The sequence below is a fragment of the Macrotis lagotis genome, chromosome 1 (assembly GCF_037893015.1).
Source record: "Macrotis lagotis isolate mMagLag1 chromosome 1, bilby.v1.9.chrom.fasta, whole genome shotgun sequence".
NCBI classification, from domain to species: domain Eukaryota; kingdom Metazoa; phylum Chordata; class Mammalia; order Peramelemorphia; family Peramelidae; genus Macrotis; species Macrotis lagotis.
The window spans coordinates 567,223,702-567,512,059 of NC_133658.1; the positions used below are offsets into that span (position 1 = coordinate 567,223,702).

Genomic DNA, 288,358 nt, shown 5'->3' on the forward strand with positions numbered 1-288,358 from the left:
AAATAAACAATCTCTCTTCCATATGATAGTGTTTTAAGTACTTGAAGTCAACTATCATGCCCCAGGTTTCCAAGTCTTCTCTTAGCTAAACATTCTTTATCTATTTTATTTGATTTTAAATATTTATTGAAATATTTGTACTATTTCAATAAACTGATTATTTTGTTGCAGCGCATATATTATGGAAGAGGAGCTTCACATACCTGCAGACTAAGCTAATTATAGGAGATATGGACTTGGCACTATGACAGCTGATGAGAGAAATGTAATGGGCTTAGATCAAAATATAGTGAGTGATTAAGGCAGCCAACAATCAAACATGATTGTTTGACTCATGTCAGGAGTTTGGACTTTGAACAGGTTGACGTGTCATGGTAGCTATCTAGTGATAACTAGGAGTGATGACAAAAGTAATGTGAAGGTACAAATTTTGCTTACATTGCTCTCCTCATCTCCTCTTTAGATGCCTCGAACTTTTTTAGTACTTTCCCTGTGCCATAAGAATATTTAGGGCCACCCTCTCTACTCCCTTCTCCTCACAAAATGACCTTCTCTTTCTTGTAGTTCTCTGGTTTAGGTTAACTCTTTATTATTCCTATTCTCCTGGGAGTTACCATTGGATAAGAAGATCCTCTTAGGTCATGCCTCATAGAGTTAAAGCTGAAAAGTTTTCAAGGTCAAAAAGTTCAACTCTCATCTTGCATATGGGAAAACTGAGGCCCAGAGAAGTGAAACAATTTGACTTTGCAGCACACAAATAGTAAGTGGCAAGGTTGAGATTTGAACCCATCCAGTGTACAGCTCTTTCATTAGACTAATCTCATTTTAGAGATGCAAAGTACAACTGTCTTTGTATTTTTCTTTCATCTGTCAAAAGAAAATTCAAATTATTATTTGAAGATGCACTTGCTATTTTTTTACTTTCTTTCACTTTAAATCAATTCCAACCAATTTCACAAACAAGTTTTAAGTACTGAAAATGTGAATTGTATTGTGCCAGGCTTGGGACAGTATAAAAGTGACTGGTGAAACAAAGGCTCTTCCCTGACCAGGTTTTCTCAGCTTGGTGGTAATGGAACCTGAAATCCCTTTGCCTCCTAACTGACTGACCTTGATGCTAACCCCTTTGCCATCTCCAGGAACTCATCAGCTTTTCCAAAAACACTTACACAGGTCACACCACCACACACACAAACACACCACACACACACACACACACACACACACACACACACACACACACCCCTCACACATACTCACTCCCTTACACATACCACTCACACACACCACACATATCACACATGCCATGCAGACATACACCACACACACACAGCACACATACCACACCACACACACACACACAAACACACATACCACAAGCCCCCACACACAAACCACATATTCACCGCCCCCCCCCCAAACACAAAACCATACACTGAAACAAAACAGAAAGAAAAAACAGTTAAGAGGAGAGGCTCTTACTCCCACTTGTCTTACAGCACAGACCCTGAGGCAAAACAGTTGGAGGGAACTCACACTTGAAAGGAGGGTGCTGTTAGCTTTGTTTAATTCTGCTAAAATTACAAAAATACATTTTCAAGGCATTGCAACATTTAAGACCTGAAGTATACTTAAATATTGTATGCATTTTCCATCACTGAATATAGGAATCAATCAAACCACAAGCAAATTATTCAGTGCCTAGGATGTGCCAGGTGTTGAAAACAAATAGGAGAAAAAAGTCCCTGTCTCTCCCCCATTCTCTCCCTGCACACTTTTTTGCCCTCAAGAAACATATTCTCCTGGAGGACACATATGTGCATAGATTAGTAAGAGGAGATGGTTTAGAGATAGTTTGAAGGGGAGAGAGAGAACACTATCAACAGGGCAGAGAAAAGGCTTCCTACAATAGGTAAGCTGAACTTGGAAGTAAGTTGGGGGGATGGGGGGAGACTACATTCTAAGACTATAGGAAAGCTTGTGGAAGTTCCAGCTAATATGCTTGTTTGGTTGGATTGTAGGGTAAGGGACAGGAAACAATATGGAAGATACCTGGAAAACTTAGTAAAAGGTACATAACAAAGAACTTGAAATGCCAAACTGAGATATTTGCATGGTTTATCTCCCCCATTCAAATCTCCTTACCCCCACCCCCATGCACACAATTCCTCTGACTTAAAACACAAACTAAGGAAGATGTAAGAATGCCCCCATAATAGGTTAGGTAAAAACCCAACATTAGATTCAGATTCAAGTGAAATGGTTTCTTGTCCTTGTGATTTGGGGAAAGAAATGGTCTCTCTGGGCCTCAGTTAACTCAGCAAAATGAGGGAGTTAAATTAGATGATAACTGAGGTCACTTACAGGTGAAGTGTAGGAAGGAACGTATGCTCCATAGGAAACAATGTCCAACTACTTCTTGAATATAACCAAAAAAAAGGATATTCCATGAATATTTTAAATTCATCATGTCTAAAATAGAACTCATTATCTTTTCCTCCAAACTCTGTTCATTTAAGATAGTTTCAGAGAAACTAGAAACTAGGAAAACTTCTATGAACTGATAAAAAAGTGAAGTGAACATTGTATACAGTAATAGCAAATACAATGATGACCAGTGATGACCAGCAATGACCAGCTTAAAAAAAAAGCTGGCCCAATCAATAAAATAATTCAAGACAATTCTAAAGAACTCACAAAAAATATGCTATCTACTTATAGCGAGAGAACTGATGGGCTCTGAGTGAAGACTGAAGCATGATTTCTTTTTTCTTTTTTCTTTTTTGAACATTGCTAGCATAGAAATAGGTTTTATATGACTTCACATGTATTATTGCTATCATATTGCTTGCCTTATTGGTGGGTGGGGGAGCAACTGGAGGAAGAAAGAGAATTTGGAACTCAAAATAAAAAAAAAAAGAACTTTAAAGATTAAAAAAAAGATAAATTATTTCCCCTTTAGAACTTCTCTATTTCTTTTGTGGATTCTCACAGATCTAAGTCTGAATTGCAGTATGTATAATCCTCAACTCCTTACTCTCAGTCACCACACAAACAGTCCATTGTCAAAATCTTACGATTTTTACCTTCAAAATGTCTGTCATATACATCCTTTTTTTCTCAATTCATATGACTACAACCCCAGTTAAGTTCTCATGTAGACTATTGGAATAGTTTCCTTACCAGTCTCTTTGACTTTAGACTCTCTCCATTCCAATTTGTTCTCTTCTCAGCAGCCAAGTTGATTTTTTTCCATGAGGAACTGTGTCACTTTATTGCTTAGAAAGTTCCAGTACCTTCTTTCATACTTGTAATATCAAACATAAAGACTTCAGTATGCCACTTAAAGCTCTTTATAAGCTGACCCCTTCCTACATTTCTAGCCTTCATGTATGTTTCTTCTTTCTATGCATTCTATAATACATGTACACAATCTATTTGTACTCTCTCTAATACAATATTCCATCACCTAGCTCCATGTTCCACTTGACCCTCGTTTCTGGAATGCTTTACCCCTAAGTTCCTAAGTTCCCCCCCCCACCCGTACCTGCCAATGATTTAATTTTCAGGTTTCTTTCATATTTTATATATGTATCATATGCTTTATGCATACACATTTATCTATAGATATACTTAAATGTCTATGTATATACCCCCACCCATTCAGAACAGAATTTTTTTTTTTCACGCTGCTCCCTTCCCTCTTTGTATTTCCAGTGCTTAGCACATAGTTAATATTTGTAGAGTGACTTACTGACTGCAATGACTTTGGAGGTAAAGTCCATTTACAAGGAAAGAAAGAAAACACTGGAAGAAGTTATTGGAAAGAAATACATATTTGTTGGTCTTGATTTTTGACTTAGAAAACTCCATCACCTTAGAAAGGACGATGAATAGATGGATGTCAGAGTGGCCCAGGAAGTGTGCTGTTTTTGACAGACTGGTATAAAAGAAACCCTTGTGAAACCAGGAAATTGATTCCTGCAGAGGGATTTGAGGACTGCCCTTAACTCTGGCCCTGGCCCTCTCAATGCTGAGATCTGTCAGAGCCAGGAGTGTTCCTTGGAACACTGAACTGTGAGCCACTGGCTTCTTTCTGTCATAGTGATAAGGTTGCATTCAGTGGCCACAAGAGCTGCCTGTGACCTCCAGCCCTCAACCTGGCAGGAGAAGGGGCAGTTTCAGACAAAATGCTCCTGGCTAAACAAAGGTCTCCCTTTCAAAGAAGCCTAAACTTCCTGGATAGAAGTTTTTACTTCTTGAAAATCCAAATTTCTTCCTAAGAGGTAATACTTTAAAAATTGCAATTGTTTTAGCTTTAGAATCTGCCTGTCAGAGTTGAATAAAACCTCAGGAGTCATCTTGGTTTATATAGATCAAGAATTAGAAGGGACCTTAGAGACCATTTTGTCCAAAACATTCATTTTAGAAACTGAGGTACAAAGATGTAAAATAACTTGTCTAAGGTCATATAGGTAATCGGTGACAGAGGTGGCATTTGAATCCAAGTCTTCTGACTCCAAAATCATTTGTTTCCAACTATTATCATACTGATCTTCCCAAATTTGGAATTTCCTTTCAATATCTCTGGTATACAGTCACACAGTCTGAATAATTCCTATTGTTCACTACTTTTTTCACTATCACTATTTTTTAATCTGGGCAGCTCTAAAATTAGGACATTTATTCTCACATTGAAATATAATTTGCCTCCCTTTAAATTCTATCCATTGTTCATGTTATTATTCTCTGGAGCAGTATGAGGTATCTTCTCCACTTGACAGATATCCTTCCTCTTAGTCTTTTCTTTGGACTCCCCTTCCTAGTCTAATGACTATCATCCTGTTAGGCACTTCATCTAATGTTTAACCAGACCATCCCAGATACTTCTCAATTTTCAATCTTGGAAAGATTAGATATAAAACATGCCATTAATTTGTCTAATAATGACCAAATAACTCTGGGGTTTGGGATTACCCAGGTTTTAAACCCTATTTATGGTCTAAGAAAGGACATAATAAAACAGAGAAAAGACAAAAGTTAAAGGGTGTATGTGTGTGGGGGGGGAGGGAGCAAATTCATAGTCTCTGTTACCTTAGAACCTCATTCCATCTTCTTTTTCTTGTAGAGATGTGACCAACCATTCTAAGCCAGAATGATCTCAGACCAGTCCAGTGATTCAAGCTCAGATGACAATAGATGGAATATTCATGGACCTAAAGAAGAAATTTAGATGACTTTAGAACAAAGGATTTAAAAGTCATTGTTACTAAAAAGAAATGCTGATGCCTCTATTTCCACATTTGATAGTCCATCAAAGTTGGGTCAGAAAGACATCTAGAAGGTTGGTATGAACTCTGCCAAAATTTAGGAATGGCACCTTTCCATAGGATGACATTTTATACCTTTGGTTTTCCTGATCAACTAGGATCTTTGCTTTCTTAATAGGAAATGATCCCAGCCTTTCTAAAAATAAATTCTGTTCCTGACATATCAGCAAAGGTCTGAAAGGGACTTTGCCCCACATCATTCTGTCTGCATAATTTCAAATAGATTTCCAGAAGGTTTGGGGAAAAGAATTCACAGCTCTGTCAACAGTGTATTAATGTGCTTATCTTCGCACAAGGACTCCAAAATCAACTATTTCTGACTTGTTATCATATTTGCTAATTTGATGGGTGTGAGATGAAACCTCTGAATTTGGGTGTGCATTTTTATTATGTCTGATTTTATTAGTGATTCTTAAAATCTTTCTACCACTTTATTTTGAAGCCTGATGATTAGAGGATTTGGAGCCAGAAGAGAACTCAGAGATAATTTAATTTAGGATCTTAACTTTAGAGATAAAAAAAAAAATTGAAAGATGTCTAGTGACCCACCCAGCATCTTACATATAGTTGGTGCACAGCCCAACTAGGATTTAACCTAGGATTTAAACCCAGTTCCTCCAACTTCAAAGTTTTATTTCCCTCTACTACAAAGGATCAAAGGATTTAGAGCTAGAAGGTACCTCATTTCACAGATGAGGAAACTGAGATCATAAAAGGTGATATGATATTCCCAAAATTCCATAGATAAGCTCCTTGCTAGGAGCTTATCTTGGATTCCAATCAGACTGTTTGACTTCATAAGCAGTGCTCACTCAATTATGTTAAGTTTTTTTCCTTTTCAGTCATATATCTATCACAAATTGCCTACTGGATATTTCTGTCTAGATGTCCCACAGGCATTTATTTATTATCTCAAGATCCACAAGTCCCAAACAGAGCTCATTATACTTCCTCTCACTCCCACTCCTATTCCAAACATCTCTCTTACAGTTGAGGGCATCACCATGTTCCTAGTCACCCAAGTGTTTGATATCATCCTCCACTCCTTACTCCTATCTCACATATCTAATTAATTGCCAAATCTTAGTATTTCTATTGTTGCAATATCTCTTAAATATCTTCAATCCTTTCTACTCACATACCTATCCCACCAATTCAGACCTTTGTTCCCCCCTCTCCCTTGGGTGACACAATAATTTCCTGACTGGTGGGTCTCTCTGCCTCAAGTCTGTCATCCTTCTCCAATTCATTCTTCACATACTCAATATTCTTCTTAATTTTCTTAAAGTGCTAGTGAGATCATGTCACCCCTCTGCCAACAAACTACACTGAATATCTAGTTACATCTAAGGATCAGTGATTTGGCATTGAAAATTCAACAAATCTTATTGTCTTCTTAAACATGACTCTCCTCATACTCTTCAATCTATGTACATTGCTACACACACACACACACACACACACACACATACACACACACACGCATACACACAGACAAATACACTATACATTCTCTCACCATTTCTTCAAATCCCTGATATCCATTTAGTAATAGCAATAATAACTAATTTATATGTAGAGCTTATTATGCTCAGGTACTGTGCTGAAGTTTTTATAAATGTTATCTCATTTGATGAGGTAATTAGCAAACAACTCTTTGGAAGGTGTATTATTATGGTTCCCATGTTTTATAGTTGAGGAAACTGAGGCAAATAGAAGTTAAATGACTTGTCCTGTGACACATTAGAATTAAGGATCTGAGGCCGGATTTGAACTCAGATGTTCCTGATTTCAGGCAGAGAATTCCATCTGGAGAGAGAGAGAGAGAGAGAGAGAGAGAGAGAGAGAGAGAGAGAGAGAGAGAGAGAGAGAGAGAGAGAGAGAGAGAGATAGTGAGAGAGAGAGAGAGATAGTGAGAGAGAGAGATAGTGAGAGAGAGAGAGAGAGACAGAGAGAGAGAGACAGAGAGAGAGAGAGAGAGAGAGAGAGAGAGAGAGGAGAGAAAGGACCTGCATTCAAATCCTTCCTCTGATCCTTGTTACTTTTGTGATTTTGTACAAGTTATTTAATTCTTCTGCTGGTCTCTTTTGTTGCCAGCTTCATGGGTAAACCAACTAGATTTCATCTTAAACCTTTTTTTCTCAGTCCCTCTAACTTCTTGTCTCAGTGAAACCTGGTTACCTCCCTGTGGCATAGTTTCCCTGGCCACACTTTCCAGAACTATTACTTATTATTTTCTCAATCCTCCTACTCACTGGGACTAGTAGGGAACTTGGAATACTTGCTCCTTACTTTGAAGTTCACCCTCTACCACCAACACTTGGTAACTTCTTCTCCTTTGAGGTTCACTCAACAATACTACTATCCAACCAAAGTGCTGGTAGCTGTTGTCTACCCACCTCCAGGACATTACTCTTCCATGCTTGACACCATAATCTCCACTGCTGTCCTCTGTCTCTGGGATCATTGCCAGCAAAATAAAATTATTTCTGTTCCTTTTTAGAATCTTGTTTTCATATAAACATCATTACAAAATCATCTTTCAGTACTGCAGAGTTTGGTTAAAGAGAAAGAGTAAATGTTAACTGTTGGTCTAATATGATTTTCAAAAATTACCTTTTCCAGTAAACTGAAACAGTAATGTAATAGCTATGTATAAGTAGTTATTTGACTACCTTAAATTTATTTGTATATGAAACATTATCTTGGATTCTTGTAATAACAGTTCATATTTCCATAATGCTATTAAGTTTGCAAAATCCCTTTTACAAAATAAGAATAACATAAATATTTTTCTCTCCACTTTACTGACAAGCATCTGAGACTTGGAGGAGTGTAGAAGGGACTTGCATTTTTTCCATTTTTGATAACCAAAATGGACTTTTGTCTTTTTCTTTTAAAATAATATTAGCTTTTAATATATTTTTATCTAGTTTTTCTTGAATGTTCAAAATAAAAAAAGGTATGTATCATGGTGAATATGGAACCCAGCTAGGAAGATCTTGGTTCAGGTAGAACACCACCTGGTTCTTTTACCCTAAGCCACTAACTTAATTGCTTGGTGATCTGAAAACAATTTAGTTATTTTTTCAAATTTCTTTTTATTATTTCTGGAATTCCTAATTTGGTGTTTAGTTTGTTTAGTCTAATTTTTTCTATTTTCTTTATTATTGCCTGTCCAATTTATTGATCTGTCATTGTTCATGCAAATATTTAGAGACACAAATATTTAGCCTGATTGATTTAGCTGCATCCCAAAAGGGTTTAATGTTGTTTAATTGTGATAATTTTCTTTGATGAAATTTTCTACTGTTTCTATATTTTTCTTTGATCACCAACTCTTTAGGGATATTTTTTCCTTTTCAAATTAATTTATAATTATTTCTTTGAATGCATTTTATTGAAAGGTATTTTATGTCATTGTGATCAGCAAGGCATATATTTAAATATTTCTCCTTTCCTGCATTTTGTGAGGTGTTTAATGCCCTAATATGTCTATTTTAGTTTCCAGGAAGTTCATTTTTTTAAAAAAAGGTTAATGGTGGTATTGGTAGGAGGATGGAGGCAAGATGTTGGAGAAAAGTCAGGAACTTTCTTAAGTTCTCCCAGGCTTCCCTCAAAAACAATTTTAATCAAACCTCTAAATTGATTCTGAAGCAACAGGGTAGAGTGGGAAGATAATCCAGTGCAGTGAGCTGAAACCAGTATGGGTATGATTAGAGGGGGGCAGTCTTAGTCACATCAGGCAGGCTATATGGTTCTTGTCCTTCATTATTGAAGAAGATCAAAATGACAACACTATGTTTGAGAGAAATTACAGTGTGTCCAATCAATATGATCTCGGGAAGCTCTACCACAGGACAGGCATAAATACTCCATAAAATATACAATGCTTCAGTTGGAGTGAAAATAAAAACAGATGTAGCAATCCTTATCTCAGAAAAAGGAAGAGCAAAAATAGATCTAATTCAAAGAGATAAGAAAAGGAACTACATCTTCCTAAAAGGTACCATAGATGCTATAGAAATATTAATACTAATCATACATACATACACTAAGTTTTATAGTATCCAAATTCTTAGAGGAGAACCTCAAGAAGTCATAGTAAGATATAGATAGCAAAACTCTATTGGTGGGTGACTTCACCCTTCCTTTCTCAGAATTAAGCAAACCTAACCACAAAATAAACATGAAAGAAGTTAAGGAGATGAAGATAATTTTAGAAAAATTAGATATGATAGACCTCTGGAGAAAATTGAAAGGAGTAAGAAAGGAGAAAATTGAATGGGGAGAAAATAAACAGGAATACCATTTTCTCAGCAATACATGGCATCTCCACAAAAACTTACCAGGTGTTAAGACATAAAAACCTCATAATCAAATGCAGAAAGGCAGAAATATTAAATGCATCATTTTCAGATCATGATGCAATAAAAATCACATGTAATAAAGGGCTATGGAAAGATAGACTAAAATTAATTGGAAACTAAATAGCCTTTTAAAAAAGAATGAGTATATCAAACCACAATCATAGAAATAATAATTTCATCTGAGATAATGACAAAAATGAGACAGCATACCAAAACTTGTGTGATGCAACCACATATAGTTCCATTTCTTATCTCTTTTAATTAGATCTATTTTTGCTTTTCCTTTGTCTAAGACAAGGATTGCTACCTCTGTTTGTTTTTTTTCACTTCAACTGAAGCATTATATATTCTGTATGGACTATTTGTGCCTGACTTGTGTTAAAGCATTTGGAGCTCATACTGGACACACTGTAATTTGTCTCAAATATAGTGCTGTCATTTTGGTCTCCTTCAATAATGAAGGCCAAGAATAATATATTTTACCTTTCAGCAATAAAATAGAGAGAGATCATTGAATTGAGTATTCTATTTAAAAAATACTAGAGAAGGAACAAATTAAAAATCCCCAACTAAATACCAAATTAGAAATTCTGAAAATCAAGGGAGAGAATTATAAAATTGAAGGAAAACTATTGAACTAATAAATAGAACTGAGTTGATTTGATGAAAAAACCTATAAAGGTAGATAAGATATTTTTTAAAATATCACCAAATTACCAGTATGAAAAAATGAAAATGGTCAATACAACTAATGAAGAAGAAAGTTAAGTAATAATTTATAACTATTTGACCAAACTATGTCAATAAATCTGAATCTAAGTGAAATGGATGAATATTTACAAAAAATATAATTTGCCCTTATTAACAGAAGAGGAAATTAAACACTTAAATACCACCATTTCATAAAATGAAATTGAACAAGCCATTAATGAAATTCCTAAGAAAAAAATCTCCAGGGCCAGATGAATTTACAAGTAAATTGTAACACTATTCAAAGAACAATTAATTTCAATTCTACATAATCTATTTGAGAAAAATAGGTGAAAAAGGAGTCCTAACAAATTCCTTCTAGGACACTAATATGGTTCGGATACCTAAACCAGAAAGGGTCAAAACAGAGAAAGAAAATTTTAGGCAAATTTGAAATATTGATGCAAACCTTTTAAATAAAATACTAGCAAAATGAAGTTATCACTAGAATAATACACTACTGTCAGGTAGGATTTATACCAGGAATATGGGTTGGTTCAAGGTTAGGAAAACTATAAAAATAACAGAAATCATATGATTATTTCAATAGATGCTAAAAAAAAGTTTTTGACAAAATACAGCACCCATTACTATTCAGTACACCAGAGGTTATAGGATTAAATGGAGTTTTACTTAAAATGATAAGCAACATCTATCTAAAACTAGTTAGCATTATATGTAATAGGGATAAGTTAGAAGCATTCCCAATAAAGTCAGGGATGAAACAAGGATGCCTGTTATCACCAATATAATTCAATATTGTATTAGAAATGTTAATTTAGCAATAAGAGAAGAAAAGGAAATTGAAGGAATTAGAGTAGGTAATGAGGAAGCAAAAATTCCCATTAGTTGCAGATGATTTGAAGGTCTACTTAGAGAATTCTAGAAAATCAATTAAAAAACTATTTGAAACAATTAACAACTTTAACAAAATTGTAGGATATAAAATAAACCAAGGTAAGTCATCAGCATTTCTACACATTACTAATAAAGCAGAGCAGAAAGAGATAGAAAGAGTAATTCCACTCAAGGTAACTGTATACAACATAAAACACTTGAGAATCTACCTCTCAAGACAAAGCCAGAAATATATGAATACAATTACAAAATACTTTTGACGCGAAGAAAGTCAGAGCTAAACAATTGGGAAATTATCAATTCCTTATGGTTGAGCTAATATAATAAAAATGACAATTCTACTTAAATTAAATTACTTATTCAATGCCATACCCATCAAACTACCAAAAATACTTTCAATTAAAAAATAGTAACAAAATTCATGAAGCAACAAAAGTTCAAGTATATCAAAGGAATTAATGAAAAAAGTGCAACTACTAGATCTAAAATTACATTATAAAGTAGCAGTCATCAAAACTATTTGGTACTGGTTAAGAAATAGAATGGTAGATCAGTGGAATAGATTAAGTACCAAAAAAAGTAGTCAACAAACTATAGTAATCAACTGTTTGATAAATCCAAAGATACTTTTGGGATAACAACTCAAGTCCTTAACAAAAACTGCTGGGAAAACTGGAAAATTGCATAGCAGAAATTAGGCTTAAGACCAACATCTAATACTCTTTACCAAGATAATGTTGAAATGGGTTCAGAATTTTGACATAAAAGGTGATACCATAAGTCAGTTAGGAGAACAAGAAATAGTATATCTGACAGAGCTATGGAAAGGGGAGGAGTTGATGACCAAACAAGACGTAGAGAAAATATAAAAATGCAAAATGTATAATTTTGATTACATTAAATTTAAATGCTTTTGCAAAAACAATGCAACTAAAATTAAAAGAAATGCAGGAAACTGGGAAACAATCTTTACATCTAGTCTTTCTGATAAAGAACTTTCTAAAATATATAGAGAACTGAGTCAAATTTATAAGAATACAAGTCATTTCTGAATTGATAAATGGTCAAAGGATATGAAGTCAATTTTCAGGTGAAGAAATTAAAGCTCTCTATAGTCATATAAAAATGCTCTAAATCATTATTATTAGAGAAATGCCAATTAAAACAGCTCTGAGGTACCACCTCACACCTATCAGACTGACCAATATGACAAAAAGGGAAAACGTTCAGTGTTGGAGGACTGGGACATTAATTCATTGTTGGTGGAATTATGAACTGATCCAACCTTTCTCTAGAATTATTTGAAACTATGCCCAAAGGGCAATAAAACAATTCATACCCTTTGATCCAGCACTAGATCTGTATCCTAAAGAGATCATAAGAAAGGATAAAAAGCTGACAAATATACAAAATGTACAAAAATATTTATAGCATCTCTTTTTAAATGGTAAAGAATTGGAAACTGAGGGACTGCCCATCAATTGGGAAATGACTGAACAAACTTGGGGTATATGAATGTGATGGAATGCTATTGTTCTTAAGAAATCATGAGTGACTGGATTTCAGAGAAAACTGGAAAGACTTACATGAAATGAAGCTAAGTGAAGTGAGCAGAATCAGAATAACATTGTACACGTTAACATTGTATGTTGATCAACTATAATGGTTTGTTCTTCTCCGAAGTACAATAACCCAAGACAATTTTAAAGGACTTGTGATGGAAATTACTATTCATATCGAAAGAAGGAATTATGGAGTCTAAAACCAGATCAAGCAAACTATTTAAAATTATTGAAATTTGTTTTATGTTTTTCTCCACTAATATTTTATTTGTTATGAATCTTTCACAATATGGTTAACATGGAACTATGTTTAACATAGTTATACATGTCTAACCTGTATTGGATTACCCTCTCTCTAGGGTAAGGGGGAGGGAAGGGAAAGAGGGAGAAAAATGTAGAAATCAAAACTTTATCAAAAAAATGATTTTTGAAAACTATCTTTACATGAAGTTAGAAAAATAAGTAAATAAATTTATTTTTAATAAAAGGCTAATGATTTTATGTTCTAAGCAATCAATTCTTTTCTCCAAAGCTCTTATTTCATTTAAAATTACATTTAACATCTCTTCCTTCAATATTTTCAGGTCTACTATCTTCTTTATTATTTTTTCTTCCAGTTTCTACTTGAACTTGTATTTCTTCTGTGTTTACTTATTTGGCTTCTCTCAATTCATAGCATTGTGTTCAACATTTTTTCCTTTGTACTTAATCTTCCAGCCTGAATTTCCAAAATGAGGCTATATGTTTGGGTAAAACTGTATTTTTCCATACTCTTGGACAATATAAGGAGGGCCCACTCAGACAAGGATGTGACTAGCATGGAACCTTGCTCTATGTACAAATTCTTGACTTTTGTTTCAGTCTTATGATGATTCAACTTAAGTTTTTGCCTTGGCTATTTATGTCTTCTCCTTGGATATTCCCAATCTTGTCTTGACTCTATTTCATGTAACCATCCTGGGAATCCCTAATTAGATATGTTCAATTAAACTGATACAGACCTCCTGCAAGACCTTGGATGTTTTGGTTCTCAAGTTCTACCTTCCATCCTTTTGTCTGCTTTGTCCCCTCACATTTTTCCACCACAAGGACTCAGGATTTCAGAGCTAGAAGAAAGCATGGAGACTTTCATTTACAACCACGATTTTATAAACTAAAGGAAAATAGAATCTGTTGAGGTTGTGAAAAAAGGTTTCCTTAGGACTTCTTTCTTTTTATTTCAATAGTTTTTTTCATTAACATTGTGAGTACTCAATACATATTTGTTGAATGAATATATTAATGAAATCAAAGAATCTATATTTCCCACTATACTTCAAAGTATATATTAGAAATATTTGATTTTGTCTCTTTTTAACATAGTTGTTTTAAGGCTTATGACCTGAATATTCCTAACAAAAGTGTTTTCTTTTTTCTTTTGCATTTTATTTATTTTTCTTTTTAAGTAGTATGTTATTTTTCCAATTAATGTAAAGACAATATTAACATTTTTTTACAAAATGAGTCCCAACTTTTCTCCCTACCTCTCTCCATGCTATCTCTCTAAGGTGGTAATCAATTTGATATAGATTGTGTATGTGTAATCATGTAAAATATATTTCCATATTAGTCATGTTGTGAAGGAGGGAAAAACTGACTAAAATGGAAAAAAAACATATACAAAAAGTAAAAATAGTATGTTTTGATATGCATTCAGATTCCTTCATTACTTTTTTTTGGATGTAGATAGTATCTTCTGTTATGAGTCCTTTCGAGTTATCTTGGAAAATCATATTGTCGAGAAGAGTTAAGTAATTCGTTGTTGATAATCACCCAAAGTTGCTGCTGCTAGGAACTATGTTCTCCTGGCTCTGCTTATTTCATTTTGAATCAGTTTATGTCTTTCCAGATTATTCTGAAATCTGCCTGCTTATCATTTCTTATAGGCCAATCATATTCCAATACAATCATATACCACAATTTATTCAATTGTTCCCCAAATGATGGGCATCCCTTAACGTTCCAAGTCTCTCCAGCAAAAGCATCTGACAGTGATAAGATGTCATATGAGAAGACTGTGGGGGTGGGGGAGAGAAGGATGTGAAGGCAAGAGGCAATAAAGGGTAAAAGAAGGAAGGATTTCCAGTATCAAATAATGTAGAGTTATGTAGGTGGAGAAATCTATCCTCACCCTTTCTATTGTTCTTTTCTTTGCACTTACCTGTATAACCTGAGACCTATAGATAAGGGAAGCAGAGCAGTCATGAGAGTGGTGGAAAAAAACAGATAAGAAAGGATAAATAACAATAGAAGAGATGGGTTTTGAGGCATAGACTATGTTGCTAAGGTAGGGAGGGAGAGATGTTTTTTGGCAGCAGCATAGACTATTTACCTTTCTATCGACCAGTTTCTGGTACTCCTATGAAAATTGTGGGCAACATTGAGCTAAATGTCTCTATACTAGGACTAGTGCCAGTCTCTGTTGTGATAAACATAGATGCTTGGAGGCATATGAGCTGTTTTCAAAGAGGAGGCTTAGTCCTGTTACAACAATGTGCATGCAAAAAGTAGGTGATACTGAGGGAAAGAGGAAAAGAGAACTGTAATAATGTCTGATTTGTTATATACAATAGTGAACATATATGACTTTTATTTAGATACCTTTCTTTACTCTATTTGACCTCAATTCTAGTATAAGCATTTAGCCTTGGGTATTTGAGTATATAATGCATTAATTTTTTTTACTGTTTATGATGTAAATGCATCTTGTTCATGGCTTATTATAGGAATTTTTTCCTTACTTTTACACACTTTTCCTCTGTATATGAGTATGCTAGTATATCATTGAAGTCTATAAACTCCTATAGTTAGCTCTTATCAACCTCCCTTGCTCAAGTCTGTTTGCATGCATGTGTTAGTTGCACACATGTCCCCCCACCTACATATTTATTTCATGGATTTATTTTTCATAAGGATGTCGATCATGATTGATAAAAAAAAACAGTCCTATCACAATAAAAATCAACTAGTAACTTAGTCAAATTCTTATTTTTCTTTGTAATGAAATCATAAAATTTGAACTTGGAAGGGATCTCAGATCCCATCTAATCCAACCCTTTCATTTTACAAATGAGGAAGATGATATTAAATGTCTTAATTTACGTCATATTGGTAGTAAACAGATCATCAGAGGCAGGCCATGGACTCAGTTTCTTTGAATCCAGAATCTAGTACTCTTTCTACTTAATTCCAATGTCTCCTATGTATGTATGTATATGTTAATGTATGTGTATATGTGTATGGCTGAAGAAAAAAGGACAAATCACTCCAGTATCTTTGTGAAGAAAACCCCAAATGGTGTCATGAAGAGTGGGACACTGAAACAACTCAACAACAACAAAATAGTGTGTGTGTATGTGTGTGTGTGTATATGTATGTGCATAACCCAGGTTTAGTGGATATCTACTTTGCTGAAGGTGAATTCTGCTTTAGATTCTTTGATTAAGAGCAGTGTTACATCCACTTCTTCTCTTAGACCATCTTTTCATCTGTATTCCTAGCTGCTGTACCCAGTGTGGAAGCCTTCGGGGAGAGGGGAGAAGGACTTGTTTTTCCTTCTTCTCCCTTTTGTAATCCAAACATCAAGTGTTTATTACTATTTTGTGTAATTTGTTCTCAGTTTGAGGTGCCAGAGTTGAGCCTCATAGGACCAAGATTTCAAACCATGGTGACCTTGGAATCAAGATTACAGATAGAAGTGTATGTAGTCAGTCTCAGCATGGATACTCAGGAAACCCTGAGTATCTGGGACTAGAGGTGGTGGGTAATGGTGAATTTGTACATGAACTGGTACTGTGCTATGTGGGAACAGAACTAAGCTATGAAATTAATCTCTTTTCCCTACTGAGATAGTATAGGTGACATGGAGGATTATGTTTCTCATGAATTAAAGTGTTTGTATAATGATAATTATCTTCTGAAGTAAATATATTCTTTTTTTGTAAAAGCTCTACTGTGTTAAATATGTTTATGTATATAGATATATACATCTGTGTGTGCATATATATGTATTATATATTATATTTTAGAGTTTGTAAAGGAATGCATATGCTTTATTCCCATTCAGTATCATAAAATTATATGAAGTAGATTTTTTTAAACATGAGAAAATAGGGGCAGCTAGGTGGCGCAGTGGATAGAGCACTGGTCCTGGAATAGGAGGACCTGAGTTCAAATCCAACCTCAGATACTTAATAATAATTACCTAGTTGTGTGGCCTTGGGCAAGTCACTTAACCCCATTGCCTTGCAAAAACCTAAAAAAAGAAAAAGATGAGAAAATAGGTTGGGAGGTCAAGTGTCTTGATCACAGTCAGATAACGGGGGGGAGGGGGGTTTGAACCTAGCGCTTGCTGACTTCAGGCCCAGTATTCTTAACACTAATGTGAAGTAATATATTCAGTTAGTTGAAAACATAAAAATTCACTTCAGATTCCAGATGCTAAAGTCTTCCTACTGCTGGAATTCAGATACTTGAAGAAAATCTGGGGTTTTGACTTCATTTATAAGGATTTCATATGAATGTTGGTCCCTGGTTTGACTGTAACCTGTATTGGCTTATGACTCTACACTTCTTTGGGCTTTTCTGCTCCTCCTTAACAACTTTCTTACTTTGGGAATGCATTCTAGACATGGAGCATAGGACTCATATATTATGTGCCCCAAGCACAAGAGGACTTCCCCAGTAAAATGAGCAGATCTAATAGCCATGAAGGTGGCTGAAGCAGGAGCTCTGGATCCTAAGAGTTCAGTCAAACATTGGAGACAACCAGGTCATCCACTGTATCTCAGTCATCACCAGTCATCTTGACTTTTGTCTCACCCCTTAGATTTTGAAGACTCAAGAAGAAAGTGTGAGTCTGACCACTTTGTGCAGCTCTGCCTTATTTAAATCCAGTTCACTCATAAGTCAAGACATCACCTGTCATGGTCCTCTTTGTAAATGAAGGAGAAGCAACAAGAATTCTGGAGAAGCCTTGACTCTGCCCCCCTCATTTCTGATCAGTGAGGCCATACCCAGACTGCCATTTCATGAGACATCCAGACCTTACTCAATACTTTTCTGGTTACATTTCACATTCTCAAGCCTCCTCCACCTCTTCCTCAGAAGCTCTGTCCTCATTCCCTTTCCAAGTCCTTTTTATATGTAGTTTTCCTCCATTAAAATGCAAATTACTTGAGTGTAAATTCCTTCTTTTTGATTAGTATTTGAATCCATAATATTTATGCTTATCAGTCAATCAGTAAACATTTATTTAGCACCTATAGTATGCCAGACACATGTCCATGATCACTCACTAAGTGGTATTGTGGTTGGAGCACTGGATATGGAACCTAGAGTTTTTATAAAGCCTTAGACACAAGTTGTGTGACTTTGGACTTCTCTGGGTCTCATTATCTATTTCTCTTTTTTTTCCCCCTTGGCTTTTGCAAGGCAATAGGGTTAAGTGACTTGCCCAATGTCACACAGCTAAATAAGTACTAAGTGTCTAAGGTCACATTTGAACCCAGATCCTCCTGACTCTAGGGCCTGTTGAATCCCTTTCTGGAGTTCCTCAGTTTTTCTCAGGCAAGCATTGGAGAGGAGGGAGAAAAGGAAGACAAGGATGACAAGTTCTCCAAGATTCCCAAGTACTCCAAGATCTCCATTTATTCACCAAAACACAAATTTTTAAATATACCTCCCAGTCTCTAATCCACCTGTGGCACTTAATAAAACAAGGCTCTGGTGCTCAAGTGCACCAGGTGATGACGGTTCACAGCACTCCCATACACAACAGTCCCTAACAAAGGCCTGCACCACCTAGCTGCCCATGAGTCTCAATTTCTTTTTTTTTCTTTTTTTTGGTTTTTGCAAGGCAAATGGGATTAAATGGCTTGCCCAAGGCCACATAGCTAGGTAATTATTAAGTGTTTGAGATGAGATTTGAACCCAGGTACTCCTGACTCCAGGACCAGTACTTTATCCACTGTGCCACCTAGCTGCCCCTCAATTTCTTTATAAAAGAATTTTAGATTGTAAAGATAAACAGCTCTGACCTTCTTAAGAACCCTGATCCATTCACTGACAATTATGATTCCAGTGGGCTATCGATGAAGCATACTGCCCATTTACCACCACAATGATGGATGTACTTAATGTTACAGAATGAAACATACTATTTGGACATCATCAATTTAAGAATTTATTTTACTTGACTATGCATATTTGTTATCATGAGTTTGTTTTTTTTCTTATTCAATTAAGGAAAAGTAGGAGAGATAAAATATTTTTAATTTAATGAACAAAATAAAATTTAAATAAATGAAAGGGTTAGATTCAATTTTCTCTGAGATCCCTTGCAGTTCTAGATCTATAATCCTAGAATTCTTTCAAAACCTCAGTTTGACTTTCTGAATTCTTGCTACTCCCAGAAATATGAAAATCCTTGTGTGTGCAAAGCTAGTATAATGCAGACTGGGCCAGCTAATCAATCCAAATAGAAATTTATCATTCTGGTTCAGTTTGCTAACTGCAAATTTGCATGATGCCAAGAGTTCTTAATGACACACAAATATTTTGGTATCAAATAGGCACAGTTTTCATGAACAATAATCCATTTAATTTTTTTCTGAAAGCCTCATAGAATTTGTTTGCCATGATACCTAGTTGGATATTCTCTTGTATTCTTCCTGAAATTGATAAATTCTTGTTGGGTGAACATATCACCAGAATAGTCAGTAAATAAACATTTCTTAAGTACCTAATATATGGTAGATATGATGCTAAGCACTGGGGGATAAAAAAGTCAAAGGATAGTCCCTGACCTCAAGGAATTCACAATCTAATGAGAGAGAAAGCATGCAAATAAATTTGTACAAACATATACATATATACACACATATATGTACAAATCATTTACAGGACGGGAATAAAGAATAGTTTGAAGATAGAAGGCACTATGAAGACTTTTTGCAGAAGTCGGGATTTTAATTGGTATTTGAAACAAATAGGAAGGAGAAAGGAGAGCTATTTAGTGTAGGAAGGAGGAAGGAGAACAATCCAGGCTTTGGTTAACAGGCAGAGAAAATTCCTGGAGCCAAGACATGGAGTTTCTTGTTTGTGGAATACCAAGGAGGTCATTGTCATTGGATTGCAAAATATGTGACAGGAAGTAAGGTGTAAGAAAATTGGAAAGGGGTGTGTGTGCATATGTTTGTGTGTGTGTGTGTGTGTGTGTGTGTGGGTGTGTATGTGTGTGCCTGTGTGTGTGTATGTGTGTTTGTGGTGGTGGTGATGGTTAGGAAAGTCTTGTCATGCCAGAGAGTTTTGTATTTGGAGCTGGAAATGATTGGAATTATGCTTTGGTAAAATCTCTTTGGATGCTTAATGGCAGATGGATTAATTTAGGGAGAGATGTGAGACAGGCAGACACACTAGTAAGTTATCACAATAGTCCAAGTGAGATGATGAAGGCATTCACCAAAATGGTGGTAGCATCAGAGGAGATTTGGTAACAGTGGAAATAGTGGGTGGAAAACAGTAAAAAGTCAAGGATAACATTATGGTTGCAAGCCTGAAGAACTGGGAGATCGTTGTTCCCTCTAAAACAATAAAGAAGTTAGAGAGTATTTAGTGGGGAAAAAAGCATTGAATTTAGTTTTGTTCCTGTTGAGTTTAGGATGTTTTTTGGACATCTAGTTCGAGATGTCTGAAAGGCAGTTAGAAATAAGAGATGGGAAACTGCAAAGTGATTAGGGTAAGATAGGTAGATATAAAAGTCATCATCTTAGGGGCGACTTGGTGGTGCAGTGGCTAAAGCACCTGCCCTGGAGTCAGGAGTACCTGGGTTCGAATCCAGTCTCAGACACTTAATAATTACCTAGCTGCGTGGCCTTGGGCAAGCCACTTAACCTCATTTACCTTGCAAAAAAACCTAAAAAAAAAGAATCATCATCTTAAAGAAGATAATTAAATTCATCGAAGTTTACCAGTAAAGTGGTATAGAGGGGGAAAAGGTAAGGGTCCAAAATAGAGCCTTATGGAGCACCCAGGATTAATGAATGCAACCTGCATGAGGATCTAGCAAAGAATACTGAGAAAAAGCTGTCTAATAGGTAGCAGAACCACAAGAGGGTGATGTTCCAAAAACCAAGAAAGAATAGAGCGTCAAGAAGAGAGAGAGATCAAAGGGTCTACTCTGTTTTACACCATGTACCCATTAAAGCACATTCTTTAGGGCTAAGTGTGGGCTATAAATCTAGACTTGGTTTTCACACAGGATTCAATTCAATTTAATTTAGTCAATTTTAAGTACAGTTATAGAATCTCTTCACAAAAAGATGAAAAAAACCCCCAGCAGAATAGTATTTGGCACTTTAACCAATCCTTGATGGAAGTTAGTTTCTAAGAAGTAGAGGAGAAAAGCATTTCAAGCATGGGATACTATCTGGGCAAAAGGATAAGGGTGGGAGTGGCAATACCAAGTTCACTTTTCCCAGACAGTAAAATGTATGAAGGGAATGATATGAAATAATTTTAGTAAGGTAAGTGCTTAATAAATGCATATTGAGTCTTTTATTGCTTAAAGTCAGATTGTGGAATCTTAATCAAAATAATAGCAATTTTGTTTTTGTATATTTGTACAAAGTTAGTAGGGAACACTGCAGATTTTTGGTTGCTTGAATGATATTGTTAGTCTAGTTATCTGGGCAGATTTTGATTTTGGTATCTGTCTTTAGAATGATTTGGAGAAGATATGATCTAGATGCAGGGCAACAAATTAGAAAGTTTAATGTAATGAGGTCCTGAATCAAGGTAATTACCATAGCAATATACCATTTACAGAAGTAAATGTATAGAAATAGTTTTGGGAGGCAAAATGGACAAGACCTGGCAACCATATATTAGGAGGCAGAGACAAGATGGTGGATTAAAGGTAAGGACTCACTTGAGTACATCCCCAAATCCCTCTAAATAACTTTAGAAATGTCTCTAAATGAATTAGCAACAGAATCCACAAAAAAGTGAAATAATTTTCCAGCCCAGGACAACAAAGAAGGATGGCAGAAAAGTCTGTTGCAACAGAATGAGAGAAGTACAGTCCAGCATAGGTCATGTCAGGACAGATTCGCCCCGGTAAACCAGGAGTCTGCCTAAGATTGACTGAATCAGTGTTAGTAATGGTGTTTTCCAAACCTCTCAGCCTAGAGACACCAAAGGCAACTTAGGTTAGCAGGAAAGGTCTGTAGACCACAGTCCTGGTCCAAGCAAACTAGGAGAAGACCTTGGGAGTCATGAATCAGCAGTGGCAGTAACTGCTTCCCAAGCTCTCAGTCTACAGACTGTAAGAGGATTGAACGATGAAGATTACAGGGGTCTCTTTGCTTGCAGTGAAACAGAATCTTGAGACAGTTCACCCTCCACCCTGGAAGCAGAACCCTACTTTAACAGAAAAAGTTAAAAATCAAACAATGGGCTAAGAAAATGAGTAAACAACAGAAATAAAAATCTGACTATGACAACAAGGAAGTTCAAAAACATACACTCAAAAGAAGATAACAAAGGGCTGCTAGATGGTACAGTAGATAGAGCACCAACACTGGAGTGAGGAGGACCTGAGTTCAAATCCAATTTCAGACACTTAATATTTACCTGGCTGTGAGACCTTGGACAAGCCACTTTACCCCATTGCCTTGCAAAAACAACAACAAAAATACAACAACAAAAAAGAAGAAAATAACAAAGTCAAAGATCCTCCATCCAAAGATTATAAGAAAAATATGAATTGATCTCAGACCATTGAAGAACTCAAAAAGAATTTAGAAAACCAAGTAAGAGAGGAAGAGGAAGAATTGGGATACAAGTGATGCAAGAAACACATAAAAAATGAGTCATCACAGGCATCTAGGTGGCGCAGTGGATAAAGCACTGGCCCTGGAGCCAGGAGTACCTGAGTTCAAATCTGGCCTCAGACACTTAATAATTACCTACCTGTGTGGCCTTGGGCAAGTCACTTAACCCCATTTGCCTTGCAAATAAAACTAAAAAAATGAGTCAGCAGCTTGGTAAAGGAGTCACAAAAAAATCCTGAAGTAAAAACACTGAAGACAACTAGCCCAAATGGTAATAGAGGTCCAAAATAGTCAATGAGGAGAAGAATGTTTTTAAAAAGCAGAATTAGCTAAATAGAAAAAGAGGCACACAAATTCACTGAAGGAAATAAAAAGTCCTTAAAAAAGTAAAGTTGGTCAAATGGAAAAGAAGGCATAAAAGCTACCTGAAGAAAATAATTCCTTAATAATGGAATTGATCATATGGAAGCTAATACCTTTATGAGAAATCAAGAAACAGTAAACAAAATTAAAAGAATGAACAAAAAGACAATGTGAAATATCTCGTTAAAAAAAACTGACCTGGAAAATACATCCAAAAGAGATAGTTATTGAACTATTTACACCCTTGATTTAAAAGTCTATCTTTCAAGAAATTATCAAGGAAAATTGCCCTGATATTCTAGAACAAGAGGATAAAATAGAAATTGAAAAAAACTCCTTTGATCACCTCCTGAAAGAGACCCCAAGATGAAAATTCCTAGGTATGTTATACCCAAATTCTAGAGCTCCCAAGTCAAGAAGAAAGTATTACAAGTGGTCAATAAGAAGCTATTCAATTATCATGGAGTTACAGTCAGGGTAACACATGAAGACTTGATAAAATAAAATAAAACAAAATGTTAGAAATGTTATAAAAGGGAACTTAATTGAAGTTTTAGAAACAGAAAAGTGACAGTGAGTATTCATAGCTGAGAAAGGTATATGTTAAATAAACGATCACCAAAAAATGCTTTTTGACATTAAGAAAGCTTTGAAGAAGTAAATTTCAGAAATACAAGATAATCAGGTCCATTTTAAAGTACACAATTTGATTATTACAGAAAATAATGGGACAATTGAGGATTGAGAATTTAAAAATAGGAGACTTCCTTCCCAGAAAAGATTTAGGACCATTCCCTTAATAAGAAGTTATTTGGTTAACTCTAAGCTAAAGGGGGCAGGGGATATTCCAATTAGGCTGAGGGATTTTTGAGTGACTGTTTGCCTTCTCAAAAGATATAATTATTGAAAACCAAATCGCTAGTATCATCAATGAAAAAGGTGAACTCACCACCAATGAGTAGTAAATTAAAGTAACAATTCAGAATTATTTTGCCCAACTCTATGCCAATAAATTTGACAATCTAAGTGAAATGGATGAATATTTACAGAAATATAAGTTGCCTAGGTTAAATGAAGAGGAGATTAAATACCTAAAAAACCCTATCTCAGAAAAAGAAATTCAACAAGCTATCATTGAACTCCCTAAGAAAAAATCTCCAGGGCCTGATGTATTCACAAATGAATTCTATCAAACATTTAAGGAACAATTGGTTTCAATTCTATTTAAATTCTTTGGAAAAATAGGGGAAGACGGAACTCTACCTAAATCTATGATACCAAAATGGTGCTGATACCTAAAACAGGAAGTATTAAAACAAAGAAAGAAAAATATAGACTTATCTCCCTGATGACTATAGATGCAAAAATCTTAAATAAAACCTTAGCAAAATGATTATAAGTTACCACTAGGATAATACATTATAATCAAATAGGATTTATCCCAGGAATGCAGAGTTGGTTCAATATTAGGAAAACTATATGATTAATTATATCAATAACAAACCTATCAGAAATCATATGATTATATCAATAGATGTTGAAAAAGCTTATGACAAAATACTTTCCTACTAAAAACACTAGAGAGTGTAGGAATAAATGGACTGTTCCTTGGAATAATTAGCACTATCTATCTGAAACCATCAACAAGCATTATATTTAATGGGGATAGTCTAGAGGCATTTCCAATGAGATTAGAGGTGAACAAGGATACCCATTATCACCACTACTATTCATTATTGTATTAGAAATGTTATCTTCAGCAATAAGAGAAGAAAAAAGAAATTGAAGGAATTAGAATTGCGAAGGAAGAGACAAAAGTCTCACTCTTTGCAGATGACATGATGTTATATCTAGAGAATCCCCAAAAATCATCTAAACAACTACTGGAAACAATGATCAACTTTAGCAAAGTTGCAGGATATAAAATAAACACTCACAAATCCTCAATTTTTCTATATATGACTAGCAAGATACAGCAGGAAGAGCTAGAAAGAGAAACCCCCATGCAAAGTACCTGCAGACAATATAAAATACCAAGTTAGACTCAGAAACTTTTTGAAAACAATTACAAAACACTTCACACAAATAAAAACCAACTGCTCATGGATAGGTAGGGCTAATATAATAAAAATGGCAATCCTACCAAAACTCAACCTGTTTAGTGCCCTGACAATCAAAATTCCAAAGAAATTATTTTTTTATGAGTTAGAAAAAGTTGTAAGTAAATTCATATGGAGAGGGGCAGCTAGGTGGCGCAGTGGATAAAGCACAGGCCCTGGAGTCAGGAGTACCTGGGTTCAAATCCAATCTCAGATGCTTAATAATTACCCAGCTGTGTGGCCTTGGTCAAGCCACTTAACTCCATTTGCCTTGCAAAAACCTAAAAAAAAATTCATATGGCGAAATGAAAAGTCAAGAATTTCCAGGGATTCAATGAAAAAAATGCAAAAGAAGGTGGCTTAGCCCTACCAGATCTAAAACTTATATTAAAGCATCAGTCAACAAAACTGTCTGGTATTGGCTAAGAAAATAGAATGATGGACCAGTGGAATAGACTAGGTGCAAAAGCAGGAAATGATTATAGTAATCTGTTGTTTGATATGCCTGAAGAGTCCAGCTATTGTGATAAAAATCTCTCTCTTCAATAAAAACTGCTGAGAAAATTGGAAGTTAGTATGGAAGAAACTTAGATTAGACCAACACCTCACACCTTATAAGAAGATAAAATCAAAATGGATAGGATTTAGACATATAAAACAATATTATAAGCAAAATAGAAGAGCAGATCTATGAAAAGGAAAATGGTTTATGACCAAAGAATAGATGGAGAATATCACTAAAAACAAACTAGATGATTTTGATTACATCAAATTAAAAAGCTTTTGCACAGACAAAACCACTGTAACCAAGATCAAAAGAAATGTAGTAAACTGGGAAACAATATTTACAACTAGTATTTCTGACAAAGGACTCATTTCTAACATATTCAGAGAACTGAGTAAAATTAAAAAAAAAGACTAGCCATTCCCCAATTGACAAATGGTCAAAGAATATGCAAAGAAAATTTACAGATGAGGAAATCAAAGCGATACATAGTCATATTGAAAAATCGCTCTAAATAATTACTTATTAGAGAAATGCAAATTAAAGCATCTCTGAGATACCACCTCACACCTTTCAGACTGGCCAATATGACAAGAAAGGACAATGATCACTATTGGAAGGGAAATCTGGGACACTAATGTATTGTTGGAGCTCGAACTCACCCAACATTTCTGGAGTGCATTTTGGAATTACACACAAAGGGCAACAAAAATGTGCATACCCTTTGATCATGCAATACCACTACTGGGTCTATACACTGAATAGATGATGAAAAAAAGATAAAAAACATCAATTGTATAAAAATATTCATAGCAGCCCTGTTTGTGGTGGCAAAGAATTGGAAATCAAGTAAATGTCCTTCAATTGGGGAATGGCTTACTAAATTGTGGTATATGTATATCATGGAACACTATTGTTCTATTAGAAACCAGGAGGGATGGGAATTCAGGGAAACCTGGAGGGATTTGCATGAACTGATGCTGAGTAAGATGAGCAGAACCAGAAAAACATTGTACACCCTAACAGCAACATGAGGGTGATAATCAACCTTGATGGACTTGCTCATTCCATCAGTGCAACATTAAGGGATAATTTGGGGGCTATCTGTAATGGAGAATACCATCGGTATCCAGAGAAAGAATTGTGGAGTTTCACCAAAGACTAAGGACTCTTTCCTTTAATTTAGGGAAAAAAAAAACCCTAATATCTTATTATGTAATTTTGCTATCTCTTATATTTCATTTTTCTTCCTTAAGGATATGATTACTCATAACACTCAATTTGGATCAATGTATACCATGGAAACAATGTAAAGACTGGCAAATTGCTTTCTGGTAGGGTCTGGGGGAGGGAAACACAATTAGGGGGAAAATTGTAAAACTCAAAATAAATAAAATTTTTAAAAGGAAAAAATATATAGTTATTTATAGTTAACATCAAGATGTGTTAAATATCAAAACCTCTGAGTGGAAAAAATGTATGGTGAAAAAATAGAATGATCTCTGTATTTTTCCTCTCGTTTCTTGGAAATTTGTCACTTTTGGTGGTATTTGTTTTTGCTTTCTGGCCTTTATCAGGCATCCTGTTGTATTTTGTCTTTGTGTAATGTTTAAAGGGAGAGCAGGACGTGAACATGATATTCTGGAATGCAAAAGAGCTTGTATTACACTCAAGTATCAACTACTCAGCAAAACTGAGCATACTATTTAAGGGAAAAAAGATGGACATTCTGTGAAATAGAGGACATTTAAGCTTTCCTATTGAAAAGACCAGGACTGAATAAAAAAAATGCCCTTCAAATACAAGACCCAAAAGAAGCATAAAAACATAAACTATGAGAGGAAAGTCTTAAGGGACTTGATGATGATGATTGTTTATATTCCTACATGGGAAGATGATGTTGGTATCTCTTGAACTTTCTCATTATTAAGGCAGTTAGAAGGAGTATACTTACATACACACACATATATACAGATATACAGAATTATATCTATCTATCTATCTATGAAAGGAAGCACATTTGTGAGATTTGTGAGTTGAGTATGAAGTGATGATATATAAAAATTAAAAGGGGTGAGAGAGAAATTTATTGGGAGAAAGGGAAGAGAGAGAGAAAGTTTTTATTGTGGAGGGAAAGAAGGGCAAGGTGAATGGGAGCAAGTGAACTTTTTCTCATCAGAATTGACTCAAAGAGGGAATAATAACACATTCAACTGGTCATTGAAATCTTGCTTATCCTAGAGGAAAGTAGCAGGGGAAGGGTTAAGGAGGGATGAGAGAAGAGAGAACAGACTGGGGAAGGAAGTAAGTAGTCAGAAGCAAAAACTTTGGAGAAGGGAAGGGTAAAAGGAAAGAGAATAGAATAAAAGGGGTGTTATAGGATAGAGGAAAATAGAGTTAGTAATAGTAATTGTAAACAAAATTAAAACAAATTTCTTTGATGAAATTCTCATTTCTGAAACATATAGCAAACTAAGTCAAATTTAAAAAATGAAACAGTTGAATGATCAAAGTATTGAAAGTTTTCAGTGAGGTCATCAGTGCTATCTATAGTCATATAAAATGTTCCAACATTATTTTTTTGTAATTCATTAAGTATTTATTTTTGGGACCAGTTTGTTTTTAAATTTTGAGTTCTAAATTCTCTTCCTCCCTCTAACATCTTCCTCACCAGAGAATGCAAGCAAAATTACATTGATTATACATGTGAAATCATGAAAAACTTATTTCCATATTAGCCGTAAAGCAAAAAAAATAAAGAGAAATTTATGCTTTAATTTACACTCAGAGTTCATGTGTTCTTTTTCTGGTGGCTGATAGCATTTTTTCATGAGTTCTTTGGAACATTGAAATCATTAGAAGAACCAACTCTTTCACAGTTGATCATCATAACAATTTTGCTACTGAGCACAATGATTTATTTCCTGGTTCTTCTTACTTCACTTTTTCTCAGTCTATATGTCTCACAATGTTTTGTTGTTGTTCATTCTTTGAAATGACCCCATCAGCTTTCTTATAGCACAATAATACTGCATCATAATCATATGCCACAACTTGTTCACTTGATGACCATTCCCTCAATTTTCAATTTTTTCCCCATCAGAGAAAGAATAGTATAAATAGTTGTTTTGTAGTTAGGTCCTTTACCTTTTCCTTTGATCTAACTGTTCAGTAATAGAGTATTATTGTTCACTATTTAATAGATGAGAAGCAACTGGGTGCTGAATAGAGATGAAACTTTAAGTTAGATCAACTCTGACCTGGGTTCTAAGCCTTCTGATGAAGCATATGGACTATGTTAAGGGATTGGTTAAGTCACTTAAGTTTCAGTTAACTCCACAGAACTTTCTAAGGTGATAAATTTCATAGGAGATACTGATCTGAATTTGTGGAGTGAATAGCATTCTAGAGTTTCTTATATAATTGAAATCACTGATCCAGGTTCAAAATTTTATGGATGAAGAAGTTTAAGATATAAAAGTATAGAGCTTGCCCATATTCACTCAACAATAAATGCATGTCTGAGGCAAGAGTCAAACCCAAGTTTCCTGACTCTAGCTGGGATAAAGGAGGAAAAATAATACAATAATAATTAATGATAGCTAGCATTTATGTAATACTTTAAGGTTGGTAAATCATTCTACAAATATTATCACATTTAATCCTTACAATAATTCAGCAATCTGGCATTTAATTCACCAACTTGAAAGGTTGGCGCTATTATCTTCATTTTACAAATAAGAAAATTGTGGCAAAGAGAGGTTCAGTGACTTGTCTAGGGTCACATAGATAGTAAATATTTGAGGTCATTTTTGGCCAATGTCTTCCTGACTCCAGGTCCAGATCTTTATCAATAATGCCACTTGGTTTCCAAAATGCAAATTAGTCACTTATCTTACTTGGAACATATAAAAGATATAGGCCAGATTGAACTCCCTTCCTTGGGTTGAAAAGGTGGATCCATAGGGGTTAAAATTATATTCTTTATACTTCTTTATATATCTTATAACTCTTAGCACAAAATTCAATAAAAAATGTGTTGAATGAATGGATAAGTGAGTGAATGAATGTCTTCTCAGAAAACCTATACTTTTTTGTTCTCTCCAAAGAGAAGAATATGAGTCATACTTCTTGATAGGGAGTCTTCTGTCTTGTAAGGGATATGGAGTTCCCAATTCAGAACACCTCGGAAGGCCCTCAAAGGAAAGCCTCTTGGGAACTAATTAAGGCTCAACTGCAACAGGAGTCCAAGGAGGAAAAAACTTCAATACTGGAATAGTCAAGAAATTCCTTTGAGGCTGAAGGCACAGTGTAACTGAAGAAGGGTTGAACTACTACTTGAGGTCAGTAGACTGACTGTCAGAAGGGGTCAAACACCATGGTCAAATGGCTGGTTCCAAAAAATCTCCAAACAATTCCTATAGTTCTCCCTCAGGGAGAGGTCTTGGAGTATGAGACACTTTCTAGTCTGGCAGAGGATTTGGAAAACAAACAAACCTCAACTTGTTATAGCAATGTATTGTTTGACTGAATTACCCTTCTTCTATTTTGTGTCCAACTAAATATACCAAACCTGGCTGAATTGTGTCCCCTTCTGCTACACACAGCTCAACTACTTATTTAGACTGAATACATAAAATACTGCTGTACATCACACACACACACACACACACACACACACACAACCTGGGATACCAAGGCTACTCTCTGCAAGAAGTCTTCCTTAGTTCTCCAATAGATTTCTTGTCATTTCATCAGATTCTCCCCAGGCTCTCAAGGAACCCAGGCTAAGACCATCCCCAGTAATTGATATAAGCCTTGGATGGCAGATGATCAGAAATCTTCCTGCAGGTTGTCTCTGAGAAAACCCAAAGCCCAAATCTTTTGGTTCTCTGGCTATAGAAGAACTTTTCAAACTCAGGGTTTTGCTCTTTATAAATGGACTCCTGGGGTTTCCACAGGTGTTGGATCCAGGCATCCCTGAAGAGTTAATTGTTACAAATTACTTCTTCTTATAACGATCTTATAATTACATTTTTTCTCCTGTTCTGATGTTGTTACTTGTTTAATGTCATTTAGTGTAACCCCTGGCGAACAGAGAACCAAGCTGTTCCAGCACATGTCTATGACTTAGCTAGCTGCCAGACAAAGAGCATCTTTGAAAAAAAAAATCCCCCTCGCCTTTCCTGGCTTCAGAGTGACTAGTCTGAGGGCAAACAAGCCCACTCAGGACAAGGTACCCAAAAGTCTGATCCAGAGGCTGTACAATGATTACTGGCAAGCATACATAGGATCAAACCTGGGTTGAATAACAGGTGATCTGAGACAATCAGATAATTATAGTAGATAATACTTTATTCACAGCAGCCTAGAATAATATAATCCATGGACCATTGAATAATGTAATGACTTTGGGGGCAGAGCAGAATGATGCAGCTTCCTGACTTTCTTCTTCTGAGCAATTATGACTTTTCCATGACCTCCTATGTTTATAGAACCCTCTAATCAACTAGGGGAATCCTAATGAAGGGAGGGTGAGGATTCCCTAGAATACTCTTGCCCAAACTAAGTGCTCTCCATTCAGGAGTAACTACATAGATCCCAGCCATCATCAGCAACAACAAAAAAACAGTCAGAATCAGAAAGGCCAATTAAAGGATTAAGTGGGAAAAAGGTGAAGCCTGTGACAGAAAGATGAAGGTTTTCTTCTTCTTTTCATTCTCGTTTTAAATTTTAGTTATTTCTGTGTGGTATTGTTCCTGGATGAATGCTCTTGGGACTAGTAAGAGCACCTCCAGCACAGAAAGAATGAACAAGTCATCTGGGAACAAAAATAGAAAATACAGCTGAGATAAGCAAGCCCCCATCACTCTGGGCAAGTCAGTCTTGTTGGTTGTGTTTCCATCTCTATTTTTTTTGTTTATTTTAAAATTTTAATTGTTTTCCCTTCAGTTTTTAGGGCACTAGGGAAATTTGTTTAGACTTTGGAACAAGCTGTTCATTTGGATTTGGAATTTTCTTTGATTGAAGGAATCACAGATGTAGAAGAAGCTACAGGGTAGGTGGAACTAATAAGTGGAAATGTTGGATACAGGAGATAATGTGCATTAAATATAGCACCAGAAGCAGTTTGTACCATTGAAGAGTGGGTTCCCTGAATTTACTAACAATTGTCAATATTCCTACTCTGAGAATATCTTGCTCCTTTTACTACCATTCCCAGGTTATTGGAAGATGAAACAGCACTGAGTAAACTTTATGATTCAATAAAGTATTCAGTAAATGACTTTATCATTTACTAAAATGGAAAAGTGCTTTGGGAAAGTTGACGTTAATAACCAAGTGAGACTATAAATAAAAATATTCTGATGTTTCAGGTATCATTGGGGATAGGGACCATCCTTATGATTCCATTGATATAGGGAACTCATTCTACAAATATAGTTCTGTTCCTTCTCTACAATTTATAACATCAAAGACCAATAATATGTTAAGTGACTTGACCACGTTGATATAGTCAATACATGTCAGAGAGAGAGAAAAACAGACACAAATACAGAGTGAGAGTTCAGTCATTTTGCAGTTGTGGCTGACTCTTCAGAACCTCATTTGGAGTATTCTTGGGAAAGGTGATAAAACTAAGTTTTAAATGTTAAGTGACTTGCCCACTGTCACACAGCTAGTAAATTTCTGAGGCCAGATTTGTGCTTAGGAAGATGAGCTTTCCTGACTCCAGTGCTCTATCAGCTGCTCCATCTAGCTGTCTCCATTATATGTCAAAGGTAGGACTTTAACCCTGGCCTTCTTGATTCAATTCTCAGTCTCTAAAATCACTACTTTGCAGCAGCTTTCTTCAGATATTATATTTACTGAAAAAGGAAAAGAAAAATATTTAGTATCATCAACCCTGAAATGTTATAATTAATTTTTCTTTGTGTGTGTGTATGTGTGTTTATATGTGTAAAAAAGAAGACCCATTGGTAGCAATTTAATGGACAAATCAATTAACACACACAAACACATACACACACACACACACACACACAAAAGAAACAAAGATAACAAACAAAAGCCAAACCTTTATTTTGCTCATTGATATGAGTCATGCCATGGAGAAGTAATTGGCCTACAAAAAAGGGAAAAATTCTATGAGATAAGCCGACTATTCAATATGAGCTACTTATAGTTGAGAAAACATATAATTATTTAGGGTTCATGAGGTCTGACACTGGTCGTTGAGGCACTTTGTTATGTTTCAAAGGAAGGGATAGAGACTTCTAAATTTGCTAGTTTGTCACTGGCCTCAGAAGAACTAGGGTATTGGAAAAGAAAACCAGAAAGGGTGGATATGACTACCCATTTACAATGAAATGGAAACAAATTCTGTCATAGAGGCATTAGCACTGAGAAGGAAATGCAATTTCTTCATGCTACCTCCACTTATATATGCTCAAAACCAAATAGAGATTTTAAAATACTATTTAACTGTTTCTTCTTTGAGGGCTTTCCCCAAAGTCATTTGGTTATAAAATCTTAGTTTTGGAACTGGAGGCAAGTTTGTGTTGATAAGTGTTTAACAACGGGCTCTCAGGGAAATACATATATATATATATATATATATATATATACATATATATCTATTGTATATATATATTATATAGGTATATATATATATATATATTCAGGATATAGAGTGAAGTTTAATATGTATTGAAATTTTTTTCATTGTTTTCTTAAGTCAAGACATTACATGAAACAATAAATCAATCTGGGATTTGCATTTTACCAATTTTTGAATTGCAAATGCTCTGACTCAAAATTTAACAACCAGCTTTCACCAATCCGTGTGAGTTGGCTTCAACTCAACCCTGCTCTGAAAGATATCATCTAATGCAAAACACTCATTTACAGATGAAAAAATGAATCCAGGAAACATGTGGCAATTTGTCCCAAGTCAGATGGTTACTTAGTAGCAAAGAGAAAATTTGTAGCCAGGTCTTATTCTAGATTCCAAACTCTTTTTAGTATACTTCTTTGCCTCCATTAGAAGGCTTTTGGAGTGAATGGGAGTAACTAGTGCAGGGAACTCCTGAACACCTTCAGAGATGGCATCTGGAAAGTCAATCATATCCCCATAGTTTCTGCATGGAAATGACAGGCTAACTGTAGGTATAGAAGATAGACTTTTCCATTCTCATAGGGCTATCTCTAAGATTATGGAGAATTTTACCACCTTTCTTTAATGACAAAATGCAAACTCTCCAAACATGGACCCAATCGTTGGCAGTCTTAATCACTCCTATTTCTATGCAGTTCACTTACAAATCTTTGTTTTTGACCCCAATCTCTCCTTAATCCCCCCCCCCCCATAAGTCCCTTAGCAACCTTAATCTCAGAAATTTCAAAAGTGGTCATTCTCTTTCCCCTTAAATTCCCATATTTGAACTTGAACATTTCTCTCAGAGTCACAGCCATTCATCAAATTCTGTTACATGTAATATTTTTACATGGAAATATAGTTTCCAACATTCATTTTTGTAAGATTTTGAATACCATATTTTTCTCCCTCCCTCCTTTCCCCTCTCCCTCCAAAAGATAGAAAGTCATCTGCTTTAGGTTATACAAGTACAGTCATCATTCACCTAATTTCCAGGGCTTGAAATCCAAGCCTGATTCTTCTTCTCCCTTACTTCTCATATAAAAGAAAAGCCCAAGTCTGACAAGTGATGCTATCTTCACCAAATCTCTAATATCCCTCCTCTTCTTTTTCTTTCTCTTGTCACCCGTCTAGTACAAGACCTCATAAATTTCTTGTTAAGTAATATAAAATTTAGTTTGATATTTTTTTTATTCCTGCCCAGCCCTATTGGATAACATGAATTCTTTTGAATTATTTCCCCACATACAACAATGAGAACTGCCTGAACAATAAAGATGGAAAAGAAAAATATGCAAAATTAGTCAACACTTTTATTAAAATATTTGACTCTTTGGATGTCCGTTAATATTAACAAGCTATGGGAATGTAAATCCTTAGGGGGTTGCAATGACTGAGTTCTATTTGAAATATGTGTACTTTGGAAACATGGATCACTTGCCTCCCCTATAGGGCCAGGAGAAGATTTTATGAGAAGCAATGTGGTCCAAGGTATTACTGTTCTTTCTATTGAGGGAATGCCATTTAAAGAAAATTGCTTCACACTTCTGCTTCAGGAATAATAAGATCACAGATTTAGAGCTGGAAGGGACCTCATCACCCATCTTGTCCAAATTCTTCATTTTACAGATTGGGAAACAGAAATCTTGGTAAACTAAATTATTTGCCCTCCATAAAGATAGTGTCAGAGGTAGAATTTGAATCCAGATTCTATGGTATCAAAGTTGGTGCACTTTCCCCTGTAGGGAAAATCATAGGATTTAGAGAACCAGGAAGGTAATTGATGTCACTAGCTAGAGCCTGTATGATTTTAGCAATAAGAAATAATAAAGTTGGCATTCTAAGACAGATCTTCTGACTCCAATGAACTATTTTCATGACATTATTTTAATGCATTATGTTTGAATGTATTTGAAAAGCAGGGGTTTCTTTTGGGGACATGGGGCCGATAGAGAAAGGTATTGCCTTCTTAAGAAGTTGTTTATAGTTTTGGGTCTGTGTCAGAAATTTTGTTAGAAGTTTGTAGGCAATAAAAATTTATTGGACAAGATTCCCTAATTTCAATGCTGATACCAAATCTTAGATTCACAAACACAGGGAGATGGAGAAGAGAAAGAAGAATCAAGACAAGGAAAATGTCCTAACTAAAAGAACTCATCCTAGGGTTTTGGTAAGACTCAAAAAGTACATGGAAAGTTCCTACTTTTTTTCATTTACCACATGACAAAAAGAGAGCAAGAAAATTAGAAGGACAAAGAGGCTCATTATACTGAGAAAATAGATACTGTGATTCTGAACAAAGGTGGGAGAAAGCTGATTTCGGCACCCAGCTGCTTTGATATCCTGCAACACCCACCAGAGCTTAGTATAGGCCTGGAAGGTTTTGGGCCAGTTGTACTACTCAAACAACTTGATCTTTAAATAGAATCAACATTAGATTAACCAGTAATTGATGATGTTTGAGAACACATGAAAAGGTTCCTTTTTGAACTTCTTTACTTAAAATTTTCAAGTCTTATAAAATGCATCAGCACATTTTATCCATAGTAATTGTTTGTTTTGCTTTATTATTTTAATAGGATAGATATTGGATTTGTATTTTCATTGATATTCATTATATGAGAAAACCATCCGCAAGTTCAGTACCTTTTCTGAAATTTCTAGTCTTATAGGGATGCCTAGAACATGAAAAGATCAGTTGCCTTCTCTGAGTCACAGAACTATTATTATGAGGTCAGAGGGAGAAGGTAATTGAATCCCAGTGTTCTTTGCCTTGAGGTTAGCACTTTATCCATAAGGATGTCTCATCTCTACAATTAATAGTTAATTTTAAAAAATATATATAATATTTTATTTATGTCCAATTATATGTTAAAACAATAATATTTCATTTTTGAAGGAACAGCATAACTGAATGGATCATATATTCCAAATGGTATTATCCATGAATATAGGAAGGTTAGCTGTTTAGACCATGAGAGAATGCAAAATCTGTTTAGATAACTGAATAATGTATGGACATATACAAACACACATATGTGTGTGTGTGTGTGTGTGTGTGTGTGTGTGTTTAAACCTTTAATGTGTTTAAACTCAAATTGACAAAGTGACAACAAAAGTCACATTTATAGTCACCTTTAAGCATTATCAACTTTTTCTCTCAAAAGCCTCTCTCTAGGGGATAGCAAATGGATAGAAGGATTGTCCTAGCTCTGTGCTGGAGGTTACTCTAATTGTTTAGAAGCTATTCCTTCTTTGGAACTGAAATCAGCTACCTGCTGGCCGTGGTTCCTCTATGAGGAATAATTCCATTCCCTAAATTGAACATCTGCTTTATGTAGAACAGGTACCCCGGGGTGGGCTGCAAGAGATCAAATACAAGATCCCTGCTTTCCAAAAAGCTTTGATCTAGGAGAAGAGATGAGATATACCTAAATAACTATAATAAAAGGCAGAGAACGGTGATATGGTTGCTGAATTGAATTGAATAGCATGTTAGTATTTCCCTTATTCTCATCTTAATGTACAAATTCTTGTTCTTTTTTTGAGAGAATGACTGATAAGCCAGAATTTTTTTTTGTGTTCCTTTTTTCTTTTCCTCCCCAATAGAATATAAGCCCCTTGACTCAGGGATTACTTTGGTCTTTTTTTTTTTTTAATTCCCAGTGCTTAGTTTAGTACCTGGAACAAAGTATGTAACTAATACTAATTGATCTTCCATACCTTATAACACTTTCCTTGTTAAAGAGCTTAAGTCAGAAGATTTTAGCCTTTGAAGCAACCTTATAGTCCAACCCCTAATTTTACAGATGACTATGATTTACTGGAAGTTGCCTAGGAGTTCTTGGCAAGAGATTGAACCAAAAATGAGGAATATTCTTTCCATTTCCCCCACTACCTTCTTCCTGAAGGGAGGAACTCCATGAGGTCAGTTTTCAGGATATTGAATCTTCTTCACCAAACCTTTCCCTCCATTTCATTCTTTTCTTACTATGATATGGCTAGGGGCGGGGAGTGGGGGTTCCTTAAGTAGACCCAGAGAGATCTAACCATAGTTAATGGAAGGGGAGAATATCTAACTGGCATGAAGAGGGAATGAATGAAGGTTTGATCTGATCTTCCATTTCTTCTGCCAGTCTCACAGAGTGAACAAATTTAGAGTTAGAAGGGATGAGATCATCTAACCCAAGTCATTTTACTGATGAACTGAGCACAGAGAAGTTATGCAACTTGTCTAAGATATATAGATACTTGTGGCTCTTGTGGATCTCTCTCCTTTTCCAGCTCTACTACTAACTGAAGGTCTCAATTATACTAGAAAGGAGTAATGTGAACTCAAATGCTCATTTGGTATTGCAAGAAGGACCCTCTTTGAGAGTTTTAATCTCACTTTTCCTTTTTCCCAACTCAGTATTCTACCCTCTCCTTGGGAAACATAGTCTTAGGAACTCTTTTAGGTTTGGGTTAGAGGGCATAGAGGAAAAAGAAAACTTCTTCCACAGGAATTGAGATTGCTGTAATGAACTCACGTCAGTGGGGCAAGTGAAGGGCAAGACCATGATGACTGCTACTTTTTTTTTACTCAATCTATATTCTGACTACCTTATTTCTCCAAACTAAGGAGTTAGAGTAGTCATAGGAGAGGACTTGACCCAGGAAGACACTGGATAATGATGGTCAACAGCCTTTCTAGAGAATCTTTTCTCAGAGGCTCTAATTTATGTTTTGATCTCCTACCCCATTTTCCTTTTTTTATATCTAAGACCCATGTGAGAAAACTCTATCTACCAATCTACCGATTGGTCCCCTACAGTTGAACAACTACTTTGCAACTTGCAAGTCTTATGTCAAGGGTTCTCATGCTTTTCTGTGTCATGGACCTCTTTGACAGTTTGGGGAAGCCTCTACACCCCTTCTCTGAATCCAGGTCTTAAAACTTAAAATTTCTTAAAATTCTAAAAAAGTTAAAACATAAAGTGAAATATATAACATTACAAAAGAAGTCAATTACATTGAAATAGTTATTCAAAGGGGCAGCTAGGTAGTGCAATGGATAGAGCACCGGCCCTGCAGTCAGGAGTACCTGAGTTCAAATCTGGCCTCACACTTAATAATTACCTAGCTGTGTGGCCTTGGGCAAGCCACTTAACCTTACCATTTGCCTTGCAAAAAAAAAAAGAAATAGTTATTAAAAAATGTTCATATATCCTAACTTATGAATGTCTTTTTTAGTGATTGAAATGAAAGGAAAAGGAAAGGCTTAGTGACTTGTCCAGAGACACACAACTAGTATGTGTTATAGGTGGGACTTGAACCCATATTTAGCTACATTTAAATAGAATAAAATTATCCCCAATTGACTAAACTTGTCAATTTTTTTATTGCTGCATAAACACAACCAAATTAGGAACTGATCTTCCTATCTCTATTAGAATACAGATGATACAAGAAGCTAATTGTATTTTTTGATCTTTGCAACCTCAAAGATAGGGTATAGTAACTATTTGCTCAAATGTTCCGGCTTATTTAAGTCATTTAGGGAACATAGTACCTGGTATCTAGTGAATGTTTAATAAATGTTTAATGAATTGAATTTAAAAAAAGCAAACATCCTCTTGTAATAGCCTGGAATACTGGTATGAAACTGAACTACAGTATAAGGATGTGTAGTGAGGGGGAGCAGCAGGTGAGGCTGAGCTCTGTGAACAAACAGAGGTCAGGCTCAGCTTTGCCTCAGCTATAGCCCCCTCACCACACTTCCCTGAACTGAACCACAAAAGAATTGGTTTCTTATCCCAGCTCTGACCCTTGTTAGTTATATGACCTTGGTTAAATCTCTTACCCTCTGAGCCCCAGTTCACTTATATATAAAGTAGGGAGAATAGACAAGATGTCATCATCACCCCTATGGAATACAGGGCACCGCAGAGGTCATCTAGGCCAACTCTTGTCATCTGTCAGATGAGGAAAGGGTGACCTAGAATTCTTAAATCACTTCCCTAAGATCACATAGGTAGGGTGAAGAGTAGACTGTAGTAGGATTGTGAAAGAGCTTATCTAGTAAGCATTGGAATTTTACCATAGAAAAAACAGTGAGCCTCCACAAATTCTTGAACAAGTGAGTGAGAAGTATATTCTAAGGTAGAATTATCTTAATAGATGCTTTGCTTTCCTTCTAGGGCTATTGTGAAAATCTGGTAAGATAATGTACTCAAAGGCATTTTGTAAAATGTGACTGCAAATGTGAGGAGGCATTATTATTATTAAGGAGAAAGTCAAAGCTGATGCTTGCTCTGTGTAATAGTTTATAACAAACTGTGCTAATTTTTCCAAAGCCCTACAGGTTTATTCAGGGCAGTGGAAATAACCAAGAGGTGAGCATTCAGTTGAAACCATGCACCCTGTTGTTGAGGGAAAAAAAAAGAAAGGGGGGAAAAAAGGCCTTTCTTTAGGAAAGAATAAAAGAAAAGCAACATCTTTCATCTGCCTGATCTCTCTGGAAACCTTCTCTCTGCCTCTCACATGCACAGCCATGCACACTCCAGCTCAGATTATTCAAGAAGGATAATTTCAAACTAATATTCATAGCTTGGAACGGAGAGCACTGATTAATCAATTAGCTGCCCTATGTAATAAGAAAAGGAAATACTGCATCAGCTGCTCTTTTTCTGGCTCAGCACTGCAGTGCTGGGGTGGGGGCTGGCCACAAATGGAAGCTTCTCTTGGCCTTTGGCTCAATGGGGGATGACAGTGGAATGGGAAGAGAAGGTGGCATGGCTAGGCTCTTAGAGGTGGGGCTTGTAGGGAGGGAGAAAGGAGCACAAGTGGATCTGAACACTTTGGTTCTATTGGTTAAGAGAACCTGTTTCTGCCCCTCCCCTCTCCCTTTCTGAAATACCACTGAGGCACAAAGGAAGGGAAAAGCAAAGTTGAAAAAGTGAGTGAGATTTGTGCATAGAACCAGGGAGGAAATGTGTACATCTCTTGCGTGGTAAAGCAGAGGCAGAAGAAAAGAATAAACCAAGGGCTTGGCTGTGGGGGAGGGAATGTTATATTTGTCATTGAAACCATGGTTTTGAGCAGCTCTAGCTAGAGCTGGAGAAGATTGCAAGCAGGCATTGTGCTGGTTTCTCCCACACAATGCACCTTCATCTTCACCTGCCGACACCTCCTCCTATTCTGGGCCTGAATAGGAGATAGCAATTATACTGAATTGTGTGGTGTCTGTGTAAAGAGGAGAAACATCCACTACATCCACTGGAGATGAAAGTCACTGTGAAATGAGATAAATGACCTCAATTAAATCCAGATTGGAACGGAAATCTCTGCAGGTTGCAAGCCAGCACCATCAATAGCTCTTCCTTCTTCTTTTTTTTATCTTTTCTTTCTTTCTTTCTTTCTTTCTTTCTTTCTTTCTTTCTTTCTTTCTTTCTTTCTTTCTTCTTCTTCTTCTTCTTCTTCTTCTTCTTCTTCTTTCTCCTTCTCCTTTCTCCTTCTCCTTCTCCTTGTTCTTGTTCTTGTTCTTCTTCTTCTTCTTCTTCTTCTTCTTCTTCTTCTTCTTCTTCTTCTTCTTCTTCTTCTTTTCCCTCTTTCTTCTTCTTTTCTGTTTTTTTTTCCTCCGGGCCTCCTGAATTCCTTAAGAGGTAATGAAGGCAGAAGATGGAGCTTTAAGTCTTCTACCTATGGAACTGTCTAAGGGTGCCTCAGAAACATGTTCAGAAAGGAGTGGCCTGAAAGATGGAAGGAAGTGCTGGAATTAATGGAATTTGGCTTTGGTTCTGTTTCCTTTTAACCTTCACACCTGTGCAGATGTTCTAGAATTCCTTGGTCACCAGGTCTGTCCTGTCCAAGTTCACCCAGCTATAAATATTGCCAGGGCCCTCATGTAAACTTCTGATTGGTTTATTAATCCTAAAATATGAAAGACTGAAAAATTACCTTTTCTTGGAATATTTTCATTTTTATGGGGAAGCAGAAGAAAGGAAAATTCTAATCTAAAGTAATGATACTCTCAAATATCAATGAGATGCAACCCTAGTACCCACTCCGAACAATTCTTGACTATACTAATACAAGGGACTTTTAAAGAAAACAATAGTTTAAGCCAATCTATTTAGTCTCAATAAATTGTGTTTTCATAGAGCGTTAGAGTTAGAGAAATCTTTTCCTCAAAAGAACATTGGGAATGGAGGAGCAGATAGACTGTCCTTTCCTGTTTTTAATATGCAGAAACTAAGGTTCAGAAATATTAAGTGACTTTTTTTTCATTTTAATGCAACGATTCAGATTGGGTGTTAATACTTTTTCTAGATTTCCTGATCTGAAGTCAATTGTTCTTCCTGTTCTATTTTTATGTCCATCACTTTTCTGCAAAAGATTTCTTTTTCCTTCCAGTGTCTTTTATCTTATCCATCTTTCACAAGGGACTAGCAATATAAATTTTCTAAAGAACAGATTAGATTCTGTTACTCACTTGCTCAAGAATCTTCAGGAGCTTTCTATTTTTTTTTAGGTTTTTGCAAGGCAAATGAGGTTAAGTGGCTTTCCCAAGGCCACACAGCTAGGTAATTATTGTCTGAGACCGGATTTGAACCCAGGTACTCCTGACTCCAGGGCTGGTGCTTTATCCACTGTGCCATCTAGCTGCCCCGCTTTCTATTTTTCTTTATGATAAAATCCTAATTATTCAGTTGGGCATTTAAAGACTTTCACCATTTGCCTCCTACCTACCTTTCCATATTTATTTCCTATAATTCTACATTATTGGTGTACTGTGTTTACTGCTGTTCCTGAATTTGTGTATCTCCCACCTCCTTGAGTTTGCACAGACTGTAATACCTGGTATGTTCCCTTCAATCACTTCTACTTCTAAGTTTCCATTGAGGTTCCAATAACTTGATCCTGATTCACTCAGTGCTTTCTTCCTCCTCAAGTTAACTGTTATATATATATATATATATATATATATATATATATATATATATATATGTATATTATACACACACACACACACACACACACACACACATATATATATATATATATATATATATATTATTTGTGAATTTATTGTACACTCCTAATAGAATACAAACTTCTTGAGGGAAGGTCTGGTTAGGAATGTTTTTGCATAGTATAATGCTTCACACATTATATGAATAATTAAATTATTAGTAAATAGGTATTTGTTGAGTTAAATTGAATTGAATCAATTAAGGAATATTTTTGGATGGAGAACCACTGAAACTATAGAGGCAGGAAAATAGAGGAAGCAATCATTTACTCCTTTTACTGCCCCCCCCCATTTTCTCCTTCAAATTCAGAGTCCAACAGCACCTAAAGAAAACAATAATCAAATCTGAATTCCATTTTAGTGTCAACCTAATAAGCTTATTTTACTTTTGAAAAGGGAATAAGAGATAATTTGATAGGCTGGAAAACTAAGAGAATGAAGATCCGGAAGTATGCTAACATTACTTTTTTTCCCCCAACAATAAGAAATCAGTATGAGGACCCTGTGTTCATAGCAGTGAGCATGTAGACAGGACATTTTTCAACACTAGAATTAGGTTTCTTACTAGAAAGATGAAAATGTACCTCCAATTCTAAAATCTTATATTCCAATGCATCACATCCCGTTTGAATTAGTTAATGGGCAAATAGCAGTTTCCCTTTCTCACCAAATTACCTGTTTGATTATCCCTTCCTAAACACAAAGGAATGAGGAGTCTCCTCCTTCTACTGTGTTCACAGTATCACTAAATTTCCAATACAACCAAAAATCTGATAAAGAATTGTTTTTACAATATACCTGATCAGAGGATCTGGCTACAAACATCACTTCTGTTGCTTACCATTTTTGTGACTTTGGATAAGTCATTTAATCACTATTCCAAATGTTCTTATCTATAAAAGCAAGGAGTTATATTAGATAATGTCTGGTATCCCTTTTGAACTATGATCTTATAAGTGGTTCTCCAATCTTTGCTTGAAGATCTTCAGTGAGAAGGAAACATGCTAGTACCTGAGAATAATGCATTTCACTTTGGGTTAGTTCTAATATAAGAAGAATTTTCCTTACATCAAACCTCACTTCTGGAACCTGAGTCTAATTTTGCCTAATGGAGCCAGGCAGACAAGCATGATTTCTCTTTCACATTACAAAATATGCAATTTGTTCAGATACTTGAAGGTAACCATTATGTCTTCCAGATGTCTCCTCTCATTCAGGCTAAATACCCCTAGTTTCTTTGGTGGTCCTTATCAGGCATCCTTCTCCAGATGCTTGCCAGCTTGTTTATATACTTCCTAATCTATAGTGCATCATGCCAGATATTGTTTGACTAGGGAAGAGCAGAACTGATCCAATACTTCATGTTCTGGAGATGTGGGTGAACTGTTCTAATCTGAATCTTAAACATTATTTCTAATAGTAATACAACTGAACAATTCCTTCTAATTTTTATTTCATTTTCAAATAGAATGCTAGTCCTGGAGTCAGGAAGACCTGAGTTGAAATCCTGCCTCAGATGCTTAATAACTGTGTGACCCTGGACAAGTTATATAATGTTTGCCTCAGTTCTCTCATCTATAATATGAGGCAAGCAAAAAATATTCATCTCCCAGAGGTGCTGTGAGGATAAAATGAGATAATATTTGTAAAAGTGTTTGGTTTAGTTTTTTGTAAGCTTAAAATATTATATGTTTGCTAGTCATTATTATTAATCCTGTTTCCCCTCCCCCTCTTTCTCTCAGATTCCTAATACCTGTACAATGAGCAAGCACAAAAATACATGACCATGTCACTTGCATTACACATTCCAGGTTTCAATGATGCCTGGGTAATATAGTATCAAGTTGATGGCAACCAAGGAAAGGATTTTTTCTACTTAAAGAGTTTTAGGATGGAAAAGATCAGATTGGAAGGGTTAGATGAGTCCAACCGTAGCTACAATTTGTATAGTACTTTAATTTGCAAAGTGATATATGCTATGCATATCTATGTATATTTAATTTCACTTGATCTTCACAATAACCTTAGGATATAGGTGTTATTCTTATAACAATTTTATAAATGAGGAAAGAGAGAGAGAGAGAGAGAGAGAGAGAGAGAGAGAGAGAGATTAAATGACTGAAGTGCACATAGGTAGTAAATATCTGAAGCTGAATTCAGACTCAGGCCTTTCTGACTCCAAGTCTAGCACTCTGTTTACTCCACCCTTTTTCTGCTTCCCAATATTATTCAGTCATTTTCAATTGTCTCAGAATCTTCATTAACTTATTTGAGGATTTCTTGGCAAAGATCCTTGAGGGGTGTGCCATTTCCTTCTCCAGTTTATTTTATAGATGAGGAACTGAGGACAACAGGATTCATTGACTTGTCCACAGTCATATAGTTTATATGTGTCTGAGACTGGATTTGAACTCTAGACTTTTTGACTTCAATGACATCATTCCTTACCCCTACCCCCAGTGACCCCTCTACCTCCAAGGAAAACAAAAAGTATTTAAATGACAATGTCTTTCATAGGATCATGGGTTTAAAGCTGAAAGATTACATAAGATTGTCAAGTTCAACCTCCTTTTATAAATGAGGAAACTGAGGCACAGAGAGGCTACTTGATTCTGTAAAGTAATATGGTTTATACATGAGTTCATATCTGAAGCAAGATTTCTTGACTCCAATTATCAGTACTATATCTACTTTGCCTCACCACCTCCTTTGTTCCTCCACATCTCTGTGGGTACAGGATGGATACAAAAAGCAGAGAATGTCAGTCATGGGGTTGCTTTAACCAAGTCCCAATGTAAGAGCTCTTGAATTCCCTTACCATTCCCAGCATAAATAGACTTATGTCAGTGACTATGTTTGTGCTAGTCTGTTCTCTCCCCCAGCAGGCTGAGTCATAGTCAATACATCTAAAGGTTAGTCAGAAAGTAATGTCCTCTGGTTTTAATCTTTTTAGTAATCCACCAACATCAAGTCAAACAATTCCTAATGAAGAACTGAAATCTCTTGATCTGCTCCAAAAGTTATTGAGGGGATTTTGATAAAAATGGCATTCCGGAAGTATGTAGCTGAACATAGTTTTTATGAGAAACTTCAAAGTAATCATGAATAACATCCCCCACATGAATCAGAGGATCAAAAAACATGGAGGGTAATATCATTGAGGTAAGACTCTCCCTCCAACTCTCAAAAAATAGCCACAACAACAGAGACCATGATATGAGTTCTGAATCTAAGCCAGAGCTAAAGGGACCCTGGTTCTCTACTTCTGAGTGCCATCTAGGTCTGTGAGGGATCTGGGCATAGAGAATAGGCTCTCTTTTCAGGCATCCTGGTTCAGAAAAGTAAAAAGAGGCAGGGCACCCAAATGCCACCAACCCATTCAAAACCTACTTCTGGGGCAGAGTGAAAGCAAAAGAGTATAGCAATGGGGATATTTAAAACTGATAACAGAGTGGCAGGACTGTGGCAATAGGGAGAGTGCAGGTAAAATTATCCAATTCAAATTCTGTGAGAGGGGAAGGAACACAGTCTTGACCCAGAATTCTACTTCCAGCATGGCAGAAGAGACTACCAGGATCCCGGCTCATCTACTCCACTCAAAACTGTGGGACCAGACAAAGACTAAGATAAAGGCTCAGTCCCTATTTTTAGAGGGACATCTTTCTTGACATCACAAGTATGAAAATCAATGGGAACAAGGTTAAGGAGTTATCATCCAGGATTCCTGGGTGAGCTACTACAGGTCCAGGGCTGAAAGCTCAAACTAGTTTCTTAAAACCCTTTCTTCCAGGTATTGGTATAACAATAACTCCATAAATTATACAACTGGGAAAAGTCTGAAGAACAGCAAAGAACAAAAGAAAGAAATTTTTGACAGGTATCTCCAGTAGAGAGACTGAAGATATAAACAAAAAGGAAAAAACAACGAAAAAAATTTTAAAAAATCCAAACCTTTTAATACAGTGAAAAATATGAATGAGTTAATGGAATCTCATAAAACAAAAATATGAATGAGTTAATGGAATCTCATAAAATGTCATAAAAATAATTATCCAATAATTATAAGGAGGATGCTGGGGGGGGGGGTGATGAGGGGGAGTATGTATTGGTCCTATAGAATCAATAACACCCACCTAGGATTATGAATACTATAGAAAAGCATATTGTGAAATGATCAAAAAGAAAGATTAAAAAGCAAGAGAGTACTATCAGGATAAAATGGAATTATTCATCAATTACTATAAAACATGATATATTCATATGCATATATATGTAAACATACACATGCACACATGTGTGTATGTGCTAAATGACCACAATAAAAGCTTAGTACAAAGAACAACTTCTCTTAGGAAGCTGAACATAACTGAATAGATTTTTATAAAGACCAAATAGTCATTTCAATTAGAGTTATATAGAATTTTTGAAATATATGTAAAGGCTGATCAGAGAGAAGAGTAAAAAAGTTTGGGCAACTTGACAGGCTTATATAATGATTAGGTGCTTATATCTGAATTGGGAATTTTGGCATGGCCAATGACTAAGTGGAATTTGTTTTCCTGGATGGACTATGTGTATTTTCTGGATGGATTAATTTGGTTTTGGTGGGGGGGCTTTTTTGGATTTTGTTTTTGTTGTTTAATTGAGGGAGACTGCAAGAGAGAAAAATGCTAGTAAAATAAATTTTTTAAAGATAAGGATAAATTATATAAATTAACATTTTAAAAATCTTTTGCATGAATCAAATATAATGGGAATTAGAACAAAAATAATTGGAAAAATGCAGCAAATGTTTATGATAATCCAAGACAAGTATGCAAATATAAAAGCTATTTTCATCATACATGGTCAAAGGATATAACTAAGCAGTTTACAAAAGAAGAAATGCAAACTATCAACAGTAAATGAAAGAATAGTCCAAATCACTAATAATAAGAAAAAAAGGAAGTTAAATAATTATGTAATGCTCTTTCTCACCCATCACTTTGCAAAGATGACAAAAGACTAAAATGGTATAAGCCAGAAGAGCTATATGAAAATAGTCATACTAATACTATCATAGCAGAATTGTGAACTGGTTCAAACAATGTGAAAAATAATTTGGAATTATAATAAAAAGTATTTAAGCTGAATATATGTTTTGTTCCAACAATATCATTACTTGGCTTATAGTTTAACAAAGTCAAAGTCAGGGGAAAAGTTACCTTATATACAAACATAATAATATCAACACTTTTTTAAATGACAAAGACCTGCAAAACAGGAAGAGAGTCTATCATTTATGATCAGTTGGATACATTTTTATATATGATTATTGTTTAACAGAATTATGCCATTAAAAACAGATATTTTTGAAGAATTCAGAGAAACTTAGGAAGTTTTATATGAATTGGTACATAATGAAGTAGTTATTCTGTTTGAGAGAGGGCAATATTTTTGCATGGACCAGCATAAAACTAAAATACTTCAGAACTCTGTATGAGCTGACATGACCTCAGAAGACCCATGATGAAGCAATCTTACCTTTCAGCTGAGAAATAGTGGATGAAAAGTATATTAATTAAACACACATTTTCAGAACTGGCCACTTTAATGATTTGTTTTATATGATTGTATTTTTATAAGAGAAAGTTATTTTAATAAGTATGGAATAAATTACATTAGAGAAGTCAAAATATGTAATATATATATATATATATATATATATGTATATCCCTTAGAGATATAACAATGTAAAATCAAGTAATGTCAAACAAACAAAAACAAAAAGAACCCAGTTTCAATAAAATGGATTTTAGAAAGAGTTAGTCTGAAATCTTGTTAACATATGACAGGATAGTAGGTGGTGGATAGATTGGTAATTGACTGAAAATCAAACACAATACATAAGTGATAGATCATTCTTGAAACTGATCTTTCACTTCCCTGAACATTTTTATTTACTTAAATCATTGACAGTTGTGTTTTCATGTTACAGTTATTTTTGTATATATTTCTAGTCCTTTTCTCATAGCTGTCTCAGCCATTGATCTTATTGATAGTGGAGAGTCATTTGCTAACTTCTCAGTTGAAAACTCACTGATAATTATTCTGTGTTGATCTTCATGACATTTAATGATCCAAGGAAATTCATATCATAGGATCATGTGATTTAGAGCAAGGAATTTAGAAAATAATTTAGTTAAGTTATCATTTGGGTCAAAAACCAAACATTCTTGGGAAGCCTCTGGGATGAGCAAAAATAGATATTACTCACTCACATCTTGGTACCAGGGGTTAGGAAAGCAATCTGACTAAGTATATTATTCGGCCTTGGAGAAATCACTTCATCCATCATGTATTTCAATTTATTGATCTCTAAAATAAGAGGCTTATTTACATTAAAAGATTTCTAAGGTCCCTTAGAGATACAACAATGTAAAACCAATAACAAAAATAATGATGTCCCCATGGTCCAAGACCCTTCAAAGATATACTCAGACTTTCATCTGATCATGGGCCCCCAATCTCCAAAAGGTCAGTTTTTGTCTTGACAAAAGTTAGAACACCTCCTCAGTGAATCTTAAGTGTGGTTTGGTTTCCTCAAATGAGGTTAAGTGCTTTCCCAATTTCTAAGCAGGTAACTCAATGTGTAATATGGAAAAATCTTTATTTCACTCACTGGAAAAATGCATATGATGAAAATAATTCACAGATACCCCTGAACAAATACAAAAACACAAACCACTTATATTCATTAGATTTCCTTATGGAGGGTAAAGACCCATTGTGGGACTTATGAACAAATAGTTTTCATTCATCTTAGAATTGTATTGAATAAGCAATTCACAACAAGATCATAGATGCCTAACAGGTTCCAATTATCCTGATGGTCTGTAACATGATGACTTCAGTCTGTGGGCAGGGCAATCCCTTGAAGAAGACCCATTTCTCCTTCTTGTAAAGCATGCTATTAAGGAAATTTTTTTTTGAGTTATCAGTATTGGGTTCATGAACTTAAGAACTTTTGAACTCAGGAATTTTGCAACATAGAAAATCTAGAATGGAACATAAGATAACTTCCAACTCTGGAAATGTCCTTTCTTAGAATTTCTAATCTCTGACATGCTCAAAGAAGGAAACATAGACAAAAATAAGGCTGCTGAATGGGAGATCAAGGAACTCCTCTTTTTAAGATTCATTTGACCGCTTGCCATGTGCTCCTGCATCTCATTATTTCCTTTGACTGCCTAGTGGTCTGGAAGTCCAAAGAAAATAAAGCATGGGTAAAGAAGAGGGAACAGTGCTTATGACAAGAGCAAGTGCTTATAGACCACAGAGTAGTTTCTCCAATCAGAATCCATTCCCCCTTTAAGGCACCCAGTTACTAGTGACTTTCCTTTGAATCTCTCTTCACCTGACTTGGTCACACTAGGACAGCCCCAGTCAGTGGGGACTAATCTGAGCAGTTTCCAGTGTCCTTTCAATAAAGTTCAACTATGTATTTCTCTAAAAAAAACACATCTTCTGATAAAGGTTCTTATTCTGTAAACTAATCAAGTTGATGGGGGCTGGAAAGAAACTCATGAAATCGATCAAGGGACTCCCTAATCAATCCCCATTACAATAATTGACATTTATATCCTATTTTAAAATTTTCAAAATACTTTACATACATTAATATATTGGAATTTCAAAAAAGCCCAGTGAGGTAGCCCCCCACAGGTGTCATAACACATTTTTATGAGAAAATTAGAAAGATTAAGTGACTTGCCTCTGATCAAACAGCTAGGAAGTCCCAGTGGTAGGATATGAACTGATATTTTGCTTACTTCATAATCCATCAATATATCAGTAAATCAATTAACAAGCATTTGTGAAATGAATGTTATAATCAAGGCACTTGTGCTAGATGTTAGGTTCTATCTATACTGCTTCCCAGACACATGCCTCTTTAAGGAACTAAAAAAAAAATAAAGAAGAAAATCAAAACTGACCCAAACCAGGAAAAAGAGATTTGTTAGGGGAAGGGAGAAGAGATAATTTTAGAGAACACAGTACTTCAGGGGAGGTACTGCCTAGGAAAATGTTATGATGGGACATTTTTAACATGAGAATTCAACATGGAGGCATTTGGCTCCTGAAGAGGTGAGAGGAAAGGGAAAAAAAAGGAAGGTGGAAGGGTTCTAAAAGCAAGCTTCCTTTCTCAGTTTTACTGAGATTCATCTCTATCCTCAACTATTCTCCTAGCAAAACAAAGCTGCTATTTAACTCTTCTCAGTTCTCTGTCCACCCCCTACAGCAGTTCCTTAGCCCAATGCCTTTGAGGGTCTAGGCAGGGAGGAGGGGTGAGTCAGCTTTAGTGAGCCAGCTCCTTGGTGATGCATAAGAAAATGTAGGCTATATAAACAGCTGTGCAAATCAAACAGGGTTGAGTAAGACTGGGGAAAGCCTGAAATTGGAAGAAAGATTCTGAAGAGAACAAATTGCCTTGGCTTTCAATAAAATAGCTTTAGGTTTCAAATACTAAATAAAAGGACTGACAAACCATGATTTCTTTCCAGAGGAGAGAAATCCAAATGGCAAAAAACAAACAAACAAACTATAAACTATAACATGAGAGAGTTGATCAAAAGAGAATAATCAAGATAGGAAAAACAAGATGAAGCTAGCAAAAGTAGCATGTGTTTCCACAGAAAACAAGTCCTAGGATTTATCTCTTAGAAAAGAAAAGAGAAAATGTAGGCTGCATAGTAATTGAAACTGATAAGAACTGACCCATTCCCTAAGTGGATGGGAACTGAGAGTATAATAGGATGAAATGGAGACAAGATGGCTTATGATATTGCAAGTTATAGTCACTATATAATATATATATATATGTATACTATACATGTACATACACATACGCACACACACACACACACACACATATATATATGTATATATATATATATATATATATATATATATATTTACAGTATATACCACTATACAAAATATAGTCATATTTAGCTGGAAAGAATCTTTGGAGGACAATCATTCATTTCAGCTCCCTTATTTTAAATATGAGGTAACTGAAGCACACAGAGTTTGTGGCTTGTCCTGAGTCACACAGTTAGAAAATGTTTGAGACAAGACTTGAACTCAGGTCTTTCTGATTTAAAGCTCATTATGCTATCCACAAATTTGTTTTTACTGATGCTGTAAGGCAGAATTAGAACATATGAATTGGACAGGAACTCAATATTTAATAAAAACCTCTGGGTAAAGTGGAAAACAGTGTGACAGAAACTGGGTAGTAAAAAAATGAGAACATGATTACACAGAAAGGACAATATCATAAGTAAAATAGGAGAGCAAGCAATAATTTACCTCAGATCTATGGAGAAGGGAAGAATTTTGGCCAAATAAGAGAAAATATTACAAAAGATAAAATGGATAATTTTGATTATACCAAATACAAAAGTTTTATGCAAACAAAACAAATGCAATCAAAATTAGATAGAAAGCAGAAAATTGGGAAACAATTTTTTATGGCAAATGTCTATGATAAAGGCCTCATTTCTCAACTATATAGAGAACTAAGTCAGATTTATAAGAATATAAATCATTCTTCAACTGATGTGGTGAAAGGATATAAATAGGTTAATTTCAGACAAAATAATCATATCTATCTATAATAATATGAAAAAGTGCTCTATATTATTATTGATTAGAGAAATGAACATTAAAACAATTCAGGATACAGTTTTATATATATCAGATTGTTTAATCTGACAGAAAAGGAAAATTATAAATGTTGGAGGAGATGTTGGAAAATTGGTATCATATTGTAATGTGGAAGTAATTGTAAATTTATCCAATCATTCTGAAAAGCAATTTGCAACTATTTTCAAAGAGCAATCAAACAGTATATGCTCTTTGATCCTTCAATAACTCTATTAGGTCTTTATCTCAAAGAGATAAAAAAATTAAAAGGGAAAAATACTTACTTAATACAAAAACACTTATAGCAGCTCTTTTTATGGTGAAAAAGAATTAGAAATTGAGGTGATATTCATCCATTAGGGAAAGTCTGAACAAATTGTATGAATGTAATGAAATACTATTGTGCTATAAGAAATAATGAGCAGGGGGATTTCAGAAAAGCCTGGAAAGACATTTATGAACTGATACAAAGTGAAGTAAGGAGAATTAGGAGAACATTCTACATAGTAACAGCAACACTGTATGATGATCCACTAGGAATGACTTGGCTATTCCCAATAATACAATAATCTGAGTTAATTATGAAGGTCTTATGAGGAAAATTGCTATTCCCATCCAAACAACTAATGGATTCTGAATGCAGATTGAAGCATAACTTTTTCATTTTATTTATTTTTTTTTGGTTTGTTTCTTCTTTCACAACATAACTAATATGGAAATATATTTATATTATTGCACATATATAATCTATTTTTAATTCCTTTTCATCTTAAGGAAGGGGAGGTAATGAAGGGAGAAAATTAGGGCCTCATAGTTATTATTATTTTTGCAAGGCAATGAGGTTAAGTGGCTTGCCCAAGGCCACACAGCTAGGTAATTATTAAATGTCTGAGGCTGGATTTGAACTCAGGTACTCCTGAGTCCAGGGTCAGTGCTCTATCCACTGTGCCACCTAGCCGCCCTGGCCTCAAAGTTTTTAAATGAATGTTAAAATTTATCTTTATTTGTAATTAGAAAAAAATAAAATATATTTTTTAAAAATCTAAAAAGAACATTTATTAAGCCATTCCCCAACTGATGGACATTCACTCAATTTTCAATTCTTTGCCAGCACAAACAGAGCTTGCTATGGATACTTTTGTATAAGTGATGTTTTTACTCTTTTTCATAATCTTTTCAGTGTAGAGACCCAGTATTGGTGGTATTGCTGGATCATAGGGTATGCACATTTTTGTTGCCTTTTGGGCATAATTCCAAGTTGCTCTCCAGAAAGGTTGGATGAGTTCACAGCTCCACCAACAATATATTAGTGTCCCAGATTTCCTACATCCATTTCAACATTGATCATTGTCCTTTCTGGTCATATTGGCCAATCTGAGAGGTGTGAGGTGGTACTAAGAGATGCGATGCTTTAATTTGCATTTCACTAATAAGTAATTATTTAGAGCAATTTTTAATATGACTATGGATTGCTTTGATTTCCTCATCTGTAAATTGCATTTGCATATCCTTTGACCATTTGTCAATTGAGGAATGGCTTGTCTTTTTTTTTTAATTTGACTCAGTTCTCTGTATATTTTAGAAATGAGTCCTTTGTCAGAAGTACTACTTGCAAAAAATTGTTTCCCGATTTACTACATTTCTTTTTATCTTAGTTACAGTGGTTTTGTTTGTACAAAAGCTTTTTAATTTAATGTAATCAAAATTGTCTAGTTTATTTTTAAGGATGTTCTCCATCTCTTTCTTGGTCATAAACTGCTTCCCTTTCCATAGATCTGATAGGTAAACTATTCCTTGATCTCCTAGTTTGCTTATAATATTGTTTTTTTTTATTTCTAGATCCTGTATCCATTTTAATTTTATCTTGGTATAGGGTATGAGGTATTGGTCTAATCCAAGTTTCTGCCATACTTACAATTTTCCCAACAGTTTTTATCAAAGAGTTTGGGTTTGGCTGAATTTACAAAGGAGATTACTGATTCTGAGTCAATGTAATAAAAAATAATTACCTAGAAGTCAGAGTTGTCTAACCCCTCCAAAATGAGAAATATCTCAGTGAGTAGTGAGTCCCTTGTTTAGATACTCATGCAGATGCTGCATGCCCATTTGTCAAAGATCTGGCATTGTACCATATAGCCTTTGAAATTCTTTGCATTTGTAGTTTGTGCCTATAAAAAGAGTACTATAGCATATAACATTTTCAGCTATTTCTGAATTTTACATTATATAAAAAATGCAAATGATTGAATGTATTTTCTATATTTCTATATTTTAATGATGAATCACTGTGTAGATGCTTTAGAGAGCTTAGCGTTCCCAAATCTAGGCTAGAATAAGTAAAGATATTGACTTATTCCTATTTCTAAACAACCAAGTATACAGCATAGCCATACCGTGAAATAAGTGAGATGAGGATAGTATAAGTTGCATGTGTTTTCACAAGGACAGACCAGGTTCTATCATTTACTAGAATATCAATATAAATGGAAAATTGTAACACAAATAGATTTGGGGGGTGGAGTACAGAAACAATAGAAAGATAACCTCATCTCTGCCCGGGTAGTGCCAGTGTTAGCTAGAATTCAATAATAAAGGATATGGTGATCAATTATTATTAATACTAATATATAATGTATAACAATATATATTATAAATAACTACTTATAATATGTAGCATTTATATATAAAATACTCAATATATAGTAATATTCAATAATTATTAAACACTAAAATACTTAATGAACATTTATCAAGCAACAAGCAACTACTGTTTGTTAGAGCACTATCCTAGCTGCTGGGGAAATTTAAACAAAGTTTAAGTGAGACAATCTTTGCCTCATAGATGTGACATTCACAGATAAAAAGTGCCTGGGAGGAAAGTATCATGTGAAAAAACCTTGAAAAGATGATAAAGTGCCAAACTTGGGAGTCAGAAAAGCATAGATTCAAATCTCTGACAACAGGCAAGTCACATCAATTCTTTTTAAGTTTCAATTGCCTTATCTCTCTCTCTCTCTCTCTCTCTCTCTCTCTCTCTCTCTCTCTCTCTCTCTCTCTCTCTCTCTCTCTCTTTTTAGATTTTTGCAAGGCAAATGGGGTTAAGTGGCTTGCCCAAGGCCACACAGCTAGGTAATTATTAAGTGTCTGAGACCAGATTTGAACCCAGGTACTCCTGATTCCAAAGCCGGTGCTTTATCCACTATGCCACCTAGCAGCCCCACCTTATCTCTTTTTTAAAAAGGAACATACAGAAATACCTATAACACCCACCTTATAGAATTGTGAAGTAATGTTCATAGAGTTCTTTCCAAAATTTAAAGTGTTATAGAAATTTCAGTTATTACAATGGAGGGAAAGGACATCCTTAGGGTAGCAACAAAGGAAACTGAGACACACAAAAAGAGAATAAAGAGATATTTCTAGTAGAAGTAGATCTAGACTTAGAATGGAAAGATGGAAGATTTAAGAAACTGTGGTCACAAAGTTGAATTTTGTATTTCAGGACTTGGAAATAGGGTGAGTCCATACAATAGTGAAATCTAAGCTGTGATCATTCTAATATATGATAGGAATGGACTGGGAAAGGAAGCTACTGAAAATAAGGAGGTTGAGTTATTATTGGAGCCATTGGAGTGGATATTGAAGTCCCCCCAAATTAGGGTGGCAAGGAAGGGCATGGAAAGAAGTGGTTAGAGTCATTTGGAGAGGGGTTTCAATAGTGACCTTAAGAAGGGTAGATGAAAGCCACAGGGATGGGAAGAAGATGGTACAAATAGCTTGCCTAACTCTACTGGAGAAAGGTTATTAAGAGATAAATGTCAACTGTCAATAATTGGATCAAAGAATTTATAAACATCTGGTGTTGTCACCTAGCAGAATAAGGGAAATAATGGGCTCCAAGAGAAGGCATTATGAGGAAAGTGATCTGTTTAAAGGAAAGCATTTTTTTTTCAATTGAAGCAAAGAAATGGAAGAAACATTAAGAAGTCCAAGGGCAGAAGAGTTCATTAATAAAAATTACTTATGTTTATATAGCAGTTTAATGTTTCAAAAAGCATTTTGTATACATTATTCTATTTGTTCCTTCTAAGTAGGAAATATCATTCCCATTTAATGGATAAAGTTAAATGAAATGGCCAGGGTAAAATAGCTGGCAACTTTTTGAGACAGGAATCAAATCTAAGTCTTCCTGACACCAAGTCTTGAGTGTTATTCCTTAGGCAATGCTGTCTTCTAAAATAGCATGGATCTAGGGAGAAGGAGAGATAATTTGAATGTGAATGAAGATTTGGTGGAAAGTACATATACATTGTTTCGAAGGTAGTAAGAATATATATGTCTAGGTTTGTGGGAACAAGTTTGATTGGGAGAGGCTTAGAATGGCATGTTAGAAGTTGAGAAAGATGATTAAAATAGTTCATAAAAGAAATTGAAGGGCCCATTAATCCCTAAATTGTAAATGGAAAGTAGGATTCTATAATTTGCATGAGATAGTAAGTTTAGGTATTCTTCTGAGGGGCTTCTACCCAGGGCTTTGATAGTAGCACAACTTCCAGATAGATAATAAGGATACAGCATGATGTCCAAAGAGTTCATATAATTTGCTTAAGGTCAAACAAGTATTAAGTGGTAGATCTAGGACTCAAGTCAAGTTCTCTGACCCTAGATCATTTGTCCATTTTACCACACCACTGGGATTTGGAGACTATAGAAATTCCCTTATTTCACTACATTTCTCCTTAACTACCAAACTGACCAATCTACTAAAAACAAAACAAACAAATAAAAACACCTTGTGTTTTACTGGGAATCCAATGCCCAACACACTTTCTACCACTATTTAGTGATAGCTATTTCCCTCAAATATAAGACTGGACAGAAAAAGTTTATTGGGGGAAGTGAAGGAGGGGTTACACTTGTTAACTTTGTAACGAAATTAATATTGATATTTATATCCAAATTCAGTTGAAGAAAATAGCAAGTGGACTTCAACTTTTTTGAAACATTGGTTCCATACCATCCTTTGGTTGCCCCAGTTTTGGTTTACATCTGAATATACAATCAGATTCCCTGGTAGTTACCTTTGGAGCACTTTTCCTCCAGACAAATCATGATCTTGGCATCTTTCATTTTGTGCACTTTTCTCAGAAGTTAACTATTTCTGAAATTATTATACCATATGGGGGATAAAAGTGTTGGCTGTCTGGGGGTCTGACAACATAATTTAGAAGAAACCACACTGCCTTAGATCTCTGGAATTTAGAATACCTCTAGGCCACTAACAGGTTTACATAATCAATGCAAAATCCATTAGTTCCTTTTCCCCTCACCCACCCCTCACCCAGTACAGTTTCCAGAGTCACTATATTCAATGTGGTGAACAAATACCAGGCTAGAATTCAAGGGACTTGGATGTTAGTTCTGGTTCTGACACTAACCAGATGTTTGTTCTTAAGTTAGTCACTTCACTGTTCTTGGCCTCAATCTTTAAAATTAGGGATGTGGAACTCTTGAAGAGGCTTCTCTTTTACCCTATACCCAGTCTGAGTCTGTGAAGTTATGCCCCATTTCAACAGATCCAAGAGCTGATGCTTAGCACAATATATTTGACACATAGTAGGTGCTTAATAAATATTTATTAATTGATTGACAAAAATAGAGTACTTGACTTCATAGGATAATGTCCATTCTGCTTGATAACTGTACCCATAGAGATTATAGAATTTAGAATTTACCTAGATTTAGCACAGTTAGTTCAAGAACAGCAACAGATGGAGATCGCACAGGAGGAAAGCTAAGCTCCCAAGCATATGCACCCATCTGTCTTCCTAGCATGTGTACCCTTTTGTTCTCTGTTCAATGGACTTTTGAAAGTGAGTTTCACTTATAAGTCTGATTGGGTCTAACAGAGAATCAAGTCCTTTAGTTGGCATGATACCCTGCCAGCTCATCATTGGTCAGTAAAAGAGACCATATCAAGAAGCCTAGGAAATTTCCTAGCCTCGGCTATAAAAAAGGACAAATAAGACAATTGTCATATGGAAAACCAGAACTGAGAGAAAGACCAGAAGGGCAAATGTACAACTCTTAAGTTGATTCTCCTCAGTCACAATCCTTACTGCTAACAATTCTGCCATTGATTAATCTTACCCTTCCATTGCAATGATTCAACATTATATTTTTTGTCTGTTGGTAATGATAAAAAGAGATCATGTCATCTCAAACACCACCATCATAGAAACTCTTAATCCCAGCAGAATGGGGTTTTCTCGCCAGCTTTTTTATCCATTTTATCAACAAAAAATCTCCCAATTCAAGTCTTTTTTTCTCTTGAAATCACCTTTGTTTTCAGCCCTGCAAATCAAAGGTCACCATCATAAACTCAACACTTCAAGCAAATGGGAACAAACCAAACCTTGAAAAAATACTTATAATATTATAACTATCATATATCCATGAGATGATTTCACTCTTTTTTCTGTTATAGTTGGATTTGTATACAGTATTAATTTTCTTCCACAATTACAATGACATTCATTCATGAAGAAGACCTCTTAGGCTGAGCTCTATACCATTCTAACCAAGGGAAAATGATACACAAAGGAGCTATTAATTTCCAGAAAAATCCAAGAAAATTTCTAGGTAAGAGACTCTTTTCTTCCCTAGGGCTGTTTTTTTTCCAAAATAGAAAGATCCAATGAAATATATCTTATGAGGCATACATTCTATTAGGCAAATCTGTGGCCAGGTTTCATCACTGTCTTATTTGTGCTGTGATTTAGCCAATTCTGGATAGTCTCCAGATTTCCTTGTGCCCAAAGAAGAAACAGGGACCAATAGATTAGCTATCTGTCCAAGCATCTCAACCAGAAGAACTTGATTTAACAGGAATATACAAAATAAATTACAAAGTTGTGTCTTGCATTTCTTTGACTGTTGTGGGAAGGCTATAGACACTCTCTTAGAATGCTTTTAAGTAATTTAAGGAAATGCTAAATTTCAGTTAGAGATTAGTGAAATAATGTCATTATTTCCTTAATATATTATGTATGAATATATATACACATATATACATACACACATAAATATATACATATATACATACACAATATATATTATATACATACACAAAAAAAATATATATATATATATTTACAAATACACCCTTTGACTCAGCAATATCACTATTAAATTAAAGAATTCAAAGAAAGAGAAAAAGAACCCATATGTACAAAGTATTTAAAGTATTTCTTTCAGTAGTAGTAAAAAAACCAGAAACTGTGGAGCACTCATATATTGACTAAGGACTGAATAAATTATAGTAAATAAATGATGTGGAATATCATTATGCTCTAAGAAATGATGGAAGGTATAGTTTCAAAGAAACCTGAGAAACATGTAGGAACAGATACAGATTGAAATGATCAGAACCAGGAGAACAGTTTAAACAATAATAATCTAAAGATAAGCAATTTTGAAAGCAGAAAAAACTTGGATCAACATAATGACCAGTCATCCTTCTAGAGAACCAAGGATGAAACATTCTGCATACCTCCAGTGAAAGGGACTCAGAGTGCAGAATCAGACTTTTTTTTGGAAATAATCAATGTAGAAATTAGTTTGGCAAGAACACAATAAAAGTTTTGCTTTTTGCTTTTCATTTTTTCAGTGTTGTGGAAAGGGTGGGAAAGTAAATTGATTTTGTTAATAAAAAAAGAAAATTTAATCAAATGCAAAAAAGAACTCTTGTGCTAGACTTAGGCCTGTGTCAGGTGGCATGGGAACCTGGGCACATACATACAACTCACATGGATAAATATGAAAGGAGATTTCCAGAGTCTTGTGAAAGATAGAGAATTGTGAGGTGAAAACATTAGAGAATTTCATGTGTTGTCAATTTACAATTACAATTCTTCAATACCTTCCCCTTGAAAGGGTATGGGGGAAGGGACATTGATCAACAGATATATCTATCCATCCATATCTATATTGATCTATACCTATCTAGACAGATAGATAGATAGGTATCTATATATTGATATATAAATATATGTAGTTATATATAACAAAATGCATATGTGTGTAAGCATATATAACTAGTATAAGATTTTTTTTTCTCTTCTGCTGACTGTCATGCTTGGCTAGTAACCAATTGATTGAGAGAGCTGTGAAAATTATGTTAAATATACTGCATTTGAGAAATTGTGATACCTGCAAACACAGAGGAATTGCAGCCTCTCTCCTTAGTACAGATGATCTTGTTTCTACTTTATTAGATATTGTACATAGTTGTTGTTAACTCCATGAGCTATTGTTTATAATCGTCTTGTCTCTTTGCTTTTTTAGAATTATTCCATTTCCTACTCTGCATGTAGGGGATCAGGTCATGATTCCTCAACAAAGCCCATTGAACCTGACTATGACTTCCACACACAGAATATATTCTTATTGCATCCTTCAGTGATATTGCATCTTTATCAGTGATAAAAAAAAGGAAAATGAAGTTCACACAATTCTAGAGTCTGAAGAACATTGATATTTATAGTTTTTTTTTAAAGAAAAACTAGAAAACTATAGTCCTGAAGATCAGTCTTGCTTATTAGCTATAAAAACCTTTCCTTCTTCCTCTTCTCCAAACCTAACTGGATCCTGTAAATTTGTTAAATTGGTTTGCCATCTGCATTTTGTAAAACTTGATATCTTTTAGGCAATAAGAATTTAAAGTGAGCTTGTGGGTTTCTCAAAGACATAAAAAAGTTACCTTTTTTTCAGTGGCATATGATTTACATGTTGTATATATATGCCCTTTATTAAAATCAATCATAGTTTGTCTTATGCCTACTCATATTATACAATTTTTATCAATTTCCTCTCATAACTTCTACACAGAAGATCAAATGAGACTGTAAAAGACATTTCTCTGGGTGTTGTTATACCTATGAATGCCAGTGGGGCATTTGAGCTGTTCATATATTATCCTTCTTCTTTTTTTTTTTTTTTTACTACATATCTACCTCTTTTTTCTTAACATATTGTTCCTTAGTAATGTATCTTATTGTACTTCTTGAGGGTAGGTCATCATTAGAAATATTCTGTAGCCCACTTTCACCATTGTCCTTTAGGTAGCCAACAAATTTGAGTTCTTGGGGATTGTAGTATTATGTGATTCATAGACTCAGTTGAGAGAACTTTTATACTCAAAAGATAGGCGTTTTCATTTGGGACAAACTTGAAGTAGTTCAAAGGATGGCAAAATTAGCTAAACATAATTCATTCTTTAGTTTTCTTTCTTTTCAGATTATTGTCAGTTTCTAGTACCTGTGCCAACTATGCATATGCTATTTGGTAGACTATCTAATTGGTCTTTCAGTTGAACTGGACATACAATTAAATTTCTGGAGAATAGGCATTTTTATCTTTTTTGTTTTTTTACTATGGATTTGTAAAACAATTTCTTCATAAAAGTTTTAGATTACACTGGGGATTATTATCTGGATAAAATTATATATGTATTTATATATTTGTAATCTATATATGTATGAATATACATAATCTATATATCTGCATAATACTATCTGAATTATTTTCCAAGACTTGCAATCAACACAAAATTCCTGCAAATAGTATTGGCTAAAGGATTTTATCATCATCATCATCTGTAGTAAATCATTCTTCCATTTTGACCTTTTAGAAGACATCCTCCATGATTGTAATATACTTTTTTTTTTTTGGCAAGGCGAATGGGGTTAAGTGGCTTGCCCAAGGCCACACAGCTAGGTAATTATTAAGTGTCTGAGACTGGATTTGAACCCAGGTACTCCTGACTCCAAGGCTGGTGCTTAACTACTATGCCACCTAGCCACCCCTTGTAAAATACTTTTTAATGAAGATATATTAATATATATTTCTTTTTATGATTTCTTTCATGTCAATAGTAAAAGTCATTGATCGGGGTGATCTCTGTGATTGCATTTATCAAGGGATGTTAAATGATGTTAGGACATATATATATATATATATATATATGTGTGTGTGTGTGTGTGTGTGTGTGTGTGTGTGTGTGTGTGTGTGTGTATGAGACATCTTATTAAAGGAAAGCTTTTGCTTTTTAATTTGTGGTCTGCTTAATCTAATAAAAATGCTTTTTTTTTGTCATCATAAACAACAAGCACAAAGATATCTTGCATTCTTTCCAAGTCAATTGTGGGATTCTACTATCTTTTATAGACAATCATTTGTAAAAAACTTGCTCGTTTCATTTTCATATTGTTATTAAGGTGAGTTTTAAAATGTCTAGGATAGATCATTCACATATAGATTTTGGAACAATGGGGAAGTAGTCATAAAAATTGATAATTTTTGAGATTTTCTGTATTGACTTTTTGAGTATTGATATAATTTACCATTTTTCCCCATTATTTCATTATTTTCCCTTCCTTAAGATATGTTGTAGTGAGAACCTTTCACTCAGTGCTTTCATGATTGTATCCTCTCAAGAATGGAATTTTTTTTGTACTTTGTTTGGTTGGCCCAGTGCTTCATTCCAAATTCTTTTTTTTTTTTTTTTGAGTTGCATGTTTTCTTTTTATCCATATACACATGTATATTTTTAAGTTACAAAATTTCCTTCCACCCTCCCTCCCCTCCCCTCCCCGCTCCCCTCAGCAGTGAACATTCAGGTTAGCATTATACATACATATTTTTGATAAATGTGCTTACTTATTAGTCATTTTTGGCATAAGGAATTAGGATTAAGGGAAAGAGATACATAAAAGATAATTTTTATAAAGTGTTCATCATATTCCTAAGAATTTTTTTTGGGGGGGGGTTTCTTCCTCTGGATGGCAATAACATTGTCCATAGCAGGTCAAACATGGTTGTGCTAGCTTTCTGAACTGCTGAGAGGAACTGCTTCCATCCAGGTTGATAATCTCATAATGTTAATGTGCACCATGTTCTCTTGGTTCTATTCCCTTCTCTCACCATCAGATGCTGTAATTCATTCCATGCTTCTCTAGAGTCCTACCATTAATGGTTTCTTTTAGAATAATACTATTCCATAGTATTCATGTACCATAACTTGTTTGGCCATTCCCCAATTGATGGAGAACCCCTCAATTTCCAATTCTTTGCCACTATAACAAAGCTGCTATGAATATTTTGGAACATGTGGGACTTTTCCTACTTTTTTATGATTTCTTATAGCTAAAGACCTAGAATTGGAATTGCTGGGTTAAAGGGAATGAACATTTTTATTGCTCTTTGGGCATAGTTCCATATTGCTCTCAGGAATGGTTGTATCCATTCACAACTCTACCAGCAATGCATTAATGTCCCAATTCTCCCACTACCTCCCTAACATTGATCATTTTTCTTTTTGCTCCTCTTGACCAATCTGATAGGTATGAGGTGATACCTCATAGTTGTTTTAATTTACATTTCTCTAATCAATAATGATTTGAAGCATTTTTCATATGATTATATATATACATATATATGTATATATATATATATATATATAAACACTTTAATTTCTTCATTTGAAAAGTGTCTATTCATATCCTTTGACCATTTGTCAATTGGGGAATGACTTGTAACCTTATAAATTTGATGCAATTCTCTATATATTTTAGAAATGAGACCTTTATCAGAACTCCTAGTTGTGTAGATTGGTTCCCAGTTTTCAGCTTTCCTTCTAATTTTGGCAGCATTGATTTTATTGGTGGCAACACATTTTAATTTAATATAGTCAAATTCATTCATTTTGCAGTTTATAATTACTCTAATTATAGTTTGGTCATAAATTTATCCCTTTTCCATTGATTTTATAGAGTATTTCTTGGTTGATTAATTTTTTATGGTGTCACCCTTTATGCCTAAAACCTGTACCTATTTTGACATTACTTTTGTATAGGGTGTGAGATGTGGGTCTATGCCTAGTTTTTGCCATACTATTTTCCAGTTTTCCTGAACAATTTCTATCAAATAGTGAGTTCTTATCCTAGAAGCTGATGTATTTGAGTTTGTCAAGCAATAGATCGCTGCTGTCATTTACTGCATGCATGTTGAAGTTCCTAAGTTATCAAAATGTATGCTGATTTAGTTTTGGGTATTTAAAAAGTCCTTAGAATCCCTCCCCCTACACCTCTGTAAGCATCTAATTTGCATTTATTTTCATGATGGTATCTTTGCTTATGCTCATCATAAACATTACAATGAGAGGATAACATACCCCCAGGAAAAGTTCATAGACTTGAAACTGGAAGGGCCAGAGTTGCTGTTGCCTTTGTAGTCAATACAAAACTAAGGTTTGAAACTCTTTTATTTGTTTCTCCAAGGAGAAATTAAGAGTCATTTAGCCATTTAGTTGAAACTTTATTCTGTCTCCAGGTTCCATATCTTGTAAGATGAATATTGAAATGGTTCAAATATTCCTGTAATGTGTCAATTCTTTCCTTATTATAATGATCTTAAATTCAGGGCAACTAATGTTAAACTAATATTTGTAGATATTCTGAAAACTAGATGATTTTCGAACTCTTGGTCTCCTGTTATCTCTTCCCCCACTCTCTATAGCTTCTCCCCAGTGGAAGGATGAAGGATGAGGACTACTTAATCCCTGTATAAGAATTCATCTTCTGGTAACTAAGTTACTATCTATTCAACATACTACTAAGTAAAATAAACTTGAAGGAACAATGTTTTTAATATTTAGAGATTTTAGATTTAACTCCCAGATATCTAGATATAAAGTGAGGTTAACGTCTCTTGAGATGAAAAGTGGGGACATGAAAAAGAAGTCAGATGATCTGGCTTTATCTTCCTAGATAACACTGGTGAATGTATTCATTTCTCTGGGTCTCAGTTTGCTCATCTTCAAAAGGAGGAGGCGGGTGGGCTTAATAAGCACTAAGCCCCCCTCTAGCACTACTATCCCATGGTTTTATGAAATAATGTGCATTTTTTGTACCATATGCTTACAGGGAACATGTGGATTCTACTTGTACTTCAAATACTTTTCAAGAGGACTAAGGCAAATAAGAAACAATCTATACATGTAGAAGAGAAAAAAACATCAGAGAAATAAATAGACTATAAGCAAGGAGGAGGAAAGATGAAATGAATGATGACCAAAAAAAGATGAGGCAATCAATTGTTCCATTTATTTGTCATTAGATTAATAAAAAGAAAAATAAAATAGAAATCAAAGTAGTCAGCTAGGCATACAAATAAGAAAAATATTTGGTTAGAATATTGATCAATATCCAGAATGCAAGGTATGCATAAACTACAAGAAAATAATAAAAACTGCAGCTTAATAAAGCTTAAATAATATTCTGGTTTATACAGCTTTACAGAATTGATTCAAATGCGAATAGATTTGTTTTTGTTTTCTTTTTGCTGCCATCATAGTGGATGGTCACTGAGCAATTGATTGTTTTGTAGGGTGGTTGGTCTGAGTTGGTCACTTAAGATGGATGAAATAATTGGACTGACTGCTTCATGGTTCAGTTATCTTGGCAATGTTAATGTCAGAATTATATTCACTGTATGGAAATTTGATCAAATGCATAGAAATCAATCTATAAATGGTAAATCCAAGCAGTCTCTTATTTCTTTGTTGCTAGTGATTTTGGAAAGTCAGGAATTAAGAAAGCATTAAAGGAGGTCTGAAATAAATACTTCAGTGAATAATATAACTATAGAAATGCACATCTCTAAATGTTTCATAGACAATAGATGTGTTAAGATTTAATACTTATATGGAATAGTTGAAGAGATCAGACATGGAGTCAGAAGATCTGGGTTTAATCTAAATTTCGCTATATAGTGACACTATGACCTTGGGTAAACTACTTGACCTTTCTGAGGATTTGTTTCATCTTGTATCAAGTGGGAATAATAATCAATATCCTGCTTACATCACAGGATTATTGAAAAATGAAGTAAAATAATGTGAAAGCTCTAAAAAAAATGTTAGGAAGCTTCCTGAAAAGCTTTTGAAAAATGGTGGTTAGAGAGACTTTTTCTGTAAAACTATCAAAATAATAATGGTGGATATTGACATTATTCTCTCTTTGTCCTCTCTGTCATGATTTTATGCAAACAACACTTCCAGTTGCTCTATGCTACATTATAATTGCATGGATTAAGATCCAGTTTAAAATGTAAACAAAAGATGGTAGGAAATGAAAATGTATGAACTTGCTCCCAGGAGAGTGTCACAGAGGTGACACCCTTAAGTTATGGTTAGGGCCTACTTACCATTTTTATTAATATCCAGGGAAGGGATCAAACAACAAGCTAATGAAATTTGCAAATGATATTAAATTTGAATTATTACTATAAATTGTAAAGACAAAATGATACAAATGAACCTTGAGAGGTTATACATATGGACTCAAAAGAATGAAATAAAATTCTCCTCAAGGGAAAAAATGCAAATTAATATTAGTTTAAGGGAAACATAATTCAAGTTAGAAACTATGCATGTGTGTGTTATACAAATGACAATTTATATTTATAGTTTACTTTAAGCTTTACAAAACATTTTTCTTCCTTATGAGTTAGTTAATATAAGGTTTGTTATCCCTATTCTATAGCTGAAAACTGTGGTTATGATTAGGAAAGTGACTTGCCCAGAGTCACTCAGCTTGCAAACTTAGACATCCTTTAATGTTTTACAATTTTAGGATGCTTTTAGTAAATTAGTGGATTTCAAGTTTCACTCAGTATCAACTGAAATAAGGAAAAATTACTCCAGGTTTTGCCTGCATGGAGACTGGCATGGTGATGTGTAAAGGAGAGGATGCTGGGTGGAAAAGCATCAGATCATCTCCACTAACATGTCTGCCAGCTTGTATTGGAGTCAACATACCTTAAATAATAAAATGGGAAGTATTTTATCACCCTTTCTTTGGGGTTCCTTCCAGTTTTCTTATCAATGCTTCTATCATATTATTATCTAATTCCATTCATAATCGAAATCCTAGAATAAGCCATTTTACTATCTTCCTCTACTTCTCTTCCCATTTCCACTGTTCTCTCATGGTTCTTTTCTTTTTCATTTTTTTCCATGGGATCTTGTTCATTCTCTCAACTATGAGTATTCTCTGAGTCTCTATATGTTAAATTGTTTTCTTTCTCCACATCCTCTCTAGGTGATTTTATCACCTTCATTGGGTTGAATTTCAATCTATTTGAATATAAATTTAAGATCTAGATAGCCTTCCTCAGTTTCTTTACCTTAGTCCTGCACTAAAATTTTCTGTTGAATGCATCAAACTGGCTATCCTCTAAGCATTTAAAGTTCAAAATCTTCAGTAGAATTCGTTATATTTTCCAAACCCATACTTCCTCCAAATTCCCATATTTATGTTGAGGGCTCCAGGCACTCAGACACCACTTTTATATAATCCTTTATACCAAAAATATATCTGTGATATTTTGCTTCCATATTCCCATAATCTGTTATTTGTTTTAACCAAGTTCCCTCTGCTAGTAAATAATGAAGTTTAGATTTAAGTGCAGGATTTCTGTATTCATTTCTTATCTTTTTATTACCCTATATTAGCATTAAATCTTAATGCATCCATTTTTCTATGAAATTTTTACAGATTTCCATTTCTATAGTTACATTGTTGATTGAAGTGTCAGCAATATTTCCTTCATTTTTAACTTTCCAATATCAGGAGCAACACCAACAACAACAAAAAATAGGGACTGGTTGGATCTAGCATTCATGGAATGAGCTCTATACAAGTGTCAAAGATTATGTCTCCACACATCTCAGATCCATTTGAGATCATTTCTCATGTGGTCTCTTCATCATCCATGGATAAGAATTTGTACTATTGCCATGGACTACTATTCATCCTCCAATCTTCTAGTATCTTCTCTCTTTACTTTATCTGTCACTAATCTCTGTAAAGTAGAAGACTATGTTATTCCCCTGCTCAGGAAACTTCTCTGTTTGTCTATTAATTCTCCATGCCTTCACAAAGACTATCTCATGCCAGGAATGTAGTTCTCCTTCATAGAATCCATGACTTCTGTGAAGATTCAGCTCAAAAGGCTCTACTTGTCTGATATCTTTCTAGATCTTCTCAGACACTAGTTCTTCATCTCTGAATACTTTTGTATATATTTTGAATTCACTTATATGTGTTCATTTTTGTCTTCTGATAATCTCTTTGTGGGGAGGTAATAATTCTTTTATGTCTCATGTCCCTGACACAGTACCTTACTCACAGGATTAAATTGGACCAGAAATCATCAGGTAATCCCCAATGAATATCCTTTCCCTCCCATGATGCTCTTGTCTGCCAGGGTCTGTCTCCCCAGCCATCAAATAACAGCATCTTTTCTGCTCTAGTCCCAGATGGAAAAAAAAAAATCTTGTTATGACTTGAATGGGAATAGATAACAAAATCAAGGAAGGAGAGTGACCAGACAAATCAGTTTACTAAAGAAAGTGCTCTGCTTGAAGATAGAAAAAAGGGAAAGTGCAAATATAACACTGTACATAGTTTGCCTAAATGTGCAGTATAAACTTTATACTTTAAGATTCTTTCTCACCTTTACAAGATAGCTTTTATACTTTAAAATGAATGGGTACAGTGGCTTCCTCTAAGGGAAGGAGGCATTTAAAGGACTACGAATCCCAAAGGTGTAATCCATAGAAGAAAAATCTCCTTTGGTTCCCCAGATAATAAGAGTGGAAGGTCAGTCAAGTGAATATTAATCAAATCCATCTGGGAAGCCTTGTATACCACATTGGCTCTAGCTCTATTTTTTATATCACCTCCAAATAACATATATTCTAGAAGAAAGGTTAGGTTGGAACAAGGTTAGAAAATTAATGAAGATCATGAACACAATAGATAATAATAACAAGCTAATACTTACATAGGTTTTTTTTTTACAGTTTATGAAACACTAGACAAATATCTTATTTTATCCTCCCAACAACCCTGGGAAATAGCTATTATTATTAACCCTATTTAAAAAGATATTTAAGAGAAGTTATATAACTTTCCCAGGGTCACAAACCTGTATCTCAAGCAAGATTTGAATTTGGATCTTCCTGTCTACAGGGTATTATACCATCTAACAAACTGGATGTAAGTAGTGACACAATTCAAATGAATGCATACATACATACATACATACATATACATATATTTTAGGTTTTGTAAAGGTTTTTTCAGATATGGAAAATGCTAGTTATGGTTCTGTGAATCCTTAACCATTCTCAAAACCTTTTGTTTACTCAAACAACTTAATAAATTAGTCACTTTTTAAATATTAAAGAGACTGATTGAAAATGAACACTACAAATGGTTACAATGAATGGACATGAATATTAGGACAGAATTTGAATCCAAAGTGGATGAAACATATACTCATTTTATGATCTCTGGTTTATGAAAAACATGCATTCCTTTGCTCATTATCTGGAGGTAAGATGATACTTTACTCATAGGATTTGATTGGACCGGAAAGCACCAGGTAATGTGTATCCTTTCCCTCCTATGATACCTTTGTGTAACAGGGTCTTTCTTCCCAGTCATAAGATAATAGCATCTTTTCTGACTCTTGCCCTAGATACAAAAAATTCCTTGAGTAGGAATAGGGAACAATATGGAACAACAGCAAGGAAACTGAATTGAAACTCTTTAAGGATGAGTTAGAAAGCAAATCAAAGGGAGTGGGTTGGCTCATCTGCCTAATTTCTTCTTGTCAAATGATATTTTTCTTGGAAAAAAAGAAGCAAATCTAGTACCTGATTTGTTTGCTAGATGAATTTTGATGGTTGACTCCAGTGAATGAATCTTAGCTTTGAGATGTTGAAACTTCTTATGGTGCTAAATATTGATCTGAGAGGTTTCTGTTACCCTTTATGGTATGCCTCAATAACAACAGTTATGTGCCTAGACAATGAAAATTAAATTAGTTTTAGCCTTCCTTAGAGAAGAGAGAGGCTTACCAATCACTGCACTTTTGCAACCAGTAACAGAAACCAGTATATAGTCTGAAGACCAGCAGATGAAATCTTTATTTGGCTTAGTGAATATAGTAGGTAGAGGTCAACAGTAGGACCCAGAACACAATGGAGACTAAATATTTAGCACAAAATAGCATGGAATTTTGCATTTGTTATTTGAAAATGGTCTTAAATGTAAGGAAAATAAGTTTCCTAGGTTCATATATAAAGGTAGGAGTTGTTTTTGCCATGTCTCTCAATGTGTGTCTCTCCATGTATGTTTGGTCTCATTTGTTTCCTGTTTACTCTTCTTCATCATTTTTTCTTGTGTTCCTAACTCCCCCCCCGCCCCAGACTACCCATATTTCTTTATACTTCTCTGGGTATGGGGGAAATTTTTCAGAACTTAACTTTGCTAAGTTGTTTGATTAAATAACCTTTTTTATCATTTTGCTTTTATTTCTTTTTTTGTTGACATATGAAAAATGAATATATCAGAAGGGACTTTGGGGCTTTGAGTAGACCTTGGGTTAATATTCAGGGGGAGTTCTACTACTTGGGTGTTATGGTTCCAAAAAACCTAGTTCATTCAATCAAATCAGTGGAGGAAAAATCAGTTAAGATGACTATGATTAATGTGTTTACTTTTCAGTGTATTGTAATGGTGGCATTTAGACACTGAACCTCCAGCAAAGGACATAGTGGAAACACATGTTGTAGATGTACTTACATGATTCTGAGGGTGTTTATATAATGACTGAGCCAAGCAGATGCTGCACCATTGTCTAATCTTGAAGCTTTTGGATGAATGGCCAAAGAATTCATCGCCGAGGATTGCATCTACTGGTCACTGTAATGATATTCAAAACTTCTCCAGCATCATAGAAATTGCCAGAGTTTTTGTCGGCAAGTACATTGTTGGCAAGGATCATTTCCACATCAGAATGAAGTATCAAAGGAGGATATGTGGAGTTCAAATAGAAAAGCAAAAATTTCAATCATTTATATTATTTTTCTTGTATATTCCTAAGAATCCTTGCTACCAATGTCTTTCTTCTCCTTCTGAATTGAATGTATAGGTGTGTGTATTTCATTATTCATGTTTTTAACTATTTTGAAAACAACCATGTGGTTGGTAGATCAAGGTTGGATCTGTGAACATGTTTATAAAAATTCAATAATAACATTTCAATGTAAGTATTTTCTTTATAATCCTGCATATTTTATTTTATATATTGAAAATATTATTATAAAATGTATATCAGAATATAAGAAGTGTCCATGAAACTAAAAAAGGGTAATACTAATTTAGTATGTATTTTTCCATTGCACAATACTTTATTTCTCTTTTCTCTTTTAATTTCTTTTGCATTGTGTAGATGAAGACACAGTCATTGATACTGTGGGAGAAAATTAAAAGGATGGTTCTGCAGAACCATTCATTATGTAAGCTTTGGGGTAAAATAAGAGGCAGATGGTTGCTAACCATCCTCAAATAAGTCAGCTCACTTCAAGTGCAATACTTACACTAGAAAATTAAAGTGACAAAATGCCATCACCTAGAATTAGATTGAATTTCATGTAAAGTCAAGCCAATATTGAATTTATTAAGTACCTACTATGTGTCAGTCACCATACTCACTCAGCACTGGGAAGACAAAAAAATAAAAATGTAAACACAATTTGACTCACAAGGATTTAACAATCAAAGGGGGAAAACAACATGCAAACAACTATGCATAAAAAGACATGTAGGAAAAGTTGGAGATCATCACAAGGAAAACAGTATCATTAACAGGTATTGGGAAAAGCTTCTTACAGAAGATGAAAATTCATAGGGTCATTGAAGGAACCTAAAGAATTCAGGACATGGAAGGGAGAGAGAGAAAATTGCAAGGATGGATTGAAGACCAACTGGTGAAAGTGTTCAGTCAGGAGATGGCATGTCTTAGATGAAGAATGGTAAGAACACCAATGTCACTGGATTGAATTAGAAGGGATCAGTGAGAAGTTTAAATGTCAAATATAGGATTTCATGTTTGGTCCCAAAAACTACAGGAAGCCACTGAAGTTTATCAGAAAAAGAGCTAATATGATTAGAAATTCCTTTGGTTTAGGAAAATTAATTTGACTGCTAGTTGAAGCATAGACTGGCATGAGGGGGACAGAAGGCAAAAAGATCAATCAGAAGGCCATTGCAATAGTCCAGGTATTCCATGGTGCTAGCATACCAATGTCATAAGGCAGATTCAACATATAATGGTAAACTGATTGGTTTTGGGGACTGAGTCAAAGTGAAGAGTTGAAGATAACACCTAGGTTGCAATTTGGGGTGAGTGGGAACATGGTGTTATTCTGGGCAGTAATAGGAATGTTAGGAAAAGGTGAAGTCTTGCATAGGAAAATTTGACTTCTTTACTGCCTATAACCAACTGGAAAGCAATAGTGTGATCGCCCTAATATTCAGGACTCATCTATTTCCAGGCCATTATCTATACTTGTGAACTCTTATGATTGCTTTGACTATATTGCCTGAGCAGTGATGTAAAATATCTGATGGAATTCCATCCAAGAGTCACTTATTTTTTTTCTTTCCTGATTGCAAATAACCCATTTGACTGAAATTTTCACTTTTTATAAGCTTATTTTGGCACTGCATACACACACACACACACACACACACACACACACACACACACATCCCCAAAATAGGTACTTGTTTGAAAATAGTGATCATCTACATAGCATTTATAGTTTGCAAAGCACTGTAACTTCTATGATCTCCCTTGATACACATGAGAATCTGTGAAATAGTTACATTATTATGCTTTTTTTAAAATAAAGAAGAACATGAGACCTCTGTTAAATCCAAGCACATGACCTCAGTCACAATTCAGGCCTAGAATAAAGATCTTCTGACAACTAACTAGGTGTTTTTTCCCTACATTAGATTTATTTTGAGTGGGAAATTAGAGTGGACATTGAGGTCTCTATTGAAATGTCATTTGGAAATAGAGTAAGGAAGAGAATCCCTGAGAAAATTTGGTCAAGAGTTCCATAATTTTGAATTCATGTTATTGTATTTGGCCATTGTATTGCTAACAATATTAATTATTTCATATAGTCTATACCCTAGTTGATAGAAAGAATATCATCTATTTTTCAACTAACTTATGGTGGAAACTTCTGAGTGAGATTGAAAATGCAAAATAAATATAGTCCTTATTCTTGTGGAGCTTATATTTGATGAGAAAGTCAAGAGAAAGGCACACTTTAGGTGAATATTTCCTAATAATTAGTATTAGGAACCCTGGATGGAGGGACAATTATGGATTAGAAACGGATGGTAATCATGACTTCAGGGACTATATAACTCCTGCCTCTGAACAATAGGACTTAGAAGATGCCTTAGTAGATTCCATCTTAGGGGATAATAGCAATTGTTTATATTGATTTCACATACTTTTCAATTAGATTTGCAGATGATATTGTGCTAATTACTTCAAATGACAGAACATTATATATCTTCTCAAATGATAGCCATGATTGCTTTTAAAGGTTTGACTTTAACACACACACACACACACACACACACACACACACACACACACACTCACAAACAGACACACAGAGAGAGAGAGAGAGAGAGAGAGAGAGAGAGAGAGAGAGAGACCCCAATTGAAAAATAGGATCCAGGCTCTACAATTAGTGACAGCACATAGCACTAATCGATAACTATGTGTATCTTAGATAGACTAGAGATAGACAATGGATTAGACTATAATTGAATGAGAGGGGGAGAATGAGATGATTCTGAAAATCAGGCAGGTTTTTTAATTTTTAAACTTCTGTGGAAGAACTAGTGGTTTTTCCAGTGGTTCTGTGTGACTTTATGAAATGAGAAGAAAAAGTAAAGAACATCATTAGAGAGAATTATGACAGAAAAAGAAAATGGGTTGATCTTGTAGAAGATCTGAAAAATAGCCGATATATAGTCTATATGTTTACCTGCATTAATATAATATCAAGAGCTCTTTCATGGAGCAGAGTCAGCAGTTCACCAACCCCTGCTCCAGTGGGATGCCTCAGAATGCTGGTTGGTATCCTCATGGAATATTTAAAAAAGGATGTGATGTGGAGGAGTCCCATCTAATGTCCCAATTCTAAAGCTATAATTTTACTATACAGAAAATAAGCATTTCTATAAAAGACAACAAGATTCCTCATGGTCTATTTGGTGTAGGGAACTAAGACTCACAATTAATATAGTTTGCTGGTTGTCTAACCATCTAAACTCAGTGCAGGATGAGGCAGAAGTTATTCAGTTTTGACATATGCTCATCACTTGGCATGACACCATGGCAAATAATAAATCAGGAGTTGAATTAATGTTGTATCCTTGCTGAATGTTCTTTCTTGGTATAGTTTGGCAAATTTATCTTTTAAAATTGTTAAATGGTCTATGAGTATCTCTTTTCATTTCATTTCCGAGTCAGATCCACCAGACTGGCATTAGTAAGGTGAGGGCCAGAAGACATGGTTTACAGTCACATAGGAGGAGAAAATATGGACAAATTTCAACCTTTACTGCTGGATTGCTCATTTTAATATGATCACAAATCTACTCTTTGAATGGATTGATGCATTGTGCTGCGTCATATTATTTGAGTCCCAACACAATTCTTTGAGGTTGGAGTAAGGATGGAAAACTTGTTTTCTGTTGTGCTATTTTTTTTTCTAAATTGAGCCGGAAAGAGGTTAAATAAATCACCCAACAAATAAGTGGCAAAGTCAGTTCTTAAAATATCAATATTTTGACTCCAAGCCTCATGTTTTTTAATATTTTACTATGCTGCCACTAGCAATCTGGAATCTTTAAGACAATGTAGTAGTGGTTTGTGATCATATATCCCAAGTATCCAACAACCAAGTCATATGTCTCTTGAATTGTTGGGTCCTAATCTTAGATAAGTTAATATTTTAAAAGTCTGTTGAAAACTTAAGATATGAAACTTCTAAATCTGCTCTTGAGTCTGTCAAATTATATAGTACAAATATCAACAGACAGGAAAATCATTGAGGAAAAAAAATCTTCACAGAAAAAGTCTCATATAAAGGTATATTTAATAAACCAAAATTAAAAGTGGATGCAACTATATAGAATAAGTTATATTTCCAAATAAATAGGTCAAAGACAGTTCTCAAATAAAAAAAATATGCTGATGATCATATGAAAGTATGATGTAAAATATTTGTTATTACAAGAGAAATGCAAATAAAAACAACTTAATGGCTATATTCTTTTCCCATCAGATTGCCAAAGATGACAAAGGAGGAAAACAATAATTTTTGGAGTAGTGGAGTAGTTGTGGGGGTATAGGCACTCAAATGCAATGCTGGTAGAGATAAAAATTGGTTCAATCACTTTGAAAAACAATTTAGAATTGTACATAGCAATAATTCTATTAAGTTTATGCCTGAAGGAAGTCAAAGTTAGAGAGAAAGGATTCTTATATACAAAAATAAATACAGCAGCACTTTTTGGCAGAAAGAACTGACAACAAGAAAGTATCCATCAATTCAATAATAGAGGAGTAAAGTATGGCATATCAATGGGATGGAATTTTATTGCATCATAAGATGTTATGAATATGATGCACTTAGAGGATTATGGAACACTTATATGAATTGATGTAGAGTGAAATGGGCAGAAAGTGGAGAACAATTTACATAATGATCATAATAATAATAATAATAATAAGGAAAATAACTTTGAAAGTCCTTAGAAACTCTGATTAAAAACTGTAACCAATCATGAGTTCAAAAGACTCATAATGAAACATGCTTCCCACCTCTTGGGAGAGAAGAGGTGGACTACAATTATCAAGCAGACATGTATTCTCAGACATGATCAATGTTAACTGTTAAAAGCTTTTGCTTGACTCTACATATTTATTCCACAGTGGATCCTGTACACAAAGTGGGTGATTGGAGATAGATTAATGGATGATAGCTGTGGAAAAGCATCAATGAAACATTTTAAATGATGAATAAATAAAAAGTGCAGAAGATGGTGTAATTAGAGCAATTTTGTAACTAGTTTGTAATAACATAGACATATACAGATTGTTTTTAGAACTGTGTAATAGAAAGTGGGGCTTCTTATGTAATCACCGAGCATTATCTTGGAGCCAGAAGGACAAGAGTTCAAATCCACCCACAGACTCTTGACACTTCCCTAGCTATGTGACCTTGGGCAAGTCAATTAATTAATCCTCATTGCCTTACATCCAGGGGCATCTCCAGGTGTCCTGTTTCATATCTGGCCACTGGATCCATATGGCCCTCACTCAAATCCAGTTCATGCACTTGTCATGGTGTCAGCTCCCCTGAAGTCATAGTCTTCTTCTAGAATGAAGAATCTCATTCTATAATCTAGAATCTCATTTTGAGATGCTTACTGTTTGTTGAGTTCATAACGAAAAAAATTTTTTAGAAATAAGAAAGATCAGTACATTTAAATTCTTAGAACTTCAATTCAAATCCTGACATCTTAGATTATTATTTTTAAGGGGTTTTTGCAAGGCAATGGGGTTAAGTGGCTTGCCCAAGGCCAAACAGCTAGGTAATTATTAAGTGTCTGAGATCAGATTTGAACCCAGGTACTCCTGACTCCAGGGCCGGTGTTTTATCCACTATGCCACCTAGCTGCCCCAATAGCTAGGTAATTATTAAGTGACTGAGGCCAGATTTGAACTCAGGTACTCCTGACTCTAGGTCCTGTGCTTTATCCACTGCACCACCTAGCCACCCCATCTTAGATTATTTCTAAGGTCCCTATCATCTCATTTAATAAATCCTTGTCAAATGCCACTGTATTATTTAGGATTACAGATTTAATGAAAGAAGGGCACTTAGAGGCTACCTTCTTCAATCATTCCCTTATTCAGTGATTGAAAAATATCCATTAAGTATATACTACATGTTGCCTCTATGCTAGTTATTAGAGGAAGAAAAGCAAAATAATTCCTGACTTCAAGGAGCTTATGTTTTATTGGAGATAATGGCACCTACATAGAAAATTGAAAGCCAAACATGGAGGAGGCACTTTCTGAAGGAAGGATAATAATTTTACAAATGAAGACTTGAGGTCCAGAGAGGCTGAAAGCTAAAGAGTCAAAGTCATATACTTAGCATCCTAGGGATTCATGATTTTAGGATTCAAATGTTAAGTTCTCTGACTACAAATCCAATACTCATTTATAGAATCACATAGTATTCTATAGTATCTTTCATGTCCCTTTTCTGTTGCCTGTGGTATAATACTGAGACCTCCTGTTCCTACTGCATTTACTAATAGATAGAGACCATCAAAAGGCAAAAGGGTCTGCATCATAGCAGAAATGATGTGAGAATCCCAAAAGACCAAATTTACCTAGGAATTCTATGACTGGCAAAATTTTCTGAACTTGGGGGGGGGGTCCATGCAATGCCACATCCTTTTAGTTTAAAACTTGGGGTCTGACATCTTCTAATTTTTTCTTAGTATCCATTGTAATAGCATTAGATTTGGAAAATTGTTGTCCAGGGTATCTAAAAACACAGCCTAAGAATTATATTGCAGAACATTCCTTTTCTATCAGAGGAAATAATACTCATAATATTTCTAGATGTGGATCCTAATAAAATCGTAAGTCTGTGTATTTGGCAGTGGAAGTATTTAAATAACTGCATAGCAATTTCCTCCAATTTACAAATGAGAAACTCAAGGTTACTTTTTCAAGTATCAGTCTGAGAGGCCTTTCTTTTTTTTTAAACACATGATCCTTTTTATTCTGTTGATTCTGACCCTGCCTGGGGATGGAGTATATAAGGCAGTGAACTAATTCTCTTCTTTAAATGTAGAGGTAAAAATGAGGCAAACCATTTAGCAATATATCTAGGTATAATTTAAGATCATGTAGTACTTAAGATAATTTGGGACAACATAGTTAAGCAGTGAGAATACCTGAGGCAACATATACTGGAAAGTTCTTGAATCGAGGGACTTCTGATTTTGTGTGAACTTGGAAAAATCATTCAAGCATCTACCCCCCCAGAACTCAATTTCCTTATCAGTAAAATGAGAAATTTGGACTAGACAGCCTCTGAAGTTCCACCTCTAACTCTACATTACTTTGATCTATAGGCTCCTCTAACTGTTACTGGTCAAGATTGGAGGGCAGACATACCAGATTTTAGTTCTCTTTGATACTTACTATGCTTCAGCTCTTAGATACAACTTGGCTTCACTGAAATGCCAGATCTCTACCCTGACTTCTTCCCTCAACTCCACCCTACCCCCACCAAAACCAACCACCATCATCAACAACCACAGCCACCACAACCATCACCACCACAGCAAAAACACAGCTATTAATGCCTGCTAGTGTGGGTAAGGACACTCCCCTTTCTCTGACCACTCTTTGGGTATTCCTTCTACTTCTTTCCCATCTAATTCTAAACATTGCTCCAGGTGGTACAGGACATGGACTTCTTTTCTTTGTCAATTTTCTCTTCCCTGGGTAATTTATTTGCTCTGACAGTCCTAGCTATTAACTATCTAAGGAACATCTCCAATTTCTATGTCTGATTTTGCCTTTATTTCTGAGCTTTAGTCCCATACCTCCAAATATAGGTATTAGTATATGTATGCCTTTCCTTATTAACTATACCTTATGATGTGACTGAAGACAACAGGGCAATGGTACCCTTGAATGGAAAGTGTTGTATTATGAACTTGTGATTGAATACTGGGTCAGTTACTTTCTATCTAGGTGACCATGGGCAAATAACTTAACATTTGTGGGCCTCAGTTTCCTCATCTATAGGCAAGAGGTCAGCTAGTATTTTTTATGTTACTATTATGTGTAGGCACCATACTGAACACTGGGGCTATAAAGAATGGGGAAAATGTCCCTACTATTAAGGAATTTGGACTAAATGTCCTCTGAAATCTCTTCCAACTTTCCTCTCTATGCTTCAATACTGGCTTCCCCATATTTACTGATTATGTCATCATTTCTTACCCCCTCAGAGTTATCTATGACTCTTTCATCCCCCCATCCCCCACCCCACACACAGTTAGTCATCAAGCCTTATCCATCTTATTTTGTCATTTTTGGCATTAGATAAACTGGAAAGGACTCAAGAGTCCATTTAGTTCAAACCTTTACTTTACAGATGAGGAAACTGAGATTCCGGGAGGTTGAGAGACTTGTCCATATTCTCATTGTAGAATTAAATAGGAAACAAAGGAAGCATTTGAACCCAGGTCCTCTGACTGCAAAGTCAGTTGCTTTGGACCAGATGCAAATTCAGGCTCTTTCAACTCAGATGTCATTTGCAATTGTCCCCAACTGAAATCTTGTCTCCAGTCTTTCCCCAAAATCCCATTCAGCCTACACAATATTTCTAATTTTACATTCTAAAATGTCTTCATCACATCACTGCCCTGCTCAAAACTTTTTAATATTTCCCATATGTATACAAAGAAAATCCAAACTTTTTAGGATAGTATTTAAATCTTTTTCAATTCTCTCCCACTCCATCTCCAATCAAAGTTAATAAACTCCTGTGAGGGAGAGAGACAAACCTAAAAAGGTTTCATTTTCCATCTGAACTGGGGGAAGGGGTATGAACTAGAGAAATGAAAGGACAAATTGATATTTCATGCATCCATGAGTTCAATAACATGAGTTCTTCATCTACAGGAATAAAGAATAAAGTCAATCATGCTTGGTAATATGGTCAGATTCTTGTCCTTATCTTCCTACAGTTCTTCAATAGATAATCTTCTAAAACTACCATATATATATATATATATATATATATATATATATATATATATATATATATATATTCTGCTTTTAAAAAATATTACACCAATAATAGTTCAGCATTTAGGTTTTCAATCTATTATTTACTCTTGCTGTCTTACAAGGCTATCTACTTTTATGATTTTTCATGACCTTAATGATTTCTTTTGTGCAACATTTTTTTGCAAGGCAATGGGGTCAAGTGATTTGCCCAGTGTCATATAGCTAGACAATTTTTTTAAGTGTCTGAGCTCAGATTTGAACCCAGGTCTTCCTGACTTCAGGGCCAGTGCTCTATCCACTGCACCACCTAGCTGCCCCCTTTTGCAACTTCTTAAATCAAAATAACTTTATGTGTGTAAATGTGTGTGCACATGTATGTATGCATTAGGGAGCAAAAGTATGGAATAGAAGATATGAACTTGTGATTTAAAGAATAAAGGATGTGGAAAGGAGGATCTCATCTATAATTAAGAGCTTTGGAGAGTTAACAGTCTACTCATACTTTTCTATTTTCATTTCTTATTCAACAAACACTTATTAAATAGTTACTATAAGCAAGCACTGTGCTAGGTATTAGGGTAACAAAGAAAAATGAAAATAATCTCTGTTCTAAAGGGATTTACAATCTACTAGGGAAATAAAATGTACACCAATAAGTAAATGCAAATTATATACAAATGAACATGATGTCATTTCAGGATGGAAAATAGGCTAACAGTTAGTTAGATGAGGAAAGGCCTCCATAGGAGGCAGCACTTGGGCTTTGAATATATTAACAGATGGCTGAGAGGAAGGAGGAAATTTTAGACATGGGAAGGACTTGTGCAAAGGTGTGAAAGTGGGACACTTTGTATACAAAGAGAAAATAGGTCAATTTTGTTAGGATATAGAGTTATTAAATAGGAGTGAATTAAAATAAGTCTGGAAAGGTAGTCCAGTCACACAGCTAATACCTGATATAGGCAAGATAGGCTATCCACTATGCCATGCTATCTCATTGGTAAGAAATTATGCGGCACAGTGGATAGATCACTGATTATGGAGTCAGGAAGACCTGAGTTCAAATCCAGTCCCAGGTTCTTAATAATTGTGACTTCAGGCAGGTCACTTAATTCTATTGCCTTGCCATAACACATAAAAACGAAAAAAAATTACCCTATTGATATTACTATGCGATATGTCTTTCCATTATCATTTGATTCACTCACAACTTTATTTCTTTGATATAAAAAATAGAATTTCTCAGAGAATATTGGTCTTTTAAAGATGGCCTTTTGTAGAAGGGAGAGGGCCGGGATAATTAAAGGCACGGAGAAATTTTCAAAATATAATCTGTCCTGTAGTCTTAGTCCTGCTTTCTTTTTTCATTGTCCATCATTAGACAGTATCTGAAATATGTTCACTTAAGGACTAACTCAATGAATGTGCTACTACCACTTGCAAGTCAAAATCTGGGAAATAGAGATTCTTTGTCTATTTGGCTTTTCCACTGTAGGTGATTTTCTTTCAAGTGATAGAAGATACCATTGAAGAGAACATGAATTACTTTGAAACAGAGCAATTAGTACACTATCAGCTGCAAACAGTATAGTCTGGAGAACTTCACCATCTACAATGAATTCCTCTTCCTCTTCAGTTTTGTACAAGATCATGAAAGAAAGAACTTTAGAAACCATGTCTTCCCATCTAAAATCTTAGTTGATGTTAAAATCAGAGGATTGATGAATAATATTATCTTCATGAATATATTCTAGCCTATAATATTGCTTATCAAGTGGTCTTGAAAGATGAGTGGAAAATCCTTTATTATAGGAGAGCTTTTTGCTACAACCAACAAATTTTGGAGGGGGAAGGTAAGTAATCAACAACTAGGTGGCTCAGTATATGGAGCACTGAGCCAGGAGTCAGAAATATATGAGTTCAAATCCAGCTCAGACATTCACTAGCTATGTGTCCCTACAAGTTACTTAACCTTTGCTTGAATTCGCTGTAGAAGGGAATGACAAACCCTTCTAGTATGTTTGCCTAGAGAACCTCATAAGGGGCCATGAAAAACTGAAAACTTCTGAACAACAATCATAAAAGAATGAAAGTGAAGTTTTTGTATTCTCTTTACTTTTTGCTATTTACTATTGAAATATGGTTTGCTATGGAAAGTCATCTTAAAAATTGGTTTATTGCATTGAAATATTTTCATTAAGGATATGTGCATAAATTAGTCTTGTCATTTTTCATAGAACTGGTAAACTAGTTTGGTCTAATAGTGATTTGATCATATATTTTATAATAATATTATCCATAATCATTTCTATTGTTCTGGGAATTTTCCCTCATTTTAGATATCTTGAAAAATCAATAATTGAATTATTTTAACTGTGTCAACTACAGCAGTTTTTTTGTATTTGGTGAAGTCTTTTCCCTTTCTTCTCCTTCATATTAGCACCCAGAAATGTATTTTAAAGTTTTTATTGATAATTTCACTTTCAACTAGTGACAAGAGTAGTTTTCTGATGAAACATTGGCAAAGTTTATCAGTTTTCTTGTGATATATATATATATATATATATATATATATATATATTATTGGCATAATCTGAATTATTTGACTCTCCTAAGATGACTGGAAATATATTTTCCCCTCTATTGTTTTTCGTTGATTTGTTCATAATATTTCACCCTCCTCAATAAGGTTTTTCTAGTAAATCTATTAACTACTAAGCCCAGATTGAATTTATCACCTAAGATAGTGCATGGGTTCTTTTGACTCACTTACCATTAAGTAAATTATTTTCCATCAATGAAACTTTTCTAAGAACTATTAATAATTGGATTCAGTGTCTTTCCTTTTATCCATTTCCTATTTTATAAAAAAAAGACTTGCAGAATTTAGGAGACCCTCTAATCTCCTTACTGACTTAAATGTTTTGATTCTATAAACATCAAGGACAGTCTTGAAGAGAGTAAAAACTTCTTAAAGGATTGCTTCAAAGGTTCTTGGAAAGGAGGAATAGCACCATCCCTCTGCTGAAGTTAAAGAAATTTATTAAATTGACTAAATTTATAAGTTGACTATGAGATCAGTTGTTTTTTAATATCAGTGTCAACTAGTTCAACCAGTTCTTGCTCTACTATTAACTGCCTTCCATATGAATTACTATGAGGAGTGTCAGATAAGACCTAGGACAGAATCCTGAAGCATTGAAATCTAGAGATGAATCTGGTAGAGAAAAGAAAGTTTTGTTCATTTCCTTTACCCATGGTCAGTTAAACTCATGGAAGGTTACTTGTCAAAATCCAATTTACTCTTTAAACTTCGCTTTTTTCCTTATCTCTAAAATGAAAGTATCATCTATCTATGCTTAATTCCTTACAGAGTTATATAGGTGATCAAATAATATTTTTGTGAAAATACTTTGAAATTCCATCAAAAGATTTTGAAATGTATGACATTATTGTAAATAATGGATGGTTTTGACTGCCCAATTATAGTCTCATTGTGACATGCAAAATGTTAATTACAGAAGTTAAATTCTATTTTTTCAATGTAAAATATGTAACTTGAATTAGATTGCAAGGAAGCAAAAAGATATCTACATTGATGAATCATCTTGGTAAGAACTTAGTGGCATAATAGTAAAATTCCTTGCTCTGAGAGTGGTTCTCTTTCTTGCTAGAATCTCTAGAAAATATCTCTGTACCACCTTGGTAATGTTATTATAATCAATTAGTACATGAATATTTGAAAAATTCTTTGAGATCTGTAAATATAAAAAGAATCAAAGGCCCCTGCAGATAGGTTACCTGAATGTCTAAATATTGTTGTAGATATAATTAATGATCTGTTTTATGAGAAATATTTTTATTCTCTTAAAAATATCCCATATGTAGAAGCACAAATGTATTAACTATACACACATATGCTGCAGTATACTAACAGATGCACATGCATGTTATGCATTATATATTCTATTTTAATAAATTGTATTTCTTTTGCCTCCCAAATTGTGAAAATCACCAAGAACAATCACTTGGGCATCAGACAAATATTATGTGGTTTACTGGTCCCTCCAATGAAAAGAATTTCACTTTTTTCTTTTTTTTCATTTCCCCATACTGATCCATGGAACTGTGGTCAGCATCAATGTGTTCCAGTTCTACTGTTCAACTATATTCAGATTTTCAGGGTAAGTTGGTAGAAGCCATGCATGTCACATAGAAGTGTGAGGATTATGGAGAGACTTAATGCTGTAAAAGATTTCGATTTGTGTCCTAAATGGTATATAATATGATGAATGTGCATTAGTTAGTATATAGTGCATATATATGTGTGTATAGTTAATATGTATCTGTATTCAGCATATATAAACCCATATATGTGTCTGAATATTTGTAGAACTCTTTATATACTGTCTATGTATGTGAGGAAAGGGGAGGGGGAGATAATCCTCTATATATTTTGCTATTCTTGAGGGAACTTAGCCTAGGCATGGTTTACCTGTGCAAGAGTCTAAATGGCAGAAATAACCTCACTCGCTGCATTAGCACTGAAAAAAAAAAAACCCTCTCTGTGGATGGGTGTTCCTTTTTTTACTGCTCTGGATAGAAAAGGAGGAAGGCAAGAGTTTCAGAAAATGTAAGGACCCCCTCAAAGCCCCCTCTACCATATATATACCTCACCCAGTGCCCTAAAAAACTATAATATCTTTCTTTGTACCCCCCCACCCCCATCTTCTCAGTATAGTGGAAAAGTCAGTGGGTAATTGGGTCCAGATTGGAGATGTTTAAATATTCATGAGACTGGCAGGGGACTGGGAGGGGGTGGCTGTCTAGAATGGGGGTGGGGGCTGGGGGAGGTGACTAGTCATTGAGAGCTAGTGAACAATTCTGGGAAAGATACTGAGGGAGAGAGAGGAGGAAAGAGGCAGAGAGAGAGAGAGGGGAAGGGAAGGAGAGAGAAAGGGAGGGGGTAAAAGAGGAAGGGGAGAGGGAGGAGGAGTGGGAGGGATAGATAGAGAGGGAGAAGAAGGGAGGGAGGGAGTGAAAGAGGAGAGAGAGAGAGAGAGAGAGAGAGAGAGAGAGAGAGAGAGAGCCAGCCTATGTGATGAGCAATAGCTGAGGACCTTACAGTTGCTGCTAACTGCCCTGGTGTGTCTGTGTGTGTGTGTGTGTGTGTATATGTGTGTATGTGTGTGTGAGTGAGAGAGAGAGAGAGAGAGAGAGAGAGAGAGAGAGAGAGAGAGATTGAGATTGAGAGAGAGAGAGAGAGAGAGAGAGAGAGAGAGAGAGCAGAAAAGAGGTGGAGAGGGGGGAAAATAAGAAAGAGAGAGCAGGAAAGGAAGGAAGGAAGAAGAAGAGGGGAAGGGACAATACAATCATGCTGTGCTGTATGAGAAGAACAAAACAGGTAGAGCTAATTTTTTTTCTTTTTCTACTTAAGGGTAAGAAATTCCCAGATTATTGGATATGAGGGGAGAAAAATCTTTTAAACTGCTTCTTGTCTGGATATGATGCTTTCATTTTCTTAACATCTGGTAACTGAATGTTACTTTCCTGCCTTTATTCACATTATCTTTACGGTTTGGGTTTAGCTTATGGTCGCTGATCAGGAAAAAGCTTGAAAATGTGTCTGACTGGAGAGAAATAAGGGTTCTTCGGGTTACTGATAAACGCTCAGGGTTTTATTTCTCTGATTTTTGAGGATGTGCATGGAGAAAGATTTGATGTAGTGATCGGCGGTGAGAAGAGGTGGACTGAAAAAAAGAGAATTCTTTATGTTATATACAGAATGATAAGGCGTGTTTTGAGGGGGGGTGTGATTTTCTTTAGTGCTAAATCTACCTATTCTGCCATACAATTTTTTTTCTCATGTGCAGCCAGAAATGCTTTATTTCCTTACATGCATGTGCCTTGGAATGGGGGCAGGTGGACTTTTTAAATAACCAGAAACCAAAAACGTGCGAAGGTTTCTTTCTTTTTTTTAAGAAAAGAATGACTGAAATATTTTTATTAGATAGACTAAAGGAAATAATTAATTTGCAGAAAAAGCAATTGGCCGTGAAAAATGGGGGAAAAACCCTCTTCATGATCCCCTTCATAGTAAGAGCAGTTAGACAACTGTGCACCAGCTGGTCTGAGGAGAGGGTGGACCACGCCCCTAGGAGCTTTGAGCTCCGATGGGATGGGAAAGACTAGCCGGGTGTTACCTGTTGGAAACCAGGGTCCCCCCCCTCTTTTTTCCTATTCCTTTCTTCTATTTCTTTTTCTTTTTTCAAAATTGATCTCTCTGGGGCTTCCAGTGGCCAGAGACACCCGAGGCTAAAGAGAATAAGCAGGTGACTCATTTTCATCCCAAAGAGGGTCACATACCAGATTTCCAGCCCCACAGGCTCCCTCCCCCCGACCCCATCCCCACTTTCTTCTCCCTCCATTTCACATTGCTCACTTCTGTCTTGAAAGGCGTTTTGGAAACTTGAGGGAGGAAATAAAGAAAAGGATGGTTTACAGGATTCCGCAGTTAGTAAGCTATCTCTAACAGGCATCATTGGGGTGTACCGCAGATCTCTGAGTAGAAATGGACGCAGGGTGTGTGTGTGTGTGTGTGTGTGTGTGTGTGTGTGTGTGTGTGTGTGTGTGTGTCTGTCTGTCTGTGTGTCTGTGTGTCTGTGTGTCTAAGTGTGTGTCTGTGTGTCTCCGCGCGCGCACGCGTGAATCTCCATGTAGAATCATGGCCACGGGGTGGGTACTGAAGAGAGAAATTTGGGGCATTTTGCCTGGGAGGTATTGGATACTTGGAGATTTGTAATCCACTCGCTAAAAAAATCGCACAGGGTGGGGTGGAGGGGAGTGAGCTTGGTGCAGACAGCTGGGGGGCACGTTCTGTTAGCTCTGTAGGATGAGGGGTGGAGGCCCAGGCTGATGAAGACGGAAGAGGAAGAGGAAGGCAGACATGCAGAATGACTGAGCAGTGGGAGGAGAGAGGCAGGGCAGATTCCTTTTTTTTTTTAAGTAGCAGATTTGGGGGGGGGGGGCGTTGGTGGAGCCTGAGGTGTGCGAGAAAGAGCATCGGGGGTGTGGTCCTCCCTGCAGCACTTCTAGGGATCTAGTTCGTGGTTCAGGCAATTTCTGCCTCAGATGCTCATGTGTTAAGTTGGGATGCTCCTATCCTGTCTTCATTTTAATAAAGTGGTCCATAAGACACAGGTGGCCGGGTTATATACATTGTCAGAGAGATGAACTAAGGTTGTCTTACTATTGAAATAAAATTTGGGAAGGAAGAGCCCTATTTGGGAAATCAATGCCTTTTCTTACAGAAGCTTTAATTTCGGAAAGAAAGCAAGACCAGTTTAAGATCGGTTCCCACCCTATTTATATATGCACACACTCTTTGACAAAGGGAACCTCATCATGATGTTTAAGGAGAATTAGAATTAAGGAATCCCCCTCCTAAAATGAGACCAACTGTCATCACTCAAAATCTTTCCTTACTAATAGCTTCATATATCATTTCTCTGATGTACAAACTGCTCAAGCTAAATGATATAGACTTGGGAGAGTACATGTATGTATGTATTGGCACACATACTTATGCCCATCCATGTGCAATCATGGTTTCTATATGGTCACATATGTTTAATCACAAGCAGAAGCAGCAGTGATGGGAGCAAAGCACATACACATATATGAGATATGTGTTACACACAGGCACATGCTTTGCAGGTACATGCAGTTGGGACTGAAAAGCCTTCACATAATATGTGGACCAGCCTTAGGAGTGTTCACTGTACATGCAGTTAGCTCTCAGTAGATCATCACACAGAGCAGATGGACCTACTGTAATAAGGGTGTGGGCTCCCGGAGACACTGAATAGCATTTGTATTACATGAGTGATTCAATAAGTGGAAAGCAGGATTCCCACTTGTGGGTGATGTGATCCTAGAAAGTCAAGGGTAAAAGCTGATGGCTTCCATCCTTTCCCTGCCCTTTATTCATCATCTCTTCCATTGGTAGGGAAAAAATCCCCAGCAAGATCCAGCTAAGGTCTCAACTCTGCCACACCCAAGAAATCCAACAGAGCAGAGTGGGAGGGGGTGGAGGGATTTGCTTTTCCTTCCTCTTCCGCATGAGGAGCAGAAAAAAAGCTACCCTATATTTCCAAGTTGCAGTTTACTGCAAATAGGTGGGAAGCCAACATTAATGAACTCTTTCAGCAACTAGCTTCTGCTAGGTCTTGCTGTGTCAGGAGCCTGAGAAGAGAAGAAAGGTGGGAGAGGGATGAGGAGAATGGAGAAGGGATGGATTGAAGGAGTAGGAGGAGAAGGAGGAAAAATTAATGACTAGTTGACATTTTATTGCTTTAGGATATTAAAATGTCTTGGGCCTCATTTATATAGCTTAATTACAGTGAACATGGAAGACACTGAAAAACTTGCAAGGTGTGTTAGTATGTGGAGAAACAGGCAAGGCACAGGAGATGTGGGTGTTTCCTTTTGTTTAAAAAAAATTATCTTTACCTAAAGTGAAAAGAACCGTATTGTGTGCTGACCTCCCCGAACAGGGAGTATGAATGTGGTTTAGAATACTCATTTTATTGGTTTTACTTTTGCAAGATTTGAACAGATTAAAAATAATGTTCTTATCCTTTGGTTCCCAGGAGATTCCTCCTAGTGGTGAAGTGGATGCTTCCTAAATTTTATATCAGTAAGCCACACCCAATAACTTCCTGCAATAATTAAGTATGAGCTTAATGCAAAATAAGGTATATTTTAAAAGATATTTCAAGCAACCATTCAGATATCCAAATTTAAATAGCAGAAGAAAAAGAGAGGGAGTGTTCTTCCAGATATCTTCACAAAGGAATTCAGAAAGTCCTAGCAAATTTAGGCATATATTCATTTCTGATGAATTTTTCCCTGTAATCTAGTTCAAGGCTAGAGGAATGAACATATATATAAAATCATGTTTTTTTTTCCTCTCTCAGGACATTAAGTTTCCTCATTTCTATATGGAAAGGGTTAACCTAGATATCTTCCAAGGTCTTTTTTGGCTCTAACATTGTGTGAGTCAGTGTACTGTCACTACAGAGTTAACTCTTTTTTTTTTTTTTTTGCTGATCTGGCACAATTACAGAGATCTTCTTTTCATGTTTCATGCTAAAGGGCATCACTGAGAAGAATGACGTAGGGTCTCTTTTGCCTTTCATATGCTTCAGAGTTGGTTCTTATCCTAATAAAAACATGTATCTATTCATCAGATGATTCTTTCCATCTGGAGGGAGTATTGAGCCCTATAGACTTCCTTCTAGCCAATGGTCAGAATATATAATTAACAGTCATTCCAAGACAAGATTCTGTGTGTATTGATCATTTCTCATTCTAATCATGGTATCATAAACTTAGTATGAAAAGAACCTTAGAAATTATCCAGGTTACTCATTTTACAGATGAGGAAATTGAGGAAGAGAAATTTGGACCTTATTATGGTAGAGAGATGAACTTTGTGTTCTTAAAGATGATTCTTTTAAATAACAGTCTCTGGGAGGTTCTCCTGTGCTGGAAAAGTTTCAGTGAATTTTCTCATCTTCATTGGAAGCTGATCAACCTAGTTAAGTTCTGAGAAGTTCATGACTTGAATTTGGGTACTAGGTGTCGAATTTTTTTGGCCATAGTAATCTGTGAAGACCATTTACTAAGGCACAAACAAGGGAACCAAAGAAATCAAGAATCATTGAAATATTGAATCAAAAGATTTTAGCAAATGTCCTCTCTATTCCTTGGGAAATGTGTGTGTGTATTTATTTGCCCTCTTATTTTTCAAATGTATCCTTGACCTAGAGCTGCCATTCCTTCACTATGATCAAGTAGTTCATCTAAAAACTAAAGACATCTTTTCTCCTTGAGTTGATTTTAACTTCGGACAGTCTATTTTTCATACTGTCAAGATTTCTAATCCCTCTAAAGTAGATCAACTCATGAGAAATTGAGTGGTGGCAACTGTAGAGGGAATTCCCCTCCCACTTTTTGGCAGAGAATCTAGAGTTGGGGGATGTATCATGACCGTAGTTTTCAGAGAATTAGAGGTGAAATGGAAGTTTCAAGGACATTGAGTCCAACTCATTAATTTTACACTTAAGAAAACTTGAGACCCAGAAAGGTTAAAAAAATTGCTCAGGGTCACATCACTAATAAGAATCTGAGAATCCAACTTCAGTACTCTATTCACAGTGCCACCTAGTTGCCTTATCATTATCACTGATAGTGAAGGCAAACATGGATCCTTTTTAAGGTCCCAATTATCAGGTGAACTGGCAAATCTGAATAATTTTAGTGGAATGATCACTGGCTGTGAGGTCATAATACCAAGGTTTGAATCCTAACTGCATTTTCTGTCTGATTTTGAGCAAGTCTTTCTCTTCTCTATCCTCAGTTTTTTTAATCTGTAAAATGAAAAGGTTAGGCTAGATGATCTTTAGAGTTATGTAGGATTCTAAAAGCTTTCATCTTTCATAGTTTTAATTTAATTTGAAGATGAATGTAGAGAAGAGAATTTTATGATTGAAAGATATGAAACTCACATGCTGGGATTTTTAACAACCCTGAGTACAAAATGGCTTCCCTATTTTCACTGTACCTGTGAAATATATTTTAAAATTATTGGTGGAACATTGGCACTTGCTATTTTGTACTTGCTCTTCCTTCTGGCGTTTACCTTTCATCTCTTGCTGCAATATTTCCATTTCCTTACACTAAGAACAGAATGCTCAAGAACTCAATATGCATTCTGGATCTTCTATATTCAGGTGCATGAGTTTGCAAAGATACTTGAGCACAATTTAGAATTCTATACAACTAACCACTAATCAACCAACTATGTAACAATACTGCACCAAAAAATATTACACCAAAATACAAGTAAATGAAGGGAAGACCTTTGCCATCCCATTAAAGCTTGAATAGCTTGAAGAGTATTAGACGTTCATGTAGAACTAGAGTAGCCAAAAGTAGAATAGCCTACAATCTTAACTTTAATAAATAATTCCCTTTACCTGGAAATATATTACAGGGGTATGCTAAAATTAATTTTTATCTGAATCAGAGAGTTGACTGTAAAAATTTCATTCTTCAAAAATCAGCAAACACTATAAATCATGGTTTGATATTTGTTGTTTGTTAATTCTCTAGATTTTAAAAAATTATGTTGAAAATAGGTATAATTTGAATTTAAAATTATAATGTGTCATGGCTATATTCCCTTTATCCACCTTCTTCACCTTCTTCCCCTGCCCCCCCCCCCGGAAGGTAGTTCTTAAAAATTTATCAGCATGTAGTTGTATTTTAATATGTACTTCTTCCCTTTGGAATGACATGTATTTAACTGAAACCCTTTAATTTTAATAGAAGAGGTTAGAAAATTTAAAACTTCCCTTCTATTAGATGTATATTTGAATGAGTCACACCCTTTTATTTAAAGGTAATTAGTTTTTCACTTAGAGGTGAATTTCTGACCCAGCTACAATTTTTCAAGATTGATTAACCTTCCTGATATTCTCAAGTTAAATTATCATTCTTGCCCCAAAGTTTATCACTACTCAGTTCTTTTTAAAATTTTCCTTTTTCTCCTCTCTGTATCCTCTCTCCACTCTCCCTCCCACAAGTGGACTTCAGCACTTGGGCTTCAGAACCTTAGTATATGTATCACCTTAGACAAATCCTTAACCACTCTCAGACTTAGTTTCTCCATCTGCAAATTTAGAGAGGTAGACTAGTTGAGGTCCCTTCTATGCCTTGAGTTCTGATCATGTGATCCTAGAATCCATAATTTCCTTTAGACACTCCCCTCACTGATTCAGCTCCTCTTTATCTTAAGTATTCTCTACTATTTTCTTGAATTTCTGTGGCTGAAATTTTATCATCTTGTGACCAAAATTCAGGTGATGATGATGATGATGGTGATGATGGCCAGTATTTCTATGGCATGTTAAGCTTTGCAAAGTACTTTATAAAAACATATTATATCCTCACAATTTTTCTAGTGTAAACCTTCAATTAGGGGCCTCTGAAAATACTTTCTACCTTAGTGGGGTTTATCAGAAAAATTAGCATTGTCTTTGATTTCTGCCTTCATATTTTTAAAAGCATTCCCTCCATTGATGTAGATTACAATCCCTTATTTTTATTTGTGAATCAGAATTTACTGTGGCCTCCAGAAATCAACACCTGGCACCCAACTTTCCAGTAATAAATCTTCCAACTTAGCTTCACCAGGGCTAAAACAATCCATTACTTGGTGGTCAAATTGCCAAACTTTCTGAGAATGGTCCTGGGATTTTATATTTAACTGAAGACTTTCTATAGTGATAGAATCTACCAAACCACTAGCATAGAATTGAATATCTAATATTACCTCCAGGGTAACTAGGTGGCTCAATGAATTGAGCATGGCCTTGGAGACAGGAGGATGGGGGTTTGAATCCATCCAACCTCAGCCACTTGGTACCTACTAACTGTTTTACCTTGGGCAGGTCACTTAAACCTGATTGTCCCACATCCAAAGACATCTCCAGGCATCCTGAGGTATGTCTGGTCACTGGACCCTGATGATTTTGGAGGAGAAAGTGAGGCTGGTGACTTAGCGCAGCACCCACTCACTCCAATCCCATTTATGGGCTTGTCATGATATCTCCCTGACGTTATGATCTTCTTTGAAAATGAAGGATAAATATTAATATTACCTCCACCCTATGATGAAACATTGAAATAACAAAGGTTAGGTATATCTTAAAGTAGAATAGTCTGTCTCAGATGATAATCGTGTCTCTACACTGGCGAGGTTCAATCAGAATATGGTTGAAAACTTACAAGATAGAATATTGAAAGGATTCTTTTTCAAGTATGGAATGGTCTCAGATAAATATAAGACACTTGGCTTCAACAAAAGCAACTTCAGAAGTTCAGGATGTAAAAAGCAGAGGCATTTTGGAAAAAACTTCAGGGTTCTGTGGACTTAACAAAAGTAAACTATTATATAGTTGGAGTAGCTAGGTGGCGCAGTGGATAGAGCACCAACCCTGAAGTCAGGGGTACCTGAGTTCAAATCCGACCTCAGACACAATAATTAGCTAGCTGTGTGGCCTTGGGCAAGCCACTTAACCCCATTGCCTTGCAAAAACTAAAAAACAGAAAAAAACCCCACAAAAAACAAACCAAGTAAACTATAATATGGTAGTGAATAAAGCTACCATCATCTTGGACTGCATTTCAAGATGTATAAATCTGGAGACAAAGGAATGTTGATTACACTATATTTTGTTCTATTCTCACTGGGCCTGCAGGGCTGTGCTCAGTTCTGTCCACCATACTTTAATATGTTGTTGTTATTTTTATTTTGAGTTGTTTCAGTTGTATCTGATGGTGGTGACTTCACCTGAGGTTTTCTTGGCAAAGATACTGAAATAGTTTGCCATTACCTTCTACAGATTGTTTTATAGGTGAGGAAACAGGGGCAAACTGGATTAAGTCACTTGCCCAGAGTCACAAGTTAGTGACTTTGCCTTATGTGATTTTTTTCTGACTCTGTAACTGCTCTATTCTGCTCTATTTATTACACCATCTAATTATTCATTGATAACATGAAGTCTTGAGAAGAACTATCTTTAAATTAATGTTATATGAAGATCAATTGAAGGAATTGGGGTGGTTTAAGTTTGAATAAGAGGGAGATGCTGTGGTGAGGTTCAAGTATTTGGAGGGTCACAATTGAAGAAAATGTTAGACATGTTCATTTTGGAGTAGTGTAATAGTGGCATAGTGGTATATCTATCATACCTGTGTTATATCTGTGAGTCAAGAGTCAAGAATACAATCTCTTTCAGTTCCCACAAGAAACTTTTTGAGATTATAGATTGCAGAGAATGTACCATCTCACCTAATATAATTTTCTTACTAACAAGTCCTCTATACCAGTGAAATTACAAATCTAGTCCCTAACTCCTTCAATTTAGCTCTAAAGGGAAGAATTCGAATTAATGGGGTAGAAATTAGAAATAAGTGAATTTAGGCTTATCAAAGGGGTAATAAAAAGTTCCAAAAATATGATTAAAATAGAAACAACATGGCTCAGACAATTATGGATTCCCCCTTGTTGGTTTTCTTCAGGTGGAAGCTTTCAGAACACTGAAGCATGTTGTAGAAATGGTTCTTCAAGTACTGGTTAGATTAGACAGTAGCTGAAGTATCTTCCAACTTTGAATTCTGTTATTTCATGCTTCTGAGGTTCTAAGTTCTCTGCCAATCCTTAAATCCTGTTTTATTTTAATTTGGATTCTGCCTTGTTCTAAGAATTCATCTTCCTTAACATGGATTTAACTGATTTGGGAGTATTGAACAGCCCAGTTTTATAATAACTGAATAGTCATGATTTTATTTTTCTTGAACCCAAAAGTCTGCCCACCAATTAAACCATTACCTCCTTGGGATCAGGGACCCTCCATATTTTACCCAATCACATGTCTTGATGAGCAACCTGAAGATAGTAAGAGCTCAGTGTTTGTTAAATGAATAAATTCCAGTATTATTTAATAAGGTGTAAAAGGGTGTAAATAGACTAGAAATATTGCATAGTAGCAAAAATTATTTTGAATGAGTTAGAAAACAACAACTTATGGTCTCAGGACAATCTTCTCCCCCCACTCCGTCTTTGATCTTGCTAGCAACTAATGATCCTGAAACACAAATTAATCATAACTTCAGCAAATAATTACCTACATATGTGTGTATTTATAGACATGAACATAAGTATATACAAACATGTATATATATACATGTATATACAAGTACATACAAAGTTATATAAATCTATTCCATATAAAGTATAAATAGGATTACAATACATGGATATACATCTACATTAACTATATAAATCAAAATCGGATTCATACATATATGCTATCCTATATTAGATCATAGCATGGAAATCATCCTTTGGCTCATCTTCTAGATTGGTCATAAGGTGATGCAATAAGCTTCAAAGATTGTCTAAAAGTCATAGATGGCTTGATTCTCCTTCAAATGCAGAGCAGCAATTAGAGTCCTGAAAAGATGCTTAAATCTTTGAGTGGTTCAGGAACTTGCTTATGGTCACATAACTCATAATTATTAAAGCAAAAACATGATTCCAGCTCTTTCTGATTCAAATTGAACCTATTGCCCCATGTTACCCTTCTTCCCACCACCCTGACACACATGCACTCACATATATGAGTACTTGTGTAGATTTTATTCCTATTATATTCAGTCAAGAGATTTGATGAACAACTTTTTACCTTTGCCCCAAATCTAATAATTTGTTTCCAATTTGCATCACTTACTAAGGCAGTCTGCCTGTTGTTATCCATATTGTTCTCTGAGGGCAGATTGTTCTATTCTTGTCTCTGTATTGCTAGTCTAGCACTGTGTCTCATTTGTTGTTCAATCTCTTTAATTGTGTCTGACTTTTGGGGGTTTTCTTAACCAAAAATACTAAACTGGTTTGCCATTTTCTTCACTAATTCATTTTACAAATGGAGAAACTGAGGCAAAAATGGTTAAGTAACTTTCTCATAGTCTGAAGTGAAATTTGAACTCAGGAAGATATCTCTCTAGGTTTGCCTAGAACATAGTAAATGCTCATAAAGGCATCTTTCCTTGCCTTGTTGATTAAATCCTGCTATTGGTAGAATGCCTATTTGTTTCTTCCCAGCACGCCAATCTGTTTAAAGGTAGTAATAAAACTATGGGGCCCTTCTGTCACTGTTGGGAAGAGGGACAAGGATAAAGACCTAGGAGAAGCTTCACTGGCAGTTAGCCTAACTCTGAAGAGATGATAACTATGATATGTTATTGCTCATTTGAGAATGTGTTGTTTGTTCCTAACCTTTACTTTTTTTCACTTATAAGAGCTCCTAGGACCAGTTTCCTCAAAAGGATTACGGTATGTGGGGTATGAAATTTAGCTCCTTGTGAGTGGTATCACAGAATGGTATTCCTTAACATTACTCATCTCATTCTGAATGTTCTTGAATTAATTCCAGTGATAATCACCATATTTCTCTATTTTTAGAAAGCTGGCGCATCCTAAAATATTGAGCTGTTATCTCCATATGCACCAGTTTTCTCTAAATGTAGGACTTTGGTAATCATCCTTTCCAGCCACTATTTGTAGTTCCCAGTTCCAATAAATAATGACTCAGAAATGTCATCTTTCTGTAAAAATTTGAAAAACCATAATATATATCTCTTCATTAATAGTTCAAGTAATGACTGTGTTGCTGAGCCTAGAGGAGGGAATGAAGACAAAAATGAAAGATCTTCAAAGGCACATGGAAAATTTAAAGGAATTTGCTGCTTTTTCACATAGCACCTGAACCTCATGAATCAGCAAAAGAAGGGAGTGGGGAAGGGTAAAAAAGAGGGAAGAGAATCTGGTGGTGGTAGAATCTTCATTCTTTTTGCAACTTGGACTATTCCTTTTTGTGATTATGAGACATACTACACCCCCATTTCCAAAAAGGAAAAATACCAGACACTGCTAAACCTGAGAATAAAAAAACAAAAATGAAACAATTCTTGTCCTCAAAGAGTTATATGGGGCAGATGACTTTAGCAAGAGAGTGAATATTGGAAGCATCTAGGAAAGGAATAAAGATGAAACGTGGTCTCACTGAAGGTAAAAACTTGGTCAAATCTCACAAGTACATAGAATATGAATAGAATGTGCACAAATCAATCTTACTGACATTGAAGTAATTGTAGCCTATGAATAAACTTACTTTACCTCCCATTATATATGATAGAGGAGTGACCCTATCTGCTTAAAATGTAAAAATTCTCACTTATAAAACAGGTTTAGAAGATGATAATTACAAAAATGATTCACTTATAAAAATTCACTGGAGGGCTCTCTTAAATAGGAAGCTCTTTATTTACTAAAAAAATCAATTTAAATATAGCGTTTTAGGAACCTATTGATTTCGTTAAGTGCATTACACCTATATTATTTCTTATTTGCCACTCAGCGCTTATAGAGTGCCATTGAGATTATAAATGGCTAGGAGAATAAGCATTGAATCCTTTCCCTATTTTTCAGTACAAAGCGTATTTCTGAGTTCTTTCTCCCCAATTTGTTAATTTTAAAGATGGAGAAGATAAAATAAATAGTTTAAGTTTTATACACATATATACACACAAACACACACACACACTATATATATATATATATATGTAAATATACACACACACACACACACACACACACACACACACACACACACACACACAATGGCTATTTCCTGCAGGAGAATATGATCTTTTTTTTGTGGTAGTAACTGCTTCTATTTTTTCTTTCTATTCCCCATTTAGTACAATGATTAGAAATAGCAAGTACTCAATAAACATTCATGGAATGATTTTATAGAGTTTTTAAATTATAAAGGACTTAAGTACTTTGATCCCATATTGAGCTCAGTCATGGAGAGAGAGGCAGAGCAGAGTTTTCCAACTTACAAATGAAGAAAATGAGGCCCATAGACGTTATGACTTCAAGTTCCTCATCCGATTGAGAAGGGAATGATTTATTATTGATCCTGTTATTCCTTCCAGAAGCACCTCTATTCATTGCTCTTTTACTAGACCACCTCATGAAAGAAGAATTCTGAGACATGTTACTGGTCAGAAGACCCTCATTTCAATCACAATTCTGCACAATTATAGTCATAACATTTTGGATGTGGAAGAGACCTCAGTAGATGATCATTTTTCTAGTACCTGTTGAGGTTTCACTGGATTAATTTTTGTGGAATGCAAACATCTCAAAGTATTCTGTTATAGAGCTTTTGAAGAATAGGGATAGGAATTAAGGATTCAGATCACTTAGTTTCTTTCCAGAGATTTGAAATTTATCCTTAACTCTTCCATATCATATGGAGAGAGGAGGATATTTGCAAATATTCAAGAGTCTTATGGAGAAGCCATGATTTGCTGTGTGATAAGGTATGCTGATGTTGCAGATTGATGTTTGGCAATCACTTGGAATAAAATCTTGCATGTTAATCCCCTTAATCCATTGCTCTTTAGGGTTCTGAGAACCTTTGATTAAAAGACACAGGATGAGAGTTTTCATTAACTGAGCCAGATTCTGGATTCTGGCCACTATTAGGCATTTTGTTCCTGAGCTTTATAGCAAGAAGTGAGCAAAAGACTTAGGTCCTAATGCTGTCTCCTCTTCATCCTGAGAAATCCATATTATATATCAGTTTTATGTAATCTGTCATGGAGGAGGAAACTAACAGATGTTTAATAGACATTCAGAACTCTATCACTGTTCAATGAATGGAAACTGGAGAAGTAAATAATTTTGTTGTTATTTAGTTATTTCTAACTCTTGATTACCCCACTCAGCGTCTTCTTGGCAAAGATAAGTGGAATGGTTTGCCATTTCCTTTTCCAGCACATTTTACAGATGAGGAAAACTGAGACAAACAGGGTTAAGTGACTTGCCCAGGATCACCCAGCTAGAAAGTGCCTGAGGTCAGATTCAAACTCCAGAAGATGAGTCTTCCTGTCTCTAGGTCCCGGGCTTTGTCTATTGTACTACCAAATTGCCCTTAAAATGTTAGATGACAAGTACTGCAAAAGACAGTCACCAGTACTTTCATGGTCATAGTAGGCCCAAACCACACTTTTGTCATCATAAAAAGGCATGTCCAAGAATATAGTACCAATCTTCATTGGAAAATCTAAGAATTGTGGGGCAGCTAGGTGGTGCAGTGGATAAAGCACCGGCCCTGGAATCAGGAGTACCTGGGTTCAAATCAGGTCTCAGACACTTAATAATTACCTAGCTATGTGGCCTTGGGCAAGCCACTTAACCCCCAATTTGCCTTGCAAAAACCTAAAAAAAAAAGAAAAATCTAAGAATTAAGCTCATATCCTGACTCACCTCTTTTGGCTTCTGATCCAAATTCCATCATCAGTTTGCTGTTTTGATTTTAAAAAATGACTTGCTTTTCTGAGAAGAGAAGACTCTTAGTGCCCTCAAAACACTGCTTCCATTCATGTATCCACTACCTGGTCCATCACAAATCACTGTTTCTTGGCAAGGATATCACTGTTTTGCACAACTATAGTCATAAAATTTTGGATGTGGAAAAGACCTCAGAGATTGTCTGATCTGATGCCTTCATTTTACAGATGAAGAACCAGTCTGGCTCAGGGAGCTAAAGTGGCTTGCCTAGAGTCTAGTCATATAGTAGTTAGTAGCAGAACTGGGGGTAGACACAAGGTCTCTTGGTAGCTCTTAGTGTTTTGTTTTTTCTACCACAATCCAGTCCTTTGATTGCCACCTAGCACAAAGCTGGCTTTTTTAAATTAAATATACTTTAATCAGTTCAATTCAATTAAATGTCTTTATTAAGTAATTTGGTGCCAGGCACTATGTTAGATACTAGTGTTACAAAGACAAAAAATTCAAACAGGTGCTGACCTAAGGGAATTTACTTTTTATGAGAGAACTGCATGTACACATATGGGTCAATGTAAAATAAATTCAAAGTAATTGGGAGAGGAGCATATTAATATCTGATGAGATCATGAAAAACCCTAGCAGAAAAAAGTATCACTCAAACTCACCATTGAAGGGACATAGAGATTCCAAGAGTCTGAGGTGGGGAGGAAGGTCTGGGAGAAACAACTTATGCAAAAAACATGGAGTCAGGAGATGGAATGTCATATAAAGGGGAATCATTCAGCAGGCAAATTTGACTGGAAGATAAAATGTATGTGGATGGGAAATCATCATCAAATTGGAGTAATTTGTTGGATAGATTATGTCTATCTGATTTTATAGTTTTGTACAATGGTAATATTATATCCTGTGAGGTATGATTACTGTTGATTGGAAGGAAGAAAGCTATGGGGAAATGATCCCAAATCTCTTCATCCTCTCCTGCTCCAAGAGCAAATAAATAAAAAGAAACAAACTTAAGGGTTCATTGCCATTTGAATTTTTCACTGCTAGATCAATAAATCTCAAATGAAATTCATTTCTCTCCCTTGCCCTTTTCATCCTATTAGTAGTCCTGTTGATGTTATTTTGTCACATTTCTTATTTGGATTTATTCTTTTCAATTTCTACAGCCATCCACTTCAGGCTCTTCCTATTTTACCCTTGAATTATTACTATACTTAAACTACTATCATATTGGAAGAGGGTGGGATTTAGTAAGGTGGTTGGGACCCATAATTTAATTTTTGTGAGAAATTCAATATTTTGGAAATATTCTTCACCAATGTGGATTAGCCCCTAATATCTAACACCTAGGTGGCAACATGGATAGCATGACATCCATGGAGTCAGCTTTCATCTTTATGAGTTCAAATTCAGCCTCACATACTAACTGTGTGACTATAGATAAGTTATTTTAACCTGCTTGCCTCAGTTTTCTCATCTAGAAAATAAGCTAGAGAAGAAAATGATTAACAACTCCAATACTTTTTTGCCAAGAAAACCCTAAATGGGGTAATGAAAAATCACACACGACTGAAAATAATTGAATAGCAAACAACAGTGCATGGCACATATTAAATGTTTAATAAATCATTGACTTAATAACAATATAATATGAGATTATTCTGTGACTAAATTGATCTTGGGAGTCACCAAGACCTGTATTTTATTACTGTATGAATTGTTTTCTAGTCATGTGTTTCCCAATCAGTATTTAGAGAAGAATATCTCCTTGGAGAACAATATGGGTTGTTGCTGCTCATGAAAAAATAAAGCCCCAGTAAAGTTACATGAAGTAAGCTGAAAAAATCAGGCCCATGTTTTATTATTTAACTACTATAAGCCTACCAAATCTCCTTTATTGTCTTGTGATTTTGGAATTGGCTACAGAATACTTTTATCTTTTTTCCTCCTCAAATTACTTTCTGCCCTTTCACAATGCATCTTAATAGCCAATATCCTATTTACACATTAATATATTAGATTTTTGATTCCTAAATACAAAAATAATACCAACCTATGTCCTCTGTCCCGATCAGGAAAGTTTCCATCTTTGCCATTTAATTTTGTCACTTCATGTCATGGAGGGTCCTTTACCAGAGATATCAATCAACATGTGGACTATAAGCTTCATGGGACCCACAACACTTCCAAGTGCCCCCTGAAAAATATTAAAATTGGAAAATATTTAATAATATAAATATAATCCAGTAGATCATAGATAATTGTCTAATTTAATTTGAGGCTTGCAGGGATACACACACACACACACACACACACACACACACACACACACGCGCAATTTTTTGGCCCTGTTTCTATTTAAATTGGACACCACTACTCTATCTACCCCTGCCTATAGAGAAGTTTGTCCAGTGCTATATTTGGGCAGTTGATTTTTAAAATCTATTTCAGCTGCATTATTTGGCACCTATGAATTTCTACCACTATTGATTATTATTCACTTAATCATCCATATACAGTTGAGAACAGGATTAAGACCAAGAAATTCTAGACCTTACTCAAGTAGGGCTCACTGTTCACTAAGCTAAAATTTACAAATTTTTTAGACAAAAATCAATCTAATTATTTTCCCATCTCAAATAAATTTCCTTCAGGATCATCCTTGAAGTATTACTTTTCTTGTCTAAGTGACCTCTCAAATTCTTTCTGCCTTTAATATTCCTTGATTAAAATTTAACCAAAAAGACGGGGGAAATACTGGTCTTCTACAGGAATAATCATGAATTCTCCCAGTAGCGGTGTGGACAGTGAGAAGCATGCTCTCAAGATTTCCTCTCCTCCTATCCACCTTCATCCTTGTTTTTGTTCTTATTTGTGAGACTGATTGGACTTCAATAGCAGACAAGCACAGTTAATAAAGTGGAATGCAGAATAAGCAGTTGAAAAGATCTTGGCAGATTCAAGCAATATGATTGTAGCTAACATGATGAAGTGCAGTGTTGAGAAAAATAAAGTTCCATACTTGGGCTCAAAAAACAACTGTAGTATAAATATGATATGGCTAGAAAGTTCATGTGGAAAGTATCTTGAGTAAAAATTCAAAAACTAGATTTGATGCTCAATATGAATCAGCAGAGTAATGAGAGAGTCCAAAGAATTAATGTGAACTTTACCGACATGAATAGAACTATAGTTTCCAAAGAGGAAGTAATAACTGCTACTCTTTGCCCTGATCAAATGAACATGTAGAACATTGTGTATAATTGTAGATGTTCTCCATTTTAAAAGGGTGTACTTTTAAGTAGACTAGAGTAAACAGATTGATGAGGAAGTCCTGAAACTTTGAGAAATAATTAGTTGAAGGAACTGAAGATGCTTGACTTGGAGAGGAGAAAACTAGGAGGTAAGTCCAGTTGACTTTAAATATCTGAAGGTTTCTCAGTTGGAAAAGGAATTAATTTTCTTTTGTTTGAGAAGGAAAGACTAAGACCAATTGTTGAAAATTCTAGTGAAGTAGATTTCAATGCAATTTCTGGAAAACCAATTGTCAAATATTAACATTGCTAACAATGAAATGGATTGCTTAAGTGAGAATTCCATTGCCCATCGAGCATAGCTCTGAGATTGACTGATTGCATGGGAGGTGATTACTCTCCTTAGATAAAAGGTGGGAGAAAAGACTTTTGAAATTCTTTAACTTTGAGATTCTTTGGTTCTTTGAAAGTGTAGACTGGAAGAAGAGGGAAAGCAAGATAAGTTCTTTGTGGTATCAGCCTCCTGTTTCATCTTATAACTATTATACTAGATTTAAATTATGCTACAGATTAAATCGGCTTTTGTGGTAAGGTCAGGTAGTACAGGTAGCTCAAAGCACAAATATTTAATGAAACAATATAGTAAAAATGTCATAATAAAATATTCCTCTCTTCAATAAACTTGAGGACCAATTTCCCATCATAAATGGACAACCTTAAGAAAAACACTCAGGGAGAGATATATAGGAAATAGATGCTAGGGAACATACTTAGAGGAGAAATTGAAATTGCATCTCCTTTTATGCCTTCTGATAGTACTTCTACTGTACCTGCTTCCAACTGCTCTCCTGCAGCCATGATTTTCACTGGGTTGGAAGTTGTAGAATTTCCCTATTCTAGCTTCTGACTTCAGCTGAATTGTTATCTTCTTCATGTGAATAAGGAGTAAACTCTACAATCTCTCTTTTAGTTTAGAAGCATTTTTTCTAAAACACTTAAAAAATCATATTTTACACATCAGGTTAAAAAGAAGGTTTTTCTGTTCACAGGGTCTTGGACATAAAAGAAGGTTCTTCACCCAAAGGAGATTTCTTACCTGGGAGCTAAGATCTTTAAAAAATGCATAATAATTCTAGTTAATTAATGTCTCCAGATTTAAATCAATTTTATAACTACTTTATAGACTTTCTGTTTACCAAGGGAAGACTCTCTATCTGAAACCTTAATTTGACATATGGTTGGAAATCTGTTGTGGATCTCTATTCAATATCAGTTTGCTAGAGTCTACCCAGGAAGCCTTGTTTTAGAGGTTGTCATTTCAATAAACTGCTAAGGAAGCTCCCTACCTCTAGTGTTTTCAGTACCAATAATCTTTTGTTCTCTTAAGTAAAAAGGTGAGAGACAGAAAACACACATGGACAAAACAAAGTCCGGGGGCAAATATTTTCATCTCCCTTCTGCCTAACCTTGGTTAAACACATGTCTCTCTCTCTCTCTCTCTCTCTCTCTCTCTCTCTCAATCTCTCTCTCCCCCCCCACATGTATAAACATATGTGTGTGTGTCTTTACTCCCCCTCACTCTTTATCATCTCTATCTATACAGGTACATAGATTTTCTACATCTATATTGTATAGATAGATGTAGATCCGAATAGCTATCTATATAGAAATTAAAACATCTCTTTAGAGAGATATGGAGATATGTATACATAGGGAAATTATCTATCTTTTCATATGTGTACATATAATCATATGTCTACTCAAACTTAAAATAGCACTAATACTTCTAGGACACTCTGCATGTCTTTCCTCTATTCCTTCACTCTATGAAGAAAAGAAAATATTCCTCAGCACATCAATATATTTTATTTCACATTTTTGTCCTTAATGCCCAACACAGTATACTTAACACTATTTGTTGAATATTGTGGAATTGGATTGGGTTATTTCTATGGGAACGTGTCTTCTGACATGACAAACTTACAAATATATTTGGAACATACTCCATTTGTAAGGTGTCTTTTCAAATCATTGATTATGCTGGAATTCCTAATACTTGATGATGAACTCCAAGGAGACGATGACCCATTTCCTCCCTACTGATTTCAAGTAGATGAACATAAGGAAGAAGAGATGAAGCTGATTTCAACTGAAAAAAAAATGAGTTACTTTTCTTGGTTGTACATTTATTATTTCAGTGATTATGTGGAAGGCACAGAAGACACAAAAGTGATTCTACATAGTTGAATAAGTAGAGAAGCAAAAGTCTTCACATTTGCAGAAAGGGGTGGATTGAAGGCATGAAAATCTGATAAGAGAATACCAGATCAAAAGTGGAGCCACTGGGTATGACAGAATTTGAAGGAATTCACTTGTATCCCACTCATTCAGCTTTCTACTTTCCATCTTTTCTATCTTTCTCAAGTCTTCCAATAATTCTGTAGAGTAGTTCTGTAAAAACAAACAATCAAATAAAAAACCCAGAGACTGGAGTCATTCAGAGACACTGTGACAATAGCTGTGCTTCAATATTTGCAAAATACTTCACCCATGGTATCTTACTTGGGTTTCATGTTAACCGTCTGTTGAATATACCACAGGTATTATTACCCTTATTTTCCAGATGAAAAAAATTTATGGTCCAAAAAGTCATATGCTTATTCTCAGTCACAGTGATTAACAGGGAAAATTTGATCACAGGCTTTCCTTACTACAAAGTCAGCCTTCTGTCCATTATGCTGTGCTGCCTCTGCTTACTGTTGGCTAGATCCAGGATACCTCTGTTGATTTGGTACAGTTTAAGAGACTAAGACATACCAAAATTTAAGCCCGATGAATCATTAGATCCTTGAACCAAACTTCAAATTTGTGTAAGTTTTCTTAAATTAGAGTATTAGTACATCTAAGAGCTTACCATTCCAAGAGTGATGTCAGCTTCCCTTTTAGTATAAATGTCATTGGAGGGGCAAGATTAAAAAAATTCTAAGCTGACTTCCCATCCCAATTAAATATGTTACCCCTTTCTTCATTTCACCCAAGCATGTTCTGCTTTCATAATTCTGTTTAAGAGTCCTCCCTGAAGACTTAGCCTACTAATCTCAATTTTCTCCAGTCATTACCCTTACATCAAAACTTGTTGTCATTCTCTTTTTAGGCTTTTTTTTAATTGATATTTTATTTTTCCAAATACATGTTATGAAAGTTTTTTTAATATTCATCTATATGCATATGTATATTTTTAAATTACAAAATTTTTTTCCACCTTCCCTTCCCATCCCTTTCCCCTCAGCAGTGGTCAAGTTAACTTTATACATATACGTTTTTGATAAACATGTTCACAAATTAGTCATTTTCAGTATGAGAAATTAGGATCAAGGGAAAGAGTTACATAAGAGATTTTTTAAAATAAAATATGTATATATTTTAAAATATATATTATATATTTATATTTATATTATATATATATTATATATAATTTTTAAATATCATAAAATTTTTATAAAGGTTCTGAAGGGTTTTTGTTTTGTTTTGTTTTGTTGTTTGTCTTTTGGATGGGGATAACATTGTCCATAGTTGATCTAATACTGTTGTCCTAGCTCTCTGAACTCCTGAGAGGAGCTGCTTCCATCAAGGTTGATCATCACACAATGTTGTTGTTAATGTGTACATTGTTCTTTTGGTTCTGCTCCCTTCACTCAGTATCAGATCCTGTAAGTCATTCCATACTTCTCTAGAGTCCAGTCATTTATGGTTTCTTATTGAACAGTAGTATTCCATAGTACTCATGCACCATAACTAGTTTAGCCATTCCCCCATTGATATGCATCCCCTCAATTTCCAATTCTTTGCCACTGCAAAAAGAGCTACTATGAATATTTTGGAACAAGTGGGACTTTTCCCATTTTTATGATTTCTTCTGGATATAGGCCTAGAATTGGAATTGCTGAGTCAAAGGGAATGAACGTTTTTATTGCTCTTTGGGCATAGTTCCATATTGCTCTTCAGAATGGTTGGATCCGTTCACAACTCCATCTTTTTAGACTTTCAACACCCTAATTTTCTTCCCTTCTTTCTCTCTTTCTCTTCCTTTGTTCTTTACCTTTCTTCTTCTTTTAGTCTCTCTCTCCCCTTTCTTTTTCTATCTTTCTTCTTTTTTTTTTCTATTCTTAGTGGAACCATGGAGAAAAACCTTATGAGAAATTATGATGGTGGTAACTAACTACAGGGCAGTCTATCTGCTTTTCTAGTCCTTGGACTGGATAGAGAGATGCAGGGCAAATATGAGATATGTACTCTCCAAACAACTGGTAACTCCAGTTCTTCTCCAAGGTTCACTGGAAATGTTGAGCCATTCATTTCTCTGGGGAAGAAGTGGGGGACCTCCTGAGGCAATGTTATTGAATAGTTGAGCAATGTCATTGAGGAAGGGTGGCATATTTATACTAGGAATAAAGACCTGTATTCCTTGACCTGAGAATAAGCTAACCACATCTCCTAAAGTACTAGCATACTTGATATTCCATAAGGAGATTCTTGGTTTTTAGGATGTTGTGTAGGCTTCAATGCTGGCAAGATTAATAGGCCTTACTATCTTAAGATTTCTGCAACCTACATCCTCTAAGTCTAACCTAGAACACTTGTTCTTTCAATCTTACTCCCAGCATACCTCATTCCTGAGGCATATTTTATTTTTCTGAATGCATGTTATGAAAGTTTTTTCGACATTCATCCGTATGCTCTAAATAAATGTATAGAACTCAGAATAAATGCATAAAACTCAGAATTGAGTCTGTGTCTACACTATTCCTAGACTATTGGTACCTCTTCCTCTTCCCGTCTCTCAATATTTAATTTTTTCCCCTTATGACCTAGCTACCTGTTAGGTCCTATTCCCTTAGTCTGAATATCAGGACATTTATATTTTTCATTTGGGAGTCAAGGGAGTAGCAGTAAATTAGAGAGTGGAAGTGAAAGAAGAGTTGTTTGCTTAACAAAACATAAACTCTATTTATTTCTCTTTGTGTTTTAATTGTTTAAATATTTGGGGAGGATTTTTTACTGTGGTAAATTTATACTCATTAAATTGTCAAAGGCAAATTTATTATTTATTTATTGCAGAGCTCTAACAAGGAGATGCTAGTTTTTACCATTGGCACAATTTAGTTTTGAATGATTATTGTATTTTACCTTGAAGTCTCTGGAGGGGACAATCACTATGATGAATGGGTGTCAGTGGGAGGTGTCAGAATGTTGATTGAGAAGCAATAACAAACATACTGAGATTTGTGACTGAGATTGTGAGACAATGTAGCACAGACTGGGAGAGAGAATCCATGGTGTTATCTCATTTATATTACATGCCAATTTTCTCAGAACCATCAGTCTTGAAGGGATAGGTCATTTAGATTCCCCTACTGCCTATGGGCAAAAATGCAGCTAAACTAAACCCAATATAATTTTAGTCTGTATGAAGGTCCTCAAATATTCCATATTAAAAAAATTCAAAGATAAAAAAATAATAATGTCACGGCCACAGAGCTGTGAGGGACTTTTGAGGTCATTCAGTTTGGCCCCTTATTTAATAGATAAGGAAACTGAGTCACAGAATGTTTAAGTGACTTGCCCAGCCTCATGTAGGTTCTGAAATTTCAGCAAAAGTCTTCTGACTTTACATCCAGTGTTCTTAAACTCCTCCACCAAATGTGAGTTTTAAAGTTTCAAGGCTTAAAAAACTTTTCTTTACAGCTTATATACTTCCTGTGATTCTTCATACTAGTGGTTAGGCATGAGATTCTGTGGTTGCATTTCTAAGCATCATTGCTTTAAAATAGATTTATTTTTGAAAAGAATTTTTTAAGATGTATTCTCAGCCCAATATAAGAAGTAATTTGATTTGTGGGAAGTAAAAAGCCAAGCATTAGAATGGTTAATGTCATAGTGCCAAGTTTTTGGTCTTCTAAGCCCAGATTGGAACCACATATTGTGGGATTCTCCCAGCCAGGTTTCTATCGAAAATTGATTCCAGACAGAAGCTTATGCAGTATGACTGCTGACCCCACAAACCTTCAGAATTTCAAGCTCATTCTAAAGGTAGGACATTTGTGGATTTGGAGTAATTTTGAGGAGACAGGAGCAGTTTTAAGTTACCTGTTATCTCAACATTTTTCTTGATAATATCTCCAGGGACAAGAGAATAATGTGGGTTCCCTTCCTCCCTTTCATTGTCTTAAAGTTTATATGTCACTGGTCTATCTTCAGAATCATTACTGTACTTGATCTTATTTCCCCAAAACTTTCCTTTGAGAGAAAGCAAGCTTATCTCAATGAGATCAGTCATGAGTCCCAGTAAGGGGCACTGATTTCTGAAGGTTCTGAAGAAAATCTGATGCTTAGGGATCTGAATTGACAATTAAGTGAGTCCCTTTTTCTGCTCTTGTGCTTTCCTAGTCCTCTTCTTTTTAGCCATTCTATTCCTTGCCTCTCTGACCTTTAGTTCTATATAAGCAAGGAATTGAAGGATACATTCAGAGTTTTAATAACAGGCATTAATCATGTGGTGATGTGAAAAAATGCTGAAGTCTCTGGATGGTGTTTCAGAATACTTCCCCCCCCCAGGAATAACTGAATCTAGATTGGCTCAGAAATTAAGGGCTGTTTTCATAAAAACACTATGCTTTGGAAATGAGTTCATTATGTTAATACAGAATTCTTGTGTTTGCAAAAATGCTTAGAAATATTTCATGAACAACATTTTGTGCCCTTCCTAGGGATTAGGAAATAAAGCAATCCTGAAAAAAGGGAAAATTCATTGGGAAAAACTAAAGCTGCATTTCAGGACACTGAGGACTGCCAGGAATGGTTCCTTTGCTGCCTACTCTTCCAGGCTTCCCTAACTTTCTTTAAGACTCATCTAAAATCCCATCTTCTACAAAAGACTTTCCTAGTCCCTTTTGTCTTTAAGATTGCTTTCCACCTACTTCATATATAAGGTATACACTACACACACACAAACACACACACACACACACACACATATGTGTGTGTGTGTGTGTGTGTGTGTTTGTGTGTGTGTGTCTATCTTGAATGTACATACTTATTGCATGTAGTCTTACCGATGAGAATATAAGTTCCTTGATGTCACAGACTATGTTTTTCACCTTTTATTGTATTTGCATTACTTTAGCACAGGACCTGGCATAGGTTGAAGCATTTAAATAATTGCCACTAGATTGACTAACTTAACATTTCCAGTTTTAGACCAATAGGCCAGAACCCATTCATCAAAACTCTTCTGTTTTTAAAGTTAAACACCATTGCATTTAATAATAAGCCAAAAGTATCACTTCAATCAAATCATGTCTATTAAGCCATGATTATTCCTAAACTATGACTTAATATTACCTTCCCACCAGGATCCAAGAACTCAGGTATTAGGGTAAATCACTCTTTGGTAAACAGCTTGCCTTCCCTGATCTAGCAATCTGTTCAATATTTGTGACCTATAAAGACTTTTCTTGCTTGTTGTTCAATTGGTGCCTACTACTTCCATGCTCAATGGAACCTGCCAATACTCCCATTACATATTTAAGTTTATTTTTAGTTACATTTCTAATTACTATTATAGTAAATATACTGCAGTATGTTTTACTATTAGGAATCAGCTCTATATAGATAGGGTCCTCACTTTGGTCTGGAGGTGGGATGTGAAGATGTTATCTTTTGACTACTGCCATCCTAGGTCCCTTCTTGGAAACAAATGAGTGAATAAATCAGGTAGCAGAGACCTCCCAGGGTTGAAATTATATAATGGCTATGATATTTAAGGTGAAAACATATGAACTTAGTATGAGATAAAAATAATACATTTCTTTAGGGATCCTAAACAAAGCCTGGGCTCTAGGGGAAAAATGTTTATAGTAGGTCATAGCGATTTTTTTAAGTTTGCAGATTGCAAAGCAATAATATCTAGCATTTATATAGTTCTCAAGGTTTGCAAAGTGCTTTATGTTTTTTACCTCATCTGATTCTCAGAAAAACCCTGTGAGATATTATTGTGTCCTTTTTATGAAGTAATAAACTTAAACTGAGAAAGGTTAAGTGCCTTGCCCAGGGCCATGCAGCTAGAAAGTTTTTGAGGCAGGATTCAAACATATTTTCCTAAATCCAGGTCCTGCACTCTCTATTTACTATAGTTTCTTATGAAAATGCCTTATGTGGCAACTGTTTCCTAAAAATGATAGAGAATGCTACCAAAAGACCTCTTCTCTGGTGCTTATTTGCTCTGATATCTTGATTTGTGTGAATAGAGTGCTAGATCTGGAGTCAGGAAGACTCGTTTTTGAATTCAAACCTGGCCTCAGACACTTTTTAGTTGCGTGTTCCTGGGCAAGTCACTTGGCCCTGTTTGTCTCAGTTTCCTGATCTGTAAAATGAATTATAGAAGGAATGGCAAACCCCAAATGGAGTCACAAAAAGTCAGAACATAGCAGAAAAACAACTGAAGAACTAATCATGGTTTGATGAAAACTTTTAATCATCTCACTATTAAACTAGGTGACAGTCAGCAAGGAATCAATTACTAAATATTTCTTGGGGTCCTACCTTAGACTTGAGGAAACTGGAAGGAGCTTTAGAAGCTATATTAGATGGAGTCCCTGACTTCAAGGAACTTCCAGAGTCATTAGAGAGATAAGATATATCATGATACAATGGCAAACAGAGAAGAAAGGAACAAACATTTATGAAAGACCTCTTTGCTGACTATTTATAAATATTATCTCATTTGATCCTCACAATGACTCTATGAGGTAGATGCTGCTCTTATTTTACAGTTGAGGAAACTAATGAAAACAAAGGTTACATGACTTATCTAAAGTCACATAGCTAGTAAGTATAACAAGTGGGAGCTGAACTCAGGTCTTTCAGCCTTGAGGTGCAAGGCTCTATCCACTGCACCACTTAGCTACTTCAGTTGTCTAAACAATAATTTAGAACTAAGAATATGGTTTATAACAGTTAAGAAGAGAGTATACTGAGGAGTTGAGTAGTTGTACAGATGCAGGTGGGATTTGAGTTGGGTCTAAGAGGATGGGTTGGATTTGGAGGATTTGGAGGAGAAAAGCATAGTGAACATAGCTAGTCATTCTATATATTTTGCAGTAAATGAAATACATAATCCAAAACTATTAGTTCATTTAATGGGGAGGCAGGATGGCACAAATGGACAGAGAACTGACCTCAGAATCAGAAAGTCATATATTGGTTGTCACTTTGATCTCAGCATTAAGCCCTCAGTGAACCCTAGCAACTTTCAAAGGTTATATATTTCAAGGCAGATGCTTATATGAATTTGAGATGGGGTTTCCTCCGACTCAAGAGTTCTAACACTAGTGAAATCTACAGGTCTTGGTAAAAAAATCAATTTTCCTTTATGGGAATTCTAATGAGAAAGGTCATTGAATGAAGTTTCATTCAAAATAGAGAAAACTTCACACAGATAAATACAGAGAAGACCATGACAGAGAGGGAGCGAACCAAGATGCTAAAGAGGAACTGTGGAGCAAAAGTTGAACTTGGAAAGGAGGGAGAATACCTAATTTTATAAGAAAGGAAGGAAGGAAGGAAAGATGTAGATGTAAAGAGATGTAGATGTAAAGAGAAATACTGAGATACAAAAAGGGCTAAGTTCAAGAGTTCCTCAGAAGGTCTCAATTGCCTTTCTTCTAGTCGAAGTTTAGGTCATTTGTTGAAAAAGAAAAAGCAATTTGGATGGTTTTCTGAATCACAAGAAGAATTTAATAAAGCCTTAAATAAAAGAGGGTTTGCTCCACAAATCATTTGCAACTGGAAATGGAATGAAAAAACCACAGTTCCTTTTTTATGATTGTCTTCATATTTTTGATGCATCTTTCATCCCAGTTTCTCTTAGATTCCATAGAAAAAGAAGAGAATATCAATGAAATTGATTCAGTGAGAGGGAGGGAATGACTGTTTGTTTTGAAATTTCATTAATGAGCTTCTCCAGTCAGGATACCATAAGCACTACCAGAATTTCTGTTAATTCTTTGGCATACTTGAATATCAACATTTCAAAAATGGATGATCTTTACTTGATTTCATTTAACTTATTTCGAGAAACATTTTGGAGTGGTTATTGTGGTGAAGGAAAAAGGCTATTTTATTTAAAAGAAATAAAGATCTCCATTTGTGTTTTCATCTCTTACCTTCCCTCCCCCACCAGATGTTGCTTTAACAGTGCTTGTTTTAAAAGGTTTATTATATTACCCCTTTCAGGGCAGTTGGATTTAAGGTTTGAAAATTTTCACCATACTGAACTTTGAAGGTAACCATTGTCCTTTTTTGTCTTATGCATGAGATACATCTTTTCTTCCAAGGGTAGCTGCTAGGAAGGAAAGGTGGATGTTTTTATGGCAGGTAAGTGAATCCTAAAACTATTGCATGAGTACATAGATAGATAGAAGGATAGATAGATAGATAGATAGATAGATAGATAGATAGATAGACAGACAGACAGACAGATATGTGTGACTTGAGTAATTAAAGTGCCATGCCTGGAGTCAGAAATACTCACCCCCCTGAGTTCGAATATGATCTCAGATACTTACTATCTATTTAACTCTAAGACAGTCACTCAACCTTGGTTGCCTCAGTTTCCTCATCTGCAAAAAAGAGCTGGAGAAGGAAGTGGCCAATCATTCCAGTATCTTTGCCAAGAAAATCCCACATGGGGTCACCAAGAGCAAGAGGACTGAACAGCAACAAATAACTATATGACACTCAGTAGCTAGAGGACAAGATTTGGAGAGAAGAAGACAGTTCAGTGGGATCTCTGCCACATACTATCTGTGCCTTCTTTGTGCCTTCAGGTATGTCTTTAAGACATGGAATTATGGATGTATTTCTGATTTAAATTGTTGGAAAGTTTCCACTCACCAGGGAACTCTTTATACCAATAAAATCACAAGTCTAGAATAAATGGGAAAAAGAAAAGTCCAGATTTTCATTCTATTTACTGTGAACAAAGTGACATTTCTAATTCCCTCCTTCCTTTAACTGTTAAACTTTTTTTAAAAATATTTTTATATTTACTGCTTCTTACTTCCTCCTCTCTCTCATCTGTTCTATCCATTCTTCAAAGCTCAGGGATATACATCTCCTAATAACTTGTATGTCAGCACCTTGTCCTTCAGTGACTTTACTTTATCGATAGAATAAAGTCCCAACTCCTTAGACTAGGACTGAAGATCTTTAATTTTCCTCCACTCCAACTCTTTGTTATAAAAATCTTCCCTCTCATTATGTGATATTTCCAGCAAACCAACTTCCACCCCAACTACTTTGTAAAAACTTCTCTCTCAAAAATTGCTAATGATCTCTTGAATGCTCTATGACAATAATTCTTTCTCAGTTCTCATTTACCCTTGATATTTTTGCAACATTTTGAGATTATTGGTGATTTTTTTTCTCCTGATTACTTTCTCCTTTCTTTCATTGCCCTCTCTAGGTTGTTATCCTATTTTTCCAACTACTTCAGTCACCTTTGCTGTAGCATCATCTACTTTCTTCTAAGAATGGTTGTCCACCAAAACTTTCCTTATCCCTTTTGTCTTCTTTCTTGATAACTTCTTCCATTTACATGGGCTTAATTATCATTTTTGTGCAATGATAAACTCATACAGATTTATAATCTGTAAAGGACCATTGAGGTTATCTAGACATAAGATTCCTTCCAGCCAGAAAGAGAACTGAGAAACCAGCTAGTCCAACTCTTTCACTTTTGTTTATTTGTTTGTCTTATTTATTTGTTATTTATCATTCTTGACTCTCCTACTGGGAAAAAAAATTGAAAAGCTGAAGCCTTGAAACAAATAGTTAAGTATAGATAATCAGGCAAAACTAAATTCTTTCTATTGAGCATGTCAAAATCTTTTATGTCTCATTCATCCACATTTCTTTCCAGATGAAGAGATTATAGTCCATGGAAGTTCATTGTCTTACCCAAAGATAGACAGTAGAAATTGGAGGTTGTATTTGATAATGTGTTATAATTTTATATTTTCTTTGTATTAGCTTAGTTGATCCCTGAACTTGATTGCTTCATCTCCCATCTCTATACATTTGCAAGAGCCATTTCCTATGTTTAGACTCCCTTTTCCTATAATCTGCATCTTTCTTCAAGACAGCTCAAGTATCACATCAGAGCTATATCACTGTTGCTATTTCCTCATTTTAGTTGTGTCCTACTCTTCATGAGCCCATTTGGAGTTTTCTTTGCAAAATTAATGAAATGGTTTGCCTTTTCCTTCTCCAGTTCATTTAAGAGATGAAGAAACCCAGACTAGTAGGGTAAAGTGATTTGCCAAAGGTCATACAGTTTGGAAGTCTCTGCATAAAAATTTGAACTCAAATCTTACTGACTCCAGAACTGGAGTCCAAAACTTCCTAAAATTTCTCTAATTCTTCATGCATTTTACCTCCTTAAATTTTTTAGAACATTTTGTTTGATCTTTCCCATGCTCCCTTCACCCCAGGCCAAGTATTATCATTCTCTGCATACATGTCATATCCCCCCCCCAATAAATTTCATACTCCTCAAGGGCATGAAATCTCATTTTTTTTTTTGCCTTGTGTAGGTTTTTCATGTGTATGTTCACAGATGAATGGACCTAAAACTAGAAATTCACAGCCCTCATTTTACAGAGAAGAAAATTGAGGCCAGGAGGTTAAAGTAATGGCTAAGATTATAGCATATAAGAATCAGAAGTAAAATTTGAGCCCAGGCTCTCTGACCCAGTGACCACTGATCACTTTCCTGAATCATGATTTTTGTTGTTGTTGTATATTGTGTTTCAGTTAAAATAATCTATTTTCCCTTAAATACCCAAAGAAGTTTACTTCAGGACACAGAAATTCTGTGACCCTTCAGAACTTAGATCAGTTTCCTTTTTCCCTGATTCTGCAAACTATTATTTCTTCCTAGTATGAATTCTTATTGGATGTTTTTGTATATACCACTCATTCAGAATTAAAAGCACTGCCATTATTAGTTTGAATAATTATTATCATTATTTTCTTGTATATGCAGTATATTCCAAAAGTCTTAGTGTAGTTTTAAGCTTTATTTTTAGCTTAAACTTATTATTAAGCTTATTATTAGCTTAAAACTGCATTCATGCTTTTGAGACACTGTATTCATTATTTTACCAACTAAATTGCAAACTCTTTATGTATATAGACATTATTTTAAACTTTTTGTATTTCAAACTTTTAAATCAGTACCTGGAAGCAGCAGGCCTTCAGTAAATATCCTCTGGTTAATGCAGATGATTTAAAAGAATTACTTGTTATTTTGAGGTTGTCTACTTTCTCTGTGATAATATTTGAAGGAGATGACTGACCCTTCTTTAGCTAAATTCATTTTCCAGATAAAAATCTGAAAATCAAATGCACTTTCTATCTGATTTGTGGTTTATTTTATTTTGAAATAAAATAATAATGATAGTAACTTTCAAATGGATCTGTCTTTCATTACTTCTAAAGAATTTTAGGGAAATTTCACAAATATAAGAAAATAAAAAGATACGGTTTATTTAGTGAAGTCAACAATTGAAAAAATAACTAGTATATTTTTTAAGGAAGGAAATAACCTAAAATTTTATTTGGTTAAGTAAGGGGGCTAAAACCACTCAAATTTGGAAATTCCTTATAAATTTGACTTGAGTAGAATAGTGAGCAAAACATTTTTTTCTTATTAAGCAAAGAATTGGGCTACATATTCTACTATATGTCCGACAAGAAGAAATTAATAGGTGATTTTTTTTTGCCCTTACTTTAGGTTCTATATATGACATATACAAATAGGGAGAAGAATTCAAAAGGATCATGGACCCCAGGAACATACATATAGAATTGGAAAGGAATTTTGAGCTCATGTATTTCAAATGTTTTCATTTGACAGACCAGGAGGCTGATGCTCAGAAAGAGAAGTGATTATACATGTGTTAAGTCATAGAGTCAAGACTTGAACCTGGATCCATTTGACATTTTAAATATTGTCGTATTTAAGAATGTATTTTTAAGGATAGAAAGGCATGATGTATCACTAATTATTTTGCATTGTCTCATCTCCTAACATATAGCATTGATTAATTGCCTCTAGTGGGCAGCTTTACCTATGCACAATTTTCAAATTTTGCTAAAGAAACAGAAATCCCAGTTTGGCCCCCATTTCTCTAAGTCACTTGATTATCCTGAGAATGAGGGACATAATGCCTTGGATCTGAGAAAATCTTGCCAGATTTGACCCATCTGTTTTTCACATTCCCTGATCTTTTAATCTTTATTGTCTTGTTCACAAGCCTTTGGCAATGAACCTGTGAAAGAGGGACCTGGGTTCAAATCCAGCCTCTGGCACTTAATGCTTGAGTGATTATGGACCATGCACTTAAACTTTCTTGTTCTCATCTGTAAAACAGAGATTGTGGTAAAAGTCTCAAAGGTTGTTTATGAGAACAAAATGAAAAATAAAGCATCTTATTAACCTTAAGTTTTTTGTAAAAAAAAAAAGGTAATTATTACATTTTTTTCTGATTCTGTTACTGAAATAATCTTATCTATACAGCAAATACAACTTTCTAAAAGTTAGGTTCTTTAATTATTTTTGATAAATTATTCAGTGCAAAGATAGGCTCCTTTTTTTCCTCCTGAGACATTTAACCTCTATTGTTATGAACCAAGTCTTACCAGATTACAATAAAGAGAAACTGTTGTTTTTCCCACTACAGATGCCACTGATATGAGCAGTTGGTCTCTGCTCTAGCAGGTCATTTGTCCTTATTTTAGGGTAAAATATTGAAATGGGTCACTTCTAAAAATGGTGGTTTCTGAACTGTTGAACAAAACTCAGATTGGCAACTTGGATCTTCGACCCAACTCAAGTAGATGACATAAGAAATTATAAGATTCCCCCCCACCCCCATCAAGTACTCCTATGGAGAAAGACACTACAGAAATACAAGCTGTATTGAAGATCTTAGCTCTTCACAGGAAGGTCTGAGAAAATGATGAACAAGGCCAGCTTTCTCCTTTTCTTCCTTTTTTAAGACTCTTTTCAAGCCTATTTTTATTTGGACATAAGATAACTAAGACAAGAGAGTACTTCAGCAAAATCTGCCTTCCTTGAGACAGAAACAATCTGACACATTCACACCCTTAGAAAGGAAATGACCTCCTGAAACATCAACTGGTCTAAAGCCATCTTTTAAGCAATCAGACACAATGCTGATGGTTGTTTACAGCTGTTTAACCAGTGCCCCTTCAGAGGGTCATGAATCTACAAACAGGACCCTGGTAATTATGTCCATTTTTGCAAAGCACAGATGTGTAAACTAGGTCCCTCTTGGAAGAAAATAATTCCAACTTGACTTTGTAGAATTATGGAGAGTATGGTACAGCTGTCAAAGTGAGGGCATAAGCCTCAGTAGTTCCAACAAACTGAATGCAGGTATATCTCAGGAATGAAAACAGGGAACTGGAATTTTACAACGAAAATTCAAAGTCCCAGAAAATAGACACTGAGGCAAAATTAGAGGTTTTTTCCTTTTATCCCCACTTAGTGTTGGATGTCTACCTTATCAAAAGAACAAAAAGAAAGTCTAGCTAGAGATTTTCTTCTAAGTTCATCAGGTCTGACTTGTGGTAGCATGTTGTGTTGATATTACTAAATTGTTCATTGTTGATTATTCCTTCTTGGCAGATTGTAAGATTATGGTATTTAGAAATTTAAGGGACCTCAGGATGTCCAGTTCAACTTCCTTATTTTGCAGATGAGGAAATTCAGAACCACAGAAGCTTGGTAACTTCCATGAAGGCTCACAAGGAATAAGTTGTCCTGGAGAAAGAGGAAACAAACATTTGTTAAGTCTATTATATATCAGGCACTTTGCAAATATTATCTCATTTGCTCTTCACCATAACCCTAGGGGCAGGAGGGTAGATGCTATTATCACCATTCTACAGTTGGGAAAACTGAGGCAAACAGAAGTTAAGTTATTTGCCCAGGTTCACATAGCTAATGAGTGAACTGGGACAAGCTTTGAACTCAGGTTTTCCTGATTCTAGACCCAGAACTCCATACACTGCGCCATCTGGTTGTCTCATAAATTCTTACAGAGCTTGGATTAAAGCCTCTCCATTTTCAATGTAAATTTGTGTAACATATCTATAAATTAGTAACATGTAAAATTTTACCTGATACATTTTTTAAAAAGGAAAGCACAGTGACTTAGAAAGCTAGTAACTAGCAATAGACTCCCATCAATCACAAGACTAAGTAATTATAGTTTGCTTAAATTCCCTCTATATGTTCAAATGTATAAGAATCTCTTCCTTCTTTGATCTGAACTCTGTCCACTCTCATGGGGACAGTTTTATTAGATAATCCAAGTCAATACAGAACAATCCAAGGGGGAAATCATTCTCTTAAGCTAGTACCCTCTTATTGCTATAAATTATTTTTTAAAAATTTGCTGCATTTTTATATAAAGACAAATAAAAAATCATTTAACAAGTGTTTACTATGTGTTAGGTAAACTCTGGGAATACAAAGAAAGGCAAAATTAAAGTCTTACCTTCAAAGATCTCAAAAATCTTATGTCAGAGAAGCATGCAAACAACTATGTCCAAACAAGATATATATACGTATATATATATATATATACGTATATATATATATATATATATACGTATATATATATATATATATACGTATATATATATATATATATATATACAGGACAAAATGGGAATAATCTCACAGGGAAAGAGCTGGCATTAAAGCAAAAATGAGAAAGGCTTCCTGAGGAAAGTGGTATTTTAGCTGAATCTTATGGAAGCCAGGGAGCCTAAGAGCAAGATAAAAGGATGGAGGGAATTTCAGACATAAGAGACAGTCAGAGACAATGTATGGAGTCTAAAGATGGAATGTCTTCAAAGGGGAATGGCAAGGAGGCCATTGTCACTGGAATGTACAATATTTGAAGGGAAATATTTTCTGTATTAAAAAATATGCCACATTAAGTTTTTTGGGGATTTTGTCTATGGAGAAAGGTAAACATGAGCTTCTCTTTCCAAATGTGTCCTGCTTTTGCAACAATGGAGAGATTTCATTAGTAGGACAAAGTCAGGTTTCAAGAATTAAAAGAAAGAATAAAGCTAGTTGCTTTTGCCTGTGTATCTCATTTGAACTCCCAGAGGAAGGATAATGACTGTGCTCCATCCAGATTATTTAGGCTAAAACATCTCTTTTGATGTTATAGATTGAAATTAGTTTTCTATGCTGTCCCAAATTTGGTATGCTACTTAGTGTAATATCCTAGAGTGACAAGGGGCTTTATAGAACTATTTAATGACTAGTCAGTATAACATCTCAGATAAATGGTTAGCCAGTATCTCTTGAAAACTTCCTGTGATAAAGTATGTGATGATAGCATGATTTATTACCAAAAAACATTTGTATATAAAGTCAGGAGATATGGACTTATGCCTACTTTTCTTCATATGCAAAATTCCCATATCAGAGCTCTTCACTTAAATGCTATTGTGATCATGGACAAGTCATTTGAGAAGAAAAAGATAGATAGGGAAAGACCCCTGGGGATGCTCAAGTTTAGGGAATAACTTATAGATGATGATTCAAAGTTCAACAAGAAAGCAAACTGAAATGTGGTTCAACAGGTAGGAGGAGGGCTAAAGTTCTGTTTTAAAAGAAGATACAGTCCTCTTTCTTGTCTAAACTAATTCCTTCACTTGTGCATTAATTCCATCTCTTGTCCCTCCTCACTCTGTTGATCATTCCCTATCATTTAAAATATCCCCATCTTTATTATTTTTCTTTCTCTGTCTATGATAATGTTTAGAATTCCCTTAAAAATCAAAACAGACAGAAAAAAAACCTACTTTCCTTGATCTTGCTATCTTTCTATTTCCCCCTCTTCCTTTCACTGCTAAAAACTAGAAAAAAAGTTCCGTCACTGACTCCACTTTCTCACCACCATCTCATCACTGAAAGCTTTGTAATCTGGCTTCCATTCTCCTATCACACTTCTGAAACCCTTCTCACCTCTGTTACCAATTACCTTTTTACAGCCAACCTGAATGACTTTTTCTCTGCCTTCAACCTCCTTGACATTGCAGGGAATCAGCACTCCCACTTTTGATAATCTCTTTTCCCTAGGTTTTTCATGACAGTTTTTACTCCTGAGACTTGTACCTATATGACTATTTTTTAGTATCTCCTTTGTTTACCCATCTTTCTATTTTCATTCCCTAAGTATGGGTAAACCCCAATATGCTGTTCCAGGTTTATTTTTTTCTCCCTTAGTAGTTCCAGTTATCACCCATATGCACCTGACTCCTGAACTTTATCTTCATCACCATGTTTCCCCAATATCCAATCTTGTATTAATAATTACCCACTGGGAAAGTCTAGTTGACTATTCCATTGGTAGCTCTAACTTCATATGTCCCAAATTTAATTCATCATATTCCCTATTAAACCTGCTTCTCTCTAATAATCCATTTCTATCATTGACATCACCATCCTCTCAATCACTTAGGTTCCTGCACTCAAAAGCTTTCAGTGAATCCTCATTGTCTATAGTACAAAACATAAACATATCTTATCCTGAAATTTAAGACTCTTTCTGATCTGGATCTGATTTTTCTTTACCCGTATTTCACATGACTTTTCTTCATATACTCTATATTTCAGTCACACTGAAACTTCTCATTGTTTTTTGATCTTTGTACATTTGCATAACTCTATTTTATATGCCTGTGTATTATATGTCCTTATTATCTCTGACTTTTGAAATTCCTTGCTTCCTCTGAAGCACAACTCCAGTGTCGTCTCTTCTACAAATCCTTTCCTGATCACCCTCAAACAAAAATAATTTCTTCTTCCTCAATAGGCACATGATCTCTATCTTTCTTTTGCCTTATCACATTCTAACTTGTGTGATACATCTCACATTATCCCTAATAGACTAGAAGCTTTCTGAAAGCAGGAAATATATTGTCCACATCTTCATATCTTCATATGTAGCATCCTCAAGAGCAGAATAGGAACCTAATAAATACTTACTGAATAGGCATTCAGAATTTTAAAATAATAATTAAAATATTTATGTGAATACTTATTATACTATTTAACTGATTTATAAATGCACCATGAGATAATTGAGATTTAAAGGAAATTTTATTTCCTTTCAGATGGGCTGTCTCTGTGGCTAAAAATGAGCATTGCAAAGCACTTTGCAGACAACAGAGTAGTATATATTTGTCAGCTATTCATATTATTATTAAATGGAAATCTATATATATATATTAATTACTTTTATAAATATAATCTATATTCATATTTAAATGAAATTATGTGCTTAGCATTGCACTAAGTAGGTGTTAAACAAAGGGAAAATGAGATGAGCTCATATACTAGGAGTAAACAGCATATTTAAGGGAATGTTGATCTGGAAAAGTTATTTTAGTCTGGTAAGTCACATGAATGGTAGGTGAAGTCACAAGGCAAGCTCTATCTAGAAGAAATGGTAGCAGTGACTTTATTACAATTCCCAGAACAAGGGGATTGAGGTGGGGATGGGGGAGGCGATACATGCACATTATGTCAGGACATATGGCAGATGTCCTGTATGAATGAATGTGAAACATGACGTGTTCTCTGGAGGTCTAGTCTGGAATGTGCTCTTCCAAGTGGAGAAAAATGAGCCTTCCATAGATAGAGAAGCAGAGACTCAAGCTATCTTCCTCTAAAAGTGTTCCAACAATGTTTCAGTTTGTCTCATCTATTTTAGTAGGGGAGAATGTAGAGGTGGTTTCAAAGAAAGAGACATTCTAACCAATAATATGGAAAATTATAATTAGCTGATATTTTCATATATTAATATATCCTCTTTCTCCTTTTTCATAGAAAAACAAGCTTTCTCTTTTATAGTTCTATCATATAGTCGTGAAAGAGTTATATACTAGTTCATTAATTTACCAGACACATGGTATGGAAGAAAGAACAGTAGATTTGGAATCACATAATCTGTATTCAAGTATTAGCTCTGTCACATGATGCATATAACCTTGGATAGGTCACTCAAATATCTCTGGATCTTAATAACCTTATCTGAAAAATAAAAGGGTGGAACAAGATGATTTCCAAATGCTGTTTTCAGCTGTAAATCTATGATTCTATTATCCTTTCTGATTCAGTGAATCTCCAGTTCTGCCAGTTAAGAGGAATGATATGGAGCAAAGCATTTTACCCTATCTGAGGCTCAGTCTCCTTACCTGTAAATGGAGGAGGTTGACTTAGAGCTAGATAACTTTGAAAGAGATGTTTTACAATGATAAGTTTATGATTTTATGATTCTTTTTGACTTAATGATTCCATAGGAACAAATGAAAAGATAATCCTTATTTCCCAGAGAAATGCTGAGATGAATGCACTTGTTAGATTTTAAGGATGTTGTTGTTTTATCAGGTGATTGAAGACTAGTTTGATAGATAAATAATATGATATTTAGATAGATGAATCTATGTTAAAGATTTATGTTACTCCTTTACTCCTTTCCACCCCCAATTTCATACTAAAATGAAAAAAGAAATCTAATTGAAATATCAGAGGTTAGGCCAGGCCACTGAGGATGATAGTCTTGGAAAGACTGACAGGTTTGCTTGGATCACAGTAAATAGGGAAAAATATTAATTGACCGGTATTGATCAGGTGTGAGGCTTGCTTTATTTTATTTTTATTTTACTATTCCAATGCGCCTTTTCCCTGTTGCCTTCTCCTTTTGGTCTTGTTCTCTCTGTCTTCCCCACTCCCCACTGTATCCTCCTGGCAGGTCCTCATTGAAGTAGATCTTTCCCTCTTTCAGTTTCTGGCCCCTTATTCCCTCTCTCTAGTCTCCTCTATGGACTTCTCCTTTTGTCTTTGTGCTGCCCATCACTCAGACTCCCCCCTTTCTATCCTAGCCTCCTTCAGCCCTTGCCATTCAATCTGCAGAGCTGGTCTGGTCTGGTCTGATCTAACTGTGGAAGAGGCTCTAGAGGAAAGGAGAAAAGGGCATGGCAGCTGGGTGAAAGCCCCAAGTCCTCTCCTTTTAGCCTTTAGCTGCTACTGTCATGGGAGAGCAGAGACTGCTTTTGCAGCTAGAGGCAAAGAAAGCAGAGCCCCTCTTCTCATTCCTGACACCCCTGGGAATTCTCTCCTAGCTTTCCTAGATCATTAGGGAGTTCTGTTTGATTTTAATGAGCCTCTGCAAACTCTTGTTTGGGAGATAATTACTTCTGCCAGTGACACAGAGAACAAAAGCAAGGACCCCAGGCTCTCAGCTCTTCCTTAATGTAGCCTGGAAGGAGGGATGGAGTGGCTCTCCCTCCCTTCTTTCCAAGGTATGGCCTCTACCTGCATCTGTCTGACTTCGAGAGACCCACACCTCTTGGCCCACCAGGTTATTCCACCATGTAGTGGCTAAGAGAAAGTGAAGAAGGAGAGAGAGAGATTGAGTGCTTTGGAAGCTGCTTCTCTTTTCCCCCTTAATCATATTCTCCTTACTCCAAGGCTGAGATAAGTGTACTAACCTTCCTGATGCTTATTTAGTCCCTGTCTCTTCAGGGTGCTAAAAAAGAGGTGTGGATCAGAGGCCAGATGGGGGTGTTCATTTGTTAGGGTGAGCATTGTATTATTATTTTTAAACATAACAAAAATGGTAAAGGAAAGAGGAGAAAGGCAGAGGTGAGGGAAAGTGATTTCCTTTGGGAAAACAACTCATTTTCCATTTTAGGGAAATAATCACCTGGTTTCCCCAGGATAAGCTAGTCTAGTTTATTATCTTAGATTGAGAACTAGAGATGAGCCTGGACTTTAAATTTCTTCATTTTAAGTGGTGCTTTCTATATGAATGATCAGGATGGGTCAGTGATCCTGTGGGTGTGGCAGGATCAAGAGACTTGGCTCAAGATTACATCTATGGTTTTCCATCACTATAAAATGCCATTGAGGTCTGATGGAAAAAGAAGAGGTGAGAAGGAAGGGGCATTTTGAATTGGGATAGGAGTCCCTTAAAATAGAATCTGCAGAACAAAGCAGTCAAAGATGGACTTGGGAATATTTGTGATGGAGATAGAAAACTGATGGGAAGTTAGGGTGTTTTTTTTTTCATTTTCTGTTTTCTGACCTCCTTTTATTTTCTAACTAGGTTGAAATCAACTGTGGCTAAAGCTATGGGCAGATTAGAAATAAATTTTCCCAGAATTTTTTTAAACTAGGGCAGAGTAATGGTCATTTTCTCCCCCTGTTCCCACCCCCACAGTCTGACAATGAAACTTTATCATATCAGCCTCAAGTATGATTTGAATTCTTTATGCATCATTGCAGTATTATGGGAAAGAAGGCCTAGGAAAAAGTATGCTGACCAAAGAAGTGAGCATCCATCTCTCCAGCCAGAAACTGGTAGATTTTGTTGAAACACCTTCTTTTGATACTAAAAGCATTATATGTGACTGTGAGAATGCAAAGGCAGAAAAAAACTGAATCAGCATTTAAGCTTAGAGAAAGACAGGTCAAACAACTTCCTCTATTGGGCAACTAGGATCACCTGAGTCCAAAGCTGGCTTCAGACCCCTGAGTGACCTTAGGCAAGTCACTTAACCTCTGTTTACTTTAGTTTCCTTATCAACAAAATGGGGATCCCAATAGCATCTGCCTCCTAGCACTTTTATGAAGATAAAATAAAGATTATAGTAAAGTACTTAGGCATTATTTGGCACAATGGAAATATGATGTAAATGTTTTTTTATTATTGTTTTCACCCCAAGGAAAATTGTTTTCAGCTTCAAGAAGTGACAACTAAAGGGCAACTAGGTGGTTCAGTGAATAGGGTGCCAGACCTGGAGTCAGGAGGATCTTTGTTCAAATCCAGCCTCAGACACTTGACGCTTAACTAGTTTTGTGTGACCCTGAGTAAGTCACTTAACCCTAATTGCTGCACCAAAAAAAAGTGAAAACTTCAGACAGTAGGTGCATTTTCTAAGGCATCACTGAGAGTCTCTGTGCTAAAAATTTAGCCTACAGAGTCTTATAATCTTCCTTGCCATTCAAATCTGCAATGACTAGAAGTTCCTTTGAAATAATCTTTTAGAGATGTGTTCAAAAGGATGCTGAGCTGCTAAGTAGATCTTCTTTCCTTGCTGTAGGCAATGCTCTTTTCATTTACTTTTTTCTCTTTCCACTGAAAGCACTGCCTTGGAGATTTTCAGTTTTCCCTTTGCTCCTGCCAGTGGGGTCATTGTGATTCTGGAGCTCATTTTCTGGGTGTTTCTCACTACCTTATCCTCATCCAGTCTTTGAAATTGTTAGAAATCATCCCTGGAGGCAGATATGTTGAGCTGGAGAGTGTGATCTTCTGTCTGGTGACTTAACACCATTTAACTTAGAGCCACAAAACTACTTTCTTATATAAAGTGACTTCCTCAACTCAGATGGTTTAAAAAAATTTTCCATCTCACAAGTGTCCTCCCAGAAACCTCTTATTCCCCTCCTTCTGGGCAAGCAGCTGGTAGGTGTTTTCTCACTTCATCTGGGGCTTAGAAAATCTTCCATGGTATCTTCCCACAGACCATCAGCTCTTTCATTTTGACTTCACAACTTGTCTCAAATTCTTCTTCATAGTTTGCTTTCTGGCCTTATAGTTGAAAAGGACAGTACTTCTGAAAATTTCTCCTATATTTAGTTTTTCCTCTGATAGGTGCTATGTGGGAGGGTGGGGGAAATCTTTTTCTCCCCTAAGGAATTAATTATTTTTCCACAGGAGAATTTTTGTGATTTAGAGAGTTGGGGAAGAAATTATCTGATTAGGTTGGGTTCAACTTATTTCTTATATACATTTCACAACAGAAGGGGAGGGGATAGAGCATTTGCTATTGATGAGGTAGGGCACTGAAATCCATGTACTATTACTATTACAAGAGAAAAACCTTCAGTGCATTAGATGCATTTCCTTTGGAGGACCTTGGGACAACATGGACAACAGTTTCATTAGAAGAGAAGGAAAGGATAGAAGAGAAGGAATGCTACCTGCAGTGTAGGAGGGAATAAATTCATTGCAAAGATTAGAGCCCATGATTCTAATACTCTACCCTAAATACTTGGTACTCTTATTCATTTAGGTTTATGTGAGTTTTACCTAATTGTAGCTCTCAAGAAGAAATGAACAGTTGTCTGTAGTTTCCTTCATCTATCTTTCTCTGAGATACTCTCATTCTTACCAGGAGGGGAGTGAGAGATTAAGGCTACAAGGCCAACCATTCTACTCTTTTCAGAGATGGGATACTAGTCTAGAATTCTAAATATCCACCCTCGTAAATATTGCTACTCTGAGGGGAATACATTTTTGGCTTAAGTTGCCCCCAGCTACATATCCATAGACTTGACTCCCTTCCCAACCACACAAAGTCATAGGGAATAGTATATTAGCTAGTTCATCCCAATCAAAAGCAAACAAAAGTCAGAAAATTTATAGCTATTAAAATTTATCATGCAACACAAGGAATGAATGAACATTCCACTGGGAGCAAGATATCTCAGTTCATCTAAAAGCCAATTTGTCAATCAATAAACATTCATCAAATGCCTACTATGTTTCGGATATTGTGCTTCGCTATAAGAGGGAATTTTTGATCTCACCCCAAGGGGAATTCCCTGGAGTCTCTAGTGTAATAATCTAGGAATAGGGACATAATTATTGATGTATTAGCTCCTTTACATGTCAGCTCCTTTTTGGAATCGTTCTCTCCTCAAAGAAGACCTGGGATCAAGTATGCTCTCTCTTGAGGCTGGAAGTCAGAAGATCAAAGACCTGTCCTCTCGAGGTCTGGACAAGTCTTAGCCTCACACTGGCTTCATTAAGATGAGTCTTAGCCTCACACTAAGCATCAAGTAATCATTCTTCACCAATGAGGAAAGTCTTATACAAATTAATTTGAGTCTCAGCTTACATTATTTTCACATTTTCAATAGTATTTTTCCCAAATTGAATATCATGAATCATTTTACAAGATTTTGAGTTTCATAGATTAGTTTTAAAAGAGCAGTTGAAAGCACGTAGGAAAGAAATACCCAAAATACAGTTATAACCACAGATTAGCATGTTCATCAATAATTTTTTTCAGAGAATTGCTAAATTGGTATAGCAGAAGAATGCCACAAGCTATGCTCCTGAATTTCAGTGAATCATTTTTTAAAGTCTCTTAAACAAAAAAGGGAACATAGTGTTCTAGAAGATTTGAGGTCAGAAAGGACTGATTTAAAATTCTACTTTGGGCTTTTTAGCAGTGTACTTTAGGATGTCACTTAACCTATCTGTGCCTCAGTCTCCTCATCTGCAAAATGGTAGAGTGAGATGTGATGGCCTCTTAGGACCTTTTTAGCTTCAAATCTATAATCTTTGTGAATGAGATACGGGGATAAGGACTAGATGTTAGTAGTTTGGTGAGTTAGGAACTTGTTTGGAAGCCTGGCAAAAAGTACTCATTAATAGGTCAGTATCAAGTTGGAAGGAGGTTCTTAGTGAAATGCTCCAGGGATTTATTTTTTTTAGGTTTTTTCAAGGCAATAGGGTTAAGTGGCTTGCTCAAGGCCACACAGCTAGGTAATTATTAAGTGTCTAAGGTCAGATTTGAACTCAGGTATTCCTGACTGCAGGGCCTATGCTCTATCCACTGTGCCACCTAGCTGCCCCCAGAGATTTGATTTTGTGCTGAAGATATATAAAATTTTCATCAATCATTCTGATGAAAATATGACTCATGACTCTTCCCAACTTTGTGTTATTTGAAAATTTGGTAACATTAGAAAGTCAGTATTCAAGAAACTCTTCAAAGGCTAGATCAGTGGACCAGATCCAATTAGAAATAATTTAGCTATGAAAAAAGGAACTACATGCAGTTTTAAAAATCTACATTTAGTTTAAAAATCAGCTTGCAAGTACGTAATGAGGAAAAGCTATCTGGATGATAATTTATGTGAAAAAGATTTGGGAGATTTGGGAGTGAAAGCTTAATATGAATCCATACTGTGACATGGCAGTTAAAAAACTAGCCCCATGTTAAAATAAAAGAGACAAAATGATATAGTAGAAAGAACACTGTACTTGAAGTTAAGAGAGACAAGAAAACAAATCCACTTCAAGCAAACATTAATTAAATGATTTTAGTTCAATCACTTTACCACACTGCCTCTCAGTTTCCTCATCTTTAAAATGGGAATAATAAAATCTATAGTAAGTGCTTCTGTGACTTATTAGGAAAAAAGTCAGATAATGTATATAAAGTATTGTTCTGAATCACTATCATTGGAATGAAGAAGATAAAAGTACAGTTCTATTTTGCCATGGTCACACCTCAACTTTAGTGTTGTTCTCAAATTTGATTACTATTATTGTATTTAGGAAATTGACAAGCAGCAGAGGAGGATGATCATGATGGAGAATAGGACATGTGAGGACCCTTTGATGTTACTATGTTGTTTGGTTTAAAGAAAACAATATAATTGCTTTCAAGCAGAACTGTCATATAAAGGAAAGATTTAAGAAGGGGAAAAGGAAGAGAATAAAGATTTAGATAATGCCTACTATGTGCAAGGAACTATGGGGTTTTGGTTTGCATGTTTTTACAAATATTTTATTTTCTCCTTACAATAACACTCTGAGTAGGTGCAGTTACTATCCCCATTTTACAGTCACAGAAACTGATGTAAACAGAAGTTAAGTGCCTTATTCAAGGTCATACAGATATCTGAGGCCAAAGTCAAGAAATAGTCTGACAAATTAGCAAAAAATAAAAAAGAGTTCAAATTGCAGTAATTCCATAATTAACTGATTTGGCCCTTAATTTAGGCAAGGCCCTTGGGTTTTAAGGGATTCTAGAATTGTCTCAACTCTGTAGAAATGCAACAATAAAGTCTATGACTTTGAGTTGATATTAAATTCTATTCAACAGACATTTATTAAGAATGAAATGGAGACCAAACCATTTTGATTGATGTTTGTCCTCCATTCTTGTAGACCATAATATCAGGAAGGTGATGCCATGAGATGCTAGTGAATTGGATTTAATTGACAGAGGGCTGTGCAAAGTCACCAGTCTCACTTTTTTCCTTTGGAGTCATCTTGGTTCAGTGATCAGATATGGATCAGGATTATTGGGGATGATCCTGGATGAAACCTTGGACTTTTTAAATGTAACATCACTAAGGGATCTCAGTTTGACTGAGGCAATGTCCATTCAATGATTAGGCTAGATAAGAAAGAAATGAAGCAAAGAATGGCCTATTTTATGGAATCAAGAAAAATTAATTGGAACATAATCATTGTATTGATTACAGTTCTTTCAACTTTTAAGGTTATTTGTTTTTACAGTGTTTTTAATACATAAATTTTCATCTAGTTTTGCTCATTTCATTTTTTATCAGTAAAATCTTCAAAATTATTTGTTTTTACAATACAGATGTTAGGGAAAAGTTGCTTTTGTAGTTCTGCTTATTTCTCTCTGAATCAGTTCATATAATTCTTTCTGCTTCTCTTTGAAATCATCTACTTCTTCATTTCTTACAGAATAGTAGTGCTATATCATATTTATATTCATATAGATTGACTAATTCAACTATTCCTCCTGAATTGAAGGAAATTCCTATAGTTTCTAGTGTTTTGTCACAAAGAAAGACTTGCTATAAATATTTTTGGTTAAATATAGAACCTCTGGGTACATACCCTAGCAATGGTATGATGGGATAAAATAGATGAGGAAAATTAGCTGTCAGAGTTTAAGTGACTTGACTCAAAGTCACATAGCAAATAGGAAGCAGAATTGAATTCAAAGTTTACTCTTCTGATGCCAAATCCAGTGATTTTTCCCCCCATTATACCTTAGTGATACCATGTTGCAGAAGAGGAAAAGACTTTTCTTTCTTTCAGAATTTTTTGTTTATTTTGCAACCCATTGAATTCTTCTAGAAATATCCAAAGGATCAAAGGTAGATTTTGAGGATTTTTAAAATTTCCTGTGCTAAATTTAATTTAGAGAATAATAGAATGAATAAGAGACAGTTCAGTACTATGTTTCATTAAGGAGCTCTCTTTTAAAAATTTTTAAAAAACTATTTTTGAGGCAATGGGGTTAAGTGACTTGCCCAAGGTCACACAGTAAGGTAATTATTAAGCTTTTGAGGTCAGATTTGAACTTAGGTCCTCCTGACTCCAGGGCTGGTGTTCTATCCACTGCACCACCTAGCTACCCCATTAAGAGACTCTCGACCAAAAATCCAGTCAGAGGCTGAAATCACTATCCTTTACTTATGATCATTCCATATCATGTTCATATTTTCTCTATTAAAATATTGTTTTTCAAATATTCATTTTTCTCTCTCTCCTATGTTCCCATATTAACTGAAAAAATAGAAGTACAGAACCTTTCTATAACACAAACACGATCAAGGAAAACAAAGTTGCATGTTCATCATGTCCAAAAACATGATTCTTTTTCTGCATGTTAATCCACCATCTCCATGTCATGTGATGGGCAGCATTTTTCTTCATCATTTTTCTTTTGGAATAATGATTAATCACTTAGTTGATAAGAATTTTCTAATCTGTTAGAATTGTTCATTTTACTGTATTGATTTTATGGTGTCAGTAGTTTCTCTGGTTCTGCTCATTTCATTCTGCATCACTTCATTCAAATTTTTTTCAAAAGTAGAACAAATTCATACATTCAGACACTTGGACTTTGTCTCAATTAAGATTTTCAATAAATAGCTCTTGAATAAGTTTCCTCATTTGATAAAAATTTTGCCCTCTTTTGAGACTTGTTTTACTCTTGTTTTTGGCATTGAAACAGGAAACCTGATCTCTGTGGGAAGCTTCTTGCCTGGCAAGATCTTGGCACTGGAAATGAGTCACACCATCACCTTGGTAATCAGTTCCTGATGCCATGTTTTTTTTTAAACTCCATGATTTGAAATCTTTATCATTGTACATTTTAAAATGATTTCCCTTTCTAAATAAAATAGTATGAGGTGCACATACTTTTCAAGTTCTAACATTTTTAAGTTAAAGTCCTAAAGAAGCCCAGGGTACCATGGGCCAAAAAAAATCTTGGCAGCTATTAACAAAAACAATCTCCTGCAAATTGTCTCCATTCCCTCCAGTGATCTTAAGACATGTACCCAAATGATAACACTCAGATGTGGCAAGACAGATAGTAATATTTGCATAGTAGTGGTTGTCATAGTAGCAATGATAATAAACCAGCATTTATATAGTTAAGGTTTCAAATCACTTTACAAACATGATCTCATTTTATCTCCACAATGCCACTAAGAGGCAGGTGCTATTATCCTCTCTTTATCTGAGGGTATATTTGAATTCAGTTCTTCCTGACTATAAGTCTATCCTCATCACTATTTCACACTTTTAAGTGCTTGTAAAGAAATTTACAGATGTCATTCGTTATCCAGGGGTCACCCCACTTTCATATGGAGCTCCCATTCTTGAACTGTTGACTGAAATCACTCTAGGGACAGACAGCCTGACCCTAAACAAAAGGGACTGACTGGATTTTTCTCATGCTTTCTTGCTCGACATGGTCCTACCTTTCTCAGGTCTAGGATCTTCTAAAAGGAGGACCTTTTCTAGAAAAACAAAGTTATTCAAGGTACAAAACCAAAGCAATTAGATATAAGACAACTTTTTATTTTTTCTTCCACAAAAGAGTTAAGCATAAAAAAATCATAAATTCAAATTAATATATGATTAAAATGAATTATAAGGTATTCCTGTTTTTCTCTCCTAGGAGTTATAAAAACTTCTGGGAAAGTTTTTCTGACTATTGAACAGAATTTGCTTTCACCTTAGTCTCTACTTTCTGAGTTTCAACTCAAGATCATAATCTGACCAGCTAAGTCATGGTTTGGCTTTGAGCTTGCCTGAAAAGCAACAGTTGTACAAAGCATCTCCCATTGACAGCTGGCAGTCAGGAACTTTTAAAATCTTGAAGTAACCAAGACTGCAAACATACACCCCTAAGAAGCATTGCTTAATCTTTGTGCTCAAGGAAGAAACACCAAGTAAAAGAGGCAGCGGGGGCCTTGGGGTCTAGTCTTTGGCTAATCTAAGAAAGCACGTTTTCTTGTTGACATGTGCCTTAAGCCATTATAGTTGATGCTAGGGAGTATCAGGGACTCCAGGAGAAAGCTCATAGAGCCCTAAAGCAGCAAATTCAATAGAAAGAGAAGAGACAGAGAAAAGGAGGTACAGAGAGACAGAGAAAGAGAAACAGAGATAGAGACTGAGAGAGATGAGAAAGAAATATAGACTTTGGCCTATTCCTTTAAAGACTAAAGCATAGTCAGCTTTTCCCAAATCAATACTTAATCTTCTTTGACATTTCTCCTCCTACTCCTTCAACTCCCACATTGATCAGTGAACCAACTAGGAGCTCCTGGTTGTACATACCTTTTATTTATTTTATTTAGCATATCCCACTCATTTTCATGAGAAATGCTATGATAGAATTACTCCCTGCACATTAAATATTTCATTGAGCTTCACAGTGACCCTGTGAAGAATATAATGCAAGAATTATCACCTTATTTAAGAGATGATGAAATAAAGGATCAGAGACATTAAATGACTCAGCATTTATTAAAGAGCTATGAAATATCAGGTGAGAGATTTTAAGCCAAGTCTTTCTGATTCCAAATCTAGTCCACTATTATGTCACCTTACTTAAAGTTCAATGTGTATTGACTCAAATTCTTAAAAGAAGCTGACAAAAGTATTTAGGGATTTTTATATCGAGTGTTAGCTGGTGCAAATATTTTTGCAGTCATTTATATTTATTGCTATTATTACTATTATCATTATTATTATTTTTATTATTATTGTTGTTGTTGTTGTACCACCTCAAATTTCCAAATATCCTTTCTCCAAGGAGCTTAAAGAAAGACTTCAAAATTAAATTTAAATTTATTCAACACATTTTCCATTAGTTTCAGTTATTTTAAAATGAGTGACATCATGCTGTATTAGAGTCCTAGACTTGTGGTCAAGAAGATTGAGGTTCAAATCTAACCTCTGGAACTTTTATAAACTATGTGACTATGGGTAAATCAGTTTCATTATTTGTTTTTCAGTTTCATTATTTGTAAATTGGGAATAATCACAGGATTGTGATGAAGCATCAATGAGATAATGTATGGAAATTGTCTTTTAAATTTTAAAGCATCATATAGTTTTACATTCTACCCTTATCAAATATAAGAACAACATAACTACATGTCATCAGTCCTCAGTTGATTTCTGTCCATGGGATCATAAACCTTCTAGCTACCCATGCTCATGTCATTGTTGTCATCCTTGATTTCCCATTCTCACCCTCATATTCAATGTGTAACAAAATCATGTTATTTCTGACCTCTCAACATTTCTCATAAGTATCCCTTTCTCTTTACTCACACAACTACATCCCCAGGTTAGGTTCTCAATCACCTTTGGTCTGAATTATTATAATTGCCTTTTAGGGGGCGGCTAGATGGCGCAGTGGATAAAGCACCGGCCCTGGGTTCAAATTCGATCTTAGACACTTAATAAATACCTAGCCATGTGGCCTTGGGCAAGCCACTTAACCCTTAACCCCATTTGCCTTGCAAAAAAACCAACCAAAATAACAAAAAACATATAATTGCCTTTTAAGTGGTTTTCCCTGCCTCAAATCTCTTTCCATTCCAATGCATTCTTTACTAAGTTGCCAAGGTAACCTTTCTAACATCCATGTCTGACCATGTCATGGATCCCTCACCCCACCTCACTGCTCAATTACCTGCAGTGTGAAATATAAGCTCTTTTTTTGAAGAAGGAAATTTAATGCTCTTCATAATCTGTCCCTTTCTTTTCAATCTGCTGATACCTGACTTCCTCCAGTTGTATCTAACTACATTGGCCTATTCTATCTCTTTTATATCAGTAATTTCCTATGCCTATGATGTCCTTTCTCCTTACCTCCATCTCTCAGTTTCTGTAGCAGCTCAAGTTCCACCTTCTGTAGGAAGTGTTTCCCAGTTTTCCCAACTCTAAGTGGCTTTCCTATATGATTACCTTCCATTTGCTCTGAATATATCTGGTATGTAGTTATTTTCATATTATGTCCCTATTAAAATGTTCAGCCCCTGTGGGCAGAGGCTATTTTTACCTTTTTTGGTACTCTAAGTACTTAAGACCATGCCTAACAACAGTGATTCTTAATATATGTGTATTTTTGACTGAATAACTGCTTTCTAATTAGCTTTTATTTTGGAATTGTCTCCCGAACAAAATTGTAAATGTATAAATTATTGAAGGTGGTATTTAAGTATTACAAATTCTTCAACATTCTTACTATATAGATGCCACAGGGTTTATATACAACAAATGTTTCATTAATATTTATTTCATTAACTTACCACCTAAGCCTGATAATAGATAGTGCAAAATCATAAAAAGAGGGGCTAATATAGAAACTTATCATCTCATGAGCATAGTGACCTCCCAGATAGCAAAATTCTCTCTACCAATTCATGTAGGTACTTTCTCTGAAACTAATAGTTAGAGAGCGATATAGATTATTAAAAGCTTAAATGACTTTTCCAGGGTCATATGTGATGTTTGCCCTTTGTTCTAGAAAAAGATCATGACATCAGAGGTGATGCCATGACAAGCACAATAATTGGATTTGAGTGGGAAGGTGCTATGTTGTCATCAGTCTCACTTTTTCCTCCAGAGTCATCTGAGTCCAATGGCCAAATATGAATCAGGACAACTGGAGATGGCCCTGGATGTGAGGTAATCAGGCTTAAGTGACTTGCCCAAGGTCACACAGTTAGTAAGTGTGAAGTGTCTGAGGCAGGATTTGAACTCAGTTCCTCCTAACTCCAGGGCTGGTACTCTGTCCACTATACCACCTAGCTGCCCTCTAGTTCCACATAATCAGTGGGTTTACTCATCTAGTTAACTCACTGATCTAAAAGATGGGCAGGGTTAATTATACATATGTAGGACCAATATGTAGTATTAGCTTCAAAAGAAAGGGGTCCTATGAATCACTTTCCATTGGAAACTTTGAACATTTATTATAAATGTGACTTGACCTATTACAGAAAACATACTTATATATCATGAAAAATGCATTACTAATGTGCATTCATAAAAAGTTATATACTTTTCTTTTTATTTCAATATTGTATTTTTCTCCAATTATATGTAAAACAATTTTAATAGTCATTTAAATATTTTGAGTTCCAAAGTCTCTCTCCCAACTTCCTCTCCACCCTCACTGAGAAGTCAAGCAAAGTTTGGTATAGGTTATACATGCACAGTCATGCAAAACATATTTCCAGATTAGTCATCTTGTTAGAGAAAACACAGTCCAAAAAAAGCACACAAGAAAAATAAAGGATGAAAAACAATATGTTTTGATTTTCCTTCAAACTTCATCAGTTCTTTCTCTGGAGACGGATAGCATTTATCATCATAGTCCATCAGAATTTTAGATCTATGTTTTGCTGAGAATAGCTAATTGTGGATCATTATGTGATATTGCTATTTCTATGTACAATGTTCTGATTCTGCTCATTTCATTTTGCATCAATTCATGCAAGTCTTCCCAAGTTTTTCTGAGAGTAGCCTACTCATCACTTCTTATAACACAATAGTATTCCATCACAATCATATACCACAACTTGTTTAGCCATTCCCCAATTGATGGACACCCCCCCTCAATTTCCAAATCTTTGCCAACAATAAAAGCTATTATAAGTATTTGTGTAAATATAGATCATTTTACCTTTTGTTTTATAAAAAAGTTATGTTAGAGAATGTTGATTTTTGTAACTCCTTGAGTGTTTTGCCATAAACAGTTGCCCCATTACTTATGGTTGTGTGGTTGTCCAAATCCTTCAAAAATGGTGAGTTTTTATTTAAGTGAAAAATTATATTGTTTATAGGGAGGGTTTGATTAAGAATAAATATTTTTAATGTTTTTATTATTTTTTAAATTCGTTTTATTTTATTTTCAGTTCTGAATCTTTCCCTCCTCTCTCCTGAGAAAGCAAGAAAAAGAAAATCTATTATATATAAATATGTATGTATGTGTATATATGTATATATAAATACTATTATATATGGAAATAAGCTAAACAAATCCCTACATTATCCATTTCTAAAAGAAAAAAGGAAGAAAGAAAGAAATGAAAATGTATTTCAATTTACTCTCTGAATCCATTCTTTCTGTCTGGAGTCAGATGAACCTGTTCTTTGAAATTTTGGTTGAACATTATGTTGATCAGAATTAGTTTTTTCAAAGTTGATGATCTTCATAATACTGAAGATACTGTATAAATTGTTTTCTGAGGTTTTGAAATGCTCTCATTTGTCTTACAAAACAAGTAGTACTTCACCACGTTTCTAAACTATATACATTTTTCAGTCATTCCCCAATTGATGGTCAGAGGATGAAGATTTTAGAATAACTTTAGAAATGGTTTAGTTAAAACCAAGAGATAGTCAACTGTGGAGGACTTCAAGATGGTAAATAAAAATGAATAACAAATGAAGGCTTAGGCAATTATAGACTCCACCTATTGTTAACTTTCAGTTTTGAGTAATGTCTACTGTTTGTATTCCCTATTTATATTCCCCACTAGATTAATATTACTATTGCTATAAGAAAATACCAACAAACTGGATGCCCATGCTCTTTCATCTTAGCTGGGTCCTTACTGTGATAAAGAATTTATTAATCCTTTAAAAGCTTATTACATATCTAACTCATTTCCCAAGGTTGTTTCTTTGGGGTTTTTTTTGAAGAAACTCTTCACCCTCTTTGCCTTACTCTCCACTGCTGACCTCACTTTCTCCAGCACTTACTATTCACTTCAACTCTCTTCTCTCCTCCTCCAATACTATCAATTTCCCAATTTTTTCATCCTCTTTTTCTTCCTCACAGTTACAGAAAATGAAATGGTCTCCTCACAGTCAAGGACTAACCACTCTATTTGTATTTTTCATCTCATTCTGTCATCTCCTTGATTTTGTTATATTCTTGATCACTCTTTTCTCAAACATTCTCAATTCTTCCCTTTGTTTGACTCCTTCCCTTCACTTTACAATCATTCTATAGTTGTGTCCTTAAACAAAAGCCAAAAACATTCCCTTGACTCTTTTACACTATTGTTTTTATGGATTTTTCCCCCTTCAAGGAAGGCTTTCAGAAAAAAAGTAGTCTATTCTTGCTGACTCCATCAGCTCACCATTCACTAATTTCTTATCCCATTTGCAATCTTCTTTTCCCTAATCCTCTGCTATGTCCTCTTCCACTTCACTAAGGATCTCCTCAATTGCCTTTATCTAACTACCTGTTTTCTGACTTTATCCTTCTCAATATCTTTGCTGTATCTTACAGTATGGACACTTCCCTTTCCTTCACACATTCCCTTTTTTGACTTCTGAAAGTTTACTTCCATGTGAGTTTTCTCCTGCTTCTCTTCTTGATTCATCTCTGTCCCTCTTTCTAGCATCCCATCTCCCTAGCACTGCTTAATTGTAGATATTTCCCTAAAATTCTGTCCTTGAGCATAAAGAACCTTGGCTCTTTCTACACATTCTCCTTTGATGTTATCATCCATATTTTTGGTTTCAGTCATCCACTCTATTAATATTTCTATTCAAATCTCTTCCTCTAAACAGTTCCAGTACAAATTTCTAACAATTAATTATTGAATAAAGAAATTTTTATCGAGTATTTTACTGGCACATTTACCATGTGCCAGGAATTTTCTAGGCACTGGGAGTAAAAGTACAAGGAATGAAAAAATCCCTACTCAAAAGGAGTTTATAAACTAATGGAGGAGCTTAATTTTAATCATCTGCTAGCTATTATTATATCAATGTTTCACTACACTCAACATACACAAAATTCAATTCCTTTCGCTTTCCCAATCCGACATTCCTCCAATTACTTTTTTTCATGGTACCAACATCCTTAGCTCATAATCCTAGAGTTATTTTGATTCTTTCTTCTCCATCTCCAAATTTAATCCAAGACCAGTTGATTTTACATCATCATGCTCTTTCCCATCTGCATTTTCTTTCTAACCCTCTATAGCTCCCCTTCTTTCTTATTGCAAGATTGATGAGCTCTCAGCTGATCTTCTATCTTTACTTCCATTTTCTAAGTCATCTTTTCAACCTATTCTAATCACATTATTCAGCTCAAAAATGTTAGTGGCTCCTCAGTCCTTGTGGAATATATTAACTCATTACTCTGAAAACTTTATTTTCAAATTGCATTTAATTTTTTAATTAACAGAAATTTATTTTATCCACCTCCTCCACCATTGAAAAGAAAAGAAAAAAGAGCCTTGGAACAAATATGCATATTAGAACAAATATTGGAACAAATATTAATGCAAAGAAGATTCCCACAAATACCAAGTACAAAGATATATGTCTCATTCCATATCTTGATTCTATATCTTGAATTCTTCTCTGTCAGAAGGTGAGCAACACGTGTTACGATCCATCCTGTAGAATCATGGTTAGACCCTTTCTTTTTTTTACATAATGCTGGTGATTTTAGTTTATTTTTTATTTAATTTTTTGTTTTGTTTTTGTTTTTTGTTTTTTGTTATTTTTTGTAAGGTAATTGGGTTAAATGATTTGCCCCAAATCACACAGTTATGTAATTATTAAGTGTAAGTACTAAGATTTGAACTCAGGTCCTCCTGACTCCAGGGCCAGTGTTCTTCTATTCGCTGCACCACCTAGCTGCCCCAATTTTTGAAAACGTTTTCAACTCAATCTATCTTTTTAGTCTGATCTCATACTATCCTTCTTAATTTACCTTTCCTGAGAGTCAGTTTCTCTTCTGTAAAATAAAGGAATTGGGTTAAATGACCTTTAAAGGCACAAGAAGTTCTTATATTATACTTATTTTTTCCATATCTTATCTACACAATAACTTTAAATGCAAGGGTTCAATTACTCATCTTTCTATTCCATACAGAGTCTAGTAATGCCTTGCATGTAGTAGGCACACAGTACATGCTTTTAAATTAATTAATAAATAAATATAAAGATTATATTAAAGGTTGAAGATTCTTGAAGATCTCTTCCAGCTCTAGCTTCTGTAGTCTGAGGATATTTCAATGCACCATTTTAGAACTGACTGATTAATGCTGTTGTTACACCTTAAAAAATAACTAATTCAGTTTTGATCACAAAGTTTGTATGACCTATGTGTTACATCATTATAGCATCAGTCTCTGGCCATAATATTTCAGTTTCCCTCCTTTTAATTTACACAGTATACTTCTTATAATAGAAATTTTAAAAAATTCCTGGATTTAGATCTTACAGAATTATATGGGCCATCTCATCTAATCATTTCACTCTATAGAGGAGATAATGTGGTGCAGTTAAAATTTTATTTAAGGTCATACAGGTGGTTGGTCAATAACAGACATGTGGGTTCTTGGCACTAATTTGAAAATGTCACCCTTTGCGTTAAGTTATTAGTTCAAGTGAGTAAATGAGACCCTTTTTGGATTCTAGGTGAGACTTTAAAAGAGATCTTTCTATAATTCATTTTGGAAAATGTCAAGGTACGCACTTCTTTGGGTGGTACAAGAATCAGACAGAATTGTATTTGTGGTAAGGTTTTTGAGCAAGAATGGATTCTCAAATTAACTGGCCCTCTAGTTCCTTAACCATATTGGGACTTTGAGTATGGGAGAATAGTATGACACTATAGAATAATTCTCTGTTGAGAAATGAACTAATTATCCTTCTACTGTATCTTTGCCATTCACACTGGCAAAGAATCTCCAAGGTAAGAAAAATAATTGGGCCAAGAAAGCACTGGCTTGCATTTAAGAGCATTTTCTGCTTACCTCATTGAGAATAGATGGGTCACACAAACTGATGAGTTGCTGAACCAGATTCTTCCTTCCTACATGGTGAAACTAGCTCCTTTGAGGACAGAAAAGGACTCTTCCCCCCATCCCATTCTCAGACTATGATATCATTGCATGACCTGACATAATTAAAAGAATAAAGAGGGCTTTGCAGAGTCCTCCAAAGTGAGTGTGTCACTCCCAAACGTGAATGGCAAAGAATCAAGCAGCTATTCTCAGTATTGAGATACCTCTAAAGGGAAAAGATACTTCTTGGTTCAGTTTATTCATCCTTTTCTGTTTCTAATTATTTTTTTCACAAATCTCTCTCTCACTTCTTTGACAATCACACAGTTTCCATAAGCTACCAGTTGTCCAGGAAGATTCTTTTTTCCTCAATTAACAGTCAGAAAAAGAGAAGAATAGGAACAGGAGAAATCATGAGGGAAAGACCCAACTGTGTATTCTATCCTTAGCATCTAGGTAGATTGATATATTGTGACTAGTCTCCTCTTAAACCCTAATGAAGTACATCTTTTCTAACCAATATCTTAATATTTTAAGTTGATTTACATTTAGATGGAGAACTACAAATTATTATACTGTATATTTAGAACTAAAAAACACCTGTCTAATCCCCACATTTAAAATGAGTAAATGGGCACTCAGAAGGGCAACCCTCTCACTCACTTCATCTGACACCATTAGTTACAGACATTTTGTGTCTTTAGTGTCCATGACTCTAAAGTAATATTTTTCTTTTATTCATTTGTCCAATTTTATTTACTGAGTTAATTATAACCATGATCCATACACTTCAGGAAGGAACATTGGGACCTTGTTGAGTTCTGATTTGTATTCTCTGGGTGAGGTCCTGCTGCAGTTTTCTCTGAATATTTTTATTCCTCAAGTATCTCAGGGGTAGCTCAAGGCTAAGGAGATGCAATTTTTTAGTGTACCCCAAGCACTGTGACTTAGAACAAAGTCTGGGCACTGATAGACTGTTTTGAGATTTTGCAAATTTCAGTTCTTCTGGCCCTGGTTTGGTTCTGGGCAATTCAACTGAAGACTCGTCCCTGGTTGGTCTCCAGTAGATAACTAGCTGGATAGGTTTGGAGCAATGGAATTACAGACTCAATTTGGTCCACACTTCCTATCATGGTTATCCACTTGCAGGCTGCAGCCAATGACTAGGTACTAAATCTGAGGTCTTGCTCCTGTGTCATAAAGGCAGTCTCAGGTTCATTTCTACTCCCTGCTTGGTCTATAAACTCAGACTTGGTCTGGATCTGTGATTCTGCTTCTTGTCCTAGTACACAGCTGAAGGCCTCAGTTTCAGTCCATGTTTGACTCTCTGACTTAGAAATCTCCTTGGAATTACAATTCAATCTAGTACTCTACTTTGCTCTTTCTCAGAATATGGGAGAGAGCTGGGCTTTGCTGTTTGCTTTTTCACTGACATTTTTCTAGGCCTCTAGAATTCTTGGAATTTTTTAGTAGCATAAAGAAATGGTTTTACACACACACACACACACACACACACACACACAAACAGAGACATTCATTTTTCTCTTTGACATCTTGTGCCTACATAAATCTATGCATATTACTTCTGGCACTGACTGATGTATGCTCTCCTTCATCCATATATAATGGTTTCCACCTTCATTCCTTTCTGCCAAGAAAACTGCTCTATTTAGCATGCAAAAGATTCTGCCACAGACACTTTATTATAGAATGAGATTTGTAAAAGTCAGTCACCAGCATCTTAAATACAAAAACCCAAAGACAAATCTCTAGCTATGGGGAATTTGAAACAATGGAACAAATAGGAATTCTTAATGGGTTTCTAGGTCTCTTCATGTCACTGTATACCTGAGACCAGTCATTTTTTGGATGATGACTTATAGCATTTCAATTTTTGAAGGGGATCTCAGAATTCATCCAATCCAACTATACCTGAAGAAACTGTTAGCATGGTTCTTACTGATGGCTTTCCAGAGAAAAAGTGGAAATTGAAGTGAAAATATATGTATATATACATATTTATATGAATATATATATATATATATATATATATATATATATATATATATATATATATATATATGTATATATATGATGCCTATACTAGGTAGTCCAGTGCATAGAGAGTTCCAAGCCTGGATTCAGAAAAACATGTTTTCCTGAGACCAAAACTAGTCTTAAACACTTACTAGTTATATGATCCTGGACAAGTCACTCAACTCTATTTGCCTCATTTTCCTCTTTTGCAAAATTAACTGTAGAAGGAAGTAGTAAATTAATCCAATATCTTTGCCAAGAAAACCCTAAATGCGGTCACCAATAGCTGTACACAACCAAAAAACTACTGAATAGCAATATATATAATATGTATATATATTGATACATATATGAGAAATGAATATGCATATGGCAAATGGTCAATGTAAATGTGCATATACATATATGCATTTCTTTAGTTTCCAATTCCTTGCAGTCCCAAATCAAATGCTATGAATATTTTTGTACATAGTTCATTTTTTTCTTTATTTTATTTCTTTGGAGTATAGATCTATTTATTGGGGAGTCAAAGTGAATCTATAATTTAACAACTTTTGAGACAAAGTCAAATAGCTTTCCAGAATATTGGAGCATTTTATTTGATTATTAATCACTTAGATTTCTTCCTCTGATATCTGTCTGATGATATACTTCATCCATTCATTACCTGAGGAGCCTCCCCTTACATTTCTCTCTTGGTGCAGTGAACTGAATTCCAAGGGAAAAGCCTAGAAGTACTATGACTTTGTACTACCTTAGGCCTTCACATTTTTTTCATCACACTAGTTTATAGGGAGAGAAAGGGAATCAGTACTTATATAGAGCCTACTATATGCTAGGCCTTGGGATATATGCCTTTTTACAAATATTATCTCATTTGATTTATAACATGAATTTTTTAAGGCTTCACTTTTGTGCTTTCTTAAAGGTTCCAAGTACAGAAGGGAAAAAAACAACACAGTTATAAGCAAAGCAAGTAGTTGAATGGATCCCTCTTCTTCATCTGTCTCTCTCACCGTAGAGAATGACTGTTATTTGCTATTGTAGAGAAGATCAGGTGTCTGATCATGAAATCTAACTCTTTATTTCTTTCATCCAAACCTGTGATATCATGGGCCTAAGCCATTCTCTTGGTATGAAAACTCTCTCCATTGATGGAGATCAGTAATCCTCAGCAACTGAAAGTCTCAGGTTAAGCTATTTGCTTAGGATCACACATTTCATATTCATCTGAGTTAGGACTTGAATCCAAGCCACCATGATTCCAAGGTAAGCCAAATTGCCCACTCCTCTGAGGGAAAATATAAACTTTAATTTATCATCTGCTCATCTGCTAGAGGAGAGTTCATCTTGTACCTGGGTTAGATCTACTCTGTTTTCTCTCCATTTACAGAACACTTTTGAACCTTGATCCTAAGACTTTATGTTGCTCTTTCCTCTAAACTTCCTGTCTTTATTCTTGGGCATCAACCAACAGCATCATCTCAGTTCCTATATTACTTTACTAGGTGTCTGAAGTTCAGTAGTGGCATAAGCCATTGATCAGCAAATCAATTAACATTTATTGATTAGGTATATATCATATGCCAGATACTGTACAAGGAGAAAACAACATGCAAGTAGCTTTGTACCCAAAAAAGGAGGATAAATTGTAGGCAATTATTAAAAAAAATTAAATAAAGTATTTAAAATGATATTGCTTCTGGTTATTTCTCTCCCAGTTGCCTGAGTGCCAAAGCAATTTCTTATCTTCTTTGCCATCTAAGGCTTCCAAATTTTCTGTTTAGTTTCATACACCTCTTCCACGAATTTGATTTTTGAAAATATATTTTGTAACCTAAGTTTCTATATGAATCTGGTTACATAAATTCTGTAAATTTTATTCCTATGTAATTCTAAATATTTTACATATTCTATGTATTTAGAAATATTTTTAGAATGGGTCCAAAGGCTTCACCCTACTACTAAAAAAGGGGATCCATAACACACCAAAAGTTAACTTAGGCCTTTCTAACTGTCTGAACAACTAATAAAGTCCACTTGGTCCCTGCCTAGTATGACTACCTTTCTAGGGCTCCTTTTCCTTGTTAGCCACTGTTCTCTCTCCCTCCAGCCCCCTCCATCTGCTTCTTTGGTCTTCCTTTTCCCTGATGGATTGTTGAGTTAGGACCTTTCTCAAATCAGTCTAATCACCACTTTAATTTAGCATACAGGTCTAGTTTTTGTACATCATTTAACATAATGGGAATTCCCTAATAGTAGGGAAATAAATTCAAGAAGGCAGTCATGCTTTAAAGTTAACTTTTCTTTACTAGGATCTTTCTTCTTGCTCAATGAGCCCTGTAAAGATGCTCAGCTTTCTTGTACACATGGTAGCTTTTTGCTTGTTATTTTAAAAATTAAATAAGTTTTTCAGTCAATAAGATTTTTTCTCTCTGTCTCATCTTCAACTAGAAGGAGAATATACAACTTGCATATAAACACATACAGATACACACATATAACATATTCATATTAATTCCATATACCGCTTTCACTAATTTGATTTTTTGAAAACATATTTTGTTACCTATAAAACTGTTTTTTCTTGTAAATTCTATAAATTTTGTTCATATGTAATTCTATTTTACATATTCTATTCATTTAGAAACATCATATATAGTATGTATATACATGAATGTATAGATATATACATGTGTGTTTGTATAATGAACCAAAACAAATTCCCGTATACGTCGTGCCAAAAACGTCTGTCTCATTCTGCATAGTTGAAACATCACCTCTCTGTTAGGAGTAGAATAACATTCTTCATCATTAGGGTTTGACATTTTTTTAAAAAAGGCTTTAAAATTTGAGTTCTCTCAAGACACCATGATGCCTCCTTGAGACCAAGATAGTGATTCATATACTTCCACATAATTGCACCACAAGTTTATCTACTGTCATGTGCAGAGCAGTAGACCCACAGTGGGGACTTCTCCCATTCATAGCACTAAGTATCCTCCCCCTCCGCCCTACAGTACCAGTGCTTCCATAACCATTCACTACCTTTCTTCATTTACCATATGGGCTCATTCAAAAAACCACAACTAGAGTAAAATTACAGCATCTTGGCTCCATACTCAGTCCACAACTGTTAATTTAACAGGGTTATGCTTCCATCTACCAGTTGAAGACACCCTCATGGGGACAGCTGCTCCAGTGCCCCAGATTGTGCTGTGTAAATCACAGTAGGAAATGACAAGAGCAGCAGGATCTCAGGGAAGGTAGTTGTGTATCAGAGAATAGGCCAGTGTTACAGCATGGGATTGATGAGAATGTGGGTGGTAGGAAGAATTAGGGAGGGGAAAGCTCTTTTTCCATTCATTTATTCATTCATTGTTCATATTGGTAGGGGAATAGTTATAGGAAACTAGAATTATCATTTTATATTTTAATATGAAACTGAAATTCTTTGAATCATTTGGTTCACTTGTGATTATAATCTATTTTGTATGTGTATATATATATAAAACATCTATATATGCTTGCACATATGTATAGATATATATGTGTGTATATATATATAATTTTTTATTTATATAAATATATATGTATATATAAATATATATTTATATATATATGTATTAGCAAGTTGATAAACTTATCTAAAGAGAGGCACTGTGGTACAATGGAAAGATCAAATGCCTGAGTTTGAATCATTGCTCTGCTGGAGTTGGCAGTGCTGACTGACATTGGGCAAATCAGTTAACTTCTCTAAACACCAGGGTCCTTGCCTATGGAACAAAGTGATTAAGATAGATCAAAGATTTTTAACTAGGGTTCATAGACTCTCAGTATGACCACATATAGACTTTTTCAGGTCTGTGTAATTGGATAATATATATATATATATATATATATATATATATATATATATATATATATATACTTTATTTTCATTAATTTCTAACTTATATTTAGTATTTCATTCAGTTATTTAAAGACATTCTAAGAAATAGGCATATGCTTCAGCAGACTGCTAAATGGGTCCTTGACACATAAAAATGTTTAAGAAACCCTAGACCAAATGATTTTAGTAATCCCTTCCATTTGTGCCATTCTATGACTCTACAATATATTACTTTGATATATAGGCAAGACCTTGAAGAGTATAGACATAATAGGAATAAGTATTTGTTGTTGGTAGTCTACACCATTCTATCCATTTAACAAGTCTATATTAAAGTGAGTAGGACCACGATCATGTCAACCTGGAAATAAGAAGACTGGGCAATTCCAAAAAATATTTAGTTGTTAACTTGGGAGAATTTCTTCCATCTTCTCTCCTCAATCTGACCCCATGTCATTTACATAAATTTATTGCATTCTCTACTGTTAGTTTTCCAATTAATTCACAGGAGTTATAATAGAGGTCATTGGGGAGAAAAAGTAAGATTAACAAGAATCTCTTGTGACTCAAATAGAATTTGAACAAATCCTCAGAGATGAATGGCTCTGGGATTGATCTTTGATATTTAAATGGATTGATTTTTGTTTGATGCAGACATTTTAAACAAGGTGACCTAAGGTGACCCATATAAAATGAGGGATCAAAATGACAGGTTCTATGTTGAACAGCAGTCACAGCCCTTGTGATGCATTCATTATTCTTTTCAAAATGGAAGATGACAGATGGAAAATTATATTTTCTTTGAAAATGTTTATATTATAATAATTTATTTTATCTTTTGTTATATTAATTTATAAATATACCCTTTTCTATTTTTCTTATTCAGAGAGCCCTCATTTGTAATAAAAATTAAAAAACTTGTTTGCTCTTTATTTTTTTAATCTTTATTGCAAAGGAGGATTCTCTGGATAAGAAGATAAAAAGGCCTGAGGCATCCACTTTTTAAGAAGGGATCCCTCATACTTGAATCATGAATGATAGAATTTGTGAATTTTCTTTGATGCTTAATGATATCATTTTCATTTTATTGTCTTATTTTTTTGAAGTTTTATATATGTATAAGCACACACATATATGTACACATACATGCAGGCACATAGATATATTTATATATATATGTACTTACTCCTATATATGTGTGTACCTAATTTATTATGTGTATGTGGTTAGAGAGAGATTGCTGAGATAAAGAGACACAGAGATAGAGTGTGGATCTGTGATTTCAGTTGCGTATAGAATATCCAGAAATCCTTCTTCTAACAAAACATTTCCTTCTCTGAAAGTCAGTTATAGAGAGTCTCATGCACAGAAAGGCTAAGTACCTTGGCCAGGGTCTCCAAATAGTGTGAGTCTGACAATATTTGCACTCAGATCTTATATAGTTCTCTATTCACCAGGAAACAAGAGGGATACTTTGCATGTCTCTTTTTATCTACTCTAATAAAATATAAAATCCTTGAGAATAGGGATCATTTCATTCATTGTACTTGTATTTTCCATGTGTGAAACAGGCTCAACAGTCTTCTGTATTCTTTTTTTTTTTCCTGAGCTACTGTAGGGCAGATGGTGATCATGTGATTCAGAGCATTCACATTCTCTCCTGGTCCTATTGAGTTTATTAAGTAAAGGACAATTAATCATCTTTGACACGGTTGCTTAGGTCTATTTCCCAACTTCAATTATAGGTAAATTCATTCATTACCAAAATATTCTTACCAAAGAAAAACATGTATTTTAGAAAATAGAAACTCATACTTGAAAAGTCTACTATGACAATGATGACCATTACTATCACTAATCAACAACCATATATGCTGTATAGAAAGTATCCTTAGAAAAAAAGGAAATATCAAAATCTCTTGCTTCCTGAGCTCCAGGGACTGGGAAACTGAGACCTCTTCTCTCTCCTTACAAGTTCCCTGGGGATATAAATATTTAAACACTTGGCTTGAATTCTAGGCTAAGCTGAAACAAAATGGTGTATGTCTAAATTAAATGCTCTTCATTGACTGACTTCCCACTTCTCTGCTCTTAGTGAAGCATGGCTTACCTCCAGAGTATCCTTAATGGAATCCTTAAATGCACTATAGCCTGAACAGTACTCATTACCTTTCCTTCTACTCCCCAACTGAACTCTAGCTCAGCTTAGAAATACATCTTCATAATTATAATCCTCCTAAGAGAGCTGAAAGTAAGAAGAGTGACTTTTGCTGACATAGTAGAAAATGTGTTGATTAAAAAAGGGCAAGTTATTGAGAAGTAGTGTAAGTATTGTGGGTAAATCATAAAAAAGTGGGAGGAGACCACAGAGAAAAGCAATTTTTGAATATTTTTAGCAAAGCAAACAAAATTTTTGTTCTCTTTCTCTCTCTCCCTCTCTCCCTCCCTACCCCATATTTCTACACACACACACACACACACACACACACACACACACACACAAACACACACACATACACACACATTCATATTTTATTTAGCCTGTGTCAATATCTACATATTTCTTATCTACCTAATTGAAAGTAAGTTCCTTGCAAATGGCATAATTTCATTCTTTGTATTTGTATCCAGGTCCTGGCACAGTGACTGACTCATAGTAGACCCTTAAGAGATGCTTTTTGATTGTTTGGTAGAATTTGTAATAAAGCTTTCCTGTATACTCTGAACTATATCCATCTAATTAATTGGAAGAATACCTCCACATTTCACAACTCATAGTCAGGAACTTTTTTTTGGTCTAATGGAAACTTCTATCAAAGTAGATTTTTTCATAGTTCCCTATAATAGCTTTTACATAATAAATACAAGGTAAATAAGGATGAATGAAAAGTTGATGAATGACTAGATGATGTGGAGAAGAAAAATGATCACTTCTAAGTACAATATTGTGGGGGTATATTAAAAGAATGCTTTCCACAGCTTGGCAAGTACTTCCACTGGTTATCATTTTATTGAGCAATCCTCACTCTCAGACTCAGAATTACATAATATTCATTAATTCCTAAGTGGGTGAAAAATATGAAAAAATATGTGTACTCACATTTTGGCTTCTCTATTAGGAGAACTCTAATGAAGGTAGAAAAATTATAGTTTTTTGATTGTTGTTGATGGGAGAGGGTAAGAAGGATTTATGTTTTAATTAATTTGTCACTTTTTCTAAAAATTAAATTTATATTCTTTTATGAAACTTTAAACAAATTCATTAACAAGTCAATAGATTTTTTAAAAAAAATCCTTATTTCTCTATTATGGTTTGAACAAGTGGTCTTTGGATGGGGTGAATGAGTGTGTGTGTGTGTGTGTGTGTGTGTGTGTGTGTGTGTGTGTGGTTGGAAATTATTAGGGTAAAGAGTTTGATTGTAATCATTCCTTTAAATTTTGAAATAAATATACAATCATCTTGTGTTAGAAATCAAACCTTTGGTTTGCTCAGTACCAGTTTTATCATACTATCTGCCTTGAACCTATCATTGTTATAAGTTCAGGCTGTAGATTCTGTGTGAACAGGCTTTTTCATAGAATTTCTTGGCATATCACATTCTGCATCCAGCCAGAAATACTAGAAAAACAGCTTTACTGGGATCACTTTGGTTACAAACTGGGAGCAAACATGGATTCAAACATTGTGGCCCACCCAAAAAACATTGTTTTGAGTTTAGTCAAGGGAAAATGCTTAGAATGGTACTATTTTTCCCTTTTTTGTGGCCTGTCTTTGAGATCATCAGAGGTTCAATATGTTGGATTTTAAAACCTAAGCCACAGATGTCACAGTTGAAACAGTCTTTTTTTTTAAAGGAGACTTCTGGTCCCTGAAGACCACAAGTATACTTAAGAGATGTTTTCTAGTCAAACAATCTGCCTTCTTCTCTGCCAAATGCAAACCTGGCTCAAATCTTGCATCATGGAAAAAGGGAGTGGGATGTGATTTGTTTTCTGCTTTCATTTTGAGCAAAATGGTATAGTTGAAAGAGCATTGGGTTTAAATTCCACCTCAATAGCTTGCTAGCATTGTGACTCAGCAAATCATTTAACAGCTCTGGTTTTCATCTATAAAATGAAGTGTTAGGACCAGGTGACTTCTAATGTCCTGTCCTGTTCTAAATCTATGCACCTGAGATCCTATCTATCCTCATGGTCATTCCCTCTTTTTTTTTTTTTCCTTTTCTTTTTCAAGGTTGAAAAAAATGATGATGCTGACCAAAAGATTGAACAAGATGGCATCAAACCCGAAGATAAAGCTCATAAGGCAGCCACCAAAATTCAGGCTAGCTTCCGTGGACACATAACAAGGAAAAAGCTCAAAGGGGAAAAGAAGGGAGATGCTCGAGCTGCTGAGGCTGATGCCAATGAGAAGAAGGAGGAAGCTGCGGCCACTGCCGAGGCCGTGGAGAAAAAAGAGAGTGATGCCCCTGCAGCTACAGAGGCTGCCCCAGCTGCTGGTGTGAAGCCAGAAGAGGCCAGCAAAGCTGGGGAGACTCCTTCAGAGGAGAAGGAGACCGGCGACCAGGCCGCTGCTTCTGAGCAGCCAGCCCCCAAGGCCACTGCCCCATCGGAGGAGAAGCCGGCCCCTGCTGACACAGAAAGTGCCCCTAAAGCTTCCACTGACAACTCGCCGTCCTCCAAGGCTGAAGATGCCCCTGCCAAGGAGGAGCCTAAACAAGCCGATGTGCCTGCTGCTGTCCCCACTGCTGCTGCCACCACCCCTGCTGCAGAGGATGCTGCTGCCAAGGCAACAGCCCAGCCTCAAACCGAGACGGCAGAAAGCAGCAAAACTGAAGAGAAGACAGGTGAGTAGGGGCTAAGGACCAGGAGGAGGAGGGGAGGAGGAGGAGGAAGGAGGGAAGGAGGAGGAGGAAGAGGAGCAGGAGTGGCCAAGTTTTCCTACTCTGGGAGAAGGGGTGACAAGGGAGAAGCACATGAGAGGCAAGAAGGAGAAAGCAGAAGGAGCCACCCTTCTGTAGATCAGGGAGCAAAAGGGTCAAGATTCACATCACTCCAAGTTGTTAGGATTCAATTAAGCTCATACAATCCTCCAAGGCCCTGAGGACACTGAGGCTGAGTCTTTACAGTACAAAGTGAAGAGGAATTCTGGTAATTATCTTGGTAATTTGTTCCATGTAAACAACTGAACTAGATAATTCAGGTCAAAACTTCACTTTGTTCTAGGTAGTCAGCCTAATAGGTAATTACCCAGACTATACACATTTCCTGTATAATGATCAGCTAGTATGTTCATTTGGCTCCAAGAAGTATCTATTACAAATACCATCAACTACCTATTAGCAGATTATCCACTTTATGAATTGTCTCCAGAAAAAGAAAAATAATAATCCAAGATTGCCTCCCTTCTACCTCTCAGAGTGTTTCTGGGCTGTCTCTCCCCTAGTAGCCATTGTTGTATGCTTAGGTAGTGTTAATTTTTGTGTTCATTTAAATAAAACCTAATTAAGTAGATAAATGCAGCTTGCTGCCATGGCAGCAAAGACTTATATAGTGCATCCTGAAGCCCAAACATGGATGAGATCTGGTTGATCGGCACCTAGGCTTCTCACCATTAGCATGAATAATTGGGAATTGACTATGGGGATCTAATTGTCAATCCATAAGATTTGACCTATGAAGGAAAAAAAGTTACTTCCATTTGGGGCTACTCCTTGAAAGCTGAGATTGTTCTTTGGTCCTTTTAAATTTTCAAATGATCAAAGCTTGCCCAGAAAGTGCCACCATGATTTTTTTTATTTATCCTCATGGGTAAAGATTACTGAGTTAAAATGCCTTCTATAATCTGGAGTGGCCCACAAAAATGTGCTCTGGTGGAGTCTGGAAGAATAACCCTAGAATATTAGGCTACTTTTAGGCTTTCTCTGTTATTCTCCAATGCCTTTTTCCTGGTTTCTTTCATAGCCATGTCCCCATGAATGGGTAAAGATTTCTCTTCTTTTGTTCCTGCTATGTGAAAACATTTCCTCTAATAAATAATAAAAGAACCATACAAAATGGGGAGGGATAATATAAATAGGAAGAGAAGGTAAAGATGGGGGGGGTGGAGTTTAGACTAAATCTATATACCAACTGTGGGAAACTAGCCATAGACACATTCTTCATGCTTTCTTCTTCCTACCTGAGCAGCATCCTTCATCTGGGTCTTATCTTGATATTAACTCAATGCTAACTTTCCTGCTATGATTTTAGCTAGCAAAGTTGTTTAGTTGTTCAGCCTCCTGTAGTCTATTTCTTCAACACACAGTTAACCAAAGGGAGAATCTACAGTCTGGGTCAGATGTTTTTTCTGTAGTCTTCAGCCTCCTTTCTAGCTGTGTGATTTCTTGATTATTGAGTAAAGAAAAATAAAAATAGTTATGACAGTAGGAAGCTGGAAGCAAGCAGTCAATCAATAAACATTTTTTAGATACTTGATCATATGCCAGACATTGTAATAAGAACTAAAGATACAGGTTTAAAGATAATCCTTAATAAGTTTACTTTCTACTATGCCATTATATTGACCAAGCACAAAACAAGGGTAAGATCCATTAGATTATAAATGTGAAAATATCCAGAAACTATATAAAAAAAGACTTAAATAAAGAAATAAATAAATTGTGCTAGTGATTAAGGGATTAATTTCAGCTTTCTTAACTGAAAAATGAGGAAGATGGACTAGATGACCTCTAAAAATCTTTCAAGGCTAACATTGTGAGTATGAGTGAAATTCAAAATGAGAGCACTTCATTCATCGTGAAGAATTATTTTACTATTAATTATTTCTCAGTTTTGAAAACTATTTTCCTGTAGAACTGGCCTTCAGGTTTCACCAAAGTCATATTTATCTTGCTCTCTCAATTACATACAAAAACAAATTACCCTGAGTTGGTAAGGTTCATGCAATCACAGAAATTAGACCTAGCAAGGAGATCTATGAGAGTACATTGAACCCAAATCTCTAGGGATTTTGTCTAATATTTTTTCAATATTTTCTATTGAATTTTATTTTAATCCAGGTACAATTGTTCCAGATGAGGAGTCTTCTCTGCTTCTGTGGAGATTTCCTCTTCTCTCTGAATGAATATGTAATATTTCACATGTTTTAGTTGAAATTCAGTGTGAATTTTCACTCCCTTATAATACAATATAAAATGTTTCTCAGGAGGCAGTATGGTGGCACAATGGATAGAGTACCATCTGTAGAGTCAGGGGGACCTGAGTTCAAATCCAGCCTCAGACATGTAATACTTACTCAGCTGTGTGACCTTGGGCAAGTCACTTAACCCCATTGACTTGCAAAAAAACCCCCAAACAAACAAGAAACAGCAACTACTCCCTATTACTTACATATAACCTAAAACAAAGACATAGGTAATATCATTGATTCCCCTGAACATGAGACTCCAACCCACATCATCATCACTCCAGTTTCTCAAATTTGGGTAACCTCTTTGCCAAAGGATTTTCAATGCATGCTATCTACATTTACTCCTAGGATAGTAAGGCTGTTTGAGTGGGACAACAGGAGGAAAAAAAATTGAAGAGGGAAGACAGAATAGTTCTAATAGGTAAGGAAAATGTAGAGGTCAGAAAGAAAAAGGAAGGGAAAAAATAAAAAAAGATAATTCCTTTATAAGTAAGTCATACTTGAATCAGATAAAGTTAACATTTTAATCTTATTCTTATGGGTAGACAGTAAGGTTCTTAAAAGTTTCTCCCCATTTCAAAATCTTACATGTTTTCACTTTCTCAGCCTTTTCTATCTTCCCCTCCTCTTTCTCTCTTTCTCCTCTCACTCATGTATAATAATTCCAATGCATTTTTATCTACGCCCCTTTGGATCTCAAAACAATCTCTCCTTGAAAAATATTTTTAACCTCTTAGCTGTGGAGAGATGATTCTCAAGACTTTATTTTTAAATTACAAAACCTTCTACATATCAGTGTTGCTCTGCTAGTTTCCCTCCTAGAAAGTCAGAAACAGTTTTCTGTCAATCTCTTTTTACCTCCCTTTGATTTCCTCAGGTCCCACTGACAACACCCCACTACGATTGCCTTTTTTAGAATTCATATTTTTCTTTTTTCTATAATCCAGGCTAGCAATACTATAGGCTGATATTATAATGCCAATGGAATCACTTCCTGTTGGCTAGTAGCCATTGTCATTGACTGGATGTTTGCCATAGTTTGCTTGGCAGCTACTACTATGAAGAGCAACTGTAGGTCACTGAATATTTCAAAGTATTTATTTGGATATTTTTGAATGATTTTTATCCTCTTTGATAAATTATTATTAACAGAAAAGAAACTTGGGAAAATTAGTGTTTCCTTTTCAATCTTTCATATGGCTAGAATAAATCTTTATAATCAAGAAAAGACATTCCTGGGACTCAGGGAAAAGAAATCAAATTCCTGTCAGCTTTCTAATATTCAACATTAAATGAAGTATATCCTACAAGATGGAATTAATTGGCACTATGCAAACACAATATTAAGTAAAATTTGAAAGCTTTAACAACTCTGATAAATAACATGACCAACTACATTTTCAGGGGATCAGTGATACATTCTACCTCACTCAACAAAAAGTTGATGCATTCAGGGTTAAGAATGAGATATATTTTTTGCATGTTGTCAATGTTGGAATTGTTTTTGTTTGATTAAATATTTCAAGGGTTTTCTTTCAAAACTGTGAATAAAATTTAATTGAAACTCTATTAGATGAAACATTCTGGGACATTTCTGAAATTCTCTAGGAATAATTTTTATAAAGATTATCAGTGCTCTTAGCAATTTAACATTGGGACAAGGTGTTCTGACTTTCTGTATGATTAATGATGGGATATGTTAATGATTATAGAACCATAGATTTAGAGTTGAAAGAGACTCAATGGGCTAATATAAGCTCCTTGTTTTATAGCTGTGTACTTATTTAAATGTGAACTTTTTGTCTGGGTTATGCCTGGGTTATACCATTTGAGATTAGGTAGAAGCAGCATGACATAGCTGATGGAATGCAAGATACAGAATTTGTAAGGCCAATATTTGAATCCTACCTCTGACCTCATAACACTTTACATAAGTAAATTAATCTCTCTGAACCTCAATTTCCATATTTATAAATTGAGGGGTGAGATGTCCTAGATGGCATCTCTGAATTCTTATAACTCTAAATCTATTATCTTATAATTCTTATTCCTCTAGACTATCGTATCTAATTTGCTTGCTGTTTATTCTTAAATGCCTCATGACATCATTATCAATTCCATTCTCTAGTCTTCCCAGTGATATGTACATTATAAAATAGTTTCCAGCAAGCTTGGTCTAATCTTATGTCTAAGACTTGATATTTCCCCAGGATATTTACATTTGTATAGCAGGGTGCCTCATAAGCAATTCTGATTTGAACTTTAGTTTTGGTTTTTTTTAAAGCCATTTTCCAGATTTACATACAGCCCATAAAAAGAGAAAATTTAGGATGTCTGTGAAAACCTATAAATGCTGTCTAGAAAAGATGGGCACCCTGTCAGATTCTCAGCAGAATGCTTTCTAACTACGGTTTATTATTAAACTTTTATGTTGTAATTTTTATACTGCTAGAATAATCATTTTATTGCCCCCTCTCAACAATAACCCAGTGATTTCTGATAATATTATCCTTCTCATTTTATAGTCAAAGATATTAGGACAGGACAATGCAATACATATATGAACATGGGTCTTTAATACTGCCTACATATTAAAAAAGCTTTACTTGTTCTTTCCTCAATTCTACATTTTCCCTTTGATCATCTTATCAATAGCTGAGCCAACAATGTCTATCTAAAAATAGCAGTCAGGACAAAGTTAAGCTCTCATTTTTCCTCTGTCTCCAGCAAAGCTGATATTGCTATGCTCCAAGAGGAATAATGAACTTAAAGAGCTAGAGGAAGAGTTTTATTTAAAGTCATTTTTAATTTTTTTTGCAATATCAAGCTTAGGAATAAGAATTTAATTTCCCAAACCATTCCCAGCAAGCATTGACTTTCCTCCTCAACATGTTAGTTTCCCTAGTTTCTTGCAAGGTATGGTTCAACTGCTACCTCTTATGGAAAGTTTTCTGAATCCCTGTAAATACTAATGCTTTATCATTACTCTTTAAATTATCATGTATATATCCATCTGTTTAAACATTGTATTTCCCCAAGAGAATGAAAAATACTTTGGATAGACTCCTACAGTTTTTCTATATATATCCAGAGGTCTAACACTATTCTATGGATATGCTTAATAAAGGCTTCCTTCCTTTAGTGGATCGAATTAATTATTTAATTAATTAATTATTTGATTATTTATTAATCATTATTTAATTAATTAATTATTAAAATAATTCTGAATCTAATTGCATAGGTGATTATATACTTACTACCTACCTACTTTCACATCTTGGTCCTAATACTAAATACTAAAAAGATTTTCTTGCCTTTTATCCAACAGTTTTTCACCTATATTACTGCCCAAAGTCCATCTCTGCTGCCATTTATTTTGCTATTTTCATTTGTAAGTGGTAGGTGGGGTTTTGGAAGAACTATTGTAGCAAGGTTCCTGGAGTGATGACCAAGACCTGAGCAAAGTCAGACTTCAAATGATGTCCCTTGTATGCCATTCCTTGGGAACAGTCCCTGTGCTACTTCTTAATTGGAAAACTTATTCTGTTTGAAGGAAGAGAGCTATAGGCTGAGTTCAATTTCCAGCTCTGCCAGTTATATCTGTAACATTAAGCATCTTAATCAGTCTGTACCTCAGATTTGTCATCTATAGAATAAAGCGGTTGCATTAGAGAACATCTAAATTTTCTTTTAGTCCTGAAATCTATGCTTCTCTGATCAAATGCCTATTTAAATGTTTATGTCTAATAGCTATCTATGGATAAAAATAACCAAATCCTATCCTTTGCTACTTGGACTACTGCAGCAATAATCAAAGTTCATGTTTATTGTTGTTCAGCCATGTTAGTCATGCCCAACTCTTCATGACCCATTTGGACTTCTCTTGATAGAAATAGTGAAGTGGTTTGTTATTTCCTTCTCCATCTCCAACTTAGGCAAACAGGGTTAAATGATTGTCCAGGATCACACTGCTTGTAAGGGTCTGAGAAAGCTTTCTTATCTCTCTCTTTCCTATTTTCACAGAACCAGACCCTATCCCCATCGTATATAATTTTCAAATTAATGTCTCTTTTTTACTCAAATGTCTTCAGGGCTCCCCTGAGCCTACTGAGAGAGGGACAGTTTCCTTAGTTTTGCATTATCAGCTTTTCAACACTATCCTATCATTTAAGCCTTTTCCCACATGATATTCCTTCACGTAGTCTATTTTCCAGCTAAGTTAAACTACTCACTCTCTTGCAAATATGCTCAGTCTGTGCTTTCTTGCCTCAGAGTTTTTTTTCATGAAGCTCACTCTCCCTGGAATGTTTCTTCTTATTCTGTCTATTGAATTCTTGCCCATACTTTAAAACTCAGTTTATATGCAACTTCTTTCATGAAATTTTCCCTTGTTTGTGTAGTTGAAGATAATCTTTGACTTTACAAAGCACTGTGTTTTTTAAAGATCAAGTATAACTTTCTATGATAATTATTTATGTATGTATTACATCTCTCTAATAGAATGGAAGGTAGAAAAATTATCTAAACTTTGCATTTCATCTACTGCTTAGCACAGTACTGTGAACATTGTAAGTATTTAATAAATACTTTTTTTCATTTGTTCATTCATTCATTCACAGTGCTCTGAACATAAGTGCTTAATTAGTATTTGAATGAATGAATAAAGCATGATACATCTAGAGATCAAGAAATGTTTGTTGAATTAATTTTAATTGAATTTGCTAACAAGCATGTCTGATTTGTATGAAAAAAGACACAAAAGTGACATTTTGATTTCTCCATCTGTCTGTATAGTAAAATGATAGGCAACTTCTTTAAAGTTGTGACACCTTTTTGTTTTTGTTTTTTTTTTTATTTATGACACCTCCCACTGTCCACTGGACTGTTTTATTAAAAGATAAGAAACACATATACACAAACATGACATACATATTTTTATTGATTACATTTTTCACTCCACCTTTCTCATTGCCACTACAAGATTTCCTAAGGAAAAGGTAGAAGAAAGGATAGATATGATAGTAGGCAATGTTGCACAATCATTTTGCTAAACACCTGCTAAGAACTCAGTCTAATGGATTAGTGAGTTTGAACAGCATCTATCATAATGCTATTTGTATAAGCAAGGTTTTTTGAATCAAAGAATTTAAAATTTATCATAAACAGACCATAAATGAACAGAAGAAAAACACTTATCCATGGCTTGGAACTAAAAGGTTCATAATACTGATTAGCTCCAAAGATAGTTTAGTTTAGATCAGTGTTTCTTAACTTGAAGTCCATAGAAGCCCAGTGGATAAATTTTAGAGGATTTGTGAATTTTTTTAAAAAATATTTTGATAAAGTTATTTAATTATACTAGATTCCTTTCTAAATACTTTTTATTTTATTTTATGCATTTAAAAATACTGAGAAGGGATTCATAGGCTACACAAGTCAGTCAAAGTACATTCAACCACTCTTGTTGAGGTGTTAATTCTAAACCAAGGATATCTGAATATTAGGTTTCAACCAAGTTTAGGAGAAGTTTTTTTCAGGAGTAGGTTTTGTTAGGAATAGGGTTCAATCTGGTTAAACTGTTCAGGATCACTTATCTCAAAATCTCAGAAAAAGGACCTAGACTTTCTAAACAAAGTTCTATAAAACTATTTTTTTTAGAAAAGGTTCTAATGGGGGTGGCTAGGTAGCGCAGTGAATAGAGCACCGGCCTTGGCGTCAGGAGTACCTGGATTCAAATTCGACCTCAGACACTTAATAATTACCTAGCCGTGTGGCCTTGGGCAAGCCACTTAACCCCATTCCCTCGAAAAAAAATCTAAAAAAAAAGGTTCTAATGAAAGTATGTATACTCTCCTTTTAGTCTTGTTTGACTTTTATTTATAAAAAAATAACTTACATATAATGCTGAACCATTTTGCATAATCTAGACAATTGTTCATATTTCCCTCTTTATAAAGTTATATTTTATTAAATTTTCTATTCTCTCTACCCTTTAATGATAAAAAAAATTCTCTGAATGGACAGAGAAAATGCATAATAAATATAAATTAAATTATTTTTAATCTTATTCTTATTGACATATTTTGTTTTTCTCTCACCATTTCAGAATACATCTCTTCTTCTCTCCTATTCAGAGGGCTGGTCTTTGTAGTAAAGATAATAAATGACAGACAAAAAAGTAGTTCCCTTAACACTAGTAAGAACATCAAAGAATACATTCTACATTCAGAATTCCTTATTAATCGGAACTGTTCTCTGGGACCAATCTTGTTCCTTTTAATTATATTATGTTGGATGAATGAATAAAAGGCTTAATCATTTATTAGTGTCAGAGAAATAGATCATGAGTTTATAAAAAGATTTTAAAAATGTTGGGGACTTATTATCTGATTTGCTTTTGCTGGTCTAGAATTCAGAAGAACTGGGTTCATATCCCATATCTGATTAATCTAATTTTTGACTTAGGCAGATTATTTGGCCTCAATTCTCTCATTTAAAAATAAAGGAATATGAATCATTGATATCTATGAATTCCTTAAAATGGAGGAGAGTATTCTCAAAGAACTCATAACATTAAATAGAATGGACCTAATTACCAGATAGAGAAAGACTAGGAGTCTTCAAAAGCAAAATTTCCTGGTGAGGTAGTTAATAACCTTAAAACAAATAATCACTGAATTACTGAGACATTTCAGTCATTGAAGGAATTTTAAAAATGCTCAAAAGTGCTGATATTTTATTACTTAATTATGAAATCTGCTCTAACCTCTATCCTCATATTAGAATTCATAAGTTTCTTCAAAGTTCAGTTCAAATTTCACCTCCTATATGAGATCTTTTCAAATAACTGTAGTGGCTGGTATGTGATATATACAAATTGCACACACACACACACACACACACACACACACACACAGATGCACACACATACATATATATTATGCATATAATTCAATGCATGTATGTTTTCTCCCTCTATAAACACCTTAAAATCATTATTTATATCTTAGTGTCCCCATGCCTTAGCAAAGTGGCTCTTACAAAGCAGGTGCCTAATAAGGGGTTGTTGATTTCATTAATCTCTATTTGGTGTTCATTGAATAATTTTGATGCAAAGTAGATTTATATGAATGTGCCAACATGTATGTATATCTATGTATCATTTGCATTCTTTTTTATATTTCTTGGTTTCTTTATTTTTATATTATTAAAATAATTTTGATATAATAATAAACATAACCCACACACACACAAAAAGATGAGAAACTTCAAGAATAGTGACACAGAGAGGAAAAAAAAATACTTCAGTCTGTGTTCAGATTCCAATGGCTCTGTCTCTGGGGTGAGTTGCCTTCTTTATCACAAGTCCACCAGAGAAGTTGCTTCAATATTTTTTCCCTCAGTTGTTATTACTAGCTGTATTTCCCTCTACTCTATTCCGCCCCACTCTCATTTGTTCTATTCTCTTTTTCTTTGCATCCTGTCCCTGTTCAAATGTGTATTGTATCCCACAATCTTCCCTCTCTTCTATCACCTATTTGCCTGCTTCCCTCCCCATATTCCCCCCTTATCCCATCCCTTTCTTCTCATTTTTCTCAAGGGTAAGACAGATTTCTATACTCCATTAAGTGTGCATGTTATTTCCTCTCTGAGCCATTTCTGATGAGAATGAAGGCTCACTGGCCTTCCCCTGTTCCACTCCATTGAAAAAAACTTTTTTCTTGACTTTTATGTGAAATATCTTAGCTCCTTCTTCCTCTCCTTTCTCTTCCTCCCAGGACTTTCCTTTATCACCCATTGAATCCATCTTTTTACTATATTATACCATTATATTCCACTCCTTCCTGTGCCTTGTCCAAATACGCTCCTAACAGCTCTTATGAATGAGAAAGTTCATGTGAGTTATCAGTATCTTCTTCCCATGCAGGAATACAGACAGTTCAATATTATTAAGTTTCTCATAGTCAGTCCTTCTCATCCATTCACTCTATGGTTCACCAGAGTCCTGTACTTGAAGATCAAACATTCTCTTCAGCTCTGGTTGTTTAAATGGGAAGGTTTGAAAGTCCCCTGTCTCATTGAAAGTCCATCTTTTCCCCTTGAAAGAGGATGTTCAGTTTTAATGGGTAGCTGATTCTTGGTTGTAAACCAAGATCTTTTGCCTTCTGGAATATCATATTCCAATCCCTATAGGCTCTTTTTTATATATTTTTTTAATTTTCTATTTTTTTATTCTCATTTCGTACAATTGTTTTTTTTACATTAATAAACTATACTTATTTACAAGTAAACAAAATACCCCTATCCCCATGAATATAGATAGACTTGCTTGGGTGAAAAAGTAAAGGGGAGAGAAAAAAAAATTAAAATTAAAAAAAATAATAGTAACAATTGTAGGTATGGCCAGGTGGCACAATGGACGAAGCACCAGCCCTGGAGCCACCAGCACCTGAGTCCATATCCAGCCTCGTAAACCCAATAATCACCCAGCCATGTGACATGCAAATGACCCGATCCCCACTGCCCTGCAAAAATGAAAAAGAAGAAAGAAAAAAAAAGACCCAAAATAAAATAAAATAGTAATAATAGTAGGGGTGGCTGGGTGGCAGACAGAGCATTGGCCCTTGAGCCAGGAGCACCTGGGTCTGAATCCGGCCTCAGACACCCAAAGATCACCCTGCTATGTGGATCCAGGCATGCCACCCAGCACCACCTGCCCTGCACCCTCCCCCAAATAATAATAACAAAAAATGTGCTTTAGTCTTTGTTCCAACACCATCAACTCTGTCATGAGTGGATCACATTCTTTATGATAAGTCCATCACAAAAGTTACTTCCATATTTTTCCAACATTGCCATTGCTGATCGCAACTCCCTCCTTTCTTATTTCTCCACTACCGTGTACTCTATTTTCTCTCTCCTTTCACTCTGACTCTGCTGTAGGGTTGTTGCCTGGCTCAGCAGACAGATCCCTGGTCCTGGGGCCAAGAAGCCCTGAGCCCCCATACCACCCCTTAGGCCCAGAATCCACCTGGCCCCATGGTCCTGGACAGGCCATCCAATCCCAGCCCCTTGCAAGAAGTAAAAAAGAAAATGTGTTATATCTGACCGCTCTCCCCCCATCGTCCATCCTTTCCTCCATCACTAACATCCCCATCCCTTCCTCCTACTCCCCCCTCCTTCTTACTCCAGATGTCTATACCCCATTGAGAATATTTGCTGTTTCCTCTCCTAGCCATCTCTGATGAGAGCAAAGGTTCCCTCATTCCCCCTTGCCTCCCCCATTCCATATCATTGCAATAGCTCATTGTAATAAAAAAAATCTTATTATGTGAAATATCTTGGACTATTCCCCCTCTCCTTTTTATTTCTCCCTTTCCATTTCCCTTTTTTTTCCTATTGACTCCATTTTTATACCATATTTTATCTTCAAATTCAGCTTTCTCCTGTGCTTCAACTATAAAAGCTCCCTCTACCTGCTCTATTAACTGAGATGGTTCATATGAATATTATCAGTATCATTTTTCTATACATGCAGTTCATCCTCATTAAGTCACTCATATTTCTCCCCCTCTCCTCCAATCTCCATGCTTCACCTGAGTCCTGTATCTGAAGATCAAACCTTCTGTTCAGCTCTGGCCATTACAAAAGGAACCTTTGAAATTCCCCTGGTTCATTGAAAGTCTATCTTTTTCCCTGGAAGAGGACATTCAGCCTTGCTGGGTAGTTCATTCTTGGCTGCATTCTAAGCTCTTTTGCCTTCTAGTATATTGTATTCCAAGCCCTAAGAGCTTCCAATGTAGTTGCTGCTAAGTCCTCTGTGATCCTGACTGCAGCTCCACGATATTTGAACTGTGTCCTTCTGGCTGCTTGTAATATTTTCTCTTTGACTTGGGAGTTCTGGAACTTGGCTATAATATTCCTAGGGGTTGGTTTTTTGGGATCTCTTTCTCGGGGGGATCGGTGGACTCTCTCCATTTCTATTTTGCCCTCTGCTTCTACAATATCAGGGCAATTTTCCTGTAGTAATTCTTTGAAAATGATGTCAAGGCTCTTTTCCTGATCATGACTTTCAGGTATTCCAATAATTTTCAAATTATCTTTCCTAAGTCTGTTTTCCATATCAGCTGTTTTTTCAATGAGATATTTCACATTTTCTTCTAATTTTTCATTTTTTTGGTTTTGAAGTATTGATTCCTGATTTCTGGTAAATTCATCAATCTCCCTGAATTCTATTCTTTGTCTGAAGGATTTGTTATCCTCATAGAGTTTTATTATCTCTTTTTCCATCTGGCCAATTTTGCTTTTTAAAGCATTCTTCTCCTCAATAACTTTTTTGAACTGTTTTATCCATTTGACCTAAGCTGTTTTTTAGCATGCTATTTTCTTCAGCATTTTTTTGGATTTCCTTGACTAAGCTGCTGACTTCATTTTCATGTTTTTCCTGCATCTCTCTCTCCTTTCTTTTCCCAGTTTTTCTTCCAACTCCCTCATTTGATTTTCAAAGTCTTTTTTGAGCTCTATCATAGCCTGAGCCCAATTTCTGTTTTTCTTGGAGTCTTTAGATGTAGGAACTTGTGCTTCCTCATCTTCAGACTGAATATTTTGATCCTTCTTGGGCTCATTTGCAAAATATTTCTCAATGGTTTTCCTCTTATTTCTTTGCTTGTTCATTTTCCCAGCCTAAGCCTGTTTTTTGGGGGTGCGTCCTGAGCTCCCTCAGTGTGTGAGGTTCTGTCCTCCCTCCTGGTCTGTGAATGAACATAAGCACCCCCCCTCTGCCATGGGGCTGAGGTGGGGGGGCCCTGTTGTTCTATGGGGGGGCCTAGACTGGGATCAGGATCTGAATGTGGTCAGAGCCCCAGAGTCCTATTCCAGAGGCAGAGGACAGAGCTTGGCAGTCTCTCTCTCTCTCTCTCTCTTCACTCCCCTCCCTCAGCTCAATGGGCTCATGCCCTGGGGGCTCCTGCTTACCTGCTCCAATTGCTTCTGTTTCCTGGATTTGGGCTGCTGAAAGACCAAGCTGCTGGCTGTGTGCCCTGAGGGCTGGGCTCCATGTGCTTGCTCTGGCAGAGGTCCCCTGCTGTTCCCCCACTTTGTGCCGGTGCTCCCCTGGGTGCAGCTCAGGAGACTCCCCTGCTGCTGCTGTGAGACATAGCTCCCAGCGCCCTGGGACTGCCTCTGGGAGGCTGAAGTTCTTTGCCTCTGGTGGGCCACCCCTCTGGGGGGCCACCCCTCTGACCCCAGGAAGCAGAGCCTTTCTGCTCTTTTCCAGGTTACCTTGAGTAGGAGAACTGCCTCACTGGGTCCCTTTATGGGTTCTCCCCTATAGGCTCTTAATGTAGATGCTGATGTAATCCTGACTATACAGCCATGGTAGTTGAATCGTTTTTTTTCTGGCATTTTTTAGTATTTTCTCTTTGACTTAGGAGCTTGGGAATTTGGCTATAATAGTCCTGGAAGTTTTTCTTTTGGGATCTCTTTCAGAAGGTAATTGGTGAATTCCTTCAATTTCTATTTTACTCCCTGCTTCTAGGATCTCGAGGCAATTTTGCTGTATTAATTCTTGAAAAATGAAGTCTAGGCTCTATTCCTGGTCATGACTTTCAAGTAGTCCAATAATTATTAAGTTATTTCTTCTTGATCTGTTGTCGAGGTCACTTGTTTTTCCAATGAGATATTTCACATTTTCTTCTAATTTTTGGCCTTTTTTGAAGAGTTTTAGTTTCTTCCTTATTTCTCACAAAGTCATCAGTTTCCTTTAGTTCCATTCTGAATTTGAAGGAGTTATTTTCTTCATAGAGGTTTTTTATCTCCTTTTTTTAGGGTTTTTTGCAGGCAAATGGGGTTAAGTGGCTTGCCCAAAGCCACACAGCTAGGTAATTATTAAGTGTCTGAGGCCAGATTTGAACTCAGCTACTCCTGTCTCCAGGGCCAGTGCTCTATCCACTGTGCCACCTAGCCACCCCTCTATACTGGTTTTTAATATATTATTTTCTTCAGTATTTTTTGGTATTTCTTTTCATTTACTGCTGACTTGGTTTTCATGATTTATTTGCATTGCTCTTATTTCTCCTCCCAATTTTTCCCTCTACCACCCTTAATTGTTTTTCGAAGTCTTTTTTTTTTTGAAGTCATTCATAGCCTGAGTTCATTTTCTATTTCTCTTGGAGGTTTTGGATATGGAAGCTTCAATTTTGTAATCATATGAGTATGTATTTTGATCTTCCATGGGACCAAAGTAATTTTCTATGGTCAGATTCTTCTTTTTCTCTTGTTTGCTCATTTCCTCAGTCTAAGACTAATTTATAGCGCTTCCAAGGCTTTGGATTTTTTGGTAGGTACATCCTACTGAGACCTTTATTCCTCCAAGTTCTTATGCTCTCTTGCCTGTGCTTTGATATGTAGATGACCACAGGCACTCTCCCCTCTGCCCTGGAGCTGTGAGGAGGATCCTTGCTGCTATCTTAGTATGGAAGGCCAAACTGCAATCTGGATCTGAATGTTGGCAAATAGCAGAGTCCTGCCTCAGGGAGAGCAGAGAGATGTCTGCAGACTCCCCTGACCTCCTTACTGTTTGTGGATTGTGCTCTGGAGGTGCAGGCTGCTTTTCCCAATTCCCACTGCAGCTTCTCACCACAAGGGCTGCTCTGAGGTCAGCACTCCTCATTCTACACTCATTCTGGGACAGCAGAGTTCTCTTACTACCCCTTCAAGCTGTTTCCAGTTACCCCTGGGCTTGGCTGTGCCAGGCAGTGGCTTTTTTCTGACCCTGGTCTCAGTGAAATACACCTTTCCCATGGAACCTTTAAGTTATCTTGGACTGGGAAACTGTATCACTCAGTCTTTCTGTGGGTTCTACCCCTCTAAGTTTTGGCTAGAGCCATAATTTGATGACTTTTAGAGATTTGGGGGGGAAGGAGTTTCCAGAAAATGCTGCCTTTATACTACCATCTTGATTTTGCCTTATCATTTGCATTCTTAAGAGATATTATTCTATTCCAGGGCAATATAGTAGTGTAGTTTCATATTAAAATTACAATTGCTTGGCATAATGCAAAGAGAGATCAATTAAAATTCAAGAGACTGGAATTTAGCCTTCCATTACTGAAGAAAAATAATCTATCTTGGATTTAAAAGTTACCTGTAGTCTAATGAGTAACCAAAGTTACATTCTTGATATACAAAGATAACTTCATGGATTCTCCCACTTGATTATATTTGATAGAAACATGACATAGTCATACCTACAAAATTCCCAAAAAGCAGCTGTTTATTTTGGTGGTGATTGACCTTATCAGTACTTTTGACTATTTTTAAAATTCCTTCAATGAGACTGAATGCCTCAGTGATTGAGTGACTGTTGATCTTAAGGTTATTTTGCTTTTGAAAAATCCTAGTCTTTCTCTAAATGGTAATTGGGTCCTTTTTTTAAATGTTTTAAGTTTTTTGAGAATGCTCTTCTCCATTTTTAGAAATGCATAAGACTTCTGGGTCCTTGGGAACCTAGATTTCTGTATCTAGAAGAAAGTAAGGGTAGAAGCAGAATATGATACAGTGACTCAGCTTCTCTGGGAGTCATTTTTCTCATCTGTAAAAGAAGAAGTAGGAGTAGATTGTATCTAATCTCATCTAAAATTCTTTGAATTTTATATCTGTCCTAAAATTTATCACAGTGATCCATGCCTGTATAACCTTTCACACATAATAAGCATGGAATGTGATAATTTTGGGTGAATAAATGTCCTCTCAAATAAGGATAAGAATATAATAGTGGATCCTAAGGGAATATATTGAGATCTTTTTCAACCAATTACTCTATTGTAATTCATTGCCTATCTTCTCTAGTTTTGCAAGAGATATGAGCCACAATACTGGGATTAGAATGGGAGAAAAAAGACTCACAGAATCTGAAATGTGGCAAGGATTTTAGAAATCTGGTATAAGTGGAGGAAAAAGTGATGGTTGTGAGAGAGATTGACAAAGTAAAATCATTACATAACTACTGAATGATCTGGTGGTTAAATGACAGTGAAGAGTTATTCTTGCTGCTAAATTACAAACCATGGTGACTAAGAGGAATGATGGTGTCTTTAACAGAAATAGCAAATTTGGCCATTCTGAATCCAATATGACTATGGGACATCCCTATGAGGATATCTGATGGTCATTCATGGAGAAAGAACAGTATTATTTTGAGGAAAAAAATTTGTGGAAGAAGGTAACCTATTCCAAAATCCTCTGATTCTATGTTCATAAAAAACATTTCTGAATCAATATCATGGTGATATTTTTGGCTACATACATATACATGTATTTGCTAATTAACCAGAAATATACTGTAATTTCTTGATTTTTTTCTTTCAGTCTAGGTCATACTTCTGATCCCTCAAATTAAGAATGTGTGATAAAGTGAAACATAGAAAAAGCTTTTATTTAATTTTGAAGCATTTTGAAGAAAGATTAAAATTTAGCTATGGTATTTTGCAATAATCAGGCCATCATTATAACAGGTATCATACAGGGAACTCTTGAAATAAGATTCTTTGATTGGGAAAATGCATCATTTACTGTGTGTATCTAATATTTCAAATTCATTTTCTTTCTAGGTTGAAGAGGTTTGATTAAGGCACTATTGGAAAGTTTTGCTTTTAATTTTTGAGTCATCAAAATCTTACCAATTTTAATGTTGAACTCAGTTTTTCCTCTGTGTCCTTAGGTGTGTTTATTTCACAGATGCAAAGAGTATCTCTTTCATTGCCAGACAAGGTTCTTGCTTTTCCCTAAAATTGTGTTCTGGTAAAGGAGATGAATGATTGTTTTGCTGAGGAACTGTACCCTTGCAGTTTGCTTCTTTCTTCCCCTTACCTCTCGAGAAAATATGGAGGAAAAATCTTTTTAGGAATAAAGGATTTTCAAACTTGAAGAAGTACTGTAGTACATCTTAGTCCCAGTAAAGCTGCCATTTCTCTCTGTGCTGCTTTGTACTTTTGGAATCTTTGATAGCCTAAAGCTTGGGGACTGAATTTATTTGCATCCAACTTTGCAGTAGTCCCTGAAAACGAAACAAAGTCCTTGATTCTGAAAATTATCAAATATCAATAAAATTTCCCCACATGATAGAAATATTAGTCTCTACTTTTTGGAGGGTACATTCTCCAGGTCTTCTTTTGAAATTACTTTTCCTTTTTTGCTATTACTCATAGTTATTATGGAAAGCCTATGCAAAGAAAGTGCCTGCCTGCATTGATAGTTTGATCATAGATGAGCTGATATTTCATTGATATTACAGGACTAATATACACATAATAACTGTGGTTATTATAACGGTAGTTAATAACATGGGTAACTACAAATATCTGAAAAACTGAATTGAATGAGGAAAAACATTCATTGAACATTCTAAAAATTTCAATGTTCAGAAAACCAATTTTGGAAGCAAACATTAAAATCAAGTAAAATGATTTATTTTATACCAGTTCAATGTTTGCTCTCAATGTAAAATGATAGCTATTACATTTTATCTGGCAGATATCATTAGGGGCATCAGTGTGCACCTCAAAAACCCTGCCACCTACAATCATGAGGTTAATTTGGGAACTGGCTGACAGATTTTCATGGTTAAATCACAGTATAAATACTCATTGGAATACTCAGAACTCAAATCCATTTAAGGGCTTTCATAGACTTAATGTGAAAGTTTTATTAATTTTTAAGAAGCATTTTGGGAACCAGAAAAAATATTTTCCCTTCCCAAAGGGAATGTGATTTATTTCTTTGTAGCTTTATAGGTGACCTGTAGACATTCTCATGTGAGAGTTTTCCAGTGAAGGTGACAAATCTGTGCAGGGATAAACAAAGAGTTGCCAGGTCCTTGGACATTTGTACTGAGTCCATATTTTTAGATAGACTTTCCTTTCTATTGTTAAAAAATTCTGTTGTTCTGTTGATAAATAAATCAGTATAACCCTCTCTTACCATCTCTGTTGGAAAGGGAAAAGAAAATAGGCTCAGATATCTCGGTTGCCTATTTTGTTTTCCCACAGTGCCTTTCCCAAGAGTAAATTTGTAAGTGGTGAACAGCTGGTGAACTGTTCAGACCATTGGGCTGTGGTGGGAAGTAGAGCAAATTCTTCCAAATATCTGAGCTGGAACAGATGTAGTATAGAGTAGTAGCATATAAGAAGACAAGCACAGAGCCATTATGAAATTCCTGGTAGTTCAATTTTAAAGGTTAAGAATAGCCAAGGACCAAGCAACATGGTTGCTGCTAATTCCTCAGTATAAATAATATGCTCTTGGAAAAAGCCCAGCATCAAAGCAATCTCCCACCCCCTGCTGTTAAGTTCTGATTTCCATCTTTTAGGTGAATGATTGTTCTGAGCACTGTTGGGAAACCATAATCTTTCTTCTTACTAGTTTTTGGAAGAAGGAAAAGAAAATTAAATAAAACTCATTCTGTTTCATTTCATCACATAGTCTTCATTGGAGCCCTCAGAGGAATTCTAATTCAGAGTGAAAGAAACATTCAAGAAAATCCAGAATATTTCTGGTTGATTATTAGTGGCCTGTATATATTGTTGTGTGAGTCTCCTAGTTCTTCTGTATATAATTTGTTTATCCATAGTTGTTTGCAAGTTGTATCCCCATTAGACTGAAAGTTCCTTGAAGACATGGACTACCTTTTGCCTTTCTTTTTATTTCCAGTGTTTAGCACATTGTCAAGTATATCATAGACAATTAATATGTTTATTCACTGCACAATGAACAGTACAGTGGGGTCCTTCATCCTTTTATTTAAAAGAAGTTAATTTTGTTAATTTCCACAGAAGTCTGTTAAATGAAGTTGTGGCAAGCATATCATTTAATACATAAAGGATTGGTCACTGATCTACCAAGCTCTGTTGTGTCTTCATACAATAATAGTTCACATTTATGAATAATTTTCAAGTTTGCCATTTCTTTGTTTGATCCTTAAAGTAATCCCTATGTGGCAGTTGTCAGACTTTCCATTCTATATATTAAGGAAACTGAGGCTTGAAGGACCTGGTGACTTTCCCAGTGCCACCTAAAAATGTATGGGAGTTGAGATTTTTATTCATTTCTTCCTCATTCCCAATTTAGCACTTTCTCCATTATGCCACTCTGTCTTTCAAATGTAAATAAAAACCAAAAAAATGAATGAATGAATGAATATTGAATTGAATTGAAATAAAATTAGATGACATGAATTTATTCTGACATATCTTCCCATCCACAGACTGCTGAAATGCTGAAAGATATTTCCTAATCATGTCCCCAACTCTTTATCCATGGTACCCAGAATGGGCTTTTATTTAACTGGTTTAAGGGCGATCAATCCTAGGTTCTATCATCCTTGCATGATCTCTGGACTCAGAATGATAATTTTGAAATTGTAACACTGATCATTCATTTAAAATAGAGAATGAATGTCTCATTTCTATCCACTTCCAGGAATGAGTAAGTTCTATTGAAAATCTCATTTTTTCCTAAATATTTCACATGGTGGTAATTAATTATTCCAAGTAACTCCCCAGTTGTCTCCAAACACAAATCTTATGCTTCAGAAATGTCTCCAATATATGAAAGAATTGATTGAACTATGACCAGGGTTCCCTCACTAATCATGTCACTGATCCTTTGGGTGGAAATTCACTAGCTAAAGGGATAAAGTTTGGGGATGAATCAGGATTTCCCCCCTTATTTTCCATTAGGTTGACTTTTGAAGGCAGGGAAGGAGATCTTAAAGACAAGAGAAGACAAAATGGAGTTTGGAAAGGATGTTGCAGAAGGGTTTCTTGAACTAAGTTGCTGTTGAACTAAAAGATTTTATGATTCTATATAATCAAGTTATTCAGACAGAATTGGTCAGCAATGAACATATAACTAGAAAAATGTCTCATGGTTCTCTGATGAGAGTTTTCTTTTCTAGGGGCTCTACACACATTTTCTTGTTATTTGAATATTGTTCTAATCTAGATCAATTAGAAAATAAGAGTATTTTATTATACTTGTTGACTATACAAATATCAGGAAAAATTATTTATATGTCACTATAGAACTGTTTCACAATCTTCTTGCCTTTAGCTTCTCCTTATATTAATTTTTGAGTCCATTCCAGTCTACCATTATCACAGATTGATATATACTATAAATATGAAATGGAAGGATAGTGTTCATGTTATTTTTATGGGATGCCAACCCATTTAAATAATCAAACTTAAATTTATTAGCTTTTATTTTAAGAGCCCTTAAAAACTTCATAGGACAATAATGTTTTCCAGTATAATACATATCAATACCCTGAGAGCTGTTTTTCAAATTTGCAATCATTTCTCTTGTGTATTATTGACTTATTAAAGGTTAAGGGAAGGGGTAAAGTTTAGTACTCTAAACTGCAATTCAGTTGAAAAAAATAATTGCTACTGAAGGGTTGACTATATTGTCCTCTCTATGGTGATTTGAGGTGCTTCTTTTTAATGAATTGAAATGCTTTTTATCTTCTCAGAGATGAGTTCAGGGTTCAGATAGCATTGGAACCATTGAAGATTTTCATATCCCCTAATACTCAGTGAAGAACTGCCCTTCCCTCTTTACTCATTATAATTTTTAGTGTAAATGATGCTCTCCACTTATACTAGTGGGAACATTGCAGAATGCTGAAACCTGTGGAAAGGGAATGAATAAAGGCTATCAATGATTATTATAATCTCTCTCTTTCTCTCCATCTCTTTCTCCCTCTCTTCAGCTATTTCTTTCTCTCTGTCTCTGTGCCTTCATGTCTGTCTTTCTGTCTCTCTCATTTAAATCTATAAAGCACCTACAAAATGGATGCTATCTTAGAAAAAAAAATTCTATCTACATGGTTATTAAAAGCATTCCTGATTGGATTGAATCCCTGCAGCTATATTGATTTGTGGTCTTCTGAGTTAATTATTTTGAAAACTAGCAATGAGCCCCATTGACTGCTTCTTTTTTTGTTGTTTTTCTGGGCCACAGTCCAGTTGAGCAGTTATAGAAAGAACTGGCCTGAATTATCTTTTTGCCATATTAGTCCAATAGTATCACAGGGAATTCTACTTTAACTCAGAATAACATAAGTTGGAAAGACTGGCTTTTTTGAAATGTATTCATTTCTACTTTCTAAATCTAAAGATCATTTTTCAAAAGACCTCCAGTTTTGAGATGATTAAAAGCCACCCATACATAAGTTTAAAATTGCTATATTCATTCCTTTAGGCAGACATTTCTCTGTACTGCTTGGGTGGTTTCATTTGCAGCCAGATGATCTTCATTTGCAAAACATGGCAATTTTATCAACAATTCCAGTTTGGTGTTTTTGTTTTGTATAAAAGGTTAATTTATGCATACAAGTGGATTCATGACTCCTAACATATTTCTCTATTATTTCACAATTGTGACCCTTTAGAAAGTGGAGGCCATAGCTGAAATGGACAGTGTACAATATGGCTTGCATTTAGAAGTATTAATGGTACAATTAAAAGAGCACTGGACTGAGTCAGGAAATCTGGTTATGAAGAGATATTAAGTCCACATGATTATTTAGCTGTAGAGTCAAGAGCAGTTCCTAGATTAATAGTGCATCCATTTAATAGCTCATTCCTACACTTATCTGGTATTTTTTACCATTTTCTTTTTCTGTTCTTTTTTTTCTTTCTTCTTCCTTTCATTTTTATTTTCCCCTTTGACCTTCCTTTTGCCTCCCTTTTATTCATCTGAACTTTAGTTTCCTTATTTATGGAAGTTGGATTAAATGATCTAAAAGTTCTCTAGGTATAGATTTATGATTTGATGATTTTCTTTCTCCATTATTTGAACAATGAGAACAGGATTTATGAAATGTTAGACATATAACTTATGTCTGTGATTCATGTAAATTATCTAAACTTTACATCTAGCAAGAAGACTTTCTTCATCATGATGTGATCAAATTAGACCTGGGACATAAACACCTATTTTGCCTAATTACCTAAAGCATTATAGTAATATGATTCATGCAGTAATCCCTGGCCCTACTCAAAAGGAAAAAGTCCTTGTTAGCTTGATTCTCAGTCTCTTTAATTAGTCTATAAACACATATGTATGAATGGAATTATAAAAATTTATGCTTTATTTCCCTGCTTTATGGTAATAGTGGTAGACAGTTGTTATGATATTTATAAAGAAATTGCCTTGGGGACATGGGCTCAGTTCTAACAATCTTTACTTCAGGGAATTGAAATTTTGGAGAGGGCAATGAGATATCATTGATGTAATATTTCACAATGTTACACACTCTACCAAACCCAAGTTGTTTTACCTAAAGCTTGTATGTACAGTATGGAGTTATGAATCTATTATTAGTTCAAAGAATTGAGTCCAAATGAGAATTTTTCTTTATTTTCATCTGGTAGTCTGAACCTATGATTTCACTAATGTAGATAACTATATACTGATAAATTATCTTCAGCTAAGAATCTTTACCCTGAAACATTAATTGATTTGACCATTCCCACAAAGCCAGTCTCTATCAGTTAAGACTTGAATGCAAGTTTTGCTATCTCCAAGTTTGGCTCTCTAACCACTACACCAGAAAAGTTTACTATTGAAGTTTAAGTTACTCAAATTAGGCTTTTGATTTTGCTTTATATATTTACTTGACTTAGAATAAGGAGATGAAGATATTTGTTTTCTTGTATGGATTCTACTAGTATTACTATCTCTCTTCCCAAGTAAAATTCCCAAGATGATCAATTCCTTCATATAACCTGAAGTTTTTGACCTTGAACACCTCTTGGTGTTGTTTGATATTGGAGTCTAGCTATATTAGACAACACAAACCATTGCACATCAGTGTTTATGATCTACTTTGAGATGTATCCAAAACAAAATGGAAGTGGAATGATTTAATGTTAGAGTTGTGTGTCTTCTCACAGAGGGGAGGAGAGATGATCACTGTCATAGTTCAAACATTGAAGAATGAAAATCAATGAATCATGGACTTTTCACAGGAGATTTCAGAAATCTTTTAAGCTAACTCCTTAATGATATGACTAAGGGAACTTAGGTCCAAAGAGATAAAAGGGAGGCAAAGGAAGGAAGGGCAAAATTGAAAGGAAGCTATATGAAAAGGAAAGAAACAAAAAAGAAGAGAAAAAGAAAATATGGAGGAAAACAAGATATGAAACAGAACTGTGGTATTATGGATAGGTCATTAGTTTATAAGTTGAGAGAGATCTTGATTCTACGACTAAATAATTATGTGAACTTGAAAATGTCTCTTCATAACCTCTCAGTCCTAAATCCCTACATCTGTAAAATGAGAGGGGATTGATTTAGTCAACTTCTGGGAATTTCCTTCTAGTTTTAATATTCTCCATGAGTTTGTTTTTGTTAAGTGGCTTCTTTGTAAGTGGATTTTGTGTTGAAGTTGAAGCTAACTTGAAAGTGTTGTCTGGCATCTTAAGTAATTGTCCTTTAAAGATCTAGCTCCTGTTACAGCAGGCTATTTCTTCAAAGTGGTTTGGCTTTATTCAGAATTATTTCAAGCATTTAGGAACAAAGGCCTCCTCTTCCCAAAAATCCTTTAAAAATTTTTATACAGACAAAGGGAAGCATCCTTAAATTTAAACTGTTAGCTTCATGGGATCACATTAAATAGTTTCTCAAGAGAAATTTCCCAAAAAGGTTTTTTTTTGTAGTTTTAAAATAAACTTATCTCCAGCACTTATAAAATGGAAGGTACTTGGGTAAAGGCTGTTTCCAATTATCAAACACTGATAAATACCCAACCTTAATCCAGCTGGTTTAACAAATTAGAGGCCTCAAATCTTTAAAGAAGAATTCTGGATTTCTAGGAAATAAAGAAAAGTTTATCTTGGCTAACTGAAATCCTAAGAACACTCATGAAATAAGTATGTTGGATTCATAGACATCAGAGACTACACTATCTATAAACAACACATTAAAATACAATTAAAACCTGAAATAGTCACTAAAGATTAGATTAGTTAACAATTAACAGAAAGTAACTTGTTTCAAGTTTTTGTTTAGGTCCTAGTTGGTGGGCCACCAACTAATAGGCAGGCCCTGAATGAATGGATTATTTTTGAGTATTAGGAAGTTTATGCTTTTCATTGTAATCAATTCTGGGAAATGATTTTGAAAAGCAGAATAGTGGGAAAAAATACAGCTTTTCTCCTCTACTTCACAGAGTTATCAAATATAGTTTATATTTTTCACCACCAGATAATGCTCCCAGGTATGATGGAATTATACCTATCTACCGAATCTCCTCTCTAGCCTTCCTATTGCCACGGTGGCTACTGGGTAGTGCAGTAGATCGAGAACTGAGCTTGGAATCAGGAAGACTCATCTTCTTGAGTTCAAATCTGACTTCAGACGCAGACAAGCTGTGAAACCCAGAAAGTCAGTTAACCCTGTTGCCTCGGTTTCTCTGAGCTCATCTGTAAAATGAGCTGGAGAAGGAAATGGCAAACAACTTCAGTATCCTTGCCAGGAAAATCTCAAATGGGATCACAAAAAGGCATGAACACCAGAAGCTGATCTATTAACAGTTCATATTTTAATCAGAGTCACAGAACTGAAAGCCTAACCAACCCCCAAATCTCACATTTTCAGAGGAGAGAACTGTGGCTTGAAGAAGTTAAGCAATATACTCACGAAGTATTATCATTATAATAAGAAATGTAAATATTGGCTTCTGACATTGTAAGTCTGTGAGAACTTAGAATCTTGTTAAGAACACAAATTTTGGAAATGATAGACAGTATAATACTATGGTTAACTGTTCAATGTAGACTGTAAATCTTATGTACAATGAATATTGAATCCTTTAAGGGGAAGGCATTTTGGGAGAGGTAGGGCTAGACTTGGGATTTATGCTGGACATTATAAGATGAGTAGGGAAGGGACCATTGGACAATGGAGAAAAGGAAATCAAAAGCAAAACAAAATAAATAAAAAAAAAACCCACTGGCTCTGAAATCATAGGACCTGTACTCAAATCCCACTGCTGCTACATGCTACTTTTGTGACCTTAGACAAGTCACTTAATTTTGTGTGCCTCAGATTTCTGCTTGTGCAGTCCTTTTCCAAGCTATATTTAGGATTCAATGATCTTACAAAAATCTCTTATTTGAGGAAAATAAGGACAAAGAGATTAAGGACTTGTCCATGGTCATTAAGATAGTAAGCTAGTAAAGACTTATGTGAACCCACATCTGACTCCATGTCTTTCTATTGTGCCGTCAGCAGAGGGAAGGGAAGAAGATAGTTCTCCTGGCTAGAACAAAGACAATGATGTATGAAGAAGCAGGGAGCATCAGGTGTTTGTGGTCCAGTGAGATCACTCTGATTCTAACAGTCTATATTGGAAAATAGTAAAAAAAGAAATCAGTTGTCTGAATATGAGAAGGAAAAATACAAAAAGGAAAAGAAAGAGAAAATGGTGGGAAAAAAACTAGATATGAAGTAGAAGTGTGGTATTATGGATAGATCATTAATATGAAAAAGAAAAGAAAAAAGACTAGGGAGAAAATCTAGATACGAATAGTTGAGACAAGATTTTAGAAGGTCTTAAAACCCTACAGAATAGAACAGGATCTACACTTGTAATTTCAGGCTAGAGGCTTTGGGATCCGTGTAACTAAATTGTCAGACTTGCTTTTAGGAAGATCTGGAGGCAAAATCCTCCTTAGCTATATAATCTTGGACTAGTTATTTAATCTCTTGGTCATGGTTTTCACATCTGCAAAATGTGATTATTAATACTTACAGGTGTAACTCTAATGATACACACACACACACACACATACATATAGAAAGCACTTTGCAAATCTTGAGTGCTATCCAATTGTCCGTTTTTATTAAGGAAAAATTGCTTCAATAACCACTCCCTTCCTAGATTTTTTAGGTCATTTTTCTTTTAATGAAGCCTGGAATGAAACTAAAGTTCAGGAGAAATTAAACTAGAACTTGTTCACAATATTGAGATGCTGTATTGTACGAGGCAGGTGTCCTTCCACTCCCTTGGCCACACCCCACTTACCTTTTTTCTTCTCTCTTGTCTCTGCAAATGATTCCCGGTCTATTTGTCCCCAAAGACTCAGCAGCTGAGAACTGAATTACACTGGTGCCCTCTGCTGGCCAGATGCGGAGGTTCACCGAGATTCAAACGTGGGCTGGTCCATTCAATTCAGAGGCTGGTTTGGTGATGATAAACCTGGGCAACAAACCACGCTCAGTTGGTCCTGGTTTTGTTACTGGCGGTCCGGTGAGGTATTTTCTTGCATGAAAGCGAGTTTCATTAACTACACAAAGTAACTGATTTTTTTTTTATTATTGTAAGGAGCTTGCCAGCCAATTAAAAAAAATAGCCTAAGAAAATTGCCCCATCTTATCCTGACAATTTAGGAGCCAGACACTCTTTTTATTGGGTACAATACTATGAAAATTTTAAGTAACAGCTGCCTAATTAAAACTTGCATTAGAGGGCTCTGTGTGGGTGGTGGCCATCTTGCAATAGAATAATGCCTCTTGAGATGCAAGTGTTAGAAGCTGGAGTCATTCTCTCTGATTGGATTATTATTTCATTTCAGTGGTGGGCAAAGCATTGGTTGGAACTAAACTTCTTGGCTTAGATAATCAGTATTAATATTCTGACGCTAAATTAGATTTATAGTGTCTTCTCTTGTCTTCAGTGACTGGCTGATTTTCTAGCTGGAGAGTAAAAGAAGATTTAATTATAATTAAGGGTGTGTGTGTGTGTGTGTGTGTGTGTGTGTGTGTGTGTGTGTGTGTGTGTGTGTGTGTGTGTGTGTGTGTAAGCTAGTATTTTCCATCTTGTAGGTGAAAGACCTATAGTTCTCACAGAAGCTAATTAGAGGTTTTAAAATAAATGGTATAAGTATAAGCATTGGCGGATTGGAATAGCCCTTTCTAAGCTCTCAGTACGTTTTTTTTTTTTTCTGGGATCAATAACATGTCAGACTGGACACGGAGGTCTGCCTCTGGTTTCCATAACAACTTGCCTTATTGAAAGGCTGCAGGCACCATGATTCCTCAATTTATCAGTCTTGGAAGGCTTATTAATGGAAGCAGAACCACATGGAATCATCCTGCTCATTACTGGCACGTGCCAGGGGGAGGGGAGAGGGGAGACATAGGGGAAGGATATGATGTGAGGGAGTTCAGATGAAGAGCACACAAAGATTGCTTTAACCAACTATATTACTATTTCCTAGGGGAGGAGGAAACAGGGACAATCTGGGTGGGTGGCTTGGTGACTGAAGTGGACTGCACACTGTGAGGGGTGGGGGGATCATCAGTCAAAGGTCCAGGTTCCTTGAGGGCGCAAGTGTATCACTTGTTCCAGACAAAGAGCCAGTATGATAACAATGGGAGACTGCTCTGTTATCTAGAGGACTGGTGAAGTGAAGTTTTTCTCCATTAACTCTGGAGTGAGATGTGAGAGGACTGACTGTACCATTCAAGAAAACAATTGAGAAGCAGAGACTGGGATTATCTCAATCAAACTGGTTGTCATGGGCTCATAAAAGAAAGGAAAGGAAAAGAAAAGGTACCGGGCAGGGATCAATTTGTTCCCTTTCTCTTGTAGATGTGGACAGGAAGAACCCAGAGAACTCTGTTGTTGTAGGCATTTCCAGAAAAGGAAAGGATATTATTTTCTCCAAATACTTACAACCAATTCAATTGGAATTTAGACAAGCAGTTCAGCTGAGAACCATAACATGTAGTCTCTTTTCTATTATTTTGAACATCTATCTGACCCCAGATAGCTTGTTTCCTTTTTCAATACTAAGAAAGTTATGCAGCTTTTCCCATAATTTTCTTGTTTGGAATTCCTCTTCCTGATTTTTGCCAGAGTCCTGATTGTTGCCATGTATGAACTTTCAGGTCATTCTCTCAGTTGTACCAATGACTTAAATACATTGCTCATTATTTTTCTTGTCACTTCATTCTCCTCCATTATACTATTGAATTTTGGACCAAAGTTACTTAGAGTCCTCTCATTCCACATAATAGTAAACTAGGGTTCACAGTCATGAAATTCTTTGCCCCAGATCACATGAATAGTTTGTTTGGAGAGATAGGATTTGAATTCAATTCTTCTGACTCCAAAATCAGAACTCATTCACATCAGTCTTGGAGAATACAAGCTTTATGATTCCTCTAATAATCTGATCAAACAATTCCTTAGTGTTTTCAAATCTAACAAATGCCTTCCCTACCTGACTTCAACCACACTCCATCATGATTGCAATATAGACCACATGATGTCTCAAACTTATGCTACCTCCAATGACTGGAATTTCATTCTTCAACTAGACACCAATCATTATATTTCTCTTCCCCTTATTCTGGACCTATTCTTTTCCAAAGATGAATGACTTTCATTCCCTTCATCCACCCATTCCTATTTTCTTAGTCCTTCTTCCCTATATTGCCCATTCCTTTAGTCTTCCACTAGCTACTACCTCTTATCTACTGACCTGGTATGGTTTCTGTTGTTTAACATTTTATCTCTGGGTACTGTTCCCACTACTCTTGCTCCAGGGCATCACTGTAACAGAATCCAGATGATTCACTATACCACTTGTCTGGGTGTTGGCTGTTACTTGAAAATATTTCCATTTTACCCTGTTACTTTACTATCTCATTCCCCACTATGATTGTACCAAGTCTTTTCTTCTTGAGCCTTCCATCCTGTTATGTCTTCACAATTACAACAGATGACTTGGGACAACCTCTGTGTTTTTACTGGTCTAGTGAACTCTGAAGTGAGGAAACTGCATTAATGCTGGTCAGCATCTTCTCTGAAGTTGAGTCCATTAGAGAATTCCTAGAGCACTGAGTCTAATTTAGGTTCTAGGTGACAGAATTGGGATGTGAAACAGGTCGTCCTGACCTAAGCTCTGATGCTATTGAGAAGACATGTATCTAACCAATGTGGGTTCACTCAGTTCTCTTTTTCCCTCTCTCAGTTTCGCTCAGCATGATGATGTATGCCAGTCCTCTAATAACAGAAAAAGATTTAGCCCTAAAGTCAATCCCCACACATGTACCCTTGACTCTATTCCTTTCTGCTTCCTAGGGCCTTGCTCAGTAGCAATCTCTTTTCAGCCTTCTTATACTAAATATACTTATGATAAAGTCTCCTTCCTATCTAACTACATAATTTAGATTTCCTTAAAACCAAAACCTTTTTATTTCATCCAATCTCTTTTTAAACTCTAATCCATTTTATTATAATATATTCACTTGAAATTATCCTTACCTGATGTTCCATTTTTTCACTATTTACTTCCTCCTATGCAGTCTGACCAGTTCTATACTCACTGTATATTCCTTGGTGATTTCATTCACTTATGATTTCCACCTGCCACTTGTATGCAGGTAATACTTAGATCATTAAAGTAATAATACAATGAAAAGATCATTGATTTTAAGTGTCAGAGCATCTGCATAAAAATGCTAATTTTGTCATTTATTACCATTTGAATTGTGGCAAAACATTTAACTTCTCTGGACATCTACTTTTTCATCTGAAAACTGAAGTAGTTGGATTAAATGATTTGATGTTACAGTGAATAGAGGTTGAGTCTGAAGTCAGGAAGACTCAGCTTCCCAAGTTCAAGCCTGGCCTCAGACTTTAACTAGCTATAAGACTCGGGGCAAATTACTTAACCATGTTTGCTTCAGTTTCCTCACATGACAAAATGAACTAGAGAAGGAAATGATAAACAACTTTAGTATCTTTGGCAAGAAAACCCCTAATGGGATCATGCATAGTTGGACATGATGAAGAACAACAATCTTCTTTCTTATTCTAAACTTTAATCTTATATCTTTTCTTCTATTCTAAGATCCAACCTAACATCTCCAACTTGTTGGCAATTCATCTACACCTAAATGTGTCTGGGGCATTTCAATATCACCTTATCTAAAATCGAGCTTGTTATTTTTTCTCCTAAACTTGATCCTCCTTCTGTCTTCAAGTTCAATCAACAAATATTTTTAATCATGTATTTTGTGCAGGACATTCATTCTATCTGAAGTACCACTGTTAATCTGATTTCCCATGTCTATGATTTTGATTTTGTCTTTGAATCATCTTAGTTTAGTCATTTACCCTGTCCTATTCATCCATCTCTGGAACAGTTCTGTTATCTGTGCCTTTCTTTCAATTTACCTCTAGGTTTGTAACTCTTGAATGTACTTATCACTAAACCCCCATCAAGTTTTCATTACCAAATGCTTAGGCTACTGCAAAAGCCTCTGTGCTAGTCTAGTTTACTGAACCTTCCTTCCCCCCTTCAGATTACTGTCCCAGCTATATTCCTGGTCGTTTTACTCAACTGCTCAAAAATCTAAAGTGGCTTCCTATAAATCAGGGGTAAGCAAACTGTGGCTCACTGGCTAAATTAAGCTCATCATCTGTTTTTGCATAGTCATTCTTAACTCTCAAACCATATAAAAACAGACAGTTAGGATGGACTTGACCTAGGGGACATAGTTTGCATACCTTTGAATTAAGATTTATAAAGCACTTTAGCTGTTATGGAATCTCATTTTCACAACAACTCTGGAAGATAAGTGCTCTTACTATCCCCATTTTACAGATGAGAGAACTGAGGCAGACAGAAGTTGAGTGACTTGCACAGGGTCTCACAGCTAGAATACAGATCTTCTTGATTTCGGTTCCACATTCTATCCTTTGCCCCATCTAACTATGATTATTGTGTGCCATAATTCTTGTAGTGTTGATCTATGAAAGTGTCAGTTGTTATAACAAAAATAAAAATACATTTCTGTCATTTCACAGAGGTTATTTCATAGTCTCAGATTTAGAACTAGAATCTTTGAGTCTAATGAGACTACTTAATTTTACAGAGGAGGAAGCTAAGAATGAAGAGATTAAGTCACTTTCGAAGCATCTCAGAGCAGCTATTTGTCTGACACAGGATTTAAACTCAGGTCTTCCAAATGTTAAATTTAATCCTCTACTCATTGCACCACGTAGCATTTGTGATAATTAAATGAGCATTATTATCAACACTTTATAGCTAAGGAAATAGAGACTTGGAGACACTGAGTCACTTCCATACATACGTATACCAGTAATATTTCTGATGTGAAATTAGAACTTCTTTTTCTCCTTATTTCAAGTCTAACAATCTTGCCGCTACCCATGCTGCCTCTCAAGATCACCAGATTCAACAAAATAAGATTATAAGTGAGTTCTATTCATAAGCACTTTATTGTTTAAAGGTTAGGTAAAGAATAGGGGGGTATATAATTAGGAGGGGCCTTTAGAAGTTGCCCACCATACTTTTATTTCCTTAGAGCACAGAATGAAAAATTGAAACCTAATCTCAGTTTCCATCATCGTCTAAGGAAAGGAAAACTGTAGAGCAAATTGGGACAACTTGTTAAGAGACCTTAGGAATCTTTCTTCTCACTATTTCTTGCTGTGCTTTTCTCTTACTATCTTACCACTTTCCTTTACCTCAGTACTCTCATCCCAATTCAGATCAACACTGGGGGAAAAAAAATCTAATCATAGCATTCTCCCAACCTAGCTTTTAGACTTCACTGGCAGTAGAGGCTGATGACACCAAGACTATCCCTCTCCTATCCACAGCACTAGAGTAACTAGATAGTTATTCCTAACTTTGTTTCACACTTTGCCTCCTACTGGGATTTCCAGTTCATATGAGGTAAATCAGCCTTGTTTTCTCAAGATAAATTTAACTGTTCAAATGCAAAGGATCATTTTGGGTTGCTAAAAAACATCAAACAAAACTCTTGGTACAATTAAGTCTAATATTCTAAGATACTCTAATATTCTAAGATAGAAATTATCTGAGATAAGGAGAATTAGTTCTAGTGTCATATTAACAAACTAGATAATGTCATAAAAATACAGCATTTTAGAGGTTGAAAGGATTGCAGTGGTCAGCTTCCAACATATCCAATGGGTTCACACATAATAACCTCAATGGTAAGAGTAGACAATGTCTAATAAGGAACTGAGACTATAATAAAGAGAAAAGAGGACTAGAGGGACATGATAGCTATCTTTAAGGACTTACAAGTTTATCATGTGCCTGGTTCCAGACAAAAAGAAATGAGTAACAATTGCAGGAAAGCAAATTTAGACTTAAAATAAGGGAATTTTTATTATAAATCAAGCTATGCAAAATTTGAATGAGCTGCCTTTGTAGGTAGTGAATTACTCCTCAGAGGTTTTTGAATAGAGATTGGACAGCTACTTGTTAAAAAGGCTATAGAAAAGATTCTTGTTCAAGTATGGGTCAGACTGAGGTCACTTTATAGCCCTGAAATTCTAGAAATAAACAAGCTTTTATCCTCTCAAGAACTAGTTCTGTTGGTATTTTCTGCTTTTCAGTTATCAAAGCAAAATTCTCAAACCTGGAATATCTGACATGTTTTTTTTCTTTTTTTTTCTTTGTTCTATTTGTTCCTAATTATAATTAACCTGACATTTGCATGGCTAATATTCTTGTTTTATAATCTGTCGATATTTCTTTTGGTTTTGAATTTCCTCACTGATATTTTAAAGGTTAATCTAATCTTTGTACCTCTTTTCAGGTGGATAAACTTTAGAATAAAGAGATAGAATATAGACTTTAGAATAAAGAGATAGAAAACCTATGCCAGTTGGTTCAATTGATTTGAGATAAGTAGATGAGGCCAGCACTGACCTCAGCTCAGTTAGTTTTATGCAGAGAAATATTCTGTCTTGGGGTCACATATTGCATCAGAAGTATTAGGAGGGAACTTCACAAATGTTATCAATGGGACTAGATAAAAGTGTGATGATTGGGTTCAGTTCATTGCTACCAGAAAAATAATTTGAGGCATGTTCTTGAGATGGTGGGCTAAAGGATGAAAGAATGTATGGTATTCGTAGATGAGAATTTATAGCCTTTTTATGTGTGAGAACTACTCTTCAACTTCTTGTGACCTTGAAATTACCAGATAGGTCTCTATGTGAGTGAGCCTGTGGCAGTAGTGGAATGCCTACCCTGTTTGGGGAGAAGTGGTATGGAGGCAGTGATGACAGTGAGACCCTCAAATAGAACAAATAAAAGAGCTGTTAGTTGGTTATGTTCACTTCCTTGTTAAGAATCCTTAAAGACTTGGAAAAGATGCTGGAAGACATTAGGGGAAGGGAGGTTGCACAGTTGTAGCTTGGGAATCTGTCAATTAAGGGTTCAAGACCTACTGGAAGAATCTGAATTTCTTTTTAGGGATGACTAATCACAAAAAATAATCTGTTTTATATCAAAAAGTAAAATGATTTGGGTTTCCTTGGGGATTTTCCTAATGACCTTTTAACCTTGCCCCTTTATCTCATATTACCAAGGGTTAGAGAAGTACTCAGAGCTAGCATGATGATATTGAAAAAAACACTGTATTTGGAATGGTAGGCAGGAGATTGAATCCTAGTTGGACTAGAGCAAGTGGCACCATTTATTATCCTATGATCTTCAGTTATTCAGATACTTTGTCTGCTTAATGGGGACAATAACACTGAACACCATCAACTTTATATAGTTGTTAGAGGGGCCAAAGTGATAGTGTGTGAAAGCTCTTGGAAACTATAAAGTGCAAAGTAGTTGTGAATCATTACTAAAATGACTGTCTTTTGCTTAGAAGGACATTACTGTCACATGGAGAGGTATAATTTCCAAAAATAAAGAGATTATCCATCTGTATTCTGTCCTGATCAGATCACATGGAGAATATTGTGTTCAGTTCTGGCACCACTATTTGAAAATAGCATTGATAAGTGGTAGAAGTGTGCAGAGCAGAGCAACTCCATTGATGAAAGGTTTGAGTTTGTATGAAATGTTGATCAAGTGGAGGAGCTGGAGGTGTTGTGTGAAGAGTCTTGGCTGTTTTCCTCCAAAGTGTAGAACTTGGAACATTGGGAATGAGTTGCCAAAAAGAGAATTTAGGCTTGATGTGTGGAAAACCTTCCTAACAATAAGAATTATTCAAAAGGTATGGTCTTCAAGCAGAGACTATAGAACAAAATATTGTATGTTTGTTGTAGGAGAAATATTTTTTTCCATGTAAGAACTGTATCACTACTGAGGTTCCATCCAAATTTCAAATTCTGTGATTTTGTGATTCACTGATTGTGGACATAATTTCCTATGCTGGGTTCTAGTATGGAAGAATGGGCAGAATGAAGAGCAGGCTATGTTTGTAAAAAGCATTTAATTCATGTTTGTTATTCAGAACCTGAAAAGTAACAGACATTTTTTAAATTGGGCATTTCCTGCTTCTGTTGACTTCAGTAGACCAGTTGTTGACAGTCTATTTGCTGGGGGAAAAGTGTGTTTGCTCAAAGTAATGCTTTGACCCCAGTAGGGGGTTGATCAAGTCACAAAAACATCTTAGCTCAGTTGCCCACATCTCAACTACTAGTGTCCTCATACCTGCTGGGCACAGCAAATTTGTACCTTGTCACTGGGTGTGTAATGTGCATGACAGAATCATTAATAAGGTTAATGGTAAACATTCCCAAGGAATATTTCCTCGCTTTTTCTTGCTCTTTCCCTCACATTCCTCCAATGCCCTCTATTCTGTTGTTCCCTGCCTCCCTCCAACCCCCACCCTTCAAATGCACCCACCCAGATCTCCTGAGAGTCATTACTACTCAAACCATCAGCCAAAGTTAGTGTGTTTCTATGGCAACCAGGCAGCTGGTGTCTAGACACTGAGAGATGCCTTGCAATCGAGCTGCAAATCTAACTTCCATCACACACTCCACCCCCCCCACTTCTTCCCATTTCCTTTTTATTTACTGCCAGCATTAATGCTGACACAGGATGGAGTTTCCTTTTGATGGGCCATTAAAGAAAAGAAAAGAGAAGAAGAGTGAAAAATTCAAGTTTGCTGTTTTGTCATCCATACCAGTGAAGGGGAAGACAACCAGAGTGACAGGCTCAGATCTGCCACTGTCTTCCTTCCTCACAAAGGCTCTTTATGAGATTAAGAAATGTTTTAATTAGAAAACATAGACACTGGTCTATTGGGAGCCATCAACATCATCTTTAAGAGCTGATAAAAGCTGCTTCCCTCTGAGCTGATGGTATTGGACTAAAAGTGGACAAAATCATTACACTGCCTTCTATTTTATTTTTTTTTCATTCAAGGGATGGAGGTTGACAATTTCAAAACCATAATAAGTACTATCAGATCAAATAAAAGATGATGATATAGGCAAATGAGAGAAGTTGCTTGGAATATGGTGACTCTTCATGCCTGAAATAGACATCAAATTGCTCCAGTGATAGAAGTTGTTGTAGTCATGATAGTTGTAGTCATCATCATCATCATCATCATAGTCATAGTACTAGCTGATTTCTAGATGACTTTTTACCATTTGATCTTTCCATTCCTTTGTCTCCCTTTGATTCAACAACCATTTCTTAAGTTCTGGATATGAGGAAGGTACTTAAACACAATGCAATAATGAAATAATTCTGTTCCTCTAAGATCTTATATATTCCTGGGGAACAGATTGGAGATACAAAAATGTTTAAAACATTATATTTTAGCATTTTATTTAAAATATTACATCCTTTAATTCTGGAAGTTTATAGTCAGGGAGTTCAAATATTATACTATCACAAGAACTTTAAAGATATAGATAGGATCCTAAGTTCAAGGACAATGGAAGTTGTATCTTTTTGGATAAGTAAGATAATTGATGTACGTTCTTGAAAACATGAAAGGGAAGTTTTAGGCTTTTCTCCTATAAATGAAGAAATATAATTTAAGGCTTTTGAGCAGGCAAGCAATGTTCAGCAGGTGGTATTACAGAAAATATTTATGTGGTCATGATGGATTGAATGGGGAAAAGTTTAGAGGCAGGAATCTTTATTTTAAGGTGATTAGAATATGATAGGCATGTTGCTAAATATCTGGAATCTAGTTATAGCATGAGAACTGAGGTGAAAGTGTACATATCAAGGTACCTCAATATTGAAAGGGACCTCAAAGTCTATGTTTCACCCCTTACTTGATCAAAATTCCTTTCTATAACATCCTCAATGAGTAATTATCCTGCATTTGCTTGAAAACCTCTAGTGAAGGAGAACTATTACCTTTCAAATCCATTTCATTTTTGGTTGGGAAGCTTTCTATACTTGAAGCTAAACTCCACCCCTTCTTAATTTTCATCTATTGCTCCTATCTCTCCCCTCAGGATCTAATTTCTCGTCCACATGATAGCACTTCTATTACTTAGAGAAAGTTGCCGTATGTTTCTCTACCTCTTTCCAAGTCTCCTTTTCTCTAGGCTAAACATTACCAGTTTCTTTAGATGATAACCATATTGTATGGTCTTGAATCCCTTCAATTTCTTGGAAGTCCTACATTGACTGACCTCCAGGTTATGAAGGGCCTTCCTAAAATGGAACCAGAACTGAAAACAAAACAGTCTAAATGTGTTCTGACCTAGTCATGGTAAAGTGGACTATCACTTTTCTTCTTCTGAATATCATGCATTTCTTAATTCAGCCTTATATTACTTTAGCTATTTTGACTGCTATATCACCCATATATTGAATTTGTAGTTCAATAAATAGCCCCTCACTCCTCCCAAAGCCCTTTTTCAGACAAACTATTCCATAGCCACACCTCTTTTATCTCATATAAAGTCATTTGTATGCTTTTACATTTGTCCTTATATTTATTACATTAATCTTATTATTTTCTACCTTTCAGAATGTTTTTCTGTCATCCAATCTTCCATCATCCAATGTATTAGCTATCCTTTTCATTTTGATATCATATGATATCATATAAAAATTTGTTGATTGCCATCTGTGCCTAAGTTGAGTCAATAAAACAAACAAGCAAATAAAAACAAAACCAAGTGTCATGAAGAGGTTGAACAGCTGGCCTTAAAAACAGTAATATTTATGTTTATTCTCTCTTTTGACATACTTACTAGCTATGTGACCCTGCTCACATCCATTCACCTTCCATTTCAATAGACAATTGACTCAAAGTATAAGTTGCAAAGATGGGGCTGATGTGCATTGGCAGAGAGGTTTTATCATCTGAAAGTTCCAAAACACCAATACACCAATGAGAACATAGGTCAAGTCCCTACATCTATTCATATGAATGTTAAATGATATAAGACTAAACACAGAGCCCTGGTGCAATGCCTATTTTTAGAGCTCAATCATTCAATCATCTATAGTTAGTATTTATTTTGATCTACCAATAGAGTAACTTAACTGAAAGGAAATGAAATTGCACTAACATGACTTCTTTGTTCTTGATTAAGCCAGACAGGCTTTTGTTGTGTTTTTCCTTTTCCTTTTGTTTTTTTTTCTCTTTTTGATGACACTTGTTTTTATTAGATATGAGAACATGTATGCACCTTTTGCTGGAGGTAAGGATTTGGCATGTGAATTTTGAGCACATAGAATAGCCTTTATTTGGCTCTAAATGAATAGATGTCTTTAATATATTCATTTAAGGCACTTTTTAAGATACTGGCTATAGAAACAGATGACTCTCAGTAAATATTTATTCCTTGACTACTTGATTTTTTAATAATTTAATTTTTCAAATTAATCTTTTTTTCTCCATCCCAACCCCCTAAAACACATTAAAAAATAAGCCCTCAAAACCTGGCATTTTGGTTTGGTTGATTTTGCATTTTCATGAGCTTCTTAGTTATTTCACTCTATATCTTGGAATTGGGTAAAGAAGCTTGAAATGTAGTAGGGCAATTTGACCTAATGCTCCTCTTTCCTTATCAAAGCTCTCCTTCAACCTCAGTTGCAGCATTCCTTGGTTTTTAGTACTCCCACAAGCCTTCCTTCAATCATTATGCTGCTAAGAATATAGCTATAAGAACATTATTACCTACAACAGCAGTAGATGATTTTTTTAATGGGATATAACTAGAAACCTGTAGAAAGTTAGAGAATTTCTTCTCCCCATGGCCCTAATGAGATTCTTGATACATCCGGCAAATGATGCACATTATAAACATTCAATTATGCACATGCATGATATCTAGATTATATATCATCTAGGAGATTTTTTTTAAACTCCTAGACTAGTTTTTCCTTATTCCTTATGCTCTCTTCAGCCACCATTCTCCCTAATGCATTTACACTATAGAGCTTTAGCTACTTCTACTTGGATGACATCTCCTAATGAGCATCATTTGCACCTCACTAAATAAAACTATTTAAATATAAATGACTTGGGAATTTGCTGCCATTTCAGATCAGGATATGTCTTGCTTGTGCCACTATTGTAGTTGCTTGTGTATATACTCAGAAGATTAAATGCATATTTCCAAGAGTGGAGAAATTTGAGTTGTGGGAGCAATGCATGTTGACAGGGTGGAATGTACAGAAATGTCTTACCTCACTTTAAATAAGCCTAGAAATGTTCCTAGGCAGGAAGAAGATTATCTGAATTGTGTCATTATTTACACTAGTAAAGATCAAGTGAGAAAATATTTGAAAAGCACTTTGCAAATGTTAACTATCATTAGGACTACGAAAAACTAACTCACCTGGATTTTTCCTCTATTCAGTCTCACCTTTAGCTCAGTCCTTTAGCTATTGGTATATTGGCCACATTCTATCTACCAGTTATTCCTTCGGTTCTTTCTTAGACTTAGGTCCAAGTTTCCCTAAGATTTTCTTAGTCTTAACCTGGAAAGTTCATTTCATCTCCTTAGCAAAAAGAGAAGAAACATACAGGAGAGGGGAGGAGGAGATAAAGAAAAAGGAAAGGGAAGGGGGGAAAGGGGTGGGAAATGCCTCAGATATGATTAATTTAGTCGCTGATGCCTAGCACAGTTTCTGGATGGATCAACTCTACTCTCAGAGTAACTATGTCAGAATTTCCTCACTGCCATGTTAAATCTAGAGAAATCATGTAAGAGGTTATAGTAATAGAGAGCTGATCCGATTGAAGAAGATGGTGCAAGAAGGATTTTAGGCACAAAATGAGTCCTGGGAGAAAACTGAATGAGTAGTGATAGAATATAATTCTATTAAAAACAAGTCAATTCAATTCACTTAAGAAATATTTATCTGATTCATGGATTCCTAATCCATATGTTGGGACAGTTATTCAGTGGAATTTATCTTCTTGAGTTCATTAGCTGGGTTACCCTGGGCCAATTTAACTCTGTTTAACCTAATTTCCTCATCTGTAAAAAAAACAAAACTGGAGGAGAAAGACATCAAGTCATATTGACATAGGCAATAGTGGCTTCAAAAATTCTGAAAAGGGCATAGTACACACTAGACTCAGAAAGAAAAATCACTCTAAAATTCTTTTAGTATTTTCCCTATCAAGACCTTGAGTAGCTTGGTCATATGAGCTTTAATACAAGTTTGTCTCCATTTTCTATAAATGCTTCTTGTTTTTGTCAAGTATAGAATATCTTGCTTTTTTCAGGATAAATGGGTCACTTTTAATCTCATCCCCATGCACATGGACTCAGTTCTTTCTAACTGAAAGGTAGAGCAATAAATTCCTCCCAAATCTTTTTTTTTCTTTAATAAAGGTCTCAGAATTTTCCGGGTAACTCTTGATTTTCTATCAGTGGCTCTGCTAGGCTTAGACTTCATGAATATCATTTTCTTATTCACTGGTGCATGCCTCTAGCTCACCTTTCAGCTTCCCTTTGGGTATTATCTTTCCACACATGTCTATAAGCTTCTTGGAGGCAGGACATATCTTTCTTTTTGTTATTTGCATTTCCAGTGGATAGTACAGTGCCTAGCCTATAACAAATGCTTAATAAAAATTAACTGAGTGGAACTGACTTCCTCAAGGACACACATACATAACAGAAGCCTACCACAAACCCATACAAGGAAAGCCACCTAAGAACACTATACTGCACAAGGCAAATTGTTTTGTTTTTTTTTGAGAAAGAAGGTTCAACTGATGCTGCCATTTCTTTGGGCATGCTCTTTCTTGCTCCTTCAATTATGACAAACTCTTTCACGGCTGTATGATTTGGCTAGCCTTCAAAAACATCAGCAGGAATGCCTTGATTCTTTTGGCTTTTATTATTGTTTGCAATCAATCCTAGCATGGAGAGAAGCTGGTGTATTCCTCTGGGTGATCTGCAGCAGCTGCTGCCTTCCCACCACCACTATTCAACTTATCCTCATTTTTTCTTGGGAAATGGAGATGTTCCATTAGTAGGTTTTGTAAGTATTATTGTGATCTGGTTTTGTACAGTAACTCAAAAGATAAATTCTTTATATTATAGTCCCACCTTTCTTTACACTACCATTTTAGTACAATCACCTTTCTCAGATCATATACTTCATTTCTTCTTACTCCTTTCTTGCATATTACCAAACTATTTCTTGCATTATTCAATTCAATTTAGCTAACATTTGTTTAACACTTGACATTAACAAGACACTGTACCCAATGATGAAAATACAAAAATGAAAAATAACATGATTTTTGCCCTCAGATACTTTGGACTTAAACTCTACTAGGGGAAACAACTTTTTGTTAGAGTTAAGTATAAAATAAGGTAGCGTGATTTGGAGAAAAAGGGAACAGAAAGAAAAGACCCAAATAAAGTGCTCTAGTACAATTTTGTTGTTATTATCTTGCATACATCATACTTGAAGAGGACCAAGGATACCACAAGGATGATGACTTGTATACAAATTGGAAATGTGAGACTGGACTGCCCAAAGACATCAGCCTCATTCTCTCCTCCAGTCATCAAAGACCAGTAGCAAGACAAAGGGATAGTTTTAGGAGATAGAAACAGAAAATACTTTCAATTGGGAGATGTGGGAATGTTTCAGGTAGTAGATGCTTGAGATGAATCTTAAAGGAAAATAAGGATTCCCCGAGTCAGAGGTAAGGAAGGGAGCATGTCCCAGGTGTGGGTGATAGCATAAAGGCACAGAGAGGGAGGACCCTGTATGAAGAACAGTTAGAATGCTAATTTGACTGGACTCTAAAGAGAGTGGAAGACAGTAATAATATATTAAAGTTGAAAGGCATGAGGGAATCAGATCAGGAAAGGCTTAAATATTATACAGAGGAATTTTTATTTTATTTCAGAAGTGATAGGGAGCCACTAGGGAGTCATTTATTAGGGGAGTAGTGTGTTCAGATATATATTTTTGGTAAATCATTTTGGCAGTTTATGGAAGATACACTGGAGAAGAGAGAATTTTGAGAGAGAAACTCTTATACTCTATTACAAAAGTTCAAGCAAGAGGTAATGAAAGGCTAAAACTAAGGCGGTGTCTTTGTGACTAGAGAGAAGGGGATAGATGTAAGAGATGTCACAAAGTCAGGGAGATGTAGGATGCTATCACTTCTTTTTCCATTTGGGCATTTCCTTGAATCACCTTTTGAATGAAGAACATTGTTGAAATATATTGCAACCTGCTTATGCCCATCATGTGTCTATCTGTTGCTTTCTGGGTAAATCACAAGTTTAATTCTACAGAGATAATAGCTCCAACATTTAAGACCCAGGCACAGATTATAGAGAAAAATAGTGAGTTATAAGTTATACATATGACTCATGAATGTCTTGCTCTAATTTTAAAAATCTAACATTCCTTGGGAACATATACAAATAAGAAAAACCAGGAAACAATCATTTTACTTTATCAATATTGAGCAACCAACCAATATTAACAATTGTGGGGTTTGAGTAACTGTTCAGATTTCATCTCTCTATTTTACTATCAATGCTGAAAACAGCTGAGAGGGTCAGAACCACAAAAATGACGGGGACTATAAAGCAAATAAATGTAAGGGAGACTAGAGAATACTGAGGAGATAGTAAAGTTCTCCATCTCTATAGCACATGGCAACAGGACTATTATTCTTCATACTGGTCTACTTAGAGTATGAATCAGTTAGGTCTGGGCCATGGTCCATGTATGTCTATGAACAGTCATAAAGGAAAAACACTGACTATAAATTTAATGAAACAAGATACCACACCAGTACGGATTTGGATGAATCTAGGAAGGCTTTTCCACTAAAACAATTTTTGATATTTTTCCACATCTCCATTATTTCCCAATATATCCTTTCCCTACCCCAACCAAAGAGTTATTTCTTAAATAAGGAATAAAAAGGAAAGAGGAAAAAAATAGGACAATTCAGCCAAACTAGTTAGTCAAACAGCAATCATATTTGATGTGATCGTCTCACAACAATTTGATGATTAAAGAGACTGTTGGGACATCTGTATGTGCAGGATAATATCCCACCTCTGGAAAGAAGGATGGAGAATACATTTTCATAGCTCATCTTTATGGCCAAACATAATCATTACATTACTGTATACATATCCATAGAGCATCTATAATGGATATAATTCTGGGCCTGGAGTTAGGAAAACTAGAGTTCAAACCCAGCCTCAGACATCTAATAGCTATGTAAGCCTGGGCAAGTCACTTAACCTCTGTCTGTTTCAGTTTCTTTAATCTTTGTTTTTCAGGTTTTTGCAAGGCAATGGGGTTAAGTAGCTTGCCCAAGGCCACACAGCTAGGTAATTTAATTATTATTTGTCTGAGGCCAGATTTGAACTCAAGCAATCCTGACTCCAGGGCTGGTGCTCTATCCTCCCCACCACCTGATCACCCCAGTTTCTTTAATCTTAAAAAAGAAATAAGATTGTTGTGAGGATCAAATGAGATAATATTTATAAAGTACTCAGCATAGTTCCTAGGAGTATAATTGGAGCTTAATAAATATTAAAGTAATATAATATCAGTGAAATGTATATAGGAACTGAGAAAAAGAGATGTTATGTGATTTGCATAACATCACTTAGGTTTAAGCGACAAAATCAGGACTCAAAACCAAGATTTTCTAATTCTAAATTTGGTATTATCAAACAACTAATCATCATTAAATACTTTTTTGTTTGCTGCTACTGTTGCTGTTGCTGCTGCAGCATTTAAGAGGAAGGGGTGGGGCAAAGGGTAGTCTGGACCTCTGATTCAGTGTGAAGTGAATTAATGTCAAGACTTCCTTGTAAGGAAATTATCTCCATTAATGCAGATTGATAACTGTGTTTGACATGGACCCTTTAGGAGTCTTGGCAAAGATTATGAATTCTTTGTCAGAATAAAGTTTTTAAAAGTGGAAAATAAAATCCATAATATTACAAAGGAAATTAATTATGTTGCTTATCAAAAATATTAAAAATGAATTTCTCAAAACTAAAGTTATTAAAATATTTTTAAAAAATAGATCCACAAACCCTTGGTTAAGAACCTATCCTAGAGAGTTAGTTGCCTGAGGTCACTGAGAAGTTCAGTGACTTACCCATGGGTGAACAATATACCAAAGAGAGGACTGGAACCCAATATTCACAGATTCTAATGCCAGTTCCCTATCTGCTTTTGCTTTTTTTTAAATTGAGGGATACTATCTAAAATATCAAGATTGAGTTAAAATTTTTTCATATGGACTATATCTCTTGAATTTAGTTTATTACATTTGTAGAGTTTGACATAGTGGAAGGAAAGCCAGTCTCAAAATCAGAAACATTTAGATTAAGTCTTGTCTATGACACATTTTGACAATGTAATCCTGGTGTAATCATTTAACCTCACAATTTTCTTGACCAGAAGTTCTTTCTTTTAATATTTACTATTTATTCTCATTTTGTACAAATAATTTATATATATATATATATATATATATATATATATACATATACATATTAATAAAATATTCTTGTTTAAGAGTCAACAAAATACCCCCTCCCCCCCAAAAATATAGACTCTCTTGAGCAATATAGTAAAGGGAGAGAAAAAAATTAAAATTAAAAAAATAATAGTAATAATTGTAGGTATGGCCAGGGGGTGCAATGGACTGAACACCAGCCCTGGAGCCAGGATCATCTGAACCCATATCCGGCCCCATTAACCCAGCTGTGTGACATGCGAGCCAGCCCAACCCCACTGCCCTGCAAAAACCAAAAAAATAAAAAAAGACCCAAAATAAAATAAAATAGTAATAATAGTAGGGGTAGCTGGGTGGCAGACAGAGTATTGGCCCTTGAGCCAGGAGCACCTGGGTCCAAATCCAGCCTCAGACACCCAATGATGACCTTGCTTTGTGGCCCCAGGCAGGCCACCCAGCCCCATTTGCTCTGCACCCCCCAAAAATAATAATAATAATAAAAAATGCGCTTCAGTCTTTTGTTCCCATACCAACAACTCTATAGCAAGTAGATCATATTCTTTATGATAAGTCCATGGCAAAAATTACTTCCATATTTTTCCACTGTTGCCATTGCTGATCACAACTTCCTCCTTTCTTATTTCTTCACTACCATGTACTATATTTTCTCTCTCCTTTCACTCTGACTCTGCTGTAGGGTAGCTGAGTGGCGCAGCAGACAGATCCCTGATCCTGGGGCCAAGAAGCCCTGAGCCCCCATACCACCCCTTAGGCCCAGCATCCACCTGGCCCTATGGTCCCGGACAGGCCATCCAATCCCAGCCCCTTGCAAGAAGTAAAAAAGAAAATGTGTTATGTCTGACCACTCTTCCCCCATGATCCATCCTCTCCTTCTCCATTCACATCACCCCCCCTTCCCCCTGACCCCCCCTCACCTTCTTACTCCAGATGCCTATACCCCATTGAGTTTATATGCTGTTTCCTCTCCTTAGCCACCTCTAATGAGAGCAAAGATTCTCTCATTCCACCTGGCCTTCCCTGCCCCCTTCCATATCATTGCAATAGCTCATTGTAATAAAGAAAAATCTTATTATATGAAATATCTTGGCCTATTCCCCCTCTCCTTTTTTCTGTCTCCCATTACATTTCCCTTTTCTCTATTGACTCCATTTTTACACCATATTTTATCTTCAAATTCAGCTTTCTCCTGTGCTTCAACTATAAAAGCTCCCTCTACCTGCTCTATTAACTGAGAAGATTCATATGAGTATTATCAGTGCCATTTTTCTATGCAGGAATACGTGCAGTTCATCATCATTAAGTCCCTCATATTTTCCCCTTCTCCTCCAATCTCTATGCTTCACCTGAGTCCTGTATCTGAAGATCAAACCTTCTGTTCAGCTCTGGCCATTCCAACAGGAACATTTGAAATTCCCCTAGTTCATTGAAAGTCCATCTTTTTCCCTGGAAAGGACATTCATTTTTGCTGGGTAGTTGATTCTTGGCTGCATTCTAAGCTCTTTTGCCTTCCAGGATATTATATTCCAAGCCCTACAAGCTTTTAATGTAGTTGCTGCTAAGTCCTGTGTGATCCTGACTGCAGCTCCATGATATTTGAACTGTGTCCTTCTGACTGCTTGTAATATTTTCTCTTTGACTTGGGAGTTCTGAAACTTGGCTATAATATTCCTAGAGGTTGGTTTTTTGGGATCTCTTTCTCAGGGGCATTGGTGGATTCTCTCCATTTCTATTTTGCCCTCTGCTTCTAGGATATCAGGGCAATTTTCCTGTAGTAATTCTTTGAAAATGATGTCAAAGCTCTTTTCCTGATCGTGACTTTCAGGTATTCCAATAATTTTTAAATTATCTTTCCTAAATCTGTTTTCCATATCAGTTGTTTTTTTCAATGAGATGTTTCACATTTTCTTCTAATTTTTCATTTTTTTTGAAGTATTGAGTCCTGATTTCTCATAAATTCATCAATCTCCTTGAGTTCTATTCTTTGTCTGAAGGATTTGTTTTCCTCAGAGAGTTTTCTTATCTCTTTTTCCATCTGGCCAATTTTGCTTTTTAAAGCATTCTTTTCCTCAATAACTTTTTGAATTCATCCATTTGACCTAAGCTGGTTTTTAGCATGCTATTTTCTTCAGCATTTTTTTTGGATTTCCTTGACTAGGCTGCTGACTTCATTTTCATGTTTTTTTCTGCCATCTCTCTCATTTCTTTTCCCAGTTTTTCTTCTAACTCTCTCATTTGATTTTCAAAGTCTTTTCTGAGCTCTGTCATAACCTGGGCCCAATTTCTGTTTTTCTTGGAGTCTTTAGATGCAGGAATTTGTGCTTCCTCATCTTCAGGCTGAGTATATTGATCCTTCTTGGCATCATAGATAATGTATTTCTCAATGGTGTTCCTGTTTTTTCTCTGCTTGCTCATTTTCCCAGCCTAAGCCTGTTTTGGGGGTGCTTCCTGAGCTTTTGGGACTCTCCCACAAGGGTCTCAGTGTGTGAGGCTCTGTCCCCCCTCCTGGTCTGTGAGTGACCATATGTTCCTGCCTCTGCCATGAGGCTGAGGTGGAGGGGGCCCCTGCTGTTCTATTGGGGGGGGGGGTGCCTAGACTGCGATCAGGATCTGAATGTGTTCAAAGCCCCAGAGTCCTATTCCAGGGGTAGAGCTCCTCAGCAGTCTCTCTCTCCACTCCCATCCCTCAGTTCAATGGGCTCTTTCCCTGGGGGCTCCTGCTTACCTGCTCTGCCTGCTTATGTTTCCTGCATCTGAGCTGAGGTGGCCATGCTGCTTGCTGTGTGCCCTGAGGACTGGGCTTCATGTGCTCGCTCTGGCAGAGGTCCCCCCCCCGTTCCCCAATTTGTGCCCGGTGCTCCACAGAGTGTAGCTCAGGAAACTCCCCCTGCTGCTATGAGCCACAGCTCCCAGCGTCCTGTGGCTGCCTCCAGGAGGCTGAAGTTCTTTCGCTCTGGTAGGCCACCCCTCTAGCGGGACACCCCTCCAACCCCAGGGAGCAGAGGAGCAGAGCCTTTCTGCTGTTTTCAAGGTTACCTTGAGTAGGAGAACTGCCTCACTGGGTCCCTCTGTGGGTTCTGTCTCTCGAAAATTTAGTTGAAGTCCTTAGTTTTGAAGATTTATGAGAGAGCACTTAAGACAAGATTCGCTTTTGTTGCCATCTTGGCTCTGCCCCCCAGAAGTTCTTAATCTATTTGGTCTCAGTACTCTTAAAAATTACTGAAGATCTTCCCCCACCAAGAACTTTTTTTCTGTGGGTTATATCTATTGATATTTACTATATTAGAAATTAAAATATTAATATATTATAAAAATAATTATTTTGACCTTCTGGACCCTTAGGAACCCTCAAAGCACACTTATGAAACCTTTATTCTAGTAATTTTCTTAAGCTATAAATTTCAGAAAAGATACTAGCCTGCATTGAATGGAGGGAGTTTCATTTTATTATTCATAATTTTATTAAATACAATGAATTCACAAATCTAGTCCCTCTTCAGATATAATTGTAGCCACAAAATTCATGAAGATATTTTTTTAAAAAAAGACAAATGTAGAAATACTCCCTCATAAGGTTGATATGCCCCAAGTAATTCTGTAATAACAGTTTTAAGATATTATAATAAATTTAGTTATTAAAGTCACCAAATCCCACCACAGCTCATAGCTAACATCTGCACCTTATGGAGTTAGCTATCTTTTATAAGACTACTTACCTCATGTGTTTCTCCAGAAAAATTAATGATGTTACGTGGCATATGCCTGTGTGAGTTTTATTTTTTTTCTTGTAGAAAGGGGAAAAGAGTGGCCATGATAATGATGGGCTTCTCAACTTTTCTTGTTGCTGTCATACCATAATATAACATATGATCAAACAATCAATTCTCAGTCACTTAGAAAAGCAAATAGCATTATGGAGCAATTAGCAATGCTCAGTAGAGAACAATGGTGCCACACCAATGTAATTTCTTTTTTTTTTTTTTGGTATGCTGCTAGACATTGAGACAACAATATAGGGAATCTCTTTGGACTTCCTGCCCCATTTGCCTTTATAACTGCAAACCAGAATGATAGATTAAGAAGATATGATCAATGGGGGAGGTCAGCAAGGGAAAAAAAATTAGAACTCAAATGTTTTTTTTTTAAATTATTAAAAATTATTTTACATGTCATTAGGAAAAAAATACCATTCAAAAACATTCAAAAAAGGAAGATCTGATAAAAGGAATCAGATCCTTCCCTGGGTTTATTGCTAGCAGGAAATAGAGGAAGATGTTTGATCCTTTCTTTATACATACTTAAAAAGAAATGGAGAAGCAGTATTAAGCCTGATAACATGTTCACTGCGATCTCATAATTTTTCCAATGTTAAGAATTAGTCAACATTGTCTCCCTGCAATGAAATGAAGGTAAATTTGCATGGGTCTAATAAACCACTATAATAATTAGCTATATAATTCCATTATTTCACCCTGAGGCTTTATATCACATAGTACATTTTAATGAATGAAATAAATAAAGCATTTTTCTTGTTCAAATTGATGTACAAGCATTAACTAATTAGTTCTCACAACACTTGTATGAGGGAGATATTATAGTATAATCAGTCATAATGGTAAGTGACATTTACAGCAAACCAGTACCATTTATCCCAAATCCCCGAGTACACGTCTACATTTGCATTCCATTTTACATCTGTTTGTGAACATATATCTTAGTAATTGATTTATTTATTGATTCTAAGTGTATTGATCCCCCTCTGTGAGTTAGGCAATGAACAATACTTAGAAGTTCAAGTCATTCCAAAGTGGAGCCCTTGTCTTATTAGCATTTACATCTGAAATCAACTGACAATAGCTATCTCCCAAGTACCATGCAAAAACATCATATATTCCTTCATCCATTTTTTGTAAAAATTAATAAAAGATTGAATTCAAATTCTCTTTAGAAGTTGTTTTGACACTCCACAGTATTTTTGTTTTCTATATTTGGTTATTTTATGGATATATATATATATATATATATATATATATCCATATATTTGTGTACATGTCTAAATATGTCTATATATTCTTATATTAATCCTAGCATATAGACATAAGACATAATTAAGTCAAAACAATTTCATCAGTCAGTCTACTGTCACAAAGGAAAATTAAACAAAAAGCTAATTCTTGAATGTGATTGCAGGTTTTTCCCTCAGGAGAGACTATGACTTAGCAGAACAAGTGCTGGTATAAGAGTTAGGAAACCTGTATTCTAGTCCCAGCTGTGGGAACTGAGAAAGATATTTAATTTCTCTAGCTTCCTTTAAGATTTAACTTAAAATACTTATCTTTTATGATAGACCTCTCCCAATCTTCTCAATTGCCTTCCTTATTTAGATTATATTTAGTCTATTCTATATATGACTTGCATGTTGTTGTTTCTGTTCAGTCATTTTAGTTGTCTCCTACTCTTTGTGACTCTATTCGGGGTTTTCTTAGCAAAGATACTGTGTGATTTGCCATTTCCTTCCATCTCATTTTACAGATAAAGAAGCTGAGGCAAACAGGGTCAAGTGACTTGCCCAACCTCATGCGGCTAGGAAGTGTATGAGATGAATTTGAACTCAGTAAGATGAGTCTTCCTGATTTCAGGCTGGGTACTTTATCCACAATGCCACTTCCCATTTTGTATATATCTAGTTATTTAATAATTGTTCCTTCATTAGAATATAAGTTCCTTAAAGGAAGGCAGGGATAGTTAGCTTTTCTTTATCTACTCAATGCTTAATGTCTGGCATGTAATAAACACTTAAATGCTTGCTAACTGGCTCAGAGTCTCAGTTTCTCAATATGTAAAGTGGGAGGACTGGAAGAAACAATCTCCCTAGGATCCTTTCCAATTCTTAAATGCTAGGATTCTATGAAAATTCTAAGATGAATTTGAAGCCCATAATAATTCTTACATAGACTCACAAAGACACAAACACACATTAACTTGTATACACACATTCACAAAATAGAACTTTTAGAATTTCATGGGGGAAAAAAATAAGTTCCTTCCTTGGCTCATGAGATTTCATAGCTTTGGATTCATAGTAGAAGGAAATCTTATAGATCATCTAGTCCAACTCCCCATCTCTTAAATATGAATTACATCAAAAATGAAGCCATAGGCAACAATTGCCCATATCATAAAATTAATTTCCAGAGACCTTATTCAGATCTGAAAATAACAGAATCATTTTAGTTAAGGACCATACGAATTTAGATCCTGATTTGAACACTCATTTAAATAAGCTCCTGTGGAATTTTTGAAGTTTCTTGTGAACTCAAAAAAAAATAAATTGTTGTTAGGTATTTTTATCAGCATATTGGAAGACAATGGAACCTTTTCCAGTCTCTGTCCTTGCCTAGAGCTAATATCTTACAGTCAGAGATCTCTCCCTGTAGGACTTTTTGATTCCATAAAGAACTCATATTTTTGCCAAATAGGCTTACTCATACTACTCCCTACCTCATTTCCTCCCAATAAAACTTAGGGTCATTAAAAATATTACCGATGAACATAGACACTATTTTTCATATGTGCCAAGTTAAGAATCTGCATCAGAAAGAAAAACAAATCAGCAGGTGGAGTGCCTGTGCATGTGTATTTACATTTTTGTTAGTATTGCATTATAAGTATTGTAGAGTCAAAATCTACTTGAGTTTGAGAAATTTGCTATAAACTAAGAAACTTTGCCATTGATTTATATTAAGTAAACATGATGAAATTAGAATTTTGTTAACATTTTTGCTTGTTTCCCTTCAGAGAAGAAGGTAAGATAGTAATTTTTTTGTCAATGAGTAAACCATGTATGCAGGAGATAGAATGCTAGACCTAAGATCAGGAAGACCTGAATTCAAATTTGACACTGGGCAAGTCATTCAATCCTGTTTCTTTCAGTTCCTCATCTGCAAAATGAGCTGGAGAAGGAAATGACAAACCACTCTTGTATCTTTGACAAGTAGACCCCAAATGGGGCCATGAAGAATTAGACACAACTAGTTGACTCAACCACAAATATAGGTAGATTTTAATTTAAACCACACGGTTATGACAGATAATAGTAATACCAAGATGAAGTACTAGAGATGTGGAATATCCTTTCTTGTCTTTCTTTTTATTTATTATCTCTCTTCTTTTTTCCCTTCTCTCTTTTACCTTTGTATGAAAAGAAGGTAGTATCTTTCAGTTTGTTCTCTAAGTATAAAAACCACCTCCATCTTTAATAGATTGAGATTCCTGGGAAGGTCATATTAAATTTGATTCTCTGATACATGGGGTAGATATTGGCATGACAGGAGCCTACAGTTTTGTGCCAGTGAAAGATTGCCTTTTCCTCCTGGGAGCAGAACAACCCAAGCATGACCATCCTAGTCCATATCTCATAGGCTATATGTTACTAGAATGTTGTAGTGATGTGCTCTCCTCTGCTTTCTATATATGCACTATTATACATAAATTTGTTGTGTTTAGAACTGAATATCAAAGTATATATTGGCCATAGGAAGAATAAATTTCTCCCACAGTCCAAGCTAAGCTAGAATCCAGGCAAGCACATGAGAAGGCAAGTTATGGTGAAAAGAACTGGTTACCTTCTTCCTTTTCAACTAGGGAACTGATGCTTTTTAGAAGTAAAATCAATTTTTTTGCAATCAGTTGCAAAAAAAGAAATTTCTTTAGTACTTCATTGAATTTTTGTTATCAAGAATCCTGAATTATAAAATTTCCTTTAAATGATCTAATAGGGGCGGCTAGGTGGTGTAGTGGATAACGCACTGGCCTTGGAGTCAGGAGTACCTGGGTTCAAATCTGGTCTCAGACACTTAATAATTTCCTAGCTGTGTGGCCTTGGGCAAGACACTTAACCCCATTTGCCTTGCAAAAATCTAATAAATAAATAACCAAACAAACAAACAAATAAATAAATAAATGCATGATCTAATAATTCCATCATTTTATAGCTGGTCAGATTGATTCCTGGAGAAATAATGTGAATTTCCAAGCTCACAAGTGGTAGAGCTGGGAATAGAACCCAGGTCCCTTAACTTCTAAACTTGTAACCTTGAATATAACCAAGGTCCCTTAACTTCTTAACTTGTAACCTTTTCACTGTCACAGACTCTCAAGGGAGAATTGCTAGTTGTATTCAAAAGGTTGTTTCTTTTATCTGTGGGGTTCAGAAGTTAGGAAACTCTTGAGATACTCTATTGCAATAATATGAAAGTGGTATTATACATGTCAAAGCTTTGAATGTGACATCTTGTAATGATATGAAAGGGACTTTCAAACAGGTGAAAATAGACAAATCTAGTAATAGTAGAATTGTCATCTGTCCTACTTTTAAAGAGGACAGACTATGTAATATCAAAAACGATTTGTGTATTGTTCATTATAGCAGTTTACTTATTTGCAAAGCTTTTAATACTTGAGGTAATGGTACATACTATTTAGGCAAGACAAATACTTTAACATTCACAAATCTTCCAGAACCAAAGTAGTAAACAGTAGGATGGTTTTGAGAATGGCTGCAAAATGATATCTGCTTCTTCTTAATCACTTCTGACAAGGCTAGAGTGTTGGGTAGGTCCCCAGAGGTAATATTTTACTCGGAAATCCACTCAACCTAATTTCAGTAATGTGGGGGCACAGAAGGGCCTGGATAGGAGCCGGCAATCTGGGCCATTACAACAGGCTCAGCAATGTCAACTGGGAATGCCGCCATCCCCCAAATTACTGTCTGCCTGCCTAGGCTCTGGAGCAGCCGTAGCTACATATGTTCCTAATGCTTTCTCCCCAACAGAACTTACAGACGTGCTTTTCTCACCCTTTCGAGGAAACACATAGAATGGAGAAATAGGAAGGAGTTACTTTTTGGAATCTGTTTAAAGAAATTTCAGAAATCATGTCCTTCATATTTTATTTCAGGGTCACCCTGAGAGGTAATCCAACAGTGGGATGGACAAACAGCTTCACATTGTGTTCTTTAAAAGCTATTGCTAAAAATGAACTTTTGATTTTATCCCCATCTCCACAGCCTCCAAATCTTGATCATAAAACAGATTTATATATAGTACCTTAAATCTCAGGTAATAATATAGACCTGTTCTATCTCAATGAAAAAAAGATAGAAAGATAGATAGATAGATAGATACACATATATAGTGTGGGTATATCTATTTACATGCTTGCATAAATGTAAACATAGACAAAGGCATATGCTTGTTCATATGTGTGTGTGTGTGTATCTTAAAATATTGATGAGTTGAGGGCAACCATAATGTGATTCATTTTACCTTAATATATTATATTAACACCTTTGTCATCAATAAAACTCTTTTAAAATTTTGTATTAAAACATATTTTATTATTGTTTTTTGTGACATTGATCTCTAGACATAACTCTTTCCCCCAGTACATACATGCATAGATCTATGAAAATATTGAAACACTATTGATAATTAAAGAGAAAGTGAATTAAAATTGACTTCTACTCAAATGCTTCATCATGCTTTTCTAGTGATCTTCAGTTCTCAAAATCTAAGCCAGCTATGATACATACTGGTCATCTAGGAAAAACTTCAAATTTTGACTTGTTGTCTAAAGACTAGCCTATTTCAATCCAAAGAATTCCATGACTGGGGAAACTTCAAGGAGATTACTTTTTCACTCAAAATAACTCTTGAAGATTATTACTAAAATGAAGAGTTGTTTATCCTTGTATAAGGAGTCTCATACTATTAAATTATATTTCCTTGAAATATTGAGGTGGAACAATAGTCACATGTCTTATTTGTTTTAAGGATTAGATAGATAAAAGAAAAATTAGATGAAATGAATTTCTCTCTGTCTCTCTCTGTCTCTCTGTGTCTCTGTGTCTCTCTCTCTGTCTCTGTCTCTGTCTCTGTCTCTCTCCACTTGTTATAATCTCAACACAAGTGGCTGATAGCAAGACCTTAAGTTTTCAGATTTTATTCCTCATGAGTTTAGACAATTGATAAATTTAATGAGAACTCAAGGGAGATGTTGTGTCAACTTTAGGATCCAAACTACTCCTTTGGTATTATATTGCTAATACTCTGTATACTCTCTCTCCTCTGGACTTTTATATCACTGAATTCTCTCTCTCTCTCTCTCTCTCTCTCTCTCTCTCTCTCTCTCTCTCTCTCTCTTTCTCTCTCCCTTCCCTCCTTTCCTCCTCAGTTCCCCTCCCAAATTAACCAATCATTCTTATCTACTTTACTTTTTTAAAAAATATCCATCTTTTATCCACTAACTTTTGCTTATATAAATTGTACTGGTCTTCATATTTTTTTGTTTCTATATTCCTAGACTATTCTTGTATATCCATCCCTAGTGAATCTTCTGAACTCCAGTCTTATGTCACTAAATAACTATTGGGCATTTTCAAGTAGATATCCCATAGGAATCTCAAATTCAGTATTCCCTAAACAGAAATAACTAATTTCCCCCCAAAAAAATCCTTTTGCTCTTTCTTATAATTACTAATTATACTTCCATCTTTCCAGTTACATAGCTTAGCAACCTTGGTGCTATCTTCACTGTATCACTCTAACTTAGCCCTGAAATCCATTCTGTTGTCATATCTTGGAATCTCAGCTTCTACAACATCTCACCTGTGTTCTCCCTTGTCTACTCACTAATTATCCTAGTTCAGGCCCTCGTCACTTTTCTCCTGGATTATTGCAGGTAGTTTCTCATTTCGTCTGCATGCCTCAAAACTTTTCCCACTTCAACCATGGAATTCTAAGTGATTTTTCCAAAACCCGGGTCTAATCTCATAGTTTTTCCCAACAAACTCCACTGGCATTCTTTCTCTCTAGATTCAAATATATACTCCTGTATTTGACATTTATCTCTTGATCTTAATCTTCCTTTCCAACATCCTTACATATTTCTTCTCTCCATGAATCTTATTCTTCAGTTAAACTGTCCAACTTGCCTTTGTACACAACTGACTACATCCCCCACCTCTATGCCTTTAAACTGGGTGATCCCATGCCTGGGATGGTCTCCCTCTTCCCCTTATTCCCTGGGAAACTCTGATTCCTTTCAAAACTTAGTTCAAGGCATGTCTTCCACATCAAGTCTTTTCATCCTGGTGTCACCACAGCTGCCGAGACTTCAACTCCAATAAAATCTTATGTTCATTTTTCACATTATTCATATACTTATATGTATTGTCTTTCTCATGAATGTTAACTTTATGCTAATTGATTTTGTTTTTGTATTATCAAACAATTAGCATAATATCTGGCACATAATATATTGAGTAAATACTTATTAATTGTTTGCTTGATTTTCAGAAAAAAAAAGACTACATTTCATTTATATGAGATACAAAAACTAAAATTTTTGACCAAGAGTCTGGCCTCATAATTTTTTTCTACTTTTCAAAGGATGAAAATAACAGAAGATACGCTCATTCCTGTATGATTAGTACTAAATTCTACATGAAAGAAATGTGCTTTAATGAAATATTCTAGTAAAGATAAAACTACCCACTAACTTTCTCTGGAAGGCAGAATCAATTATCTACTAATTCAGTCAGAATCAGATAATACTGACAAAATGACCTCCCTTTAATATCCTTTGAGGTTCATGTTTGAGTCCCAGCTGTATTAGGTCAAGAAGATAAATGAATTTTATTCCTAATTTCCTTTGGAACGGACACTTTCCTTCGTATCCTCCTCTTCTAGCTACCTTTTCCTCCATATTTCCATAACAATTTTAAAGCTCTGTCTTTTAAAGCTTATATCTGGTTTGACACTTGTAAAAACATGTATTTTCTTAGCTGTAAGTTTAGATTTTTCTCTTTTCTGAAAAATTTTCAGAAAAAGATATTATCAGAGGCTAGTAGTAAAACTTGCTTCTTAAGACTTCTGACTTAGATGATGTTATAACTATTGTTTTGCTCTCATCTACTTGAAGAAGTTAACATTTCTGCCAAGCCTATAAAATAGTGCCCATACGTGTTAGGGTCCTCCAAGGAGTTCAAATATTGATAGATAATGTGGGTAGATTTGGAGCATCTAAGAACAGATGGTAAAGATCTAAAAAAGTAATGATTATTAAATAAATATTTATTAAACACCTTTTTTAGGGAGAAAAGAAAACAAAACAGTTACTCCCTCAAAAGTGTTATATTCTATTGGGAAGATACATGTACTCAAAAAAAGTAAATGCAAAATATAGACAAACTCATTCAGAATAATTTCATGAAAGAGAGAATATAAATTCCTGAGAAGAAGAACAAAGAGAAGTTAGAAGTGGCCTTATCAAGGATTGGTGCCTGGAGTGCATTGAAGGAAACAGGGTTTCTTGAAGATAAAGACAGTGGGGGAAGTTGTGAGGGAGCACTTATTCAAAGGATTAAAATATAGAATGACATATATGGCTGAATAGCTGACTGGACTATTTGACTAAAATAGCAAGCAAAATATCAAAAAAACACAACTGAAAAGTTTTCTAGGAGCCAGGTTATGAAGGACTTTAAATACTAGACTGAGAATTTTGAGTTGGTTAGGGTGTTAACTATGGTTTTAAATGTCAAGCTGAGGAAGGTTTTTTTTTTCCTTCAATCTTTTTTGGAGCAATAGGGTATCTCTTCAGATCTGTACTATTAGAAAGATTATTTTGGCAGCTGTAGGAATATAAATCGGAGAGAGGAGAGATTAGAAGCAAAGAATCCAGTGAAATATTAGACTAGATATGAGGAAGCCCCAAACTAGGATGGTGACTGTATATAAGTAGAGACATGAGGATGAATGCAAATTGTTGCATAAATAAAGTTAGCAAGACTTTTTGATGCTATGGTACAGCAGAAAGAACATGGCTCTGGGTTCAAATACTATTTCAAAAACTTGCTATCTGAAGGAACTTGATCAGTCTTTCAAGATCCTTGGTCCTCAGTTGTGTCAGCTGTAAAATGAGGGGAATGGACTAAATAGGCTTAAAGGACCCTTCTGAGTCAAGATCTGTGATACTCTTCCAATTTTATTCCTAACCCTAGCTTTTTGGGTTTTTATGTCTGCCTTTAAAGTCAGTTAGGTTGCAAAGATCTGATAGCTTTCATCTACCCATTTCCAGTTTTATAACCAGCTAGGTGAGCAAGGTGACCATGTCCTACAACCAGAATCATATTACTTTGATGCCTAGCCATTGATATCATGCTTGCTCTCCTTGGAATTTACTATTTAACTCATTCATTTTGCACAGAAGGTTAAAAGTTATTCATTAATATTCCTATATACCCTTTGATAGTGTATAATTCTGATGTTAGGAAAAAAATAGAATTGAAGTTTAAAAGGGTATCTTCATTTTACTCCCTACAAATGTTTTGAATAGATTGTACATACATTTTTAAGGAGTTGCTTATAATTATTTCTTCAAAGGTGGTTTTCAAGTTTAAAAACACCACCCATTAAGTTGCCATTTTCTGAAATCTTTTTCTGTGTTTGTTTTCATCAATCACCACTGACTTGGGTACCAAGATCTTTATAGAAACAGAGAGATTGAAAGAAAAAGAAAAAAACTAAAAGGAAAAACTTTTCAAGGATTCTAGTACAATGACTAATGCTTTTTATAGTCTCACACAGTTCCTTTCATGTAGTAGGACTAAATGCTTTTGAAATACATATAATGGATTTGAATTGAATTAAAATGAATTGAATTTAAGGAACTAAATTCATTTGAGTTGAGTTGAGTTGAGTTGAGTTGAATTGAATTCTAGACCACAATCTGTTCTAACACTGTTTTGTTCCTGGAAACTTATCTCCTAGAAATGAAAACTCTGAGAAATAATCATTATCCTTCTGAAGTCATTTAGAAAGATCATTTTCTTCATGTTAGCAAAGAGCTTGAATTGTGAGGAAAAACTCTTCCAGAGTTCCTATCTTGTCACAGTAAGCAGGTTTAGAATCTTAAAGATCTAGTTTGAACTCTGACAAAGTAGAATTTGTAGAGAAGTTCCTGTAGAATGCAGTTATGCAATAGACTTGATGGCGTACCTATCACAATTAATTCCTTAGTAATTTTTAGGAAAAGAATAATATCGTTTGAACTTAAAACTATTGGCTCATCATGTATATTCTTTTACATTCTAAGAAAGATTTCACAGAATCACAGAAAACATTAAACATTTTAAAGATGGTCTAATGATGGTTTTTCATATTTTTAAACATATAGCTATCACTTCTCAATGTCCCCTATCCACCACCTCCAAGCTTCTTTCTTTGTAAATAACCAAATAAGGCAAATCAAATCTTTGGCTATGTCTGCAAATATATACCTTTTGTTACAACCACTATAATTTATCTTTTCTTATAAGTGGGAGGCATGCTTCTCCATCAAGTCCTCTAAAATCATTTTTGACCACTGTATTGTCTAGAATTTTTGAGTCATTCACTATTACTTTTCTTGACATTATTAAAGTCACATTGTAAATTGTTCTCCTGGTTCTGAATAAGTTCATGAAAGTCTTTAAAGTCTCTTTGATTTCATATTCTTGTCAAATCATTTAATGTTTAACAGTAATATTTCATCACCTTAATAAACCAGAATTTATTAGGCCATCCTCCAAACTGGGTACCTATTCTCCTACCAGTTCCTGGCTTTTGTGATTAAATAAATCTATAGATTGTATAACCATAGATTTAGACACATATATACAAACATATCTATATTTATAGGTTAATGCTTTTCCTCTATCAAGTATCTCCAGTTTATCATTCACAAACACAGACTCATGCATACAATATAAATGTTAATACATAGTTATTTGTATGTTCTTTCTTCCATTTTACAGTGAGCCCCTTGAAAGCAGGGACTGTTTTTTTACCTTTTTTATCTACTCAGCACAGTGTTTGGCATATAGTGAGTGCTTAATAAGTAGCTGTTGCCAAGATTTGACAGATATATGAACCATTTTTCCTTTGTTTTTTCCTTCTTTGGTGAATATATATATATATATATATATTATATATTATATATACACACACACACATATATATATAATAGTTATATTGCTGAGTCAGAGTTTATATGTCATTTCTTTTGGTTATCTGCCTATATGATGAATTTAAAGTGAAAATTCAGATTTTATTAATATGTATTTCTTAGATTAGGGAGTTAGAATACTCTTTCATCCATTTATGAGTAGTTAAAATTTTCCTCTTTTGGAAGGCACAGGTGATAGAATTTATAGATGAACATTTGTGAAATCCAGAAAATGCTATTTATCAGTGTGATATTGTTCTGCCATTGACCTCTCACAACAATAAGATGTTTCTAGCCACTAAAATTCATTTCAAAGAACCACTTTCTTCTCTGCACATTTACTATCATTTAGCAAGACATTGAAAGCCTTTAGAACAAAAGAATGAATAGAATGTTGTGCCTGAAGTCAGAAAATTCAAATCTGGCTTCAAATAATTGCTAGCTTTTTAACTCTGGGCAAGTCACTTAATTCTGTTTCCCTCAGTTTTCTCATCTGTAAAATGAGCTGGAGAAGGAATTGGCAAACCACTCCAGTATCTTTATCAAGAAAACCCCAAATGTGGTCATGAAGAGTAGTTAATGAATAACAAAATTTTTACAGACAAAAAGTTTAGATCCTGTAACAAGAAGCAACCTGCCCAAAGTCATGGGACAAACAACCAGGGCCAAGATCAGAACTAAGATCTCTCAATTAGCTCAGGATTCTTTCTTATCCAATTTACTGAACTTTTGAAAAGTCATATGATCTCTTTTGTCCCAGTGACTTTCCTTGTAAAGAGAACATTATGCCTTCCTTCCCTTTGAAGCAGTTTTTTTATTGACTAAGTTGAAAACTTTATATGAATAAGAGTGCATAAATTATACTCCTAATCAAAAAGCAATTAATAAATATTTCCTTTTATAGTAGCCTATTGGTTAAAATGAATTTAGGCAAAATTTGATTCTTTCCCTTAGACCTAAACAATGATCACACTAGGGGAAAGTGAAGAATGTGTGAGTTAATCTTAGAAGGTTATTTTCTCCAAGTAAAGAACAGAAAGCCTAACTGCTCCATAGAATCACTTTAATCTATCCTTTTTCCTTTTCTCCTAGGAATAGCCCCTCTATTTCCTTTACATTATGAATAAACTCAAGCCCAACCATCCTTTTCTCAAGTTTTCTATTTCAAGTCAAACCCCAAAGCAATTTTAAAGCTTTTATGCTCCTATCAATATTTGTTCCTGTATTTCAGTTGCAGAATCCATAATTGTTTTGGTAAAATAACAACAAATATATCAACTCAACCTAAAATTGTACTGCAATTAGTCCAATACAATAACACAGACCTACCTGTTGCTCACTATTAATCAGACGATGTTGAGAGATAAAATTAAATGTAACATAGTAAGTGTTAACATCCCCTAGTCAACACAGAATAAAAGTGTTCAATACAAAGAGATCTGGCAGAAAAAATAAAAATCCTTTGAATTAGGACAAAATGCATGTCATTTTTCTTATCCACTGATATTGGAGTTGTACCAAAAATGCTTTTGGTAAGACTACAGAGGTTGGAGATTTACAAAGTAATATTTTATACAATTATTTTGTCTAACCATCTAATAATCAATATAATATTAAATATAAAATATGTATTATATATTAAACATATAATGAATAAATATAAATGTCTCATATTGAAAATAAAAATATATAAAATATAAAAGAATAATATCAGGATATCAATTTTTGTCATAATTTTGTTTTTGATTGATAAGATCTAGTCACAAAACAACCACATTTATAATAAAATATAGCATGTTTTAGTGGTCTTAAAGAGCTAAGTTTACATACAGCCTCAGATGATTACTTGCTATAAGACCCTAGCCAGATTCCTTTACATCTCAGTAATTTAGATGACTCTTTAAGTCTCTAAGTTGCAGAACAGGTAATGAACTTGCAGAAGTTTCCCACCAGATCTAAACTAATATAACATGTCTAAACCAAAAATAAATAATATGACAAGTTAATTTTATTAAAATTTAAGATTTACAAGGTTCTTTCTCCACAATCCAATAAAGTAATGTTTTAAAAAAAAACTTAATCTCCATTTTATGCATAAGATATTTGATGATCTGATAGATTGTGACTGCCTCTTAATCTAGTTCAGTATCAGATTAAGTCAATATTGGCATGCTATGTGAATAGAATGTGAATGTGAATAGACTAAAACTTCCCTTTCCTGTCCTTCTGCTCTTACTTCCTCCAAACTTTTTATTAGTATCTACTTTGCTAAGTAAATTACCTTGGATGATTCCAAAAATTTCAATAGAATCTCACTGGAAAACATAGTAAAGTCTAATAGCAGGAGTTATAGACTTAATTATCACACCGCACTCTAAGCATTACATTGGGAAATGGGAAGCAACAGAGGAGAAAAAGAGGAAAAAAACTACTTTTTTGTAAGAACTAGAATCAATTCATTTAATGATAAAGCGTTGATTTTTTACACCTATGATTTTATTGGTGCTAGTACCCCAGTATAGAAACTAATTCTACCCAGGTGTGCCATGTCTTCTTTTCAGGGTATCATACTGGAGAGTTACCTGGGACACTGAGAAGTTAAATGATTATTCATATAGCTAATATGATATAGTTGGAACTTGAATCAGGTTTTCCTGACTCTATGGTCTACCTTCTCTCTCTAGTCTGCATCAAAATGCGAGGAAGCAATTCAGAAATTGTGCAGAGACAATAACCCTTAACTTATTGGTTCAAATCCATATGAAGTAATTGCTTGAGATAAAGCACTCAATATCAGGGTCAAACTGACCTAGGAGACAAGTATTTTTCTACATCTTGGTACTTCTAGCAATGTTTCTAAAAAAGAGTACATTCTGCCTGAAGCATTTATTGCAAGATGTTTGTGATATCCCAAAGGATATTGCTTTCTAACTGAGGAGGGGAAACACATATGTGGGGGGGGGGTTGTGAATGATTATGGAGTTAATATATCTAAGTTTTAAAAAGAACCAACAACATGAGAATCTCAATAATATATGGAATAAGCTGGTGATTAATCAATCAATCAGTTCTTAAGTGTGTATAAAGTACCTGATACTGAACCAAGAATTGTGCATAAAAAGAAGGCAAAAACATTATCCCTGACCTCAAGAAACTCGCATTCTAATAGGATAGATAATGCATAAATCAATATGTTTATATGGAGTATATGCGTGAAAGTAAATGAATGATTTTAAATGAAAGGCAATCCCAAAGGGAAGGGACTGGATAAGGGTGGGGGGAAAGAGTGTTGGAGAATCAGGAAAATGCCTTGGGAGTTATCTGAGCACTGAAGGTCAGAGGCAGCTGTGAAAAGAGAGGGCACTAGGAAATGACCACACTGAATCAGGAGATGGAGAGCCATGTCCAAGGAACCAGAGAAGGGATTTTAATCAGTGAGTTGATGCTAGCATATTCCTCTCCCCCACTTCCCTCCAGCTCTACAGTAGGCTTCATTTCTTCTCATGGATTGGTTTATGTTTTCCTTCTGTTTCCTACTCAATAGATTTATCCCTTGGACAACTTTGTTGAACCTTCTTTAGGCTCATTCCCAAACTTTGGCTTCCATTGTCATTTGAGTTAATTTGCAAGTCACACAAAGAATAGTTTCATTAACAGTATTCACATTTCATTTTTGACCAAAACCTGGGATGTCCATTAATTCCTCTATCTTATTTACTGCAAATATCAAATGTACTACCAAAGGCTAAAGATTTGCTCTCACTGAGGATGTTCAAGAGCATGTAACATAACTTCTGAAACGAATTTTAAAAAGTTTTGAGAATTTTTTCCCCCAATGGCAATACAATTGGATAAAGTATATGCTTTCTCCAAGAACTTCATCAAATCATTTGATTATATGCTCCAACAATAATATGAAATTTTAATTGTTTTTCCTTCTCCAATTCATTCTACTGCTGCTGCTACCAGATTAATTTTTCTAGGTAAGCAGAGCTAAGATGGCAGAGTGAAGGGCAGGGATGTAACTGAACCTTCATATAAACTACTCATAACAGATCTATAAAATGCATTGGAATGAAATCTGATGAGAAAATTAAAAAAAACCAGATAAACCTTTCTAAAACACAATTCAGATTATGTCACTGTCCTACTCAAAGAATTTTGGTGGCACCCTTTTCTATGTTCCTGTGGTCCAAACCCCCAAAGTCTTGAGTTCAGTCCTCACTACTCTCATCCAAACTCCTTTTCTGATTTTTGTCTTATACCACTCCCACAATGTACACTTAAATGCTAGTCTTATCAAACTACTCACTCTTCTCTAACATGTCCCAATTCCTGCCTATGCACATTCATTTCCCACCATTCAGAATGCATTGATTTACACCATTTGTACCTGTCAAAATGTAAAGCCATTCTCTAGTTCCAAATTTAAATTCTATACCTTCCATTAAGGTGCTTTGACAGCCCTCACAAGTAACCTCTCTCCTTCCTTTGAACATAGTTACCACTATCTTGTTTTGCTATTACTTGGATGCTTGCTTTATATCCCTTCTAGTTTCTAAGCTCTTGAAAGACAGGAAAAAGCTTTGTCTTCTTCATCTACCACAGCTCCATCTCAGTGTCTTTAATAAAGAAGGTATTTATTATACTATTTATGCATTGAACAGTTAGATGAATGGTTCTTGCATGTTTAAAAGTTTATTGTCACTTCTTATACCAGAAGATTTGATTAATTCGAACAGTTATTAAGTAAATAATTTGACTACTGACCTACTTTGTTCTCTTTAGAAGGCACATATGTAACCCAGGCTCCTTTAGGCCCTAGATCATGTTCTTCAATAGAACACAAAGCATAGGTCTTATTAATACTTAGAATAATTAGGAAACTACAAAGCAGATTTCAGTACTAGACAATCATGCATGGATGGTCCGAGCTAGAACTGCTGAGTTAACAGTTGAGAGGGGTGGGGATCTGGAGGGTGGTGGTGAACTGATACTAGAGTTTTTTTTTTTGGTGGAAAAACACTTGTTGTGTTGCTCAAAATTAAAAAGAGGCAATCTCCCTGCCTCATGTTATTTTAAAACAAATTTTAAGATTTTTTTTTGCAAATTTGACCTATGAAGGTAATATATGTATCAAATGAAGATGAAATATACTTTAAGCTGAAATATGTATTTTAAAAGAGCCTGGTAAAATATAAAACACAAAACATTTTAGACAGTGTTTCATTGACAGTCTTATGTTTCTTTTATGTATTTGAAACTTCAATCAGTTGATTGAGCATTCATTGAATACCCACTGTCTTCTCCAATACTGTATTTGTATAGTCTAAGCAATTGCAAGAAGCAATAAAGTCATAGGACTCTGTCTTCAAGGAACTCATACTGTTATTATGGATACTAGATGCATGTATATGAAGCAATCAGAGGACAACATAAGAGAATGCATGATAAAATATCAAATTGTATGGTATGGATATTACTCAGCACAGTACTTTATTGAGTTGGATATCTCCAAAGCCAGTCGGAAACCTTTGGGCTCATCCCAGAGCATTTTCAGACAGGAAAAAGAAACAAATGGCCTAAACTTTAATATCAGCAGCATTTTAACTACTGTTCAACCCATAAAGAAAGTGACTCCATAGACTTTTAGGGAAAAAAAGGGAAAAAATATGACCAAGAATAGTCTTTGATGGGTCCATTGAGCCTTAGTGGGCTTTTAGATTAGATGATGTAATAACTTCTACTAATGCAAGACAGTATATTCTCTGCTACATTCAGCTAGTAGATATTATTGTCAGGATTTGAATCCAAATTTTTTTTGCTTTTCATTCCAAATCTCTATCTACCAGGCCATGTTATTACATTTAATCTGTCTTTTTCAGTCATTTTTCAGTCCTGTCTGACTCTGCCTTATCACATTTGAGTTTTTCTTTGCAAAAATACTGAAGTAGTTTTCCATTTCCTTCTATCCTAAGGAAGGTGAAAACCAACCTTTCCTCTATAGCCTGAGAGTGTCACACAAAGGCAGAGAGTAATGTTTATTTTAAATTTTTTTCACATTTACTTATTTTATTCTTATTTCTAGAAGAAAACATTTCCATAACACAGCAAAAAAAATAATTGCACATGAATCTTCAAATTTATTATGTATGATTTGTTATTACTGTTAAATAAATAATATAGTTATCATGTAAATTTAATTTTTTCTTTTGTCTTTTCCCTGCCCTCCCCTCCACCCTCAAGATGGCAGTAATGTTCATGATGTAAGAAGGAGCCTCCAATATATTATTGAAAATATTCTATGTTAGGGAGCTTGAGAAGATGGAATGATTGGCAACATGACTGAAAGTAAAAGGACAAACAAGTGATAGTAACTGACATTGACTATATTTAGTGAACTATTTGATATCATAAAATCAACTATCTGAGTAGTTTCAGAAAATTAAATAAATAGTCTCCAAAAAGACGTCTAATTCTTCAGAGGATTCACTTGAGAGCCTTTAAAATTGGTTTCAATGGACATATACCATGAGGTCCATTAGGATCATTTCATCCACTCTAAATAAGTATCTGATTTTTTTCTTTCTATTCCCACTGCTATTATGTGGGCAGAAGTCATTCCAGCCTTTCTTTTGCACATATTTGATTGTGGCACTTCTCAGAACCCTTCAAAAACTCATTATCGTCTGCCAAATAAAGTCTAAACTTATTAGCTTGACCTTCAAGGTTTTCTACAATCTGGTACTAGCTGATCATTTATTTTTTCCTCATACTATTCTTTAAGTCTTATCTCTTCTACCTTTCATGTATTCTAAATCTCTACATTCAATCAACACTGGATGGCTAGTGATCCCTAAGAGATGTCCCTTACTGTCATCCTTCTATATGTTTTTTTCTTATCCCTGTATCTTTTATGCCCTTCCTCTTGTCTCACCTAAGGGAAGGCATATGCCTCATGTAATTTTATCTATCCTTTAATATTTAGTTCAAATACCATGAATACTGGTCCCTCGCCAAAGTGGAAATTATTTTTATCACTTTGGACCTTACAATACATAGCATTTTAAATGTCACTTTAATATTTGTCGTCTACCATTTTATATTATGGATCTTTAAGTTTATGGCATACTCCTTTCCCAACCTTTCTTTCATACTGAAGTTTAAACTTCAAGAAGAAGAGAAAAGATGCATTTTCAATCAGTCAACAACCATTTGCTAACCAAGGCTGAGATGATCAAATGAGGTAGTGGATGTAAGTGTACTTTGAAAATTATAAAAATATGATGTGAATCTAAGCTATTATAATTGTTATTACTATAAATCAGGTCAATTTAACCCTAATAGAAGGTAGACATATAGGTAATGTACTACTTTTATGTGTGATTTACTGTGCTGCGGTTTTGTGTTTTAGGATTTGGAATGTGGAAATGAGTTTATTGCCTAGGTGTAGTAGGCATCTGTTCTGAGCTGAAAGCTTACCACTAAAATTACCTATTAGACCTCCTGAATCAGTTTTCACAGGTTATTGAGTGATTATCTCAAAGTAACAAATTTTGAACACGAGAACCAATTCTTGAGTCAAATAAATAGCTTGTTTCCTTCTCAGGCAGATATGAATGAATTTTCCTAAAAGAGACCCATGTGATAATATTCTAATATTAATATATTCTTTTTTTTTTCCTTCTTTTTCTTTTCTTGTCTTCCTCAGAAGCTGTAGAAGAAACCAAACCTATGGAAAGTGCCCAGCAGGAGGAGGAGAAAGGAGATGAGAGCAAGGCGGACCAAGAACATGCCTGAACCTTAAAGAAATGATTCCCTGCTTCCCCTCCCTCCCTCCTCTTGACCCATGTCTCTCTGCACCCTCTACACTCCCTGAATTCCTGAGTGCCCCTTCCTATCCTGCTCACATCTGTGGGCCTGTCTTCTCCCCCTGCCCCCCACAACCCTCTTTCTCTCTGTGTGGCAAACATTTAAAAAAAAAAAGCAGGAAAGATCCCAAGTCAAACAGTGTGGCTTAAACATTTCTTTGTTTCTTGGTGTTGTTATGGCGAGTTTTTTGGTAATGATGATCCAATCATTTGGGAAATTCTTGCACTGTATCCAAGTTTTTTGATCTGGTGCGTGTGGCCCTCTGGGAGTCCACACTCCCTCTCTCTCTGTTCCAAGTGTGTGTGCAATGTTCCGTTCATCTGAGGAGTTCAAACTATTGAGTGAATCAAAACGTTTTTCTTTTCTCCTTTTCAATGTGATGGAATGAACAAAAAAGGAAAAAATTAAAAACCCAGTTTGTTTAAAAAAAAAATAAAGCAAATGTGCCAATTAGCGTAACTTGCGGCTCCAAGGCTCCTTTTTCAATCTGAATATTAATAAATGATGAGAGTAATCATGACTTTGTGTTTCTGTAGTACCTTCTCTTGGTTTCATCTTGGTTTGCCTTACATACTGACAACCTATATGTTTCTTCCTAATAATGACAAGTTCTTGATCTATTAAATCAATGTAGCCATTGAGCTAGGAAAACCATGTACTGAGGATTAATAATAGCAACAACAATAAATGACTGTCAATCAACAGGCATTTATTAAGTATTTACTATGTATCAGATAGTGTATTAAGCATTGGATAGATAACACAAAACAAAAACATGGTTCCAGATCTTTAGCAGATTATATTTTAGCCAAAGGGACTTTATACAAAAAACTATGTACCAATAAGATAGAAACAAAAATATATGGAAGGTAATTTGTTGTGATGGTAACAGCAATAGAACAAAAATATCTGTCACTTAAATAAAAGTTTTACATACTTTTATATCATTTGAATTTTACAATAACTATGCGAGATCAGTATTACAAGTAATACAAAAATTGCTTGCCCTTGGTCATAAAGCTAGTAATTGTGAGTTGTGGAAAGAATCTAAATATTCTTGATAGGGAAAGTTAGGTATTGTCCAGGATTGATATTCAGAATCTTTAAATAATTATGATATATTTTTATTATCTCAGGGACCATCTATTTCAAACATCGCATTATATAACTTTATTTTCTTTTCGCTTATGCATAATAATACAGCATACAGGAAGAAGGTATAATTCAACTCTAATCTGAATTTTTTAGGAAATTATTTTTGAATCAACTACCAATCAACTCTTTCTAATCAATCTTTAACTTATTAACTGACATGCTTACAGGATACCCCAGTCAAGACAGTTGTCCAAATGTTTATTAATTATAGGCTTCAGCCTTACCAAAAGGTGATGTTAGAAAGAAAAATGTCTTGAAAGCATTGATTTACTAGTCTGGATCACATTCCTTTTGAGGCCAATTCTTTGAAACATTCATTATTTGAACTTAAATAATTCTAATTAAAACAAAACAAATAGTCCTCTAATTCCAAGGTATATGAATGACAATTTAAAAAAAAAAACATTAGGCAGGGGGCGGCTGGGTGGCATAGTGGATAAAGCACCAGCCTTGGAGTCAGGAGTATCTGGGTTAAAATCCGGTCTCAGACACTAAATAATTACCTAGCTTTGTGGCCTTGGGCAAGCCACTTAACCCCATTTGCCTTGAAATAAAAAAACCTTAAAAAAATTAGGTATCTTAACCAAGGCTACTAAAGATTCATTATTATGTTCTACTTTATGTTCTCTGTGATCACATGCAAATTCTACCTCTGCCTACATAACAGAGAGCTCTATCTCCCTCTACCTCAGTATAGCATTTCTCCTTAGGCATAAAGGAAGCAACAAAATTAGAAATAAAATTGAATAATGACTTCAAAAACAATGGGTATTTTGTAAAATTCTTATTATTAGAAAACAAGACTTTCATCACAATATGAGTAGTAGTGACAATAAGTGCTTGAGATGAAGATGACAATACTTGAAAGCTATCTGAACCTCCCTGAGCCTCAGTTCCCTCAGCTATAAAATGAGGTTAAACTAGAGGAACTGTAATATTCCTTTCAGCTCTCAATCTATGGACCAATTATTAACTGGAGTCACTATATCAATCATTTATTTAATAACAATAAAGTCACTTTTTTGATTTGGTCTTTGTCAATTAAATTGGTTTTCTAATGGAAAACCCAAAGCCCAAATAAAAGCATTAAAGTTCTACTCTGTTACCTCCTTTGCAAAGCCAAAGTCAGGAGGGTACAGGTTTTCATAGGGTATAACAAACTGCAAAGGTTCAAGAACATATTGGAAATCTGTTGTCCGAGGATCAGTCATATGAAGGTGGAGAGGCTCCTTTCATTGGCCACCTAGAGATACATTTTCTTTTTCAGCCACAGCAATTCACAAAGAATGTCAACAAAGATGTAGAATGGGTTGTAATCCTAAATTGTGAAGTAAATTCCCACAACAAATAAATTACACATTCTTGAAGTGTGGAAATACAAATTATATTAAAACTATTTAGATTTTTGCTTAATCTTGGACCAACAATGGAATACTACAGGTCAAAAAGAAGTCCTTTGATGTAACATGAATTGTTTGACCAGGATTTCATCAGGTTTATTAATTCTCCTCAAGAAACAGGAGAATTAAATCTTTTGTAGTGAATAAAAGCTGACTCAAGAATTAAGATCTGAGTTCAAGACTTGTGTCAGACATATGCCAACTTTGTGGCCCTAGGAGAGTCACTCAACCTCTCAGTCAACAAACATTTATTTAGTGCCTTCTTGTTCTAGGAACTGTAATAAGTGCTCCACCTACAATGAAAATTAAACAAACAATCAAACAAGCATTTCTTGCTTTCCAGGGTCTTACAGACTAATGTGGGTGACAACATACAAACAGCTATCTGCATACAAAATAGATACAGGGTAATTTGAAGATGATTTCACAGGACTAACAAACATTAAGGGGAATAAGAAAATGCTTCTTACAGAAGGATTTTTTACATGTTGCTTGAATAAGTCATAGTAGGCAGAAAGCAGAGATGAGAAGGGAAAGAATTCTAAGTCTTGGGAAGAACCAGAGAAAATGCACATTCAGGAAATGGGAAGAGCAAGGAGTTCACTGTCACAGAGTCACAATCGCTGTCAGAGACCAAGTTATAAGACCAAGCAGATATTATATAGGTTTTTAGAGGTAAAACAGAGCACCTGAATTGTATTGAATTATGAAGGGGGGAATAACAGGCTTAGACCTGTTGAGTGGCAGGTGGACTATCCTAAGAAATACTGTATGACTAATTTGAAGCAAAAGTGTACACTATCATTGATAGATGGAGTTCTCTCATCTACAAGTTCCTCAAACCAATGATATCACAAGTTCACTCTAAAACATAAGAAGTAGTGTTACACAGTCAATGACTGTTGGGTGACACCAGAGATTCCCAACATTGTGACAGACAATTAAATGAAGTGTGCCAAATTCCTATTAATTCACTTGGGTAAATATGGTCCTTCCTAAGATTCATCACTCTTCACAACTGAATCTACAGTCACAGTTGGGTTTTATTATCATTGAGATCTGTGGTTGTAAGACAACTCTATCTTATTTTAATTCAATTCACTTGCAAGTAAAGACATCACTCTCCAGATGTCCTTGGTCCTCTTCTATAAGGGAAAAACAACAACAACAATAAGCACAGGTTCTTGGGCGTTATGACCACAAATGACTAGTGTATTCTACTACCAATAACATTTGTCTTGCTTAGGTGTTCATACTATAGCGCTGTCACCATTTTCACATGCACATGCCTACACACACACACACACACACACACACAAACTCACAAACATTTCTTCTTGTGCTTTTATGTCCTCAATTTGTAGAACAAACTAGAACCAACAGATAGAAGTTACAGGGAGAAAGAATTCCTCACAACCATATATTCAAAAAACATAAACAAGATTAGGAAGTAGTTAGTATCTTATTAATTGGAAGAGGATGATTGATCCTTAATGAGGATATCCAATTTTGTAGAGGAAATTCTTGCTTCTGATCCCCCACCCCCATTCCCCAATTCAATACCTTAGCACTCTCTGGTTTCCACAGCCACTTTGGGAATACTTTTACCCAACCAGTAAGGCAAGATAAGAGTCTATGGTATGAAAAATCTATATTTAAATAGACTTTATCTACTTTCATTCTGTGGGTTAGGCTGCTGCTGAGTGGGTTTTGCTGGAATGGTTGTTACACATTTTACAGTTTCTTGGAGCTACACACACACACACACACGCGCACACACACACACACACACACACACACACACACACACACACACACACCCCTACACTCACCCCTATATACAACCACACATACCCATTGCTACCACAGCGCTGACTTCCCCATACACATATACATTGGTAAATCTCAAACCTATTGGTGAGTTAGGAGAATGTCTTCTATTCCAATTATATGAAGTCTTCCACCATCATTATGGGCAGATGAGAATAATTTGTTACAAAGGCATAAAAAGAGTTGAAGCAGACCATGTGGAGGACTTAAAATCAGACATCAAAAACTTCAAGTACATCCACTCCATCCTGGGTATTGTCAGTCATCCTGACATTTGTCTTGCCCCTGGACTTTGATGACCTCACTTAAATCCAATTCACATGCAATTCAAGACATCACTCCATGATGTCATTGGTGCTATTTGAAAACGAAGGCCAAACAACAACATGGATGAGCCAAACTGGCTTTATATTTTTCTCACACATAGATTTCCATCTCCTAATTCTGTATCTTTGCAGTGCTTCTCACGCCAAGTATAGAATGTATTTCTTGCTCAACTCTGCCTCAAAAAATCTTCTACAATCTGTAACACTCAGCTCAAGAATCACCATTTTCTTCATAAAACTCTTCTTTATTCTCCCCAAAACTGATGCCCCCTGAATCCCCTTGTATATACTGATATATATATATATATATATATATATTATATATATATATAATATATATATATATATATTTACATACTCTGCATACACATTGAAGTAGGGATTGTAATTTTTTAACCTTTATTCCCCTATCTAATAAGTACAGTTCTATGTCCAAAGTGACATGACAAATAATTATTAATGATTTCTATCTCCTGAGTGAGAATTAATGAACAGAGTACAAATTAAATATTTTTTCCACTTTATTCTTTTTTGCTTTTTAAAAAAATACAGTAAAAGTAATGTGGAAATAGGTTTTACATGATTTCATATGTATAATGGGCATGCTGTTTTTTGCCTTCTTAATCAATGGGAAAGAGAGGGTGGGATAGAGAGAATTTGGAACTGAAAACATTAAAAAAATTAAAATAAAAATTGATTAAATGTTAGGCCCTTATTGAGCCTAAATTGTATAGAAATGTTAGGCCTTTATTTTAATTGTCATTAAAATGTTGAAGGTATATAGGCCAGCATAAAATTGTGCTGACTATAAAATAATATGGAAATAATATGAATAAGTGGCATACATCTGATCAAAGTAAAATCAAAAAAGTTCCACTACCCATTTATATATAAATATATATATATATATATATTAATACTTTGCATGAATATAAAAATTTCCTTTAACTGAATGTGTTAGACACATGAGGAAGGAAAATTGAAATAAGACATTGACTCCAGTCTCATGAAATTTGTCATCTAAGTCATAGCAGATTCTGAAGATGGAGAAAGAAAAAACTGATGAATAAATCATTTAGACTGCCCTTGGGCAATATTCATTGAGAGACAATATTATCTTTTTAATTTATTAATTTTCATCCATATGCACATGTATATTTTTAAGTTATAAAATTTCTTCCATCCTCCCTTCCCACTCCCCTCCACTCAAAATAGTCAGGTTAGAATTGAACATATATATTTTTGTCAAACATGTTTACATATTAGTCATTTTACATATGAGGAATTAGGATTAAGGGAACAAGTATATAAGAGATCGTTTTAATAAAATGTTCATCAGATACTGAAGGGTTTATTTTTTTCTTTTCTTTCTTTTTCTTCTTTTTCTTTTTCTTGGTTTTCTTATGTTTTGTTTTTCTTCCTCTGGCTAGGGATAACATTGCCCCTAGTCTATAGTTGTCCTAGCTCTCTGAAATGCTGAGAGGAGCTACTTCCTTTAAGGCTGATTATTTCACAATGTTGTTGTTAATGTGTACATTTCTCTCTTGGTTCTACTCCCTTCACTCAGCATCAGATCACATAAGTCATTCCATGCTTCTCTACAGTTGATTCATTTATGGTTTCTTATAGAACAATAGTATTCCATAATTTTCATGTACCATAACTTGTTCAGCCATTCCCTAATTGATGAGCAGACCCCGAATTTCCAATTCTTTGCCTCTACAAAAAGAACTGCTATGACTATTTTGGAACATGTAGGACTTTTCCCATTTTTTATAATTTCTCCTGGATATATACCTAGAATTGGAATTGCATTTTATTGCTCTTTGGGCATAGTTCCATATTGCTCTCCAGAACTGTTGGATTTGTTCACAACTCCGCCATCAGTGCCCCAATCTTCCCACAACCTCTCCAGCATTGATCATTTTCTCTTCTTTCTCATCTTGTCCAGTCTGATAGGTGTGAGGTGATACCTCATTGTTGTTTTGATTAGCATTTCTCTAATCAATAATGATTTGGAGCATTTTTATATGATTATACATGTGTGTGTGTGTGTGTGTGTGTGTGTGTGTGTATAGCTTCAATTTCTCCATATGAAAGCTGTCTATTCATATCCTTTGGCCATTTATCAATTGAGGAATAACTTGCAACCTTATAAATTTGATGCAATTCTCTATATATTTTAGAAATGAGACTTTTATTAGAACTCACACTTGTGAAGACTGTTTCCTAGCTTTCTGCTTTCCTTCTAATTTTGGCAGCATTGATTTTATTAGTGCAAAAATTTTTTAATTTATTGTAGTCACGGGGGCAGCTAGGCAGCATTGTGGAGAAAGCACTGGTCCTGGAGTCAAGAGGTCCTGAGTTCAAATCCAGATTCAGACACTTAATAATTACTAGCTGTGTGACTTTGGGCAAGTCACTTAACCCCATTGCCTTGCAGAAAAACCTCAAAACAAATTTAATATAGTCAAAATCATTCAGGTTATAGGTTATAATGTACTCTAATTCCTGTTTAGTCATAAATTTATTCCCTTTCCAGGATCTGATAGATAGTATTTCTTGGTTTATTAATTTATCTATGGGTGTCACCCTTTATATGTAAATTCTGTACCCATTTTGACCCTATTTTGGTATAGGATGAGATATGGGTCTGTGCCTCATGTTTGCCTTGATATTTTCCAGTTTTCCGAACAATTTTTGTCAAGTAGTGAGTCCTTATCCCCGAAGCTGATATCTTTGGGTTTGTCAAACAGTAGATTGCAGGAATCATTTACTGAGGTTTCTTTTGAACCTCTCCTAATGCACTGATCCATTACTCTATTTCTAGACCATTTTGATGACTGCTGCTTTTAGATCTAGTAGAGCTAGGCCACCATCCTTTACAATTTTTCCAGATCAATTGTGTTACTATTTATTTTTCTAAGTTGGTAAAGTAGTAATTTGGTTGTTTGATTGGTATAGCATTGAATAAGTAATTTAATTTGGGTAGAATTGTCATTTTTATATATTAGGTTGACCTAACCATGAGCAATTGACATTTTCCCAATTATTTAGATCTGACTTTATTTGGGTGAGACAAGCTTTTTAATTGTGCTCATACTCAACAAAAGTTTCAGGATTTGTCTTGAAAGGTAGATTTCCATACATTTAATGTATATAGTTACTTTAAATGGAATTTCTCTTTCTATTGTTGCTCTTGGACTTTGTTGTTCATATATAGAAATGCTGATGATTTATGTGGGTTTATTTTATATCCTGCTACATTGATGAATTTATTAATTGTTTCAAGGAGAGTTTGAGATGATTTTCTTAGGTTCTCCATCTGCTTTGCTTCCTCATTGCCAGTTCTGATTCCTTCAATTTCTTTTCTTCTTATTGTTACAGCTAGCATTTCTAATACTATATAGAATAATTATGATGATTTTATTGGAATGCTCTGAGTTTATCCCCATTACATAAAATATTTGTTGATGTTTTAGATACTATTTATATACTATTTATTATTTTTAAGGAAAACTCCATTTATTCCTTATATTTTATATTTTTAGTGTTATTAATAGGAATGGAGGTTGTATTTTATCACAGGCTTTTTCAGCAGATACTGAGATAATCATATGATTTCTAGTTGGTTTTGCTATTGGTATGTTCAATTATGTTTAGGGTTTTCCTATATTGAACCATCCCAGCCTACTTAGTATAAATCCTACCCAATGATGGTATACTATCCTAATAATAATAACTTGCTGTAGTCTCTTTGCTAAAATTTTATTTAAGATATTTTGCATCAATATTTATCAGGGAGATTGGTCTATAATTTTCTTTGTGTGTTTTGGTTCTTCCTGGTTTATGTATCAGCACAATGTTGGTGTCATAAAAGGAGTTTGGCAGAACTCCTTCCTCTCGTATTTTTTTAAATAGTTTATGTAGAATAGGAATCATTTTACTTGTAAATCATCTGAACCTGAAGACTTTTTCTTAGGTAGTTTATTGATGATTATTAAATTTCTTTTTTTCTGAAATGTGGTTATTTAAGTAATTTATTTCCTCTTCTGTTAATCTGGGCAGTTTGCATTTTTATAAATATTCATCTATTTCACTCAAGTTATCCAATTTATTGGCATACAGTTAGGAAAAATATTTCTGAATTATCTCTTTCAATTCCTTCTCATTGGTTTTTGGTTCACTGTTTTCATTTTTGATCCTGGTAATTTGGTTATCTTCTTTCTTTAATCAGATTAAACAAAGGTTTGTATATATTATTGACTTTTCTATAAAATCAACTCTTAGTTTTATTTATGAGATCAATGGTTTTCTTGCTTTCAATTTTATTACTCTCTTCCTTGATTTTCAGAATTTCTAATTTGGTATCTTGAATTTATTCTTTTTCTAGCTTTTTTAGTTGGAAACCCAATTCATTGAACTCCTCTATCTCTATCTTATATAGGCATTTGGAGAGATAAAGTTTACCCTCAAAACTGCTTTGGCTGCATCCCATAAATTGTGACATGATGTCTCATTAGCATCATTTTCTTGGACATAATTTTTGATTATTTCTATTATTTGCTGTTTGATCCACCAATTATATAAGATAGTTATTTAATTTCCAATTAGTTCTTGGTTTATCTTTCCATGACCCATTATTACATGTAAATTTTATTGCATTATGGTCTGAGAAGTGTGTATTATTTCTACCTTTCTGCATTTGATTAAAAAGTTTTTGTGCCCTAGTACATACATTTTGGCATAGGTGCCATGTACTACCAAGAAAAAGATATATTTTTTTCTATCCCCATTATGTTTTCTTCAGAGATCTGTCATATCTAAATTTTCTAAGATTTTGTTCATCTTCTTAACTTCCATCTCGTTTATTTTGTGATTAGTTATCTAGTTTTGAGAAAGGGAGATTGATGTCTTATTAAAGTTATTTATTATTAAAGTTTTACTGTCTATGTCTTCTTATTCACTCAATTTTTCCTCTAGGAATTTGGGTCCGGTACAACTAGGTGCATACATGTTTAGTAATGAAATAGATTCATTACCAATGGTGCCTTTTAAACAGATGTAGTTTCCTTCCTTATCCCTTTTAATGTGATTGATTTTTACTTTTACTTTATCTGAGATTAGGATTGCTCCCCCAGATTATTTTACTTCAGTTGAGGCATAATATATTTTGCTCCAACCTTATACCTTTACCCTGTGTATATCTCTCTGCTTCAGATAAGTTTCTTATAAACAAATATTGTAGGATTCTGGCTTTTAATTCATTCTGCTATCCACTTCTGTTTTATGGGATAGTTCATTCCATTCACATTTATTCACATTCATAAAATTACTAACTCTGTATTACCCTCCGTGCTATCTGTCTTTCTACATTTATATTTTTCTCTTTCCTTTCCTCTTATTCTTCCTCACCAAAATTTTACTCCCTTTTTAACTTTCAGTTTATTTTACCTTCCTTTTTCCTTTTATCCATCCCTTGTTCCTTTATCTTTCCCTTTTCCCATCATCCCCTTCCCTGTAGATTAGTATAAATTTTTAAACCCAAGTGTGATGAATCTTATTCCCTCTTTGGGCCAAATCTATTGAATAAAATTTACTGAGTTCACACTCTTCTTTCTTTCCCTCTAAAATCATAAATCTTTGTACCTCTTCATCTGGGGTTACTTATCCCTCTAATACTATTAATAGGGTATTATCAATCACAGTTTGATTATCTGATTCCTTGATAAGCTCATATTGTTATCAAAGTATCATCACAGATTGTTTGCTTGATTGCTTGCTCGATAAGCAGCATTGTCTCAAATTACATCCAATTATAATTATAATCATTTTTATGTTACCTCCTTTTTCAAGTACCCTTCAAAGGCACACAATCATCCTCATGAGCCAAAGTATCATACAAAGCCAAATCATTTCTTGAACTATTTGTGGACCTCCCCCACCCTATTTTCTCTCATACTTTACCCCACCCTCCCCATCCAGGCTACTTAACCCCTTGTTAAGTGAAGTGTGGATTAAGTCAAACCCTGATCTAATTGACTGCAAGAATCTTTCTATAATACAAATATTTTATTTGTTTTCCAATTATTTACAGTAGTAGTTACTACCTATCATTTTTGTAATGTTTTGAATTTTACAATTTTCCCCCAACCTCCCTTTCCTCCCCCCCACAGAAGGCAGTCTGATAATCTTTCCATTGTTTCCATGCTATATATTGATCAAAATTGAATGTGTTGAGATAAAAATCATATCCTCGAGGAAAAAAATAAAATGTAAGAGATAGCAAAATTGCATAGTACATAAGACAACTTTAAAAAAAACTGAAAGTAATAGTCTTTGCTCTATGTTCAAATTCCACATTTCTTGCTCTGGCTACAGATGATATTCTCCATCACAGATACCCTAAAACTCCCCTTGATGATTGCATTGATGAAATGAGCAAGTCCATTAAAGTTAATCTTCACTCTCATGTTGCTGTTATGGTGTACAATGTTCTTCTGGTTCTGCTCATCTTACTCATCATCAGTTCATGCTAATTCCTTCTGGTTTCTCTGAATTCCTATCCCTTTTGTTTCTAATAGAACAATAGTGTTCCATAAGGTACATATACCAGGATTTGTTCAGCCATTCCCAATTGATGGACATTCACTCAATTTCTAATTCTTTGCTACCACATAACTGCTATGAATATTTTTGTACAAGTGATGTTCTTACCCTTTTTCATGATCTCTTCAGGATATAGACCCAATAGTGGTATTTCTGGATCAAAGGATTTGCACATTTTGTTGCTCTTTTAATTCCAAATTTGCTCTCCAGAAAGATTGGATCAGTTCACAAGTCTACCAGCAATGTATTAGTGTCCCAGATTTCCCACATCCTTCCAACATTGATCATTGTCCTTTTTGGTCAAATTGGTCAATCTCAGAAGTATGAGGAAGTACCTCAGAGCTACTTTAATTTGCAATACTCTAATAAATAATGATTAAGAGTAATTTTTAAATGACTATGAATAGCTTTGATTTCCTCATCTGTAAATTGCTTTTGTATATCCTTTGACCATTGGTCAATTGGGGAATGGCTTGTTTTTTTTATAAATTTGACTCAGTTCTTTAAATATTTTAGAAATGGGTCCTTTATCAGAAATAGCAGTTGTAAAAATTATTTCCCAATTTACTACATTTCTTTTGATCTTGGTTACAGTGGGTTTTGTTTGTTTTTAATTTAATGTAATTAAAATTATCTACTTTGTTTTAAATGATGTTCTCCATCTCTTCCTTGGTTATAAACGTCTTCCCTTTCCATAGATCTGTCAAGTAAACTACACCTTGATCTCCTACTTTGCTTATAATTTTGCCTTTTATGTATAAATTCTATACCCATTTTGATATCTTGATATAGGGTGTGAGATGTTGGTCTAATCCAAGTTTCTGTCATATTAACTTCCAATTTTTTCCAGTTTTTATCAAAGAGAGATTTCTTATTCCAGAAAAAGTGAACTTTTGGGGTTTATCAAACAGCAGATTACTATAAACATTTCCTGCTTTTTCTTTTGTACCTAGTCTATTCCACTGATCCAGCACTTTATTTTTTAGCCAGTACCAGACAGTTTTGATGACTGATGCTTTATGATATAATTTTGGATCTGATAAGGCTAAATCACCTTCTTTTTGAACTTTTTAATTAAATCCCTAGAAATTCTTGATTTTTAATTTCTCCATATGAATTTGCTTACAATTTTTTCTAACTCATTAAAGTAATTTTTTGGAATTTTGATTGGTAGGGCACTAAATAAGAAGCTTAATTTAGGTAGAATTGTCATTTATATTATATTAGCTTGTCCTATCTATGAGCAGTTGATATTTGCCCAGTTATTTAAATGTGATTTTATTTGTGTGAGAAGTGTTTTATAACTGTTTTCATGGAGTTACTGAGTCTGCCTTGGCAGGTGGACTCCCAAATATTTTACATTGTCTGAAGTTACTTTAAATGGAATTTCTCTTTCTAGCTCTTGCTAGTAATACATAGAAATGCTGAGGATTCATTTTATATCCTTTGCTAAAGTTGCTAAATGTTTTTAATAGTTTTTAGATGAAGTTTTAGGATTCTCTAGGTGTACCATCATGTCATCGTCAAAGAGTGAGAGTTTTTTTTCCTTCCCAATTCTAATTCCTTCGATTTCTTTTTCTTCTCTTATTGCTGAAACAAACATTTCTAATACTATATTGAATAACAGTGGTGATAATGGGCATCCCTTGTTTCACTCCTGATCTTATTGGGAATGCCTCTAGTTTATCCCCATTGCATATTATGCTTGTTGATGGTTTCAGATGAATATTGCTTATCATTCTGAGGAGCAATACATTTATTCCTACACTCTCCAGTGTTTTCAGTAGGAATGGGTGCTGTATTTTCGTCAAAGCCTTTTTCAGCATCTTTTGGGAGAATCATATGATTTTTGTTAGGTTTGTTATTTGATATAATCAATTACATAAAAAATTTTCCTAATATTGAAAAAACCCTGCCTTCCTGGGATAAATCCTGCTTGGTCATAGTATATTATCCTAGTGATAACTTGCTGTAATCACTTTGCTAAGATGTTATTTAAGATGTTTGCATCAATATTCATTAGGGAAATTGATCTACAATTTTCTGTCGCTGTTTTGACTCTTCCTGGTTTAGGTATCAGCACCATATTGGTGTCATAGAAGGAGTTAGGTAAAGTTCCATCTTCACCTATTTTTCCTAAGAGTTTATACAGAATTGGAACCAATTGTTCCTTAAATGTTTGATAGAATTCACCTGTGAATCCATCTGACCCTGGAGATTTTTTCTTAGGGAGTTCAATAATGGATTGTTGAATTTATTTTTCTGAGATAGGGTTAAGTATTTAATTTCCTTTTCATTTAACCTGGGCAGCTTACATTTTTATAAGCATTCATTTCACGTAGATTATCAAATTTGTTGGCATACAGTTGGGGAAAAATAATTCTTTATTATTACTTTAATCTCATTTGTGATGAGTTCACCTTTTTCATTTATGATACTAGAAATTTGGTTTTCTTCTTTCTTTTTTTTAAGTCAAATTAAGGTTTATCAAACCTTAAACAAAGGTTTATCAATTTTATTGTTTTTCATAAAAACAATTCTTTGTTTTAATTACTTTTTATTAATTTTATTACTCCAATAGTTTTCTTCTTTCAGTTTCATTAATTTCTCCTTTAATTTTTAGAATTTCCAATTTAATATTTAATTTGTGGTTTTTTAATTTGTTCACTCTCTAACATTTTTAGTTGCATGCTCAGTTCATTGATTTCCTCTTTCTCTATTTTATCCATGTAAGCATTCAAAGATAGAATATATCCCTGGCTATGTCCCATAAGTTTTGGTATTTGCCTTGTTATTGTCATATCTAAGATAATCATTAAATCTAGCTATAATTTGTTGTTTGATAATTGCAAAATTCTTAAAGATCTCTATATACTGGGAGACTCTGAAGATCTTACCTGAGAACTTTACAAATAATTGAAAGTTAAAGAATCACTGACTCGGGACTACCCAGTTTATGATGTCCTCATCGGAAAAAGTGCTAAGCTTTTGTTAGCACAGCTAAATTAAAGTGGACCAAAGGGTAATGAGACACTTAAATTTAAAGTTAATACCCTTGATTTTCATCTGGGCTTTTTATTTCAAACATAGTGAAATCATTTTTGGACCTCTTCAGTGGAGAGATAAGACCCAATTATACCCATATTCTTTAAGTCCAATCTTTTCAATTATATGTGACCCTTTAATTATCCCAAGAGATGTAAAGTTCTCAAGAATTAGAACTGTTATATCTTCCCTTTTAAGGTTGTATACAATTTGACTATTTTTGATTTCTTTTTAAAAAAAATTTCATTTATATAAGGCAATGGAGTTACACAAGTAGGCAATTATTAAGTGTCTAAGGTTAGATTTGAACTCAGGTCCTCATGACTCCAACACTGGTGCTGTATCCACTGTGCCACCTAGCTACCTCAATTAATGATTTCTTATAGAACAATGATATTCTATAGTATTCATGTACCATAACTTGTTTAGCCATTCCCCAATTGATGGGCATCCCCTCAATTTCCAATTCTTTGACACTACCAGAAAAACCTCCTGTGAACATTTTGAAATATGAGAGAATAATGTACACATAAACAACAACATTGAGAGATGAACAATCTTGATGGAAATAGCTCCTCTAAGCAGTTCAGAGAGCTAGGACAACTGTATTAAATCAGCTATGGACTATGTCATCCCCATCCAGAGGAAGAAAAACAAAACAAAACAAAACACACACAAAACATATAAAAAAAACCCAAGTCTTCAGAATTTGCTGAACACTTTATAAAAATTATCTTTTATGTATCTCTTTCCCTTAATCCTAATTTTGCATATCAAATATAAATAATACTAATCTGCAAATATGTTTATCAAAATATGTATGTACAATGCTAACCTGACTGATTGTTGATGAAGGGAGGGAGTAGAAAGGGAGCATGGAAAGAAATTTTGTAACTTAAAAAATACATGTGCAAATGGCTGAGAGTAAATAAACAAACAAAAAATGTAAATAAAAAATTAAAAATTAAAAAATATTTTGGAACATGTAGGATTTTTCCCTTTTTTATATAATTTCTTCTGGATATAAACCTAAAATTGGAATTGCTGGATCAAAGTGTATGAACAGTTTTATTGTTCTTTGGGCATAGTTTCATATTACTCTCCAGAATCTGTTCACAATTCCACAAGCAATGAATCAATGTCTCAATCCTCCCACAACCTCTCCAACATTATAATTTTCCTTTTTTCTCATCTTGGCCAATCTGACAGGTGTGAGGTGGTACCTCATTGTTGTTTTAATTTGCATTTCTCTAATCAATAATGATATGGAACATTTTTTCAGATGATAATTATATATTATATATATATATGTCTAATTTCTTTTATATATATATATACATATATATATATGTATATATATATGTATATACATGTTTAATTTATTTGTTTGGGGCTGGAGTCCTCCCTGCTGGTTTGCTATATAGTTGCTGGGATGTCTGCTATTGTCAAATTATGGGGACCAGGATTGCATTGTAGCTAAAAATGCTTTGCTGGCTTTCCTGCTCTCCTGCCTCCTGGACTTTACTTCCCCTTTTCCCCTTTTCACTGAAGATCCTCTACGATGTCTACCACTGAAAACTTCTTTGAATCTTCTCTTTTTCTTGGTGGGATCTGTAGAGTGAATGTCAAAGTAGAGGATTCATTTATCTTTGGTAGGGAAAAGCTCCAGGAACATGTTAGGTTCATGCTGCCATCTTGGCTCTGACTCAGAAGTCCTCGAGACAATAAAAGCAGAATGGAAGGAGGCTTATGCTTCCTTCATGCTTAAGAGGGCAAGTGCCTAAAAAAGAAAACTAGCTTTGCTAGACAGAGTTAGCATATAGTAAAAGAATAATGAGGTATATGTAAAATAAGAGAAATAGAAGCCAGAGTGCCTAGACTCTATTGTTAGAATTGCTCCTGAATTAGTGTCCTTCAATCAGGTAACTTGTTTCCCATGCCTTAATTTTCCCTTAGAAAAACATAAACAAAAACAAAAAACATGAGGTCAGCCATGCAATACCACAGGAGTATAATCCCAAGTTGGTTGGTTGGTTGTCTGTTGTTGTCTTTCATTTTCAGAGGATCAAAAATGACATCATTATGTTAGAATCAAATTACCGTGTGTCCAATGGTGACTGATCAGATCAATATGACCTTAGAATGTTTTACTATTGTACACAAATAGTCCATGTAAAAATGGTAAGCTGGTATGGGATATCGTTAATTGAGTCAGAGTTGTACGAAGTCTTCAGCCTCACTCTTTTTTCCTGTAGTTTTCTCGGTTCAGTGACAGGACAGAGCCAAAACAACTGATGATAGCTCGGGATTCAGTGTATGACTTTGATATCCTCATATCTAACACCTACTTCATATCTAACACCTAAATATCATAACACCTACTTCAGCCACCTTTAGTGGAACAAATTTTGGAACAAATTGTTATTCACTCATTGTACCGGGGAAGTATTTACATGCTTGTAATTAACTCCTAACTCACAAATGGTTTGAGACCCCTGTCACCCTCAACATTTTTTAGCCATCTGTCAAAATGGTTTGTTGGGTGTGATTGCTGCACATGTTGCAGCTTCTTGGAATTACAGGTGAGAATTAGGTGGATCAGCTAGACACCAAAGGTGGAAAACAACACTCACAGCAGAGATATTAGTAAACCCAGGTACAGAACTTTAAAGACCAAGGAAAGAAATTAATAAGCATTTATTAGAAAATCTAAAAACCATGTATGTTATGCTTCTTTTTTTCTATTTTTTGTCATTTATTCATTAATTTTTACTTTAGAAATACTGACTGTACTTATCAGTGACTTTCTTCATTAAAAAATGACATGGGAAAAAATAGGATGTGAGAAGGAATCATAAAAGGAGGAATATTCTTGGTCATTGAAGCTACTTTTTATTGAAGGAACCCTGAAGATAGACTTAGAGTTCACAAAAAAATGGACTATTTTGTAAGCATCTGGGGTTTGATTGATGGCTCCTAGAGGAGTTTAGGTATTCCACAATGTGATGGTGTCAGAATTAACGGATCATGCTATACTTTAATAGCTTAGTTAAGACCTTTTTCTTTCTCGTGTATACAGAAAGGGGCACATTTCACAGTCAAGTTCTTCAACCCAATGCAAAAGGGCTGACCAATTTATAGTCAAGTAAACTGACTGAAAAGGCAAATTGAAATGATTTGAAGTTAAAAGGCAAGGGACCAGGGTGAGGTAGAGTAAGGGGACTGTAAAATAGGAGGTACAAAGTTAGGAGACTGAATAAAGTAGGTGATTTGTTGGACCCAAGTTGTGATTGGAACATTATAGGACCAAAAACTGCAAATTGAGCAGATGTTTTCTATTGTCCTGCCTAAAGATAGAATCCTTTCCCATCAGAACATATTTTGTTATAATTTCTTTATATATTTTCCCAAAAATCTTTTGTATTGATGTCAAACTTTCTAGAAGCACTATGAAATAAGAGAAGCCCAGGCTTCTGAGTCCCCAGTACTTTGTTAAGCAACTCACATTTGAGGAGTTAAAAAAGAGAATTATCAAGATTAACAAAGCTCCATTTCCACCCACATCTCAGGAGTATCAGGACATTAATTGAATGTACATATATATACATATATATATGTATATATATATTTTCTAAGTTCTTGGAATAATAACAATGGAAATTCTTACAAAAAATGTGCATGAAATTTATTTGGTACAAATTTGAACCATAAAGGGGAGTGATGATTTCCAGTAAATTATATCTCCTATGATTCAAAATGTCTGATAACCATTCTACAAGTTGCCTCTTTCTTTATAGGCTCAGGAGTAGGGGCAGGTGTATGTATGCATGTACACATACATAAAAACATGTATAATTGAAATAACCAATAATAATTTCATTTATATAGCTCATTAAGATCTTCAGACTATTTTATATGCTTATGAGCATCATGATATATTGGGAGGTACTAGGGATATAATATTCCCATTTAATAAGTGAAGAACTCATTGGAGAGGTTAAGTAACTTTTTCATGCTTACACAAATAATTAAAGTCTTCTGACTTTAAATCTAGCATTGTTCTATGATATCCCTAAGGCAAAGCTTATCTTCAATTACCCATAGTGTAGAATAATATAACTTAGCATTACAACATATTTATAGATATTATCTCATTTGAGTCTTAAAATAAACCCATATTGAAAGCAAATAATGCAGGGGTTATCATGCCCCATTTTACAGGCAAACATTAAGGATATTAATCATGTGAAAATTTTGATCATATTAGACTTTTATTTTTTAGTCAGTTATTTCCTACTTTATAAGCTCTTTGCTGAATTGCAATCCCAAATTTCCTACTGTCCAAAGTTCATCTCCACTTACATGTTATATAAAACACATCTGAACAAATCACTTGGCTTCTCTCCAAATCCACTTCTTCAAACTTCCATATTTCTATTGATAGAATTACCAACATATTCAATCATTCAAGTTCACAACTTGGTTATCATCCTTGACTCTTCCCTCTCCCTAAATCTTTATATCCAATCAGCTACCAAGCTTCAATATGTATCCTTTTTCCACTTGTGTCTGCTCTCTTCTCTCCCTTTACTTAATCTCTAGCCTGGCTCCCAGCTCTCATCACTTCTCACTTAGAATATTGCAATAGATTATTCACCAATATTTCTTTTTTCTAGTATCTCTCCTATTTGATCCTCTAAAGAGGTATCAAATTTATATTTCAAAATATTGCCTCTAGTATAAAACTAAATAAAAAAGTCTTGACTGGGAATATAAAGACATCTCCAATCTAACTACCTTCCTTGGATTGTTTCATATTGTCTCCGTTCATGAACTCTGTTCTAATTTAACTACATGCTAGTGGTTCTTAGTGTATTACATTCTATTTCCCACTCTTTTGCCTTTTTACTAGGTTTTTCTCATTTCTGGAAAAACCCTACTTCATGTATTCTTTCACTTCTTTCAAAGAACAGTTTTGGTTTTTATCTCCTACATGAGACTCCATTTAGCACATTCTCAGGCCTGAAATCACCTTGTAAATTTGTATGTACCTTAAATTCATTTATTAGTTTATATATGGTAAAAGACACGTTCCTTGAAGGAAGATGCCATTTTTCCACCTTTTATATCTTCAGCTTTTTTGAATGAACTGAATTGAATTGAAAGCATAACTATAAGTAAATGAATGATGTAACTGTGACTTTAAGACCAATTGTATAAAAGTCATTGATAAAGATCTATTGTTCTATATTACATTATTCAGTATTCCATTAGAGGGGTGGTATTGGTGAAAACTTGAGAGAAGAGAAATCCTGGTCCTCTAGCTTCTGGTTTCAATGGGGAAATCATTAGTTCCAGACTTTTTCCAGGTCCTTGAAGAGAAAGAAAGTATCTGGGATGAAGTGAACATGAGAATCTGGAACTAGTCTCTTCTCTTGAAGTTCAAAACTGTAACACTAAGTTCTCTCTCTCTTCCCTCTAGCTCTCTTTTAATCAAGTTTTTAACCGTGCTGTCTGTAACCTGGGGAGTGACAAAGCAGGCCAAAGACAGAGTGTCAGTAAATCAGGTAGTGGTTTATTCCTTACTTTCTTTGCAAGGAACTGATTTGCATATTATGGGATTACTCCATTCCTTGGAATTCTGCCTTGCTGAAGAATAGGCAGAGCATATGTACATGCATTTTGGGGGCTTCAGTGATCTTCCTTGGACAAACTGACCATTCAGGACAATACAATGATTATATCACTTGTGACTACCCCTGTAGAAGTCCTATGGGAATGACAAGCAGATTATTGTTTTCAGGGTGCATTATTATTGAACAGTACAGTCTTCACTTCACTTAAAACAGGCAAACACAGTTCACGGTAGGACTTGTGATTAAAACAAATTACTACCTTTCTTTCAGACCTTTCAGACCCTGCCTGTGAAAAGGATCTCTAGAAACTAAATTATTATTATTATTATTATTTTTATTGTTATTATTATTAAATTAATTATACATATCATACTAATCATATTGTGAGGAATGAAGGGTGCTTTTGGTCTTCAGAGGGTGTGGAGGGAGCCCCTTTGAAATCCATTACAAAGGGGGAATGGCCCCAGTCTAATATCACAAAACTGGGAGAGTTCTCCGAATCCCATTCCAAAAATGACAAACTAGATTAGAATAACCTAGTCTTGACCTTCTCCTTTGTACATGCTCATAGAGATAGAACTGTTCTTGCTCATTATTATAATGAGCAGGGTGGGGAAATATTTAGGAACCAATGTATCAATTAGATTTGTGATCTCAGCCTATGACTGGCATAAATGGGGCAGGAACAAAGTCTTTCAATGTGCATAAAAGAACTTGTATGTTGGGATTTCCCTGCCCCTCTCTCCCACCATGAGAGAGGTGTGCCATTTTGTTAAGATAGCTTAATAAAAATCATTTTAATCACTCTGAACTAAGGATTCTCAAGCCATTTATAACAATATAAAATCCTAACGCCAGATTTTGGAGCACTGATTAATCCATCTCTGCCAATGAGAAAAAGTTTTGTACAAATACCTTTTAAACAATGAGTTACAATAATTTTGTACACACACACACACACACACACACAACATGGAACCAGAAGTACTTTTCTTTCCAATAATAACAGTTTTTGATCTCTGATTTCTATGAATGATAAGCTCAGAATAGTCTGTTATCTGAAAGATAAATTACACCCACATGGCATCATTTTTGCCACAAACATTCCTATATAATATTAGCTGTTTTTTTTTCCTAGAAAGTAAATTCTTGGTCACTAAGGCTGTGTAAGAATGTTTTACTAGGGATATACTCAATCACTAAATGTTTCAGGAGAACATTATTGTGGTTGAATTGACATTTTGATTGAAAAGTTTGAGGTAGCTTGGAATTTGATTCATTCTTTTCTGTGAGTGTATTATTGTTTCTAATTGCAGTTTACCAGAGATGTAGATTGGTAGCTAGGCACAGTGGATGGAGTGCTGGGCCTAAAGACAAGAAAATTCTTCTTCCTGAGTTCAAATTCAACCAAATACATTTATTATGTGTGATCCTAGGCAAGTATCTTAACCTTGTTTGCCCCTGTTCCTCACAGATAAATAAGCTGGAGAAGAAAATAGCAAAACACTCCAGGGTCTGTTGCAAGAAAACCCCAAATAGGTTTACACAGAGTTGGATTTTACTGAAAGACAACTGAACAAAAGACCCTTAGATTAAAACTGAAAAGAACCTTGGAAGTCACATTATCCAATTCCTCTCCCATCTCCTCCTGTCCCCCTTAACTTTAGAGGTAAAGAATAAGAAAGGGATGTGAGTACTGCATTTAAATATCACATCAGAAGCAGTTAGGTTAGAATAAGCTATATAAAGTCTTGTTTTATAATTTATAGGACTGGGGTCATACTAGGAAAAATATTATATAGAGGTGGCACAAGACATTAAATTACTAGTTACCATATATGATAACAGTGGAAATGCAGAAAATCCCTAATTTCTTTCAGACAAGTTTACTCTAAAGAATAGGATATAATGAGGATAAAGTCTAGAAAGACATGGCGAAAAGAGCATTGTTTCTGGAGTCAGAAAACCTAGGGTTTAGTCCTATTCTTATAGTGTGTACAGGTAACCTTAGGTAAGGTCTTTAGGCTCCTTGAGATACCATTTTCTCATCTGTGAAATAAAGGTCCTAGACTATATTAATATATATAGAATGCATGAAAGCCTCTAGACTCTTTTCTATCAGTAAATCTAAGATCTAACAACTAACAATCTGACAACTCTGAAGTTAAGAGAAAATGAGGTACCAGAGTAACTGGAAAAAAAAATACTTATTGTTCCAATATTCTTTTCTCTTAACTTTTTTTTTATTTAACAATGGGTTTAAGTGACTTGCCCAAGTTCACACAGCTAGGCAATTATTAAGTGTCTGAGGTCGGATTTGAACTCGGATCCTTCTGACACCATGACCAGTGCTCTATCCATTGCACCACCTAGCTGCCCCCTCCAATATTCTTTTAAATCACTTTGCTCTATTGTTCCTTGCAAAACTAGTGTATGTCTTTTTCAATTGCCGACCCAGTAAGATATAGCCAGGTTCAGTCTTACTTTGGGTCATTATCAGTTTAAAACTACCCAGAGCAGTAAGTGCTTTTAAATAAACTAAATCAGAAGAAACATGAACTCAAGTCCCAGAGACAGTTAAAGAAAATTCTAGAAATAATTGCAATTCCAGCCCTTTGCCACAGAGACAGTTAAAGAAAATTCTAGAAAGAATTGCAATTCTTTCCCTTTACCATACACACATGTAGAGCAACTTCCTGCAGTCTCCTACTATTAATGAGACACAGAATGCATTGACTGAATAATTTAAACAACTAGCGCTACTTCTCCAACTGGATATTTATTTGTTTTGAAGATATAGTCTATCATGTTCCCCACAAAAGGTTTTTCAAAACCTTCTCTCTTCTCTTCTTTTTATTCTTCTCTTCCTTTCTCTTCCATTCTCTCTCAGTTGAGAATCTAGACTCACACTTCACTGATAAATTCCACTCATTAAGAACTCCCTCTTCTTTTCAAGTCTGTATTCAAATTTCCTCAACACCATTCCCTATTCACCTCTCTTTTGCTACAGATTCAAAGAAGATGGCCCTTGTTCTCTCTGAGTTCAATCCTTCTACTTCAACCTTGATTCCATCTCCTGCTGGCTAAGAACTGACCTTTCAGTCATATTTCTCTAATTTTCAAATTCTTCTTACCTTTCCTTGTATATATATAAAAGGAGGCAGTGGTTCTCCCTCCGCTCCAGCCGCGCTTCTCCCGCTCCAGCCCCGCTTCGCCCTCTCCTGCCCCGCGTCCGCTCCGACCGCTCGCAGCCGCCTCAGCCTTGGCCGCAGTGGCCCCGGGGTGCCCGGTGGTGAAAGCCTACCTGATGGGCAAGGAGAAGGTGGCGCGGGAGATCCGGCGCTTCGCGCTGGAGGCGCTCGACGGCCCGGGGCGCTGCGAGACGCTGCTGCGGCGCGTGGCCGAGGTGTTCCCGGCGCTTCCAGGCCCACTACCGAGATGAAGATGGGGATCTGATTGCCTTCTCCGCTGATGAGGAGCTGAGCCTGGGGATGCGCTACATTAAGGATGACCTTTTCCGGATTTACATTAAAGAGAAGAAGGAATGCAGGCAGGAGCATCGTCCTCCTTGTGCCCAGGAGATGCCCCCCGCCCAAACATGGTGCATCCCAATGTGATCTGTGATGGCTGTAATGGACCAGTGGTGGGAAGTCGCTTCAAGTGTAGCATCTGCCCAGACTACGACCTCTGCAGCACCTGTGAAGGCAAAGGTCTTCACAAAGAGTATAACATGATTGTCTTCCAGAACCCCTTCCACCCCCACCTGCCTGAGTGGTTTTCTCGCCGACGTTGGTTGCGTAAGATGAGACATGGGGCTTTCCCCCCTTTTGGGTGGATGCCAGGATGGGGGTTCGTTGATCCTCACCCCATGAATCCAAATGCTCCACAGGCACAAACTGGTGGAACTCCCCCCAATCCAGGAGCAGAACAAGGTCAGATGGCTTCAGCTAGTACTACTAGTGCACAACAGGACTCAGACCCCAATGTCACCTTCCTACAGAATGTAGGTGAAAGTGTGGCAGCTGCCCTTAGCCCTCTAGGTATTGATGTTGACATTGATGTAGAACATGGTGGAAAAAGAAGCAAGGTGACTCCATCCTTCTCCCAATCCAACAGTGAGGAGAAGAGTAGTCTTCAGTCAAGCAGTTCCTCCAGCAAAAGCCAAGCAAGCATCCAGACCTCTGAAATGGAAATGATGGCCCTTTCTGAGCAGATGGAGAAGGTAATCATGGAGTCTTCCATGAAAGTGGATGAGAACCCACTATCCCAAGATCAGGTAGAGGCTGGTAGCAGTTCAGGAGGAGATGATGACTGGACTCACTTGTCTTCAAAAGAAGTGGATCCTTCCATGGGAGAACTGCAGCCCCTACAGATGCCAGAAACAGATAGTCTGAACTCCATGGACCACTCTCAAGAGGGGCCCACAGGGCTCAGGGAAGCTGCCCTATACCCACATCTTCCACCAGAAGCAGATCCCTGTTTGATTGAATCCCTCTCCCAGATGCTGTCCATGGGCTTCTCTGATGAGGGAGGCTGGCTCACCAGACTCCTGCAGACCAATGACATTGGGGCTGCTCTTGATGCCATCCAGTATTCCAGGCATCCACCTCATCCATAAGGGATTCCTGCTCTAGGAACCCCCTCAACTCACTTTTCTGTCCTGTAACCTGACTTGTTGTCAGTCCCAGCTTCTCTGGGAATTAAGCTTATTCTTGTGAAGGTTCTTAGTTCTGTGTTCAGTCATGTTGGAAGCCATATCAGTTCACTTTTTGCTTAGACCAAAGAGAGCACCAGCACACTCACCTCTGTCCGTTGATTGTGTCATTGTTTCAAGGGAGGAAACATCCCTTCACTAATAGTTTTGTAAGGGGAGGGGAGTGACAATGGAGTGAAGACAAGAAAAAAAGGGTAGGTTTTCCTAGTGCTTTGTTTCCATGTTCCCTTATCTCTGGTTCATGTCAGTTTTCTTGCAGTTAAGTAGTCTTAGCTTTTCACCTTTGTAACCAAGTCTTCAGTTAAATTTGTGGAGAACTAATGTTGTTGTCTTTTGCCATATCCAGCACCATTCATTCAATAAACATTATTCAGTCTTTAAAAAAAAAAGGACCAGATCTCTCATTAAAAACAAAACAACCTCTATTTCCCCATGTCATATTCTTAGAGTATTATTGCTCCTTTTCACAGACTACCTCCTAAAATAGCCATCAACTGATCTCAACTCTACTTCCTCACTTCCCATTTCTCAGTTTTTGTAATCTTGTTTCCAACCCTACAATTGAAGTATTAAATGATCAATCTCCACCAGTGATTGATAATGTTATGCAATAACCTTTTTTTTCTATAGTTCCCAACAAGTGTCCTATTTACTCAATGCAGTGCTTTTTTCAGTATTCATTTTCCTTGACCTCTGTGAATTCTATGACATTGTTGATCAATCCCTCCTCTTGGTAACTTTTTCTACCTGAATTTTTCATGACAATAATCTTTCCTAATTTTCTACCTATCACTTTGAGTGTTTCTTCTCACTCTCTTCTTTGCTAGATCATCATTTAGGTTCAGCTTCCTACACATGAGTATGTTATAGGGCTATGTCCTACGTCCTCTTCTTTCTATATATGCCAAGGGTTATTAATATTTTTTGTGTGTGTCATGGATCCCTTTGGCATCTAGTAAACCTTCTTATGATATGATTTTAAATTTACGATGGAAATAAATGCTAAATTTTAGTTAGAGGTTAGTGAAAATAATGATGTTATTTTTTTCCAACTCAAGTTTATTGATTCCCCTGAAATATACAATGTTATGATCCTCTACTTTATTCTTTCTCTCTCTCTCTCTCTCTCTCTCTCTCTCTCTCTCTCTCTCTCTTTCTCTCTCTCCCTCTCACCAGTTCTCATATGTTCAATTCTAGTATCACTGCAGAAAATGAATGCCTAATATAGAAATCTAGTCACTCTCTGAGTTGAGATTCCACATCACCATTTGCTTGCTGGACATCATGATGTCCCATATTTGTGTTAAATTTAACAAGTCCTAAACAACCATGATTTTTTGTCTCCAATGGTTTTTTTTTCCCTCCTGATAAGATGAGGTAGAATGTATTCAGAGCTAGTCAGTAAGGTCATCAAGTATTTATTAACAGGATTCTTTGTCTTAGGCATTGAGGATATAAATAAAGACAAAAGTACAATTCCTGACCACAAGAAACTCATATTCAAAAGGAGGAGACAATATGTAAAAAAAATGAAATTTATATACAAGTTATGTATTGTGTAAATAGAAGACAGTCTCAGAGGGAAAGCATTCATAGTAGAGGGAGGTATAGGAAATATAGATAATGGTATTTGAGATGTCTTGAGGGAAGGCAGGGAAATCATGGGACAGAGATCAAGAGGGAAAACATTTCAAACTTGAGAGATACCATTGAAAAGAAGTAGATTGGGAAGATGGAGAGTCATAGTAGAGCAGCAGCAACGAAAGTCAGAGTTGCTATATAGTAGAGAATGTGGAGGAAAATAAAATGTAAGGAAGACAGAAAGGGAAAAAAGGACTCAGGTTCTAAAGGACTTTAAAATCTAAACAGAATATGTCATATATATTCATTGAGACAAAAGGAAGTCACTGGGTTTTATTGTTTGGTGGTGGGGATGTCAGAATTATGCTTTAGGAAAATTATTCTGAGTCCTGTTTGCAGGATTAATTGGAGAGAGGAAAGGCTCAGGACAAAGCAATAAACAGAAGACTATTTTAAGAGTCCAGGCTATGAGGTGCTGAAAGGCTAAACCAGGGTGGTGATTATATGTATGTGAGAGGATATCTGCATGAGAGATATGTAGGTAGAAACAGCAAAACTTGGAAACGGATGGAGTGAGTGTAAATGAGGACCCTTAGATGCCAAAAATAAACCTACATATAAAAAGGAGTATGACAAAGGATTATAACTGAGTTTTCCTGTGATCTTAAGGGAATGTTTATTCCATATCAAATGCTTCAGGAGACATTCCAATGTGATCCTAAATAGAGATTTTGACATAGTCGTTTATAGTTTCAAGTCATTACATATGAGAAATTCTAGGTTGCCTTATAGAAGAGGACAGGGTCACTCCAGCTACCCTATCAGGTTATCTCACAGTTCATATTTTGCATAACACTTTAAAACTTGCAAATTGCTTTAATCACCATTACTTTGTGAAATAAATAGAAACAGTTTGAAGATGAAATTGAGACTTAAAGAGACATGAACACATTCATACAATTTAACATGTCAGACCCAGAATCAAACCCAGGTCTAACTAAGGAGTCTAGTGATCTTTCTACTACATCATATTGTCTAATCATGAGTCTAGAAGATATTGTACATATTCTATCATGATCAGACTTAGAGGTCTCTTGTGCATATATAAACCTACTATTAAAAAGTTTTTTCTATATTTTCCATGTTCTTTTTTATTTTTTCTAATGAATGCAAGAAACTTGGTCATTTCCAAAAGCATCTTGATTCATGTATACATTAAGGGTAAATGAAAAACTATTTTCAGTCAGAAACAGATACTTTATACATAAAGTTAAATTTTGGAAATTGTGAAGTGATCTTAGGATATCAGATATTGCATTGTATATAACTTCCTTCACTACTTCATCATTATATAGCTAGAATTCACACACACACACACACACACACACACACACACACACACACACACACACACACAAGCGTGAACACAACTAGTATTCAACTTCAGATACACTCTAGCTGTGTTTACTAGGGTAAGTCATTTATATTATCTGCCATTTGCCTCAGTTTCTCCAATTATGAAATGTGAATAATAATAGCACTACCTCTCAGAGTTTGAGAATAAATGAGATATTTGTAAATCACTTAATATAGTGCCTAGTATAGAGTAAGTGCTATATAAATATAAAGAAGAATAACTCCAGAAACTTAGCCATCAGTGATTAAATTCTTGATCATAGATAGTAACCCATAAAACAGCCAATGTCATAGGATTTAGAGGTGGGAGCGAATCTAAAAATCATCTAATTCCATGCCCTTATAAAAAAAAATAATGAGACCCAGGGAAATCAAAGAATTTGTCCTAAGTCAAAGAAGTTACAGAAACAGGAATAAAGTCATGTGTTCTGACTCCAAATTCAGAGCAAAACATAAAATGCACAGTCCTATGAATCACCCTATTACTTCTGTATGAAAATGGCAAAAGATGCATAATTTTTCTATAATCTGTTACGTTAGTTTAATGATATTCTGGGTGAGGTTTTCTTTTTTTCCTTTTCTTTCTTTTTTTCTATTTTTTTTTTTTGGCAAGACAATGGAGTTGTTAGTTTTCCAAAATCACACAGTCATTAAGTATTAAGTGACTTAGATTTTAACTCAGATCCTACTGACTCCAGGACTAGTGCTCTATTCACTTCACCACCTAGTTGTGGTTTTCTTTATTTAATATCTATTTCATTGATAGACTATTGAGGAAACTCCATATTAATCCACATCCATGTTGATATTCTTGCTATAAATGTAGGTACATTACAAGAAAGTTGAAGCTAAATGAAGGGATAATTCACAGGTTGTCCTCAGAGGAGTCTCTATACATCAATGGACCAAAGACTTTTCTCTGGTTCTTTCAATAAATTGGATACCAGTGTATTGTACTAGGTCTGTCTCTCAGTATAAGACTGTCCCATCTCCATTTTCAAGGATATATATTTTCAATAATATATTTTATGCCACTTCTGACAATCAAGTTGTCTTTGGTGTATGCTAGATTCTATTTATTCCTACCATGTCCCTTTCCTTTATCTCTGAGTAAACTAAATTTCGATTACTTTAGAATACATTTTTCTTTAATTAACAGCCATATAAAATTGTCAGGAAAATACCAGAGGAAAAGAGATAGGTCTATTGAATGGATGCAGCTGTTAATCATTGAAGGTGCTGCAGAATTTTCCAAATATAAGCATTGTCCATTCTTCTCTTTCCATTCCACCCTAAATTCTACTCAGAAACTTTGTACCTTCCAGATTTATGTGATGATGGACCAAATCAGTGGACTACCCATTCAACTGCATATCATAATATGGTAAGTGGATATTCTTCACCTAGCTGCTTTCTCCTGTTTCAATTAGCCAGGCTGCTTTCTCTTTTGAGTGACGGTGGTTCTCACATAGAAAACTGTGTTAAGTAATGTTAATCAACACATCAACAAACAGTGTCCCAAGTGAAATTAAACAAAAGGGAAAACTGAAGCTATTCTCTAAGTAGGATAACAGTTTATTCGTAGGAAATCATAAATAAAGGGATCTCTGGCCTGTCTCCATTTATGCCAAAGACTTGGAGGAAGGCCAGCAGAGCCTTTTGAACCTAGTTATGTCTTCTTTTTTTAAAGTAAAAAAAAGTATACTTCAATCAGTATTCAGATACCATCACTTCTGTCTCTGTGATGGATATTATTCTTTATCATAAGTCCTTCAGAGTTGTCTTGGATTACAACTGAGAAAAGTTAAGTCATTCGCAGTTGATGACTCTACAACATTGTTGTTACTTTGTAGTCATTTCCCATTGGCTCTGCTCATGTAAGGGTTTTGGTTTTTTCTTTTTTCTTTTTTACTGAGTATCCTGTTCATCATTTCTTATAACAAAATAGCATTTCATCTTAATCACACCACAATTTGTTCAATCATTTCTCAGTCAATGGACATCCCCTCAATCTTCAGCTTCCTGTCACAAGAATATAGCTGCTATAAATATCCTTGTAAATGTAGGTCTTTTTCTGTTTTTCATCTCTTATGGAATATAGACCTGGCAGTAACACTGCTACATTAAAAGGTTGGCATAGTTTTATAACCCTTTGACCTTAGCTCCAAATTGCTCTACAGAATTGTTGAATCATTTCACAACTCCTCCAACAGTGCACTGATGTCTCATTTTCCCTACATCAATTCCAACATAAGTCATTTTTTTCTATTCTATTAGTCAATCCAAGAGATGAAAGTAATACTTCAAAATTGTTCCAATCTGAATTCCTCCGATCAATGATGAGTTAGGATAATTTTTAAAAAATTATTTAAATAGTTAGGATTGATATCCTCATCTCGAAAATATTCATGTCTTTGGTCATTTATCATTTGGGGAGTTATTCTTCTTTTTTATTACTTTGACTCAGTTCTCTATGTTTGAGAAATGATATCTATATTAGACAAACAATTCAATATTTTCCCACAATTGCTATTGCTAACTGTATTTCCCTCCATCCTATCTCCTCAACCCCCATTTATTCTATTCTCTGTCTCTCTCCTTTCACCCATTCCCTACTCAAAAGTGTTTTGCATTAGTTTACCCTCTTCCAGTCTTCCCTCCCTTCTGTTACCTACTCCTCCCTGCCCCCTGATCCCTTTTGTGTTATTCCCATTCTGATGAAAGTAAAGCTCACTCCCCCTCAACTCCCACCTCTCATTACATTGAAAAAACTTTTTCTTGTCTCTTTTATATGAAATAATTTATCACAGCCTACCTCCCCCTTTCCCTTTTTTCCAATGCATTCTTTTGGCACCCCTCAACTCCATCTTTTTAATATATTACCCTTCAAATACAATTCCCATTTGTACTTTGCCTATGTATACTCCTTCCAAGAGCCCTAATAAATGAGAAAGTTCATGAGTTATCACTATCATCTTCTGGTTCAGGAATATAAGGAGTTCAATATCATTAAGTCTCATATGATTCACTTTTCTTGTTTACTTCAATCTTGTATTTGAAGATCAAATTTTCTAATCAGTTTTGATCATTTCATCAAGAAATTTTTAAAGTCCCACATTTCACTGAATTTCTATCTTTTTTCCCTGAAAGAAAGTGTTTAATTTTGCTAGGTAGTTGATTCTCATTTACAACCCAAGCCCTTTTGCCTTACAGAATATCCCTTAAAGCAGAAACTGCTAAAATCTTGTATCATCTTGACAGTGGTTTCAAAATATTTGAATAGTTTCTTTTTGGCTGTTTACAAAATTTTCTCCTTGACTTGGTAGTTCTGAAGTTGGACTATAATATTCCTGAAGATGATTAGTGTGTTCTTTCAATTTCAATTTTCCCCTCTGCTTCTAGAATATAAGGGCAGTTTTCCTTGATGATTGCTTGAAAAAATAATTGATGTCTAGGGTCCTTTTCTGGTCATGGCATTCAGGTAGCCCAATAATTTTTAAATTATCTATTTTTCAAGAGAGCTGCCTTTCAAATGAGATATTTTATATTTTATTCTAGTTTTTTTTATTATTTTGGTTTTGTTTTATTGTTTCTTGATTTCTCACAAAATCATCAGCTTCCCTTCTATATTTTAAGGAATTATTTTCTTCAGTGAGCTTTAGTATGTTCTTTTCCATTTGATCAGTTTTGTTTTTTAAGTCATTCTAATCCTCATTGACTTTTTTGGACCTCTTTTTCCATTTGGCCAAGTCTAGTTTTTAAGATGTTGTTTTCTTCCTTTTTTTTGTATCTCCTTCACCAAGCTGCTGACACAGTTTTCATGATTTTTCCATATCATTTTCATTCCTTTTCCCAATTTTTCCCTCTACCACCCTTACTTGATTTTCAAAATTCTTTGTGAGCAAAGGAGATATTCATTTTATTTCATTTTTATTTTTCCTCAATTAATATTTATTTTCCCAATTACATGTTAGGAAATTTTTTAATATTCATCCACATGCATATGCATATTTATGTTACATAATTTCCTTCTACCCTTCTTTCAACCCACCTCCCTTGTGCAGTGTTGAACAATGTGAATATACATTTGTGATTAACATGTTTACAGATTAATCATTTTCTGTATGAAGAATATGACTAAAGGAAAAGAAAGGAAGCTATGAAATAGGGAAAAATGTGAGAAATTCAAAAAATATGAATATAGTGTTTGTTCAGATCTTGTAGTTTTGCTTTGTTTTTTGTTTTGTTTTTCTTCCTCTGTACGTGGATGGTACTGTCCATAACATATCTCCCAGGGATATCCTAGCTCTCTGAACTACTGAGAGGACCTGCATTCATCAAGGTTGATCAACTCACAATGTTGTTAATGTGTATAATGTTCTCTTGGTTCTCCTCCCTTCACTCAAGATCAATTCCTCTAATTAATTCCATTTTTCTCTAGAGTCCAACCCATTCATGGTTTTTAACAGAAAAATAGTACTCCATAGAATTCATACATCATAAGTTGTTCAGCCATTTACCAATTGATTGACATCCCCTCAATTTCCAATTATTTCCTATGACAAAAAGTGCTGCAATGAATATTTTTCGACTTTTCCCAATTTTTTTGATTTCTTCTGAATATAGGCCTAGCATTGATATTGCTGGTTCAAAGGATATGAACAGTTTTATTGCTCTAGGCATAGTTCCATATTGCTCTCCAGAATGGTTATACTAGTTTACAGCTCTACCAATAATGCATTAATGTCCCAATCTCCCACAAACTCTCCAACATTGATCATTTCCCCTTTTTGTCATTTTGATCAATTTAATAGGTGTGAGATGGTACTTCATAGTTGTTTTCATTTGAATTTCTCTAATCAGTAATGATTTGGAGCACTTTTTTCATATAATTTTATCTATATCTATATACATACATATATAACTTTAATTTCTTAATTTGAAAATTTCCTGTTCATATCTTTTGACCATTTATTGGAGATTGACTTTAACTTTATAAATTTCATTCAGTTCTCTAGATATTTTAGAAATGAAACCTTTATCAGAAACACTACCTGTGAAAATTGTTTCTCAGTTTTCTGTTTTCCTTCTAACGTTGGTAGCATTGGTTTCATTAGTGCAAAAACTTTTTTAATTTAAAATAGTCAAAATCATACATTTTGCAAGTTATAACGTATTCTCTTTGGTTTTTGGTGATAAATTCCTTCCCTTTCCATGGATCTGACAGTATTTCTTGATCTATTAATTGGTCTAAAGTATTGCCCTTTAGTCTAAATTCTGCACCCATTTTGAACTTATTTTCATGTAAGGTATGAGATGTAGGTCTGTGCCTAGATTTTTTTTCATGCTATTTTCCAGTTTTTCTAACAATTTTTGTCAAATAGTGAGTTATTACCCCAGAAACTAATATCTTTGGGTTTGTCAAACAGTAGATTACTATAGCCATTTGCTACTGTTTCCTTTGAACCTAATCTAATCCATTGGTCCATTACTCTGTTTCTTAACTAGTACCAGGCAGCTTTGATGATTGTCATTTTATAAAATATTTTTAGATCTGGTAGAGTTAGGCCACCTACCCTTACATTTTTTTTTTATCAGTTCCCTTGATATTCTTGATCTTTTGTTGCTCTAGATGCATTTTGTTACTAATTTTTCTAGCTAAGTAAAATAATTATTTGGTAGTTTGATTGGTATGACACTGAATAGGAAATTTAATTGGAGTAGAATTATAATTTTAATGATATTAGCTTGACCTAACCATGAGGCATTGACATTTTTCCAATTGTTTAGATATGACTTTATTTGGGAGAGAAGTGCATTGTAATTATGTTCGTATAGTGTCTGGGTTTGCCCTGGGAGGTAGATTCCCAAGTATTTAATGTTGTCCACAATTACTTTAAATGGAATTTTTTCTTTCTATCTCTTGCTCTTAGGCTTTGTTTTTCTTTTATAGAAATGTTGATGATTTATGTAGATTTATTTTATTTTATTTCCTGCTACTTTGGTGAATTTGTTTCAAATTGTTTATTAGATGATTTTCTATGGTTCTCTAAGTATACTACTATATCATCTACAAAGTATGAAAGTTTTTCTTCCTCATTGTCAATTCTAATTTCTTTTTTCCCTTATATTTTATATTTATTCTCTTTTTGTACAAATAATGTTTTTTATACATTAATAAAATATTCTTGTTTAAGAGTAAACAGAATACCCCCTCCCCCCACAAAATATATACTTGCTTGAGTGATAAAGTAAAGGGGAGAGAAAAAACTAAAATTAAAATTAAAAAATAATAGTAATAATTGTAGGTATGGCCACATGGCACAATGAATGAAGCCCCAGCCCTGGAGCCAGGAGGACCCAAGCCCATATCTGGCCCCATACACCCAGCAATCACCCAGCCATGTGTCATCCAAGACACCCCAACCCCAATGCCCTGCAAAAAACAAAAAAAAGAAAAAAAGACACCCAAAATAAAATAAAATATTAATAATAGTAGGGGTGGAGGGGCAGCTAGGTGGCGCAGTAGATAAAGCACCAGCCCTGGAGTCAGGAGCACCCGGGTCCAAATCCGGCCTCAGACACCCAAAGATCACCTTGCTAATGCGGCTCCAGGCAGGCCCCCCAGCCCCATTTGCCCCTTACACACCCCCAAATAATAATAATAAAAAATGTGCTTCAGTCTTTGTTCCCATACCAACAACTCTGTCGCAGGTGGATCACATTCCTTATGGTAAGTCCATCACAAAAGTTACTTCCATATTTTTCCACCATTGCCATTGCTGATTGCAACTCCTTCCTTTTGTATATCTCCACTACCATGTACTATATTTTCTCTCCTTTCACTCTGACTCTGCTGTAGGGTAGCTGAGTGGGGCAGCAGACAGATCCCTAGGCCTGTGGCCAAGAGGCCCCGAGCCCCCATACCACCACTTAGGCCCAGCATCCACCTGGCCCTATGGCCCCAGACAGGCCATCCAATACCAACCCCTTGCAAGAAATAAAAAAGAAAATGTGTTATATCTGACCATTCTCCCCCTATGGTCCATCCTCTCCTCCATCACTCACATCACCCCCCCTTCCCCCTGTCTCCCCCTTCTTACTCCAGATGCCTATATCCCATTGAGTATATATGCTGTTTACTCTCCTAACCACTTCTGATGAGAGCGAAGATTCCCTCATTCCACCTCGCCTTCCCCCCTTCCATATCATTGCAATAGTTCACTGTAATAAAGAAAAAACTTATTATATGAGATATCTTGACCTATTCCCTCTCTCCTTTTTCTTTCTCCCATTACATTTCCCTTTTTTTTTCTATTGACTCCATTTTTGCACCATATTTTATCTTCAAATACGGCTTTCTCCTGTGCTTCAACTATAAAAACTCCCTCTACCTGCTCTATTAGCTGAGAAGGTTCATATGAGTATTATCATTGTCATTTTTCTATGCAGGAATAAATGCAGTTCATCATCATTAAGTCCCTCATATTTTTCCCTTCTCCTCCAATCTCCATGCTTCACCTGAGTCTTGTATCTGAAGATCAAACCTTCTGTTCAGCTCTGGCCATTTCAACAGGAACATTTGAAATTCCCCTGGTTCACTGAAAGTCCATCTTTTTCCCTGGAAGAGGACATTCAGCCTTCCTGGGTAGTTGATTCTTGGCTGCATTCTAAGCTCTTTTGCCTTCCAGTATATTATATTCCAAGCCCTACAAGCTTCCAATGTAGTTGCTGCTAAGTCCTGTGTGATCCTGACTGCAGCTCCACAATATTTGAACTGTGTCCTTCCGGATGCTTGTAATATTTTCTCTTTGACTTGGGAGTTCTGGAACTTGGCTATAATATTCCTAGGGGGTGGTTTTTTTGGGATCTCTTTCTGGGGGGGATCGGTGGATTCTCTCCATTTCTATTTTGTCCTCTGCTTCTAGAATATCTGGGCAATTTTCCTGTAGTAATTCTTTGAAAATGATGTCAAGGCTCTTTTCCTGATCATGACTTTCAGTATTCCAATGATTTTTAAATTATCTTTCCTAAGTCTGTTTTCCATATCAGTTGTTTTTTCAATGAGATGTTTCACATTTTCTTCTAATTTTTCATTGTTTTGGTTTTGAAGCAATGAATCCTGGTTTCTCGTAAATTCATATCTCCCTGAGTTCCATTCTTTGTCTGAAGGATTTGTTCTCCTCAGAGAGTTTTCTTATCTCTTTTTCCATCTGGCCAATTTTGCTTTTTAAAGCATTCTTCTCCTCAATAACTTTTTGAACTGTTTTATCCATTTGACCTAAGCTGGTTTTTAGCATGCTATTTTCTTCAGCATTTTTTTGGACTTCCTTAACTAGACTGCTGACTTCATTTTCATGTTTTTCCTGCATCTCTCTCCTTTCTTTTCCCAGTTTTTCCTTCTATCTCCCTCATTTGTTTTGCAAAGTCTTTTTTTTGAGCTCTGTCATAGCCTGAGTCCAATTTTTGTTTTTCTTGGAGTCTTTAGATGGAGGAACTTGTGCTTCTTCATCTCCAGACTGAGTATTTTGATCCTTCTTGGGCTCATATGCAAAATATTTCTCAATGGTCTTCCTCTTGTTTCTCTGCTTGCTCATTTTCCCAGCCTGAGCCTGGTTCTGGGGTGCTTCCTGAGCTTTTGGGACACTCCCACAAGGGTCTCAGTGTGTGAGGCTCTGTCCTCCCTCCTGGTCTGTGAGTGACCATATGTGCCCACCTCTGCCATAGGGCTAAGGTGGAGGGGGCCCCTGCTGTTCTATGGGGGGGCCTAGACTGTGATCAGGATCTGAATGTGGTCAGAGGCCCAGAGTCCTGTTCCCGGGACAGAGGACAGAGCTCTGCAGTCTCTCTCTCTTCACTAGCCTCCCTAGATTCAATGGGCTCATGCCCTGGGGGCTCCTGCTTACTGGCTCTGCCTACTTCTGTTCCTGAATCCGGGCTGCCAAAAAACCGAAAGACCACATTGTTAGCTATGTGCCCTGAGCGCTGGGCTTCATGAGCTCGTTCTGGCAGCGGTCCTCAGCTGTTCTCCCATTTTGTGCCCGGTGCTCCTCGGGGTGCAGCTCAGGAGACTCCGCCGCTGCTGTGAGCTGCGGCTCCCAGTGCCTTGGGGCTGCCTCCGGGAGGCTGAAGTTCTTTCACTCTGGTGGGCCACCCCTCTGACAGGCCGCCCCTCCAACCCTGGGGGGGAGGGAGGGGCAGAGCCTTTCTGTTCTTTTCCAGATTACCTTGAGTAGGAGAACTGCCTCTGTGGGTTCTGTCTCTCAGAAGTGTAGTTAGAGTCCTTAGTTTGGAAGTTTTATGAGAAAACTTCTAAGAGATGTTGCTCTCTTGTCACCATCTTGGCTCCGCCCCCCCTCTAATTTCTTCATCACTAAAATTACCATTTCTAATACCATATTGAATAGTAATGGTGATAGTAGACAGTGGAGTTAAGTGGCTTGCCCAAGGCCATACAGCTAGGTAATTATTATATGTCTGAGGCCAGATTTGAACTCAGGTACTTCTGACTCCAGGGTTGGTGCTCTATCCACTGCACCACCTAGCTACTCCTACGTAAAATATTTTTGATGGTTTTAGATAGGTACTGCTTATTATTTGGAGGAAAACTCCATTTATTCCAATATTCTCTAGTGTTTTTTAATAGAAATGGATGTTATACTTGTCAAAGGCTTTTTTTTAGCATCTATTGAGATAATCATATGATTTCTTTGGTTTTGTTATTGATAGGTTCAATTATATTGAGTGTTTTCCTAATATTGAACCATGCCTGCCTACCTGATATAAATCCTACCTGATCATTATCCCAGCAATAATTTACTGTAATCTCTTTGCTAAAATTGTATTTAAGATTTCTGCATCTATGTTCATTAGGGAGATTGGTACATAATTTTCTTTGTCTGTTTTGGTTCATCCTGGTTTAGGTATCAGCACCATATTGGCATAGTAAAAAGAATTTGGAAGAATTTCTTCAGCTATTTTTGATAGCTTATATGGAATTTGAATTAATTGTTCCATAAATTTTTGGTAGAATTCATCCATAAATCCATCTGGACCTGAAGACATTTTCTTAGGGAGTTTATTGATGATTGCTTCAATTTCTTTTTCTGAAATGGAATTATTTAAGTATTTTATTTCCTCTTTTGTTAAACTGGGCAGTTTGTATTTTTTGTAAATATTCATCCATTTCACACAGGTTACCAAATTTATTGACATTCACTCGGGCAAAATAGCTCCTAATTATCTCTCTGATTTCCTCTTCTTTGGTGGTGATCTCACCTCTTTCATTTTTGATATTGGCAATTTGCTTTTTATTTCTTTTTTTTCTTGAAAAGTCAGATTAACCAGAAGTTTATCTATTTTAATGTTTTTCTTTCACAAAACCAACTCTTGATTATATTTATTAGGCCAATGACTTTCTTGTTTTCAATTTCATTCATTTCTTCTTTGATTTTCAGAATTTATACTTTAGTATTTAATTGAGGATCTTTAATTTATTCTTTTTCTAGCTTCTTGGTTGCATACCCAATTCAGTGATACCCTCTTTCCCTAGTTTAGTCATATAAGTTTTTAAAAATATAAAATTGCCCCTAAAATCTACTTTGCTTAAGTTCTATAAACTTGAGATGATATTTCAATGTTATCATTTGCTTGGATGAAATGATAGATTATATCTATTATTTGTTGTTTGATTCACTCTTTCTTTAAAAATTATTTAGTTTCTGATTAATTTTGGTTTAAATCTACATGACCATTTATTACATGTAAATTTTATTGTATTGGGATCTCAAAAGTAGTGTTTATTATTTCTGCCTTTCTGCATCTGATTTTTTGGTATAGGTGCTATGTACTGTAGAGAAAAAGGTATATTCTTTTCTATCCCCCATTCAATATTCTCCAGAAGCCTATCATATTATATTTACCTTCTTAACTTCCTTAGTGTTTATTTTGTGGCTAGATTTATATAGTCCTGAGAGATGGAGGTTGAAATCCCTCATTACTATAGTTTTGCTGTTTAAGTATCCTTGTAATTCTTTTGGCTTTGTCTCCAAGAATTTGGAAGCTCTACAACTAGGGGTGTGTGTGTGTGTGTGTGTGTGTGTGTGTGTGTGTGTGTGTGTGTGTATACATATATATATACAGGCCAATGGTGCCTTTTGAAAAGATGTAGCTTCCTTCCTTATCCCTTTTAATGAGATCTATTTTTGCTTTAGTTTTGCTTCTGTTCAGGATCATTACCCCTATTTTTTGTTTGCTTCTGCTGAAACATAATATATATTGCTCTAGCATTTTACCTTTACCTGTGTGTACTTCTCTGCTTTAAATGTATTTTCTTTAAATAACATTGTAGGATTCTGGGTATCAATCCATTCTGCCATGTTTCCATTTAATGGAAGAGCACATCCCATTTACACTTACAATTAAGATGGCAAATTCTTTATTTCCCTAATGTTATCTTTCCCTGTTTATTCTTTTCTCTTTCTCTTTTATTCCTCTTCACCAATGTTTTGCTACCTTTGCCCCTTTAAGTTTTCTTTTAAATTTTAACTTTCAGTTTACTTTCCTTTATACTTTCATCTTCCTGTTTAGTAGTCCCTTCTTCCCCTTTTTTTCTCATTCCCCCCTTCCCTGTTGAGTACAATAGATTATTTTGTTAACCCCTATTGGCAATGTATGTTATTCTGAGTCAAAGTTATTGAATAGGATTTGCTCAATATTCACCCCCTCCCTTCTTCCCCTCTACTATAATAAGTCTTTGTGCTTCTTTGCCTGCTATTATTTATCCCTAAAGCCTAGCCTTCTCCTTCTTTTTATGTTTTAATTATTTTAATGGTGTCTTGTACTTATCAAATCCCCTTTGTCAAATTATACTTCCTTTATATGATATAATAGAAATACTATGACTCCAAGTACTATCAATTAGAAGTTACTTCACTTTCCTAGATACTTAGAGGTTTGTAGTACCATGGGCCAGAGGGTGGGAACCTATTTTTAAGGCTGAACATAAAGAGATAAGGAAGTAAGGAAGTGAACTTATCTTACTCATACTTTAGTTAATGAAGATTTAATTACCATGGTTGGGGAGCAATAGTGGGAGTGTGAAAGAGAGTGTAACTGATACTTTGATTGTGGAGATGCTGTAGGGCTGTTATGGGAGTACTATAGAGACTGAGGGAGAGAGTATACTAAGAGAGACTGGACAGGAAAATATCATGAAAAGATTTTTCTTAGTTTGATGGTTTGGCTATAATTGGAGAGAGTATCCTCGGGGTGGGAGGACAGTACAAATGTTAATGAAATGATGTGGCTTTGCAAGATACTTTGGCTCATGAGAATTGTGTGTTCATGGAGGCTACCTTTCGATGCATTTCTTTTCACTTACATTTGAAGACTGAATTCTCTATTCAGTTCTGGTCTTTTTATCAGGAAATTTTAGAAGTCCTCTATTTCTCTGAACATTCATCATTTCCCCCCTGACAGAATATGCTGAATTTGGCAGTGTAGTAAATTCTTGGTTGTAATCTTAGGTTCTTTGTCCTCTGAAATATAATATTCTAGGCCCTCTACTCCTCAATGTTGAAGCTGAAAAGTCCTATGTAATTCTGATTGTGCTTCCTTTCTATTTAAATTGCTTCTTTCTGGCTTTTTTCCCCTTTATTTGTGAATACTGGAATTTGACTGTTATAGTCCTTGAAGTTTTTCTCATGGGTTCTCTTTCTGTACTTCTGTAGTTCTTTCATTGACTATTTTGTCTTTTTGATCGAGCAGATTTGGACAATTTTTCAGGCTCTTTTTTTGATCTAGGTTTTCTTGTAGACTGGGGTATACAAAATGTGACGCATGGTACAATTTTATGTTACCCCTTGTGGGTTAATAAATGCTTAATAATTGAAGTCTAGCTACCACAGAGCTCTCACTAAAATGGCAAATCAACATATATTGTCTATTGTTTCAATAAAACCTGTTAAAAGTAAGTTTGGACAGTCCTGTTGTAGACAAATAATTTGTAAATTATCTCTCCTGCATTTCTTTGCCATGTCATTTCTTTTTCTTAAAAGGCACTTTATGTTTTCTTCATTTTTTTCAGCCTTTTGTCTTTGATGAAATCTTGGTATCTCATGGATTCAATGTGTGGGGGGGGAGTTGTCCATTTCCAGTTTTTAGAGTTTTATTTTCTTCAGTTATTTTTTGTTTTCTTTTCTAGGTGGCTAATTTTACTTTTTGCTGATTCCTTTTCTAGTTAGTTGGTTTTATTTTTTGAAAGTTTTATTTTTTGCAATTGTTATTTTTACTTTTAAAGGAGTTGATTTCTTTGGTCAGTTTTTCATGTTTCCTGCATGGCTCTCATTTCTTTTTTTCCATTTTTTCTTACTCTCTTCTTTGGTTTTTAAATTATTTTTTAAACTCTTCTATTAGATTTTGGATTTTAAGTCCAAGTCATAGATTCCTTTGAAACTTCCCATGTAGGTAATTTTTCAATACATTCTTCTTCTGAGGAGACATTTTTATCACTATTTGCATTGTAGTTTTCTTTGGTTAGTACTCTAACTTCTTTTGCTCATTTTTGGTTGTTTGAGTTCTATTCCTGGCATGTAGGGAGTATAGATCCAAGCTTTTTGTGCTGGAATTCGGTTTATCACTGGCCAGATGTTGCCTATGCAGCCAAAGTATTGCCTATGCAGAGATGTGTTTCCTTCTTTATGTCCAAGTTCTGCCTATTCAGTGGTTTGTTCCCAACACAGTCCTGTCTTTTGCCCCCCAGTGTTCCTAGGGTTCAGACTTTGTTTGGGGTTGAAACTCTCCGGACTTCCGGCCAAGATGGTGGAGAGAAGACAGGCACAGTTCTAAAGTCTCCTGATCTCTTCCCCATCTATCACATGAAACAAACCTCTTAAAAGAAATCTGACCCACAAAACCCAGAAAGAAAAGTCAGGAGAAAGAACATCTACCTCAGGATTTGTCTCTGGCAGCAGCATTGGCTGAATTCGGGCGGGTGACTCTGGGCTCAGAGGGAGGATCAGCCCCGGATCAGCCAGATTACCAGCTGAATTGGAACTGGGAGTCTGAGGGCCTGAGAGCCAGACCTGCTGGATCAACAGTGGGGCTAGACAGCAGGCCCTTGAGTCAACTAGGGAGCAGAGGCACTGGTGTTGGTGCTGTCCCCGGTAGCTTGCGGCCAGGGCTGGGGGGAGAGTTCTGGAGCAGGAAAGCTGCGGAGATCATCCCTGGGCTCCTCTGGTCTGAGGAACTCTGAGTCCCATTACAACTCCTACTTCTTCTGCAAACAAACAAATGCAAAATAATTCTGCCTCAGGCTCAGGTGTATGAGCAGAAGAACCAGCCCAGCTGAGGAATGACCTCAGGCCAGGGTAAAGTCCACCATTGATTGAAGGCAAAAGAATTCAATAGCTCCAACTCCTCCCTTCAAACAAAGGGAGAAGGCTTCAATCAAGGTCACAGACACTCCAGAGAAAGCAACCAACACCTCCTACTGGCCAGCCAGAGAAACTGTACTCAGTGAGTAAATCCTTTAGCGATCCTAAGCCCCTGTGAACTAGCCCCTCACCAACTCAAGGTCTTAGCAAAATGAAGAAGGGTCGGGAGAAAGGTGGATCCATAGAAAAATTCTTCGAAGGTAAAGACCCTAACTCAGAGAGACCTGGAACCTCTGAGGAGAATACAATCTGGTCTCCAACACAGAAAGACTTCCTTGAAGAAATAAGGAAGGAGCCTAAAAATTTGGGAGAGACAACTAATACCTTACAACAAGAAAACAAAACCTTAGAAAGTACAATTGGACAAATACAAAAGGAGAATAAATCTCTCAGATCTTCAATTGGACAATAACAAAATGAGAATAAATCTTTCACATCATCAATTGGACCAATACAAAATGAGAATAATTCTCTCAGATCCTCAACTGGGCAAATGCAAAAAGAAATTAATTCTCTCAAAACCTCAATTGGTCAAATGGAAAGCTCTTTCAAAAGTAGAATTGACCAATTGGAAAAGGAGTTGCAAATGTTAATGAAGAAAACTCCTCCCCCCAAAAAAGAGTGGTGTCTACAGAAACTAATGAAACAATGAGACAGCAAGAGTCAGTTGAACAAATCAAAAAATAGAAAAAATAGAAGCAAATGTAAAATACCTCAACAAAACCACTGACCTCCAGAATAGATCGAGGAGGGGCAACCTGAAAACTATAGGACTTCCTGAAAACATTGAAGAGGAAAAAAGTCTGGACTTAATATTACAGGATCTAGTGATGGCAAACTGCCCTGATATCATGGAATCGGAGGGCAAAGTAGTTATTGAAAGAGTACATCGATCCCCACCAGAAAAAGATCCTAAAATGAAAACATCAAGGAATGTTGTGGCCAAACTCCAGAACTATCAGATGAAAGAGAAAATCCTGCAAGCAGCCAGAAAGAAACAATTTGAATATCCAGGAGCCACAGTAAGAATCACACAGGACCTGGCTACACCAATATAAAGGGATCGAAGGGCCTGGAATGAGATATTTCAAAGAATCTATTTTCCCGCAAAGCTGAGCCTTCTCTTCCAGGGAAAACGATGGACATTTAACAAAATGGAAGAATTCCAAAAATTTCTGATGAAAAGACCAGAGCTAAACAGGAAATTTGGACTTCAAACAGGAAGTTCAAGAGACACGTGAAAAGGTAAAAAAAAAAAAAGGAGGGGGTGGTAAAAGGAAAAAAAAATGCAATCCAGTAAGTTGAAACTGGCTATATCCCAGCATGGGGGAAAAAAGATTCTCATAAATCTTGAGAATTGTAACTCTAACAGAGAGAATATACCTAGCCAGAAATGATGGACATTCATGACCTATCCATGAGACTGCTATCTAAAGAGATGTAACTGACTTTAACGCCACTTGGGAGAAAGACTCTAATAACTCAGAAATTTTGACTCTATTCGATAGAATATACTGAACTAGAAGAGACAGACATTCAGAATTTTCTATGACTTAGAATGATCTAAAAAACACTACCTCCTTAAAAAGGGGGACAGGAAAGAGACTGGAGGAGGGAGGAGATTGAATGGGGTAAATCTCATTACCTTAAGAGGTACAAAATAACCTATGGTAATAGAGGGGAACAAGGGAGCAGAGGAGAAACACCTGAATCTTCTTATCAGACTTGGCTTAAAGTCAACCTACACATACTCATAACTTATAAAACATCTAACCTTTCAAGTATTAAAGGGGGAAAAGGGGAGGGGGAATGGAGAAAGGGAAGGGGAGTGGAGGGGAAAAGGGGAAATAACAAAAGGAAGGGAAGGGAAAAGGAAAAAAGGGAAAGGGGAAAGAAAGGGGAGGGGTGATATAGGAGGTCAAACACACTGAAGGGGGTGGTATTCATAAACAAAATACTGGGGAATATGGATAAAGGGAGGAAGGGAGAAAAATACAAACAGAGGGAAGATAGCATGGAGAGCAATAAAGAATTAGTAATCATAACCTTGAATGTGAATGGGATGAACTCTCCCTTAAAATGTAAGCAAATAGCAGAGTGGATTAAAAACCAGAATCCTACAATATGCTGCTTACAAGAAACTCATTTGAAGCAGAGAGATACATACAGAATAAAGGTAAAAGGTTGGAGCAAAATATATTTTGTTTCAGCTGAAGTAAAAAAAGTAGGGGTAGCAATCCTTATCTCAGACAAAGAAGAAGCAAAAATAGATAGCATTAAAAGAGATAAGGAAGGAAACTTTATCCTCCTAAAAAATACCATAGACAATAAAGTCATTTCAATATTTAATATATATGCACCCAATGGGACAGCACCTAAATTCTTAGAAGAGAAGCTGAAGGAACTACAGAAAGACATAGACAGCAAAACTCTACTAGTGGGAGACCTCAACCTCCCGCTATCAGATATAGATAAATCAAATCATAAAACAAACAAGAAAGAAATTAGGGAGATAAATAGATTGTTAGAAAAATTAGATATGGTAGACTTATGGAGGAAACTGAATGGCAATAGATAGGAATATACCTTTTTCTCTGCAGTACATAGAAATTATACAAAAATTGACCATGTACTAGGACATAAAAACCTAATGATCAACTGCAGAAAGGCAGAAATAGTGAATACATCTTTCTCAGATCACAATGCAATAAAAGTCATATGCAATACTGAACCAAGGAGATACAGATGCAGAACAAATTGGAAACTGAATAATTTCATTTTAAAAAATGAGTCGACTGAAAAAGCAAATTATAGAATTAACCATTTTATCCTAGATAATGATAATAATGAAACAACATACCCAAACCTATGGGATTCATTCAAAGCAACTCTCAAGGGATATATTATAGCTCTAAATGCTTACATAAATAAATTGGAGAAAAAGGAAATCAATGAACTAAACATGCAACTAAAAAAATAGAGAAAGAACAAATCAAAAATCCCCAATTAAATTCCAAATTTGAAATTCTAAAAGTTAAAGGAGAAATTAATAAACTCAAAAGCAAAAAAAACTATTGAATTAATAAATAAAACCAAAAGTTGGTATTATGAAAGAAACTAATAAAATTGGTAAACCTCTGGTCAATTTGATTAAAAAAAAGAAAGAAGAAAACCAAATTACTAGTATCATAAATGAAAAAGGTGAACTCAACCCCAATGAGGAGGAAATTAAAGTAATAATTTGAAATAATTTTGCCCAACTCTATGCCAATAAATTTGATAATCTAAGTGAAATGGATAAATATTTACAAAAATATAAGTTGCCCAGGTTAAATGAAGAAAAGATTAAATACCTAAACAACCTTATCTCAGAAAAAGAAATTCAACAAAATTCAACAAAAAAAAATCTCCAGGGCCTGATGGATTCACAAGTGAATTCTACCAAACATTTAATGAACAATTGGTTCCAATCCCATATAAACTCTTTGGAAAAATAAGGAAAGATGGAACTCTGCCTAACTCAATGAAACCAATATGGTGCTGTTACCTAAACCAGGAAGAGTTAAAACAGAGAAAGAAAATTATAGACCTATTTCCCTGATGAATATAAATGCAAAAATCTTAAATAAAATCTTAGGAAAACAATTACAAGTTATCACTAGGATAATACATTATGATCAATTAGTATTTATTCCAGGAATGCAGTGTTGGTTCAATGTTAGGAAAACTGTTAGAATACTCAATTATATCAACAAGAAACCTATTAGAAATCATATGATCATATCAACAGATGCTGAAAAAGCTTTTGACAAAATACAGCATCCATTGCTATTAAAAACACTAGAGAGTGTAGGAATAAATGGACTGTTCCTTAAAATAATTAGCAGTATCTATCTGAAACCATCAACAAGCATTATATTCAATGAGGAGAGGCTAGAGGAATCCCCAATAAGATCAGGGGTAAAACAAGGGTGCTCATTATCACCACCACTATTCAATATTGTATTAGAAATGTTAGCTTCAGCAATTAGAGAAGAAAAAGAAATTGAAGGAATTAGAATTGGGAAGGAAGAGACAAAACTCTCACTCTTTGCAGATGACATGATGGTTTACCTAGAGAATCCCAAGAAATCATCCAAAAAACTACTGGAAACAATTTGCAATTTTAGCAAAGTTGCAGGTTATAAAATAAACCCTCATAATTCCTCAACTTTTACATATATATATGTATATATATATATATATATATATACATATATATATATGTATATCAAGATGCAGCAGGAAGAGCTAGAAAGAGAAATCCCATTCAAACTAACCTCAGACAATATAAAATATTTGGGAGTCCATTTGCCAAGACAGACTCAGAATCTTTTTGAAAACAATTATAAAACACTTCTCACACAAATTAAATCAGATTTAAATAACTGGGCAAATATCAACTGCTCCTGGATAGGTAGAGCTAATATAATAAAAATGACAATTCTACCAAAACTAAACTATCTGTTTAGTGCCCTACCAATTGAAATTCCAAAAAATTACTTTAATGAGTTAGAAAAAATTGTAAGTAAATTCATATGGAGAAACAAAAAGTCAAGAATTGCCAGGAACTTAATGAAAAAAAGTGCAAAAGAAGGTGGCTTAGCTCTACCTGATCTAATATTATATTATATTATATTATAAAACATCAGTCATCAAAACTGTTTGGTATTGGCTAAGAAATAGAGTGGTGGACCAGTGGAAGAGACTAGATGTAAAAGCAGGAGATGATTATAGTAATCTGCTATTTGATAAACCCAAAGAGTCCAGCCATTGGGATAAAAACTCCCTCTTTGATAAAAACTGCTGGGATAATTGGAAGTTAGTATGAAAGAAACATAGAATAGATTAATACCTCACAACCTTTACCAAGATCAGATCCAAATGGTTACAGGACTTACAAAAAACAACACTATAAGCAAATTAGAAGATCAAGGACTAGTCTACCTGTCAGATCTATGGAAAGAGGAACAGTTTATGATTAAGGAAGAGTTGGAGAACATCACCAAAAACCAATTAGATGATTTAGATTACATTAAATTAAAAAGCTTTTGTACAGATAAAACCAATGTAAACAAGATCAAAAGAAATGTAGTAAATTGGGAAACAAGTTTTACAACTAATGATTCTGACAAAGGACTCATTTCTAAACTATACAGAGAACTGAGTCATATTTTTAAAACAAAAAGCCATTCCCCAATTGACAAATGGTCAAAGGATATGCAAAGACAATTTACAGATGAGGAGATCAAAGCAATCCATAGCCATATTGAAAAATGCTCTAAATCATTAATTATTAGAGAAATGTAAATTAAAGCTTCTCTGAGGTACCACCTCACACCTCTCAGATTGGCCAATATGACCAGGAAGGATAATGGTCATTATTGGAAGGGTTGTGGGAAATCTGGGACACTATTACACTGTTGGTGAAGCTGTGAACTCATCCAACCCTTCTGGAGAGCTATTTGGAACTATGCCTAAAGGGCAACAAAAATGTGCATACTCTTTCACCCAGCAATACCATTACTGGGTCTATATCCTGAAGAGATGATGGAAAAGGGTAAAAACATTACTTGTACAAAAATATTTATAGCAGCCCTGTTTGTGGTGGCAAAGAATTGGAAATCAAGTAAATGTCCTTTAATTGGAGAATGGCTTAGCAAACTGTGGTATATGTATGTCATGGAACACTATTGTTCTATTAGGAACCAGGAGGGATTAGAATTCAGGGAAGCCTGGAGGGATTTGCACAAACTGATGCTGAGTGAGATGAGCAGAACCAGAAAAACACTGTACAGCCTAACAGCATCATGGGAGTGATGATCAACCCTGAAGGACTTGCTCATTCCATCAGTGAACAATTGGGAACAATTTTGGGCTGTCTGCAGAGTACCATCTGTATCCAGATAAGGAGCTGTGGAGTTTGAACAAAGTTCAAGGACTATTCCCTTTAATTTAGAAAAAACAAGATATCTTATTATCTGATCTTGTTACCTCTTAGACTTCTCTTCTCCTCTTTAACGATATGATTTCTCTCTCATCACACCCAATTGGGATCAACCTACAACATGGAAACAAAGTAAAGACTAGCAGAGTGCTTTTCCGTGGGGGGGAATGGGGAGAGGGAAGCAAGATTGGGGGGAAAATTGTAAAACTCAAATAATATTTTTAATAAAACTAAATTAAAAAAAAAGAAACTCTCCCTACTAGCTTGCTATCTGGCTGCTGGGACTTGCGCTGTTGTCTAGCTGCAGGAATCTGGACTGAACTGTGCCTAAAAGCCTCTAACTGACTGTCCCACTCTCTTGTCTAGTTGGGTTTTACTTCCTCTTTCCCTGGCCCCTCAAGAGATAGATCATCTCTGAAGATTCTCCATGATGTTGAAAACATGATTTAATCTTCTCTTTCTTGGTGGGATCTGTAACATTGTGGAGGGAAAAACTCCCAGAGCTTGCTAACTTCATACTTCCATCCTGTCTGTACCCTGGAAGTCCTGGGATAGTAATTTTAAAGAGATAGTCACAAGTTGAAAACGGAAACGTCATAAATTTAAGCAAAAAAGTGGGAATAGTCAAGTAAAAAAAAGGAAATAAGGAAGGAAAGGAAACTTACATCGACATAGATTCAATCATATGGAGCTGAGACCATATTAGTCTAGCAGCATGGAGCTGGGCACACTAATCCAGTTTAGAGAAAGGAAGAGGGGAAGAAACTGAGTCAATTCGGAAAAAAAGAGGCTAAGCCTACACAATCTTGCTCAAATCCATTTCCATAGTGGTCAGGACAAGAGTGCTACATGAGGAGCAGGCTTCAGGTATTCTCCAATGCACATGCCATAGTGGAGTCCCCAAGGAGAAATCACTCACTGATCATGTACAGCATTCATTAGAACCACACATGCTCTCTCCTGCTCCAAGATCAGAGAGATGGCCACTCATGCAGTCTAGACATAAGGATAACAGGAGGGGGTTTCCAAAAGTCAATTTAACAGTACAGGAAAATTACAAGATTTATTTTAAATACAAAAGAGTTAAACATTTTTTATGTGCTCAGATTTCCTCTGCTACAAAGTGGTTTGCCATTTCTTTCCCCAGCTTATTTTACAGATGAAGAAACAGACACAAAATGTATTAAGTGACAAGCCCAGGGTCACACAACTAAGAAGTGTCAGAGGCAGATTTTGAACTCAGGTCTTCCTGACTCCAGGCCTGGAGCTCTATCTCCTGTACCATCTAACTGCTAAAAACAAACACTGAATTAAATGACCCTTATTCTCAAGGATCAATGGGAGAGACAAGAAATAGACTTATCAATATATACATTATGTTTGAGAAGAATCTCTAAGGTAGAATGTTTCTCTACTGAGGCAAATTGCTTTTTTGGTAACCAAGATATAACTACACCTTCTTTTATTCTTTAGACCTATCTGTCAAGTGATTCTATAAGAATCTGTTTGGTATGAAATTATCTTTGAAAATTTGTCTGACTCTTTTCAAGGATTCCTTGCTCTCAAAGAGTTTGTAAATAAAAAGTAAAGTTATAACCTATACCTAATCTAGGTCTCTGACCTACCCGCATCTGTGGCATAGGAAGAGATATTTCAAATAGACCCTTCTCTAATCATCACTAGTTTCTTTCTATGACATAAATAAAACACATTTCTCTCCAGAGGAAATGGACAGGGAAAGATGTAATTTGATTTACCCACATTAATAATTTGGATCTATCAAGGTGTATCATGTTTGTTTATATTTTTAATTTCATTCTTAAAAGGGAATGTTGGATTTTTTTTCAAATAGAAAATGTCTCTTTATCTGTATAAGTTTTAGCCTAACTATTTGTATCCTGTATCCATTATTTTGAGTACCACCACCAGCTGATATGGTATACTCTGATTTTAAGGGCGAATACAAACTTTTTCAAGATGGAATTGTCAAAGCTGAAGTTATAAAGTGAGAACAGATATCAAAACAAGTATCACAATGATTTCTATAAAGAAGGCAGGGCCAGATTTTGCTAAGTGAAGAATCCAATATTAGCAATATGAGTGATACTTCTCATGAAATCAGAATGCTACCTAGCTGTGTGGCCTTGGGCAAGCCACTTAACCCCATTGCCTTGTAAAAGCTAAAAAAAAAAAAAAAGAAATCAAAATGCTGTTAAAGTCACAAGGCATATTTTATTACCCAGAAGAATGTGATATTATATGTGAGCTAATATCTAAATCATAGGTGAATCTTTTCAAATCTTGACCCTATTTTGCTTTATACAGCATATGGTTTGAAAATAATTATAGATTTTAATTAGCACAATTCCATCCCTATTAACAAACCATGTTGAACAAATATTTATTCTTGTTGCATTATTACAGTAATTAAGTAGAGTGGGTGTTTAATGATATGAAAATTGGAATATATTTCACATTTTTTGAGAAATACATTTCACATTTTGTTGTTAGTCTGGACTTGTGATTTCTTCCATATATGGAGTTCCTGATGAAGAAACACTCTTTACCAATGTAGTCCTACATTTGCTATGTAACCTGATGTCTTAGAGAGTTTCTTCAGGAACTAAAAGGTGACCCAGCTCTCCCAGAATCACACAATAAATGTGGGTCAGAAGCAGGACATGCACCCTGATCAATCTCATTCTGCAACCAGCCTAATTATAACAACAAGAAAAGACAGTTTATGATATTCATATGTCATTTTTAAGTTGAAAAATTCTTTTAATACTTTTATTTGAGTCTCGTAAAAACTCTGTGAAGTAAGCACTATAGGCACAACATCTGATTGCTATGCCATGCTATTCATATGATAATAATAGGTTAAAAAAAAATCAAATGGCTGAGTAAAGACTTGCTCAAGCTCACCAAAGCCCTCCAAATATCTTTAAATAATGTCTCTAAACAAATTTTAGAGAGGCAGAACTCACAAAAAGGTGGAGTGAGACATTTATTTTCCCCAAACCATGATAAGTTGGAAGGTCTGCAGAAGTCCATTGCAATGAGATGAGAGAGGAACACAGTACAAGGGAGGTCTCACCTAGGGCAGACCAGTTACCAGCAATCCAGTAATAAGCAATGGAATGCTTGAATCAATGGCAGCAGTGGTGTTTTCTAGACTACCAGCCCACAAATGCCAAAGGCAACTTAGAAGGTTGGCAGGAAAGGCTTGTTGCACCTGGGTGGGAGAAGAACATAATCAAGGGCAGCCCTGGTCACAGTGTGCTAGGAGCAGGCCTTGGAGGTCACTGAATCAGTAGCAAACTGCTGCTTCCAGAGCTCCCATCCCACAGAAGGTAAGGGGATTAGAGGGACTTCTTTGCTAGAATGGATTCTGTTACTTTGCTTATACTTGGATCTGAGTCACAGTCTTAAGGAAAGGAGGAGCACCCCAGAACTATACCATTCAGTTGCATGAGTATAAAGATGTAGCTTTTTCTGTAGAATATTATCTGTGAAAGCATAACTCTTCTCTTTCCAAATCTTCATATATCTAGAACTAGGAAGGAATTCACAAGCCCTATGGTCCAATTTCCTTTTATTACAGTTGAGTAACCTCTAACCTTTCTAGGCTAAGTGATTTGTCCAAGTAAAGTACATGTTACTTTCCAGTGAGGTACATATTGACAATGAATTTGACACTTGCATTGCCAGAACTAGCTTAGTATTTGGAAGGCTCTGAAAAAAAAAAAGAGTGGGAGAGAAGAGGTATTAGACTCACTACCAAACTGATGTCCTACAGAGCTGACTTCATTGGGCTGACCTCATTACTGTATATCTGTGAAATCTGAATAATTTACCAGTGCCATGTCAGGAAACTGAATTGCTTTCATTTAAATTGTCTTAGGAAGATTCTAAAGATCACCTGGGAGGGGAAGGTAACAGACCACAGGTCCTTTCTTGAGTTAAACTTCCAGTTATTCCAACATTACTATAGAGAGTGCAATTACAATGGGCTGGTCAAGTTGTCAGAATGCCAGAAGTATGTTGACCAAAAAGACAATTTATGGGGAATTCACACAGGGCAAGCACTCACAAAGGGGTCAGAAAAATAGATATCAAGACATTCTGAAGGCCTTAAGAACTTTAGGTTTGGTTGTATAGCATGGAAGTCACAGATGCGGGACTCATGTGGTGTCCTCATCAGAGAGGGTGCTGCACTCTATGAGAAAGGCAGAATTGAAGCAGCACAAAGGAAATGTGACATATGTAAGTTTAGAGTAAACATCCCAGGTGTTCATATAAACTATTTGAGTTTGCATTGGTCTGATCCGCCACAGTTGGACACATTGTAATTTGTCTCAACATAGTGATGTCATTTTGGTATTTGATAACAAAGGACAACAACCAACCACCATTGAACTCTCTTAGAGGGACTTCATCTCACAATTAGAAAGTGAGTTCTGCAGTGGTAGGAAAGGTCTCAAATTTATATTAATACAGCACTTAGCAAAAGGCTTGGTAAATAAAAAGTTTAATGAATGTTTTTTCTATTCCATTCTATTCCAAGAAAATTGGATTTATTATGACCACTTATCTTTGACTTTGTACCTTTGAGGTAAAAGCTTTTCACTCAATTGAGTTCAAATGCCAAATTCTCTTGTTAGTAGAGGGATTCAAATACAGAAAGACAAAGTATTTGCACACAGGAATCTTTCCTTTCTACTCATTTCCAAATTTCAATCTGATATTGCTCCAGACATATATTTCTATGGCTAATTATATTCATCATCATCATCATCATAATACCATTGATATTGGACATATCCTATCCATGTAATGATTTTTCCATTTTCTTAGGAACAATTCTGTTGTATTTGTCAACTAGTGACATAGTTCCTAGTTCTTCAAGACAGTATAGTAGAAAGGATGTTGACTATGGACATGGATGATCTGCTTTCAAATCTTCATCTCCTTCTTACTTCTCATCTTGATCTTATGTTTTAGTTTCTTTTAATCTTAAAATGACCAATTCTTAAATAAGATTATTTTTAATCCCAGGTTCACAATTTTTCACTACCTTAATACTATATGGGCAGCTAGGTGGTACAGTGAATAGAGCATTGTCCCTGGAGGCAGGAGGTTGGGAATTCAAATCCAGCCTCAGACACTTAATACCTACTACCTGTGTGACCTTGGACAAGTCACTTAACTCTGATTACCTTGCATCCAGGGCCATCTCCAGTCATCCTGATTCCTATCTGGCCACTGAATCCAGATGACTGTGAGGTTTGTGACTTAGCACAACACTCCCTCACTCAACTCCAATTCATTTGCTTGTCATGGAATCACCTCCCTGATGTCATGATCTTCAAAAGCAAGGGATAAACATCGAGCTTCATAACTGTTATTCAAATGTGGTTCTCATGATTCCCAATTCAGTATAATTTCATTAGGGATACTTTTCAAAATAAAAATAATAATAGTTAAATTTGTATAGTACTTAATAAGTGCCACATATTGTGCTAATCATTTTACAATTATTACCTCATTTAATCCTCAACAACCCAGAAAGGCAGGTATTATTATTTTATCTCCATTTTACAGATGAGAAAACTGAGTCAAATAGAAGTTAAGTGACTTAGCCAGGTTTACAGAACTAGTAAGTGCCTGAGTCTATATATTACTCAGATCTCTTGATTCCAATCTCAGAACTCTATCCATTCTGTCCCTGTCTGTACATTAAAGATTATTCTTATAAAATTTTTGTACCCTTGAGAAAATATGGAAATGGATTTGTAGTTATTGATATTCTTTTGCTTTTTAGGTATTAAAATAATAAAGTTCAAGACTTTTTTGTTTTTCCCCATGTTTTTGATATCTTCTTTTTTATATACCTTGAGAATAAATCTCTCATTTTTCTCAAAATTTTGTTTGCTTCTAGATAGAAGCAAGAAAATAAAGATTTATTATATACTTATTATGTTCTGTAGTATATTAACTTGTTTCTCAGTATATTTACTTATTTGTTTCTCACAATAAGCCCCAGAGGGAACTGCCTTTCTTGTCCACATTTTACAATTGAGGTAACTGGACCATATGGAGATTAAGTGGTTTGCCCAAGGTCACACAACATATTAGATTAAATTTGAATTCTGGTCTTCCTCATTCTAGAATTAGAACTTTATATCTTGCATCACCTAGATATTTCTGTGTATACTTGGGGCAGTCTAATTTTTTCTCACTTATTTCTTCAGGGCCATTTTCACTTTTTACTATAATACATTTGGGAAAGTGAGATTTAAATCCAAATTAGTGTTTCTACTGTCATTAATGATGATAAAGTTTATTGTTTATACCTTTAAAGACTTTTTCATTTTTTTATATTTGTTGACTTTGATGCAGTTTCAGCCTTAAATTTCTTTGGGATGACTATGTGTAATTGGTATTTTTCAAAGCTTTCTTTAAAAACTGTTTCCCTTGAATGACTGAACAAATTGGGGCAGTTAATGATTAGTATTACTTTCAGAAACCAGGAAAGAGTTACATGAACAGATGCAAAGTGAAATGTATTGTATATAAAGTAAAAGCAATCTTGTAAAATGATTAGGTTTGAATAATTTAGTATACAATGACAAAATAACTCTAAAGGACTTATGATGAAAAATGGTATGCATCCTCAGGAAGGAAAACTGATGGTGTCTGAATACCGATTATTTTTACTTTATTTTTATTGAGGATTTTTTGGTCTATATTTTCTTTCACAACATGACTATTATGGAAATGTTTTACATGAACTACATCTATACAACATGTATTGAATTGCTTGCCTTCTCAATGAGGTAGGGAGGAAGGGAGGAATAGAGAGAATTTGGAACTCAAAGTTTTTGATATAAATGTTTTTACATATTATTGGGGAAAAATTAAAAACTACTAATAATTTAAAGCAAAAAACTGTTTTACTTGTGTTGTTTTTTCCATCCAAAAAGATGATGCTGTTCACTATATTTTTTCAAACTCCAATGTAATATTTTATAAAATAATTTATACTCTAAAATATTGTTAACACTGTCTATCATAGCTCTCTACTTGTCAAAGAGTTCAAGAGTATGCTGTCTGAAATGGTTTCAAGGACCTTTGTGTCTTCCTGTTGTGGTAATTGATTTACATTGATGAAACATCTTTCAGGAATGGTGATAACCAGTGTCACTCTCTATAACTTTAATAATTTCTTTCTTTCAATGTTTTTAAAGAATCAGCAACTTGTTCAAAGTAGATTGGAATAGTCTCAGTTTCATGCCATATCTCATTTTCATTTTATTGGAATTGATTTTGGCTTTTCTTCTGAAAAATTGTTTATATGACTGTACTGATAGAGTTGATTCAGAATTCATTCCCTCATCAGAAACTAGTTCTTTTCTGTCTTTTAAAATATAGTCAGTTTTGGCTGATGTGTGGATTTGACCATGTCCAGCACTTGCTGGTCCTTTTCTCAAATAATGTATTTTTGATATATAGATGTAAAGCTTCAGTATAGTATATACTTATATAAGCCTTTTTTTATTTCTTTAGTGAATAATCAATCCCATCCCTTTCAGCAGGATCCCTCCTCTTTCTTTAAAATACCTAGACCTCTAAGATTCCAAGATGGTAATAGATTATTTTTTTTCCTGTGGTCTGAAAAGGATTCATTTTCAAGGCATGGTCTGAAGACCAAAGAACCTTAGTCTACTTGGAGATTTCTTTGGATTTATTACCTTTCCTGTTTGTTCCTCATAGTTCTTTTGGAATTAGGAATTTGACAGACATCTAGTTTGGATTTCTTAGTTCTGGCTCCAATGGAAAAAGAAGTCAGTAGACTTCCCTTGTACCCTTTCAATTGCTATCTCTGCATCCTGGTTCCTTGGGTTATCTTCAGTTAAATCATGTGGCATTCCCTTGGTATTTTTCAATATATGTACCTAATGTTTGTACAAGAGTGAGAAGGAGCTGCAGTATTTTGCAATCTCAAATACAGAACTGGGTGAGATCATCTTAGAGTTCAATCTCTTCCTTTTATAGATGAGAAATTAGAGGCACTTATATGTAACTAACTCAGGGTCACACAGCTACTAAATATACGTGTTTGAACACAGCTATTTCTGACTCTAAACCCAACACTCTCTCCACTGATCATGCGCCTCTCAAAACTGGAGGAATATATTCCATTCAACCCAACTCTAGTAGCATGTAGTAAGTGCCTATGCTCCATGATCTGAAGATTCAAAAGTAGAAACAAAAATATCTCTTCTCCTGAAAACTTCTGGTAATCAGTACTGAAAAGTTCGAATTTTGAGATGAAGTCATCTCCTTACCAGGCACTGACCAGTAAAATTCTGACTCAATGAATCTTTAAAAGTAAATGTCTTATCACATGCTCTTCTTTTTTGTTGTCTGTCAGAGGTATCTATCCTCTTCCTTTCTCACCCTGACCATGTAAGATTAAACTTTCTTCTTTTCCTTTGTGGTCAAGGCTGAGGTTGACCAATAGGAGCTCTATGTCATTGAAGCATCCTGTCAAGTGATATTTTCCCATATGGTAATAGGTAAAAATTACAATTACCTATATTATTTTGATTTTGATTTTAATTTTTAAAGTCATGTTGGATAATAATAGATTTCAAATTTACTCTGCGTGATTTTTGTAAAAGACTAAAAAATTTCAGACCCTGGAAGGAATGCAGCACTTTGTGTTCTAAGTACTACTACAAAGAAGTAAGAGTTGATTAGGACTCTCAGATCATTCTCAAGTCTGTCCAGCTAGGTTATTGCTCTAGCCACCATATGCTTACAGCCCCTATATAGCCAGGGTCAAGGTCACAATCCCTTCTCCTCCAAATATGGAATGAGAGACTTGAATAGTCCTGACTATCTGGAGATAGGAAGAAAAGAGAGCATTAGGTCAGCTAGGTGGTACAGTGGGCAGAGCACAGGCTCTGAAATCAGGAGGATCTTGGGCAAGTCACTTAACTCTGATTGCCTTGAATCTAGGGCCATCTTCAGTTATCCTGATTCATATTTGCTCACTGGACCCAGATAAACCTGGAGGGGAAAATGAGGCTGGTGATTTTGAACAGCAGCCCCCCCCCCAATTCAATTCACATTCTTGTCATAACATCATCTCTATGATGTCAGAATCTTCTTTGAGAATGAAGGACAAAACATTATTATTATTATTATTATTATCATCATTATTATTATTATTAAAGAGTAGGTCACTCTCTTTTATAGATCCATGGATTCAGTGGCTCTCTTCTTGTTTAGTGATCAGTAAGAGGATTATTTTATTATCTCACAATATAGCCTTAAGCCCCAGGGGTTCTTAGAATCCCTAGAATTGTCCAGGAGGTTCTCTGGAACATGCTCCATACACTTGCTCACTAAAGTAGCAAATTGCTTTCATCATTGACTGGTTCAAATCTTTCTTCTATAAAGAACCTTAATTTCCATCATTCTACTTTGATTGGGTATAATGGGAAACCTAGGACAGTTAGGTGGCATGGTGGAGAAAGAGCCCAGACCTGGAGTCAGGAACATTCATCTTTTGGAGTTCAAATATGACCTCAGACACCAACTAGCTGTGTGAGACCCTAGACAAGTCACTTAAACCAGTTTGCCTCAGTTTCTTCAACTGTAAAACGAACTAGAGAAGGAATAGCAAACCATTCAGTACCTTGCCAAAACAAAGTCAAATGGGATCACTTCCTGAACAGCAAGATATCCATCTCCTGCTATTTTAGATTTTGTATTAGAAGAAAGTGAGGCAATAGTAGGTCATTCAATAGTTAACCAAAGATTTCCTTAGCCTTAGTAAGAGAAGAATATTTAAAAAGGAGAGGCATTCAAGTCAGCCACAATTGATTCACCTCACTGTCACTCCCTTTCCTGAATTCTCTACCTTGTCTGTCAGTCACGTCATCAGAGAGAAAAGGTAGCTTGGAACCAGACTCCGAAAATCACAAGGTCTCAGGGCAACTGGAATCTACTAAAGGTTTTTGAGTAAAAGAGAGGTATGATCAGATCTGTCCCTTAGTATGGAGCCTGTGGGAAGGATTAATTAGAATGTGAGAGGGAGTATGATAATCAGATAAGAATGAATCTGGTCCTGAGCTAGAATTTAGGCAGAATATGTGCCCAAGAAGGAATGATGTTTTGGAGGAAAAATATTCTCTGTACCAAATTTAATATTCTCTTCCTATTGTTTCAAACTATTATAGAATGAATGGCAGTAGATTTAGAACTGGAGGGACCTTCAAGACTACTTAATACAAAAGTTTACAGATAAATAACCTGAGGCCCAGAGTGGGAAAGCGATTTGTTCAAGGTCACTCCTGAGAATTAAATCTAAGCTCTCATTTCTAAAACTGAATGAATGGTCTACAACTGTCTCATTTTGTTCTAATACAAAACATAAACTACCAGGAGCCTGGCCTGTTTTAGGTCAGCCCCAGGACATATGTCCATAGTCTTCCTTGACTGATAGTTCCATTTTCTTTAATGTCTTCTACCCAAGAACTATCTACTTGCTATGAAATTGCCACTCCAACTCAACAAGTTCTCATTATGCCATTCAGAGAACTCTTGAATTTACACCTCTTCACAAAGGTTTTCCAGATGAATCAGAAGAAAGTTGACTTCTTTTCATGCTTCTTCTAAATTGTAATGTCCTTGAAAGAAAAGGCCCTATCTTCTTTTCTTTACCCAGTGACTAGGAGAATATATTTCATATAACAAGAGTATATTGCATATTTAGTGTTAACTGAATTGAATTAAGAGAGCTCTCAAGACTTATTCTCAGTTACTAAAGGCTACTGAATTTATGTTTAATTTAACCCCCTGAAATTGTTTTCAAACTAAATAGAAAGTAATCCTGAAAAGTCAATGTTAAACTAATTTATATTCAATTAAAAGATACCTGATAAATAAGGACAGAGACAGGTAATTGTGATTTCATTAGGAAATGATAACAGGTGAGGAAACTCCTTTTTCATATACAGAACAGCACCATCTCTGCAGCTCCTTAGGGATTTGGTTGGTAACTTACAAAATGTTATATCATTTAATGTGTTTTAAAGGAACAGTTTGAATGTAGGTTTTTCCCTGTTCTGGGCTGCTTCTTTTTCATCTATATAGCATAGCTAGAATATCATGAAAAATGTATTCTTGGGAAAGTCACTGTTCTTCTTTTTACTTCAATTACCTCATCTATAAAATAAGAATCTTTCTTAGATCTGCAGAGGACTTTGGAATTCAACTAGATTGTGTATTTCTGTGGAACTATGGAGTGTTATCTTCTAATTGAATATCTTCAACACATCTGATTCTTTACTTACTAGCTTTTCAAAGCACTTCTCCTCAATGCGAATATTACTTCCAAAAATGTTGATCACAACCCATCTATGGCTTTCCATAAATCTGCAAATGGGGTCTATTCAATGTATCAGACTTTTTTTTACTTATCCTGACATGATGTTAATAAAAAAATTAGGTTATTCATCTGTTGCATTCAATTCAACAAGAATTTATTAAGTGCTAAGCACTGCTAGTTACTAGATTATATAAATAGAAAACTGAAAAGAGTTCCTGGTCTCAAGGAGATTACATAGTTTTGATTGATACAGAGTATGGAACAGAGCCATGGAAACATATCACCAAAGAGTTACCATTTCCTAGAAGAAAGAGGTGCAAAAAAATTCTGAATTCTCTCCCTCTGGGTATTTGACTCTCTCTGTGTCAGTCTGTCTCTGTCTGTTTCTTTTTATGTGTCTCTATCTCTTGTTATTTCTCTGCCTCTGCGTCCTTCCTCCCACCCAACTCCCTGTACCTGTAAGCTGCCAGATGAATTTTAATTGTTGGATTTTCATTACTAGTAATGGAAAATGAATCTGAAAGGAAAGCTGTATTTTTCTGCTGATGGACACAGTTTACAGTGATGACCACTGTGAGAATGGAGAGAGAGGGAGGAAGATCATTTTCTGATTTGTAAATGAGAATGTTGAGTAGCTAAGTCAGAGAGAAAGAATAAATCTTGACTCTGAGAAATGTATATTATTATCCTATATGTACTCATTTTCAATCATTCTCATATAAAATCAGCTCATTTAGCAAGTCAAAATAGAGACCCAAAAACAAAAACAAAGACACAACAGTAAAACCCCTCTAATAATTCTCTAAAGGACTAAAAGAAGAAAACATCTGCACAAAAATGCTGAAGCAAGGTTGTTGTAAAGTAGGCTTCGCTTTACTATTATTCCAGTCTCAGCCTTACACCTTAAAAAACAATCAAGTTCTATTCTTCCGGCTTTCAACACCATCACCAGCCAGAGCTTAGTTGGCAGTTGCTGAAGATGTGTGAGAAAAACAGCTTCACCCTCCACTAGCAATATTGACTTCAGGAGTGCTGACGAGGAGAAAATAGGTCTATTTCAGTAAAGTAAGCAGCAAGATAGACTGGTCCATTCTCCCTGCAGTTAGCATTCTTTCTTTTCCTACTAACTCCACTCACAATGAAGACTTTGCCAAAGTGATGAGATCCAGGGAGAAACAGCCTCAGGAGAATCAGCAGAATATTCTCATTGGATTGGAAGTAGGGGATGAAAGAGAGAAAGAGAAAGAGGAGGCGCAGGTCAGACTTGACCCAGGCTGAGCTAAGTAGCTCAGGTTTAAGATTGGAGTAAAATGAAATCCTCATAGACCATCCAAAATCAAACAAAAGATTTGCTTTGATTTATCACAGGAAGGATGCTCACTGAAGATGCCACAATGGTTCAGAAAGATGCATCCCTGCCTTGTCTCTGGACAGAAACTAGTTTGTCCAGCAGGGTAGAGCCAATGTAGTAGAATATTCTCCAAATTTGAAGGCCAGTTTGTTCTTGTACCTGGCATCTTTTAATTAAAAAAGGGTGTTTGTATGCACTTATACATACATAACACCGATGTGTGTATGTATACCCACACCTAGATGGCACAATGAATGAAGCACTGGGCCTGGAGTCAGGAGGACATTAATTCAAATGTAGCCCCAGACATTTGACCATGAGCAAGTCACACAATCCTTGGTTCCTCATCTATAAAATAAACTGGAGAAGAAAATAGCAAACCACACTAGTATCTTTGCTAAGAAAACCCTGCAAGGGGTCATGAAGAGTCAGACACAACTGAAGTGATTGAATAGCCATATGTGTATGTATACATTTATTATCTCATTTAATCTTCACACTACAATCTAATGAAATTGTTGCTAATTTTTATCTATATTTTACAGATGAGAAACTGAGGTTATGAAGAGTAAATGGTATGTCCAATTTGCAGACCTAGTGCTGAGAAGTTTTCTTGACATGGAGCTGGTACTCTATCCACTTTGACACTTAGCTACCTAAAAAACCTGATTCTAAACCCTAGTCTAAGATGACCAAAAAATTGCAATGAAATTTGAGTAATCCTTAGGTTTTGGGTCAAATCTTGATAACAGTTTCCTTGATTTTTAGGGAAAATCTAGCCTAGCCAACATGGTAGAGAACCCTAATAGATGTTGTTCTTACCATAATATAATGAAGTTGAAGGAATGGGCAGACAGTAAGACCATTGACTTTAGGGATGATGATTTAATAGAAAACGTGACACTTGGAGGTTCCTTCATTCCATTGTTAGTTATGTGAAATTTTTTTATGCCAGGCACTGAGGTAGATATAAGGATAAGTGGGACACTGTTGATGTTGCTGAGGAACCATAAATCTAAATGGGGAGATAAAGCATGCATTTAATAAGTGCAAAAATATGGAATAAATATTTAAAAGAAGTACAAACATCATGAGTATAAATAGAGAAATGAAATTTCTAGCATGATGGAAATGGGGGGAGATGACATTTGATGTTGATTTTAAAGGATGGGCAGGGTATAAATGGGCAGATATGAATTGAGGGGAATATATCACCTGAAGGATACAAAGATGTAGAATCATAGGTGACTTTTCAGAGAATACTGTGTAGACTAAGTTGACTGGACACATGGCTGGAGAAGGGAAGCGGTGAGCAATGAAGCTTTAAAAGTAGATTGAAACTAAATTTATGATACATGATAGGCCTTGAATGTCCGGCTAAGAAATTTGGATTTTAGGAGAGGAAATTTCTTTTTTGTTATTGAGTCATTACAGTCATATCTGACCATTTCAGTTTTTCTTGGCAAAGGTATTGGAGTGGTTTGCCATTTCTTTCTCCTGGTCAATTTTCAGATGAGGAACTGGGGCAAATAGGTTTAAGTGACTTGTCCAGGGTCGTGCAATTAATAAATGTCTTGAATTCAGGTCACCCTGATTTAAGCCAGTAAGTATGTGAGATTGGATTTTTACTAAAGACGATAATTTTTCCTAATTCCAAGCCCAGTACTCTATCCACTAGGTCATTTAACTGCCCAAAGAGAGGAAATAGAGAATGAGCAATTACTTTTGAGTAGTAGAAATTTGAGAATTAAGAAGAATCTTTATTGAGAATTGGTGACATTTTCAGAACTGCAAATTAGGAACATTTACTTAGCAGCAGGGTGAAGAGTGAATCTCAGATATACATATATATTTATATATACATGTATTATACATGTATATGTATATGTATGTATATATATATATATATATATATATATATATATATATATATATAGAGAGAGAGAGAGAGAGAGAGAGAGAGAGAGAGAGAGAGAAATGAGGGAAATTCCTGGACCACTGGGTTTTCTAGGTTCTATATTTTAAGAATCCTCCACTAAGCTGTTATTCTGGGGCCTCCTAGAATTGTGGAGTTAACCACCTGTTCTGTAAGGCAACTACAAGTTGAATGTAAGTTTTGACATATTCCATCACCTAGAAATGGTTTGGATAAAGTTATGAATCTGGCACCGTCAATACCTACTATCCAAGGATCAGCCTGTGCTCATAGAGACTCTTTCCTGGGTTGACTCAAGGGTGTCAATTGCTTTGGCCATGACAACTCACAGGGACATTGTATTATGTTAGAGAGGTTACAATCTATATTGATAGAAATGGTAATGACATCTATGAAGTCATAAATCTCTAGATATTAAGGTATTAAAATTACTTAAAATTTTTAGATTATTTTGTTGCTCAGTGAAATTAGGTGTGATTGATTTTTAAAAATATATCTGATACTTATTACCTGAGAGTTCTTGGGCAAATCATTTAACTTCATTGGGGCTCAGATTCTTCATCTTTAAAATGACAGACCTGTAAAGATATCCTTTGAAGTTCCTTCTGGCTCTGGATATCTCAATGTAGCCAGTTATTTGACTGAATTTATTGAAACAGTTGTTATTTTTCATATTCTTCAAGATTTCTCTGTACTTGCAGTGTGATCAAATTTGACTATCCCCACCTTTACCTCCTTGCCTCATCCTCTGGAGTGTAGACTTCTTTGAATTTACTAATTTTTCCTTTCAGACTGACTCCACCTAAGGGATTAGAACAGAGTCTAACATATTCAATATTGCTTTCATGGGAGTGAACATGTCTTTCTCATCCATAAACTGCTAGTTCAGCTCTGTCTAGAAAAGGTAATAGGGGTAGTCAGAATGTAGTATGATTATATTGTTAGACTGCTATGTGGAAGATGCTGTTTCGGTTAGCTCTAGAAGACAATTAAAAATGTAGTAAGAAATGAAAGTCGTAAAGCAACTGATTTAAACCTATTAAAAGGGGGAAAATATATACATTCTAGTAATTAAATCTATTCATATAGAGATGTGCCCAATATATTGTATTCCCAAGTTCTGGTAATCATATCTTTGTCATGAGCTAACATGGTATTTTTCAAGTGATTCCAGGATCATTGACTTCAGTGATAGTGTAGCCCAGATTGCTTTTATTTAAGAATATGGTTACAAGAGACAGAAACAATTCATGGAGGTTGAATTCAACTTCTTCCTCTTTCTACTTAATGAGTTAGATCATCAATAGTTCTAGTTTCATTTTATCTATTTGTAATATGTGAATGCTGGACTCAATAATATCTGAAATCCATTTCAAAAAACAATAGTCAGTGGTCCCATGATCACAAAAGGCAGAAATCCAGTAATATTTACAGCTTGTTTCAAAACCTATGAATACATCTTTATATTTTCTAGGGGAAGTTAGGAAGGAAAGAAAAAGTAGTAGTTTTCCAAGGAGTCAGACATTATTGCTATTAGTTGATTTTTATCATAACTGATTTAACTGTCCTTGACAGTACAGAGATGGTTAATAAAGGTTTTCTAGCTTGTCGCTTCCAATATTAAATCCCTTAAAAGCCCCCCAAGCCCTATTCCCCAAGGTCCATTAGAGGAAAGAACTGTGTCTGCTACAACATATGGGTCTTTCAGGCATTGTCTGGTTGCCACTTGAAAAGATAGTTTGAGCTAATGTCCCAACTGACCCTGTGAGATAGTGCCGTCTTGGGATGGCAAGTGGAAAGGAGGAAAAAAAATGGTCGTTTGACCTGGAAGAATAGAATTAGATTTAGAGCTGAAAGGGACCTTAGAGGTCTTCTTTTTCAACCTCCCCATTATGAATAAAATGATAACCAGAGTGGTTAAGGGATTTACCCAAGATCACACAGGTAAAACAATGGAAGAGCTTGACCTTGAAGCCAAGCCATTAAGACCTCAAAGTTGGTGTACTTTCCAAAGGACCAGACTTATTTTTTCATGATGGACTGAAAAAGAAGACATAAAATGGAATGCATCTGCCCAATCAATTGGAAAAATGGCTAAACAAATTGTGACACATGCATATTATGAAATATTATCATTCTATAAGAAACCATAAGAAGTCAGACTCTAGAGAAGCATGAAATGAGTTACAGGATCTGAAGCTGAGTGAAGGGAGCAGAACCAAGAGAACAATGCACTTATAAAAAACAGCATTGTAACGCGATTAACCTTGATGGAAACAACTCCTCTCAGCAGTTTAGAGAGCTAGGACAATCATATAAGACTGGCTATAGACAATGCTATGCCCATCCAGAGGAAGAAAAACAAAAGAAAACAAAAAAAAAACCCTTCAGAATCTGATGGGCACTTTATAAAAATTATCTCATATGTATCTCTTTCCCTTAATCCTGATTCCTCAAACCAAAAATGACTAATCTGTAAACATGTTTCTCAAAAATATCTATGCACTAACCTGTTTGTCACTGAGGGGAGGGGTGTGTGGGGAGGGCGGAAAGAAATTTTGTAACTTAAAAACATACATGCACATATGGAAGAATGTTGAAAAAATGTTCATAACATGTATTTGGAGAAATGAAATATAAATGAAAAAAATAAATAAAAAAATGGAATGCTTGTTTCTGTAGAGAAAGGTACAGATAGATTAAAGATCTGTAAGGTTTCACCCAAATTAAGAGATAGTGGAGTAAAGATAATCATCTGGATTTGAAACATTTTATTTTTTTACTTCCCTGTTTTGACACTGAAATCTTCTTAGCCCTTCTGGTTGTCTCATTGTTTGAATGTTATTGCCATTTACAGAGAGCACAGAGGATTTAATGGAGTCCCCTGGCTTTTGCCTTTGAAATATTTATGGGCTTTCATGCTCTCCTCCTCCTCTTCCATTAGGGAGGAAGTCATAGAAGATGAAAGGAAAGAAGTAGAGGACTAAAGAGTAAGAAAGAAAAGAGCTTGTTGGATATAGGAGAGGGGTACACTAGAGGGTGAAGTATTCTGAATAATCCTGTTTAGCTTGTACTTTTCCCCACCCTTGTACCTGATTGAACTCATTCCCCGGAATGATGGAAAATTACCCAAGGGAAGTGCATACAGTTAAGAAAACTGGTGAACAGCAAAGAAAGAAAGCAAAAATTAATTGAGGAAGGTCTTAGCTTTGGACAACACTGCCCTCTTTTGGCCACTCTTCCTAGAGGGCCCATTCTATCCCCAATCCTTATTACTGAATTTTTCTCTTCCTCTCCCCCTTATCACTTATCTGTGAAAAAGTCACAGATCATAACTATGTGCCATCAGCTGCTTCTACACAATTACAAATGGGTGATTCTTGCACTCACATATAATAATCATGCAATTGCTCAATTTGAAAATGATTATTACATTTGTTTTTGTGAATTCAAAGAACTATCAAGAAAAGAGCAAATTTTGCCAAACAAGTGTAATAACCATAGATTCATATTTATGAAATCTTCATGTATCTCAGATGAAATCTTTCATGTAGATTCCCTGAAAGCTTCCCCATGTTAGAGGATTATTTGAAGTCAGCATCTACCTAAAAATCATAGCTCATGAAACCATTACCCTCAGTCCCAAATTCCCATATACTTGATGTTCCTTGCATCAACAATCCAACTCTAGACTGACATTTTCCTCTATCTGTTACATTCTTTCCTTTTTCATCTCTGCCTCCTGACTTCAATATCTTCCCTCAAATCTCACCAAGGCAACAGCTTCTGCAAGAAACCTTATAGTTACCTTAATCTTTATTATCCTTCTCAGATTATATCAATGTGTCTATTTATCTATCTATTTATCTATCAATCTATCTATCTCTAAAATTTGTATACAGTTATTTGCAATTTTGTCATTAGGCTGTGAGACCTTTAAGAGAAGAGATAGGTTTTTTGTTTGATTGTTTTGTTTTTGTCTTTTACCTTTGTATATCCTTAGATTTTAGCACACTGGCACACAGGAAGCACTGAATACATGCTTGCTGACTCGGCAATTTATCAGTCTAATAGGGACATAGCATTTCAAAGAAAACACTATTTAACTAAGAGTTATTTGACTAAAATAAGTGACAAAAGGAATCCATTTAATAAATATATTGGACTTGGGAAATTGGCTAAAGACTTTAGTTTTTAGTGATATCTTCCTTAAACCTTTTTTAGGAAGCCAGATTGTCACTATATTGATTATCCACTAAGGAGTATAATATCTGAATTGGCCACTAGGTGCCAATGACCTTGAACTACTGGGTCAAAATTGTCAATTTTACCTGGGCACTTGGGTAAGATAACTTTCCTAAAAGGCCACCAGAGGGCACTTAGTCTGAAGATCCATTAAAACTGTCCTACCTTAATTCTTTCCCTCCTTTCATCCCTCCAGTTTCCATTCTGACTGAAGCACTAAGCAGCTTAGGATAACCTGTACTGGGCATGTCTAAAATTAACCTAAGGGAGGAATTCTTAAACTTCTGTATCATGAACTTTTTTGGTATCCTGGGGAAGTCTGTTGACCTTTCACAAAATAATATTTTCAAATGAATGAAATAAAATATATGGGAAACAAAATAAATTATTTATATTCGAATCCATCCATCCATCTATCTATCCATCTATCTAATATCTAATATCTACATCAAAATATTTTAAGTTCACAGTCCCCTTGATACAGATCTTTGTTCTGGGATTTACTTGGTGGGAATACATTAAAGAAGAAATTATGCCAAAACTGATGTCTTGACACAATGAAAAATGTATTGAACTGGGAACTGGAAGAGCAGAGGACTAACCCTAGCTCCTCCACAGTAGGATATTGAGTTTATTGACTTCTCAGTTTCCTCACATGTGAAATAATAGGGTTAAATTGGCTGAATGATCTTCAGAGTCCTTCTTTTGTACGATCTAGGGAATGAAATGAAAAATTGCTTACAATATTAGCATATGAAATCTTTCATCTGTATTAGATCCTGAGTGCCTATTCATATGAACTCCACTATTTTATTTCACTGAACACTAGTGTAATAGATTCAGGTGCTCATTCTTCTATGATCATATAGTTTTTTTAAAAAAAAATAGAATAAAGTAAAAAAGATACTAGACTAAACACTATACTTTGGAGAAAATTGCCTCTAGTCATCTCCTAGTTTTAGATCATTCTAGATTCTAGATCATCAGATATGGGTAAGGGCACTCATTCATAGAAATAGCAAAAGGGGACATCTTTTCATAATTAGTGACTAGAAACAAAAGGTAGCAGGGAAAATGATAAAGGGAATCATTTAAACTAGTTTACCAGCACACTGGCCCTGGAGTCAGGAGTACCTGGGTTCAAATCCAGCCTCAGACACTTAATAATTACCTAGTTGTGTGGCCTTGAGCAAGCCACTTTGCCTTGCAAAAACCTAAAAAATAAAAAAATAAAAAAGATCGCCTAGTGGTTAGAGGATCTTTTTTTAGTCATGTGATACTTTTGTTATTCAGTCATTTTAGTCATGTCCATCTCTTCATGACTCTATTCGAGATTTTCTTGGCAGTTATCGTGGAGTGGTTTACCATTTCTTTCTCCAGCTCATTTGATAAATGAGGAACTAGGGCAAAGATGGTTAAGATACTTATTCAGTATCACATAGCTTGTAAGTGTCTGAGGACAGATTTGAACTCAGGAAGATGAGTATTCCCAACTCCAAGTTAAGCAGTCTACCTTGATATTTAGTTGCCTGTGTGTCCCTAGACAAGTCATTTAACCTCTGCCTGTCTTAGTGTCCTTATCTGTAAAATGGGGATAATAATAGTACCTACCTTCTAGGTTTTAGCGAGAATAGTCAATAATTGTTGGTTGGTTTGTCGTTGTCCTTCATTATCAAAGAGGACCAAAATGATATCTCTATGCTAGAGTCAAATTACAGTCTGACCAAATTCAGAATGCTCTTCCACTGGTTGGGCACAAATAGGTCATGTGAACATTTGGGATATATTCTTTAAATCTCACATTTCTTCCGAAGTACTAACAATTCTGCTTTGCTCATAGAGCATACTTCCTCTGATGAGAGCATACAATGCTGGGTGGTCCTATATCAGTATCTCCCATGTTGCATGGTCAGTTCCAAAGTTCTTTATTTGTTTGTTTGTTCATTCGTTTGTTTTGTTTTTGATTTTTTTTTGTGGGGCAACTGGGTTTAAGTGATTTCCCAAGGTCACCCAGTGAGTAATTATTAAGTGTCTGATTTGACTCAGGATTCAAACTCAGGTCCTTCTGACTTCTGAGCTTGTGTTCTATCCACTTTGCCACCTAGCTGCCCCTGAGTTGGATTTTGTTTTTGTAAGGTAGTGGGGTTAAGTGACTTGCCCAAGGTCACACAGCTAAGTGTCTGAGGTCGAATTTTTAAATGTCTGAGGTTATATTTTTTAAGTGTCTGAGGCTGGATTTCCAAAGTTCTTAAGCGACCTTGAGAGTGTCCTTGTATTGCTTTTACTGACCCCATCCCCCAACCAGCCCCCTTGAGCACTTGCCCCATGTGAGTCCTCTATAAAATTGTCTTTTTGGTAAGCATACATTTGATTCAAACAATATGGTCAGTCCATCAGAATTTTATTCTAGGGTAAACTGAGGGAGGGAGAAAAATGTAATACTGAAAACCTTGCAAAAATGATTGGCAAAAAAAGATCATTGCTTGTAGTGGGAAAAACAAATTAATAAAATATTTTTTAAAAAAAGGTATGAGCATTCTGAGATTGTTTTCTTTCTTTTTTTTTGTCCTTCATTTGTTTACTCTAGGAAGAGCCTCAGTGTCTGATGTCTCATTTCACCAGGTGATCTTCAGAATCTTTTTAAGACATTTCAAATGGAGCACTGACTAAGAAATAGAAAGGTATATCAATGGAACAGACAAGACAGAAAATGTATAATAGCAAGTAAATATAATAACCTTGTATATGACAAGTGTAAAGACTTTGGATAAAGATTTATTATTTCAATAAAAAATATGTTGGGAAACCTAGAAAGCAGTATGGCAAAAATTGGGCATAGATCAGTATCTTACACCATTTACCAAGATAATATCAAAATACATCAAGACCTAGATATAAAGAGGGATAGTAAAAGAAATTATAATAACATGAAGCATATTACTTATCAGACTTATGGATAGGTGGACAATTTATGAATTTGCAAGAGATAGTAAAATTAAGTATAAAATGATAATTTGGAAATTAAATTAAAAAAGGTTTTATATAATAAAACAAATATAGCCATGTTCAGAAGGAAAGTAGAATATAGACAGTTTCTTAGATAATATATAAAGAACTTTATCAAATCTATAAGAAAATATATCATTCCCCAGTTGATAAGTGGTTAAAAG

The 288,358-nt window shown here is 35.3% G+C and overlaps 2 protein-coding genes across 2 annotated transcripts; both read left to right on the forward strand.

Annotated features, from left to right (window-relative positions):
- Positions 1–85,257: 85,257 nt before the first annotated feature.
- GAP43 (growth associated protein 43) lies at positions 85,258–218,527 on the forward strand. The gene is made up of 3 exons (XM_074234011.1): positions 85,258–85,319; positions 150,428–151,040; positions 217,959–218,527. The coding sequence occupies exons 1-3, from the start codon at positions 85,290–85,292 to the stop codon at positions 218,045–218,047; spliced, it is 732 nt and encodes a 243-aa protein (XP_074090112.1). The 5' UTR covers positions 85,258–85,289; the 3' UTR covers positions 218,048–218,527.
- A 14,871-nt stretch (positions 218,528–233,398) lies between these two features.
- On the forward strand, positions 233,399–242,738 carry LOC141505456 (sequestosome-1-like). The gene is given in 6 exon segments (XM_074211299.1): positions 233,399–233,408; positions 235,003–235,066; positions 237,967–238,051; positions 241,278–241,537; positions 241,539–241,707; positions 241,710–242,738. Coding segments are annotated over 6 exon segments (1,617 nt in total).
- The last annotated feature ends 45,620 nt before the right edge of the window (positions 242,739–288,358 follow it).

Excerpts from the sequence above, each read along its gene's own strand:
- GAP43 (XM_074234011.1), top strand. The coding sequence starts at position 85,290 with ATGCTGTGCTGTATGAGAAGAACAAAACAG. Across the intron at positions 85,320-150,427 it reads GTATGAGAAGAACAAAACAG|GTTGAAAAAAATGATGATGC; the intron begins GTAGAGCTAATT and ends TTCTTTTTCAAG. Across the intron at positions 151,041-217,958 it reads CAAAACTGAAGAGAAGACAG|AAGCTGTAGAAGAAACCAAA; the intron begins GTGAGTAGGGGC and ends TGTCTTCCTCAG.